The following is a 288,358-nucleotide window of genomic DNA, read 5'->3' as shown; positions in this document are numbered from 1 at the left end:
ATTTCCTTTAAAGCTGATAAAAGCATCCAATCACATCAATTTACCTGGATTGTGCTTCCTCTTGGAAAATCTTGACCGCTCATCATCATTTGGTCTTAGCTATTGGTTTCTTTATGAATTTTCTATAAATTCAAGCTCATCTCTCATTCAAAAAAAAGGTTGGAGAATATATCATTATTATACTATTTTTGCTCTAGGCTCATTGCATATTAATTATTTCATATTGTTGAAATCATTTAGCTTAATATTGCAAAAAAACTTGTTAGATCAATATTGCATCCATCTAGCATTCATCGTGTTCATATAGATAAAATCCTTCATCTTGATGTTGTCTAGTCACTGGTATTGCTTATAATCTGAGAACAATCATATACTCGCATCTTTTAGAAGGCAATGGGTCGATTTGTTATGGTTTAATATTCATGATTATATCTGATTAACCATGCATGTAATGACTTGATTGAAGTGTTGTGCTTACAGATACAGGTCCACTTTTTACACACACAAGACACAACACTTCAATTAAGTCTTCGCATGCATGGTTAGACAGATATAATCATGAATATAAAAACCACAACAAATCGACCTATTGCCTTCTAAAAGATGTGAGTATAGACTTGCTCTCAGATTCATATAAGCAATACCAGTAACTAGACTACACCAAGATGAAAGATTTAATCTATATGAGCACAAGAATGAGCTAAATGTATGCAATATTAAGCTAGATGAATAAATATTAAGCTAAATGAATGAATATTAAGCTAGATGAATGCAAGCAATAATGATTAAACTAAATATGCAAAAAGCTAAACTAAGATGCAATAATCTTAAAACACAATATCTTCAATGACTCCAAAGCAAAAACTGCATAATAATAATAAATCTCCAGGGTCTTTTGAATGAGAGACAAAGACCGAATTTATAGAGACTCAAAAGAGAGACCAACGGTCAAGATCGATTAGCAATGAGCGGTTGAGATTCCTCAATGAAAAGCACAATTCAGGATAATTAAAATAATTGTGAGATCAGGTAAAGTTAATCTTGAGATAGATTCCAATTATAGCTTGATTGAATGCATTTAGATTATAAGTCTGAGTTTGCATTGGAGATAAATTTAGTTCATTCCATGCACTTTTCTTTAATTTTCTCAAGATTTTTCATTTAGAAAAAGCCTTTTCAATATAACTGAACTTATTTTCTCAAAAGCTTTGAGTTTTATTTTTAGAGAAAATGATTAGTTCAATTTAATTGTTTTTTCAATTTTTCAAGTTATCTCAATTTTAGAAAAAGATATATCTTAAGTTTGATTTGTTTTCTCAATTTAATTATTTTCTTTTGTTTTCAATTTAACTCTTTCTTTTGCAAATTAATTCCTCTTTTTGTGATAAATCTCTCTTTGTAAATTAATTCTCTTTTTTTTATGATTAAATGGCAAATTTATTTATTAATTAAATATGCTAGGATATTTAATTAAATAAATAGGATAATTGATCAAAATTATTTACTTGGAATGATTTAATTAATTAAATAAATATTTAATTAATATAGAGTGATTAACTTGCCATCTAACATTAATGATTGAGAATTAATTTATTAGTGCTCAAGGTTGATTTAATTTCCTTTGGTTAGGACCTTGGTGATGTTGTCGAGATTAGGTGCCCATGGTTTAGGTGACCATTTTTAGGGTATTACAACTTCAAGATCATATCTAAGAAGAAGGATTTGTCTTTTGTGATCTTCCTCATGTTGTCTGGATTCTTACAGGTCAAGATTCAATTGGCCATTCTCACAATCAATTATACAGTATTCATCAAATTTGTCTTTCAATAACTGAGCAAGATTCTCCTCATTCTTCTTCCTTTCGTCAATTTCCTTTGTCAATTTCATCACTATAGATTCTATTTCATGTTTCAAGGTTGCATTCTCTCTTGCAATCTTCTCACATTCTTTTGTCTTCTCTTTCAAGGCTTGATCATCAATGATTTTTCTTTCTTTCTCCTTTAGCTTATCAACAATTTCCTTTCACTTCTCCCTTGACTTGTTCAACTGATCTTTCAATGATTGGATGAATTTTTTAGCATCTCTAAGATTTTATTTCATCTGTCAAGCCTCAACTTGTGATGGATCAAGATCCTCAAGTGCTACAATAAGCTAATGTTGAAGACTACCAGAATCCATTTATTCACTTTCTTGGATCCTCCTCAAACTGTTAGGCTTCTTCTGAGGAACTGGGCTTTGATACCAATTGTTGGAATCAAGGAACACTGAGAGGGGGGGATGAATCAGTGCACTACAATCTTTAACATTATTAATCTAATTCTTCAACCATCTAATGCAAATCAACAAAAGAAAGATGCAAACACATAAAACAAGTATCCAAAACACCATAACACCATATTTATAAGTGGAAAACCCAGCTAAAGGAAAAAAACACTGAGGGATTGAGACCCACAATATTAATATACTATGTCAAAAGTATAGAAATATTGCATAAGGGGAATGCACATACATTCAAGCACACTGCTTAGAGCTCACTACTCAAATTACAAAAAGGGCTACAACCTCGGAAGGCTCACTACCTTAGAAACGATTACAAAGATAATTTGAATGTCTGAACTAATAGATAGCATCTACAAACACCAAAATATAATTCCAGTTAAGCATAAAATACATAATCTTGCACTACTCTACTACATTGCTCTATTTTGTTGTTTAGTTATATCCTGGAGTACAAATCCTTTACTCATACACGTGAAATTATGCACAACCAATCACAACCACTTTCCACACAATCATCGATATCAAAAATGCTAATATCAATCGCTCTTATATATCCATAACATGAAATTAGGTCTTCTACATGTAAGCCCAAAAATGCATAATGCACAAATGAAACGTGTTCTCCAAGTAAGCTAAATCTGAACCAAAACAATTTTGTGGACCAAAAATAATTGTCCACACAGTACCAAAATTATCTAGAAATACGCCACAATCACATAAATGGGCATTAAAATCAATCCACATAGTCCGCACAATGATTATTTACACAAGACTATTGATGAACATTGTTCTATCCAAAAACCTGTATACCAGATCTTCTAACTCACTCCAGAATTAACATCGAAGGCCACAAACCTGGAATATGGTAGATAACATATCCATAACGCTTCCCTAAGATCTACAACACAAAATATTCAATAGAAATGAAATGCCAACCAAATTACTGCATATTATCGGATTTCATATTCTATCTCACTAGACCTAACCAAAACGCAATCACTCTTCTGGTATGAACAAATCATGAACTATGGATGGGTGTATTAGTATTAGTTGTCATCAATGACAACATCTGACTACCTGTGCAATGTCTCTTTCCAACACTCTCCTTCTTTATTTTTCTCCTTGATGTTAACTTCCTCTATGTTGTAATCTTGTGATCTCCATTTCATTCTCAGGTTTATCAATAAGTGGCACAATAATTTGGGTCTTTTGATGGCTTGGGGCATTGGTGGTGACAACTAATAACTAGTGAGATTTCTTCTTTGGCTCCTGAGTTTTAAAATGTGTGTTTTAGTATTGTAAAGTCATCTTCATCAACTTCCTTATATCTCCTTTGCCTCTGTTTAAAGGGTCTTTCAAACCAAATTGGGGTGGTGCTAGATATATTTTAGAACTATCTCTTATATCAATCTCTTGTTGTCCTTTATATATTTTAGGCTATTTTTCAACAATATTGTCAACTTTATTTTCCATAATTTTCTAATTTTCATCCCCTTTCTTCTCACCATGGTGTTCTCCTTCTGTGTCATGTGTTTCACCATGTGGTGGGAGGGTTTCCTTTTTAGTCTCTTGCTTTGTTTCCTAGTCATGGTTATCATGATATTGTTGTTCCTAATTTTTAGGAAGCTCTATAATCATCTTTTAGAGGTAAGTTCTTCTTGCTGATGTTCCTCATTAATTTCATCTTCGTTCCCACCTTTTGGAGGTTCTTCTTCTTGATTACCTATTGGAACAAAAGGTGATCCATCATCTTCATCATTAATCATTGAATGCAAGGCTTATTCACTCTATTTAAAGCTTCCATGTCATCATCTACAGTCTTATCCTTTTGTTGATCATCTTCTTCATTTATATCTCCTCTCCCTAGCATAGAGCATAAGGCATCTTCATTTTATTGATTTAAAGCATCCATATCAATTTTTGTATCGGTAGCCTTTTCTATTTCTCAAGTCTTTACATTCATTTGTGTCAAGTTGGGATCTTGTATATTTTCTTCTAAAAGGCTTTCTCCAACCCTAGGTTCTTTTGATCCTTTTTTTCTCACCTTTATGATCTTAGGGGGGATGAATCATTCTTCTCACAACAATAAAAAATTTCCACATGTTTAACCTTAGCAATTAATCTCATCAACATGAAACAAAAAATACCTAATAAAGAGAAAGCATAATCACAAGATGGACACCAAATTTTTATACATGGAAAACCCAAATAGGAAAAACCACAAAGAGGGTTGACTCTCAAGATAATATAACTAGTTATATGGTGTTTACAAAAGGGGTGGCTCACTTCTAGATGGCTCACTGTCAGAATACAATAAGGCTCATTGTTGGAATGCTTATTGCAATATAATTAAATAAACTAAATAAAATTGCATCTCCAAATGCATGAGGTCAATTCCAAGATAAGATTAGATATCAAAACAACAAATTACAACAAATTCGGTAAGGGATCTCTCTAACCTATCCACAACTACCTGCAACAGATCCAGTAAGGGAATAGTACAACTTTGTCTTCAATTTGTCAATCCAACTACTTGCAGCTGATTTGTTAAGGGATTACGGCAAATCTACGCTTACACACACCTTTTCTTTTACACACTTCTACTACCACTTGCATACACTTTATTCTCAATCTCTCTCCTTACTTGCACACCTTCACATACTACTACTTTGTTACTCACACACATTTGTTCACATGCCACACTCATTGCATTACTTTTTTCATACATACATATATGTGTGTGTGTGTGTGTGTGTGTGTGTGTGTATTAATGTATATATATATATATATATATATATATATATATATATATATATATATATATATATATATATATATATATATATATATATATATATATATATATGTGTGTGTGTGTTCATATATATGTATATATGTATATATATGTATATATATATGTATGTATGTATGTATATATGTATATATACATCTGTATATATATGTGTGTGAATGTATATATGTGTATGTATATATATGTATATACATACATATATATACATACATGTGTGTGTATGTGTGTGTGTGTATATATATGTATGTATATATGTATGTATATGTGTATATATATGTATATATATATATATACATACATGCATGCATACATATACATGTATATATATACATGTATATATACATACATATATATACACACATATATACATACATATATATACATATATACATGCACACGCATATATATGTATATATATGTGTGCATATACATATATATACATATATGTATATATACATACACACACACACACATATAAAATGGTAAGCGCCACACACCAAGATAATATGTCAACCAAGCACAAAAGGTTTATACAAATAAAGAATTGCTCGGATCAACATGCTACTCACATATGCCTTGACAAAAACAAGGGTAACCAAGTCAACCTTTATTGATCTTCTACATGCTCCCTTCTTAATTACCAGAACACGTGCTTCAATTTTTGGAATACAACAAGGGTCTGGTGAACCCATAGGCACAAATTACAAGCACAATGACTTCCAATTTCAAGATATGAACCCCACAAATTCTAGAGCATAGGGTTCATAGAACATATTGTGATACCAAAGTTTGAATAGCAGTTCAATTGTCACAACTAATACCAATACTTCATGCAAACCATGACTAGCAAAAACAATAGATTTCATAGCAAAGGATCTTCTAGAAAATGCTCCTACAATACATACATACCTCACTACCCAGTGTCACATACATACCTATCTTCCACTACTATTCAACATGCTACATCCGGTCCTAGCCGAATCACTAGGTTCGACGTCAATGACAACATTCACACAAATATAACAATCTCTCCCTTTGTCATTGATGGCAAAACATATCAAAAAGAAACAATCTCAAAAATATAAACATCTTTGCATGTATATCTGTATATAACTCCCCCTTACTCATATCACTCATATTTCCCATTTCTCCATTTCTCCCCATTTGACATCAAGGACAAAGTGTCCCTCCAAAAACAAAAAACAAAAAAAGGGTATCACAAGCCAAAAAAAATTCTTAACTATTCTTCTTCTAAAAAATCTGCCTATATCTCTCCTTGAGTTCTGAAAGGAGAACCTTCTAAGAATGCATTGTCGGTTTGATACTTATGGATAAACTTCTGGTTTGAACTAACAGATCAATTGCATGAGATGAGTTGTGAGGAACAGACAGATTCTACTCATATTATTTTGCATCCCTAAGAAGTCCTGAAAAATATTTTAATTTAGCTTCAACAATTTCTTTCACCTTCTAGAAGATACTCACAATGTCTTCCTTCTGCCTCTGCAATGATAACAACTCAGCTCACAAAGAATCTACCTTTTTCCTCTGGCTTCCATATCACTTAGAAAATCATTTTTTTTCCAATAAAACTTAGTTATGATTCAATTGATTCAAATTTCACCTTGTGATTTTCCATAACAACCAACCATTGGAGACAATACTTGTAAACTTTGTTGATACTCAAAAAGTCAACATTGTGGTAGATAAAGACACAACCGGTAAGACTAACATGGCTAGTGAGCCAGCGGCAACTGACAACATTGATAACACTAAAGGAAAAGTGGAAGATGATAGCACAGGGAAATAGACAGAGACTAAAACAGATCAACAAACAAAGAGACAAGCAGGGCAATAGGCTCCGGAACAGGAACAGGTTCATATGGAAACAATGCCACAAGCAATAGGAGAGAAACAAAAACCCTTGCTTAAGGAAATGGAAACATAGACTGACCTACCAGAGGTCACTACAAGCATGGTTACTTCCTCCACCGGTAGAATTCAGAATGTTGGTTCCTCCTCTATAGCATTTAAATCAACCAATGTAACTGAAGTTCTATTAGATTCTTTGAAGAAAATAACTGATTGTAGTTCACAAGCTTATAAAGCTATAGATGACACAATCCCAATTTTGACGATGATAGCTCCAAAATGTAACATAGATAATAAGGATTCTTTGAGCCAACTTGATACTTTGTCTAAGTACATTACTGACAACATAGTAACAGTTGAACAAATAAAGGAAGATGCATTCAAAGAGAAATTAGAAATTGAAAAACAAAAATTCTTTGAGGATCAAATAAAGAAGTGTACTAGGAAATTTGACACACTTCTACCGGAACTATGCAACTCATTGAAGGAATTTAAAACTCTATATAGAGACATTTGCAAGACAAACTTTCTAACAGTTGACATAGATAAGAAAATGAGCAAGGTACAAGATGAAATCAATAAAATTGCTGATAATTTTGTTAACTCGCCTGATACATTATCAATTTTTGAACAAAAGATAACAGGTTTTGAGGAAGAATTATTTAAGTTAGAAAGATAAAAGGAGAGAATAATAAACAAGGCTAAGAATTTGAGACTAAGACTAAGTCCAAGACTGGACTATCTAGCATTCTTGAGGAAGGAAATATCTGAGGCATTAGTACAAGAATAGAAAACACCAGCAGAGCATATGCAGCACCTCACCGGTATAGGCCAAAGAACAGAGGCAGCAATAAAAGACAGTAAGAAGTTTATGCAAAGCATAAATTTGGTTTTGGCGGATCTTTTTCAAATTGTAACCACCCAGTTACAAGGTTGAGACAGAAAACTACAACTTTATTGACACCTTGACAACCTTTATCATTGATGCCAAAGGGGGAGTAGTAGTATGAGAAAATAATCAGCAAAAGACTTATCTGCTCAGGGGGAGCTCATATATTTTTGGTACACATTTTTGGAAACTTTTTTGGATTACAAGTTTTGGATACACTTTTCAAATTTTCTCATGAGTGTTGCCATCAATGCCAAAGGGGGAGATTGTTGGCATATGCAGACTCCAATGAGACATTGTAGGTGATTGAAGGTTTTGTCATTGATGGCAACCTTACAATCCTATGACACTTGCAAGACATTCCACCGACACTAGCAAGATCAGATTCTACACCGACACTCAGACCATCAGCACCGACAGTGAAAGGAAACATACCGGCACATAGGCCAATAGGATTTTTGTTGTAATATATTTTATTTATTATTGTAAAATCTTTATAAGTCGGCTTGGCAACATTGTAAAATGACTCATATATATAAGAGATCATTGTAGAATATTTAAAAGAAGTATGATAGAAGGTAATTAGGCAAAATAAGGCAGACCTATTATGCGAATTATAGGTTAAGGGTTTATGTAAGAAGCAGAGCAGAAACCGGTACTGGATCTGGCATTATAGATGCTATTCTGAAGCAGTACAAGACATTGGATTTATATAATCCATTTTGTAAGTCAGTGAGACTTCCCATTCTGTTATTGAGCAGTGAGCTCTAGGCACCTAGCCTTCCTACATGTGCAAGCCCCTCTTGTAGCAGTAATATTCTCTTATTGGCCAGTAAGTGAATATTGTGGATCACAAATCCCACCGAGTTTTTTCCCACACTGGGTTTCCTCGTTAAATCTTTGTGTTATGGTGTGTTTTTCATGTGGTTGTTTGTATCTTTGTTTATTGCATTACTTCTTGTTTACCGGTACATTGTTCTAAATTGTTCTACATGTTTTAAGTTAAGAAATTTTGTTTACCAGTTAGATATTGATTCACCCCCCCCCCCCCCCCTCTCAGTATCTATGGTAATCCTAACAATTGGTATCAAAGCTTGGTCCTCTATTTTTAGAATCCTAACAGCTTGAGGAAGATCTTGACACCGGTAGAGATGGAAAATCTGATGAAGCAACTAGAAGCAATTCTCTCAGACTATGATACAGAAAAATTGAAAAACATCAAACTTGAAGATGATCTAAAGGCAGCTCAGGATATCATTCAAGCACTTCAAGAAAATCTTACCATTACAAGAAACAAGAGAAGAGAACTCTATGAAAAAATGCAATTTGAGGATGATGAAAAAGAAACTCTTCATGATATGATAAACAAGCTAAAGCTAGAGAACATAACAATAAGGAATGAGATGCAAGATATGACCATGAGATTTTGTAAGGAAATTGAAGATAGGAAGAAGAATGAAGAAGATTTGACTAAAAGATTAAGTGATGCAGCAAACGAGAACACAAGACTTAGCTATGAAAATGACTTGTTGAAGACAGATATGATGCATACACAGAATGACTCCAATGAACTAATGAGATAGAAAGAGATCTTAGAAAGAGAACTGGATATTGCAAATCAACACAAAGAAAAATTCAAAAAATGCTCAGAAGAACTTGGTGACTTGTTGAAGATTCAGAAACCTAATGGTGACACTTGTGGAATTGGCTTTGAGGCAGGAGAAAGCTCTGGTACTGCAAACACACAGGATCATAGCAAACCGGTAAGACAACCTACTGCTTACAAATTTAATGGAAAATGCTTTAACTGTAATAAGTACAGTCATAGAGCAAATCAATGTAGATTTAGAAATTATCAAAATATCAACACACCCACCGGTCAATGTTCAAAATGCAACAAAGTTGGTCATAACTCTGAAAATTGCAGAATGAATGTGAGATGTTATGTTTGTAAAAGATTTGGACACCTATCTAATCAATGTAGAACACAAACTGGGATAGGTTATGGGAAAGCTATTCAGAAGAATAACATGACTTGCTATGCATGTAACAAGATTGGGCATATTGCAAAATTCTGTAGAAGTAAAGGATCACCGGCAGACAACAAAAGCTCTAGTTTGAAAGGAAAAGAAAAAGTTGAAGAGGTTAAGCAAGAATTCTCAAAACAATGGATTAGAAAGTCAGACCTAAATAATGTTGGAAATACTCCTCCACTGGTAGAACTAGTCAACACTCCACCAGCAAAACAAAGTAGTACTCCACCGGCAGGAAGCTCTTCATCAAATTGAAGAAAGTTTCTTTGAGGGTTTGGCAATCAAATGAGACATATGCTATTATTCCCTCGGTTGATGATGAGAAGTTAAAAAAAAATTACTTCTATACCGGTAGACAAAGTTAAGTGATTACTTAACAGGCATGCATTAAATGTGGTAGATGAAAAATTGACATTATAAATTTGTGTTTTTGGCTCCATTTTACTTCACCGAGCATTCAAACATTTGAAGAGCGTGAAATTTCCAGAGCTAAGGCATTTCGAGCAAAGAGGTAAAGCACTTCAGCAATCAATCCTTCTTGAGGTAGAAAAAGGTATTTATAATCATGGCATCCTCCTTTGCACCTCAATTCATAGCAAACCCTACTGTAGTAAAGGAAATCAAATGCCCTAGGCCCATATTTCAGTTAGTTCTCAAGATAACTAAAAAGGATGACAATGTTGGTGCATTCTCCCAAATTCACAAAGGAGTTGTTTTTGCAGAAGACCCTAGAATGTACATCCATTGCCACATAGAAGAACTAGGAGATGAAGAAATCAAAAACATGTACAAAACTGTTATCTGTGATGATTCCGGTAAAGTAAAACCTGAACACCAAATTGTTGAGACCCTCAAATTCACTGAGATCCTTAGCATTCCAGACTTTCCTAAAGAAGTTATTAGGATAGTATTGAGCAGGGTACATGGTGAATTATTTTGGTTACATTCGATTCACAAAATTACCAAGGAAGCTGTGAAAGTTGTAGCAGGGTTACCCTCCACCGGTAGCAGACCAGACAAAACAAAGAAGGTCTCAAATGACCTGGTAATGAACTTAACTGGTGCAACATCCGATAGAAGGTCTCTAAGGGTTAATGATGTAACTGACATAAATGTGAGATTTGTTAGCATGATTTTACGATACAAAACAACTCATGCAAACAGATTGAACTCAGTTTCCAGTTTATGCATAAAGAGTGCTTATGACATGGTTAAGGACAATGTGAAAATTGATGTATGTGAATGGCTAAAGGATGACTTGATTGATAATTTAGGAAAAATCAAGAATGATAAGAAAGGGACTTTTAGGTTTGGTAATTTACTTGTATGCTTAATGTGCTATGCTCAAAGATACCATTGCTAAATAGGAAATAAGGACAATCATGAAATCCTTAACTATCTAAGCAATTCAAACATAAAACCAATGAAATAATGCAATTAAGAAATAGGAATTAAAATCATTCAATAAAACTCCCTATCCAAAGATGGCATATCACTCCCTTTGCTCTTCTCCTCTTCATGGTATGATGGCTCTCAGATATTGTGCTGGTAACCTGAAAGTGACACAAAGATTCAAAATTCGTGATTGTTGAAAATGGAGATTGGATGCTCAATTTATAGAAAATTGGATGAGATTGATTGAAGGTGGAACAGATTGATCAAGAGGTGTGAACTCAAGTGAGCTCAAATGCAAATTGATAGTTGAACTACTGATTGTGGGAGTGAAACTCAATAGATTGAATAGATTAATTGAGTCAATTGATTGAGAAAAAACTAACTGAACGAAGAAAAGGAATGATTGGAGGAAATAAAGAAGATGACATAGAGAGCTAAATTTAGAAAAAGCTAACTGAAAGATGAAAATAGAGATTGGAGAGATAAATGATTTAATTAATTGATTGAATTAATTAATTAATTTAGCATGTGCTTGCATTTAGATTTAGATTTTCAATTTAATATTTGCATGAGATTTTAATTCAAATAATTTAATTTAATTTAATTCAATTTAGTATTTGAATATATCTAGAACTTGACTTTGATTTTCAATTTCATTTTTGAAATCATGCACATGTAATTGAATTTGGAAGAAATTAGAAGAATATGAAATTAAATGAAATTTGAATTTGGGGAACTAGAAATGGAAGAATCAATTATTTAATTAAATAATTTAAAGAAACTATTTAATTATTTTAGAAATGGACTTTAATTAAAATAATAAAGATTATTCAAATTAAAGGATTAAATCACAATTAATTAAATAATAAATATTTAATTAATATTTAGAAGAGAGTCAAATGATTAGATAATTGGAGATAGAAATTGAATAATTAGTAATTTATTTAAATAATAAAGATTATTTAAATTGGGGAATTAATCAGAATTAATTAAATAATTAATATTTAATTAATATTTAGAAAATGATTAAATGATGATAGAAATAGAAATTGAGAATTAATTAGTAAGATTATGAGGAAATATGAAATTAGAAGAAATAGATTAATTAAATTAATTATAGAATTATAGAATTATTTAATCAATTAGAGGAATAATTAGTACATGATCAATGAGATATTTTTAGGTGTCTACATTTGCCCCTCTTTGAGGCAAAGTCGAAATGACATTGTTTCCAAAAAAATGAAAAATTCTACCCCAGTATGCTCTGGTGTTGCTGTATAGTGTAAATATGCCCCCTCGGAAAATGTGGTCGGAAAATTCAAAAATTGAGACCATGTTTTCGATACCAGTATAAAGAGCAAGCGTGTGAAATTTCGTGTCATTTTGAGATTGTTTGAGTAGGCTACAAGTTGTTTGAAGCTGGCGGGGACCACGGGCATCGAGGTGTCGTAAAACCCTAATTTTGAGCTATAAATAGAGAATTCTAGGATTTCATTTGGTCATTTGTAATTTGGTAATTCCTTGGTTTCTTTGAAATTTGTGTGTTGTTTTCTAAGTATTTGATCATCATGGCTGGTTATAGAGCTCGATTGCACCTGTCGGACCAAGTACGTTCATATCAGAGACCTCCTGGGACTGGCGGCATGGTACTTTTCCAATTTTTTTCCTAATTTTTGCCTATTTTATGCTTGTTTTTTGAAAAAATTTCCTTGATCACTTTTTGTTGTCTGTTACGCATTCGCTTGTCGACTTTTATGCATTAGTATTAAGTGTACCGCATTCATTTTAAATGCTATGCATGCATCGTAAGTATCACGCATTAGTGTTTAACATGCCACATTCGTTTATATCTTTACGCATAAGTGTTTTTTGTTACACATGCGCCCATTTTGTCACGCATTAGCTTTAATCGTCATGCAAGAGTGATTTTTGTACTGCATAAGTCATAATTGTTACGCATTTGTTGTATATGTAACTTTTGTCATGCGGTTGAAAATTTTTAAGTTTTTCTGGATCTAATAGCTAATATTTTGATCATTTTCTCATTGCAGGAGAACATTAGAGTGTTATATTGTCGACAGAGCAGACCTAGTGGACTTGATCTCCTAGCTGACCTACCGGATGATGAGATTGAGCATATCCGTCAGCTTGGTCTATACCATGTTTTGCATTTGCCAAAGGTTACAACCAACAGGGCCATGATTACAGCTTTGATAGAGCAGTGGCACTCTGAGACTTGTTCTTTTCATCTTCCGACTCGTGAGGCCTCCGTTACCTTAGAGGATGTATGGCATATACTACGTATTCCCATTCATGGTGAGAGATTTATATATGACCATGATGATTGCAATATCGGACTATGTGCACTTTTTGAGTGTGAGATTCGGGATTAGCAGATCAGTGGTCGTTATGAGATCCCTTAGGCCCAATTAGATTATGATGACCTGACCATTGTATTATGCGGTATTGTTGGTGGTTTACTGGTACCTGATAGACGAGGTCATGGATTTCTAGTTGGATGGGGCAGAGTGCTCCATGATATGATTGTGCATCGTCAATTGTATGCTTGGGGTCCTTGTCTTTTAGCCATGTTATACTATCAGATGCATGGTATAGTCTATCTGGGATACCGTTCTATCAGTTGTGGTGTTACTTTGCTTCAGACATGGGCATGGGAGCACATTTCTATATCTAGGCTTGTCATTCATGTAGACTTGCAGCCGGGTGAGCCTTATGCCTTCAAGTATACAGTAGGTATCAGACACAAGGGTTCGGGGAATACATTGTATTGGAGACATCAGTTTGATATATTGCAGCATTTCATTTGGAGACCTTACTTAGATTGCCCTGGTTGGCTTGATGATGTAGTGCACTTGTCTTTCTACCGATAGCATAGATATCTTATTGGGAGGACCTTTGAGACTTAGCGGATCATAGAGATGTATCTTCCTGGGTGGGTTCTTAGACAGTTTGGTGAGGTACAGGTGACACCGGTGGAAACTGCATATTTTGCTCGTGTATCGCGAAAGGTATCCGATTGGGATGTGTACATTCAGCCACATGTTGCTTTTACAGAGTTTGATTCATTGCAAACACTACTCTAGGGTTGGGGTAGAGGAGGAGTGGATCCAGGGATGACGGCGGAGTATGATACGTGGTTTGCTACGTACGAGCTAGTGCCTTTGACCGATCCTGTTGTTCCTATTACAGCACAGCAGATTTGCCACCCTAGATAGAGGTTGAGGATAGATGCGGGGGAGAGGACCGGAGGACATGGTGGAGATGGGGGAGGTGGTGAGGGAAGAGCGGGAGATGAGGACATAGACATTGGTGGAGACATTGAGTCTATTAGCAGTGAGGACAGTGATGATTCTTTAGAGTTATCAAGTAGCAAGGGTGGGGATGATGATGAGGATATGCTGGAGTTGGAGGATATGTCTACCGCAGAGGGTGGGTTAGGAGAGGTTGGTGATGGGGATGAGCTGCAGACTCTTAGAGCGTGGGTCCGGAGCTTGGAGGATGAGGTCGCTAGACGAGATGTCGAGCGAGAGACCTATCATGCAAATTATGGTGCCCTTGAGGCTGAGTGAGTTTGTCTCCAGAGGGAGAGAGATGAGGTAGTGCGACGATGTCAGATCACTATGGATGCCTTTGGTTAGCTTTTTAGAGCAAGTACAGATGCACATGACCAGGGGGAGAGATATTTCACTATTGCGCAGGAGGCTATTTATTATAGACAGGCATATGAGAGAGCCATCCCTGAGGGTTAGAGAAAGCCTAGCTTCAGTGCATTCATGGGGAGGAGATCAAGTAGATCTACTTCATGACGGACTAGCAATGGTGGCGTTATGGGACCACCTTGACATCCTGGGGCGGGATCTAGTGGACAGGATCCACCTACTGATAGAGGCAGTGTTGGATGATCATGTTATCTGAGCCTTTGGGCTTATTTATTGTATTCACACACATTATCATTTTTTAGTTATATATATAGCATGCGGGTTTTGGTAATGATCTATGTATTGTTTTGCTTTCCATGTATGCTTATGAGTTTAATGATGTATATCTATTTGAATTCTATATGATTCTAAATTTAATGGTAACACATGTATGTAGTAATGATGAAAATTGAACGCAAATGAATCTATTTTTGTATGATAATGGTTGAGCCAATTTTAACTCAGATACACCTTGAAGAAATGTTAGTTAGATGATAGAGAGAAAATTTGATGATAGAAAGAATGTTAGAAAGAATACGATTTTAGACCGAAGATGAGAAGCTGATAAATGACCAATAAGCAAATGAGATGAAAATAAGGATGAAATTGAATGAATCATGAACCTGTGTCACATATTTTATTGCGTCAATATATATTCATCACTGAGCCTTATTATTGAACAATGAAGCTTAGCATATCAGGGTATAAGGAACCAAGATGTGAAGATATCTCATTGAAGAAATAAACATGTAGTAGACAAGGAGTGAACTCTCCATTCTAGGAATTGCGTTAGGGGTCGAGGTATGTGTGGCGATTTCACCTTGATGTGAAGGCTCTTATCACAGACACCCACTAGAGCAATTTCCCTAGAATTTTATCGGTTCACACCACAAACAACAAACAAAGAAAAAGATAATGCCCATCATATCTCCTCTAGTCACTTGTGGAAATCCTTTAGTAGCATAGGAACAATATCTGTCGCCAAATGATAAAAAGATAAAGACTGACCCGGACAAAATTCAGTAGCTATATTGACCTTGTGCCTTCGTTCTCAGTTGTTTGATGTGATGGTTGATAATGTGTGATCTCATAAAGTTGCGGACCCCGTTTAAGACTGACCTGTCTGATTTCGAGTGTATCATCTTCTGTTTAAGACAAGATAATGATCACTTTGATATGGATATGATACAATTGATAAGACAGTTTGATCAGTTGATTGCAGATATTTGACTAGATAGTCGTATCCTTTGTTAACTTCATGCGAAGTGTTTGCTAGATATCTGCTAGGGTATTTGTTTCTCACAAGACATTTTATTGCAAGTTTTTGATTGATTGATTTTCGATTTTTAGTTCTTTTCCAAGAGCTTTTTCCAATGTTTTTAGATTATGTGGATTGATATTTGAATGTTTTTTATTGATTTTTTCAAGATCGTATTTGAATGTTCTTGATATTTTTTTTCAGGATGTTATATGATTTTTTGGATTTTGAGTTTTTCAATGTTTTTGTATTTTGACTTTTCCACTATTTTTTGGATTTTTGCAAGACTTTATACAATTTTTTGGATTTTTTCAGGACTTTATACGATTTTTTAGGATTTTTTCAGGACTTTATATGATTTTTTGGGATTTTTTCAGGACTTTATACTATTTTTTAGGATTTTTTCAGTTATGCCCCCAGTGTGCAGACCTATATGACATGATGATCTGTAGAATGTATGTGGAGACAAATGAATTTTTGACATGACCTATGTGAATGCAACGTGTAGGATGAAGATGCATTTCCTATTCAAACAAGGTTGACTGTGTTTTGTTTTTGCATTTGAATACACCAATTGAAATGGAGGTGCAAAACATTTCCTAGATAAGGGGTCAATCGATCTCTAAGGTCCTTCGAAACATTCATCTCAACACACTTAGTGACTAGGATTTACAAATAGAGATGTGAAAAACTTCCCCATTGGTTCTTGAAACTTTTATCTTATTTTGCCTAATTGTGTGCAAATGCGTTAATTCCCGCTCTTATGTTCACTTAAAGATCCTTAGCATCCTATATGACTAGCTACATGGATTATTCTAACTTCAAAAGCATCCCAAATAGAGCCTCACTGCCAGCAAGCCTTGAGAGCTCCGACGAGGTTATAGACTGTAATTTCTCAAATATTGCTCCATTGCTAGTAGGCGTTCATAGCCCTGATGGAGTTACTTGTAAGTTCCCTTAGTCAAGCTTTTTATTGCATTTGTATACATGATATTTCAGTTATATATCATTGCTCTTTTTGCCTTTAGATGGATATTTGGAATAGCTCTTTTTCTTTTTCTTTTTTATTTTTTTTGCCTTGACTTGTAAGTAATGAAACCTACTTGGGTGTGACAATTACAGCGGTGCAAAAGTAGAATTTTAGATTTTTCACTAGTCATATGATCAACTAGGTGTCTGGAATGAATTAGAGTCTTATTAATATGTGAGATATAGCAATTGATAGATTGTGGGTTAACAAGTCTCAAATAGTGAAATCACTACCTATCCATAAGTAAAGTGTCATCACAGGGTAATGTTGAAAATGAATGACCTTAGGACCTCAAATATTTCATGTCTGAATATCTAAGAAAGGAGATGACCCTTGTTTTCCTTAGATGCAAACAAATGGTAAACTTGAATAGTTGCCTTTTTTTATTGATGCTGCTATATTAAAATGCAAAAACGTTTGCAAATGTGCCTTCTAAATATGATGGTGCTTATATGCAATGCACTGCTTTGAATAAAATGATATGCAATGCAGAAAGTAAAACCTAAACTACACAGCCCTTAGGTATAATATCGCTTAAGGTGCATGTTGTTCATAGGGTCAGAGATTGGATCTCTCTCCATGGTAGCCAAATGATGGGCTCCATTTCCTATGACCCTAGTTATAACAAAAGGACCTAGCCAGTTAGGTTCATATTTTCCTAGCCTTTCTCATTCTGCTAGGTTCCTTTGATTTTCTTTAAGTACTAGATCTCCCACTTGAAAATTTCATGGGTGGACCCTTTTATTATAACTTCGTCTTAGTCTATTTTGATAGCCTTGTAAATGATTGAATGTTGTTTGTCATTTTTCATCAAGGGTCTCTAGTTCTTGCAACCTTGTCATCCTGTAGTCCTCTTCTGATATAATATTATGTAAGGATACTCTTAGAGACAATATTTCTATTTCAATGGGGAGTATCGCTTATGTACCATAGACCAAGGAATATGGTATTGCTCCTGTAGGTGTGCGTACTCCTGTTCTGTAAACCCAGAGAGCGGGACTTAACTGGAGATGCCAGTCCCATCCTATGTCAGTGATTACTTTCTTAAGGATTTTCAATATTGTTCTGTTTGTAGCCTCTGCTTGTCCATTACTTTGTGGATAATATGGTGCGGCAAATCTTTGTTGTATGTGAAATTTGTCACATAATTCTTTCACTTCTTGGTTTTTAAATGGACACCCGTTATCTATAACAAAGCACATTGGAACTCTGTATCTACATATAATGTAATTTAGCATAAATTTTGCATTCTCCTTTCCAGTAGTGTATGTTAAAGGAATCACCTCAACCCATTTGGTAAAGTATTCAGTAGCTGTCAAGATAAACTTGTGCCCATTGGAAGAAGTAGGGTTGATTTTACCCACTAGATCTAATCCCCATTGTGAAAATGGCCACGGTGATGTGATGGGTTGAAGATCTTGTGCTGGTGCATGAGTAAGGTCTCCATGCATTTGGCATTGTTTACACTTCTGTACATACTTGTAATCGTCCTTTTCCATGGTTGGCCAGTAACACCCTATTCTCAGTAATTTCTTTGACAATGGCGGACCGCTTTGGTGAGCCCCACAGATTCCATCATGGACTTCTTTTAGAGCAAGGTGTGCTTCTTTCTCATCCAAACATCAGAGAAGAGTCCCATCAAAACCCTTTCTATACAAAGTATCAACTATAATGGTGTATCTAGATGCCTAACGAATAAAGGTCTTCTTTTGATTTCTTGACAGATCCGGTGACATGTATTGGGTGTGCAAAAATGTATATATTTCATTGTACCAAGGTGATTTTGGACCCATAATTGCACATACATAGTCTGATAGGGGAGTCTCATATGCAGGTAGCATTAACTATTCTTTGATAAACTCAAACTGAGTTTCATTAGCAGGCAAATCCAGAAGAGATCCTATGCTTGCCATTGCATCCGTTGCCTTGTTTTGTATTCTTGGTATTTGTTCGAAGGTAATTTTGCTAAAGTGCTCCTTGTAATCTTCGACCAACTTCTTATAAGGCATGAGTTTGTCATCCTTTGTGTTGTAATCATCATTTTCCTAGTTTACAATCAACTGTGAATCACCATAGATCGGTAACACTTGTATTTTCCATTGTACAACTGTACGAAGCCCTATGAGGAGAGCTTCATATTCGGCCATATTGTTGGTACATGGGAAATTGATCCTAAATGACTTAGGTATAACATTTCCTCGAGGAGTAATGAAGAGAATTCCTGCTCCTGATCTGTGACTTGTATATGACCCATCAAAGTATAACTTCCACATTGTTGAGGCGGTTAGTGTGAACACGGATTTGTCTGGAAAGTCTATCAGCAATGGGTGACTATCTTGTATAGGGGCTTCTGCTAATTGATCTGCTATGATTTGTCCTTTGATAGCTTTTCTGTCTATGTATTCTATATCAAACTCGCTCAAGATCATAACCCACTTAGCCAATCACCTTGTCAATGTTGCTATGCTCAATAGGTACTTGAGTGGGTCAAAGCGTGCAATGAGTTGTACCTTATGAGTCAACATGTAATATCTGAGCTTTTGGGATGCAAAAATTACTACTAAGAATGCTCTCTGTATGGGGGTATAATTAAGCTCATAGCCGATCAGAGTCCTACTTATATAATAAATGGCTCTTTCTTTTCCAGTTTTGTCATGTTGTGCCAATAGAGCTCCCAGAGCTGAGTTCATTACTGATATGTATAACAATAGAGGTTGTCCTGGAGTAGGAGATATTAACACTGGTGTGTTCAAAAGATAATCTTTTAGAGCTTCAAAAGCTTCCTGACATTGTTCTGTCCATTTAAAAGTAACTCCTTTCCTGAGTAAATGTTGGAATGGGTGACACTTATCTGCCAACTATGCTATGAATCTCTTTATGGATTGCAATCTTCCTTGTAATCCTCTAAGCTATTTAAATTTTGACGGAGGTTGCATATCAATGATTGCCTTGACCTTGGCAAGGTCCATTTCAATTCCTTTGTTCGATACTATAAACCCTAACAGTTTACCTACTGTTATGCCAAACACACACTTCTTTGGGTTTAATCTGACATTATACTGTTCCAACCGATCAAATATCTGTGTAAGAACTGCAGTGACTTTCTCTGGTTTGTGATTTAGCCAATATGTCATCTATGTAATCTTCCATTATGTTATGGATCATGTCATGAAACAATGTTGTCATGGCTCTTTGGTATCTTGCTCCAGCATTTTTGAGACCAAATGGCATCACATTCCAACAGTACATTCCCCATGGGCATGTAAAGGTCATTTTACGTTGATCTTCTAGTGCAATTTTAATCTGGTTGTATCCTGAAAAACCATCCATTAAGGATAACATCTCATTTCTAGCTGTTAGGTCAACTATCATGTCGATATTGGGTAGCGGGAAGTCATCTTTAGGGCAAGCTTTATTTAGATCTCGAAAATCCATACAGATTCTGATGCCTCATGTGGGCTTAGTCGCAAGTACCATGTTGGATATCCATTCCATGTAGTCAATAGGTCTGATAAAACCTACATCCAACAACTTTTGTAATTCTATTTTAACCAGTAATGCGATACTTGGATGCATCTTTCTCATTTTTTGCTTGTAAGGTTTAACTCCTGGTATCAATGGTAAGTGATGCAACACTAATTCAGAATCTAAGCCTAGCATGTCTGAATAGGACCAAGCAAAGTTGATAGGTCATTGCTTGAAAAAGTGAATGAATCTATCTTTTTCTTCTTTGCTTAATGATTTTGCCAGATGGATGTTATGTACAACTTCTCCTTCTGCTATGTTTACGTCTTTTGTTTCCTCTGTAAGTAATGCTGAACTTTCTCTTTCCATAGGAAGATTACCCAAGTCACTTTTGTCGTTATGGATGGTTTGATCCTTATCTTCTGCTAGAGAAGTACTTTCTTCTCCAAAGTATGTTGTTCTATTTAGGTCTATGACAAACCCTGCTTTGTCATTTTCAAACCAATCTAGCGTTGGTTTTCCTTCTTGCCCCCAATAAATCAAGTGTGAATGTACTAGGGGTAAATCATTACTCCCTTCTTTTGTAGACTTGGATATCATTATTCCCTGTATGTGAATTTGTTGACTGACTCATTCCCAAAGATAAAACGGGTTGAGTTCTATTTATTGTTCTGGCATCTACAATACCATCATTGGTCACATTTTTTGTTTTTTGACCAAAACTTGGATTTGTCATTATTGTTGGTGTTGCCATACTTAATAAGACCTTGTACATTTAAGAGCCTTTTCTGTGATTTGTTAAAATGTGGATAGACATTGCATTTGTAACGAATATTTAATCTGAGGGATCAAATTTTTTGTGAACATATCCACTTGCTCTGTTTTAGGGATAACCGTCTTGCACCTCCTATAGAGAGCCCTCCATTGTTGTATGAAGGATGCAAATGTTTCATTTTCATATTGTTTAGCGGCACATAAGTCCATCAAAGTAATCGGGGTGTCAATGTTGTGCGAGAAGTTTGCAATAAATTGTTCAGCTAATTCTCCCCATTACATGATGGTTGGTGGTAAATGAGAAAACCACTCTAAAGTCGAACCTCCCAGACTTTTAGGAAATAGTCTCATTAGATAAGTATCTTCTGAGGCCAATTCTATACATGTCATAAAATATTCTCTGATATGGTCTCTAGGATCACCCTTCCCACGATATCTATCAAATTTGGGCATTTCAAAATGTTGTGGGAAAGGTGGCATGTATAATGTGTGATCGAATGGATAGGGACATAAGTCCTGCATTGTGTAGCTCTTTTTATCATTACCAGTTTGCATGGTTGTCATCTGTTGTTGCAAATTCTGTATTTTGTTATGTTAGAATATTTGTTGGTGTCAAAGGTATACTTTGTGTTTGTGTATGTCCCACAAAAGGATTCGTGGTTGCATAACTAGGAGGTGATAACTTAATGATGAATGAATAGTACCAAACCGGTACTGAGAGGGGGGGTGAATTAGTACAGGCAAAAACTCAACCTTAAACCGATTTGTCAACTAACACTTATGCACTGACAGACAAACAGCAGCATCGGTCCTTCAACAAAGTTCAACCGGCAAAACCCAATGTAACTAAGATGAGCAAAGACCGGTTGACACTTATCTTCTCATATAATCTAACTATTCATTCCCATTTCACTCTAATGCATGAATAGGCAATCTACCATCAAAGATGTACATATTACAGCAAGATCAACATGTATCAGCACTTAATCAGAAAACAATCATAACATCACATGAAGAAAACATCACACATGACACACATATTTTTCACATGGAAACCCAACTGGGAAAACCACGGTGGGGATGAATACCCACAAGCTTGTTTTTGAACTCTTTGGAAGTCCGCTCTATTAGGAACCTTGTCCGGTTAAAGACAGATACAATAGGTTCTGTTAGGAACCGATCTTGTTAGGGATCACCCGGTTAAGGGATGGCTACAATACCCGGTTAAGGGTTAAACCCTATTAAGGGTACCTTGTTAGAGGATTTCAAGAACTCAATAGCTAAAGGATATCAATGACTCATTAGCTTCGAGTTACCCTGTTAGAGGATTTTCAACAGGCCGGTTAAGGCTACCCTGTTAGGGGATTTCACAACTGTTGAAGTAGTTAAAGATCAACAGGTATATCAATGACCTGATAATAGCACTCAATGCCAATGCAAATTTGCTTAAGCTCCTCTTCACCTTTTGCACTTACACTCTTCAGATATGACTTCTCTCCTCTGGTCTGGCAAGAATCATGTATCTCTTCTCTTAGATACACACACACAACTTTTGCCAACAAACTCTGAAAGAATCACAACATCGACCTTATAGGACAACAGACAGGTTGGTAGCATAAACCCTAAACCCTAGACCTGTTAGGTTAAGGAATTCAAACAGTTCAATCTTGACCGTTGATCATACTGTATTGAATGCAACAGTCTTGATTCAATCTCAAGACATTCTCCATCGTTTGTTTTCCACTGATTTCATGGCGGTTGATAACCCATCACACATTATCACCGTTTACAGACTTCGCACATTCTCGAGGTAGATAGGAACACTCTTCTTTATGCAAGATCCTTCACGTGCACAAGGCTTACATGGCAACACTATATGTTCTTTGTTATCACGCTAACTTCATCATATAAAGATCACCGATTGAGTCACACACGCTTGAGATACTCCGACCGAAAATCCTGAAGTGGAAACTACCTACCAACTGGTAGTCATACAATGCTTCCATGTGTTGGTTCCCATGACTACATGTCGATTCACCTTGACATGCCGGTTCTCACATATGTCGGTTCTCTCTTTATATCACATATTGACATCAATGACAACATGCAATATCATTATGTCCTCATACCAGTTCACATAATGCCAACAATCTCCCCCTTTGGCATTGATGGCAATATACAAAGATATCTTTCTACAAACGCATCTTCTCCCCAATTTCTGTAGATATCTTCTCCACTACACTTCTTCTCCCCCTTTGACAACAATGCCAAAGTGGAGGCACAAACATCCCTGTTCCATTATGGTACTCCCCCTGAGGAGTAGCATCTTCAACACATCAATCAAAAAAAAAATTGACTATGCAATACCTGACTGATGTGGAACAAATACTTTTAATTTACCTCCTGAAGGGGCAGTACCCCCAATTCATCTCTTAAATACACACAAATGTAGTCTTTGGGAGAGGCTTGGTGAATATGTCTGCTAATTGCTCCTTACTGGAAACATGTTCTAATGCAATCTCTTTATTTTGAACCTTTTCCCTCAAAAAATGATACTTAAGCTCAAAATGCTTGGTTCTAGAATGTAAAACCGGATTCTTTGAATTATTGATAGCACTTGTGTTATCACAGAATATACTTACTGTAGACACCTAAAATTGTCATGTCTAATTAAATAAATATTTTTATTTATTTAATTACTTTAGCCTAATTCTTCTATTAATTAAATAAATCTTTATTTATTTAATTAATTCATTTATCTTCTTCTAGCCTTATTTCTCATTTAAATAAATACATTTATTTATTTAAATCATCCTTTTCCCTAAATTAAATAAATATCTTATTTATTTAATTGATCCCACTTCCTCTATTAATTAAATGAATCTTTATTTATTTAATTAATTCATTAGCCTTTTCCACCTATGACACATGTCATTCATCTCTTAATTCATACACTACCTACCCCTTTCATTATTTTATTATTTTCTTTACCTACCCTCTAATCATAGCTGACCTCTTTTACACCTCTCAATCTTATCCCTCCATTTCATATAGTGTCTTCTATATAAGGAGATACTTCCTTCATTATCAAACCCTGGCTAATCAATTTAGGCACTTGACTATACTACGCTTTTCATATGAGATCCTACTTGCAACCACATTTTTGTTCATTGTTGAGCTCTTGTGCATATAAAATCTGAGAGCAAATATATCAAGCAAGATCAATGGAGATAGGAAGAATGGAGATCCAAACCCTATTGGACATGTGATGGTATAATCTTTGTGATTTCATTTGATTTGCATTGTCTTAGGTAATCTTCATATGTTATGGTGGATCTTTGTTGTTGTTAGGCTAGGGTTTTGTGGTTGAATTCATTTAGTCTTTCAACATTGTTATTATCCATTTTCACCATATACATTTTGGCACGCCCTGTGGGACTCTTGTCGCTTTTGCATTTAACATCCTTGTTGCAGATTTTGTGTTTTGAAGTTGCAGATCTGACATTTTCGATAGTATTTTAGTATTTTCGCATCTGCGTACTTTCGGATCGTGGTTTTGGTTTTCTGCCATGTCTGCGACATCTGGGATTGCATCCACACCATCGACAGTATTTTATTTTTTTTGCAGATTCTGAAAATCACGTCTGTGTTCCCTAATTGCATCTATGGGGTTTTCAGACGCGTCTACGTCCAAAAGTTGTGTTTGCGTTCCGGAGCCGTGTCTGCGTTTCGGAGCCACGTCTCTATTTCACAGAAGCGCATCTGCATCCAGAAGCCACATTTGTGTTTATGGTAACCACGTTTGTGTGCACTGATTTCATTTTGGGGGTTTTCATTGATTCAGTTTTTAGTCATTCAGTTTTTTTTTAGATCTGGTTTATTTTGAGCTAACATTCTTAGATCTGGCTAATGAAATTGGTGCAACTTGTCTTGAGAACAAAATCATTTAGTCGAAGGCCCCCATTTCACAAAGTCTTTTGGATCTAAAATTTACCTAACTTGTTTGCTTGCAGGAAGGGGTGATCATTTGAAACAATCCAAACTACTAACAAATCTTTGTTGCAGGACTTTGGCAAGGGTTTTTGATCTTTATTATATGCCTTGTTTTCATAGACTAGCAAACACTTCAATTGGTGCTTTAAAATTGAATCATTGTCTTTTGTGTCTTGAGCAATAGGCTCTTTTTGTTTAATCTTTAGAGGGTCTGTCTCCCCGTGTGGTCATTAGGACTACTAGTGAGGAGAGAATGACCCAAGTGGTAGTGAGGAAAACCCACCTCTTCTGAACCACTATAAACAATTGTATTCATGGTGAAAACTATGGATAACGTGTGTTGATTAGTTCATACTGACACTATGTCTCCCCATAAACCCATTTGATCAAATTTATTTGATCATTTGTAGGGCGTAACCCCTATCGGTTGGGAGCCTTCTATATTTACAGAGCTGAAAGTGCCGCATGTACACGAGCGGATGCCCTTACTAGCACCTTTTTGTTTTAGAAGCCAAAATCCTTCTAGTTGTTGGGGCAGGAGGTCGGACCTCTGGTAGCGGCCCACACACATACGGTTCTTAGTAGAAATACAAATTTTTCCACAAAGAGTTTTCATGGGGACTGATGCTTTGCTGCCCCAAGAAGTGAGTGTCGAGAGTGGAGCTAGTGGGGTCAAGCATCTAAGTATCCACTCCGAATAGCGTAGCCTCGGGGGAAACTCCATGTGGGATCAACAACTATTGTCTTGGCCAACCATAAGAATTGTGCTTGACTTATTTTGAACAATCAAACATTCAAGACCAAACATCAAAACATTGTGTCTTTTGTGTCTTCTGTATGCAAAACAATTTTACATCAGACATCACACTTTCTTTGAGTCATTTTTTAGTCTAAAACTTGCAAACATTGAGTCCTCATCAACACTATGTCCTCTTGTCATGAAAAACAGTCAAACATTCAGATTTGGTCACAACAAAGCAACTTCACAGATTGGAAAAAATTGCACAATTTTTGCAGAAACGCGTCTGTGTCTAATAGAATAGCATCTGTGTCGTATAACTGCGTTTGTGAAGGGCAGAAACGCATCTGTGTTTTGAGCAACTTCGCATTTACAACATCTTAGAAACGCGTCTGTGTCATTTAAGTGCGTCTGTGAAGTATGCAAACATGTCTATGTTAAAGATTGAGAACTTTCATAATTCAGCAAACAAGAACAGTCAGTTTCGGACTTATTGAGCTTCCTAGGTTATCTCTTCAGGTTTTCACCTAGAATTCAACCTGTCTTTGGGTCTCACAAAGTTCATCATTGCTTTACACCTTACATTACATTCATATTTGTCTAAACTTGAGTCAAAAGGTCACTTGCTTGTCCTCATCATACTTTGTCAATACACTACATACAACAACATTTTGATAAGTGGTCCCTCATCAAGGTCTATCACCTTTGGGTCTCATTTGGTCTTACTTAGAGTCAAGGTCAACTTACCTCATCAAGAGAAACTATCCTCTCTTTGGAAGCCACACCTACTCTACTACATACATACTTGGTCTTACACTTTGGACATTGCAAGTACACCTCAGATTCATTTACATTCCATCCAACTCTTGGTCTTTCATACTCTTTCCATTTTCATCTAGTCTCACACATCTTGGTCAATACCTATTTCATGGTTGAAACCCATTCCCAAAAATCTAGGAGAGAAACTAAAGAGGCTCAAGAGTCCGCAAACATGAGTTCCTATGAATATGACAATGATATCTTTTTCAATTCTGATCATACTACATTACCTAACATGGATGCCTATAGAAACATTCCAAATGTTGAGCACATGGACACTACAAACAACAATGATACACACAATGACAATATGGACAACTTTTCTGTACATTCAGCAGAAGTGGAAGACACCATTATGAATCCACATTTTAATCGATTGGTTGAGGAATAATGAGGAGAGATAGACAATATTTTCTACAAGTGATGGCACAAAGTGGAACCAAGATCCCTCATGATTTTGACATGTCTCAAATAATGGAAAATCAACCTTTGCAACAAAATCGCTCTAACATGGATCAAAGGAGGCCTAATAGTGGAGGCAATAGAGGACCACATATGGTGCCTGAATCACCATCATCTTTGTTTCAAAAACCAGAGGTCCCACATACACATGGTCAAGCATATGATACTCACCTTCGTAGACCATTATGGAGGTCTAACGCAGAAAAATATGCTCAATCACATACCAATGCTAAGGATAAACTACCAAAGCAATTGGATACTCAAAGGCATGCTCAAAATTTGGATACAAGGAAACCCCATGTCAAATTTGGGGGCAACACACTAGAACAAACTCATGACATGCCTGTAGAGTATGGTATACATGGACAAAGCAAATATTTCATTCCTCAACATGAATCTATACCAAGTGGTCCATATACGCAACATCATTATAGACCTCCTCCATATGAACATGTGTATGATCAATACCATCCATATATGCAACATGCTCCTCCTCCAATTGGTGCCTCAAACATGGGGTATGGTCCAAGAAGTCGGTCTCCACCTAAGAATAATTTGGAACAACAAATCAAGGACTTGCAAAAGAAAATGGAGGACATAAATACACCAAAGCCAACATACACAATGAGAGACATATGTCCTTATCCATTTGACAAGAGCATTCTAATGCCTCCATTTCCTACACACTTCATGACGCCTAAGTTTGATAAGTACAAAGGAAACGGGGATCCTAAGGCACATATAAGATAATTTTTCATAGCTTGCATTGAGGTAGCTTCAGAAGAGACATATTTGATGAGATTATTCCCACAAAGCTTAGGTGATCAAGCTATGGAATGGTTCTCCCAACTTCCACCTAGAATTAAGTCATGGGGTGACTTAGCAGAGGCATTTATCCAACATTTCTCATACAACATAGAGATAGACATATCAGTCACTACTTTGTGCAACACCAGGCAAAAGGATGGAGAGTCTTTTTCATCATTTTTACAAAGATGGAGGAATCTAGCCAGCAGATGCTCTTGTGAAATTCCACAAAATCAAATGGTGGAGATGTTCACCCAGAATGTTAACAAAGACATTGGCTATGATCTAAGGAAAGCTTGTTTGTCCACCTTCAAGGACGTCATTGAAAAAGGCTTAGGGACAAAAAAGGTCCTAATTGAACAAGGAGTCATTAAGATATTCAAGGAAAACAAAGATGACTTTAAAGGAAAAGATAAGCCAAGATTTTGGAATAAAAACAAGAACACAGTCAATGATGGTGTTGTTGATGCCAATACAGTGCGACCCAAAATCATTTTTTCAGGATCAAGCTCTACAAACAATCAAGTGAATACTCAAACAACTTCTAGATCATGAAGGAAGTATACCCCATTGGGAGAACCACTTGAGTCAGTCTTCAAGAAGCTAGTGGCAAACAAAGTAATCACAATTCTAGATTTTTCTCCATATGAACCAAAAGTCAAACCAAATTGGTGGAATGATGATGAGTATTGCGAATTCCATAAGAGCAAGGGTCATAAAATAGGAAATTGTCATCGACTGAAGAACATCATACAAGATCTCATTGATAGAGGTGACATTGAGATTGAAGGACATTCATCCAATCAAGAATATGAAATGTTTAAGGAACCATTCCCAAAGCATGACAAGGGAAAGGCTGCAGCCACAGATGACCAAACCAACTATACGAGAGCATCTTATAACTATGATTCAACTATCAATCACATTTCGATGGACAATTATGTCTCTACCATTATCATCAAGGATAAAACGCCTAAAAATTCTACCCAAAGACCCAAAATTGTCCTAAAAGGCATTGGATCTTCTTCTGAACCTACCTTTGAATGTAATGTTACAACTCGTCAAGGTAAATTCACTTTGCAAGGTGCTCCAGCCAAAAACACAGCTTCCTCATCAACCAAACCTGAGTATGACCTTGTAGAACAGTTGGGGAAGACACCCACACTTATTTCCATCCTTGAGCTTTTACACATATCCCCCGCACATAAAGCTATTCTTGACAAAATCTTGAGAGACACTTCTGTCCCTACTAATCTAAACATGGACCAATTTCAAGCCATGGTGGGATATCTTTCCATTCCACACTCCCTTACATTCACAGAAGCCAATGACGCCTCCGTAAGTCAGCTACATAATGCACCATTACACATTGAAGCCTTCATACACAAACATCGAATAAAACAATTCCTGATAGATGGAGGAGCAGGTCTAAACATTTGTGCATTGAGAACTATTAAACAATTGGGATATTCAGATAAAATTGTGAATTCTACAAACAAAATTACCATCAAATCATATGATGATGAAGAGCATTCATCCAAGGGCACAGTCACCTTACCTCTCAGAGCTGGGCCAATTACAAAGGATGTGGTTTGTCAAGTCCTAGACCTTGATCTCACATACAACATATTGCTAGGACGTCCTTGGATTCATGAAATGAGGGCAGTCCCATCTACATATCACCAATGCATCAAGTTTCCTCACAATGGAGTTGAAATAACAGTTAATGGAGATCCTAATCCATTCATATATTGCAATAAATTGAGACCAAAAACTAAGACCATCATTCCCAGTAATTGCGAAGCTGTTCCTTCTTCTACATACATTGTTCCTGAGTCATTAAAACCTTTGACATCAAAACAAGGTGAACTTAAGGGCAAATTCCAGGACAAGGGCATGGGTGAATACACTTTGAATCAGACCATGTACTTACAACAAGTCATGAGTTCACCAAAAGAATATGGAAGACCACATCCTAATAAGCAGGTATCTATCATTATACTCAAATGGGACCCTACTATCTTTCAAAGATGGGGTGAACTAGAAGAGGAAGACTTATACAAAATTCTTTACAAAGACCTTGAAAATGATACACAAGATCACATCAGTATACCATGTGAGAAGTATGGCAAAGGGTTCAAGATTCTACAAAAATTTGGGTATGATGGCAAAAGCCCTCTTGGGTTAAGAAAGGAAGGCATCATTGAACCTTTACAACCTGAATTGACATTCAAAAAGGAACGCTCGAAGGGACTTGGTTTCATGACTTCCAAGGTCCACACTCAAAGGACAGAAGAAGCATTACAAATCAAAGTTGCCAAAATTCAACAAGAGAATCGTTATTCCCCAGACTCCAATGAATGGGAATGGGGTTCAGACAAATCCTCCAATGACTATGAGCTCACTGAGACATTCAGAGAGCCAGATGAACCCACAGAAGAAGAGGAATTTTATGAAAAATTAAAAGTTGGTCAAGAAACAACCCCTGAGAATTCCACATAGTCCTTGCCTCTAGGTCCTAGGTTGAAATCACATAGAATGAGAACACCTATCCCAAAATGTGCTACTAGTGATGATAATTTGGATTCGTTCATGGTCGAGACTGATGAGGAGAGTGCCAACGATGACCCCGATAACTACCTCGACATACCTGAATATAACTGCATCTTCACTCTTAACCCCGCTAACTTAGAAGACATCAAAGGCCTTCCCCTTGTTCACCACCAACTTATTGACTGGGACCATGAAGGACCTGCACAATTTGACACATTCCAAAATGATGAAGCCCTTATTGACTATCTTGGCATACGAGAGGATATTCCCCCTGGGGACCATAAAGCGGGATACACTATAGAACTCAATAGTGTGGCATATTTTGGTGAGGGTGTCAAACCTTCCAGTTGCAAAAATATAAAAAAAAAACAAACCAAGGGTCTTATGGCGAAAACCACACTGTGGCACTATCTGACCCCAAAAAAGTAAAAAGAAAGGACGTATCTAAGGCTGAAAACCTCTCTGAGGCACCCAAAGATGAAAGGATCGACATTCTCCCAGCATCATATGAGGAAAAGTCATCCATGTTGGTAGAGGAGACTATCAAAACAAACATTGGTACAAAAGAAGTTCCACACAACATATTCCTAGCTCAATCTTTGACAGAGTCAGAAAGGTCAAAATTCGTAAGTTTCTTCATGGAATGACAAATCAACTTTGCATGGTCATACGCTGATACGCCTGGATTGGATCCGGATTTGGTAATGCATCATTTGACAGTTAAACCAAGGGCAAAGCCAGTGAAATGGAAATTAAGAAAGATGCATCCACAAGTGGCATTACTAGTCAAAGCAAAACTTGAGAAATTATTGGATGTCGGATTCATATGCCCAATTGATTATCCTGAATGGATCTCCAACTTAGTGCCTGTCAGTAAACCAAATCGTAGCATCATAATATGTACAGATTTCAGAGACATCAACAAAGCTTGTCCTAAGGATGATTTTCCATTACCAAACATTGACTTGATCGTCGATCTCACAGCAGGTCATGCGATGTTATCTTTGATGGATGGATTCTCTAGTTACAATCAAATAAAAATTGCATCCGAGGATCAACACAAAATGGCATTTACTTGTCCTTGGGGAACCTTCTGCTGGAATGTCATGCCCTTTGGGCTAAAAAATGCAGGCGCTACATATCAAAGAGCCATGACTACTATCTTTCATGATCTCATGCACGTTAATATGGAAGATTATGTTGACGACCTCTTGGGCAAATCAATAAACAGAAATACACATTTGGACATACTTTCAGTCATCTTTGATCGGTTGGAAAAATATAAAGTAAGATTAAACCCCAAGAAATGTGTCTTTGGAGTAACCTTCGGGAATCTCCTAGGATTCATTGTATCAAAAAGAGGAATCGAAGCCGATCCAGCAAAATTCAAGGCCATCCTAGAGATGCAACCACCATGAAACATCAGTTAGCTTTGATCTTTACAAGGGAGACTCCAGTCCATACGAAGATTCATAGCACAACTTGCAGATAAATGTAATCCCTTTCAGCACTTGCTACATAAAAACATCAAATTCAAATGGGATGATAACTGTCAACAGGCTTTCCAGATACTCAAAGATTATCTTCTAAATCTACCAGTTTTGATGCCACCAGCTCTAGATCAGTCTTTATTACTATACATATCAGCTACTTCAACATCACTGGGGGCACTCTTAGCACAACAAGTTGCTAAGGGCAAAGAAAAGGCAGTATACTATATCAGTCGCACATTGGTGGGATATGAGCTAAACTACACACCAATTGAGTGTGCATGTCTTGTCGTGGTCTTTGCTACGTAGAAATTATGACATTACATGCTAACTCATAAGACTAAGTTGGTTGCAAGGATCGATCCATTGAAATACCTTCTCAATAAAGCAACGCTTACTGGGTGACTAGCCAAATGAGTAATGATCCTGAGTGAATTCAACATTGATTATGTGGATAGAAAAGCAATAAAAGGACAAGCCATCGTAGATCAATTAGTAGATGCCCCCATGATAGATGATGTTCCTCTAATTTCAGAATTTCCAAATGAATCCATTTTAACAATGTCACATGCAAAGCCATGGCAACTATACTTTGACAGCTCATACACACAGCATGGGGTAGGAGCTGGCATCCTCTTCATAACTCCTCAAGGTGATTCTATACCAAAATCATATCGATTATCATTTCCTTCCACTAATAATATAGCAGAATATGAGGCATTAACAACTGGATTACGGATTGCAGTTCAGTGGAAGATCCAAGAACTTCATTTTTTTCGGACTCTCAACTTGTAATTCATCAAGCAACTGATGATTACCAAACAAAGGATGAGAAATTGATGCCTTACAAAAGAATGGTGAATGACTTGAAACAATAATTCATGAAGATAGACTTTGAGAAAATACCAAGAGAGCAGAATAGAGCTGCGGATGCCATGGCTACGATTGCTTCACTAATTGATCTACCACCAAATGAGACCCGCTATGAGTTCTTGGTGGATAACCTTTTGGTTCCCTCATATGAAATCACTCCTACTGAGATGATATGTGTTGTTGGTCATGAGTCCCAGTTATATGGTTCCATTTTTGCATACCTTCATGACAATACCCTACCTCCTGATCTATCCAATAACCAACGTCGCACTTTGATTCGCCAATCTTCTTGATACATCATTTTAGCTGATATCCTATATAGTTGAGATCTAGATGGCACTCTTCTTAGATGTTTGGAAAGCGACGAAGCTCAAATTGCATTACATGAAGTACATGAAGGGATATGTGGTCCACATTCTAGTGGTCCTACCTTAGCCAAGAAACTTATCAAGACTGGATATTACTGGCCCAATATGGAAAAAGATTCATATCAGTTTTTTAGGAAATGTAAGCAATTTCAACTTCATGGAAACCTCATCCATGCGCCAGCAAAATAACTTCAACCAATTGTGACTCCTTGGCCCTTTTGTCAGTGGGGACTCGATCTCATAGGCAATATTCACCCTCCTTCTTCCAACGGTCATAAATTCATTATCACTGCCATAGAGTATTTCACAAAATGGATCGAAGTCGTTCCTCTCATGTAAGTCACTAGAAAACAAATTGCTACATTCATTCTCAACTATATCATTTGTCGATACGATATTCTTGTTTCCATTATCACTGATAACGGGCATCCCTTCAAAAATCAGGATGTTCGTGAACTCTGTGACCGCTTCCATATTTTCCATCATTTCTCTACACCATATTACCCCCAAGGTAATGGTCAAGCTGAGCTGTCTAATTAAACAATTCTTAAAATCTTAAAAAAGACAGTTGACGATGCTAGCTGTAATTGGCATATCCAACTTAATCCTGCACTTTGGGCCTACCGCACAAGTGTCCGCACACCTACAGGAGCTACACCCTATTCACTTTTCTACGATGCTGAAGCTATCTTGCCTATTGAGGTCGAGCTACCCTCTTTACTAGTCTTTTTGCAAAACATTATCAGTGATGAAGATTATAGGGTCTCTCGCTTACAAGAACTTGAACTATTGGATGAACGAAGACAAACTGCTTTTAATCATCTCAAGGCTTATCAACAATGAATGAGTCGTAGCTACAATCACAAAGTCAAGCCTCGCACATTTGAGGTAGGTGATTTGGTTCTCAAAGAAAATCCTAAAAATCAGCAAGACAAAGAGAAGAAGGGCAAGTTCGAACCAAACTGGCTTGGTCCTTTCATCATCACAACAGTATATGGATCTGGGGCATATCAACTCTCAACCATAGAGGGTGAACATTTAGAGGATGCTATCAATAGCATGCACCTTCGCAAGTTTTACATATAGCTCTTCAGAGTATCCTAATTCAAAAATACAAAAAAATCATAAAATAAAAAAAATTGTTACTTGGTGAAAACCTGGCAAACAGGCGCCTTGTGACAACAAAAAAATCAAAAAATCAAAAAAGTAAAGAAAAACATTTCATCCAATGGTGAAAACCAATTCGATGGTGCCCTGGGCAAGTACCATGGTGAAAACTGGGTCACCAGCGCCATGCGTAGGGACATTGCTCCTCCCTCCTTCAGGATTCCATTTCATCCTTCACTTTGCACACACTCACAGCCTATTCATCCACAATAAACTTACACATTCCCATCATGGCTTGTTATTTATCTACCCACGATTGGTTAGTCATTCCTAATAATCCTTCCTTTTCACCCCTTTCATACACTTACCGGTTCAGATACAGGGATTTTGAAGCCATCTAATACATGCTTCATCCAAATTGTCTGAGTGTAGTTCATGAAAGCTACAACATACTCTGCTTCTACTATAGACTGAGAGATACAGCTCTCCTTCTTACTCATCCATGAGACTAATCTACTACCGAGAAAGAATGCACCACCGGTTGTGCTTTTCTGATCATCCACATTACCTGCCCAATCAGCATCTATGAATCCTTTCAGGTTGAAATCATTGTTGTATGGGTACCACAATCCATAGTCAACTGTTCCCTTAAGATACCTAAGAATCCGCTTGACTGCAATCGAGTGGGATTCTCTTGGACTTTTCTGGAACCTTGTAGTAATGCCAACTACATGTGCAATATCTGGTCTGCTATGCACTACATAATGCAACTTACCAATCATTGATCGGTATTCCTTCTCATCAACCAATGCGGAATCATCCTCTTTTGATAATTTGCAACTGGTCACCATCGGTGTACCAACCGATTTTCTATCTTCCATGCCAAAGGTCTTCAACACCTCTTTGACATATTTGGACTGAGTGATAAAGATTCCATCTTTCATCTACTGGATCTGTAGTCCAATGAAGAACTTAATCTCCCCTATGAGTGACATCTCAAACTCTTCCTTCATCTCATCAGCAAACTCATGACTCATCTTGTCATCTCCACCAAAGATAATGTCATCAACAAAAACTTCACAGACCAGGATCTGATCTCCTTCAGATTTTAAGTAGATATTGCTATCTTCACTTGTTCTCTCAAATCCAATCTTTACAAGATGGGAATGTAGATGTTCATACCATGCTCTAGGTGCCTGCTTTAGACCATATAAGGCTTTATGTAGCCTGCACACCATATCACTGTCTTCAAATACGGAAAACCCATCTAGTTGCTCTATATACACCTCCTGTTCAAGTACACCATTTAGGAATGCAAATTTTACATCCATTTGATATACCTTGAATCCTTTAAAAGCTGCATATGCAAGAAGCATACGAACTCCTTCCAATCTGGCTACAGGAGCAAAGGTTTCTCCATAGTCTTCTCCTTCTTCTTGAGCATATCCTTTGCACACCAATCTAGCTTTGTTCCTGATCACTGTGCCATCCTCATTCAGCTTGTTTCTGAACACCCATTTGGTGCCAATGACATTTTTATGTTCTGGCCTAGGTACCAAGGACCATGTACCATTTTTCTCTATCTGGTCAAGTTCCTCTTACATTGCCTTTATCCAGCCTTCATCTTTATGAGCCTCTTTGAATGACTTAGGCTCAAATTCAGAGGTCAAACATGAGTTTTTTCTGATCTTCCTTCTTGTAAGGATTCATGCATCCTTATCTCCTATGATCTTCTTAGGATCATGATTCAGCTTCACATACCGAGGAATAGTCTTGACTGGTTCTTCTTTCTTTTCCTCTTCATCCTCATCTTCATCAGTATCAACATTCATCGGTTCAAGAACACTATTATTGGTACTTGGTTGACTGACAACCGGTTCCCAGAAGGTTGCAACCGGTTCATTTACAGCTTGCTCACTATCTGTTTCCTCTAGTTTCTCAGAGGTTTCATCAACTCTCACATTGATACTTTCCATAATTCTCTGAGTCCTATTGTTGAAACACTTGAGAGCTTTACTCTTGGTGGAATATCCTAGGAATATTCCCTCATCACATTTAGCTTCAAACTTGCCCTAATGTTCACTCCTCTTGATGTAAAATTTGCTACCAAATACCCTAAAGTAGCTAACCACAGGTGTCTTACCGGTCCAATACTCATAAGGAATTTTATCCTTATGAGTTCTTGATGAGTACCCAGTTCATTGTGTAGACTACAGTGCTTACCACTTCTCTCCAAAAGGTGTGAGCTACTTTTCCTTGAATCAACATGGTTCTAGCTACTTCAACCACAGTCTGGTTATTCCTTTGTACTAGGCCATTCTGTTGTGGAGTCCGAGGGGCAGATAGTTGCCTCTTGATGCCAAATTCTTCACAATACTTGTTGAATTCACTGGAAGTGAATTCCCCTCCTTGATCAATTCTGAGACACTTGATCCTTTTACTACTTTCCTTCTCCACTAATGCTCTGAAAGCTTTGAACTTCACAAAGGCTTCAGACTTGTCTTTCAAGAATGTGGCCCACATCATTCTTGAGTAGTCATCAGTGAGAATCATGAAGTACCTATCACCCTGCACACTTCTAGTTTTCATAAGACCACACAAATGAGTATGCATAAGATCAAGCAAGTTGTCAGCAGTGAAAGATTTACCTTTAAAGGTTGAGGAAGACATTTTCCCCAATTGACACTCTCTACACAAGGTATTATCCAATTTGCTTAGCACCGGCAACCCTCTAACTGCCTTGATCTTACTAGCCTTCACAATATTATCAAAGTTTACATGGCAGACTCTCCTATGCCATATCTAGCTATCATCAAACTTAGCCATAAGACATGTACTTATGTTTGCATTCAGATGAAATAGGTTACCTTTGGTCTGCATGCCGGTGGCCACCAATTCACCATCTTTTCCTTTGATTATGCAGATTCCATTCTTGAGTTCCAGAGTGAGGCCATTGTCATTCAGCTGGGCAACACTCAAAAGTTTGTGTCTGAGACCATCAACCCAATACACATTGTCAGCACTACTCTTTCCATTCAAAGGGATGGACCCTTTTCCTTTAACAATATATGGTGCATCATTGCCAAAATGAACCACACCACCATCATACTCTTCCAAGGATAGAAACTTGCTCCAGTCACCAGTCATATGGTGTGAGCAACCACTGTCAATAATCCACTAATTTAAATTATCAAAGCGGGAGACAAGAGCCTTCTTGTCTGACACATCTTCCTTTACAGCAACAAACACAATCTCTTCATTCTCTTCATCTTCTGATTCCTCATCTATGACACCTTCATCAACTGCAACAAAATAGTTTCTCCGGTTTCCTCCTTTGAATTTCCTGAATCTTTCCAATTTGTCCTTGTTGTCACTATTAGGATAGTTCATAGCAATATGTCTTATCCGATTACATGAAAAACATTTCAAAGGGAGCTTACCTCTGTATTTACAGGTTCCTTTTGGAAATTTCCTGGCAAGAAGAGCTTCAAATTCCATCAGAAACTCCTCATCATCCATTACTCTGCTCTATCTTGGTTCACCACTAGTGCTTGCTTCTTTTCCTTTCTTGGATGGTACAGCAGAAGCTCTAAAAGTTGATTCAGTCTTTTGAGCACTGCCATCAAAACTATTTAGCTCATAGGCTGTCAACTTTGCTATGATGGAGTCCAAGGATACCTTAGTCTTGTCTATTGATCTCACCTCCTGAATAGCAGCAACCCTTATTGCATAGACCGGCAATAGGGAAATCAGGGCTTTGCTTACCATAGTGGAATCTTCCATTTTACCACCTGCACTCTTGATATCTCTGACAACAATTTTGATTCTAATACCATATTGTTGAATGGTTTCACCTTCAACAATTCGCATGTCTTCAAACTTTCCTCTAAGGCTTTCTTCCTTAGCTTGTTTTACATGCTCATCACCTCCATAGATATTTTCAAGAGCATCCCATACCTTTTTGGGATTTACCTTATCTTGGACATCAATGAACTCAATATCAGATAAACTACTGATTAGGGCTTCCATGACTTGCCCATTCTCCTGTATCTCTCTCTTTTGATCATCGGTGAGAGTACCGGTAGGGGAAACATAGGGATTCTCAACATAGCTCCAGTGTTGAGCACCCATGCTTCTGATGTATATCTTTATTCTGTCTTTCAATATACTGAAATTTTCTTTGTTAAACTTTGGACCTTCCCTCTTCATCATTACAATAGGATCTTTCCCTCAAGCAGTTAAGCTTACAACACAGGCGACCTAGAGGATGCTCTGATACCAATTGATAACTTAATGATGAACAAATAGTACCAAACAGGTACTGAGAGGGGGGGTTGAATTGGTACAGGCAAAAACTAAACCTTAAACCAGTTTGTCAACTAACACTTATGCACTGACAGACAAACAGCAGCACGGGTCCTTCAACAGAGTTCAACCGGCAAAACCCAATGTAACTAAGACGAGCAAAGACCGGTTGACACTTATCTTCTCATATAATCTAACTCTTCATTCCCATTTCACTCTAATGCATGAACAGGCAATCTACCATCAAAGATGTACATATTACAGCAAGATCAACATGCATCACCACTTAATCAGAAAACAACCATAACATCACATTAAGAAAACATCACACATGACACACATATTTTTCACGTGGAAACCCAACTAGGAAAAACCATGGTGGGGATGAATACCCACAAGCTTGTTTTTGAACTCTTTGGAAGTCCACTCTGTTAGGAGCCTTGTCTGGTTAAAGACAGATACAATAGGTTCTATTAGGAACCGATCCTGTTAGGGATCACCTGGTTAAGGGATGGCTACAATACCCAATTAAGGGTTAAACCCTGTTAAGGGTACCTTGTTAGAGGATTTCAAGAACTCAATAGCTAAAGGATATCAATGACTCAGTAGCTTCGAGTTACCCTGTTAGAGGATTTTGAACAAGTCGGTTAAGACTACCCTATTAGGGGATTTCACAACTGTTGAAGTAGTTAAAGATCAACAGGTATATCAATGACCTGATAATAGCATTCAATGCCAATGCAAATCCACTTAAGCTCCTCTTCACCTTCTGCACTTACACTCTTCAGATATGACTTCTCTCCTTTGGTCTAGCAAGAATCACGTATCTCTTCTCTTAGATACACACACACAACTTTTGCCAATAAACTCTGAAAGAATCACAACATCGACCTTATAGGACAACAAACAAGTCGATAGCATAAACCCTAAACCCTAGACCTGTTAGGTTAAGGAATTCAAATGGTTCAATCCTAACCATTGATCATACTATATTGAATGCAATAGTCTTGATCCAATCTCAAGACATTCTCCATTGTTCATTTTCCACTGATTTCATGGTGGCTGATAACCCATCACACGTTATCACCATTTACAGACTTCGCACATTCCTGAGGTAGATAGGAACACTCTTCTTTATGTAAGATCCTTCACGCGCACAAGGCTTACATGGCAACACTATCTGTTCTTCGTTATCATGCTAACTTCATCACATAAAGATCACCGATTGAGTCACACAAGCTTGAGATACTCCAACCGGAAATCCTAAAGTGGAAATTACCTACCAACCAGTAGTCATACAATGCTTCCATGTGCTGGTTCCCATGACTACATGCTGGTTCACCTTGACATGTCGGTTCACCTTGAACAAATAAACCACTTTACTTTGGCATATATACCGGTTCTCACATATATCAGTTCTCTCTTTATATCACATATTGACATCAATGACAACATACAATATCATTATGTCCTCATACCGGTTCACATAATGCCGACAGGAGGTTGTTGGAAAGTACCAAGATTATAACCTTGTGTGTTGTGTGTTCCACTAGGTACTGTAAAATAGGCGATATGTGAACCTATGTTTGGTTGAGTTGTACTTGTTGTATTGGTAATACCTAGGTTTGCATTTTGATGACTATACGTGGATCCCACTGGAGGTTGGGTTGCACTTGTTGCTTGCATTTGAATAGGTGCTGAGACACTTGATATTATTGGTATGCTCTGTGATGGTATACTAGCATTGACCACTGAAGATGACATGCTTGTTTGAAAATTTGCATTTGTGTTGACATTTGTTTGAAGAGGTATGCTTTGAGGAAGACTGGATGTCACTGCTTGTATTTGTGTCAAGGGTGGTGTTTCACTGTTATCTTGACCTAAAGTTTTTCTTGGTGGTAAAATCTTTGTGACATCAAAATCATTAGATAGTTTTGCCCCATTTTGTATTAACAGCGAAGATACTTGTCCCTATCACTATGTATAAGTGCATCTAGGATCATGAGGACATGAGGGTCTTGCTGTGCAAACTCAATTTCTTCCTTTGTCAGATGTTGTTGTAATTCATTTAAGGTGGACATTGTTTGTGTACCTGAGTGTTGACCTATTGACATGTCCATGTTCCAAGTAGGGTTTATAGACTGCATGTTGTTCGGGTCCATTATTCCTTTTTCTTTCTAGGATCTTGTGACGGGCATCTAAAATTGCCTATATGAGGATGGTTCAATGCAAGATGATGATGACCTAACACTAGACAGTAGACGTAAACATGAGGTATGCAAGAGTATACTAGACTCTCTATTGAGGATTTTGATGTGAGACCTTTTTAGCATTTCTAGATTTCTCTAATGCAAGTCTTTCCATTTGTTGACGAAGTTGTTCAGCTTCAATCTCTCTATCAATTTTATGGGAAATCCTAGACTCAATGTCTATCTCATATATGACTCCCATATATTGAGGTGCGCTTCTTCTTAAATCTCAAGCTAAGTTAGCTAGACCATCAATGATTTCTCGTTGACCACCGTTTGGAACTATATTAGGTTGCTCGAAGGGGAGAAAACAATCACCTGGGAGGCCCATGAAGGCACATGCTATGAACCTATAACTGATAATGGACTTAGACATATATGAGGTCTAGATGAAGATGTATATGCTAACGTAGGACTATGAAACTAATATGGATGATAATGCAAAAGACTTAGGATGTAAGTGGGACTATGAAAAAGACTATGGACGATAATGAGGACGTAAGTGGGACTATGAAAAAGACTATGGACGATAATGAGGACATAAGTGGGATTATGCAAAAGACTATGGATGATAATGAGGACGTAAGTGGGATTATGCAAAAGACTATGGACAATAATGAGGACGTAAGTGGGATTATGCAAAAGACTATGGACGATAATGAGGATGTAAGTGGGATGATGCAAAAGACTATGTGAGGGATTGCCTAAGGTCACAAGTATGTAAGGATTTTTGAGAATCGGTTTCAAAATGGACTTTGTTTTTGGTAACTTCGTGTGTAGGACAATGTTTTGCAGTTTTCCAAATCTGAGAACAATGGTTGGTAAGTATGTATAGCTGACTGACTCAATTTTCATACAATCTTGGAAAATTCAAAGATACGTGGGATAGGGCATGAACTAGCCCAAGGGACTAACTCAATACTGGTCTATCACAACGGTACATAAAAAAGCATAGAATACAATCTTAGGCTAGATAGTGGACACCATTTAGTGAGGCACCCACAGCAAAATACCGAAACAAGATGGACAGATAGAGAGTTTGGCAGCACTGTCTCCACTCCACGGCACACACTTCTCGGGCATGCCAGTCTCTCTTACCCTAAAGATTCGAAGATCTTATCACCGAGGGATTTCTGTCTCATAATGTAAGGTACATGAGGGGTATCTATGGGGTACGATCCGCACTCCTCGAACCACTGAACGTAGGATTTTTCGCAACTAAATTGGTTCTTAGTATTAGGTTTCGAGGGGTCTTGATCCAACGACGGATTCTCAGAGAAAGCCACTTAAGGCTTTAGTTGAGCTTATCGGTGTAGGGAAGGCCCCACATACGTCGAATTCACTCAACACTCTAGCCGCCTAACCAGTATATTTATATAGCGGCTCAAAAAACCCACTCGAGAGTATGCTGGGAGAGATTATATCCCCAACGCATCCCAATTTGAAGTCCCTCTATGGGGTGATGAAATCCCCAGTCAAAGATACCCCTCACTACGTAGAACAAAAATAAAATTTGGATGTCATTGTCACCTTCCTTCTTTCTCCCAAGAGCCCGATGGCAAGTAGAAAGTCAGTTAGTGCAACTGTAGGTCCACCCCAAACACCAAAAAGTTCTTTTCCCTTAAGAAAATGGAAAATGATTTAATCTAATGTAGCCTGATTCACGTTCGTTTTATAGCCCAAATTTAGGTGTTAGATCTGCATGTGCATGTCAATTTTAAACACCAAATCCAAGAATGAAGGCATACATGTCAATTTTAACCATTTGTTTGATTTTTAAGCACCAAAAACCAAGTGTGAGATACACGCATGTCAATTTTAGCCCATGTTCATTTTAAACACCAACAATGAAGTGTGAGATTATGCATGCATGTCCTTTTTAACTACTATTGATTTTAAGCACTAAAAATTGAAGTGTGAGGTGTGCATGCATGTCCTTTTTAATTGTTGTTGATTTTAAGCACTAAAAATTGAAGTGTGAGGTGTGCATGCAAAATTACTATTCTAATCCTCACTATGAATCTGCCACAAGCTGCAAACAGAAGATTAGTAGTAAATTTAAACCAACAAAAATAGAAACTTGAAAACTTGACAGAGGCGATCGCGTAATACTACCTGAGCAATTGTGTGATACCTATAGACCGAATTCATGAATCTAACAGAGCGAATGCGTAAATCTGACAGAGCGAATGCGTGATGGTGTTTGATCAATTGCGTAGCTCTAACAGCTCGATTGCATGATAGAATGCAGACAACAAAAAAGAAAATTAGAAAAATAGAAGAAAACTAAACCTGATCAGGAACCTGTGAAACCAATTGTGAAGCCCTAGCCAATTCCCCCATTATCCATTCAATATTGATTAGATCATATTTGACTGTATAAGAAAGAACTAAGCTATTATATCTATCTAAGGCTAGTTGTTCTTCTGAATCCTGTATCAATTTTTCTACCTGGAGAACTTTTCGATATCGTTTGGCCTCCCTCCTTTGTTGTTTCGTCCTTCTTGCACCTGAAATTTTGAACTGAACTTTTCTTGCCATAAACTTTGTTAATCAAATCCTGAAGTAAAAAGTAATTTTGATCCTAGATTAACCAAATTTAGGATAGAGTAATATAGAATTGATAACAGACAGAAGAAAAATAAAATAGCAATTAACCTTGCGGATGTGTGACACAGAAAGGGCGATTGCGTGATCCAGACAGGGTGATTGCATGACCCTGATAGGATGAATGCGTAACCCCGAAGGTTCGAATGCGTAATTTTGTCTATGCGATTGCATGACAATGTAAGCTCGATTGCATGACATAAAATATTTTCTCAAAATTCATGCAACCTGCAAAAAAAATGAAAAATCCGCACAATCTGCAAAAATCACACAAAATCGAGAAAAAGGTTAAATTGTTGTTCGTTCACGTCGGGTTCACCAAAATGTGTTATGCTCAAAGATACCATTGCTAAATAGGAAATAAGGTCAATCACGAAATCCTTAACTATCTAAGCAATTCAAACATAAAACCAATGAAATAATGCAATTAAGAAATAGGAATTAAAATCATTCAATAAAACTCCCTATCCAAAGATGGCATATCGCTTCCATTGCTCTTCTCCTCTTCGTGGTATGATGGCTCTCAGATATTGCACTGGTAACCTGCAAGTGACACAAAGATTTGAAGTTCGTGATTGTTGAAAATGGAGATTGGATGCTCAATTTATAGAAAATTGGATGAGATTGATTGAAAGGTGGAACAGATTGATCAAGAGGTGTGAACTCAGGTGAGCTCAAATGCAAATTGATAGTTGAACTACTAATTGTAGGGGTGAAACTCAATAGATTGAATAGATTAATTGAGTCAACTGATTGAGAAAAAGCTGACTGAATGAAGAAAAGGAATGATTGGAGGAAATAAAGAAGATGACAACTAAATTTAGAAAAAGCTAATTGAAAGATGAAAATAGAGATTAGAGAGATAAATGATTTAATTAATTAATTGATTGAATTAATTAATTTAGCATGTGCTTGCATTTAGATTTAGATTTTCAATTTAATCTTTGCATGATAATTTAATCTTTGCATGAGATTTTAATTCAAATAATTGAATTTAATTTAATTCAATTTAGTATTTGAATATATCTAGAACTTGACTTTGATTTTCAATTTGGTTTTTGAAATCATGCACGTGTAATTGAATTTGGAAGAAATTAGAAGAATATGAAATTAAATGAAATTTGAATTTGGGGAACTAGAAATGGAAGAATCAATTAGTTAATTAAATAATTTAAAGAAACTATTTAATTATTTTAGAAATGGACTTTAATTAAAATAATAAAGATTATTCAAATTAAAGGATTAAATCACAATTAATTAAATAATAAATATTTAATTAACATTTAGAAGAGAGTTGAATGATTAGATAATTGGAGATAGAAATTGAATAATTAGTAATTTATTTAAATAATAAAGATTATTTAAATTGGGGAATTAATTAGAATTAATTAAATAATTAATATTTAGAAAATGATTAAATGATGATAGAAATAGAAATTGAGAATTAATTAGTAAGATTATGAGGAAATATGAAATTAGAAGAAATAGATTAATTAAATTAATTAAATAATTATAGAATTATTTAATCAATTAGAGGAATAATTAGTACATGATCAATGAGACATTTTTAGGTGTCTACACTTAATGCTACACATAACCAAACAGGTGCCTGGTATAGGCAACCAGAACATTGGATTTGACATACTGGTAGGGAAACAGTTATCAGACCTATTCAACAACATGGGTGAAAACAAGGAAAAGAATATCAATGAGTATTTTCAAGCACTAAAGGCCAGAATGAACAAAAGAATCAGACTGTCACATAAAATTGTTAACAAATATAAGGATGATATATGCTTTGTAATTAAAAAGGATGAGATCTAGATGGAAACAGTTATCCCAAGAACAATTTGGGTTACTGAAATGGGCTATGAGACTGATGACCACATCATTGAAACTTATGCAAAAGCCCTTCTGGAAGCACCCAAGGAAGAAGTATTCGGTAGTGCTGAGACCATTGAAAGCCAAATTCAATCTAAGAAGAGAGTAAAGAAAGTTGAAGCAACTGTGAGAAGAGGCTCAAGGCAGGCAAAGGCTATCAAAGAAGATGTACTGAAACAAACCGGCATCACTGAAGATGAGTTGGAAGCATTACAACCTGGAACTCACCTTTCACCGGTGGCTACTTCTTCTGAAAGTGATATGCCTGTAGCATTTAAATGAGTTGTAAGGAAAAGGGATTCTTCACCGGCATCCACACCCTCGCCTAGAAGAACTAGACAAAAACAACAGGCAGTGAGGTCTCTGGTCAAGAAGACAACCCCTAAGAAAAAGAAATTGACACCAAAGAAAAAGACTCAAAAAAACATTGCTCCAATTGACAAACTGTTAGATGAGATCACAGAAGAAGGAAAACTCAAAAACATCAATAAATTGTATGACTCACTATCAATAGATGATAAAGAACATGTTGAAAACAGTGTCATTTTACACCTGGATATCTATAAGAAGTTCTTAATGCAAGTGGTAGATGAACTACCAAATGAATTATTCAAGAGACTGGAAGCAAGAAGACAAGTTGTGGTAGAGCTTGACAAGAAAATCAAAATTGAAAAATTACTTGTTGTCTACCCAGTAAACTCACCAAAGGAGATAGATGACTTAATTGCAGAAGCCAACCGGTCAGTATTCTCTACTGCACACTCGCATATTGCACTAATGGTAGGAAGAGTAAATGAGGTAACAGAAGAAACAGAAAATGGATGGGATATATTCCTTGTGGAGAAGGAAAAGCAGGAATGTCAATTTGTGAGTATGTAAGGAATGTCAATTTGGAAAACAGGTTAGAGCTAGTTTCAAAAGTTTTCCAGAAAAATCCAATAATGCTCTTGATTTAATTCATACTGATTTATGTGGTCCAGCTAGAACTAAAAGCTTACAAGGTGATAGACATTTCATACTAATCATTGATGACTATTCTAGAATGTGTTGGGTTACTTTTCTCAGAGAAAAATCATAACCAATTGGAAAGTTTAAACTATTCAAAGCAATGGTTGAAAATGAAACCGGTAAGAAAATCAAATGTTTAAGATCAGATCAAGGAGGTGAATTTACATCTAAGGAATTTAATACATTTTGTGAAGTGAATGGAATTAGAAGATAGCTATCAGCACCTCGGACACCACAAAAGAATGGAGTTGTTGAAAGGAAAAATAGAACTATCCTGGATGCAGCCAGAAGTATGTTATCAGAAGCAAACTTGCCACATGCATATTGGAGAGAGGCAGTAAGTACAGCGGTCTATACATTCAACAAAGTTCACATCAAGGGTGAAACCGGTAAGACCCCTCATGAACTATGGTTTGGTATTACTCCTACTCTTAAGTATTTCAGAATATTTGGAAGTAAATGTTACATCAGAAGAGATGAGTACATTGGGAAATTTGATCCTAGAAGTGATGAAGGAATGTTTTTTAGGTTATTCATCTAAGAGTAAAGCATATAGATGTTTTAACAAGAGATTGCAGAAAATTGTTGAGAGTACAAATGTAAAGATTGATGAACAATTCAGAGGAACTTCAAGGTCTATAGATTCTGAACTGGCAACAGAAATTCTAACAAATGAACCTACACCAAATCCACTGATACAGAGTGAAAATCCAGTTACACCGGTATCATCTGAAAGTTCCACTATAACCAAGGAACAACAACAAACAAAGACACCCCGGTATGTAAGATTGAATCATTCTGAAGATTGGATAATTGGAAATAAATACAAAGGAGTTATAACAAGAGGAAGATTGGCAAATGAAGAGGTGTGTCTTATTTCTCAAATTGAACCATCATCAATTAATGAGGCATGTGAAGATAAATATTGGACTAAAGCTATGGAAGAAGAATTAGATAAAATTGAGAAAAATAACACTTGGACATTAGTTCCCCGGCCTAAAGATAAAAATATAATTGGAACAAAATGGGTATTTAGAAACAAACTTAATGAAGATGGTAAGGTTATCAGAAATAAAGCAAGATTAGTGTGTAAGGGATATTCTCAAAAAGAAGGAGTTGACTATAATGAAACCTTTGCACCAATAGCTAGAATTGAGGCAGTTAGATTATTTTTGGCCTTTTCAACACATAAGAACTACAAAGTATATCAAATGGATATTAAATGTGCATTTCTGAATGGAGATCTTGAAGAGGAAGTCTACATTGAACAACCTGATGGATTTTCTTTGACAGATAACAAAGATATGGTTTGTAGGTTAAAGAAAGCTTTGTATGGATTGAAGCAAGCTCCAAGACCTTGGTATGCCAGAGTGAATAAGTATCTTTTGAAGATTGGTTTTTCAAAAGGTAATGCTAATAGTAACTTATACTATAAAGTGACTAATGATGACATCTTGGCTATAGAAGTTTTTGTTGATGATATAGTCTTTGGAGGAGAAGATGGATTGTGTAAAGACTTTTGTATTAAAATGCAGCAAGAATTTGAAATGTCTATGATTGGTGAAATAAGATTCTTTTTAGGATTGCAGATTTCACAGACTTACAAAGGTATATTCTTGAGTCAATCAATATACTTAAAAGAGTTACTTAAGAAATTTGGGATGGAGAACTCTAAACCGGTAAGCACACCCATGACTACAAATGACAAACTATCTTTAAGAGATGAATCTACTCCTATTAATCCAACAAGATACAAATCTATGATAGGAGGTTTACTGTATTTAACACAAACAAGACCTGATATTATGAATGTAGTATGTATTGTTTCAAGATTTCAGAGTAATCCTAGAGAAAATCATGAATCAGCAGTAAAAAGGATTTTTCGGTACTTACAAGGCACTAAAAATCTTGGATTATGGTATCCTAGAGATGAAAAATTTGACCTATGTGCATACACAGATGCAAATTGGGTAGGAGATGTGGATGATAGAAAAAGCACCACTGGCGAAGCATTTTTTTGGAAGTAGATTAGTTTCTTGGTTGAGTAAGAAACAGAGTTGTACATCTTTATCAATAGCAGAATCAGAATATGTTGTAGCAGCAACTAATTGTACACAGGGACTTTGGCTTAAACAAATGTTGAATGATTTAAAGGTAAAATGCAAGGAACCTATAACTATCTATTGTGATAACACAACAACAATTGATATATCTAAGAATCCAGTACTACATTCTAAAACAAAACATGTTTCCATCAAACTGAATTTTCTAAGGGAAAAAGTTGAAGCAAAAGAAATAAAACTGGTTTATGTGAATACTACAGAACAGCTTGCAGATATTTTTACTAAACCTTTGCCTAAGGAAACTTTTGAATACCTTAGAGAATAGCTCGGGGTCATACCCCCACCAGTAGATACTTAGAGAGTTGATGTCTGTCATCAATTGGCAGAATTAACAGAGATATATTCTTACTCTGGCTTTGATGAGGAAGCTACTTCTCAGGGGGAGTAGTTGGTATATTGTAATTGGTTGGTATTTTGTATATGGACTTGATTTTATTGTAACTTTGGCATTTAATGTCAAATGGGGAGAGATATCTATGGAAAAACACATTATCTTTTGGGAAGAGATTGGTACAGAAAAACATAAGGAAACTCATATTACTCTCAGGGGGAGAGATTGTTACTTTGGGGAGATTATTGGTTTTTATACTTGGCATTTCTGTTTTGGCACTTTGATGGTTTTTCCATCTTATGTTGCCACCAATGCCAAAGGGGGAGATTGTTGGTATTTTGTATGGTTTTGTCATTGATGTCAAGACCTACTAAAACTCTAGCACTTTGGAGATCCAACAACATTCACTGGTAAGCAAGTGACTTCTACACAGTCACCGATATATGGTACATCGGCAGGAAATAATGATCACCGACACTTGGAATGACTTGGAAAACACTTGGTTATGTCAAAGACATTGTTTGGACATCTTATCTTGGAGAATTGTTTATTGGCATATTCATATTTGCATATTTGTTGTTACCGGCAAATAGGTCCAGAGTTACACCAGCAGGTTTATCTTTTCCAGATCAGCATGGTACGTTATGGAGATGATTAATTATTATTGTAAATGCATTAAGCCGACATGTTCAATTGCTTATTGCATCGGATATTGTATTGTTTGTAAAATAATTTTATTGTAATATCTTGTAGAGCCGACCTACTAAAATTGGTCTTAGGTTATGGTATAAATGTAAGGTCTTAATTGTAAGATTGATGGTGGAATGTGAAAAAGGATTTGTATGAAGGTATATGCGAGATTAAGTAGAGCTATACACGCAGACATCATTTGAAGGTGAAGCTAGGTTTTTGTGAAAGCATATCAGAACTACATCGGTACTGAATCCATCATATGAAGATGCTATTTTGAGCAGTACATTCTTATTGGATTTAATCATCCAATTGTAGTCAGTGTGACTCCCATTTGTGTTTGAGCAGTGAGCTCTAGGTGCTTGGCCTTTCTGCATGTGCAGACCCCATTTATGTACACTTACTATCTGTAGTAGTATCATTTGATTGTGGGTAAGGTTTCCCACCATGGTTTTTTCCCTTACAGGGTTTCCACATACAAATATTGGTTTTATTTGTTGTGGATGACTTTTTCTTTTAGGTTCATGCATTAATCTTTACCGGTATTGCATTTATCTATTAAAATTTGTCCATCGGTATAATAGACTATTTCACCGGTATTAAGCAATAATTTGATTAAGTTGTTTTTGGTTTAATATTAGTAGACAACTGATTCACCTCACCCCCCCCCCCTCTCAGTTGTCTCCGGGACCTAATAATTCAAATTAACATTCCTGCTTGTATCTACCTTTTTCCTCTGGCTTTCATATCACTCAAAAAATCAATTTTTTTCCCAATAAAACTTAGTTATGATTCAATTGATTCAAATTTCACCTTGTGATTTTCCATAGCAACCAACCATTGGAGACAATACTTGTAAACTTTGTTGGTGCTATCAATACAATCCATTTCATGAATGCATTCTGACAAAGTCCTATGTGCATCATTGCATCTCTCTAACATATTTTGTATATTATATGTTTCTTTCTCTGAAACATCTTCTCATTGCTCTGAAGCAGCCACCTTTTCTACAACCACAAGAGATTCTAGATCATCTAATTCAATAACATCTTCCTATTTCTAATCTTTCTTCTTTTTTTTAGGTTCTGGAGAACCAAAAAACATAGTCTCCTTAAGTTTCCTTTTCCTGGAGGCCAAACTCTCCTTAGCAAAAATGGTAGCAGGGGATACCAAATCTTCTGCTTGTATTTGTATCTCTCCTTAAGTTTCAGAAGAACCTTTCATGAATGCACTGTCAGTTTGATACTTATTGAAGCTCTTATGGTTTCAACTAACAAATCAATGGCATAACCTTTCAGGATTGCACTATCAGTTTAATACTTATTGAAGCTTTTTTGGTTTCAACTAACAAATCAATGGCATGAGATGAGCTGTCAAAAATGGATAGATTTTTCTCATATTATTTTGCATCCCTAAGAAGTCCTGAAAAAATGTTTTAATTTAGCTTCAACAATTTCTTTCACCTTCCAGAAGATACTCACAATGTCTTCCTTCTACCTCTATAGTGATAACAACTCATCTCATAGAGAATCTACCTTTTTCCTCTGACTTCCATCCTTATCACTAAAAAAATTAAATGTTTCCCCAATAAAACTTAGTTATGATTCAATAGATTCAACTTTCACCTTGTAGTTTTCCATAACAGCCAGCCATTGGAGACAATACTTGTAAACTTTGTTGGCGCTATCAATACAATCCTTTATTTCATGAATGCATTCTGACAAAGTCCTTTGTGCATCATTGCATCTCTCTAACATATATTGTATATTATCTATTTCTTCCTCTAAAACATCTTCTCCTTGCTCTACAACAGTCACCTTTTCTTTAGCCAGAGGAGATTCTGGATCATCTAATTCAATAAAATCTTCTTGTTTCTGATCTTTCTTCTTCTTTTTAAGTTTTGAAGAACCAAAAAACATAGTCTCCTTTAGTTTCCTTTTCCTAGAGGCCAAAGTCTCCTTAGCAGAACTGGTAGCAGGGGATACCAAATCTTAAAATATTCTTCACATGGTTCAAAAAATCTCTCTTTTCCAAACAATTCAGATAGCGATAGATCTACTTAGCAACCGGAACTTGCGATTTCCATAACACATTCTTTTTCAATGATACAAAGATCCTAGAAAATGCATTGCTAAACATACAAGCAAAGAACCAAACCAGAAGGGATAGCCTTGATTCTCTGTCATTTTAATACTTTTTAACAATTGATTCCCCAACAATTGAAACAAATTGTAAATTGCATCTTCCATAGAAAGCTTATGCACAAAATATACAACAATAGTCGAGGTAGAACCTTTTCTATTTTTGAAATAAATTTTATAAGATATATCGTGTGCAGCATACCTCACTGTGGGATCAATAATTTTGTCAATCAGCAATGCTCTTTGATATCCTATCACTCTAGTTAGAGTTTCAACTTCCTTGTTCTCCACAGTCTTTTTTACCAGAACAGTTCCTTTATCGCATAGCCCAGTAATTACTGAAATGACATCCTTAGAAATAAGATAAGGTTTTTCCAACACAATGCAATCATTTTGCACTTGACTTGGGATAAGTTTGAGTAAGCCTTCATCTTCACACCAGGGAAATTCAATCCACATATCCAATCCTTTTCTCCCTAACCCTTTAACCTTTTGTAATTCTTCATCATTCAAATTTCTTTCCATCTTCCTAATATTTTTGATATCAAATTCATCTAATCATACCTTTTCCAAATCTAAAATTCTTTGTTGCTTGATTCTCCAACAATCATCTTAGGTTTCATAATATGATCTCTTGATCTACTTCCCTTCTCTTCAACTACTTTTTTGCTCCTTAGACTCCTTTCTATGCATGCTATAGAAAATGTTCTCAAATATTTGTATTTATCTTGTCAAACACTTTTAGGGTTTACCCGCCAAAAAGAGTGTCTTGTCAATAATGTCAACATCATTACCAAAATACTGGATTGCATATCCAACGCAGTCATGCCAAACCCACAATATGAACTACTTTATAAAGGGGGGTTGAATTATATCCTTGAAAAACTCCCCCTGAGCCAAAGCAACAAGCTCAGTTATCAAAGGAAGAGGTGCCTGCACTGGATTTTGGTACACCAGGTTCACTTTCATTATTTACCTCCTTTTTTCTCCATACCATGACTTATTTTTTCTTCTATTCATAAGTATTGACCACATTCTTCTTCATAGAATTCTCCATAGCAACCATATGTCTGTACTTATTAGCATAGTGTTTGGATTGATTGCATTTATAACATTTGATGTTCTTGTGCACTAAATTGATCAAATGTATTCTAGATCTGCACTAAATAGCTTCATGACCATAATTGTTGCATAGATGACAATAGCCATGAAAATTAATATTCATCTTATTCATCCCAAGTAGATAGCTATTCTGACTCATAACATGATTCCTACAGTAATTTTCCTTATGACCAAACTTATTGCAATTGTAACATTGAGTGTTCAATTCCTTCATGCTTCTATATACTACAACCTTATGACCAAATTTATTGCATTGAAAATAATAACCATTAAATGATGGGTACCTTTGTGGATTCGGTTGATGAACCAATGGTCTTCTTGTATTAGATCTTTGATTATGAATTTTGCTTACATCTTCAGTTTTCCTCTCTGCCTCCACCTTAACGTCTTTGCCTTTGTCTTTGTCTTTCTAATTTGAACATTCATCGGTCTCAAATCCTAGTCCAGTCTTCTCTTCATGATTTTTTTGCATGTTAATTAAGTCATCTAGTAGTTTTCCGCTTTCAAGAGCTTTAGTTTATGTCTTGAACTTCTTCACTTCTTGTTCCAGCTTCTCGCATTCTTCAATCTTTAGCTTAATTGAATCTTTCAAAATTTCTTCCACTTTGTTCTTTTCCTCAATTTTCAGCATTAGATATTCAATGATTTCATTCGCCTCCTTCAATTGATTATTAACTTCCTTATGTCCCAAATTAAACTTCCAAATCTGTTCTCTCAACTTCTATACACATTTATTTGTTACCTTCACATTTTCTTTTAATTCTTAATTCTCTAATTCAACACTTTCCATATCTTCAAAGGTTGTCTTCACTTCCTCGTCTAGATAATATTCTCTGGTCATACTCATCAGTGCCATGATTCAACCAACAAGGATCTTCATCAAGCGGTTAAGCTAGAAAACAAGGGACTAAGCCATGATATCAATTGTTGGATGGTTGAATGGATCAGAATACTGAGAGGGGGGGTGAATCAGTATTCCCATAGCAATAAAAACTTTCCACCAATTTAACCTTAGCAATTAATTTGTTCAACATGAAACATAAAATGCATAATAAACAAAACCCAAATGTGAAAAACCATAGAAAGGGTTAACTCTTAAGATAATATAACTAGTTTATGGTGTTTACAAACGGGCTCACTCACTGCCAATTTACAATACAACTAAGGCTCACCGTCCAAATGATTACTACAATAGAATTAATTGAACTAAAGAAAATTGCATCTCTAAATGCATGGGGTCTTTTCCTAGATAAGCTCAGATATCAAAACAACAACTTACAGTAGATTTGATAAGGGATCTCTCTAACCTATCCACAAATACCTACAACAGATCCGGTAAAGGATCACTACAACTTTGTCTTCAATTTGTCAATCCAACTGTTTTCAGCTAATCCGATAAGGGATTAGTGTAACTCTGCGCTTGCACTTTTGACACATACACTCACCTTTTCTCTTACACACTTCTTCTACTGCTCACATGTTCTCAATCTCTCTCACCTTACTTGCATTATATACTAGTAAGCGCACACACCAAGATAATATGTCGACCAAGCACAAAAGGTTTATATAAATAATGCATTTCTCGAATCAATGTGCTACTCAAATGTGCCTTGACCAAAACAAGGTAATCAAGTTGGCCTTTATTGATATTCTACATGCTTCCTTCTTAATTACCGAAACACACACTTTAATTACCAGAGCACAACAAGGGTCTTTCAGACCCATAGAAATGAACCCATAGGCACAAATTCCAATCACAATGACTTCCATCTTCAAGATACAAATTCCATAGATTTTGGAGCATAGGATTCATAAGACATATTGCAATACCAAAGTCCGAATAGCAATTCAAATGTCATAACTAATACCAACACTTGATACAAACCATAACTAGTAAAAACAATAGATTTTGAAGCAAAGGATCTTCCAGAAAATAGTCTTGCAATACTTACATACCGCACTACCCAGTGTCACATACATACCTATCTTCCACTGCTACTCAACATGCTACATTCAGTCCTAGCCGGATCATCAGGTTTGACATTAATGATACCATTCACACAAATCTAACAGAAATGTGCTCCAAAAAAGGAGTTGCATCTTTAGGTTGAGTTGAAGGAGCAACTTTATCTTCTACACTTGAGGCTTCAACTCTCATTTTCTTCTTCTTTTGTAGTTGAGGTACTTCTTCCTCTACTTCCTACACGAAAAAATCCCTAATAATTCTTGGTGGTCGCAGTCCTTTCTTCAATCTATTGCACATAATAGGGGTTTCCTCAAAGACTTATTCAGTCTCCTCTTTAGCCCTGACAAATCTATTTCTTTGGTGAATTGAAAAAAGAGTAGCAGTAGTAGTGGTGGAAACAACAAGAGTTTCTTTCCTCTTCCTATTTGGTTATGCACTTTTTGGAGTCCCTTGAAATCTCTTATTGCCTTTCATTTGCTTGTGCACCTTCAATGGAATCTACTCAGTGAAAGCTCTAGCATGACTTGTTGGGTTAGTTGGAGGATGTGGCTTCTTTGATGTAGTGGGGGTCCTTTTTCCCTTGGATTCATTTTCTTGTTCTTATTGGGGCTTACTTTCAGCCTGAAAAATGGAAAGAATATCATAAGCATGACTAATCCATTTGTTAGTATAGCGTATGAAATTTTTCGCTCGTTGATTCATATCTTCAAGCTCTATTAAATTTTCATCTATATTATGCATAGGAATGTCAAAGACCCTCTTCTTATTGTAAATGTAATGCAATCTATTTTCAATGTCTTTGTCCCTTATTTTATTTTAAATCCAAATATTTTATGTTGAGGATACCAAGTTGAGGTCCAACTGACAATGGTCCCTTATTCTGACTTCATCATCATCAATGCAATTGGCCTAATGATATTCAATATCTAGTACATGCCTAAAATGAGACCCTATCACTATGTTAAATGTCCTAATGGGTTCAAATTTAATCCTCTATATTTTCAAGGGATTTAAGGAGAACTCTAGTAATTTAGCTTCCACATTCTTTGTTGCTTTCATTTCCAAGCAATAATAAGCACCAACTCTTATAGGAAACAAGATGCATGGCTTATGTTTGTTGACCACCAGTTTATGGGCATCAACTACTTGTCTATAAATATCTAAGACAATAAATATGTCGCATGGGTGTTGGGGCAACTTGTTTGGGGATATCGTGTAGTCTACTACTCTAATATAAGTAAAAATCTTGAATTGAATGAAGTAGCTCCCAAATCTTTGGATTTCAATAGTGACATCCAATGACAATATTTTACTAAAATCTCCTTCAAGAGTCCTTATGATAGCAAACAAAAAAGTCATTGAATATATCATGGTTCTTATTTATCTTCTCTAGTGCTAACTGAGGATAGTAATTATATACTCTCATGTTTGTGTTAATGAGTGACCCTATATTCTTCAGTATAGGATACATGGCCTAAGTAGCCAGTAGGTGAACCAAGTACAACACCATGAAAATTAGGGATCTTTCTTTACCTTGATTAGTTGTTCATCTATATTGTTGTTGATCATACTTCCCCAATCAATGAACTCTCTCCTGGTTGTAATGGTTTTTATGAATAGGAGTATCCATGACTTAAAATCCTTAACATCTGAAAATCCTACCAACCTCCTTAGAGAGTGACATATTCCCTAGAATATACATGGAAGTAGGCTTTGTGGAGTATTTTTATTTGTTCTAGTTGTGAGATCTTCTTTGCTTTCTCAAATAATTGATCATTGATATATGTCATTGGGTTCTTTTCAACAACATAATATTGCTCTCCCCATGTCATTATGACTTTGGCATATTGGTCATGTTGAGGATGTGAAATACAAATTCAATTGCATCAAGAGAGATATCTAAGATGATCTCTCCCAACAAGCTACAAACTCATCTCTCATCTGGCTTGTATCTCATGGAACATGCTAGCACCAAGTTTGGAGGTTGTAGATAAACATGGAAGCCTATAGCTAGCACTAATCCTGGACAAACCAAGGATGTGGCCCACAATGTTCTACCATAAAGATTTGACATCCTCAAGAAATTATACATTCCCCAAGATAGTATCAATTGTACTTCAATCCATTGAGACCAACTTAGTTGAAGGGAGGTGACCTTTGAATTTGTACTTCACGGGTGCCACCTTCTTTTGAGACATCACCAATTTTGCACGACCAAATGAGTTAAGTGAGAAACACTTATTATGGAAAAGAAAATGACTATACTTAAACTACATATTGCACTTCATTGAAAACTCAAATTTAAAAGCTAAAGTTGCAATTAACAACTAAGTAAAACTAATTATCTAATTAACTAAGCAATCTAAACTAGAAATAAATTCTTATCAAGAAATCCAAAATTCTCCTTTTCAAGGGTTGGGCATGTCAACATCCTTGATCCCCACTTAAATCCTTAGGCAAAGGGTTTTTAGGGATCAAGGATGTTATACCCCTAACACCCTTGTAAAGAATCGGGTCATGCAAATTCAGGAGTCAAGGATGTGGAATCCATGACACCTTTTGGGTATTGGAGATACAATGTCCTCAATCCCCGCTTGATTTTGGGTAGCATAGAATCAAGGAATAGAGATGTTGAATCCCTTATCCTTTTGGAGTTCATTAGAGGTATGAGATCAAGGATCAAGGATGTCGAATCCCCGATCCATTTTAACTCTATTCATTCTCAGATCCTAGTAGGTTGATAAGTACAAGTTAACCTTAAGTTGTGAGTTTGTTCTCAGGGTGTTCTCATTTGATTTGACCTAGCTAATTTTGTTCATCACAGTGAGACCATACTACATTCTAAAAGACATAGTTTCAACTCAACCCAAAGGACAAGGCACCATAAACAAGAGATTTTATTTCTTTAATAATCCCAAGCCCTAGCAAGGGTGAACCATCAATTCAAGGTACAAAGCACACACAAATGTGAAGAGCAATTTCAGGTTAAAATAAAGAAACCCTAATACACCTTCTTCACACTAAGGGATTATGGGAGGCATCATTAAAATTTTGCACCAAACACAAAACAAAAACTAGGAAACAAAGTGGTGTAGAAACTTGCGTGGTTTCCACTAGCGACAAACAAAGAAAAAACAAAAAAGAAACCCAAACAAACCTACAAAGAAAGGAGAAAACACAAAATACCTTTGCGACAACAAAAGACACCCTTAAAGTTCAGCTACACCCAAAAGTGTTGGATTATTGGGGAGATTGTTAGATTTGGTTAATCATTGGTTCTATTAGGATATGTTGTTGTCATTGATGTCAACATATTCCTATGAGTTATTTCGGTGAGTTTGGGAAGAGTTTTTTATCCGGTTTTGTAGTTTGGTTTTGTTGATCACTATTTTGCACAATCCGGTATTTCCTCTGGTATATTTTGGTGTGATAAGACCTTGTGCTGAGACTTTGGATTATTTTTGGGGATGATCTTTTGTATCTTCATATCAAATGGTTTATGATTTGGTGCTCCACAAGTTATCTTTCCTCATGAAAGTTGTTGATTGGTTGTGTTCTTGAGCTTTGAGATGTTGACCGATGAAGATTTCAAAAGAGGTGTTGGTGCAACTATTCTGGATGATTTTAACATGCTTATTGGCGTGTTCCTATTTGTGTCCTATTAATTTTGGCAATTGGCATTGATCATTGTGTGATTGTTTGGTGATTTATATGAACAGATGATGGTTTGTGTGTTATGCAGTATTTCTAGTGGTGTAGCGTATTGCAGTTGATCTTGGCGAGATTTTTGGTGGATGTAATCATTTGGGAATTTGAATTAGGGCCATGCTATGTAATGTAAACTATAATATTGGTTCGAAGGTTGATCTTTTTGTGCAACAACAACCCTAACTTGTAATAATTAGTATCAGAGCTAGATCCTCCGGTAGAATCTTAATCACTTGAGGAGATCCAAGATGGCAGCTCAAGCTAATCTTTTCAAGAGAGAAAGTCTAAGGTTTGATGGAAGCAACTATATTGTGTGGAAGAGATGGGGAGATACATTTGAAATGTCTTGGAGAAGATTACTGGAAGATTACTAAGAATGCCTATGTTGTTCCTCAGAATAGACCATCCACTCCTGATGAGGTTAAAGGTATTGAATATAACATCAGAGTGAAGGAAGCATTACTCAGTGCTCTGACTGATTCTGAAATGACAAATGTCATGGAACTTTAGACCGCACATGAGATCTGGGTGAATCTTAAAATCCTGCATGAAGGTGATAGTCAAGTGAAAGTTACTAAGTTGCAGAGTTTAAAAGGAAAGTATAAGACATTGAAGATGGAAGATAATGAGAACATAAATTCATGCATGGCTTGTTGGAACGCACTGACACCGACAGTAAACTGAGGGGGGGGGGGTGAATCAATTTACTAACAATATAGTAATTAATAAAATTATAAACCTTATATCAGAGCACAACCCAATGAAGAATATAACATGAAAGCACAACACACATAACACCAATATTTTGACGTGGAAAATCCGGAAAGGGAAAAACCACACTGGGAAACCCTACCCACAACCAGATGAATACTCTGTAGTAGTAATGTGAATAATTACAATGGGGTCTACACATGTAGAAAGGCCAACAACCTAGAGTGCACTGCTCGTCACAAAGGAAAGTCTCATTGACTTACAAAATCATCGAACTACAATCCAGAAAACAATGAACTGTGAAAGTAGCATCTACTAATGCCTAATACAATTCTGGTTAAGCACTGATGTCTTCTCTAGAATGCAAAACCTTTACCACCTTCACTTAAATGATATAACTTTATTCACACTTAATTCTTTCTCTGGTAATGCAGACTTAACCAACCATAACCATTGCATGTCCATTTACATGAATAGGTCACCTATAAATACAAATCATCAACCTTATTAACAAGGTCGACTAAACCCTAAACCCATAAACCCGTAATTACAAAAATTACATCACATGATACCACCAGACCAATATTATTATTTACATTACATAGCATGGACCTAAATCAAGTAGCCAAACAATTATGTCCAACGGGGATTCTGCTAATACCAAGATCCAACATGATTCACTTGCCGGTAGAAACCCTTAGTGAAAGTTTAACCGGATCCAAATAGGACCACCATAATAGCACACCATCCAATGCAAAATCAACAAATGCTCGGGATATGATCAAGAAGCACCAACATCATGAAAGAAACTGATTCCATAAGCCAAACCCAAAATCCACTGACCAAGTCACCAAAACAACATACCGGTAAAGCTAACTGAAAGTGCCAGAAGCCAATAAAGCCAAAATCTTAGCCGGTAAAGCCAAGAACAAGCCGGTAACTAGAAATACCAAAAGTGATAACCAAACCATGAAACCACCAAAATATAGCAAGTATGTAACCATCATAATAAGCATCAAAAATTGATTCTAGAGGTCTGATCATACCAGATCAGAATCACAGCCAGAACCAAAAAGATCACCAAGACTAACCAGGATAGTCTCCAACTGGGATATAGTGTTGACATCAATGACAACACTTAACCAAATCCAACATATTTCTAACATGGCTAGGGTGAATGAGCTTGTCCTTGGTATCATATCTGCTGGTGGAAAGATTGAAGAAGATGATATTGTTGCTACGGTGTTGATATCTTTGCCTTTTACTTATAAACATAAGGTTGCCGCTATTGATGAGATACAGAGTGTAACTACAGTGATAAGAGATGTGTTGTTTGGAAAACTTGTTGTATTTGAGTTGAGCGAATTTGGAGAATCACATGGAAATTGTAAGACAACATTCAAAGCATCAACATCTGTATCCGTTAAATAGAAATATGATGTTGATGAGTGCGAGATATCCAGATATGAAAGAGAAAGAAGAGAGATAGCAAAGCAAGAAAGAGAGTTTGATGAACTTGAAGCATTGATTACCCAAAGATTGTCTAAAGGTGTTGGTAAGTATGATGGAAAGTTTCCCCTGAAATGTTTTTCTTGTGATAAGATAGGACATTTTTCTTATAGATTCCCGGAGAGAATGGCTAAGTATGATAGACATGATAAGTTTGATAAGTTTGATAGGAATGATAGATATGAGAAGAATGAAAAGTATGATAAGCCTTATAAGTCTAATCGGAAGTTTAGGAACCAGAACAACTATTATTATGTTGCAAATGAAGGTGTTACAGATGATGAATTAGAAGGAGATGAAGTTGTGTTTATTGCCATTAAAGAAGATAGACCTGTGCCTATTGATTCCACTAGTTATTTTGTTGAGTAGAAAGCTTTGGCTACAAAGGTAGAAGAAAAGGGTGAATGGGTGATTGAAAATTGTTGTTCACATCATATGACCAGTGACAAAATCAAATTTTAAAGCATGGAAAGGTATGATGGTGGAATAGTTAGATTTGGAGATGACAAAGCCTGTGTAATTTGTGGGAGAGCTTCTATTTCTTTTGATGGTAAGCATAACATTGATGATGTCTCACAGTATGTTAAAGGTTTAAAGCATAATATTTTGACTATTTGACAGATGGTTGATAAAGGTTATGATCTACAATTCAAAGATGGAAAATGCAAGATCTTGAATGCCTCTGGTATAGAGATTGCATTTGGGACTAAGACTGAAGGTAATATTTTTCATTTGAATTATAGTGAGAAAATTTGTTTGATTGCTAAGTTAGATGAGAGTTGGTTGTAGCATAGAAGGATGTGTCATGTAAACTTTGATTCATTAATCAAAATCAGTTCTACACAAGTTGTTAGGGATCTGTCTAAGATTGTTAAACCTGTTAATCTGGTATGTAAGGAATGTCATTTGGGTGAGAAAACAAGAATTTATTTCAAGAGTAAATGATATACATCAGATGAATTATTAGATCTTGTGCATACTAACTTGTGTGGACCTACAAATGTTAGAAGTGTGTAGGTTGATATATACTTTATGTTGCTAATTGATGATTATTCCAGAATGATGTGGGTTATCTTTTTGAAGGAAAAATTGGAAGCATTTGATAAATTCAAGATATTCAAAGCTAAGTTGAAACTGAGTCCGGATTGAAGCTGAAGCGTCTGAGATTTGACAGAGGTGGAGAATTTTGTTTCGGTTAGTTCAATTCTTTCTGTGAGATGCATGGAATCAGAAGACAGTTATCTGCTCCTAGGACCCCACAACAGAATGGGATTGTTGAAAGGAATAATTGTATTGTTTTAGATGCTACAAGAACTATGTTAATTGAAGGAAATGTTCTGAAGATCTACTGGAGAGAAGCTATTAGCACTGCAGTATATACATTCAATAGAGTTCATATTAAAGGTGATACTGGTAAGACCCCTTATGAGCTTTGGTTTGGTCATGTTCCTACTATGAAATATTTCAATTATTTGGGTAGCAAATGCTATATCAAGAGAGATGAGGATATTGGAAAGTTTGGTGCTAGAAGTGATGAAGGTATCTTTTTGGGATATTCTACAAATAGCAAATCCTATTGGTGCTATAATAAGAGATTGAGAAAGATAGTTGAGAGTGCAAGTGTGAAGGTGGATGAAAACCTTGGGAAGGAGATCAAAGCTTGTGATGAAGGTCAACATTTTGTTTTAGCTCCTATTCATCTTGAAGAGCCTAAGTATAATGATCCGGTAGAGATTGTGAATATGGATGTTGTTTCTGTTGGTGATGATGTGCAGGAACCTGAAGATCAGAACAATCAGAAGACTCTGATATATGTAAGATTGAATCATTCTAAAAATAAGATTATTGGTGATAAGTATAAAGGTGTGATGACTAGAAGAAGGTTAGCTGCAGAGGAAGTATGTTTGATTTCTAAAATTAAACCTACAGATTTTGTTGAAGCATAACTAGATTAGAGCCATGGAAGAAGAGTTAGATCATATTGAAAATAACAACACTTGGGAACATGTGCCTAGATCTAAGGATAAAATTTTTATTGCTACTAAATGGGTTTTTAGGAACAAATTGAATGAAGTCGGTGAAGTAGTCAGAAATAAAGCCAGACTGGTCTACAAAGGATATTCAAAGCAAGAAGGGATTGATTATGAAGAAACTTTTTCTCTGGATGCTAGAATTGAAGTTGTTAGATTGTTGCTTGCTTATGTTTCTTAAAAAGATTTCAAGGTATATCAGATGGATGTCAAATCTGCATTTTTGAATGGTGATCTAGAAGAAGAAGTGTACATTGAATAGCCTGATGGATTTTCACTGTCAGATGATGGAGACATGGTATGTAAGTTGAAGAAAGAACTTTATGGATTGAAATAATCCCCTAGAGCCTGGTATGCTAGGTTAGACAAATATTTGCTAAAATTGGGATTTATGAAAGGCGTTGTTGATAGTAAACCGTACTTTAAGATTGAAAATGATAATTTGATTGTTGAGGTCTTTTTTGATGACATTATCTTTGGTGGTGATGATGATATGAGTATGAAGTTTGTCGGTGATAAGCAAAAATAATTTGAGATGTCTATGATTGGTGAGATGGAATTTTTCTTATGTTTACAAATTGCACAGATGGGAAAAGGTACCTTTATATCTCAAACTAAGTATGTAAAGGAATTGCTTGAGAAGTTTGGATTAGATGATTCCAAACCAGTTGGAAATCCTATGGTGACTGGTTGTAAATTGTCTAAAAATGATAAATCACCTAAAGCTAATCAGAGTTTGTACAGATCTATGGTTGGTGGATTGCTATATCTTACTCAGACTAGGCCTGACGTTATGCATGTTGTGTGTATGGCTACTAGATATCAATTTGATCCGAAGGGGAGTCATGTCACTGCTATTTAAAGAATATTCAGATATATAAAGGGAACTGAGGATTATGGTTTATGATATCCAAAGAATGATGATTTCATGTTGTGTGCTTACATTGTTATAGATTGGGTTGGTGATGTTGATGCTCAGAAGAGTACTACTGGTGGACCATTATTTTTAGGTAAGAATTTTCTTTCATGGGCTAGCAAGAAACAATATTCAGTATCTTTATTTACTATTGAAACTGAGTACATTGTTTCTGCCAGTAATTGCACTCAGATAGTTTGGATGAAGCAAATACTGAAAGATATCAGAGTTATTTATGATGAGCCTACTGCTATATACTATGATAATTCCAGTGCTATAAACATGTCTAAGAATCCAATGCAACATTCAAATACTAAGCACACATCAATCAAATATAATTACTTGAGAGAGCAAGTCAGTGAACAGAAGGTGAAGCTGGAATATATATCTACAAAGGAATAAATTGTTGATATTTTCACTAAGCCTTTGCTTGCATATACATTTGTCTATTTGAGAGACAAGTTAGGGGTCTCCACCCCTCCTGATGAGAATTAGATGCATTGAGTTTCATCGATCCAGTGGAATTCAGAGCCTTATTCTTTTTATGGATTGATGAGTTGGTGTTGCTCCTCTGCTGGAGTAGTCTGTGTTTTAGGGGGAGAGAGTTTGGTTTTCTATTTTGGTGATCTTTGGCATTGTTGTCAAAGGGGGAGAGAGATCATGTGAAAAAATTCTTTATCTATCTTGATCTTACTGGGAGTTTGTTGGTGATATCTTCTTTCTTTGCATTGATTGTTTTTCACATTCATATGTTGCCATCAATGCCAAAGGGGGAGATTGTTAGATTTGGTTGATCATTGTTGCTGCTAGGATATTTTGTTGTCATTGATGTCAACATATTCTTGTGAGTTATTCTAGTGAGTTTGGGAAGATTTTTTGATATGGTTTTGTAGTTTGGTTTTGTTGATCACTATTTTGCAGAGTCTGGTATTTCCTCTGGTATATTCAGGTGTGATCAAATCTTGTGCTGAGACTTTGGATTATTGTTGGGGATGATCTTGTGTATCTTCATATCATATGGTTCATGATTTTGTGCTCTGTAAGTTATCTTTCCTCATGATAGTTTCTAATTGGTTGTGTTCTTGAGCTTTGAGACGTTGATCGATGAAGAGTTGAAAAGAGGTGTTGGTGCAACTATTTCGAATGATTCTAACGTTCTTGCTGGTATTTCCTATTCATGTCCAATTTGTTTTGGTGATCTGCATTGATCGTTGTGCGATTTTTTGGTGATTTCTATGAATCGGTGATGATTTACGTGTTATGTAGTATTTTTGGTGGTGTAGCGTGTTGCGGTTGACCTTAGCGGGATTTATGGTGGATGTAATCATTTGGGAATTTGAATTAGGTCCATGCTATGTAATTGAAACTATAATATTGGTCTGGAGGTTGATCTTTTGGTGCAATGGAAACCCTAGATTGTAACACAAAAGATGTCTTAGAAGCCATCTAATCTCTCTCACACCCACAAAAAAAACTTCTACCACTCAAAACTCTAGAAAACAAGCTCAAGTGCGATATAAAAAATAAAAGAGATGTGAGGAAATGACCCCTAAATCTAGGTATTTATAGGTCTAAAAGGTGTAATAAATACACCTCGTACAGTAGGTAGGGTTGTGCCCTTTTGGTGGGTTGGGAGTTGGGGATGTCAAGTGTGTATAGAGACATGCACACTCAACATCCTTAATACTCAATTCCTAAAATAGAGTGTTAGGGGTCGAGGATCCAACATTCTTGACACCACCAACCAAACAAAGGTAGGAGTGGGGGTCGGGGATCAGAGTTTCTTGACCCCAAAAGGGAACAAGCAACTCCCATCCCAGATCCCCAAAATCTTGAAAAGGGCAGAGGGAAAAAAAGAAAAAAGTAAAGGAAAGCAAAAGAAAATAAAAGAAAGAAAGAAAGAAGAAAGGAGAGGGAGGAAAAATAAAAATAAAGGTAAGACAAGAAAGAAAAAGGTGGGTCCTTGTTTCCTCAAGTGATAAAGTGGGGCATCAGTTGTTTAGACACAGTAATAACTTTAGCTCTATAATTCACCTTTCAAGGACATGTGACCAATGCCTATCAACTATGATGTTCACTTCTTCCAAATTGGTGTTATAAGGTTTACCTTAGACTCCAAAGATTTTTAGAATGATGCCCCAAGATTTACCACTTGAAATATAATTTATATTATATTGTATATAGGCTAGAAGGTCAATGTCACAATCATATACTAGTTATATTATTGCCACTTAGTATTTCTAACAGATGATACTATACTAGTTGTATTATTGCCACTTATTATTTCTAACGGATGATACTTTTTACACAAAACATGAGGCAAAATGATCTTCCTAAAAATAATCCTTATAATACTATATTTTTTACTTAAAATCATAGATGTAATGGTCAAAACTACCCTATACTAGCTACAATCACCTTAACAATGATAATGATCTAGGAATTCCCATAATGTCACTATAAGTTCTTCTTTGGTTGCCTAAACAATGTCAGAATTGTTAAGATGATGAGGGTGGAAAATCTATATTCTAGAACCATAGTCAAAATGGACCTTGTCTCATATATATTGCAACCAATAAGCATACCAAATATGTCAAATTGATGTTCCTCAACCAAAAAATTATATTAAACATTTATCCCCTTTGGTGGCCAACTTACAAGTGTATTATTGAGCACGGCCAAAAAAGACCAAATACCATTAGGGTCAATCACCTTGCCTTTACAAGAGATTATGACTATCACAAAATAATCTTTCATCCATAGAGCCATAAAAACTCTAGGATATCCTTCTTTGTTTCTTGAAAGGTATACCATCTCTCCCTTTGGTTTCGACTTCATAGTGGACTCTCTCACTATGTATAAGTTGTTGCATTTATGTATCCATTTACTATTTTTGTGAACTATTGTAGCCAATTGTTCATGTTTACTAGTATCATAATTTTTCCTCCATTAAAAAACCTATGAAAAAAGCAATCACCTAATCAATATAGGAATGTGAATCTAAGGTGAAGTTATCGAGCCCATAACATTCTATGAAAGAATATTCATTAGGAAGGTGAGAGGAATTACACCCATTATCTTGCTAATTTCCTTGACTTATTTTCAATCTCTACAAGACAAATCATCAAATATTGAAGGAAAGTAATATTTTATCTAAATCTATTAGATGTCCTTTACCTCTTTAAATTTTAGCTAAATGTTAAGATTTTCTAATAAGGAACTCCAAATCTTTAGAATTTTATTGAAGTGACTTGTTGGGCCTAAATTTTAATTATAAAGTATTTGAGGGCTAGATATTCTCTTGGAGTTGGGAGAGCAACTATTGCCTAAAGATTCTAAAGGAGAGAAGATATTAGGGTATGTCCTACATTTGGATTCCTCAACTATCATTGTCCTAAGGGATTTGCAACTTCACACCATTCCTTCTTTAACTCAAGGGAGACTAAACCCTACAATGATTTTGTGTATGTCCTATTTATATGGGGGTGTATACTTGTATTTCTAATTTTTACTTCCAAATTCTTTCTTAGATTCCATACTAATAAATATAGGTTTGGACAAATTTATAATCATGTATATTTTTGTATGAGCTCTAAGACACCCCTCATTAACATTTTCTTTCAAGCTAAAAACTATGGCTAAACTATTACCAATATTTATGGGAGATGTAGGGTCTAATATTTAAAAGGATGATTATATAATCAACACTAAAAAGGAGTGGAATCAAATTTACTATATGTAGGATCAAAATTACATTTCCATTCTTGTAAATATAATTGTGTACAATCATAAATGTAGAGATTATCTCTCATAATTAAAGAGTTGGAATCTTTATCAAAGAAATCAAACATAAAGAAACATTTGGAAAAAACCTTAATTAAGAAATTATCTCTCCAATTTTTATGAATCCTAAATTTTGAAGCACAAAAGGTTGGCTAGATGTTGACACATTTGTTCATAAGTCCTTTCTTCCTTAGCTCAAAAGTTTTGGATATGACATCAACACTTTTCAAGTCCATAGAAACCATCCAAGCCTTGATAAAGAAAAAAATCATAGGAGAGAATGTACTTCCATCATTCAACTAGTGGAACTGATGAGCACACACTTATATTGAGAAGGGAATGAATCCATATAAGACAATATTTTAGTTTTTTTCAAAACTTAACAACCATAAAAATATTAATCACACAAGATCTTTATTAAACAACATAAGAAAAACACGATATTTATATGGAAACCCTTTTGGAAAGAAACCATAAAAAAATATTACTTATAAAATTCTCTTTTTGTAAAATTTGTATGCACTAACCCAAATGAGACACCAATTCCCTCTTAAATGATTTCCAGGCACCAACCTACTGGAGAAACCAATTCCCACTTATAGAATTTTGTAGGCATCAACAAAATAGAGATACCAAGCCCCACAATTGAGTACCAACTTAGTAAGGGACACCAATCTCTTCTTTCTAGGAAGCACTAATATACAAATGAGTAAGTATTCACCTTCTCAATAGTTTTCTTCTTTAATATATGACAAGGCCTTTATAAAATCTGATTGTGCATATTTTTTTCCCACAATTGTACTCTTGGATGATAAAACTACTTTCACACACTTTTTTCTCAAATATAAATGCGTGCTCTTTTCACAAGTTTTTCATAATATGTTGTTATTCTTAGTAATCTACCGTTAATAATCTTCACTTATATTTCCATATGCAAATCTACTAATGCATATTTGATATATCTTTTACTCCACATAGTTTTTCTCTCACAAGTTTGCAGATGATGCACCACAAATCAACTTATAACATTTTAATTAATGTCTTCCTTCAAAATATTTTACTGTATTTTACTGTAAATCTTCTAAATTCTCATCAATATCACTACAACACTTCATTGAAAAATCTCCTTATATATATTTATGTCTTCATCTCTCCTATTCTAACTCTTGAATGATCTTCATATATATATATATATATATATATATATATTGTTTTATCCACTCTTCCACACTTAAAACTCCATAAAATTTGCTTGTAAATCCTCAAATGCTTCACATATACTTATTATTTAAATCTATTTTAGATATGATATAATTTGAATCATAATCCTTCTCACATATGCCCCATAAGTTTGATGAGCACAATCTTATACTAATGGGGGGTTTGAATCAGTATAAGACAATATTTTTAATTTATCAAATCAATAATCATAATAATAACAACTTCAAAATATCAACAATTAATAACACAAGAAGAACACATAATTTATGTGGAAACCCTTTCAACAAAAACCATGACCAAAAGATTTTATTTTATATAATAACTTCTCTTATAACTTTGTAGGCACCAACCTACTGGATACACCAATCCCCACTTATATCTATAGGTACCAACCCACTAGAGACACCAATCCCCACAACTAAGGACCAACTTATATATTCTATAGTAAGGCACCAACCTCCAAAAATCTATTTGCTCAAACTTTCTTCATAATTCTGTACATAAAAATACTTAACAGTCTACTCACAAATCTCCTTCAAATCTACTTATAAATTTGATGTAGATCTAAATTATGCTTAAATTTTTTCTTTAATATTCTTCAAAAGTTCTATTTGCTTTAGATATCTTTTGTAATGTGCTTCAAATATCTTTTCTTATATTTTGATTTGATTGCTTTAAATTTACTCATGTATGGATAGATAATTGTGAATTGATTACATTCAAATCTCCTCACAAAGTCTTCTTATATCTTCTCTAAAGATGAGACATAAAATTTACCAAGAGAGAGAAATCCTTCATTTATATGCAACTCTTCACAACAAAATATATATTGTGCTAGACATGGGTCAACCCATTTGTAAATGTTAATCTCTTCTATCTTTAAAAGAGGGCATTGAGATATGGATCGACCCAAGTATGATTTAAGAAAGTAAAATAACATGAAGTACCAAGAAAGAAATAATTAATGAGAAATTGTTTGAGGATAGAATATATAATAAAAATGAGAAGCCAAAACTAAGAACAAGCATACCATAATCCAAGAAGGAGACAGAAGATTTTTAACGAGAAAAAACAAGACAAAAAACCCCATGATTATGAAGATGGCATAAAGCCTAAGAAAATACAATAATAGAAAGAGAGAATGATCTTAGCATAGAAATTTTTCAATGAAAGAATGAGAGAGACACCTCAAAAATATAGAGGTGAGAGAAGAGTTGCAAATGTAACTCCCAAGTCTACGGATGCCATCTATCATCCTATGTGTGAGCAAAGTGTCACAATCCTTATAATGAGGAAATCTAATATTTCACATATTTGGAATAAATAAAATGAGTTGTGAGAAATAAAATAAAACAAAGGACTTTAGGGATTCCTTAGGAATGTTCCTACAAGTAACTAAAAGGAAATTAACTTTACCAAGTAAAGATTAATTCCTAAAAGCCCAGAGGGTTGATGATGGCGTGCAAGTGCGGGTTTCACAGGGGTCGAGCTAGGGCATATGTGCCCTAGCTCATGTTCATTCCTTTCAGATGGTGCATGGGGGGGTGGGTGTGGTTTCGGCAGTGTCATCTGCTAGAGGAGGTGGCTCGAGGGTGTCAGGGATTATTGCTCCCTGGTTCCTCTTTCTTTTTTTTGCTTCATTTTTTTGCTACATTTTGTGGTGTCGGCATGGTAGGGAGGGATTGCATTTGGGAGGTGAGTGGGGTGGGTTTTCTTGGGGAGATCCCTTTCTTTCCCTTTTCCTCTTAGGGTGTGAGTTTTCGATCTAGCATGATCCCTGATTCGTGAGAAGTGGCTTCAGAGGCTTCTCCTAGAATGGATTTTTGAGCGGCTTTGGGTGCGCATTCCATGAATCTGTTGGCATATGTGCAAAGCATGATGACATGATGATATTGTATGTTGTCATTGATGTCAATATGTTGAAGTATGAACCGGTATGGTGTAGTAAGCAAACTAGCAAGAGAACCGGTACGATGATGTAAACCGGTATTTGTGAAACCGGTATTTGTGAAAAAGTGAAGCGGTATGTTTGTTCAACGTGAACCGGCATGTTGGTATGAGAACCGGTAAATGGAAGTTTTTCATTGGGGTTTAATTTGGCATGACTACCAGTTGGTAGTCTTAGCTTCAGGATTTCCAGTTGATGCATTCCAAGCCTATGTGATTCAACCAATGACATCTTGTGATGAGTTAGCATTGCAATGAAGATCAGATAGTGTTGCCACGACAGCCTTGTGCGTGTGAAGGATTTCCTTGAGGATCTTGCATGGAGATTGATCCTATCTACCTTGAGAATGTACGAAGTCTCTATAAATAGTGGAGAGCATGTGATGGGTTATCAACTTCCTAAAGCGGCAAAGAATGAACATTGGAGAACATCTTGAGATCTGTTCAAGACTGTTGTATTCGATGCAGTGTGATTAACGGTCAGGATTGAACCGACTAGATTGTAAAACATGAATGTTTAGAGTTTAGGGTTTATGCTACAGACCTATCTGTTTCTTATAAGGTCGATGATGTTTTTCATTTTGAAGTTGTTCGCAAATGGTATGTGTGTATCCCAGTGAGTGATACTTGATTCTTTCCAGACTGGAGAAGTGTGTTGATACCTGCAGAGTGTGATTATAGAAGAAGAGGAGCTTAAGTGAATCTACCTTGGCATTGAGTGTTGTTATTAGATCAGTATATTACCGGTTGACTTCTAACCATTTTAGCAGTTGGAAAATCCCTTAACCGGGTAGCTTTAACAGGCTTTTGTATAAATCCTTTAACAGGGTGACTCAACTTAATGAGTTCTTCAAATCCTCTTGCGAGGTAACCTTTAACAAGGTTCTAACCTTTAACCGGGTATCTAGCCATCCCTTAACTAGGTGATCCCTACCAGGATCGATTCTTAGCAGAACCTATTGTAAAAGTCTCTAACTAGACTAGGCTCCTAACAGAGCGGACTTCAAAAGAGTTCAAGAACAGCTTGTGGGTATTCATCCCCACCGTGGTTTTTCCCAGTTGGGTTTCCACATGAAAAATTAGTGTGTCATGTGTGATACCTTTCATGTGATGGTTTAGTGTTCTATGTCAAACTAGTAAAATATGTTGAACTAGCACTCATTATATTTTTGATGATAGATTACTTGTTTATGCATAAGGGTGAAGAGGAAATGAGGTATTAGATTGTATGCAAAGCTAAGTGTTACCATTTTATGTCTTTAACATTCTTACTATGTTTTACTGGTAGTAATCTGGTTTAGACCGGTGTTAGTGCTTGCCAGTCAAAGTGCATTGTTTGCAGTCAAACCGGTTCAGGAAAAGTGTTTTTTCCTACACTAATTCATCCCCCCTCCTCTCAGTACCAGTTTGGTACTAACTATTCATCATTTATTCATCAATTAGTATCAAAGCATCTTCCAGGTCCTCTATGTTGTAAGCTTAACCACTTGAGGAAAATATCCTATTCTAATGATGAAGAGGGAAGGTCCAAAGTTCAACAGAGACAACTTTAAAATATGGAAGCACAAAATGAATATATACATAAGAAGCATGGGTGCTCAACACTGGAGCTATGTTGAGAATGCTTATGTTAGCCATACCGGTACTCTCACCGATGATCAAAAGAGAGAGATTCAGGAAAATGGGCAAGTCATGGAAGCCTTGATCAGCAGTTTATCTAACAATGAGTTTATTGATGTTTAGAATAAAGAGAATCCCAAGGAAGTATGGGATGCTCTTGAGAATATCTATGGCGGTGATGAGCATGTGAAACGAGCTAAGGAAGAAAGCCTTAGGGGAAAGTTTGAAGACATGTGGATGGTTGAAGGAGAGACCATTCAACAATATGGAATAAGAATCAAAATTGTTGTTGGAGATATCAAGAATGCGGGTGGTAAAATAGAAGATTCCACTATTGTTAGAAAAGTTTTGAGATCCTTATTACCAGTCTATGAAATAAGGGTTGTTGCTATTCAGGAGTTGAGGTCTGTAGACAAGACAAATGTATCCCTGGACTCCATCATTGCAAAGTTAACCACATATGTGCTAAATAATTATGATGGCAGTATTCAGAGGACTGAATCAGCCTTTAGAGCATCTATTGCACCATCTAGAAAGGGCAAAGAAGCTAGTACCAGTGGTGAACCAAGACAAAGCAAAGAAATGGATGATGAGGAGATCCTGATGGAATTTGAAGCTCTTCTTGCCAAGAGACTTCCTAAGGGAACTGGTAAATACAGAGGTAAGCTCCCTTTGAAATGTTTTTCTTGCAATAGGATAGGACACATTGATGTAAACTGTCCTAATGGTGATAATAAGGACAAACCAGAAAAGTTCAAGAAGTTCAAAGGAGGAAACCAAAGAAACTATTTTGTAGCAGTTGATGAAGGTGTCACTGATGAGGAATCAGAAGATGAAGAAAGTGAAGACATTGTGTTTGTAGCAGTTAAGGAAGATATGTCAGACAAGAAGGCTCTTGTCTCCCACTTTGATAATTCTAATGAGTGGATTATTGACAGTGGTTGTTCTCACCATATGACTAGTGACCGGAGTAAGTTTCTAACTCTGGAAGAGTATGATGGTGGTGTGGTTCATTTTGGTAATGATGCACCATGTATGGTAAAAGGCAGAGGGTCCATCTTTATGAAGGAAAAAGCAGTGTTGATAATGTGTATTAGGTAGAAGGTCTCAGACATAACCTTTTGAGTGTTGCTTAGCTAAATGATAATGGACTCACTCTGGAATTCAAAAATGGAGAGTGCAAAATCAAAGGAAAGAATGGTGAACTGATAGCCTGTTGTCTTCAAAATCTAATTCCCTTTAACATCCTCAAATTAATATGATTTAAAGCTTGGTGCATAAGAGATATCAAAGATAAGGAAATTCTCAAGACAACATATGACAAGGTTTGGATAGACCTTCTACACTTCGGGCTTCCTCAGAGCCCAGGTGGGTATACCTTTGTGAATTAAATTCACACTTTCAAACATAAACCCACAGCAAACCAGTCCAGAAAACTAGTGGATTGATTCACCTTGTAGTCAACTGAAAACAAAGGATAGAAATTGTACTTAATTTCAGCGTTTCGATCAACAAAGCATGCAATAAACAACTCCAATTAATACTAGTGCTTTATCCAAGGTCACAGAGTCATCTAAACTCAAATAAAACTCCTTAAACAACACATCTTTATATATCCCGTCAGTTTGGTTTCTATTAATCCTTATATATGCCTGACACATACAAGAATTCAAGCATTCCAAACTAAGCTATGGTCCTCAGGATTCAAAGTTCCTCCCAAAGATTTTACTGGTATGAGTGATCTCGCGTATTTAATTTCCCTCCTAAAGAGAAAGGCTAACAAACACTTATACTAAAATTGCTTTGCAATTCCATTCAAACGGAACAACCCTAGATTATTCAGAATGAAAATAGTAAATAAAGTTATGAACGAACTTGAAGACAACACAAAGCTTTACTCAAAACCGATGGCCTGTATATTGATATTCAGTTCAAGAAGTATTACAATAAATTCTGATTTTCCATTAAACTTAGAAAAGTTCAGATAAATTTCTGCAGCGTTTTCTTACAAAATTTTGTGATCCCCTTTTCCATAGTCCTAGTATCCATTTATAATAACATGGATGCACAAAGCTTTGGACTTCTCGAGGAGAGTTTGTTACAATCATTTCTTTTCAAAAATAAAGAGGTTACAAGTTTTCTGCAAAAAACAGTTACAAGCTCTTTTCAGCCTCTGCAGTCTGTTCAACAGGCTGTTCGGTTGCAACCTCTTCTATCTTTTCAGGGGCGCTCTCCAACTATTCCGGATCATGGGTGGCATACTTAATTTCCCACTCACTATATATCTCTTCTGTCAGCCATGAAAAAGTAATCACATCATCTTTAATCTTAGTCAACCTTTTCCAAGAATTTCTCAGTTTGTTGACTTCTGAATTAAGAAAACCATAATGTGATTTAATTTTCTCTATTTCTTGTATTGTCACAACAAAGAAAGAAGTATCATCAAGATCAATGATTCCTTTAACCCTTGCTGACAATTTAACTTCTATCTCCTTAAGCCATATTCGCTTGTCTTTTAACTGATCCGAATTAGCAAAAATTCCTGGGAGCAACTCAAAAACTTGATCAGTGTATTCCTTCTTACACAAATTAACCTTTCTATCCACATTATCCACTTCTACTGCCAATTGCATTAAGACTTTAGCGACATCAGAAGTGGATTTGATAATAGGATTGGCTCTTGCTTCATCACAGGATACACACATGAACTTTAGATCTTGCTCCCTAGGCCTCCATCTGTCAAAAATGGGTGTCAAAATGGCCTTATCTCTCCTCAGCTCATTCCATATTTCTATAATTTTTCCCACATTGTTGTAAAGCAATGAGGCATTTATTGTATCTACAAAACTGGAGATTGTGGCTCTTACCTTCTCCTCATATTTCCCTGCATATAAAGCCTGAGCCTGTTTTAGGTTTTCTAGTTCCTGGGGAGTAATCTCAATCATTTGAGAGCTGGAGGGTGCTGGAGATGGTGGAAGTTCAATGATGGGACTAGTAGGTGGAGGTCTTGCAGGAGAAGAGGAAATCATCAGTATTGAAGACTCACCTTGTTGGTGTTGTCCCATCAACTGGCTTTGCAGCTTAGCAATGATGCTATCTTTACCTCTCACCTCCTCCTCGACACTGTTATAGGCCTTCAAAACTATTTCCAACTTAATTTGGAGGGCCTCTTTTTCTTTGGCTTCCTTCTCTGCCACTGCAACACTGAATTTTGCAGTTTCTAACACAGTGCTAGCAGCCTCTACTACCCCTGTACTCTGTACTCTCTTTACCATCATTCCACCAAGGTAGCTTGACCCTGGGGTGTCTTTTCCTTTCTTGCTGTCATTTCTCTTGAGAGACCACATGACTAGTGCAGCATTATCCTTATTGAAGGTAACTCCTTCCATGGGTTTGGTCTCTTTTCTTACTGCATCTAACACCAGGGCATCTGCAATATCCCACTCTGGTAAGATAAGCACTCCAGCTTGTGCTACCATATCCCTTCCCTGCTCAGGGGTGATGGTTTTGAATTCCTCCATCATTTCTTGTTTTATTTCTTCCTCCACTGAGGCTGGATCTTTATTGGGCTGCTCAGCTTTTCTTGCCTCACATCTAGCATTATATCTATCTATATGTTGTTTCCAAATGAATTGCATAAATGCTTCCGATGTGACAAAGTTGTCATCAGCTAAAAAGGCACTACTTGCCTTTTTTATCTCAAGATCCCACTCCTGGCCTTTGAGTTCAATGGAGGTAATGTCCATTTCAGCATCAATGGGTTCTTTTGGCATCCCTTCCTCCACTTCATCATAAGTGTAGGTAATTTCCCCTAAACTACCCAACTGCAAGAGGTATTCAGCTACTGCTTGTTCATCTCCTATGTGGATAGGGGATTAGGATGGGGAATACAAAGGTGTATCTGATTGCACTTCCTTCCCCACCCTTTGCTTCTTTGGGCTATCTTGGATGTCAATGACATCTTGTATCTTCCTCTTTCCTTTGGATGTAGAGGGCTCCCCTGTTGTAGGCACTAGCATACTATAACCTGATTTCCTGTGTAGTGTGTAATCACCAGGAGGAACTACTTTGCTAGAAGCTGACCTGCTTAGGATCATTCTGGCCTTTTCAGGGTTGCTCTTAATCACAGCTTCCCTCTTCTCCTTCAGTGTTTGCATCACATCTTCAAAGCAAACAATCAAAAATTTTATTTTTTCTTCTAATGGGAAGAAGCTAGATAATGGGTCATAGCTAGCATCAAACTGATGCACAAAATCCAAGGCTTTCTTATAAGCCACCCACTTTTCTTTCCTTAATTCCTACTCATCTAGCTCAAATTCATTTCTGATGAGGTCTTCAGGAAATTGGAATTGATGAGGCCTACCTCTACATGCTACCTTCTTCCTAAATACACCGTTGAAGAAGTCCTCTGGATCAGCACACCTAGACACTACAGTGGACAAATGATAAGGTTTAAGGAAATCCTCAAAGCAATTCCAGCCTCCCTTTGTTATTACGAATTGGTGGGCTATGGTAGCTACAGGGAAAATAGTCCCTTTACCTCTGCCTGTTAACTCTGCCTCTTGTAGGCCACCAATTTGCCTAAGGATCTCCGCTATTCCCATTTTGAGAGGGACCTAGTAAGGTAACAAAAATGGAGTACCCCTGAAACCAAAAACTCTGAAAACTGTGGAGACTGGATATAAATATATGTCGCCCCAGTTATGAACAATTTTGATGTTCTCTATGAATTCTTTTGGCCTTATGAATTCCAGAAGAACCTTGGGGACTCTTGGGTTATCAGAGTAGAGGAGAGTCCTTATTTTGGATGCAAAATATTTATCAAACTTTAAGAAACTAGCATCCTCTTTGTCCCATGACAACACAGTACTCCATAATTGTACTGGCATTTTCTCTCCTTCCTTCTCCTTAACCAGGTCTAGTCCACTGGCGAAATAATCACCACCTTTGAAGAGAAAAAGGTGCATTAAGAGTGAATACCATCCGAAAGGTCTATCCACCTTCCCATTCTTTATTCCTATCAACCCTCCATGGATAGCATCGGCAATGAAAGAAGCATAATCAAATGTGATAGCAAGAGAAGGATTCAAAATCTGGGCAATCATTAGCAAGTAATGATTGGGCATATCTGCTTCAGCATCCTCTCCTAGAACTTGACAAAGTGCCCAGTACATCCCTTTAGCCCTCAGGGTAAACATACTTAATGAGAAGGGCTCTTGCGTGTTGGGTCCTACAACTGCTAACCCTCCTATTTTCACAAAAAGTTCCTTGAGAGGCCCATTCCTAAGATGACTCCTCTGTGCACTGTAAACTTGGGCTAATGCTGTGAAATTTATAGGTTCCAGGAAATTTGTGAACTCATTAAGTCCAAATGTTGTCCTAAATTCTTCAGCATTAATCTCCACAAGGGTTTTCCCATTTACATCCCGGATGCACCTTGTGACTGGATCATAATTTAATGCCATTTGGGTTAGCAGGTCTGTATCCATGAATACCCCTGGGACTACTAACTTCCCAACATCTAGTTCCCAGATACTATTTTGAGGAGCAGGAGAATTTCTCATTCCAAATCCAACTTTAAACAACCCCAACCCAGACAGCCCAACCTGTGGGTCTCTCAGCCAAATACCTTTGTCATACAATCCTTCTCCTATCTTCAGACGGGGAGCCCTGGGCACTAACTCTTTGACCTTTGATGCCTGATTGGTTGATAACATCAACTGTTCTAAAAAATCATCACATACACTTCTTTCTAAATAGTTAACCTTGCCGGAAAATTCCCTTTTAGGAGCCATTTTGAAAATGCAATGAAATGAATATCACTCTTAAACAATCCTGCAACAAAAGAATTATCTTACTTAAAACACCACACAAGAATTGCTACAAAAATATGAGAGAACCTGATCTTTGCTTGAAGGAATTTTCTCTGCAACTGAACCGTCTTGCTCTGTATCTGAAGAAGATAACTCTGCATCTGCTCTTCTGCAAAATCTTTTAAAAGATATCTTCACTTGGTAGTTAGGAAATCAAATATTTGTACTCAGGGTCTTAACTGTAACATTGATTTCGCATGCTCTAGCCGTCCCTTCGAAACTGAATTCATACGAGAATTCATATTTTTCACTCCAACGGGTCACAACATTCCTGCAAGTGTTCCATTTTGCTCTTTCGCAACTTCGTGAAGCATAACTATCGGGCAGCTTAGTCCTGCGAAATAGTGCCAACCGTTCGATCAAAAGAAACCTGATAGAACGTTAGATTAACTGACGGTTTTAGCCTTTTTCTGGGTCCCATTTTTTATTGGCTACATAATACCACATGGCGTCGAATCATTGGCCTTGAAGTCCCCTTCACATTCCACTTGACACTAGCTCTGTGTCTTTCTTTTATACCGACGTTTCCACCTTGGCGGGCCCACACTTTCTTCTTAGACCATGTGTCATCATGACACGTGGATGGTTCTTGTTCATTCTCACTATTTCGCGGGCCTAAAGAGTGAGCACTTTACCCTTGCAAAATAGCACCGACCGTTGGATCATCTCACAAGTTGATCAGCATTTAATCCTTTGAAAAGGCTCTTAGGAATGGTGGGCCCGCTGACTCATCATAAACACTTGGCATCCAGTCACCTGTGGAGCTGACTTGTCACTCTGTCATTCGCCAGAAGGAGACCATGGGGGCCCCACTTTCGTCTCAATAGCCCTATCGTCCAGGTCATCATCATGACACGTGGACGGTTCTTGTTCATTCTCGCTATTTCACGGGCCTAAAGAGTGAGCACTTTACCCTTGCGAAATAGCACCGACCATTGGATCATCTCACAAGTTGATCGGCATTTAATCCTCCGAGAAGGCTCTCAGGAGGGGTGGGTTCGATGACTCGGCATAAACACGTGGCATGCAGTCACTCTCAGCGTCGATTTGTCACCACATCATTTGTCAACAGGAAAACATAGGGCTTCAATAAATTGTTAACAGCTGTACCTGCCAGGTCATCTCCATCTGCAACCTGACTCACCTCCGGGGCCCACCTTTCAGCTTTTAATCCTGACCCACTGACTGTTGTGACCCGTGCCATGTGCCACCATTTTACTCATTGTCAACAACCAGCTGGACTATCTATGTGGCATGCCACGTAGTTTTCGTAACTTCGTGGGTTTTAAACTATGCACAACTTCATAGCGAAATAGCACGAGCCATGGATTAATCTGCGAGATGCACACTGGTTACCGGGCCCGACAACTTTAGAAGAAAAATACACAAGGCATAAATTTTTTGATTAATCAACATAATCTGCCTAGGCAAACAACCAAGGGGGAACACATCCTATGACCCCACGACCCATTACTTAAGTGAATAAAGTAACGACAGATTAGAAACCAGAGGGCTTAAAACAAATACAATAGGATCTAAAATCAAAAACCCTTAAACCCTTAAAGGCTAGAACAAAGCTGAAGCACTTGGAACTACACCCTACTCGAAAAAATCAACATACCATAGCCAATCATGGGAAAAGAAAAAACCCAATTTTAATCAGTGATAACATGGCCATCGGTATGCAGACCAAAGGTAACCTATTTTAGTTGAATGCAAATATCAGTACATGTCTTATGGCTAAGTTTGATGATAGCTGGATATGGCATAGGAGACTCTGCCATGTAAATTTTGACAACATTGTGAAAGCCAGTAAGATCAAGGCAGTTAGAGGATTGTCTATGCTGAGCAAACTTTAAAATCCTTTGTGCAAAGAGTGTCAACTGGGGAAAATATCTTCCTCAACCTTCAAAGGTAAATCTTTCACTGCAGACAATTTACTTGATCTTGTGCATATTGATTTGTGTGGTCCTATGAAAACTAGGAGTGTGCAGGGAGATAGGTATTTTATGATTCTTATTGATGATTTCTCAAGAATGGTGTGGGTCACATTCTTGAAAGACAAATCTGAAGCTTTTGGAAAGTTCAAAGCCTTCAGAGCACTGGTTGTAAAAGAAAGTGGTAAAAGGATTAAGTGCTTAAGAACTGATCAAGGAGGAGAATTCACTTCCGGTGAATTCAATAAGTACTGTGAAGAGAATGGCATCAAGAGGAAACTATTTGCCCCCCGGACTCCACAGCAGAATGGCCTAGCAAAGAGGAACAACCAAACTATGGTTGAAGCAGCTAGAACTATGTTGATCCAAGGGAAGCTTTCTCACACCTTTTGGAGAGAAGCGGTGAGCACTACAGTCTACACAATGAACTGGGTACTCATCAAAAAGGGTAAGGATAAAACACCTTATGAGTATTGGACCGGTAAGACACCAGTTGTAAGCTACTTTAGAGTGTTTGGTAGAAAATGTTATATCAAGAGGAGTGAACATCAGAGCAAGTTTGATGCAAAATGTGATGAGGGAATATTCTTAGGGTATTCCACCAAGAGTAAAGCTCTCAAATATTTCAACAATAGGACTCAGAGAATTGTTAAAAGTATCAATGTTAGAGTTGATAAAACCTCTGAGAAACCTGAGAAAACTAGTAGTGAGCAAGTAGGAGATGAACCAGTAGTAACCATCTGGAAATCGGTTGCAAAATAGCCTAGCACCAGTAGTAGTGCTCCTACATCGGTAGATGCCAACACTGATGAAGATGAGGATGAAGAAGAAAAGAAAGAGGAAACAACTAAGATCATTCCTAGGTATGTAAAGTTGAATCACGATCCAAAGCAGATCATAGGAGATAAGGATGCAGGAATTCTTACAAGAAGAAAGGTCAGAGAAAACTCTTGCATGATCTCTGAATTTGAGCCTAACGCATTCAAAGAAGCACATAAAGATGAGGACTGGTTCAAGGCAATGGAAGAGGAACTTGACCAGATGAATGGTACATGGTCTTTGGTACCCAGACCTGAGCATAAAAATGTCATAGGCACCAAATGGGTTTTCAAAAATAAGTTGAATGAAGATGGCTCGATGGTTAGAAACAAAGCCAGATTGGTGTGTAAAGGATATGCTCAAGAAGTAGAAGACTATGGAGAAACCTTTGCTCCAATAGCTAGATTTGAAGGAGTTCGTATGCTTCTTGCATATGTAGCCTTCAAGAGATTCAAAGTATATCAAATGGATGTGAAATCTATGTTCCTGAATGGAATACTAGAAGAGGAGGTGTATATAGAGTAACCAAATGGGTTTGCCCTATCAGAAGATAGTGACATGGTGTGTAGGCTACATAAAGCCTTGTATGGACTAAAGTAGACACCCAGAGCATGCTATGAACGCTTGCATTCTCATCTTCTGAATATTGGATTTGAAAGAACAAGTGAAGATAGAAATATCTACTTGAAAGCAGAAGGAGATCATATTATAATATGTGAGGTATTTGTTGATGGAAATTTTTGGAGGAGATGACAAGATGAGTCATGATTTTGCAGATGAGATGAAAAAGGAATCTGAGATATCACTTATAGGGGAGATTAAGTTCTTCATTGGACTACATAATCAACAAATGAAAGATGGAATCTTTATCACCCAGTCCAAGTATGTCAAAGAGGTATTGAAGACCTTTGGCATGGAAGATAGCAAACCGGTTGGTACATCGATGGTGACCGGTTGTAAATTATCAAAAGAGGATGACTCAGTGTTGGTAAATGAGAAAGAATATTGATCAATGATTGGTAAATTGCACTATGTATTACATAGCAAGCCAGACATTGCACATGCAGTGGGCATTACTGCACAATTCCAGAAAATCCCAAGAGAATCCCACTTGGTAGCAGTCAAGCGGATTCTGAGATATTTGAAGGGAACTATTGACTATGGATTATGGTATCTGTAGACACCTAAAAATGTTCAACGCTTGCGGAATCATACTTTAACATTTGCATATTGCCTTATTTTAGGTTTTTTGCGTCACATTAACATTTCTCCTATGATTCGCACTTGGTCTTTATCATTTGTGAGCATCGAGTCCTTCTGCATTCTTCATTTGTCTCGCTTTCGAATTAGGTCTTGTCGATAGCAATCTTCAGTCATGATTTTGGTCGATCTTTGTCCTTGTCAATCTTGTCATATTGCGATCGATTTCGTCATCGATCCTTGTCCTTTTCAATCATGTCAATTTGGTCAATTTGTCAACCAATCTCAATCAAATCATTTATCAGCATTGGACCTTTGTTAGTCAGAATCGACATCAAATCAATTATCTTTTGTCAAGACCTAATCTTCTAAGGTTTTATGATTTATTCATTTAATCTTGTTTGTCATTTTTCTCTTTAGGATAAATGATTTATTTATTTATCCTAAGTCTTATTGTCACAATTAAATATTTATTTATTTAATTGGGTAATTAATTCCCCCTCTTTTTGTGAATTAATTAATGAATGAAAAATTATTAATTAATTCACCTAATTTTCTAATTTCATCAATTTCTAATTTTCTAATTTCCTAAATTCAATTTCCACCTAATTAATTTTTCTCTAGTTCTCCCTATTTTTGTGCTTCGGTGGAAGCATGAATTTCTCATGTGTCATACTTTTGGCATAGCAAGATGTCATAAGCCTCTAGTCTTCTAACCTTTGCATTGGCAATATGTCATAATTCATGACATAGAAGGTGTCATAACCTTCTTCTTTCCACTCAATTGTGCCATTTTTGAAATCAATTGCCTCTAATATCAATTTCATGCTAATCTTGTCTTTTCTCTGATTTATCTATAAATTGGATGAATTTCTTCAATGAAAGGGTCCATCTAATCACATTGTCAAATAATCACTTTTTCGAATCACTTTGTCGAATCAATCATGCTTCGAGTATTCTTGCGCTACAATCTTGTCTACTTGCTTTCATCTCATGTGTATGCACTTGTAGGTGAGATCCACAACAAAGCTATTTGGAGAAGAAAGAAGGACAATGGAGCCACACGAAGGAAACATTCAGATCTGCATTTGGCTTGCTTAGTTTTTAGCTTTGAATGTTTTGATTTTCATGTCTTTATTGAATGTGTTAGGATTGATCATTGCATTTGTGCTTTTGTGATTGAGCTAGATTAGTATGTTAATTTGCTTGTGATGATTTCCGATTTCCTAGCTACAGTATCCATACAATAATGATTTCAACCTGCAAGTGTTTACAAATGCTGACTGGGCTGGTAATGTGGACGACTGGAAGAGCACAACCGGTGGTGCATTCTTTCTTGGTGGTAGACTAGTCTCATGGATGAGTAAGAAGCAGAGATGTATCTCTCAGTCTACAGCAGAAGCAGAGTATGTTGCATCATTTATGAACTGCACTCAGACAATCTAGATAAAGCATGTATTAAATGGCTTCAAAGTTCTTGTATCTGAACTGGTAAGTATACTTTGTGACAACACAAGTGCAATTAACATCTCCAAGAATCCAGTTTTACATGCTAGAACCAAGCACTTCGAGCTCAAGTATCATTTCTTGAGGGAAAAGGTTCAGAACAAAGAAGTTGTACTGGAACATGTTTCTAGTAAGAAGCAGTTAGCAAACATATTTACCAAGCCTCTACCGAAGGCTACCTTTAACTATTTGAGAGGTGAATTAGGGGTGCTGCCCCTTCAAGAGGTGAACTAAAGGTGTGTGCTCCACATCAATTAGGACTTACATTGATATATCTTTTTTCAGGATTGGTGTGTTGAAGGATGCAACTCCTTAGGGGGAACAACATAGTGGAACATAGATATGTATGCCTCCACTTTGGCATTGTTGTCAAAGGGGGAGAAGATGCAAAGCGGAAAAGATATTCGCAGTATTGGGGAGAAGATGTGAAGCAGAAGCAGAAAGATATCTTTGTATATTACCATCAATGCCAAAGGGCGAGATTGTTGGCATATGTGAAAAGCATGATGACATGATGATATTGTATGTTGTCATTGATGTCAATATGCTGAAGTATGAACCGATATGGTGTAGTAAGCAAATTGGCAAGAGAACCAGTATGATGATATAAACCGATATTTGTGAAACCAGTATTTGTGAAAAAGTGAAGCAGTATGTTTGTTCAAGGTGAACTTGTATGTTGGTATGAGAATCGATAAATGGAAGTTTTGCATTGGGGTTTCATTTGGCATGACTACCGGTTGGTAGTCTTAGCTTCAGGGTTTCCGGTTGATGCATTCCAAGCCTGTGTGCTTCAATAGATGACATCTTGTGATCAGTTGGAATTGCAATGAAGATCAGATAGAATTGCCATGTCATCCTTGTGCACATGAAGGATTTCCTTGAGGATCTTGCATGGAGATTGATCCTATCTACCTCAGGAATGTGCGAAGTCTCTATAAACGATGGAGAGCGCGTGGTGGGTTATAAGCTTCCTGAAGCAACAAAGAATGAATGTTGGAGAATGTCTTGAGATTTGTTCAAGACTATTGTATTCGATGCAGTGTGATTAATGGTCATGACTAAACCGACTGGATTGTAAAACCTAAATGTTTAGGGTTTAGGGTTTATGCTACCAACCTATCTGTTTCCTATAAGATCGATGATGTTTTTCATTTTGAAGTTGTGGGAAAATGGTATGTGTGTATCCCAGTGAGTGATACTTGATTCTTGCCAGACCAGAGAAGTGTGTTGATACCTGTAGAGTGTGATTGTAGAAGAAGAGGAGCTTAAGTGGATCTACCTTGGCATTGAGTGTTGTTATCAGATCACTGTATTACCTGTTGACTTCTAACCATTTTAGCAGTTGAAAAATCCCTTAACCGGGTAGCTTTAACAGACTTTTGTATAAATCCTTTAACAGGGTGACTCAACTTAATGAGTTCTTCAAATCCTCTTACGAGGTAACCTTTAACAGGGTTCTAACCTTTAACCAGGTATCTAGCCATCCCTTAACCGGGTGATCCCTAGCAGGACTGGTTCCTAGCAGAACCTATTGTAAAAGTCTCTAACCGGACTAGGCTCCTAACAGAGCGGACTTCAAAAGAGTTCAAGAACAACTTGTGGGTATTCATCCCCACCATGGTTTTTCCCAGTTGGGTTTCCACGTGAAAAATCAGTGTGTCATGTGTGATGCCTTTCATGTGATGGTTTAGTGTTCTATGTCAAACTGGTAAAATATGTTGAACTAGCAGTCATTATATTTCTGATGATAGATTACTTGTTTATACATAAGAGTGAAGAGGAAATGAGATATTAGATTGTATGGAAAGCTAAGTGTTACCGGTTTATGTCTTTAACATTCTTACTGTGTTTTACCAGTAGTAATCTGGTTTAGACTAGTGTTAGTGCTTACCAGTCAAAGTGCACTATTTGCAGTCAAACCGGTTTAGGAAAAGTGTTTTTGCCTGTACTGATTCACCCCCCCCCTCCCTCTTAGTACTGGTTTGGTACTAGCTGTTCATCATTTATTCCCATTGGTTTGGGAGGTGATTGGGGTGGCAGTTTTTGGGGAGAGCGCTTTCTTTCCCTTTTCCATTTAGGGTGTGGGTTTTCGATCTAGCATGATGGCTAGTTCATGAGAAGTGGCTTCAAAGGCTTCTCCTAGCATGGATTTTTGAGCGGCTTTGGGTGTGCATTCCCCGAATCATGGTGTTAAGACTTTTGATAATAATCTCTTTGCTCCCGACTCAGGGGTTGCTGGTGCTGGTGTGTCCAACGGATCCCGGATTTTAAATTTTAACAGTTGTCTTGAGAGATGCAAAGAGAGGCCAGAATTGGTAATTCCGCCTAAGATGATTGCCGAGGATGTTGAATATTTTTCAAAGCATTCGCTTTACTGCAAATTTTTGGGGATGAGGGTTTCTCTGTAGTTTTTAGAGAATTGGGCTCAGAGGATTTGGGTGCCGAAAGGGGAAATGGAGATTATGTTGTTGGCAAACAACTACTTCATGGTTACATTCATTTACATGGAGGATTGCAATAGTGTCTTTGATGGAGGGCCATATTTTTATAACCCGGTGGGGTTGTTCATCAAACCTTGGCATGTAGGATTTATCCCTTTGAAGGAGCTCCCAAATAGGGTCCCAGTGTGGGTTTGATTACCTCATTTTCCAATGGAATTTTATCGGGAGGATGTGTTGTGGATGCTCACTTCTTTGCTTGAGAAGTCGATTGGATCTTCAACGCAAACCTTGGGGAGAAAGGTAATGACTTTCACTCGTATCTGTGTTGAAATTGATCTTAGTAAGACTTTGCCAAATGCTATAGATATGTGTGCGGCTCTTATTCTTGGGTCCAATAGCTGGATTATGAGACTTTACCATTTCGGTGTTGTCTATGTCATGAGTATGGTCATTTGCAGTGCAAGTTTCCTAGGTCTAAACTAGTTGTGCATCAACCTCAATAGCCTTCTCGTAACCTAGATGGGGTTGATAAAGGAAAAGCTTCCATGTATGGTGTGGTTGTGGGTGCTGGTGGTTTTAGCCTAGTTAAGACAAAGAGCAGGAACTGAGGTCAAAAGAGGTATTTGCATGAGAGACAGGAGGAGGATACATTTAACAGATTTGAATCCTTGAATGATCTTAGCCAACAGGAGGTGAATCTGGGGTTGATTACTTTGGATCAAAGTGAAACAAGGTTGGTCCCTGATAGTGTGAACTGGGATACTACCCAGGTTCAGCAGGTGGTTGGGAGTCAACAAATGGAGATGGATCAACAAGTAGTGGCTCAGACAGAACCCATCTCTAGTGTTGAAGTGAAGTTGGTTGGTGGGGATGTTTCTCCTGTAGCATAGAAATTGGAACCTAATGGGGTCAAAAGTAATAAGATCTCCTTACATCGGGGTCTTCTTCAGAAAGACATTAAAAAAGGAGCAACAGAGAAGATTTTGAAGGTTGGCAGAAAGAAGAACGTGGATAAAATCAAATTGATAGGGGAGAATTTGGTTGAGTCAGGGTCAATAAAGACTCTGGCTTCTCATTTTTTTAGTCCCCCAAAATGATTGTGCTATCATGGAATGTGAGGGGCTTGAATAGTCGCCCTAGACAAAATTTTATTCAGGAATTGATAAGGAGTCATTCTCCTTATGTCCTTTTCTTACAGGAAACTAAATTATCTGTGGAAAGTATGTTGGGTCTAGTTCTAAAGCTATGGGAGAGAGGTGAATGTCAGTGTATTGGGGCATTTGGCTCCTCTAGAGGGGTGGCCTATCTTTGGAACCCCTTGAGGATTCATCCTGTATGGTGGGTTGCTTCCAGATCTTCTTTATCTGGGGTTGCCTCTAGTCTTGAGACTGGGGAATATATCTTGTTTACTAACATTTATGCCCCCACTGATCTTCAGGTTAAGTAGAATTTGTGGTCTCATATTTCTTTTATGCGTGGGTTGTTTCCTTTTCATCTGTGGATTATGGCAGGTGATTTCAATGCCATCTTAGAGTTGAGTGAGAAGAAGGGTGGTTTTATGTGATTGGAGCCTTCTTCCTTCCTTCTTCGGGATAGTATATCAACCTTGAATCTTGTTGACATCAAACCCGCTAATGGTCTATTCACTTGGAAAAATAAGAGAGTAGGGAATTATTGGATTGCGGAGAGGTTGGATAGCTTTTTGGTTTCTAGTTTTTGGGTTGGTGGGGGGTGGTCCACATGCTCTAAGATTTTAGATTGGAGAGGTTCAGATCACTGGCTCATCAAATTGGTGCCTTCTTCTGCTCGGGTTTCTTGCATTCCTTCTTTCAAATTCCAGCTTATGTGGTTACGTGATCCTTCTTTGCAGGATCATGTTGCGGAGTGGTGGAGGAAAGGGAGACCAGCCTTTGGCACTACTATGTACACTTTTTCCAAGTAGCTGCAATTTGTTAAGTTTAAGCTTAAACAGTGGAATCGTCAATTTTTCAGTAATATTTTCCATGCTAAGATAACTGCTCAATTAGATTTGAATGGCATTACCATAGAAATAAGAGAGCATGGATTGTCAGAATCCTTGCTTAGGGAGGAAGACAGGGCAGTCAAGGATTTAGAGGAGTGGCAGCTTAGGGAGGAAATCTACTGGAAACAGAGAGCTCATATTGATTGGCTTCAAGTGGGGGATAAGAATACTGCGTTCTTTTTCAATTCAATGAAATCAAGAAGACGTGGAAATTCCATCCCTGTTCTAGTTAATGATAGAGGTGAGCAGTGTTTATCCTTGCAGGAGATTTCTAGGGATTCTATGCAGTATTTCCAATCCCTTTTTAGTGAGGATTCTCAGGGGGAATCTAAAGAGGATAATCAGGTTCTTTCTTGTATTCCTTCTCTAATTACTAGGGAGATGGATGAGCAGCTTATGGATCCTATTTTGCTGGAAGAACTTGAGATGATTATTTTCCACACGAAGAAGGGGAAAGCTCCTGGACTGGATGGGTTCCCGATTGAGTTCTATCAAGATTTCTGGGATATTATAAAATTGGACTTATTCAAGGTGGTCCAAGAGTCCCGGAGGAATAAGCAGATGCTTCAGGCTTTGAATGCGACTTTCATTGCGCTCATCCCCAAGTGTGATGGGGTGGATCGATTAGGCCAGTTTCATCCTATTTCTCTCTGTAATGTGATTTACAAGATCATTTCTAAGTTGATAGTGGAAAGCTTCAAGAATTGGCTTGGGGGTGTCATTTTTTAGGAGAAAAGTGGGTTTGTGGAGGGTCATCAAATCATGGATGGAGTGGTCATTTCTACTAAGACCATTAATTCTATGGCAACCTCCAAGGAAAAAACTATGTTTATTAAGCTGGATATGGCAAAGGCTTATGATAGAGTTTGTTGGTCCTTTCTCCAGAAGATTCTTAGGGCTTTTGGTTTTGTTGATGAATGGATCCAATGGGTAATGAGTTGTGTTTCGTCTACCTCATTCTCTATGCTAATTAATGGTGATCATACTAAGTTGTTTGGTGCGTCTAGGGGTCTTCATCAGAGGGGCCCTCTTTCCCCATACTTATTCATTCTTTTGGCTGAGGGTTTGTGAAGGTTGATTAAGTATAATTTGGGTCTAGGTATTATTCATGGTTGGAGTTGGGGTAATGACATACCTCCTCAATCCCATTTGCAGTTTGTGGATGATACAACCCTGATGGGACTAGCTTGGATCAAAGAAGCTACAAATCTGGATAAAGTCTTGGATGTATATCTGGCGGCTTCTAACTAGTTGATCAATGAGGATAAATCTTTCATTCTCTTCTTCAACACACTTTGCACTATTCAGATGAGGATTGCTCATATCTTGAGATTCCAGGTCAGTTCTCTTCCCTTGACTTATTTGGATATTCCTATCTCCATTGGTAATCCTCTCAGGGACTCTTGGTAGGGTATTCTGATAAATTTTGCATGAAGGTTGACCATTGGACACACAAATGGTTATCCTTTGTTGAGCGGGTTTAACTGATCGAGATGATGGTTCATGATCTTTTGATTTATAGGTGTATGCTCCAAGTGGCCCTGAAGTGGTTTATGAAGAGATTGGATTCTTTGGCAAGGCAATTCTTATGGGAAGGCAACCCATCCTCCTATAAATGGTGTCTTGTCAAATCGGACTTGGTGTCCAGCCCGAAATAGTTTGGTGGGCTTGGCTTAAGGTAGTCTACTTTATTTGGGGAGGCTTTAGCGGCAAAATTCTACTAGAGGTGGTGTGTTGAACAAGATTGAGGTTGGGCTAGGATTTTGTCTTACAAGTATATGCAGAGGACCCCAAAGGAGTAAATCCCAAGATATCCACTTGCAGGGAAAGGCTCTATGATTTGGAGTACTCTCAAAGAAGGGACTTCTCTAATAAAAGGAGTTTTTTGGATCTATAAGAGGGGGAAGAGGTTCTTTTTTGGTTTGATTCTTTGGATGGCTACCCACCCCCCCCAACTATTGATCAGTTTCCTAACTTAGGGAATATTTTCCAGAGGTTCACAGAGGTAGGGTGGTCTAGAGTGAGAGAATTTAAGTCTGTTTATAGGTGTGGGCAACTAGAGATGGTGCGGTGGAAAGATCCTAATCAATGGCTGGTTGTTGGTATGGATGAAGACTACATTGAGATTCATGGCATTTTGGCAAATAGACACTGTAGTTCCCTTAAGTATGGGGATAGACTTGCTTGGTCCCAGAATCCTAAGGGTGTTTTTACTATCGCCAGTGGGTACCAAGAGCTATTGACCCATAGATTGGAGGGGAGAGAGGTGCACTAGTGGAAATATGTGTGGAACAATTTCTCTTGGCCGAAGTATAACTATTTTGCTTGGACTTTGGCTTTGAATAGATGTCTAACTTGGGACAATATTCACATGCATGGGTTCCATGGGCCTTCCATTTGTGTTTTGTGTGGTAATGGGGAGGAGGATTCTTCACACATGTTCTTTAGATGCCCTTTCTCGCTGCTAATTTGGCACTACTAGTGGGGGGTGTGGAAGCACCCTTATGTTCATATGGATTCTTTGGTGGAGTTTTGGAGCAGTTTGGGCAAGCCTCCTATTTTGTCCTCTTTTCTCTAGATTGTCTGGCACATTGGGCCCATTTTCATACTTTGGCAAATTTGGCTAGAGAGAAATAGAAGGATCTTTAGGGAAGTCAGACTGTTAGTTCAACAAGTGTGGTATAGAATCATTGGAATGATCCGGGAGATGGTGGAAGCTAAATGTGAGGTGAATTTTCCTTTGGATAGAGGAGAGGCTGATATTATGAGTAGGTTGGGTTTGTGGGAAATGTCACCTGTCTCATCATGTCTCAGGAGAGGTATACGTGCTATGAAGAAGGTTTATAAGGTGGGAAGATGGTTGCCCCCTCAAGATGAGTCCATTAAGATCAACATCGATGGCTCGTCTAGGGGTAATCTGGGTCTTGTTGGGATTGGTGGTGTTGGTAGGGATTGTATGGGGGATGTGGTTTTCTTCTTTTCAGTGCATAAAGGGTAGCAGTCTAATAATTTTATAGAGTGATTAACAATTTTCTATGTCCTAGAGAGTGCTTTTGAGTTGGGGAGGTGTAATGTTATCTGCGAATCAAATTCACGGATTATTGTTAACCTCTTGATTGAGCAGAAGGTGAGTGGGATTAATTGGCAGTTGGCAGGGATTGTTCATTAGATTTGGCAAATTAGTGCTATGATGGAGAAGGTGTCTTTCATCCACATTCCTTATGAATGGAATAGAGCAGCTGATTGTTTGGCTAAGTGGGCCTCGGAACATGGTGATGATTGGAAAGTTGAGGGTTGGGAGCATCTTTCCCCGGATTACTGTTAGGACTTGCATAAGATCTTTGTTGAGGATATGAAAAGTAATGAAGCTGGTTGATTTTGGTTGGGCTTGTTGTTCTCTTCTAGATCTTTGAGGCTCTGGTTTTCTTATGTAATTCTTGTTTCTGATTATTAATAAAGTTTTTACCCCTTTATTTTAAAAAACAATTCCTAAAAGCTCACCTCCCCCCTTAAGCTTTACTTTGGGAGTTTACATGAAACCCTTCAATGCGTTGTAAGCCAAGAATATTATAAAGTGGTTTGGTGAGAATATCGACAAATTGATCTGCACGTTTATGATATAGAAGAGAAATGTGTTTGTCTTCAATTTTCTCTCTAATTAAGTGATGTCAAAGTGCAATGAGGTAGCCCCAATTCTTCAAGTAATATTCTTAACCATTGAGCCTCTTTCGATGAATTTTTACAACTTTAATATTTAGCTTCAATAGATCCAAGAGGAGTAGATTGATGTTGCTTGCTATTCCATGACATTGCACTTGATGCAACAAAGAAACAATAACCAAAAGTAGATCTCTCATCATTGGGATCTACCACTATATTTGAATCAGAATATCCTTTTAAAATAAATTCACAATTTGTATCATAAAATAGACCAACATTAGAGTACCTTTAAAATAAGATTGATAAGATTTACAGATGATTCTATAAACTAAACCAAAACTATATGCTTCCTTTCCACTACACCATTTTGTTGAGGTGTATAGGAAATGGATAGCTTAAAATTAACATTAACTGATTTTAAAGAACCATAGTAAACATTATAGACATATGCCTTATCATAATCATTTCTAATAATTATGAGTTTAAAATCAAAATGCCTTTCAATAGATATATGAAATCTAGCATAATAATTTTAAGAACTCGATCCTTACTATGAAAAAAAAGATCCAAGTTAATAATAATCAATAAAAAGTAAGTGTACACCATGATATTTGGATGGAGGTATTCTCCATGGATCCCAAAAAAGGTTATTATGAACGAGGTGCAATTGAAGGGCACTCTATGCTTAACCTTGAAGAAAGGGCTCCCTACACATCTTACCAAAAACATGCATACAAATAGATGGTATAATACCATATTAGAAATTTTTCAACAAGGCAAAAATTTTAGCATTTCATGCTAATCATCAAAATCACTAATAATACTCATCAAGACAATATTGTGATAAAACTCATAATACTTGAATAAATTATAATTTCTAGCACAAATGACACATTTATAAAATTCAAATTAAAATTGACATTATTGCAAAATTTTGAACAGTAAGTTAGATTGGAAAAAAAAATTATCCCCTTTTCTTAAACAAGAGTGAAAAATTAGATCATGCTATTTAAAAAACTTTATTAATAATTTTAATATTTTTTATTTTTTTAAATAAAACTAGATGTATATTTAAAACTCATTTTTTTTAAATGAATATAAAACTATAATGTGATATATAATTTGAAAATTAAAACTTGATATCTTTATATATATATATATAAAAGAACATTATCAAATTTTTAAATAGCTTGAAAATTAAATTTTAAAATTATAAAAATTACTTTAAGAGATTATTTAATATAAATTTTATTTAAAAATAATAATATCTTGATTTGATAAGTTTTTTGAAAACATCTACATAATAACAAGACTTGAAAATACGAATTGAAAATGAAAAAAAAAATTAAACCTTGTAATCTAACTTTTAAATAAAACAAAAAAATGATTGAATAAATTAAGTTTTTTTTTAAATTATGGATCCAATACAAACTATTCTTTGATACTACAACCTACAAGATACAACTAAAATGTAATGCATAAAAGACAAATCGCAACATAGGTTACTCACAATTCTAGGCAAAGATAGAGATAGAGAGATATTGGTTGGTGCAAATTTGGAACTTAACATGCAGTGCTAAAAATAATATAATAATAAAAAATTTAAAGGATAAGATTGCAATTTGGAAGGAAATGCTTATAAAAATACTAAAATCGAGAGACATGTTTACAAACTATGCAAGAAACACATAAAATATGAAACATTTCAAAAGATATTAAAGTTTTTATATCTTAAAGAAACTAAAAATGACCAATGCAAATGCAAATGCTCTTTAAAGACGCTTCTACTTGTATCACCATCAATGACAAACAATCTTCAACTTTTGGTGTGTTTCACTCCATTCGCCAAGGCTGTCATGTGGCTCCTTCCTTGTATGTGTTGGTCGTTGAAGTTTTTGGTTACCTTCTCGCATCTCCCATTTTTGTTAGGCGTGTTAGGGGGATTTCCTTGCCTGAGTCACCTTCTCAACTTGTCAATGGCCATTTTGTAAATGATTCCTTCCTCACCCTCATTGAAGATGAAGATAATGTTCGTGAAGCTTTGCAATGCCTTGATACTTTCAATTTGGCTTCTGGGTCAACAATTCAATGACACAAAACCTAGTGTTACAGGCAATCCTTTCTCTTGACCCCTAATTGGATTCTCCAATATGGGTGGAAATGGATTCAGCATTGGAAAATCTTTTAATTTCTAGGCATTCTCTTTGCCTTCCAAGGTTCTCTTGTGGACCTGTGGAATGCGATTCTTGCCCAAATTGACAAAAAATGGTTTTCTGGATTACTAAGCCTCTCTCATTGGCTAGTAAATTCCAGATTTGTTCTAAAGTCCTTGTTGCTACCCATGTGTACTATTCGTCCTATTGGCCCCCCTCAAAATCTTCTTATAGTAAGCTTGAGAAGCTTCTTCAAGATATTTTGTGCACTTCAGCAACAGACCATCATGGATTTTATAGAGTCGTCTAGGAGTATTGTTGTCTCCCTAAGGAGTCTGGCGGGCTTGGCCTTATTTCTACCCAAAGGTAGGGTCTTGTGTTATGTGCCAAATGGGTTATTCGGATCATGACTGGTAATGAAGCCTGTAAAGTTCTTCTCAAACACTGCATTTTTGTTGAATATCTAGCTAATAGGCCCTCGTGGAAGGGGATCAACTTTCAAACCCATCTTGTCATGAAAGACAAAGTGCAAATTTAGGGCAATTTTGTTGCCAAAGGCATTTGGTGTGCTTGGGAAGTTGTCAAACCCTAGCTTCATTGGGATGGGGTTGGATTTAGGGATGGTCTTTCTTTCAATCAACATAATATTTGGTGATCACTACTATTTCAAATTCAAGGGTTCCCTTTAGTCTGAGATCCTAGGATTAATGCTTTGCATTTTCACAAAAGTGGCATTTTCTCCCCTAGGGACCTTTTTTCTAGAGAGGCTGCTACCATGCAACTTCATTCTTGGGACGACATGAAAATCTAGTTTCAGCTTGCTTGACCAGATCGACAAAAATTTGACCTTGTCTTGTTGGCCCTACCTCTGAATATGCTACACAAGCTAGGCATTCGGTCTATCAAACCTTAGTGGAAATATTGGTGTTGGTTTCCCAACACACCCTTTTGTAATTGTAAACTGAAGTTGGGTTACCACTAGCTCATGCCTCATTTGCCTATGCTCCCAACTTTGAATCTTTAGTGGAATTTGTAGTTGTTGCAACACATGTGGCATCACAAATCTCACACTATATTTGGTCGACCATTGTTGAACCTAAGTTGGCTCACTTTACCCGATGTAATCTTTTCCAAGGCTTGCCATTGGGAGCTTGACTACGACACTTGAGAGTTCCCAAGCCTCGCTTCCCTTTCTGTGGTCATCCAAAGTCTTTTACTCACCTTTTTTGGTTATGTCATCGTTCTCAACATTTATGGAATTGGATTCATGATTTTTTTAGGCCTTTTCAACCCAAGCCTCTCACTTGGCATATGGCTCTTCTAGGGGACTCCCCTTCGATTCCCTTCAAATTCATACAAATTTGGCATGCTTCTAGAGTGGAAATTCTCTTCACATTATGTAAGGACATGAATGTTTTTTTATTTTCTCATAACTCTTTTGATATTCATGTTTTTCTTTTTACTAAAGTGTGTATTTGTAATAATATGATGCTTTAGATTCAAGTGCAAGTCAACAAGGTTGTACTCGAGGTGACCCACTTGCAATTTCTCCTAGACCATTAGGGAAATTCCCCTTGTATGATGGCATGAGTTCCTTCAGATCTTTTTGCTTCCCATTATTGCTCTCTGCATTGGGGCCAATGATGCGACCACAACTCCTCTAATCGTTGCTCATAGCCCCTGTGGGTCCAGTTTCCTCACTGCCAATCTAATGGTGGTAGTGACTTCAATTGCCACTGCTTAGCATCTCCGCCACATGGTGACCCACTTGTAATTTCTCTTGGACCATTGAGGAAATTCCCCTTGTATGATGGCATGAGTGCCTTTAGATCTTTCCGTCCACAACTCCTCTAATCATTGCTCATAGCCCCTATGGGCCCAGTTTTCTCACCGCCAATTTGATGGTGGTGGTGACTTCAATCACCACTACTTAGCATCTCCACCACATGGTGGCTTTTCTTCTAGGTGGGATACGAGGGGTGCTAATTTTTCTGTTGGTGGTGGTTTTGGTTGGATGGGAACCGATGGAGATACCACTTGGCATTGCTCTTCCAAAGGGTTCCTGCAGCTTGCTCTGGCCATTTCCTCGATTAGGAAGGAGAAGGAGAATGAAGAGATAGCTATTGATGAAGGGTGGTCCCTCCTAAATGACAAACCTAACTCCACTGATGCATGGGGTCCCAAGGATGATCAAGATCCACTTCTGCCTCCTACTACCACTGCTTTAGTCACTTACTAGTTTTTATTTAGTTGTTTTTATTTTCAGGCATTGCTCATGTTTTTTTTATGTTTTAGTTTTATTTTTGGGCACTGCTCGTATGAATCTTGAGGGGTGATCTCACACCCCCCTACCTTTTTTGTGGATAGTGTATTTTTAATGGAAATTCCTATTCATCAAAATGACCAGTTGCCAATAGAGAGGCTATATAAGCAATGATGAGAGTACATATTTCAAGATAGCGCATGTATAGTAAACCAAAGAGAGCACATCACTTAAAGATATCTGCAAGTGAAAATTAAAAAAAAATGCAAAGACGAATTTATAATAAGGTGGTGCACAAAAGGCATATGAAGTGCAAGTTGTTGAAGATGGCAACAAAATTTAGTAGAGACAAAAGAATAGGTGTAGAAATGAGAATAAGCAGATTTGTAGTGTTATTGGAAACATAAGAGAAATAACACATGTTCTAAAGGTAGTGATAAAGAACAAGAACAAACTACAAGTAGTAAATGCAACAATAAAGAGAGGCAAGTATGTAAGTTTAAACTTTGTCGTTGCATAACTACAATAAAAAGGAAAAAAATGGTGCATAGGTTAGAGTAATGAAATGCATAGACAAAGCTAAATTTAGTGTTGGGAAATGAAAAAAGTAATAAAACTTACTAATCACATAAAAGTGCTAAAATAAATAGATAAAAGTTTAATAAAGAGCACAAGGATTAGAGCCCAATCAAATTAATAAGATGGATAGAATGTGATTCACACTGACTTGGATGATGCTTTAAATGAACAAACTTAAATAAAATAATTAGAATTATAAAGAGCTATAGTTGTAGTTTAATATATTCTTTGCACTAAACAGTTACAACTGTAGAGAACAATTTTTTTTTTAAATTCTCTCTTTTAGCAAATAACAGAGAGTAAATAACAAAATTTTTTTTGGTATGGGTATGGTTCTACTAGTTCTGCATTATGTATGTAATATGGTTGAAGGCTATATACCAAATGGGTTGGGTGGACGTGACAACAAGCCTTTCTTTACTAGCATATTAACCCCCCTAATTAATTAGCTTGCTAGAGTAAGGAACTATGATTCCACTCCAGCCCCCCCCCGCTCCTTGGCCCCCCCACACCCTAGCCCACCCACCCCCCCCAACACCCACTATAGAAAGTCTAGCAAGTTGATTAATTGAGTGGGAGGGCCCCTACAATTCTATGGTAGTGGAGGCTCCCAACTTGAATCCTTTCAAGAATTATTGCTTCCCACCCTCCCTATAGTTCCCACCTCAAATTGAATCAATCAAATTCTCAATCTACAATTATCTAAAAAAAGGGTAATTCAACTAGGCATTAGCCAAATTATATACATAGCATGACCCCTTTAGAATAGTACTAGGAATACCATCTCTTGTTTTTTCTATTTCTTGATAACCAAAATCTTGCCACAATAGGCTTTAGGACTGGGGGTCGAGTAAAACGTGGCATTCATGCCATTCTTGACCATCTATTCCATTTATGGGGTTTGATTGTTAGATTGATTTGGGAACTATTGCAAGTTCTATAATTAGTTACCCTGATTCTCCTCCATGATTGTGCACTCCACAATAGATCTTTGCAAGTGAGCCCTTCTTCGACCACAAACAAGCTCCCCCATCCCATTATAAGGTAACATGAAGCCCACCTTTCTATAGCTATAATAGTGGGCCTTATATTTGCTTATTCTAGCATTTCTACAAGTCAATTAATTAAACCCCCTATTATTTTAAGGGGTAGCAGGTTTATTAACTAAGTAGGCTTATTAGTTAAGCGTATTGTAGCTTATAAAGATATTCAAGAACTAGAGACTCAAACTCTAAACTAGAGTCAATATATAAACTACATTTTAAAAAATAATTATTACATATAGATTGATTTGAAAAGATACAAACAAGATTTATATTGCAAGAAGGGGAAAAAAGCATGGTATCAAGTTTTCTGTAAAAAAAAAAAAGCAAAGAGCATAATTATTTTTTTTAAGATTTGCATGAAATTTGAGAGTCAAAACAAAAAATATTGAGCAATGTTAATTAGATCTCTATGCAAATTGGTTAGATTGAAAAAAAAACTTGCTATCAAGCTTTTTTAAAACAACTTAAGATTTAAATTCATAAAAATCTAATTAGTAGATTTAAATAAATTGTTCTAATTCTAAGATAGGAGATCTTTTCAAAAGAAAGAACAAGATTGATGAAAACAAATCTAAGCAAAAACATTTATCTTCTTTCCTCAAAGAGAGTAATCTAAAGGTGAGTGCTCCAATAGATAAATGCTAATCCCTCAACAATACAAGCTCAAGAAATTATCAGTAGAAAATCTACTTTGATACCATGAAAGGAAAATAACATGAAGTACCAAGAAAGAAATAATCAATGAACAATTGTTTGAAGGTAGGATATTACCATAAAAATAAGAATCCAAAGCCAAGAGAAATCACACCATAATCCAAGAACATGACACAAGAATTATAATAGGGAGAAAGCACACAAAAAAAACCTATGATTATGAAGACGATATAAAGCCTAAGAAAATGCAATGAGAGAAAGAGAGAGTGAGCTTAGCATATAAATGCTTCCATGAAATAAATGAGAGAGGCACCTCAAATATATAGAGGCGAGAGAGGAGTTGCAAATGTAACTCCCAAGTCTAAGGATGCCATATATCATTCTATGTGTGTGCAAAGTATCACAATCCTCATAAGGAGGAAATCTAATATTCCACATATTTGGAATAAATAAAATGAGTTGTGAGAACTCAAATAAGACAAACAACTTGTAGGGATTCCTTAGGAATATTCCTACAAGTAACAAATAAAAGGAATTTAACTTTACAAAGTAAACATTAATTTCTAACAATTTTATTTTTAATTTTATTTTTTTATCAAATCCCAAGGAAGAATGCCAAATTTAGGAGGTTCGGCAAGCATAAAATAAGGAATTTTATCTAATGTTATCACTGTCATTTCAATAGCATATATATTTTATCTTTTGATGTAGTGGCCATTTACCTTCATACCTTCAACTCCTATTAACAGTAATTTAATTTCTTCTTTGACATCAATGACAATATTTCAATAAGGTCTACTCAAATATGCCTCATATGTCTACTTAAATCTGCTCATAATTCCTCTATAAAATCTTCATAAATATTCTCATTTATAAGTTTTCTCAGCTATAATAAATAATAATAATAATATATCTTCTTAGTTCTTGCATTTTTTCATTCACATCATCTTCAATATCTACCTATCATACCTCTTCACCAAGTGAGATGACTTCTCTAAGAAAGGTTTACCATTTTTAATGTGAATTTTATTTTTCCAAAGGTGACACTTTCTCCAAAAGACATTTTTTTAAAAAAGTGGTACTCGTCATGACATGGATCAACCATATAAAATATCAATAAATTTAACTTTGGTGCTTCACATCGGAATGTTGACCTCGTAAAAAATTAATAATTCATAGAATGAAATGACTTTGTTAAGAGCACTAATATGCATGGAGTTGGTCATTGTTGCCTTAAAATCATAATATTTGTCTTTTGATCTCCATTAGTTAACATTCTTAATATCTTGATATAGTGCAATTTTTCCTATAATAATGAATAGTCGAAACTAATTTGGTTTGAACATTTGATAGTGATTAGTGGCCTTTGGCCTTCATACAATTAATATGATTTCTTTGGCAACAATAATACGATTGTAGATATACTCTCCATGCCTTTGACATTAATGAAAATCTTCTTAGACAAGTCATGTCATTAATAACAACAATCTTGCCAATAATATCATCCAAACACCTTTGACATCAATGATAATATTTCCAACAATATCCCCCTTTGTCATTGATGTCAACTTTGCAATCAAACAATATGTGAATATGGCATGAACATAATGCTACCCCTTATTCTAATGCTTCTCCTTTCTATATCTCTCCTCCTTTGACATCAATGAAAAAAGAAAATTTAGTATTTTCACAAAGAAAACTCCCCCTTCTATAAGACTTCCTCTTGACATAACTGACACCATTTTCCAATTTACAATAACTCTTCCCATTTCTAAAACCAATGGAAAAGAAATGTTCATTATTATTCCATCCACAAATAGATCATTGGAAATGTCTTCTTATTCTCTATTTTTTTCTAAGACTTCATCCTTTTGAGTTGTCTTCTTCATAGAATTGAAAGATAATGCAATAATTAACCCCCCTGAATTTGTACTTCTTCTCGTGAACTTAATGATACCTCTTAAGCATGAAATGTAGTTTGCACAAGCATAATTTTTTTTCTCATTATTTTATTCTTGATTTCTTCTCCAAACTTTTGTAGTTTTTCTTTTATGTTGGTCCATAATATCCTTCTTCTTACCTTGTTTAGTTTCTACAAGACAACTATTGCAAATGTGAGTTTGTGTTGTCATTGACGTCAAACTTGTTGATATCTTTGGTTTGAATGTGTGTTCAGCTGCAAGACTTGTTGATATCATTGGTTCGAATACATGTTCAACTAGTGCAATAATAGAGGATTAGTTCAGTGTTCATGCAGATACGTGGAAATTGATTGTGGCTGATTTAGATGGTATAGCCATTTATATTATGGCTTATCCAAAGCTTTGGAAAATATCTTAATAGTCCATAGTTGGTATTGGCTAAGTGTGACTATTTTTGTGAACAGTTTGTCAGGGTATGCTTACAATTTTGGTCCGCATTGTGGCACATTACTTCATCAGTTCTTGCGGTCATAGTATGATGTTGGTGGATGCAAATGTTGCATATATATCAATTTCTAGGTTCTCATTTAATCTACAATTGAAGTTTATATTGGTTTGTGCAATAATAGAATGTCAGTTTGGTGGAAGTGTTGCATTCCTTTGCCTTTAATAATTTTGGTGGTGCAGTTTGATGATTTGGGTATGTTGGCATCTAATGATACTATTTAGTTCATCGACAAGTTTTTTTGGTGGTTTGTATCATGTTTTGAGTTAGTTTAGTTAGTGGGCACTAACAATTTTATCTCTTGAAGTCGACCTATGATGTTTTAGTTCATGTGGTAGTGTGTGGATCTATACCTGCATTGATCTGGAATGGATAGGAAGGTGTGACAACATGGTGTAATGTTTCACACACCCCATTCTACCTTTTGTATTTTCTTAAAGATTATTTTTGCGCCGACTATATATATCTACATGTTACAACAATTAGGTTGATCTAATTGATGTTATTTCAATTGTGAATGGTATATAAAAGATGAAATTATTTTGGAGGATTAAGAACAAGTTCTATATGGTGTGATTTTGTGATATTGTGTAAATTCAAAGTTGCACAAGTGCAATTGAACAATAATGAATGTAATATTTGATGCATATTAACAGTGGACTATAATCAACATATTAGAGGATGTGGCCTCAACAACTCAATCATGTTGATACTTTATTCTTAGATGCTTTGTATCTTTCCCAAAAGAAGTGATATTTAGTTTTCACAAGTCTCCATTGTATCTTTCCCTAAGATTGTGCATCTCAGTAATGCAAGTCCCTTGTATCTTTCCCTGAGGTTGTGCCCCTTAGTCTTGCAAGTCCATATCAGGAGCAATGAGCTTCCTTGGCCTTGAGCCTAAAAAATTGTAACCTGTTTTCATATAGTGGTATAGTTCTCACCGTGGTTTTTCCCCTATTGGGTTTTCCACAAAAAATATTGGTGTTCATGTGGGATTTCTATTGTATTTTTTAATTCTTTACTTTTTCATGTGTGGTAAATGGAATGAATGATAATTGATTCAGTAAATTGGTTAATTTTTAACATATGCTAATTCAACCCCCCCAACATCCATACATGTTCAAAAATTGGTATTAGAGCAAGGTTCCTAAAGAAACAATCTAACAACTAAGGTAGATCCATGATTTGAGCATAATATTTGAATCTGAGAAAGATTTGGATGTTATGGAACAACATGAATGGGACATTGAAGCTGTAGTGGATATGGAAGGAGAATTGAGATATGCTCTTGCTAATTTGAAGAAAAGTATAGAAAAGAACAAGAAAACAAAAGAATGCATTGGTTATCTGAGAAAGCAAGTTGAAGATAGAATGAAGCCCATTGGTGATATTGAAACAAAGCTACATATCAAATCCAAAAAATGTACCAAAATTGAAGAAGAAGTCCTCTTGTTGAGGAAAGAGTTGAAATGAGAAAAAGCACAAATTGAGAAGAGCTTGATGTTTAAAGGCGGTATTGAAATATTTGATGTGGCGCTAAGTGCTCAAAAGTAATCTAAAGATAAAGTGAGACTTGGTTTTGAAAAAGGTGAATGTTCTAAGACTCTCAACAAAGAGGATACATGAAAGGAAAAGTTCAAGGATCAATTGAAAAATATAAATGAAGATAAAAAAGGTTTCATTCCGGTCGGAAACAAGAAGAATTTTGGGAAGCCTCCTCCTTCTCAAATTAGGTATTCATCATCTTTAAATGGTAACTATTTTTCATGCAATAAGTTTGGAGATAGAGCTAGTGAATGTAGAAGTCAAATTAGATGTCAAATATTTAATGGTCAATGCTACTCTTACAATAAGTTTGGAGATAGAGCTAGTGAATGTAGAAGTCAAATTAGATGTTAGACATTTAATGGTCAATGCGTAGAATGAACATGCAAATACAAACTATGGTAGAAATGCTCAGTCATTCAATGGGTATTCCTATGCTTGAAAAAAATTTGGGCACAAGGTTGTTGAGTGTAGGTCTAATGTCAGAAGGAACAAAAATGGTTTGCAACAAGGTCTTACTTGTTATAATTGTAATAAGTCAAGACACATTTCTTGATTATGTAGAGGAAAGAATGAGAAGACTTCTAGTCTAGGAAAGAAGATTGATGCCAATGAAGAAGAGGAGAAGTAAAGAAGACATGTGTGAAGAAATCTGATGAGAATGTAGAAGGAAAGGCTATGGATGGATCTATACCTACCGATGGTGCAAATGTTTCCTCTTGAAACTAGATATAAAAGGCATTGTCTAAGGAGGAGAACTAATTGAAGACCTTGTGAACACCCCTTGTAGTTTGGATGCTAAATTATTTTTAGCATGCTAGATGTTGTGAAGGCATTTCCTAACCATTTTGGATGTTTGTGCTAGTCCATAGATATGTTTGAGATTTCTGGAAATATAGAGTATCAACTTTTTGAGTCTAATGGTAAAATGCATTTATGTCAAAAAACCAGTAGGTGGATGAAACAAATAAATTATTTTTTTGAATTCATTTGATCACTTGTGATCTTGTGAATTCAAGAGATATTCAATGCAAAATATATTTTTGGTGTGATAGTGTGATTAAAGGCTTTTTCTACAAACCCTAGATTATTAGTTTCTGTTTGTGTGGTGGAAAATGGCTATACCTATCATTATCTACCATTCTTTGAAGCCACAACTGATATTCAAGCCTTATCCATATGTGGCTATGGTAAGAGACAAGGAAGGATTTTTTTTTATGATCCCAATAGATGTAATTTACATTGAGTATGTTAGGGCCTATATCCTTGCGCCCTTGATGAAGGTAATTCATGTAAAGTTTAATTATTTGTGTAAGTAGTTAGTGGAGGATGATTTGATGACATTCAAGCCCTAATACAAGCATATTCTAGAGTTAGGTTTGAACATTTGTAAATATTTACTCAAATTCAATGATGAGCATGCATGGATTCAAATTATCTTAAGTCATATTGATGGTGATGTGATGTTTCTTGACCAACCTCATAGAATCACAAAGGATTCCATTAGGGCCTTAACTAGATTGTGCTACTTTGGCACTATCCCAATGATAAAGATGGTTAAGAATGATATTATAACATAGTTGATTGGTTCAATATCTAATAAGAGATCTATGATAGTGGACAATATAGTTGATTTGGGTGTCAAGTATATTACCAAGGGAGTAGAATATAAGATATATTTTCAAAACCATGAGGGTTCTATTGTCGCCTTCTCAATCTATGCAACATATTAGATAGTGGTTCAAGGTGAGAAGTTTGATATGTGTGAACTTTTGGGACTTCAATTGCTAGACAATCTTGAGAAGACCAATAGTGTAAAGTATTCATTCAGCTATAGGTCTTTGATCACAGGTTTGGCCTTCATGTTTATGAATGAGCTTTTGGGCATAGGGAATAAGGTGTCTAGGACAAGTTTGTTCCTATTGGAGTGCAAATCAAACATCATATTAGAAGCTTTAACAATGATACAAAAGAATACAACAAGCAATATTGCGTTTGGTTAAAAAAATTTCAAAACAAGATGCAAGCTAGAGAGAGGATCCTTGGTGAATTGATTTAAAAATACAAGAATGAATTTACTGTTATGGTGAGTTTTTTATGTAGAAGTTGTTGAACCAAGGATTGCATGGTTGCCTGAGTTACCTTGTGAGGTACCTTCAGAAGATATTAAAAAAAACATTGATACTTTATTGAATTTGTAGATTGATCCAAATGAATAGAGGTTTGGAACTGCTACAAAAATATTGAACAAAATAGTCAAGGAGAAATATAAGAGAGGACATGGAAAGAGAATGGAGAAGCTTTAGCAAAAGATAAATTTACCTATAGTTGAAGAAGTGTTTGCAAAGAAGGTACTAATGAGGAATAGGTTATTTTCTGCCACTCCTTTAGTAAAGATTGGTTCCTCTAGGACCCCAACTAGATTTGTGACAAGTGAAAAGAAAGGACAAAGATCTAAACAAAAGGAAACAAGAGGAAAGAAAGGTATGAAGTTTGTTGTTGAAAAAGTTGAGAGCAACAAAATAGATGAAGAAGTGGGAAATAAAAAGTTTGTAATTAGGAAGAGGTCCGCAAGGACAAAAATCAAAATTGAAGATGATGAGAGTGAAGAGGACACTATGCCTCTTAGTCAAAGGAAGAGAACTTTGGTCTCTCCAGAAAATTTGCTAGCCAAGAAGAGGAAGGAAGTGAAGTAGAAAGAACTAGTAGAGACAAAGGGAAAGAAGAAGAAGATAAGAATCCCTCTGGTTGATGTTGATTATCAACCACTTGACTTTGACAATCTGGTAAATACTATTTGTGTACATGTCTCTTTGGATATGATTGTAGGGATGTACAATGATGCGCCTCCAGCTAATAAGCAAAAAATAGAAAAGGCTATTATGAAATATTTGATCACTTTTGATAAGACTGTGAGTGAAATTGTTGTTAAGTTACCTAAGGACTTATTGGAAGCTATGATATCAAGAAGAAAGGATGTAGTGATAAAAGAATCCAATACAAGGACATAGGCATTGGACATGGTGAGAAACCCTTTATCTAAGGGGAATAGAGCCAAGATGGTGCAAACTCTTAATACACAATTTAGAACAAAATATAGATAAAACATAAAAATGAGAGTAGATCCAGATGACTATCAAAGGATGGTCAAGAAGACTAAAGATGAAGCAATTAAGGCTATAGAAGAGTTGAAGAATACTTTTTCTTCTCCTTCGAAGAAGACAAACACATGGACTAGTCCATAAGGGTGTTCTCATGGTGCAAGTAGCAATGGAGTAGATCCATAAAAGAAAATAGAGGATAAGATAAGTGAATATGTAGGTCTACGAACTAGTTTGAATGACTAGGTGTATATAGATAAGGATGTAGAGAATGTTGCAAAAGTGTTTCCATAGAAGACACGAGAGAAGGAGAAGAAAGAGAGCCTAGCGAAGGAGAAAAAGAAGAGTCATGAGAAGGAGAAGAAGAAGATATAGGAGAAGGAGATGACAAAAGAGAAGAAGGAGAAAGAGAAGAGTCTAGAGAAAGAGAAAGAGGAGAAGGAGAAGGAGAAGGGAACAAATAAATAAAGAACAAGTATGTCTGGTGGAGAATTGTTTAGACCCTCTAGAAATTTTGTATTAGAATTGTTACATTTTTTTTTTGATTGATGAATTGTTATAGTTATTAATGAAGTTTGAACCAATGATTATTTTTGAGGTAATTCAAGTACTTATGTCTCAAGGTCAGATGGACATTAACCAGTTGTCACCCCTTCACATGTTATATTTGGGTGACGTTCTCCATGACACAATGCAAAAGAAGTTTATAATGTCAAAGGTGCAATGCACATAACTAATTAATGATACAGTGAAGTTTCTTCATGAGAAGAGTTTGAAGGTCATACTAGATGAGTCCCTAAGTGATGTGGAGTAGTTGTAGGTGTTGCTTAATGGTTTAAAAGATCACGCTTCTAACTTAGAAGGAACAATTTTGAAAAATGTGGAGAAGAGAGTAAAGGAGAAAAGGGTAAAGGAGTTAGTGGATAGGTGTCTTGATGCACAAACTTGGTTGAAGGATATCATGGGAGTGTTTGAAAACATTGTGAATGATATAGTGGTTGTTTACCATTTTTGTCATCAGTGGCCACTATCCACTAAGGATATTAAAAGTCAAATGGATATTTTGGAAGCATAGATTGTATAGATTTCTGGGGTAGTCGATTGGAAGAAGGATGTAGATAGAAATGACAAAGCTCAATTGGAAAATTCATATTTAAAGTTGAATCTACTAAATAATCAAAGGGGGGAGATCAAGAAATGATTTGGTCTTCTGAGAGATGTGGTTGATATGAAGCTCACTAGTATGTTGAAGTTGTTTGAAAACTCTAAAAAAATAGAGAGGTCAATAAAGGTTCCATTTAGTTGCAAAGAGATAGAGGATCTCATGTTGAAGATTGAGAATCAAGGTATATTCTTAGCCTCTACGAGAAAAGAATAGAAGACTACCTAGATGTACCTTAGGTTTATTCATAAAGGCATCATACTTCCAGCTCTGCAAGATGCTTAAAATCCTGTCAGTAAGGCAATTTTGCTCTTGTATATATGCAGATAAGTAGATGATGATTGGAGTATAGTTCTGGCTTTCAAATGCATTTTCATTTTTTGAGGAGTTGTTGTAGATAGGGGGAGTAATATTGCAGTTTTGTATAAGTTTGTGTTTTGTTGAGAAGAAACCCTTTGTCCTTGATGTTAAAGGGGGAGAGAATGCATTATGGAGAGTGATATGTGTAGCTAGGAAATTGAGGATCATCAAAGCAATGTAAACATTAGCCTAGTTCAATCACGAAAACTCAATTGCAATGATAACAATCCTAATTACACTCAATAAAGACATGAAAACAAGACATCAATTCAAACGCAAACCATTGCAAACTTGAATGTCTCCTTCATGTGGCTCCATTGTTCTTCTTTCTCCTTCAAATAGCTTTGTTTGTGGATCTCACCTACTAGTGCATAAGCATGATGTGAAAGCAAGTAGACAAGACGATAGCGCAAGAATACTAGAAGCGTGATTGATTCGACCAAGGACCAGGGATTCAAAAAAGTGATTAATTGGGATTGAAGAAATTCATCCAATTTATAGATAAATTGGAGAAAAGACAAGATTAGCATGAATTTGATTCGAATGAAAATTGCAAATCAAAAATGACAATCATGACAAATTATGACAAATTTGCACTTTCTGTGCAAGATTGATTGATTGATAATTTTGACAAAATTATGACAAATTTCTATGTCAAAATTGATTGATTGTCAATTATGACAAATTATGACAAGATTGAAATGTCATTCCCATGAAATTAGGAGAAATAGGAGAAATTAGAAAATTAGATGAATTTAGAAATTAGGAAATTAGAAAATTGATGAAAATTAGGAATTAGGAAAATTAGAAAATGAGGAAATTAGGAATTAAGAAAATTAGAAAATGAGGAAATTAGGAATTAAGTGAATTAATTAACAATTTTTCATTTATTAATTTAATTCACAAAAGAGGGAGGAATTAATTAGCTAATTAAATGAACATTTAATTGCGATGAGAAGACTTAGGATAAATAAACTATTTAACCTAGAGAGAGAAATGACAAACAAGGTTAAATGAATAAATCATGAAACCCTAGAAGATGAATTAGAAATGCAAGGATGACATTTAGGTCTTGACAAAAGAGAATTGATGCAGGGTCGATTTGATCATGATTCTGACTAACAAAGGACCAATGTTGACAAACGATTTGATTGATAAATGTGCCAATTGATGAGGAACAATGACTAATTGATCCAAATTGACATGATTGAGAAGGATGACGATCGATGACAAATCGATCGCAAAATGACAAGATTGAAAATGACAATGATTGACGACAAATCGATCGCAAAGCGACAAGATTGAAAATGTCAATGATCGATGACATATCGATTGCAAGATGACAAGATTGATGACAATTTGATCAGAGGACCAGGATCGATGACGAATCGATCGCAAGATGACAAGATTGAAAAGAGGACAAAACCCTAATTAGGATTGATGATGTCCAAAATGATGACAAATCAACATGCACATTGATGCGACAGGATAAGATCGATCAAAATCATGACTGAAGATTATTATTGACAAGACCAAATTCGAAAGCGAGACAAATGAAGAATGCGGAAGAAGGACTCGATGCTCGCAAATGATAAAGACCAAGTGCGTAACATAGGAGAAATGTTAATGCGACACAAAAACCTAAAATAAGGCAATGCGTCAATGTTAAAATACGACTCCGCAAGCGTTGACCAGTTTTAGACATCTACAATATGTTTTGTGTTGGCATAAGTGTTTCCATCAATGACAAAGGGAGAGATTGTTGCAAATATGAGTTTGTGTTGTCATTGATGTCAAAGTTATCGATATATTTGGTACAAATATGTATGTTTAGTTGTCAAACTTGTCGATATCTTTGGTTCAGATACATGTTCAACTAGTGTAGTATCAGACAATTAGTTTAGTGTTCATGCAGATATGTGTAAATTGATTGTGGATGATTTATATGGTATATCGAGTTGTATCATGGCTTCTTCTGGAGCTTTGGAGAAGATCTCAGTGTTTTGCAGTTGGTTTTGGCTAAGTGTGATTGTTTTGGTGAACATTTTGTTAGAGTATGCTCATAACTTTGTCCGCATTGTGGCACATTGCTTCATCAGTTCTTGTGGTTGTAGTATGTTGTTGGTGGATGAAAATTTTGGATATATCTCAGTTTCTAGGTTCTCATTTGATCTAGAGTTTAATTTTACGTTGGATTGTGTATCATCTTGTGTAGTGACATAGTGACAATTTGTTGGCATGTGTTGTGTTCCTCTGCCTTCAGTAATTTTGTTGTGGTTCGATGATTTGGCTTTTTAACAATTGATGATGCTATGTGGTGCATCAAAAATTTTTCTTGGTGGTCTACATCATGTTTTGAGTTAGTTTGGTTAGTGGGCACTAATAGTTTTATCTCTTGAAATTGACCTATGATGTCGTGGTTTGTGCGGTAGTGTGTGGATCTATAGGCATTGATCTAGAATGGATAGGAAGGTGTGGCAACATGGTGTGATCCTTCACACACCTCATTCTACCTTTTGTATTACCTTGAAGATTGTTTTTGGGACAACGACTTATATCTGCACGTTACATCAATTAGGTTGACCTAATTGATGTTATTTTGATTGTGAATGTTTTATAAAGGATGAAATCATTTTGGAGGATTAAAAATAAGTTGTATGTGGTGTGATTCAGTGATATTGTGTAAATGCAAAGTTGCACAAGTGCAATTGAATAGTAATGCAAACAGTTTCAGATACATATTAATAGTGAACTGTAATCAACATATCAAAGGATGTGATTATCAACAATTAAATCATATTAATACTTTATTCTTAGATGCTTTGTATCTTGACCAAAAGAAGTGATATTTATTGTCTATAAGTCTCCATTGTATCTTTCCTTGAGATTGTGCATCTTAGTAATGCAAGTCCCTTGTATCTTGCCTAGAGGTTGTGTGCCTCAGTCTTGCAAGTCGAGCAATGAGCTTCCTTGTCCTTGAGCCAAAAAAGATTATAACCTCTTTTCATATAGTGGGATAGTTCTCATCACAGTTTTTCCCTTATTTGGTTTTTCACATAAAATCTTGTTTTTCATGTGTGATTTCTATTGTGTTTTTTAGTTCTTTACTTCTAAACATATGGTAAATGAAATGAATGATAATTGATTGGGTAAATTAGTTTATTTTTTATATATGTTGATTCAACACCCCCCCCCCCCCCCCCCCCCTTCCTCCTCAACATCCAAAAGTGTTCAACAACAACTTCTACAAAATCATGCTATATGCCCATAGTTGTTGCATTTATAGAATATAACATTATAATCTAATAAAGGAGAACATGAATTATATTTCCTACTTGAAAACCCATAAGAACTTATTTTTTATTCTATACATAATTATATCTCACATGTTCCCTACAATTTCTTTCTTTATGTCCAAAATTAGTGCAAAAAAAATAATAACCATAAAAGTAACTTTGGAACCTCATCAAATGTGATTGTCTTGGAGGGAAGGACTTTTTGAAAATTTCCTTGTTAACTTTTGAAGGAGTGTTTGATTGATATGTATCTTGACTCTCTTTCTTCTTGTTGCTTCCACTTTTGATGGGACTTTTGAGGGCATCAATAAAACTCAATCTTTATCTAACATTCTTAGGTGGCTATTTGGAATCTTCTTTGTTAGCCATTTGAAAGTTTTCATACCCAAGGCTATTCTTTATAGATGGTGACCTTTGCTCATTTATAATATCATTCAAGATCTTGATATTCTTCTCATATTTGAAACTTTTGTTTAGAGGTTGTTTTTTCTAGTTCCTTTCTCAAGAAAATAAATTTTGATTCCAACCTCTCATAATCTCCTTCCTATTTCTTCAATTGATTTCTCGCTTCCTCTTCAATCCTTTTACCATCTTCAATTTGAATTTTCAGATCAATGGTCATCTTTTCAAATTCTTCAAGACTTTGTGATAACCTCGCCTTAGATTCACATTCCTCTTGAAGCTATAATTTTTGCTTTAAATTATCCTCTTAAGTCTCTTTATTTCATTTAAGGCACATATGAGCTCTCCTTTAAGATCCACTTTTGCTTCATCTTCCCCACATTTTTTTTTCTTCTAACTCTAACTCTTTGTTTTCTTCTCTTACACAGTCATCTTCACTTTCGAATACATCATTTCTTGTTTCTATTGCCATGTGTGCTATCAAGATCTTCCTTCTAGAAATTAAACTATACTTGGAGAAACCATCTTTTATATCAATTGACGAGAACATAATTATATTGAAAGGGGGGATGAAACAATATAAAACAATATTTTACTTTTTTAAAACTTAACAATCATAACAATATCATGTTGGCATTATTGGATGAATTGATTATGTGTTGCATTGATGTTTTGTCATTGATGTGAACACTAGCAGTTATGGTTGGTTACCGATAGAAGATCTAGTGTTACCGACAGAAAAGACTATCTGTTGGACACTTCCGACATGTTTGGATTTATGGAATGTGATTGGTTACATGTGGTAGGTGCTTCTGGAGCATGTCTTGGTCAGATGGTATTGACTTGGTAATCAGATGCTATCATACACTCTGGTAAACCCTTATTGACACTAGTTTAAGGCTTTACCGACAAAGCTCTCACTAAGGAATCTTGATAGGATGCATAATTGGTGTTGGTGCAGCTTCTACATAGATTTCAAGATGCTAAAGATGTTCTTTGATCGTTCTTCAACTACTTGAAGACATTGCTTTGGTGTGGTGGACCCAGAATAGGTCCGGTACCTATCTAGGTTATGGACCGATATTATGTTAACATGTACTCTACATGTTACCGGGATGTTTTATGGATTTGTTATTGTTGTTTTGGTCTTAAGCCGACATGGCATATCATTGTAATATGGATTTATGTAAGATCTTATTGTAATATCTTTTAGGTGGCCGACCTAATTGGTTTAGGCCTTAGGGTTTGTATAAAATGATGTAAGATCTCATTGTAGATAAAGGGTAAGGAATGGAATAAGTAGCCATGGTCTTGGAATGCAATATCATATGCAAAGGAGATTTGGTCGATCATAGGTGATCGAATTGGGATTAAGGAAGAGGTTAAAGGCCTCAAGTATTGAGCTTAACTGGGACTGTAATCATGCATGGTAGATGCTATCTCTAGCAGTTCACTCTATTGGATCGTTGTCCATTTATCTTGAGATGGTTGTTGCCTCTCTGTAGTCAGTGAGACTCTTTTGTAATGAGCAGTACGCTCTAGGCAATGTGCCTTCTTGCATGTGCAGACCCCTCATTGTATCACATACTTTCTATAGAAGTTTCATCTAACTGTGGGTAGGCTTCCCACCGTGGTTTTTCCCTTTCCAGGTTTTCCATGTACAAATCATGGTGTTATGTGGTATGGTTGCTTTGCATTGATTATCTGTTTAATTGTTAAGTTGTATTGCTTATCGATATCTATTTTTGCTTTACCGGTACTTAATATGGTTAAAGGTTATTAAGTGGATTAAATGTTATAATCTGTTAACAACTAATTCACCTCCCCCCCCTCTCAGTTGTTCACTGGTTATCCTAACATATCAATTGTGCATAATATCTTACAATTATGCAATACAAGGAGAAGACAATATTTACATAAAAATACTTTTGTGAGAAAACCACAACAAAATATTGCTTAAATATGAAACTCTTTACAAGCTTTGTAGGCACCAACCCGCATGAGACACCAATCCCCTCTTAAATGATTTATAGGTACCAATCTACTAGAGAAACCAATCCCCATTTATAAAATTTTGCAGGCACAAGCCCATTGGAGACACCAATCCTCACAAAATGAGCATCAAAATAATGAGAGACACCAACCTCTTCTTTTTTTGGAAGCACCAACTTCCAAACAAGTAAGCATTCTCCTTCTAAATTTATTTCTTCTTCATTGGATGATAATAACTTCATAAAATTTGATTGTGCATAATATCTTTGTCACAAATCTGGTCATGGATGATACAAATCCTTTCACATACTTTCCTTCTCAAATCTACATGCACTCCCCTTCACAAATTTTCCCTAAATCTACTATTATGCTTAAAATTAAGCCTTTATTAATCTTTACTTATAATTTTCATATGTAGATCTATTGGTGTATATCTAATATATATTTTACTCCACTATATTCTCTTACAAACCTATTTGTAGATGATGCATAAAAAATTACATTATATAATTTTCATTAATGTCTTCTTTCAGAATATTTTTTCTCTAAATTTACTCAAATTCTCATGAATATAATTGCAATGCTTCCTTCAAAAATATCCTTATATATCTTTAAGTCTTCATCTCTCCTATTATAATTCTTGAATGATCTTCATATATATCTTGTTTGCTCCATTCTCCCACACGAGTAAATTTGTTCTAGATCTGATCTAATTTGAATCATAATTCTACTTATATATGTCTCATAAGTCTACTCAAATCTACCTCATAACTCCTCAATAAAATCTTCATAAATCTTCTCATTAAGTTTTCTTTACTGTAATAAATCATAATGATATATTTTCTTAATTTTTTATTTTTTTTCCTTCACATCATCTTCAATATATACCTATCATACCCTTCACCAAGTGAGGTGACTTCTCCAAGAAGGGTCTACCAATTTTAATGTTAATTTTATTTCCAAAGGTGACACCTTCTCCAAAGAGACATTTCTTTTCAAAAAGTGGCACTCAACATGGGATGGGCTAGCCATATAAAATATCAATAATTCCTTTAACTTTAGTTCTTTAAATGGGAAAGGCAACCTCATCAAATGATAAGAATTCATGGAATGAAAAGACTTTGTCAAGAGTGCTAACATTGAGGTGATAACCCATTACCGCCTTAAAGAACATAATACTTGTTTTTTGATCTTTATTAATTGATCTCCATTGATTTACATTTCCTAATACCTTGACATGGTGCAATTTATCCTAGAATAATGGATATTCAAAACTAATTTGGTTTGATCATCTAGCAACAGTTAACAATCTTTGGCCTTCATACACATAATACGATTTTTTTGACAACATTAAAATTATTTCATATATACTCTTTATGTATTTGGCATTAATCTTTTTGGACTAGTAATGACATTAGTGACAACAATCTTGTTGATAATATTCTCAATGCTTCTTTGACATCAATGACAACATTTTCAATATGAATGAGATTGATTCCACCTATAACATTAATTGTGACAATTTCTTTTGTCAAGTTTGTAGGTACCCTATCCCTTTACTATTATCCTCCTTCAAACTTTTTTGCCATTGATGTCTCTATACCTAGTATAAAATTCACCTTTTTATGCTACAACATAGTCTTCCATTTATTTACTTCAATGCTTCCTCCAATTATTATTTATGAAGTAGTTTTATTAAAAAAAAACATTAATGCATATATGAAAATAGAGTTTACCACTCATATAAATATATTATTTTCAATAAAATTGTGGTCCCATGGAAGGGGCTAACTAAAATTGTTTAGTGGTTACATACAAATCATTAAGTTATAGAAAAAAATTAAGGACCTCACATTAATTTAAAATTTAAAGTAGAATCTTATCCAATCGCTTAATTTACTCTCTTTAACAACCACTACTCAAATTTGTAATGAGTTTTTGGTGCTAATAGTCTCATAATTTTTATTTTCTTATTTACTTTTTAATTTTTCAATGTATGTTAAGTAATTGTCAAATTATAATTCTTTTTTGCCATATAAACTTAAAAAAAAGAGGGGAAAAAAAATCAAACATGGCTTGACCCTCCTCTTTATCCACAACTAAATTTTTTATCAGTCTCCTCTTCATTCACAATTAAAATTTCAATTCTTAAACTATAACCTCTACATCATTCTATAACAATCTTGATTTTTTTTTTTTAACATAAAATCATATATACCTCTATAAATACCAAAAAAGAAGAAGAAGAAGATGTTGTTGAATGGAATCATAGTATTATTATTATTAGATGAATAGCCCAACATCTTGAAGCTAGCATAAGAGGCAACCACATGGGAAGCCCCCTTATAACATATAGGCTATACACCCCATTAATTTATATAATAGGTAAATGATGTTTCAAACTGCAACCATTTAATGTGTCTTTCAACAACTCAATTGTTGAGTCTACACCTAGAATTTAACTATGCTATTATTCAAATAAATTTATTTTAGTTTTATAATTAATTTTTTTTATCCATAAAACTATTTTTGAGTAAGAGGAGAAGCCCAATTTCCTTGGTAAAAATAATAAACTAGTATAGATATCTTAAATACATCTAATTTATTTAACTCAAAATTATTTTATTTCATTTTAAGTTATATTTACTACATGCAAGAATATTTAAATTATATTGTTTTATACGGTGTTTATTCTAAAAATATTAAGTTTATAATTAATATTAATATTTTGACATATGAATGGTTGTCAAATCTAATAGGTAAAAGTTAACATTAAGACATTTCACTCCACCCCTTGCATTGTACAATGCCTCTAGACATTAATGATATTTATTTTATATTATTTTTTAATTAAAGATGTGATGTTTCTAGTGTGTAAAGCATTTTTTCATCCATAATAATTAAATGATGATAAAAAATAGCTTTACATATCACACTTCATGACCTATTATCACGTGAAGGATAAAAATGATACACAATTGTAAAATCAGCTCTTTATAAAATAGAATTGAAATAAAAATTAATACATTAAAATTAATAAAATCTCAAATTATAATACATTAAAAAAATATATAATTATCATGAAAGACAAGAAAACAAAATATAAATAAAATAATAATAAAATAAAAAAAATATGATTGCTATCAAATGAAATAGACCACATAATCTATGAAGCTCTAGTTTAATGCAATAACTTAATAAAAAAACCAACCATCGGACTCCAACCTCTACTTATAATTGTCCCCTATTTCTTTCTAACTCATGATTCTTACTTAAGTTATAAATTTTGATTAAGATAACCTAATTATTATAAATATAAAATATTATAATAATAACAATACTATAATTAGAGAAGGTATCAATAATCAGAGAAATGGGTACTAAAATTGATGGGCTTAAAAAAGACTAAAATAGGTAGAGGAGCCAATAGCAAATAATCAAATTATACACAGTTTTTGAAGGTTTTTAATCAATACCTTTCAATTTTAAATAATTCCCCTCTCCCCCACTGAAAAAACAAAAAAAAACAAAAGCAATTATTTCTTTAAAAAAGGTGCAATTATTTAAAAAAAAAAGAAAAGTACACCCAGTATGCTGGATAGACACTTCCCTTCCATAATACTCAAGTAACCGTTCTCTTACTGCATTTTGTTAAACCCCAGGGGTTTTATTGGAATCAAATTCAATTTACAGCAATCCAAAACTTTCTGATTTGCCAGGGGTGAAGTATGTTGGAAAGTCGAGCTTGCATAAAGGCTCATAGGGTTTTACGTCAGCACTACTCAGTAACTCATTGGTTGGGCAAAGCTGTAACTTGTGGTTTTCATGCTCAATCTTCCGCGGCTCATGGAAATGCCACAGCCTGTTATCATTCGAACTGCACAAATATCGCAATGCACCAAAGAAAATTCAATTTCAGCACTATGCTCACCGGATTTATGCAAGCGTCGTGAGTTCGTCAAACCCGTTACCAAGTGCAGTTTCTTTGTTTACTTGAATCTTTTCTGAATAATTGTAGTTTTATAACTTAAACTATTATAGATTCAAGACACATCGGTAATGTATTACACGCTTCATATTTTTGTACTGATAATTGGTTTTTCCATATTAAGAGGAAAGAGGAAATTTATATCAAAAGAGGTTAATAAAAAATGGAAATTACAGTGCACTATACATCCTCAAAGTCTTGCCATAAGCTTCTACAACCACAATATGCTCGATTTCATATACCAAACAACTATGCATTGATATTCTCCTGATGTGGTTTATATAGCCTCCTCACACTTCGGCAACAACCTTGGACACATGAAAGAAAATGAAGTGTAAGAGCATTTGCAGTACTCTTTAGGCAGCGCGCAATAGTAACCCAGATTTTGAAAAATGGAATTTAATGAACATGGGTTTTAGACATTGATTGCAGCTAATTTAGCAATAAGCACATAAATCACAAGATAGGAGTACACAGCTCAGATTTCCTTTCTCCAACCAGGGAGCACAACGAACTTTATGGCATGATTCTTCAAGTGATTAAGCTTCTATTGATGGGAGTTGTGGGATTTTGACTGCAGCTATGTGGAAACTGAACACCTGGACCCTATGCTGGCATAAGTGAGAAAAGAAATGCATACAGGTGCAAATCAAGGGATAGGATTTTTCAGGTTTCAGGGATAAGAAAGTTTTAGGGTTTTTTTTCCCAAAAGCATGCAAGCACAATTAACATTTAACTATCTTCATATAAAAGTAATTATAAATAATTAAACTTTATACATATTCAGATTAAAAGTTGAAGGTTAGTGTCATGCCCTGTCAGGATTACACTCTTCACCAACATGACCCTGGCCATTACATATTCATAGTCACTATCCTAATTTCAGAAAATTGTCTTATTCCGTAAGACTTCACAATTTTCTGCATATCCGATCAAACCCATCTCATTATTTAATAAGCAGCGAGCTTTAACCTCATTATTTATTAAGCAATGGTCTTGTTAATATTTAAAGTGGCAATCGTCATGCCCCTGATCTAAATATGAAATTGTCTTATGTCATAAATCGCGATAATCTGAATATTAAAATGCATATGGTTCACCCCTAAACAACGGTTATTGGTTAAGCATAATAATGTGTTAAGGATCGGTCATCAAGAACGTTTCATTAAGGCAAATGAATTAGTTAAAGGAAAAAGGCAGCGGTTAAGTTTCACGAAGAGATGGCACCTTTCAATGAAGTTGTTCCACCCAAATGATATGACTCCCCAGCAATAAGAAGAATATATAAGAATAGAGGATGAGATGGTAGAAGGGCCTTCGCATCACACTTGAGAATCATCAATCAGCATATTACAAATCAGAAAAACAGTCAACCATCAAAGCATTAGGAAATGATTCAAGCAGACCAGTCCATTCAGGAGATCGAATTACACAGGAAGATAGCAGCATCTGATCATTAAGAAGGATCAGATTGGGGTACTTAAATAAGAATCAAACTATAATTTGTGCAGTATAAATAACATATTTGCCAACACGATTGTGGTATACATATTTACATTTTGCTTACACATAATGAATGTTTTTAAAGTGTATGTTCATGTTTGATTGTCATATATGTAACAATGTTGCCTACACACTATGGATGATGATTAAATATGTGTATATGATAGAAGATTGCGTGATTGTCTAAAATCCATTTTGTTGGAAGGGCCTGATGTGTAAGCAAAAGGGGTTTGAGAGGGCTAAGTAAGTAGGCCGTTCTAGAGTTGACCTAACTGGCTCCTAGAACCAGAGGGCACTTACGAGAAGAGCTGAGGAACCCACTTACAACTTCTGCTCAACTCCGCAAGATGGCACTTGTCTTTAGGGAGATGAGGCATTGATGGGGAAAGCAAGTACAAGCCACTAAGCAAGCAAGAGGGTTGTGGTAGACATCCACTCTTGTGCTTAGTGTAGAAAAGGCTTCGGACGAACCCATCATGTCTCTTCCTCTAAACCCTAATATGCTTGTATAATATTATTGATGGTATATGAATATGTTGTGAATTTGTGTGATCCTAATGAATGAATATATATATAAACGCAATTTGAAAAGAAGGATAGCATATTCATCAATATCACATATGGGTTTTGTAATTATAGGAATCGGTTCCATGACATATACAAGTCTCCATTTTGCCACACACACACACACACACACACACGCCCACGCACGCACGCACGCAAATTATGATTTTAGGGCAAATTCTAGGACAAATTAGGAAGGGGACATTACAAATGGTATTAGAGCACCGTTCCTGCCAGCTTGCGACACACACACACACACAGATGTATATGCAAATAATGATTTTAGGGCAAATTCTAGGACAAATTAGGAAGGGGACATTACAAATGGTATTAGAGCACCGTTCCTGCCAGCTTGCGGGACAAACCTACATAACCGCCAACCATTGCACTTCTATATGTGTGTGCCTTTCAAACATATGCTTCATGACTTAAGTATGCTTCGTGCTTTATGTGCTACGTGTATTCATTTGTATACTCAATGCTTTATGTGCTATGTGTATTCACATATATGCTTCCTGACTTAAGTGAATTCATTTGTATGCTCCATGCTGTATGCGCTATGTGTATTCACATATATGTTTCCTGACTTAAGTGAATTCATGTGTATACTCCATGCTTTATGCTCTATGTGTATTCACATATATGCTTCTTGACTTAAGTGAATTCATGTGTATACTCCATGCTTTATGTGCTATGTGTATTAACATATATGCTTCCTGACTCAAGTGAATTCATGTGTATACTTCATGCACTGTGTGTATTCATGTGTATGCTACTTGACTGAAGTGAATTCATGTGTATACTTCATGTTTTATGTACTCACGTGTATGCTACCTGACTTAAGTGAATTAATGTGTATACTTGCTTTATGTGCGACAAGTACTCATGTGTATGCTACCTAACTTAAGTGATTTCATGTGTAGATTTCATGCCTCATGCGGTACTTGTATTCACGTGTATGCTTCATGTCTTAAGTGAATTCATGTGTATACTTCATGCGCTGCGTGTATGTGCTTAATGCCTTAAGTGTATTCATGTGTATACTTCATACGTGTATACGATTCATATATTCAAGTGTATGACTCATGCGTTACATGTATTCATATGCATTCATGTGTATGACTCATTTCTTATGTATATTCATGTATGTATTCTTGCTTTACACCTTACGTGCACTTGTGTGTACTGTGTATGATTCATGCCTTGTGTATTCATGTGCTTTGCACCGTATGTGTATTCGGGTGCATACTTCATGCTCTACACGTATTTGTACGTATTCGGGTAAATACTTCATGCTTTACATGTTTGATTCATGTCTAATGTGTTTTCAGCATGTTTACTTCATGGGTGTATCTGCCTTACTAATGTATACACTTCCATGTTTGATAAGTCTCTAAACAAGTTTATTCCATGAGTGATTTATAAGTACTTATAAATGCTTCAAGATGTATATTCTTGCGTTCAAATTGGGGTGCACATTTTAGATTATCAAGACACTTCTGTTTGCAAATAAAATTGATAAGACATTAGTGAAAATGACAGAAGGATTGTTGAACATAACAATGACATGAAAATCTATAAGTAGAGTAACAAAGTAAGAACTCAACAAGTATGATAAGTTTGCCTATAAAATGTGAAAAGAAATGTGTTAAACCGTTCACAATAAATTCTTGACAAACAATAGCAAGGCACTAATGCTATACGTCAATAACCATAAAATCATAATAATAGTACCATCCTCCTGATTAAAAGGGTTCAAATACATAGCTTGGTAAGCATATAGAGTTTGTCGTCCTATGGAGCTTCATGCATTTCCAAACTCTTGTAGCATGAGGTTCGTAATTCAGTCTGGACCTCCTCTTCATAGCTAGACGTCTTAGTCTCCAAGTTAGATTGCAATTCAGTCATGCCCGGAATATCAACATGAAGGTAGACCAAACATCTTTCAAGTTTTCTAAATGATTCAGCTTTTATGCATTTTTGAGAAACCTATCTTCTCAATTGTCATAAGATCTTTTAACTATTGACTTAAACTTAATATGAGTTATGGAGCTGGAAACCTATATACATCCTAGACTCCAAAAGGGAATAGATGGTGATTTACCACGGGCAAAGACTTAATAAAAAATGACAGAAAACAATATCATTTTATTAATTTTTTTTGTTCAAAAGAGGATCTGACTCCTCCAAACCTAATAGACTTCACCTATCTTGGTAAGGGCAAGGCTCATCTTATTGAGGTGATATCTTATGTGGAAAGCGATGAGGATAGTGAGCATGATGACAAGACACATGGTACTATTGCTTCCCTATCCAGTGGTTCTAGAGATCATCTGCTCATGTTAAAAGGGATTGTCAAAGGACGGGAAGTTGTGTGTATGGTGGACAGCAGTGCTACACATAACTTTATTGATGAGGACTTTGTAGTTAGGGAAGGACTACAAGTAGAGGACTTTCCCGGATTCAGCATCATGTTGGTGGATGGACCCAAAATCAATTGCACAATAAGAATACCAAGGTTGGGTATACAATTAGATGATTACACTTTCGAAGATAAATACTTTGTTGTTAGAATTGATGGCACCGAAATAGTTTTGGGAGTACAATGGTTGAAGTCTCTTGGAAGACACATCCAAGATTTCAACACAATGGAGCTTAAGTTTACTCATGGAGGTAAACAAATTGTGTTGAAGGCTACTGAAAATGATAACCTAAAGATTGTGGCAGTGTTGACGTGGATGGAATCGCATCGCTGCAAACTCCACACGGCCAACGCAGAATAGAATAAACTCATTGAGTATCCTACCCTCTCTTGAAATAAGGGAATCCCTAATGCTATCTTCTACGTTTTGATCAATGGGGATAACCTCAAGGTTTCTTTTGTCAGGTCTTGACTGCGGGATCTCTCAGTGGCTTGATGTGTTTATGCTGGAAACACAAGGGGACTTATGTTTGATTGGCAATTCCATGTATAAATTCCCGGGGACCTTTTACGGTTTTCCTTCAGGTGATGTTGGTTAATTTGAAGCTGATTTAGTAGGACTGCAGATTTCTAAAAAAAAGGGATAAAATTGGGAGGAAAGAAAGGAAGGATAGGGAGAGAGAACTGTAAATTCTAACTAGGACAGCAGATTCAATCAAGCAGACAGACACCTCCAGGAAACTAAATTAGGCATCATCAGTCATTCAGACACAATGTTTGCATAAACTTAGTGCAATCTTCAAAGGAGAAACCAGATTTTCATATTACCAAATACAATATTAGAACTTCTACATTCATGATATGTATATATTTGATAATCGAACTGAATCATAAAATAGCCCAGATTAACCATGCGGAAAGGAAAAAAGCCATCAGATATCCTCTAATGGTATGGACTGTGAAGGTTCTATCAGATGCTTGGTAAAAAAAACTGCTGTGCGAAATGAATAGACATAATTAAAAGCTTTCAAAATTAAGTGAAGAAGGAGACCATGCACTCACAAGGAAACTTGAAAGTAGTTTTAATCCATTGTATTAATTCCTGCAAATTCCTTCAGAGCTTTCGCAACAATCCAAGAACTTCCTCTACAATGAGGGAAAACCAGTCCCTTTAAATAGGTTTCCAAAAATAGATGAATGGCCAAGATCTAATCTAGACAAGTGGCCCAGATTCATCCTTACAAAAAGGGGGACCCACACCCATAAATGGAGGGTAAATATCAACAACCACCCCAAAGGGAGCAATAACTACCCAAAAAAGGATAATTACAACAATTGGAATAATCTAAAAAAAGGTGTACAAAAAACTTTACAATATGTTGACCAGAAGTCAACTGTCACCTTTTTGGGACAAAAGTGCACTTTTAAGACTTGGAGGGAAAAAGACATTTTTGAGAAACTACTTTCTCTATTTTGGTTTCACATTCTTTCTGTAGAAACTGGTCTTCGTCATGCAGGTATTCCCGCCATAAATCACGACCTACCGCTCGTTCCTTGCGAACATATTCCTGAAACTTGATACATAATTGGAAGAGGAGACTAAAAGGTGGCATGGGAGGGTGGCGAATTTTGTACTGCATGCCTTCGAGATACTGGTCCACGTGCCTTAAACCGTCCTTCCAACTGGAGCGATTACGCTCGAAGCACAATATGTCTGAATGGAACTGACCAACAAAACTCAAGTCTTCAATGGAATAAGAAACCTTATCTGCTCCCAACCTTTCCTCCCAATCCGGCCGGATTACACTGTCGGATAGGTCATTTATCCACCCCGAAACCATTGATCGGAGGATGGTCTTGCCTAGTTCTTGCATGTTCCCCAGAATTGCCTCACATGCGTCATTTTCTTTGTCAATAATTTCCTGGGTGTCGTTCTTCATGGTGACGGTCCAGTACCATTCCTTGAGAACACTGATGCCATGGGGATCTAGGATGTCAGGCAGTGTGGGAATCTGTGTATGTGTCCAGAAAAGAGCTCTTATGAGGGGAAGGGTAGAGGCCGCTACTTCATGCATGTGAAGGGATTCCCTCTTTACCTCCAACAGCCTGACTAGAGTGAGCTCTTGATGGAGAGCCATTTCCTTTACTTCTCTAAGGATTTGTTCTCCCTTTTTCTTGATGTCCTGCACCCATTCCTTGACGGCCTTTGCGGTATCCCGAATTCCTTCAAATTCAGTTGTGGTCCTTTGCGCCAATGCTATTGGGGGAATATGGGATTCGGAGGGGTTGTGTAATGGCCGTAGGAGCTTATCGATGTATCCCTCGGCTTGTTCAGCACGGGCCCGATACATATCCTTTTCGGCAGTGATTTCCTCGAGCTGTCTGAGTATGTTCTGCACTGAGTCCTTAAATTCCTCCTTTTCTTGCTCTTTTGTAGCTCGTCCGATGGGGACAGTCGTAATGCTATAATCTGCCAGTGTTATTTGATTTGCTGGCTTGTCCACGGGCGGGGTGGCAATATGAAGAGTGCGGTTCCTTTGCTCATCCCTGGTTATCTTAGAGTATGTTCTTGGTTTCTTCTTCCCTTTAGTTTTTGCTTGATCCATTCGTGAGAAGATGTCCTCTAGATCGATGGGTGCCTTGGTGGCGGCCCTGCGCTGAGCTCTGGCGATCAGCCACTCTTGAGGCACCGTCTGGGTTGAGGATAGGGTTAAGTTAGCACCTTGTTCTCCCATGCTCTCAACCGGCTGATCACAAATTAGCAACTGTCCCGCCATCGGAGGGGTGAAAGAAGGAGGAAGCTCCTTGTTTGCATCTGAGTTCTCCCCTATTTCACTGAACAATTGTCTGACATCCTCCTGTGACGGTTGCTCCTTGGTTCTCTCGAGCTCATGAATCTCGTCTGTTCTTTGTTCCCCTTCGACAGTCGAGTCGTCCTTGGCTGCATGGAGGAGTAGAAATTCGTGACGGCTCTGCTGGGTAGGTTCATGCACTTCGATCCCCTGGGTGGATGGGATTTCTCCTTCCTTTATTTTGTCACCCAGCTTGGTCGAATTGGGGCCTTTTTGCTCGGTGTCCGGCATATCTGGTGCAGGAGGATCATTGGCTTCGAATGTCGCTCTGGGAAGGCGGAGCAGGTATGCAATCCAATTCTATGGCGTCGTCGGACGAGCTGGGGTCCTTTGAAGATGAAGTGGCCTCTGGCCTCCTTATGGGAATCTTCTCCCTTCTTGTTCTTTTGGACGTCCGAGTCCCTCTGCAAGCCTTAGCTTTCTTTCTTTTCTCTGGTTTCTCAGCTGACGTCCTTTCGTCTTCGGAAGACTGAGAGTCGAAACTGCCCATCAGATGGTAAGTAAACTGGACCCCCTCATGGACTAGCCTCTCGATCTGGTGATGTAACCATTGATCTGTGTATCTTGTCGGGGCTGCCATAACTGCTTCGAAATCCGTGATTGGGTCTTGAGACCAATCAACGCCTGGCAAGAGGTGCCTTACTGCCTCGAATTCTCGGACTTGGAGGCAGTTCCCCGAGTCCATGAGCTGATCCGGCACCTGACGGTACTCAAAGAGTCGCATTTGCTGCACACTCAATCTAGAATATTCCCATCGCCTGACTTCGTAGTCATCGGAGCAATTTTTCCAATAATCTTCAATTGACTCCTTTGCTCTGTAGCGCCTACCGTAGGCTCTCTTCGCCAAATTGTCATGATCAAAACATTTCCTTGGGAAATGTTCCTGTAGGCCATAAGAGGCTAGCTCTGCAAGGGACTCCTCTGCTAGGGTGGGGGTTCTCAATTGGACATCATGGCTGCCTATGATCATAGGAAATGCGAATCCAGCCTGCTTGCTCTCTTGTAGTAATATGCCGGCAGGGCGTGATTGCCTTGCCACCTCCATGAGGACTACTTTATCGGTTGGGTACCGCGGAAGTCGAAGGGGGGCACCATCGAAGCCAGCTATTCGGATGTAGGAGAACCTTGGGAACTGAATGAACCAGGCCCCATACCTCTGCACTAAAGTGGTAGCTTGCTCTGAGAGCCTTATGTGTAACCCTCCTTGCATTAGCCTGACTAGGCGCATTGTGAAGGCGTCGTTGACGCGTTCGTACTGACCAACCGCGTAAGCCGGGCTGTTCTTTTCCCTTTGAGCTATATCCTGGTAATGCAGCTGCGGGTAGCAATCATAAACCTTCACCTGACCAGGCCCATTCCCGATCGCACCTTTAATTATTAACCCTGGCAGTGGCTGGTTCTTTGCGAACATATAGACCAAATAGGAGGTCATGGTGAAATACTTCTTTGTCTCGAGCTCAATCAGCTGAGCGTGGATGTTATCACTTATGATCTGGGCCCAGTCAAACTTAGACTTTCCGGCAAAGACCTGCTCTATAAAATAGAACATCCACTCTTCAAAGTAGCTGGACTTAGGAAGTCCCATGACTCGGCTGAGTAAGGTGACCATGTCCCCATGTTCATTATGAAAGTCACTCCTGGGGGTCTTTTTCACAATCCTGGTGTTCGGAGGCCTTTTCTCCTTGAACCATTCTTCGTTAATCAATGCCCTGCATCGGGCCGGGTTCATATCATATGCCCCTTGTGCCTCGTTCATTGTTGTAGCTATGGGATTATTTGGAAAGGGGATATCAAATGCATCACCGATAGCCTCAAGGGAGAAGTCGGCGATAGTCATATCTTCCAGGAGCACTAATCTGGACTTTGGTTCGTAATGCCGAGCAGCCTCCACTACTAATTCATAGTTCTGGATTGCTGGAGGAAAACCTGCTGCTTGGGCGATGCCACTTTCCACCATTTGCCTAGGCCTGCCATATGCGTTGGGTGAGAAGACCCGATTCCTGAAGTCTTGAATATCAATGTGGCCAAGGTCGGTGTCACCAATGTTGTCCCAGACGCTCTGGACCTTCGACTCTCTTAATCCTCCCCTCTGATATTGATACTTCATTCTTTCAACTTTCCGCGGGATGTCGGATTTGGATGCTCGTGAAGTTTCGGCTGCAGCGGGTGTTTTTGATGATTCTGCCGCCGATTTAGGCATTTATCCTGCACAGCCAGACACGGATTACAAGGTGATACAAGAATGATAATGCGGGTTAGATAATAACAAAAGTGTTTCAGCAGACCGGGATTAGTTTAAATATCATTTTGGCTAACAACTTGATTAACTTTAACAGCATCATATTCCTGAAGATTTATGACTACGCATTATCACTTTCGGATTTTTGGATTAATTTTCAACAGAGGCAAAACATGAGAAGTTTGAATTTGAAAAGAGATGCAGTTTCTGGCTAAACCTCGGGAGTGAATCCTAAATTTCGGATGTTCGAATAACGTTTTATAAAAAGGAGATGCAGACTCCAAGCATTTCAAATTTCGCGCATTTGCCTATTTGATTTACACATTTTAAATGACCATACGCGTTAAAGCGTACTTACCTGATGGGAGCGAATGACGAGAGATTGCCCGACCTCGTCGCGCGAAGCGAACGGACGATCCTGCAAAGTTTGAATCCCAACGGTTATCCTTTCTATTTAAATTTTCGCGGCTTGGCAGATGAAAGAGGATTTATCAATTTCACACGGTTCTATCCTTGGCAATCTGAATTTTAAATGGTTGACGGGAGGGTAATGCGGCGCCTTACCTCCTTGTTTTTCGGATTTGAGAGCTCTTTCAAATTTTGAATTGCATTCTTTCTAACTTTGGATTTGACAAATTTGGAGGCTTTGGATTTAACCTGGCTTCACTCGGTCTGCACGAAATTCGGAGTTTGGACGCTATTTGCAACCATGGAGATCTCAACCTGCTGGCGAATTTCGGAAGCTTCTGGGGTTTAGGTGGGGTGGAGACACTTTCGAAGCTGGGAACGTCTTGGAGATCCAACCTGCTCGTTCAAGCCTTGGTGAATTTTGACGACTCGGAGGACTCGCTGTTTATGCTGAATGTCCGCCCAAACTTCGGGGCTTTTGTTTCTAAAAAAAAACTTTTGCACTTCCCCTTCGCGGCTTCGGACCTGGGTTTAACTTTGGCTTCGCGATACGACCTTCGGCTCCGTGGTTTAAAACTTCGGCTTCGCGTTGAAAGCTTTGGCTCTCCGTTAAAGGGTGTGGTTTGCGCTAAAACTGGCTTCGCGTTAAAAGCTTTGGCTCTTCGTTAAAGGGTGTGGTTTGCGCTAAAACTGGCTTCGCAACCTCGGACCTAAGGTTGGAAATGAGCTCCGCGCTTTACGAACTTCGGACCTCAAGCCCGAAAATGAGCTCCGCGACATAACCTCAGGGGTCCGAAAATGGGCTCTTCGTTAAAGGGTCCGAAACTCGGACTTCATCAACGTGCTTTACTTTCGCCTCCGCGTTTTTTTTTTTTCGTTTTTAAAACTTCGGACCTAAAGTCCGAAAAATGAGCGCCTTATGTTTTAAGCTTTGCTTTTGTTAGAACTTCGGACCTGGGGTCCGAAAGTGAGTGCCTTAAGTTTTAAACTTCGCTGTGTTAAAACTTCGCTCTTGCCTCCGCGTTTTTTTTTTGTTTTTAAAACTTCGGACCTAAAGTTGGAAATGTGAGCGCCTTATGTTTTAAACTTTGCTTTTGTTAGAACTTCGGACCTGGGGTCCGAAAGTGAGCGCCTTAAGTTTTAAACTTCGTTGTGTTAAAACTTCGCTCTCGCCTCCGCGTTTTTTTTGTTTTTAAAACTTCGGACCTAAAGTCCAAAAAATGAGCGCCTTATGTTTTAAACTTTGCTTTTGGGGGGCCGAAAAATAAAGGTTTGCCTTTGAACTTCGGACCTGGGGTCCGTTCTTCAACGTTTCGCGACATAAACTTTAAACTCAGGGGTCCGAGAATGTTTTACCCAACTTTCGGACTTTCGGACCGAATGCACCCTTTTTAGAACATTCCGCCTTCATTAAAAACTTCGGACCTGGGGTCCGAAAATCGTTCTCCTATATTGGTGATCTTGGGGGGGGGAATCTGCTCCTTAGAGAATTTTGGAAACTTGCACAGGATGTCGGACCTCCCACCAACTTCGCCAGACTCCACAAATTTGGACTTGGGAGGCATCAAAATACCCAGGCACTCGGCCAAGCAATTTGATCCTTTAGGAGGTGAAAATCATCTCTTGCCCAAACCTCGCAAGGGTCGGGTAGCGAACTTTATGCAATTGGCCTTATAGCTCTGGGTTGGCGGGGTCCGTTAGTTCTTACCATCTACGCCTATCCAAGGCAATCTTTTTTAAAATTTTGGAATAAAGCTTTCGGCATTCATGCCCGAAAGCCGGATCAGTCAGGAGGACTCACTGGTTCATTACTCCAACGTCGATCAGCTTACGGACTGGTCACGAACTCGCTCGAAGAGACACGAGAAACTCTGCTTGGATCCTCGGGACAACGATCGAAAACTCAAAACAGGAAAGGGGGACCTTGTCGGCGACAGGGAGCGTGTGCAACGCACAACAGGCAGCCAAGTGTATGCAAACTTAACTTGACGATGAGAGACATGTGTTACCTAATCCAGAGTTTCCAGTTAAGATAGTTGGTCATACTCAGGATGGTGATAATGACTTGGCTGATGACTCTCTTAGTGGGCCAGCCACTCAAGAGTTGTTTGTGTTGAGCAGTAATGGCATACATTCTTCGTTTTTGAGTTTGTCATCTATTTCTCTTGATATGGCAACGATATCTTTGTTGCTTGGTGTCTTCATATTCTTTGATTTCTTATGGACTAGTGGCTGTCCTAGTTGGAATCATATAGCATTTCCTGATTTTACAATGACTATATCAGCGATTCAGGATTTTAGGAATGTTGAGGAATTTCCTGGTTTTCATGTCAAGATGGCTGGTGGTTTCATGTTAAGATGCAACAAGAAAATTCCACACTGAAGTATTAAGTTTGATGGCTATACCATCAATGATGAGCTCTATGTCATTGAGATTCATGGGTATGACATTATATTAGGAGTTCAGTGGTTGCATACTCTTGGATGATATATTCAGGATTTCCAACGTAGGGAGATGGAGTTCATGGTGGACAACTAGAAGGTAATACTCAAGGCAGTTGAGGAGGAAGAACCAGAAGCAACGGTTGCCAGCATGACAACATCAAGTAGTGACGGTAAGGTGTTTGAGAGATCATCTCTCTATGTTGATTCACCAAGTGCTGCAACAAGCTTGTGGGTATATGGTAGCTCCGAGGTTTGGGAACTAATGCTCAGCATGAAAGAAGTGTTCCAGTTCGGCTCGTATGGGATCCAAGTGGTGTCATTGCTTGCAGACAAGCAATATTTGAGTGGGGAGTACTGAATGTCCCTTTCCGTGAGTTATGTGAATAATTAAATTTAAGAGCAAAAAGCTAAAGTCATGTTATTGGCTCTTAATTATTCACTTTAATTCATAAGGGACCATTTTAAGTGAAAATTAATTAAATGAGCAAAAAGCTTAAGTGTAATTATTGGCACTTAATTTCATTAAAAGGGGCCAATTCAAGTGAAGACTTTATTTGTCCTAGACAAACTTCACATGGTGGGCATTAATGTCAATAAGATGCCAATATTAATATTAAATGCCTAAGTTGAATTACATGAAGTTCGATGGCTTTTTTGGGAGAGCTGGATTTATATTGGAATCAAAGGATTAGATGAAGGAGGCAATAGTTTTTTTTTGGTGAAAGGTTTTACAAGAGGTCGATGAGTCTACTTCAATCATTCACGCATTGATGTTCTTAGATTGATTTTTGGTTCTAAGAAATCGCAGCCTTCAGAAGTTCCCCAAGACAAAACCCCTGGTGGATTGGTTGGTTTGGACGTCACCCTAGGCCAATGCATCCACATTAGATATGTTGTTTGTAACTAGGTCAATATGGGTTCGGATTGCCTTAAGGCAACATCCGAACCCATTTAGGACTGGGCCCTATCCTAAAGGGTAACGTGCCCCCAAGATTGAGCCCAACCTATACTTGCACGCCACCCTAAATACTCCATGCCACAATAAATATATTGGCGCCAAAAAGGAGGAGGCCGACTTGAATTAATGAAGCCTAAAGACACATATAAATAAAGACATCTTGCAAATACAGTTCACTCATTCAAGCATTCAGCGAATCAGCTCTGCATGTAAAAGGTGCGAATTTACACAAGGAGGGTGCAAACTTGTCTAGGCTTGTGCGAACTTGTCCAAGAGGACATAGACCGTTTTGGTGCAGACTTGAAGAGCTTAGAAGTGCAGATCTGTCATACAAAAGGGATCAGATCTGAAAAGGAAGCTAAGTATTGTATTTGTGATATTAAGGGAGAATATATAATCTGACCTGTGGGTCTTTAATGCTGGGTTTTTCCTCCTTAGATGTTTTCCCAGGGTATTTGTGTTTTTCTCTTGTTTACTTCCTTCATTTCTGAGTTTAGTGAATTATGGTTTACTAAAATGTTACAAATCTGATTAACAAACTAGGGCATAATTAAAAGACATAAATCTGATTACTGATCTAGGGCACAAAAATTACAGTTATCACCTCAATAAGATGAGCCTTGCCCTTACCAAGACATCTATGTTTTGGTTCCCAAGGTTCTTTGCAAGAAAAGGAAAGGTTCTTTCTTCTTAACTCATTTTTTGACTCTTTTTCTACCTTAGGAGTTGTGTCCTTGGGCTGAATAGGAGTTTTTGCATATGATTCATCATCAGATTTCTTACTCGTGAAGTTCTTCTTGTGTGGTTGAAAAGAAGGTGAGGTCTCAAGATCAAGAGCTAACCCGATGGCATCATGGAAGGTATTAGGCTTATACGCCTTGACCAACCCCCTTAGATTGTCACTCAACCCTTCAACCCTTCATGAACCAGCGAAGGGTTTTTCCCTTCGCTGGTTCATGAATTGATTCAAGTTGATCAGCCCTCTTACATTAGGGGGGAGCACTCTATATTCATCATATGCCACCATGACATCATCAGTAACGTGAGTCTTAGCTTCCTCCAATGCAAGAACTTCTTCTTCCTCAGCTTGCCTTGGCAAAAACACAGGACGAAGTGGCCAATCAGACCTTGTGCTCGCTGTCCTAACAATGTTAGATGCTGTTCTATCCTGATTTTCATGCCCAGCTTCGCTTCTTTCATCATCCTGGTTCTGTGCCTGTGGCTGAATTCTCAGATTGCCAATGGCATTAACAAGCTGTTGTTGTGACCGCATGAAAGATTGCATCATTTGTTGCTGCTTTTGTGCCATTTGAGCCATAATATCCTGAAGACTTGATTGCCCATTACCAGCCCCTTCTCTTTGCTTTGCCATGTTGCCGGGTTCAAACAAGGGTTCCTGTTCTACTGAAGCTTCTGATTGTTGTCCAGATCTACTCTTGGTGAAATATCTGTGTGGTCCTACCTCACTAGGGCGCATAGAATTAATTACAGGTAATCTCAAACCCTTATGCAACTGTAAATACTTGCATGCATGGGAAACCCCCACAGGGTGGCAGGGTCACTATGCTCTGATACCACTGAAATGGCCTTGCCTCTGATTTTTATTGAAGTTTATTTTTCTATTTCGTTTGTGTACTTGAGATTTGTTTTATAACATGTGCATTTTATGCATGCAAGGAATGGGATTTGCAAGGAAAGAATTAAACACAATATCCCTCAATGAAACTGAAAATCTTTTATTGCTATTGCTGGTTTAGAAGAATTTGACACTTATTTCAATATATATGCTGCTGGAATTGATTAAAAAGATTCAGTTTTCACATGAAACACATACCAAATTATTATAGCCAGATCACACCCAATGATGCTGGCCGCAGCTCATAGCATGGATGTCCTTTGCTGCTCTGGTAATATTCGCCTAATTGCTCAAAAGAGAGACCTGCGACTTGTTTTCGATTCACACCAACTGCTGTATGTGGCGACTTTTACAGCTGTATATGCAATCTGCTCATCAAACCCCACCATAAATTCTATTTCTTGCAGATTTCTCTGTCAAAAACCCAGCTGATGCTGCAATTTGTCCAAACTGGGAATGAATTCACCAATGCATTGGCCTAGGGTGATGTCCAAACCAACCAATCCACCAGGGGTTTCATCTTGGAGAACTTCTGAAGGATGCGATTTCTCAAAACCAAAAATCAATCTAAAAACATCAATGCGTGAATGATTGAAGAAGACTCATCGACCTCTTATAAAGCCTTTCATCAAAAAAAAAGTATTGCCTCCATCTAATCCTTTGATTCCAATATAAATTCAGCTCTCCCAAAAAAGCCATTGAACTTCACGTAATTCAACTTAGGCATTAAATATTAATATTGGTATCTTATTGACTTTAATGCCCACCATGTGAAGTTCGCCTAGGACAAATAAAGTCTTTACTAGAATTGGCCCCTTTTAATGAAATTAAGTGAATAATTAAGTGCCAATAATTACACTAAAGCTTTTTGCTCATTTATTTAATTTTCACTTAAAATGGTCCCTTATGAATTAAAGTGAATAATTAAGAGCCAATAATGATGACTTTAGCTTTTTGCTCTTAAATTTAATTATTCACATAACTCACGGAAAGGGACATTACAGGACAGGTCTTCAAGAACGTTTCATTAAGGCATATGAATTAGTAAAAGGAAAAAGGCAGCGGTTAAGTTTTAGGAAGAGATGCCACCTTTCAATGAAGTTTTCCTACCCAAATGACATGACTCCCCAGCAATAAGAAGATATAAGAATAGAGAACAAGATGGTAAAAGGGCCTTCACATTACACTTGGGAATCATCAATCAGCAAATAACACATCAGAAACTCAATCAACCATCAAAGCATTAGGAAATTAGTCAAGCAGACCAGTCCATTTAGGAGACCAAATTACACAGGAAGATAGCAGCGTCGGATCATTAAAAAGGATCAAATTGGGGTACTTAAATAAGAATCAAACCATAATTTGTGCAGTATCAATAACATATCTGCCAACTCGATTGTGATATACATATTTACATTTTGCTTACACATAATGAATGTTTTTTAAGTGTATGTTCATATTTGATTGTCATATATATATATATATCAATGCTGCCTATACACTATGGATGATGATTAAATATGTGCATATGATAGAAGATATGTGTGATTGTCTAAAATCCATTTTGTTGGAAGGGTCCGAGGTGTAAGCAAAAGGGGTTTGAGAGGGCTAAGTAAGTAGGCTGTCCTAGAGTTGACCATATTGTCTCCTAGGACTAGAGGGCACCTTTGAGAAGAGTTGAGGAACCCACTTATGACCTCTGCCCAACTCCGCAAGATGGCACCTGTCTTTAGGGAGATGTGGCATTGATGGGGAAAACAGGTACAAGTCGCTAAGCAAGCAACAGGGCTGTGGCAGATATCCACTCTTGGGCTTAGTGTAGAAATGGCTTCGGGCGGACCCATCATGTCTCTTCCTATAAACTCTAATACGCTTTTATAATATTATTGATGGTATATAATTATGGTGTGATTTTGTCTAACCCTGATGATTGTATATTATATATATATATATATGTTGCTTATGTTATGATTGCAGGATACAAATCTAGGATTACATTATTAAAAGTTATTAATTTGGTAAGAAGTAATAACAATAACCCTAATTTGTTGCAAATTGTGATTTTAGGGCAAAATCTAGGACAAATTAGGAAGGGGACATTACAAATGGTATTAGAGCACTGTTCCTACCAGCTTGCTGGACAAACCTACATAACCACCATATAATCAGGGTTAAGTGGATTAAAATCAAATAGGCCAACCGTTGCACTTCTATATGTGTGTGCCTTTCAAACATATGCTTCATGACTTAAGTATGCTATGCTTCATGCTTTATGTGCTATGTGTATTCATGTGTGTACCTCATGCTTTATGTGCTATGTGTATTCACATATATGCTTCTTGACTTAAGTGAATTCATTTGTATGCTCCATGCTTTATGCGCTATGTGTTTTCACATATATGCTTGCTAACTTAAGTGAATTCATGTGTATACTATGTGCTATGTGTATTCAAATATATGCTTCTTGACTTAAGTGAATTCATTTGTATACTTCATGCGTTATATGTATTCACGTGTATACTTCCTAACTTAAGTGAATTCATGTGTATACTTCATGCATTATGTGTATTCACATGTATGCTACTTAAGTGAATTCATGTGTATACTTCACGCTTTATGTACTTGCGTGTATGCTACCTGACTTAATTGAATTCATGTGTATACTTCATGCTTTATGTGCTACGAGTACTCGCATGTATGCTACCTAGCTTAAGTGAATACATGTGTAGACTTCATGCCTTATGCGCTGTGTATATTCACATGTATGCTTCATGTCTTAAGTGAATTCATGTGCATACTTCATGCGCTCTATGTAAGTGCTTCATGCCTTAAGTGTATTCATGTGTATACTTCATGACTCATGCCTTACGTGTCTTCATATGTATTCTCGTGTATGACTAATGTCTTACGGATATTTATGTGTGTATTCTTGCTTTACACCTTACATGCACTTGTGTGTACGATTCATGCCTTATGTGTATTCATGTGCTTTGCGCCATATGTGTATTTCGGTCCATACTTCACCCTCTACATGTATTTAGGTGAATACTTATGCTATACATGTTTGATTTTGTAATATAAAAAATCGCACCTAGCACAATTCAACGCGACAAATGGCACCTTCCTCCATGTCATCGGAGGTCGTGTACCACCATCTTTGTCCTTTTGTCCATCAGGATCGCTTTGTCAGCTTCAAACTAGAATTTTACCAACTCTGTCGACTTGTCACCTTTGGGACTATAGCGTGGCGCAAATACGTCTGCGTGGCGCGCTAGTGTCTCATGAATTTGACAGTTTGCAGGTGGCCGCTTGAGCATTATGCCTGTGCTTGGAAGGAATTGTAATGCCCCTACATGCGCCCATTGACATTGGTTTGCCTTCCAAGGCCTGTATCTCTCCCGTTTGAAGGCATCTTTGGGATCTTTTGGCATTTTGAGATCACTTCTTGTAGGTTGGAGCTTTTGGCAATCTCTTTAGACAATGTTCATAGCTTTTCTCATAAAGACCTCCATAGTTGCAGCTCTCCGGATAGTTCACGACACCATTTTCATAGCATTTCGGAAAGGGGAGTTTACTCGTTGTCTTTTTCATTCATTGTACGCATTATCACTCTTCTACCTTGCATTGTTTTTCCATCATCTTCATCATTTTATTTTCCCGTGGCTTTATCTGGGTTGTTTGTGGCGGTGGAAACACCGAAATGGGGGTCTGACTTGGGTAGGCTCCAAAACACAACCCCCAACATTTTCTCTCTTGTTTGTGTGTAGGCAAATAATCGTAGAAGAATAATCACTTTGCGGGAGGCTCCAAATCGTGGATCGATTGTGAGTTTCTCTCACCTTCTCTCCTTTTATTTTGTCATAGTCATTTCATATTCTGTATTCATTAGCTTAGCTTTATCGTTTTCTGTGTTTTTATCGCATTATAATCGTGTCTAGTACTTTCCGTGTGATCTCTCTAACTTGTTCGTACAGGACGATAGCGCGTTGCACTGGTGTCTTAGACGTACGCGCTCATCCTCTACATAGAGGCTTGGCAGAGTCGTCTGAAAGTCTTGTATTGCGGTTAGTTTATTCAGTTTGTTATGTTCATCCCTTCGCTCACCCTTAGCGCCAGTTCGAGTGAGGTATTAGAGGGTTGATTTGTTCTCAAGGATTCATCATCCTTGAGGTAGCAAATTTCCTCCGTTACATTTTTGGTGAACTCGATGTGAATGAGTTTTACTTTTGCATCATTTAGTTCATTGCATACAATCTCATTTAATTTTTTTTTTTTTAAAAAGAGGCAAAACAAAACATAGCATAGCTCGCATCTCTAATTTTTGCATCTGAAACATCTTGTGTACTTGTAGTGTAGCCTCAACGTCGGAAGACTTGTCTATGACCTTTACGACCTAGATTGCCACAGGAGCTGTAGTCAGGAGGTCATCTAGACAGAGTTTTTCTCCCGACCGTTATAGTCCTCCTCTACTCGACACGATGTTTAATGTTCAGCTTCCTGACCCAAATGATTTCTTGACTTCTCATCCCCTCAAGTCCATTTTGACAGGGGGTCCTTCTCTACCTGATTCGCAATCCAACTCTTAGAACAATTCTCCGAGATTCTACTCCATCTTCCCCTCCTATTGTTGATCAAGAGAATGTCCTCCCCTAGGTTGGAAATGTTGTAAGCACTTTGAGAGATATGTTGATCTCGGATAGACGGGGCTTGGAGATGTTGAGGGCATTCTCTATGATTGTTAGGAGTCATGTGCCTTTCACTAGTGTCTCACCTCAGGATGGCTAGTCCAATACTTGTGGTCCTCAGCTTGGTGTTGGCAAGCCTGGCTTGGCGGTACACATGGTTGATCCTGGACCCACCATCTCTAGTATCATTGCCTCATCTACTCCCTTGGGTTATACAGACATTTCTAGTAGCTCAACCTCTGCCTCTGCTACGGCTCAAGTCTTTATGGTTAGGGCTAGCACTACCTTTGGTGGTGGTGGTGGTTCTCTTGGAGGTGCTGGTGGCACATCTGGCCCACCTCCGCCTCCTCCACCTGCAAACCCTGTTTTGAATACCATCTTACAAAACATGGGATAGTTGTAGTTACAACTCACAAACCTGGCCTCCACTTCTGGTCAATCGTCTATGCCTGCATATTATAGAAAGAGTCCCCTTGATATTACTATCTTGAACACTATCCTTCCTACTGCAGCTGAATCATTGAAGTTCGATAGGTTCAATGGCGATGGGGACCCTAATGTGCACATTGATTGCTTCATGACAATGTGTAGTGACTATCACAACTTGGATATTGTGTTGCTCAAGCTATTCTCACGATCCCTTAAGGGAACTGTGTTAGAATGGTACCTTCTTACCAAATCATTCTATTCGTACCTTTGATTAGCCCATGGATCTGTTTCTTAGATGGTTTTGGGCTAACATTGGTAGCAGGGTCACTATCGCCGACCTTGTTCATTGTAAGCAGAAGCCCAACGAAAAGATCACAAATTTTATCTCAAGGTATCAATCGATCTCTACTAGAATCCCCTTTGCCCTTCCAGATAGCGATCTGCAGAGGATGTTCATTGGCAATCTGCAACTGACATTGAGGGAGAAACTCTCTCTTAATTGTTACCAGAACTTTGCTAATATGTGCTCCGCACTTACAGACTACCAACACACCATGACTCAGTTCAAAGATTCTAATTCAAACTCTCGTGGTGGGTTTTTCGCAGGAACATCCACAGAAGGGTCTAGAAAGAACAAGGCTATCTCTAATGTTGTGGTTGTTTCGCAAGGATCACAACATAATAGAGCCTTCACCAAATTGAATGATTTTTAGTTGAGCATTATGCAATGATTATTAAAAGATAATCTGATTACCCTTCTCGAGGTTTGATCGTTTCCCTATAACAGACCCTATCCACGCTGGTATGATGGGTCAAAATTTTGCCATTACCATCGTGTGCCTGGTCATTATACTGAGTGATGTTATTGTCTTCAAAATATTGTCCAAGACCACATCGACAGTGGGGCGATTAAAGTGGATGCGTGGAAACATAAGTCGAACAAATCTATTGATCAAACTAACAAGGATTTGCAGATCTATACTGATCCGTTTCCCTTGCATTCGACGAATTTAATTTTTGCATTAGATCCTTCTTCGGATGATGGTCCATTTGTGAACATGGTCACCATCACTCCTATTTGTTCGCCTCCTAGCTAGAAGAAGGTGTCCGACGTGTCTTTCACCCCTCTGGATGCCCCATATTGTGGAGAGCTTGCTCCTTTGTACATCCTTGCTAAGATGAATGGTCAAACTGTCACAGGTGTGATGGTTGACCCATCTTGCAGAGTTGATATTATCACAGAGGAGATTCTATTTGTGAACGGTTGGCATAGACCCGCATATGATGAATGTCAGGCAACCCTAAGAACACATGATGTTTTTTCTATCTCTCCTTTGGGTAGCATCGCTTTGACTGTCCTTATGGGACCCAAGGCGGTATCTTCTACATTTGTGATCATTCCTGAATTGGACCTATTTTGAGCTAAACTAGGTATTCCCTAGTTGATTGCTATGGAGGTGGTTCCTTCAGTAATTCATAAATGTCTTAAGTTTCCTCATGAGGGTTCGGTGCATTCATCTAGGATATTGGATATTGACCCTTGGTAGCCTGTGGGGATTTTTCGTTGGATCATTTTTGGCCTGCTTTGGTGGGGCCCATGCTTCCCCGTGGTGATTTGATGTATCTTGCGTATTATCAATATAAGACGAGGGAGTTGGCCCATAAATCTGTTCAACCTAGTATTTCATTGCCTCTTCCTGCATCAACCTCTGCTTCATCTATTCCCGTGTTGGAGCGGGTAGTGCCCCATGTCCCCTCATCATTGGGGGCCGAGGCTACGCATGTTCCTCCAAATAGATCATCCCGTCCGCCCAGGATTGCATAGCCTCCAGTGGTGTCTTCTGTTCTTGCGACTGCGCCCAGTGCAGACAAGGGAAAGGCACCCGCGTTGTCAAAGTGTGCGACCCGCCCTCCCTTCGAGCTCCCGATCATGGCTGATATCCCTCGGCCTTCTCGCTATGAGCAAGGGAAGCATTCCTCTCGTTTTTGTTTGTCTCGGCTTGCTCCTGTTTCTCAGCCTGCATCAACACCTTCTATTCCTCCCATTGCTTCCCGTGCGAAGCGGAGTTGGGCACCAGTTGCTATCAATGTCGTGCCTATTTCAGATGCACCTCCTATTCCATCAGTTGGGCCTCCTATCCTTGACACGGTTCCTGAGGCCTCTCCCATGGAGCATGATGCTCATGAATCCTCTCAGGCTTTAGTAGGCGACCCTCATCTCCGTCGTAATCAACGTGCACGTGAGCGTAACGTTTTCGATGGGCCAAGGCTCGCGAGCGTGAGGCTGCTTTGCACTATGCTAGTGCATCTTCAGCACCTAGTCTTGTCGCCTCATCTCCTGTTTCATCAGGTGCTCCTGTTCTAGCATCATCTTCAGTTTTGCTTCTCGTTGCTTCGAGGCCTATTGATGAGCCTCCCCCTAAACCGGTGTACGTTTTCATCGCTCCTTCTTTAAAGCCGCCCCTCATCACCTCTTTGTCGGACATACCTCCATTGTCCCGACCCATTGATATGTTGCATATGCAGGTGGTGTCTAGCGTTGCTTTGTCTGCTCCCCCTGTTTTGTAGCCGTTCCAGCATTAGAGCTTCCTTGGAGTCCTTCAGCTTGCTATGGTTGATAGGAGACCCACTTCTCCTGTCCAACCCAAATGCAAGCTTGAGTAGGGTCCCATTCCAGAATTTCGACGGCGGAAATCCTCGCAGGTATGTTCCTCATCCTTTTCTCTGCCTGCTTCAGTGCTAGTTGCTTTACCTGTTTCTGTGTGTGTGATCAAGAAGGCTCCACCTTCTCTTGAGTTTGTCACCGCCCCTCTTCTGGAGGCCGACAATCCTGTTGTTATTTCATCTTCTCCGAGTGAGTCATCTGCTTCCTCTATCGAGGTTTGTTTGTTCAACTCCTTGGAAGACATCTCGGCCTTGTCTACGATCTTTGACCCCTGCCTCCTCTAAGCTTGTGGACGCAGACGTTGCTATTGCTTCATCCCTTGCCCTTGCTGTTGGTGAGGCGCTCGGTGAAGCTCTTGCGATGGTCAATCTCCGAGCTCGTCCTCCTTCTCCCTATGATCTAGATTGGGAGGATGATGATCTTCTACGGGATGACCTTTAGGATGTTTATCTCTTACCTCCATCTTTTTGTTTGTGCATTTGATTGTGTTCCCCCGTGCTTGTTTATATGTTTGTTCCCTCCCGGAGGACCTAGGTTACTCCGTAGGTACTTGGATAGGGGAGGTTGATTGTCTTTATATTTTGTGGTCTCTTGGAGGACTCGAGTTGCTCAGTAGGTGCTTGGATATGGGAGATTTTCTGTCATACATCTTCTATTTGTCTCTCTACTTCTATCTGTCGTATCTTACTTTTTCGATATTTGGGGACAATCCAAAGCGTTGGGGGCATTGTGGGCCTTCTTCCATGTTGACTCGAATTTTTATTTTATCTTTGTCTTCATGTGCTCTTCTTCAGATCTGAGAACTTTGGCGTATGACGATATACCCATCTCACAGTTGTATTACATATCTTTTCTCACTGCTATGGGTTCTGATGCCAAAATATCAAATCCCCCTGTCCTCTTGCATTTATCACTGATGTTGTGGACATTCATGTGTTACCACCTAATGGTGGCATTCCATGGAAACATCTCGCTATGTTGACGTGCCACAACTACTCTTCTCCTTAGAATAACATGCCTTTCATGCATATCATTCTAAGGGGGGGCCATCATATCTGCATAATCTGCATTTGTTATTTAGTCTCTTGCATTAGTGTTTCTTGTTGATTGCTTTTCCATGCTTGCCTGGGTGGGGGCCAAACCACTGGATCTTTTTCTTTATCATGTTTGCCTAGATGGGGGCCAAACCATTCAATCTATCTCTTTCGTTTGCCTTCGTAGGGGCCAATCTATTAAATCTATCTTTGATCGCCCAATCGCATGGCTATCTAGCATATCGGTACCCATGCCTACAAAATCTCACCCAATCGCATGGCTATCTAGCATATCTCTACCCATGCTAGCAAAATCTCGCCCTATCGTATGGCTATCTAGCATAACACACTTTGCTATCCATACCAGCGCATTTCATCACGACGGCCGCTTATCTTGTGTCCTTTTTGTAATAAGGGGATTTCCTCCAAAGTGAGGTTCGTTTCTGTTACGCTATCTTATCATCCATATAAATCTATCCTTTATCTTACCATCCGACATGTTAGTTTGCAGCTAGCATGTTGCGATGTATCAGTTAACAATATCTATTTTAAAATCTCAGCTTTGTTTCGTTGGGGGCAACCTCGTCCGATCAATGAAATTCTACCTTCCCGTCATAACTCTTTATCTTCCTCTACTTTAGCTTCGCATCTCTCAGCAAAGACATGCTCGCTAAAGTGGGGGCAAAATGTAATATCAAAAATTCACACTTGGCACAATTCAATGTGACAAATGGCGCCTTCCTGCATGTCATCGGAGGTTGTGTACCACCATCTTTGTCCTTTTGTCCATCAGGATCACTTTGTCAGCTTCAAATTGGAATTTTACCAACTTTGGCGACCTATCACCTTTGGGACTATAGCGCGGCATAAAGACATCCTCGTGGCACGCTAGCGTCCTGCAAATCTGATAGTCCGTAGGTGGCCATTTGAGTGTTACACCTACGCCTGGAAGGAATCATAACGCCCTTGCATGTGCCCATTGACGTCGGTTTGCCTTCCAGGGCCTATATCTCTCCTGTTTGAAGGTATCTTTGGGATCTTTTGGCATTTTGAGATCACTTCTTGCAGGTTGGAGCTTTTGGCAATCTCTTTAGACAACGTTCATAGCTTTTCTCATAAAGACCTCCATAGTTGCAGCTCTCTGAATAGTTCACAACACCATTTTCATAGCATTTCGGAAAGGAGAGTTTAATCATTCTCTTTTTCATTCATTTTACGCATTATCACTCTTTTACCTTGCATTATTTTTCCATAATCTTCATCATTTTATTTTCCCGTGGCTTTATCTGGGTTGTCCGTGGCGGTGGAAACACCAAAACGGGGGTCTGACTTAGGCAGGCTCCAAAACACAACCCCCAACATTTCTCTCTTGTTTGTGTGTAGGTGAATAATCGTAGAATAATAATCACTTTGCGGGAGGCTCCAAATCATGGACCGTCTGTGAGTTTCTCTCACCTTCTCTCCTTTTATTTTGTCCTAGTCATTTCGTATTCTATATTCACTAGCTTAGCTTTATCATTTTCTATGTCTTTATCACATTATAATTGCGTCTGATACTTTTTGTGCGATCTCTGTACCTCGTCTATCAGGACGACAACGCGCTGCGTTGGTGTCTTAGACTTGTGCACTCGTCCTCTAGACAGAGGCTTGGCAGAGTCGTCTGAAAGCCTCAGATTGTGGTTAGTTTATTGAGTTTGTTATTTTCATCCCTTGGCTCACCCTTAGCGCCAATTCGAGTGAGGTATCAGAGGGTCGATTTGTTCTCTAGGATTCATCATCCTCGAGGTAGCAAATTTCCTCCGTTACATATTCATGTCTAATGTGTTTTCAGTATGGTTACTTCATGGGTGTATCTGCCTTCCTAATGTATACACTTCCATGTTTGATAAGTCTCTAAACATTTTAATTCCATGAGTGTCTTATAATTACTTATAAATGCTTCAAGAGATACATTTTGCGTTCAAACTGGGGTGCATGTTTTATATTATCAAGACACTTCTGTCTGCAAATAAATTGATAAGACATTAGTAAAAACTGTTAAGAATGTAGCCTCATTCGGATTAAAGCAAACAACATATAGTGCCTGTTGTTAATGTTTGTAGCTTCAGTCGAATGATCATTTAGAATACATATAATATATGTTGATTAATAATAATATATTATTATGTTATATTATTATATTATTATTAATCATATAAAATTTAATATTCAATATTAATCTATTATATTATTCTAAATTAATAATTGATTGATGAAACATTATCATATTGATTAAATTATTATAATTAAAGGAGAGACATGTCCGTTCAAGGACATGCCTCTCCAAAGGAATATATATATAATATAATGTTATTCAATTTGAGAACACATAGAATTCCAAGAATGCAAGTATCAGATTGAATCAGATATATACATTAAAATATATCCAATAAAACTTGGGAAAATCAACATGGTATTAGAGCCAGGTCCAGGCTAGGAGCCCCAAGCACACGAGAGGTGTGGCTTAAGCGGGGTTGTTGGTGTTGGAAATAAGCCACACCCGGACCGACGATGGACTGGTCCAAGAGGGGCCAGTAGCTCAGTGGTAGAGCACTCCAGCAGCCTATGGAAGGTCCTAGGTTCGAGTCCTAGCTGGTCCATGTCTCAACATGGTATCAGAGCTCAGGCCTATGAAGTTTAATTTGGAGGTTGGAGAGGGTTGGAGAATTCAGTTTTTTTTTAGAATTTTCAGTCTGAAATATGCCATTGTACGGCCCTTGGTTGGCCTCAAAATGAGGACTATAATATATGGATGGAAAGATCTGTGTTTCTAGTTTTCAAATATGTTTATCTCATCAAATTTGATTCAGTTTTGTGCAAGATATGACGACTTTGGTGCAGGTCACTTGAAACCCTACCTAGGTTTAGCAGTTTTGGGAAAAATGTCATAACTTTTGTTTTAACCGTTGGATCTGGCTATAACTTGGAGGAAATGTTTGTAATTATATTTTCTAACATCTCACTGAAGAGATTGGATAAACTTGGTAAATTGCAAAAGTTATTAACGATTGTGTGTGGCAGATCATAATGAAAGTGTTGATCAAAATTATGAAAATGTTCTACATCATTCAAAGGGAATTATGATGAGAGATGATTCATGCGTGATATTTCTTATATGGGCTCACCTTATGAAAGGAAATGTTTTAAACTTAAGATAAGTATTCCATGTTTTATTAAGGCACATGAATTATTGAGTTTGTAATTTATGCTATAATATTGGCTAGTAAAATCTTGTATGCTTCTATCATTGGTATTTCTGTTCGAGATAATTTAGTTTGTGAGCTATTTGTAATCTCTCTCTGACATACCTTCAGGACGAAAGCACAATAAATTTGAATTAAAGGGAGAAATAAATTGATGCTTATAAACAAATTGATGATTGAGACCAGATGCAGAGGGAGTCTGACATTTCAAAAGAGGACAAGAGGTTGATACAAGAACTTGAGCTTCAGAGGGAGCAAATGGTTTAGTCAACTAGTGACAATTTCGATCATAGTGATTGAGAGGGATTTTCACTATTAAAGGTGAAACACTTATGAGGTAAAACTTGATTCAATTGATTATTATACTAATGAAATCATTTAATGTCTTATGGGCCCTGTGTAAATCATAAGGAAGTGACGACTTCCAAATGATTTCCACTTGTATTTTTGAGGTTATTGGAAGGTGACAATCTTACAATAACTTGAGCTTGTGGATAGAATCGCCGACAGAGGCAATCCACATGAGAGCTCGTGGATAAAATCGCCGAATGAGGCAATCCATGTAAGAGCTTGTGGATAGAATCGCTGACTGAGGCAATCCACATAAGAGCTTGTGGATAGAATCGCCGACTGAGGCAATCTACGTGAGAGCTCATGGATAGAATCACCGACTGAGGCAATCCACATAAGAGCTTGTGGATAGAATCACCGACTGAGGCAATCCACGTGAGAGCTCATGGATAGAATCGCCGACTGAGGCAATCCACATAAGAGCTTGTGGATAGAATCGCCGACTGAGGCAATCCACGTGAGAGCTCATGGATAGAATTGCCGACTGAGGCAATCCACATAAGAGCTTGTGGATAGAATCGCTGACTGAGGCAATCCACGTGAGAGCTCATGGATAGAATCGTCGACAGAGGCAATCCACACAAGAGCTTGTGAATAGAATCGCCGACGGAGGCAAATTCACACCTTGAGACTATGGTCCCCTGTGATGAGCATCATATGGTTGATGCAAATACTCCCAATATCATGAGATGATATTTTTGAGTTATGGTGAATATCATGTGCCTTGATATTATTGTTTATACCATACTTCCTGATATCATAGTGAGATATTTTCTCTATTCCATAATTAATCTAGACTTAATGCATTTGCATTGATTTTATCTTCCCTAGCTAAGAGGGAGTGTTAATTATGTTTTGTGTAGCTATGGTGAGGGCCATAAGTGTTCTGATGGGAGATCACTACACATTCTGTCTGATCATCCTCCCTAGCTAAGAGGGAGTGTTAATGTTTGTAGCTTCAGTCGAATGATCATTTAGAATACATATAATATATGTTGATTAATAATAATATATTATTATGTTATATTATTATATTATTATTAATCATATAAAATTTAATATTCAATATTAATCTATTATATTATTCTAAATTAATAATTGATTGATGAAACATTATAATATTGATTAAATTATTATAATTAAAGGAGAGACATGTCGGCTCAAGGACATGCCTCTCCAAAGGAATATATATAATATAATGTTATTCAATTTGAGAACACATAGAATTCCAAGAATGCAAGTATCAGATTGAATCAGATATATACATTAAAATACATCCAATAAAACCTGGGAAAATCAACAACTGTCGAAGTCTAAGCATCGTTAAACCCGAGCACCGTTAAGTGTTTTAATGCACAACTAAAACGGTGACTCTTGCAATACGAAGAGTCATGTTCACGTAGGGTCATGACTCTATGTGGCATAAGCCACGTATAAGTCATGCCTCTACGTGGACATGACTTTTCACATCCATCCATATACCCGGCTTCGATGCTTGTTGGTGATCGATATCAATTATAGTGGAAATCTCGTGATCCAGTAAGTAGTGGATAATATCAAAGATTAACTGACAGCATTTATTCATATCGGAAATCTCATCAAAATTATGTTCTATATATAATTTTCAGACTATTGTTTCTCTATCTTTGATCTAGATCCCTTAACATGGTATCAGAGCCAAGTTGGTAGAGAAATAAATAAAAGATAGTGACACTTTTAAATTAAAATTCAAACTCGCATTCAGAATCAAAGGAAGAACAAACAATCATGGTGAACAGTGTTAGAGTGGAGGATAGACTCGAAGGTGCATCCAACTTTGTCTCATGGAGAATCCGAATAATAGCAATTCTTCAAGAACTCGAACTAGATGCATACATAGAAGAAGATACAAAGATGCCTGAAGACAAACCAAAGAAAACAAACTGGAAAAGACACAACAACAAGGCTAAGAAAATAATAATTGATGCTGTTAAAGATCATATTCTTCCAACCATATCAAAACTAACTACAGTTTATGATATGTTCAAGACCATTCAAAATTCATTTGAAATAAATAATGCAAGCAGATTGCTCACCTTGAAACAACAATTAATGCATATCTACATGAACAAAGGAGAAACAATCACATCCTATTTCATGAGGATTTCAGAGTTGAAAGATCAATTGTCAACCGTTGGGAATAATGTAGATGATATGGAGCTATCTCTAATAGCACTTAAGGGATTACCTTCCAGTTGGGAATCCTTTATTCAAGGCATTAGTGCTCGATCGACACTACCGAAATTCGATCAACTCAAGAATGATTGCACTCAAGAAGAATCTCGACTAATTACAAGAGGGATGGGTCCAAACAAAGAAGGAGAAATTCAAGCACTAAATGCTAACTCAAGCAACAAAGAGAAGAAAAGGAACTTCAAACGGAAGAGAGGAAATAATCACAAAAGTAGAGACTTCTCCAAGATTCAATGCTACAGGTGTGATAAATTTGGACACACTCACAAGTTCTGCCCAGAAAGAAAGAAAGCTCAAGCAACCATAGCTGAAGTCAAGGAAGTAGAGAATCCTCTATTCTTCTTAGCCTTATCAAGCGAACTAAACTCAAACAAACATATGTGGATAATCGATAGTGGAGCGTCACGACACATAACCGGATTTAGAGATCAATTCAAAACCTTTGAAGGGCACTCAATTGGAAAAGTTACAATAGGAGACAATTCTACCTATCCAGTGAAAGGAATTGGGACTTGCTCAATTCAATTAAGAACAGGAGTTACATTACAATTGGAAGATGTTCTTTTTGTACCAGGTATCAAAAGGAATTTGGTCTCTATATTAGGACTAGCTGATCAAGGATATCGTATCACCTTCCATGAAGATAAAGTTCTACACTGGCCTAAAAATTCTAACATAAAGAATGCTATTCCTATAGGATCTAGAGATGGTAGTTTATACAAACTATGTAATACTCAAAAACAAGCACTAAATAATGAAGTATCTAGTTCTAATGAAATTTGGCATAGAAGATTAGGACATCTTCGATTTAGTGCCCTACCTTCCATAGGAAAGATCACCACAGGATTACCCAATCTAAAATCTGATCATGTTGGAACTTGTAAAGGATGTGCTCTAGGGAAGAACTCAAAAGGGTCTTTTCCATCAAGTGAACACAAATCAAAAGTTGTACTAGAACTTGTCCACACTGATTTGTGTGGTCCAATGTCATTACCATCACTGGGGGGATTTTTGTATTACGTGATATTTGTTGATGACTACTCTAGGAAAACTTGGATCTATTTCATAAAACTCAAAGGATCAAATGAAGTGCTATTAAAATTCAAAGAATTTAAAGCCTTAGTGGAAAATCAAACTGGGAAGAAAATAAAAACTCTAAGATCAGATAATGGGGGTGAAAATATCTCTGAAAATTTAAAGAATTCTGCATTTTTGTTGGGATTAAGAGGGAGTGTACAGTACTGTTGTGACCATTTCACACATCGCCCCATTAAAATGGGGACCCCCTCTTTTTTGCTCGTTTTGTCTTGTTCTTCTCTCTGCTTTTAGGGTTTTGGGTTAGTGAGCAAGTCGTCTGGACTAGGGTTAAGCCTTAGGGTTTCCGTTCTGATGTTTTCAAGCTAGAGTCCAGTCAATTTTGAAGAATTGTTGAGCATTCTCGCATAGGTTGCAATTTTGAAAGAGGGTGAATCTGTCAAAGGGTCAAGTAAGTCTGTCTAGGTTCAGTCGGAATTTTGAATGCAAGTCCAAATTTTGCCTAAGTGTTAATGATGGAATTGTGAATTTTTGTCCGGGTGATTTTTGGCTAAGTTTTGGGAATTTTGATAATTGATCCCAGACCTTGGAGATGACCTAATTTTGCCTTGTGAAGTGACTGAAGTCTTAAAATCTTGATATTTTGGCCTATGGAAGCAAAATCGCTCCCGTCCCTCTCTCAGGGACCAGGGCAAAAATCATATTTTTATGCATCTTGGTTATTAATTTGTTTCATTTGTCTTGTGCAGGGTCGCTAGGAGATGCAGTTGGACGTGAATTGAAAGATTTAGGAGATTTTTGAGACTCAAAATGGCAAATTTTTGGAGTTTGAGGCCAAATCGCTCCTTTCCCTCAGCCAGGGACCAGGGCGAGGTGACTTACTTAGACTATTTTGGACCTCATTTTGATCAAACTGAAGCATCAAGGACGCGATGGAGGGTGAAATCAACATGATGGAATGCCAGGATTTAGCCATTTGCGATAAAAAGTTGAACATTTGCCCTCAAGGACAAAAATCGCTCCTGTCCCTCACTGAAGGACCGGAGCTTGTTTCTTAAAATTCAACTGTCCTTGCAGGACCAAGACGATTTTTGGATTGGAAGAGATAAAGGAGGACATCTTTTGTCCATTGAATATAATTTGAAGAATTTTGCAAACAAGGAAATGTGCCAGAAGGACAAAATCACTCCTGTCCCTCACTGAAGGACCGGAGCTTGAAATCCAAGATTGCCTTAACCTTGCAAGATTTGAACGATTTCGCGACTTGAGAAGAACAAGGGAGGTACATTTTACTCGTTGAATATAATTTGATTGCGCCACCAAGGAGAAAATCGATCCAAATTGATAAAATCGCTCCTGTCCCTCTGCCAGGGACCAGGGCGAATTTCAATGATACCTCCTGTCCCTCTCCAAGGGACCAGAGCGATTTCCTTATAAGACAAGTTTTGGGTGAAGGTGAAGTAAGTTTTGAGTTAGAGGCAAGTAAAAGGAGGCGTAACGAATCTATTGAAGATAATTTTGAAGATTGCAAGATGCCAAGTAAGCCCATATTTGCCTAGGCGCTCCTATCCCTCTCCCAGGGACCAGAGCGATTTCCTCCTAAGGCAAATTTCTCACCAAGTTGAAGCAAATTCCATGTCAAAGATGAGTGAAGGGGAGCATAGCGGATCCATTGAAGATAGTTTTAAACGTTGGCAAAGAATGATTGAGCCTACAAATGAAAGTTCGCTCTTGTCCTTCAGTCAAGGACCAGGGCGAAATCTTGGTTATTTAGACTTCCCCTTCGAATTTTAATGAATCCAGGCCAAGGTACAAGGGGGCGATGATGTTTGGAACGCTTCGAAGAAGAACAAAGTTGCAAGGACCATGAAAAGTGATGAAATTACCCAAGTTCGCTCTTGTCCCTCTCCTAGGGACCAGAGCGAAATGTCCAAGTGTGCTCAATTTTGAGAAGCCCCTTCCATTTAAAACGTTAAAGAAGGAATAAGAGACACCATTTTATACTTTGAAGGCAATTGAAAGTTGATATGAACAAGGAGGAGCACAAGAAACAAAGGTTCGCTCCTGTCCTTCAGTCAAGGACCAGAGCGATTCAAATGAAGACCATCATTCCTTCCAAAAACCACGCCAAGGCAAAGTTACACAAGATCGAATATGTCCTTGGAAGGATGATGGACAAGGAACCAAACGTCAAAAAGTGACTAACTTGAGCAAAGATGCAAAATCGCTCCTGTCCTTCAGTCAAGGACCAGGGCGATTTCTACTAAACTGGTCATTTCCTTCAAAAAATTACGTCCAGGCAAGGTTACACAAAGTTGAAAATGTCTTTAAGAAGATGATGAACGAAAGGTTAACGACAAAAGGTTGACAAATTTGAGCTAAATGCAAAGTTCGCTCCTGTCCTTCAGTCAAGGACTAGGGCGATAATGGTTTTAAGAGGCATTCATTTACAAAATTGAATCGATCAAGCTCCAAGTTACGAATGAAGATCCCAGTTTGGACGTAGGGGATGAAGTTTCAAACGTGAAAAATGCAAGATGGAGGACCTAAACGCATAATCGCTCCTGTCCCTCTTCCAGGGACCAGAGCGATATTGATTAATATCCCTTATGCCTCCCATGATTTGGCGCCAACATTTTTGAATTATATTAAATGCTAAAATTCGATAAAACTTGAAATATTTAATTAAAATTAGCATTTAAAAATAGCGCATGAGGTATTTAATGATTAATTTAACCCTTTAAAAAAAAAAATCGAAATTATTAATTACAAAGGTGTTTAAATTAATTAATTATTAATTTAAATAAAAAAGGGGGAGCGCTTGGGTTTTATTTTCCATATTTTTACAAAGTCGGCCTCCATTTTTTTTATTTGAAATTTATTTATTATTTGCCTATTTTCAAAAGTCGGCCTAGAGGTAATTAAGGAGGTAAGCGCCTATAAAGGGGAGGTATGATATCTCATTTCAAATCATCACTTAATCGTTCATTTGCATGCGATTTGGAGAAGACAAGGAGAAAGTGCGAAATCTCATCAAGGAAGAGTGCGAATTTGGTTAGAGGTGGAGCGAATTCTTTACCAAGGCGTTGGAGACCCCCAAAGGTGGTGGAGTTGACAAGGAAAGCGTTCGCTAGAGGAGGATCACGTTGAAGACTTCAAACTTCGTTTTTGCCTAGGCGAATTTCCTTATTTTGCATCTTTTTAGAGTTAGCTCTCAAGTGAGGTATGGCGAGGTCTTCTTTTGTCTAAATTTTGAATTTTGATCGTCATAGTCTCAATCTAAATTTTGAATTTTGAAAATTTGAATTTCCTGTAGCTCAATCGTATTTAGGAAATGATAACTCAAAGACTTATCATGAAGTTTCCTAAATTCAATCTTTAATCTAATCTATAGTTATACATTGCAAAATCTATTTCTTATTATGAAATGTTGTGTAGGTGTTACGATGGCGACCCCGAAGGTGGGAGCATCCACCAGTCGTCCAGCTCTCATGAAGGAAGATCAAAAGAACGAAGAATTGGAGACCAAGATCGTGTCGAAGTGGAGCAACATTGGAGATACCAACTTGGGAAACTTCAGTACGAAGAAGTTTCGAGAGGTCCCTTATATTGCCAAGCCATCACCTGTCGCTAGGAGGATAATTGAAAGTGGCATCATTAAGGCGGCCGGCTTCCCTTCAGCAGTCCAGTGCCATGAGTTGATGATCGAGTGTGCTCGCCATTATGATCCCCAGTCAAGATCGATCGTGTCCAAGGAGGGAAACACTTTGGCTTACCTTTCAGAGGAGGCTATAAGTGAGGCTTTCCATCTTCCAGAGCACAGAGATATGATCTACAAAAGCATAGAAGGAGCCAGATCCATGTACGAGGATGATCCAGACACTTGCCTAAGCATCATCAATAAGAACTGGCTACTCAAGAGTCGTCCTCGCCTGAGCAAGATCCCGAACACACCACATAGGATTGACTTCCAGGAGGAGTACAGAGATTTGATAACACTACTCAACCGAGTTACAGGAGCCCCTCAAGCCTTCTATTTTGAGAAGTGGATGTTCTACTTCATCCAAGTGATAGTTCAGGGAAAAGGAACAATTCATTGGGCTAGAATGATTAGCCATTGCTTGGACATACAGTTAAAGAGACTGAAGGCTACCAAGTCCTTCCACATGAGTTCATACGTCATATATGCCTTGATCAGGAGCTTTGAGTATGCAGGACTACCTCACAGAGGAGTGATTGGAAGAGGACCCGGCGAGGTCAGAGTTTGTGATTCCTATGTTCACTTGCATCATCCGCCAGGAAGTAACTACAAGATAGTCAATGATACCTTCACGATGAACATCACAAGGACGTTGCAAGGCGGGATTCACAATAGGCTATCTCAGGATGCACAAGAGCTTATAAAGAGGTACGGTGCTTGGTTTATCCAATTTTCGAAATTTACTTATATTAGAGTTCATGGATGTCCTTCATCTCCATACATGTTGCCGAGATATCCGATAGACAGAATAGTGTTACTTGAGGTAACTAGACAGTTGGCAGCTTATGCGAAGGCATTCAGACACAGACATGGAAATGGAGTTCCTGTGCCTATCATATTAGGGAATTCAGTTGAGGTATGTCCTAATGCTCTAGCAATGGATGATGCAGAGAAGGAATTAGCTTTGTATTCATTTTCATTCTTTGCCTTGAGAGAGAGCTTTGATCCTTATGGGTATATAGAGGAAACAGTCGGTAGAAAATATAAGCATGAGTTTCAAATAGAAGACTTTATGATGAATCTCTCAGATGATCTTGAAGTGAAAAGAAAGATGCATTCTAGATTGCCTTTAGACTTCATCAGGAAATGCAAGATTTACAGAGTGGCCGACCAAGCTCAGGACAGTGGTAGACATCTCCAATCATCTTATGATCGAGAAAGCAAATCAGTGAGACTAGATTGGAATGAACCCGAGGTTGTGGATTTAGATGCTTTGATGGCTCCAGTTTTGTCTTGTACTCGCAGATGGGTTGATGTGCAGCATCAAAAGTTGAGAGAGCAAGGCATAACTATGACTTTTACTTTGGAGGAAAGACCAGCGGAAGGTGGAGCAAGTGTAAGTGAGGGTAATCCTAATCCCAGAAATGCAAGCGAAGGCAACCTTCGAAGCGTAAGCGAAGGCAATCTCCATCTGAGAGGCTCGAAGAGGAAAGAGAGACCTGAGAAAAGAGAATCCTCCAAGAAGAAGCAAGAGGCCAACCGAGACCGTTCATCCGGCACATCTTCTCGACAAGAAAAGAGGACATTTGAAATGGAGGAGTCTATGGAATCAATGGTATAGAATGATAAACAGGAAGAAGGACAGGCACCTCGAAGGTCACCAAGTGGATCTCTCCAAGATAATGAACTACATGAAGACAAGAACGATAACGAAGTAACATCTCCTCTCAAAGAAGAAGAAACATTGCCTAAGGAGATACAGGTTAAAGAAACAAGATCTGCCATTCCAGATTGGTTAAAGGAAAGACTAACAAGGGTGATTGTGATCGAGGATGAAGACAATGTGATTGATTTAGAGAGCCTTGTTGGAAATTCTCAGAAAGTGACAGAGAAGAGGAAGGCTACTAAGATGTCCAAGATGATCAGAGATGAGATAGGATCCAGGAAATTGCAGATAGCTACACCGGCAGTGGACAAGTATGAAGGTGAGATCCTCGCAGAAGAATATGATGTAGACATTTGAGCTTGGTCCACTCACAGCCGAGCAGACACTAGATGAGGCCACCGATTCATTTGAAGCATTGAAAGACAAGCTTAGGGAAGAAATGGAGAAAAATAGAAAGCTTGAGAGAGAGGTTGGTGCATGGAGAAACTACTTCAGCCATCTCAATCAGCCTTTGGGACGTCAGGATCCAGCAGTATCTCCTATGCAGGCACTTCCCCTTCAATCAATTGGTGAGGCAGAGAGAGTCAGGAGTTTGGTCCAGCTTATGAGCTCTTGGATCGACAAATCTCATACTGTTGCTATGGAATTTGCAACAAGGATGATGCAGACCATTCATAGGGCTATCTAGGTTCTTGAGATCATCCTCAACTTGATGATAACGGTAGCCGCCTTTGCTCATACTAAAGATGTTATCATTCCCGTCCTGCAAGTAATCAGACAATCATCAAGAAAGGTCCTAGTGCAAGAAAAGATAATGGATGGAGGACCTCATAGTTTACTTCAGTGGTCAACCTTACTCCAGATGAAGGAAGTTCTCTTCGAGGATATCAGTACTAGATGCAATCATGTTGAGGAGGTTATCCACCCGATCCAGGACAGAGTGTTTGAAGTACTACGTACTATTCTTGGCAGGAGGATCGAAGTTGAGACAGATGTGGATTTGCAGGAATTGGAGGAAAGAGTTAAGGTTATCTTTTGCAAAGATGCGAATATTATCACAGATGAGCAACGGGACCAGATGTTTGCTACCATGCTCCTGATTGAGAAGACCAAAGAACTTGAACCTGAATGGGACGCTGCTCTTCTCAAGGCTTTTGATCAGGTCATCCACTTGGAAGAACGAATGAGGAATCTTCCCGAGATTCCAATTGCTGAGATCGAAGGAATCGTATCTAGATTCATTGCATATGCTAAAAAGGAGCATTGGAAAGGGAATAAGATTCTAGAAGAGAGGTTGTTATAGATGACATGGCACCTTAATTGTCATTGGTCTATGTCTCCTAGATTTTTGTGCCAAATTTAATATTTGGCTATGCATTTAATATTGTTCAGTAAAAAGGGGACTATTTATAATAAACCCTAATTAGGGTTTAGGTGTCATAATCTTGGCCATTGATCTTCTTTTTGATCTGGACCGTTCATTGTAATTGAGGATGCTATATATACCCTCATTTCTTTTCATTTTGTAACTAGAAATTAAGAAGAAGTTAGAAATAAGAGATTAGAGATTAGAAGCAAGTTATTTTGTAGCAAGATTGAGCTTTGAAGAAGGAATTTCAAACAATTGTTGTACATGATGGCTTTTAGATCAATAAAATATTGAAGTTATGGTGTTTTATTGCAATTCTTGTGGTTATCTTCATGGTTGTTCACTTTCTTAATCATTCTCAATCAAGGTAGTATTTTAGTTTGAAGGACGAAGTGTTGGACTTGATCGTCGGTGAGATTCACTTTCCAAACCACTAGCTTCTTGCTGATTGTAGGAACGCCTTGCGTGGTCAACTGGAGAAACTTGAATCGCTTAAACCTTCAATCGTTGTTGTATCTTGGATATGTGCCTTCGTGGTAGTGTCTATGATCCTTGATGAATTGAAAGATCATTTGTTACCTTAGAAGATCGCATCAATTTCAATTGAGTTGTTATTTTATGGCAATATTGAAGTTGGTAGAATCTTGCCAAGTCTTGTCCACATTAAGTCATTCTTAGGATTAGACTAGATCTCTTGTAAGCCCTTCTCTTTTGATCTTTTTTTGAGAATCGTTAGTTTAGGAAATTCTGCTTCGGAAACGTAAGGCCCCTTGATGACACAGCAATCACAACGACCACTGGTGCTTATCCACACGTAGAGACCCTACTTAAAAGAACATTGGAGTCACCCTAACTGATCCTTTTTGCGATATCTTCAGCAGTTAGAGACTTTATTCAAGAGAGGATAAGGTACCCTTGGGTATTTTATTCTGTGTATGATTGTGTACAAAAATACACGTCAACAAGTACCTTATAATCCTCAACAGAATGGAGTTGCAGAAAGGAAAAACAGAACCATCATCGAAGCCACTAAAGCCATGATGCATGATCAAAATCTACATATCTCATTTTGGGCTGAAGCATCAAATACAGTTGTGTACATTCAAAACAGATGCCCTCATTCAATCCTAGAGAATATAACACCTGAAGAAGCCTTTACAGGGAATAAACCAGATTTAAGCCATCTAAGAATCTTTGGTTGCCATGTGTATATTCACGTTCCTAAAGAAAAGAGAACCAAACTAGAACCCTCAAGGAAGAAAGGCATATTTGTTGGCTACAACGAAACTACTAAAGGATACAGAGTCTATATTCCAGGATGAAGATCTATTGAAATCAGTAGAGATGTCAAATTTGAAGAAGATGCTGCTTATAAACTCTCTCTAAGTGCAGAAGATAATCAAACCACAAAATTAGATGAAAATCTTACGATTGAGAATCAGAGGGAGAATAGCATAGAAGATCATGAACCTCAATCATCTAATTTTGAGAATGCTGAAAATCATAACAAGAAGAAAAGACCACTATGGGCAAGAAAGATGATTGAGGAAAATAATGTGGAACCTGATGAAATCTTCAAAGAGAATAAGAAAACAAGAAGTCAGTCATGCTATGTTGCACTCATGACCGAGCTTACAAAATCTGAACCATCAAATGTTGAGGAGGCTTTAACATGTCAAGCTTGGAAAGATGCAATGATTGAGGAATACCAATCTATCTTAAAAAATGATGTCTGGGACATTGTACCTAGACCAAAAGACAAATCAGTTGTTACTTCAAAGTGGTTATTCAAAATCAAATATGCACTAGATGGTAGTATTGAAAAACACAAGCCAGATTCGTTACTAGGGGGTTTTCTCAAAAGGCAGGAATTGACTACGAAGAGACATTTGCTCCAGTTGCTCGATATACTTTTGTAAGAACCATTATTGCCATTGCAACGTCTAAAAGGTGGAAGGTACATCAAATGGACGTAAAGACCGCATTTTTGAATGGTGTTATTGAGGAAGAAGTATATATAGAACAACCTAAGGGCTTTGCTACACACGATAGAAATCTCTATGTGTGCAGACTAAAAAAACCCCTCTATGGCCTTAAGCAAGCTCCCAGGGCATGGTACGAAAGGATGGATAGTTATCTCTCCAAGCTAGGATATTCCAAAAATGAAGCAAATTCTAACATATACTTCAAAATATCGAACGGTGACATGTTAATACTTGTTCTCTATGTTGATGACTTGTTGATAATAGGAGAAGGTCATCTCATTGCAAAATGCAAACAAGATCTTGTGCTTGAATTCGATATGAAAGATCAAGGTCTACTACACTATTTTTTGGGTCTAGAAGTATGGCAAAAAGAGAATTATATTTTCCTAAATCAAGGAAAGTACACCACTGATATCTTGACCAAATTTGGTATGATAGATTGTAAACCTCTATCTATTCCAATGGAAACAAATCTTCATAAGCTCAAAAGTGAAGCAGTAGATTCAAAATCTACAGATCCTACATACTATAGACAAATTATTGGATCTCTTATGTACTTGGTAAACACTCGCCCTGATATTTGTTATGCTACTAATGTGTTAAGTCAATGCATGTGCGAACCCAAGAAGATTCACCTAATGGCTGCTAAGCATATTCTGAGATACTTGCGTGGTACTATTGAACTTGGCCTGAAGTATAAAAATGTTGAGATACAACTCCAAGGGTACTTTGATTCCGATTGGGCAGGCAGTTCCATTGATCGTAAAAGTACAACGGGGTGTTGTTTTAGTCTTGGATCGGCTATGATATCCTGGTTTAGCAGAAAACAGTCAACAATTGCTTAGAGTTCCACTGAAGCCGAATATATGGCTGCCTCCATGAGAGCTCGTGAAGTAGTGTGGTTAAGGAAATTGCTAGTTGGACTATTTGGGAAGCCCCTGAACCCCACTGTGATTCACTGTGATAATCAAAGCTGCATCAAACTTTCTGTAAATCCATTTTTTCACAATCGATCCAAGCATATAGAAATCCCTTACCATTACATAAGAGATATGGTAGAAAGAGACGTTATCAAATTGACCTACATTAGCACTAAAGAGAAAAGTGCTGACATATTCACCAAACCTCTTGCAAAGTTGAAAGTGGAGTACTTTAGAGGTAAACTTGGTATGACTAAATTATAATTGAAATTGAGTCGTAATCATATGTAATTTGATATATTCATGAATATTTTGTATGCAATATTGCATGTATGTGTTATGTCATGAAAGGTGACAATCTTCCATGAGATGTATGTGTTAGATCACTATTGTAAGGTGACGACCTGTTGTGACCATTTCACACATTGCCCCATTGCATTTTTGCTTTTTAGGGTTTTTTTTTTTTTTTGGTCTTTTAGGGTTTTGTTAGCGAGCCCTTGCATTTTGAGTGCTGTCAGGGAGATCGATAGGATAGCAAGTCCGGCTTAAGTGATGTCCTGATCCTGAAATTTGGCTAAGTCTGAAAGTCCTGATCCTGAAATTTGACTAAGTCTGGAAACAGAAAAACCTCAAAAAACTAGATTTTGCAATATAACTCCTGGAGGTCTGAAACCACTCTCAAACATCCTGAAAGTATATATGGAATATAACTTAAAGTATAAGTTCTTATACTTAAATGTTATATTCCATAGAAATTATCCTGAAAGAGAGTTCAAAAAGTCAAAATTCGCTCCTGTCCTTCACTGAAGGACCAGGGCGAAAGGGCTTATTTGAGTCATTCTTGGCCTTGTATGGTCAAATTGAAACATCAAAGGCATGGTGAAGGACAAAACGAGCATGATAGAGCATCCAAACTTGATTAAAGACGATGAAATGATGGAGTTTTTGTCTAGAAAGGTAAAAGCGCTCCTGTCCCTCACCAAGGGACCAGAGCGATTTTCTTTATATACACATTTTTAGACCTTTCTTGGACTTGAACTCTTATTCATGGCGTGTAACAAGATGATATCTTCCTTAGCCAGGACATTTCATGGTGAAAAGTGAAGCAATTTGGCCTAGAAGACAAAATTCGCTCCTGTCCCTCACTGAAGGACCAGAGCTTGAATTTCAAATTTGCACTGTTCTTGCAGGATCAAGACAATTTTATGATTTGAAGAGACCAACGAAGGCAAGATTCATCCATTGAAGATAATTTCGAAGGCTAGCAAAGGACAGATAAGCTTGTAATTGCAAAAGTTCTCCCGTCCCTCACTGAAGGACCATGCCACTTTTTCAAAAGTGCTCCCGTCCCTCAGCAAGGGACCAGAGCACTTAACATGTTATCTTGCCTTTCTCACCAATTTTGGACAAATTGAGGCCAAGGCGCAAGTTTGAAAAAGTGTTTAAAATGCCTTGAAGTGGAATTGAGATGCGAGAGTTGCAAATTTTGATGACAACTGGCAAAAGTGCTCCCGTCCCTCACTGAAGGACCAGAGCGCTTTTTCCAAATATGACCATTTACCTTGCATTTTGAAATGATATTTTTATTACCAATGCTCAAGATGGTGTGAAAAGTGATATTCTACGCCTTGAGGGTAAATTGAAGATTAATATGATCAAGAATTCATGCAATGGACTCAAAAGTGCTCCCGTCCCTCACTGAAGGACCGTCCCACTTTTCTTGAAAACAACAAATTCCCTCCGAGATTATGTTAAGGCAAAGTTGTATGAGATGGGAAGGATCTTCTAAAACATGGTGAACAAAGTTTGACTTCAAAAAATCGAGAATCCTAGCCTAAAAATGAAAAAAGTGCTCCCGTCCCTCTCCAAGGGACCAGAGCGCTTAACATGTGCATTCTTTATTTTGCAATATCCCAACGTTAACATCCTCCAAATTGCATTACATGCCAAAATTGCCAACTTCGAAATATTTGAAAAAATTGATTAAATTGGCATTTAATAAATTAATTTTGGGCCTCAAAAAAAAATCTATTTTCTATTATGAAGGCATTTAAAATTAATTTTTGTGAAATTAAAAAATTAAAAGTTGAGCGCACAAGGCATTATTTTGCCTTTATTTGACAAGTCGGCCTACTCCTTTTGAGGTTTTATTTATTATTTCACCTTTTATTTGCTAGGTCGGCCTCATGGGTAAGTGGAAGGTAAGCACTCTATATATTGGAAGTGTTTTCTCACAATTCAAACCATTCAATCATCCTTTCAAGTGCGAGTTTGGAGGGCTAATTGAAGGTGCGAAATCTAGCTGGAGTGGAGTGAATTTCTATCAAGTGTGGAGACTAAGGAGGGCGAAATTCATATTGAAGGCTATTGGAGAGGCGAATTTCTTGCTAGTTTGGAGGATAATTTCCAGATTTTTGAAGACATTTGAAGGCGAATTTCCAGATCTTGAAGAAGCTAGTGGAAGGTGGTGGAGTTGATGCTTGTGAAGACAAAGGAGGCGCAATTTGTTCAAGAGAAGGCTTTGATCTACACTTTGCCTAGCGAATTTTTTTTTTTTTTTACATCATTTCTTAGAGTTTAAACACTCAAAGGAGGAGGTATGAAGAATTACTTTTTTTAAGATCTCATTCAAGACTTATTGTGATCCCATTGCTATTTTGTAAAATCTAAGTCTTGAAGATCCAAATTCCATTCATTATTAATTTGAAAATGTGTAATTCTTGATTTATCATGACTTTTTTCAAATTAATATCTTAAGTTTTACCTTTGAAAGGTCTTAAATTTCATGCTTTGAGGTTTGATGCTCAAAAGACTAACTTTAATATTTTGTGTAGGCATCAAATGGAGATCCCGGAGTTGGAAAATCAAGCTAGATCAAGGACGGCCTCCTCCAGTCTAGCATCAGCAAGGACAACCTTCTTTGGACTAACATCATCAAGGGCGACCTCTTCTAATCTAGCATTCCAAGGCGAGGTACATCATCATCCTGCAAATCAAGGACAAAAGAAGTCAGAGCAAAGGGTTCGTTGAAGAAGCAGATAGTTCCAGAAGAATTAATTAAGGCTAACTTCTTAACGTTACCAAATTGAGTATCAACCAAGTGTCAAATGAGGTGGCATCCTAGTCATCACTTCTCCAGTCAGTGTGGTCCACCTCAGCATGTCCAGATTCAATGTACCTAACTCATGGGAGGTGGCACAAACTTCTATGTACCTACCCCGGCTATTCATTGGTGGAATTTTCCAGAGAGGACATGTGTTCAAGCAATACAATTTTATCATTGGTCAAGCATTAAATGTTATGTAATGGTTGTAACAAACCCTAATTAGGGTTTTCATTGTTGAATCTTGGCCATTGATCTCAAATCGATCTAAGCCATCGAATTGTAGTGAGGGCACTATATAAGCCCTGACATTTCATTTGTAAAGGCATATAGAAAGCAGTCAGAAGACAGATAGAGAGTAGTTAGAAGGTGATTAGCTAGTTGATAGAGTAGCAATTATAGTAGAGTAGAGAGAGAAGGCAAAGATTGTTGCCAAGATGTTGTTGTAAAAGACTTGTAACTTCATTGAAGAAATGGTGAAATTTATGGGTCGATTCGACAATTTGCATGGTCTCTATACTTCTCATATTTGATTTCGTGTTATTAGATGAGTGGAAGAAATGTGCTTGATTGATGGTGAAATTCATATATCCATACTACTAGCAGTTTGTTGATGACAGACTTGCCTTGCGTAGTCAACTGGAATCATTCAGCTTAAGCTTAACTTCAATTGTTGCTTCTTCATTGATATGCATTAGCCTGATGGTGTCTATGCCTGCAGTGATGATTTGAACATCATAAAGCTTTCCTTCGAAGATCGCACTAACCTTGTGGAGATGGTCCTGGGATGTCAAAACAAGACTTAGTTAGAATTTCATCAAAGATCATTCATTGCTCCTACATTCTTAGTATTAGGATTAGATCCTCTCTTCGCCCTTGTCCTTTTTCCTTTTTTTCAAATCAAAGCTAGTGAAATCCTATGTTCCAGCAATATTCGAAGCAAATCAGAAGTTTAGTCATCAAGTGTAAGTCCTCTTGTGATTCCAGCGAATCACATCATACCACAGAAAGCTTATCCACACGTAGAGATCCTACAACGAAGAACCTTGGAGTCATCCTGATTGATCCTTTTCCGCGATATCTTCAGCAATCGGAGACTTTACTCAAGAGAGGATAAGGTACCCTTAGGTTTTTATTCTGTGTTTGATTGTGTACAAAATACACGTCAACACGACCTCCACAATAGCCTGATCTGTTATCAAGATTGACTACATTAAGTTGCTGTCCCGGAAATCTTGATACTAAATTTGTTATGTTGAGTTATTGATTTGTTGTCATTAAGTGTTGTTCCGAAATGTGTCGGAAATTATGATAACAATCATATCATGATTGACTACATTAATTTGCTGTCCCGGAATGTGCCGGATATCATGATACTAAAATTATTGCATCTGTGATGATGACAATTTTATAGTTGTCACTAGGATCAAGGATGTTATCTGATAAGACTTCATGTAGTTGTTGTCCCAGAGTGCTGGATATCAGATAATTCATATCTCTCTAAGATATGAAAAATTTCACTAGTAAACATTACTGATTGAATGTATATGATCATGCCAAATGAATATATATATATATATGTGTTGTTCCTTAAACTTAATTCAATCCTGTTTTGCTAAGAGGGAGTGTTAAGAATGTAGCCTCATTCGGATTAAAGCAAACAACATATAGTGACTGTCAAAGTCTAAGCATCATTAAACCCGAGCACCGTTAAGTGTTTTAATGCATAACTAAAACGGTGACTCTTGCAATACGAAGAGTCATGTTCACGTAGGGTCATGACTCTACGTGGCATAAGCCACGTAGAAGTCATGCCTCTTCATGGACATGACTTTTCACATCCATACATATACCTGACTTCGATGCTTGCTGGTGATCGATATCAATTACAGTGGAAATCTCGTGATCCAGTAAGTAGTCGATAATATCAAAGATTAACACTGACAGAATTTATTCATATCTGAAATCTCATCAAAATTCTGTTCTTCTATATATAATTTTCAGACTATCGTTTCTCTATCTCTGATCTAGATTCCTTAACAAAAACAACAGTAGGATTGTTGAACATAACAATGCCATGAAAATCTTTAAGTAGAGTGACATAGTAAGAACTCAACGAGTATAATAAGTTTGCCTATAAAATGTGAAAAGAAACGTGTTAAACTGTTCACAATAAATTCTTGACAAACAAGAGCAAGGCACTAATGCCATACGTCAATAATCATAAAATCATAAGAACAGTACCATCCTCCTGATTAAAAAGGTTCAAATACATAGCTTGGTAAGCTTATAGAGTTTGTTGTCCTATAGAGCATCATGCATTTCCAAAGTCTTGTACCACAAGGTTCCTAATGCAATCTGGACCTCCTCTTCATAGCTATACATCATAGTCTCCAAGTTAGATGGTAATTCACTCATGTTTGGGATATCAACATGAAGTTAGACCAAACATGTTTCATGTTCTGTAAATGATTCAGCTTTTATGCATTTTTGAGAAACCTATCTCACCAATTGTTATAAAACCTCTTAACTATCGACTTTTAAACATAATAAAAGTTATGGGGCTGGAAACCTATATACACCCTAGACTCCAAAAGGGAATAGATGGTTAAATACCACGGGCAAAGACTTAATAAAAAATGAGAGAAAACAATTTCATTTTATTAATTTTTTTTTGTTCAAAAGAGGACTTGACTCCTCCAAACATAATAGACTTCACCCACCATATAAACGCAAACATAGTTTTAGTACATAAGAAGCAACCAACCCCCAAACACGGGTTGACCAGACATGTTCCTGGAAAGAAATAACTAATTATTTTTCAGCACCAGATTGTATGCATTGGTTGGTCACTGGGTCAAGTCACTATATGAATACTAAACAGTCAAACTCACAACATTACTTTTATCAAATATTTGTACAGCTACCACCCAAACATTGAGGATTAAGTAAACATATTCTTAAACATCATGAGATTTCTATTTTTGTTCGATTTTGTAATGCCCTCTACTAGTTATAGGCCTTTTTAACAATAGTTAATGTATAATTTTAATACATATATGACTTAATTTAACTAGGAGACAATTACTATACTTAACTTTTAATAATGGTTCTTACTTAATGTGATTATGAATCCAGTTATTATCTCAATACTACAATATGATTATAATCAGAAAATCATAAAGTATATAAATTAAGATTTGAGACTTAACATATGTGAGATGAGTGGAGTCCTGTAAGGCTAATTTGCATCCAAAATGAAAGGCAAACACCTACAGACATGTTCAATCAACATCATTGCTAATCTATCCTAATGCAAGCAGATAGAAGTTGGTATATGAGACATGAGTGGGGTTGTGCAGGTCCATGGTCTACCAAGCCCAAGGAATGGTTGTTCTATCCTCCTTGCTAGACTTGGTGGCCCATGTTGCTTGCCCTTCACATCCATTACCCATGCACACTTCACCTTGTGAGTTTGGCATAGAGAGTGCAAACTGGTTCCTTGACTCCCAGAGCCCTTATGACCCTTGGTGAGCCCCTCGTTACCACTGGATTACACCTCTAACCTCCCCCCACAAGATGCAACGGTAGATTGCATACATTTTATATAAAAATAGATAAATAATGCTTATGTATTGCAAACAGTTTCAATCTGATATTCATTGGGAATTTGTATTAAATATTTAATTGTATGAGACTAATTCACAAACACGTGCAGATCTAATGGTGTTACCAGACCCGAATATTTGTTATTTCTAAGCTTATCATGCTGTGAACTTATATCAAGATATCATGTTACATTTATATTGTATTAATAGCATTATATTATATTATTCTTATTATTAACAGCATCCTATGACATTTAACATATTAACCATATTTAATTATCATAACATTATCAATATTAATAAGAACATCATTTATTATTATTGTTAGTTGGGCTGTTAATACTTATACTAAATTAGTAATGCAGTGCCCTATATACTTATCACTGTTCCATTGACCATACCGTGCTGTTTCTAACAGTCAGTTTGACTGCTGGCATTTTTTTTCTGCTGTATTCCCTTGCTCTACGTGTGAGTCTCCTATCCTGTATCCCCCCACAAGGAAGGCAAGGGTCGATGGTAATAAACCCATCGAATGGCTTCGTCTCCTCCAAAGGGTCCCGTCTCTCATTTCAAAAGTCAGATCGGTGCATTGACCAAAACCATTCATAAGTAAAAAACATGGACCATCGTGGGTAAGGGATGGGTAATAAATATAAAGTGTGGATATTCATTAACCACATAAATATGAATATTAATAATGACATCAATGGATAAATATTAATAAATTGTGGATACTTATTCACACATTAATAATAAATATGATTATTAATAATAATGAACGTTAATAAACATGAATATTAATGATAAGCATTAATAATTGATGATATTAATAATAAACAAGGGTGTTAATAACAAACACTGATAAGCAGGGGTATCAATATTTAATTATATTATTTTATATTTTAATTTAGATTATATTTATATTCATTTTTATTTTAATATTATTATTATTAAATTCTATTCCAAAGTGGGGACATTACAGATTTAGAATATGCGAATAATAAGAATGAACCAAAAGTGTAATGTCTTCTTTTTATAGGCTGTCAATTCCCAAAGGGAGACATACATTACTACCTAATATATTACATTAATTCAGAGTAGATAATTAAAATTGTCCATAATTCAACTTAATGTTGTCATTACTCCAATCCTAATTCTTAATCTCTTCTCATTCTTAATCACAAATGAGGGCATTGGCTTCTCTAGGGTGCTATGACACCACCTCCCTAATTCAGCCAAGCATCACAAACATTAGTCCTTTCATCCTTGGGGCTCTTTCATCTTGGAGTGGATTTACTCTGCCTCTCCCTAACAACACCCATCTCCCTTGGGGAATAGAATTAGAATTGATTAAGTACTTAGATTGTGAATATATTTGTCTTTCAATTATTATGAATATATATGAAATTAAGTATAACTGTCATACATATTGCAGTCTATATTAATATTCCTATTAAATTCTGCATAAGAACATTATCAAGCTTCATATATTAAGCATACATATTAACCACATCCCCATGAATACCGTTGTGATATATTCACACATCGCCCCATTGCAAATGGGGACCCCCACTTTTTTCTCCCTTCTAGGTTAGTAGTTAAAGTCTTTCACTATTAACCTTTGCATTGGAGGGGTATAGTTGGTCAAGAAGTGAGGAGTCAGGTGAATAGCCCTTTTGTGAGGTGTGAAATGAAGTAATGTGAGACGAGGGGTCAAGTCAAGAGTTTGATAAAGGAGCCCTTTATATCAAGCCTAGTCAACATTGCAGTGTTTCTTTCATCATCCGGATGATTTGATTGTACGTTAATAAGAGGTGAGATTCGAGAGCAAAATTTGACTAAGTATGCTAAAATTTCCTTTGTTCTAGTCTAGGAGCGCAATTTACTTCCATTGCTCCCCTTTAGGAGCGAAATCCCTCTCAGGCCTTCCAAATCACCTAAAACTACCTCTAATCATCATGAGATGTCTTGGTTTGAGCAATGAATGTGATACTGGATCAGAGAAACCTAAAATTTGCTAAGTGCAAGGTCATTTCATTGCTCCTCTCCAAGAACGAAAAACACTTCCTTTGCCCTCATCTTGGAGCGAAATTGCTTTCGTGAGCACATTTGAGGAAAATGAGTGAGTTCTAATACCTTTGACACCATTTTGATCATAGAAGAGGTGAAGTTCATCATGATTTTGGCTAAGGAATGGAGAGAAGATGGCGAATTAGGGTCACTTCCATTGCTCCTCTCCAGGAGCGAAAAGAACTTCCATTGCTCTCCTTTGAGAGCGAATTTCCCTTCCATTGCCTTTGGTAAGGAGCGAAATCATACTCAAGGAATTCATTGAGGGTTTTTGATAATCCTTTTGTGCATAAAGCAAAACATAACGTATAAGGTGATAAGATTGAGCTAGAAGATACATCTCGATGTTATTTCCATTGCTCAAAATTGAGGGCGAAAATCATTTCCATTGCTTCCTAGTTGGAATGAAATCCACTTCCTTTGCCCTTGGTTGAGAGCGAATTCACCTCTAAGGCCTCACATGAGCATGGTTTGATGCATTTGAGTTGAGAAAATGAATGTGAGTGAAAATGAATTAAGTGTCAACTTGGAAACCACTTCCATTGCTCCTCCTTTGGACCAAAATTCACTTCCATTGCTCCACAGTGGGAGTGAATTTCACTTCCATTGCCCTTAGACAGGAGCAAGATTCTCTCTAGAGCTTTCCTTAAGGCTAATTTGATGTATTTACACATTAGGAAGGCAAAATCACAAGGTCTAAGTTGATGCAAAGGCAAGGAATTGATAGAATCTAGCTAAGAGGTAAGTTTAAGGTCTACTTCCTTTGCTCCCTTACAGGAGCGAAAATCTCTTCCATTGATCCTTGTTGAGAGCGAAATTTACTTCCTTTGCCTGAATTTGAGAGCGAAATTGATCTCAAAGCCTTCTTCATGGATGGATTGACTCCTTCAAGTGCATAAATGGCAAAGTACTCAAATATGAAGTGATGAAAGACAAGTTTGAAACCATTTCCTTTGCTCCCTGAGAGGAGCGAAATTTACTTCCTTTGCTCCTTCTCAGGAGCGAAATTTTCTTCCTTTTCTCTTAAATGAGAGTGAAATTTATTCTAAAGCCTTCTTTGGGGTCAATTTGACATATTTTCATGCATGAATGGCTAAAGAACTTAAGGTTTGAGTTGATGAATGAAAGTAGGTGGATGAAATTGAGCTAAGTGTCCAACTTGCAAGTACTTCCTTTGCCCCTTGATTGGAGCAAAAAACACTTCCATTGCTCCTTGTTGGGAGCGGATTTCACTTCTATTGCCCCAATCTTATAGCGAAATCACCTTCAAGACATTTGGTGGAAGAAATTTGACAAATCTTGCATATGAAAGGATAAATTGATGGAGAGCAAGAATTTGGTTAAGTGTCACAAAATTTCCTTTGCTCCTCTATAGGAGCGAAAACTACTTCTATTGCCCTCCTTTGAGAGCAAAAAGCTCTTCCTTTGCCCTTAGATAGGAGCGAAATTGTTCCAATGCTCTTCTTGAGGTTATTTTGACACACTTTCATGCATGAAGGGTAGAACTTGAGTTTTGAATTGATGGAATGAAGAGAGAGATTGAAATTCTGGCTAAGTATCTAAAAATTTTCATTGCTCCTTGTTAGGAGCAAATTCTACTTCCATTGCCCTTCTTTGAGAGTGAAATTCCCTCCTAGGTACTTTTGATGACCACTTGAAGCATTTCATATAAGAGAGATGATGAGCTTGAGGCATAAGATGGTGAAATTGATAAAACCTAACTAAGTGGCGAGTTGAGGGTTATTTCCTTTGCTCCTTAGGAGCGAAAAGTGCTTCCATTTCTCCTTCTCAGGAGTGAAATCACCTGTCATTGCTCCTTCATGAGAGTGAATTCACTTCTAAGGCACTAATTGAGGGTAATTTGATGATTTTTGCATAAGGAGACTAAAAAAACTCAAGGAATGAACGAGGTACAAGAGATCAATTGATGAAGAGGTATTGAAATTGCTCCAACATCCATTGCCTATCCTTAGGAGCACCTTTCTCTCTAAATGTACTCATCAAACCTGCAAATCACATAAAATCAGAGACTGTCAAATTAAGAGGTTGTATATTTTATATCATGTATGCTTAATACCATCCTTGTTTATTTTGCAGGTGACAACATCAAGAACAATTCAAAAGCATGGAAGAAGATTCAAGACGCTGCAAAGGTGAAAAGACTTCAAACATCTCAACTAAGATCAACACGAGGGAGTCAAGACCTTGAAGCATGGAGGAGACAACTTATTTGTCAATATATAGAGGAGTTAACCCGGACTAGGTGCACCACTAGTCAAGTGTATCATGAACAAGGGAGGATCAACCAAGGTCATCACACAGTCTATATCAAGCATGATCAAGGAAGAAGATAGTTTCAAAAGAGTTAATCAAAGTTAGAAGATCATCATCATCACTGCTGAAGCTGGATAATGATATTGATTCATGATGATCTACCAAGCCTACAAGCAGGATGAGATGGCATCCTAGTCATTATCCCAGTCACTACTCCACCAATCAAAGAAGTTCCACCTTAGCATGTCTAGATGCAATGAACTTGACTTGTCCATGATGGCAAAAACTTCGAGGCACCTACCCCCATTTTCTATTGGTTCACATTCACTATTGAACCTGAATGTAATTATTTCATTTGCCAAGAATAGAGTTTGTTGTAACAAATCCTAATTAGGGTTTCATTGTAAAATCTCGGCCATTGATCTCAAATCAATCCAGGCCATTCATTGTAAAATGAGCTCTCTATATAAAGCTCAAGCTCTTCATTTGTAAAGGTTAATAATAGAATAAGGTAGAAGAACAAAATAGAGGAATATAATAGTGAATAGTAGATAGCAATTAGAGTAGATGTTAGATTAGGAGAAGGCAAAGATTGTTGCCAAAACTTTGTTGTAAAGGACAATTGATTTCATTGAAGTTATGGTGAATTTGATTTGTTACTTCAACAACTTACATGGTCTTTACTTCCCAATTCATTTGCTTTCATGTTGATTAGATTGAGTGGAGGAATTTGTTGAATGCATTTGTGTGGAATCCGTTTAATCCATACCACTAGCCTCTTGCTGATTGTAAGAGTGCCTTGCATGGTCAACTGGAATGATATGAGCTTAACTTTAAATTGTTATACATCCATTGTTTATGCATTAACTTGAATGGTAATCAATGTTTGATGGTAATGATTTGAATATCTTTGAATTATCCCTTAGAAGATTGCACTGAGCTTGTGTCAAATTGTTCAGTTTGATGGTGAGACCTTGCCCGATAGGATTCCATCAAATCATTCACTCTTTTCTTGCATTCTTAGGATTAGATTAGACTTCCTAAACCCCATGCTTTTTTGCTCTTTCTTTATCATCCAAGAAAGTAGTTAGGATTTGAGTTCCAGCAATTCAAGTATTCAAATATTCAATGTAAGTCGCCTTGTGATTCCAGCATTATCACATCAAACCATTGAGCTTATCCACATGTCGTGACCCGACATATAAGAACCTTGGAGTTATCTCAAGTGATCCTTAAGCAAATCTCCAACATTTGAGATATTTTGATCAAGAGAGGATAAGATACTTTTGGGTATTTTATTCTGTGTTTGCATGTGCATAAAAAACACATCAACACATACCACCAAGAACAAGGATGTTACTGCCTGTAACTTAATAACAGTTCTGATCTGATCTGATTGATGGTTGAGAGCCAGTTCTTATTAACTGCTCTTCTATCTTTTATGATCGATGGTGATCATTGGAAGCTTTTGATTCCTTTCCTTTACATCTCTCAATGTGAGGGAGAGGTCACACGTCTTCATCATGTATGGCCTTTGGCAAGAGACACACCCTTTGAAAGAGTGCAACTCTTCATTATTTCTGCCCTTTGAAAGGGACACAACCTTTCACAATCAGATCTGCACTTCTGATTCCCAAATTATCCCTCACTTCAAATGAGATCTCTTTTCCCTTTTGTACCTCATATTTGGGGAAGTCACAACTTATCATTTCATGTCTTTTGACCATTCTTTAACTTAATTAAATATTAAAATTATATTTAATTATATTCTTTTATATTTTAATTTTAATTTAATTTTTATTCTTTTGTATTTTAGTTTTATTATTATTATTATTATTATTATTATCTATTATTAAATTCTATTTCAAAGTGGGGACATTACAAAAAGATATTTAGACGAGAACATTGCATTTAAGGTCATGGATTTATGGAAAATTCTTGGTTCACACAAAGAGGTATCCAATATACTTTGGGTCAATCCAAACCAATCCTTTACATTTTCAAGTGACGCGGAAAGAAAGATGAGAGTATGCTTGTCTTAAATCTCAACACCTTGGTTAAGTGGTTCAAATTTGCAATTTGTGACAATCAGAGTAGTGCAGCTAGATTCCCTGATCATTCTACTATTTCTTGAGGACAAGCAAACTCGTGAAGGGCAGACTGTCATGTCCCATCAGGATTACACTCTTCACCAGCATGACCCTGCCCATTATATATTCATAGTTACTATCCTAATTTCAGAAAATTGTCTTACTCCGTAAGACTTCACAATTTCCTGCCTATTCGATCAGACCCATCCCATTATTTATTAGGCAGCAAGCTTTAACCTCATTATTTATTAAGCAATGGTGTTGTTAATTTTATAAAGTGCCAATCGTCATGCCCATGATTTAAATATGAAATTGTCTTATCATAAATTGTGATAATCTGAATAGTAAAGTGCATATGGTTCACCCCTAAACAACAGCGATTGGTTAAGCATAATAATTTGTTAAGGACGGGTCATCAAGAACGTATCATTAAGCCAAATGAATTAGTTAAAGGAAAAAGGCAGCAGTTAAGTTTCAGGAAGAGATGCCACCTTTCAATGAAGTTGTTCAACCCAAATGACACGAATCCCCACCAATAAGAAGAAGATATAAGAATATAGTACGAGATGGTAGAAGGGCCATCACATCACGCTTGAGTATCATCAATCGGCAAATCACACATCAGAAAATTAATCAACCATCAAAGCATTATGAAATCATTCAAGCAGACCAGTCCATTCAGGAGATTGAATTACACAGGAAGATAGCAGCATTGGATCATTAAGAAGTATCAGATCGGGGTACTTAAATAAGAATCAAACCATTATTTGTGCAGTATCAATAACATAGCTGCCAACTCAATTGTGGTATACATATTTTGCTTACACATAATGAATGTTGTTTAAGTGTATGTTCATGTTTGATTGTCATAAATATATATATCAATGGTGCCTATACACTATGGATGATGATTAAATATGTCTATATGATAGAATATATGTGTGATTGTTTGAAATCCATTTTGTTTGAAGGGCCTGAGGTGTAAGCAAAAGGGGTTTGAGAGGGCTAAGTAAGTAGGCTGTCCAAGAGTTGACCATACTGGCGCCTAGGACTAGAGGGCACTTACGAGAAATGCTGAGGAACCCACTTACGACCTCTGTCCAACTCTGCAAGATGGCACGTGTCTTTAGGGAGATGAGGCATTGATGGGTAAATCATGTACAAGCCGCTATGCAAGCAAGAGGGCTATGGTAGACATCCACTCTTGGGCTTAGTGTAGAAATGGTTTCAGGCAGACCCATCATGTCTCTTCCTGCAAACTCTCTCTCTCTCTCTCTCTCTCTCTCTCTCTACAACCCACTTACGACCTCCTCCCAACTGTTCAAGATGGAAGATGGCACTTGTCTTTAGGGAGATGAGGCATTGATGGGGAAAGTAGGTACAAGCCACTAAGAAAGCAAGAGGGCTGTGGTAGACATCCACTCTTGGGCTTAGTGTAGAAATGGCTTATGAACACAGGATACAAATCCAGGATCACATTATGGAAGAGACATTTATTTGGTAAGATGTAACCATAACCCTAATTTGTTGCAAATTGTGATATATATATATATATATATATATATATATATATATATATATATATATATATATAATGTTATGATCACAGGATACAAATCCAAGATCACATTATGGAAGAGACATTTATTTGGTAAGATGTAACCATAACCCTAATTTGTTGCAAATTGTGATTTTAGGGCAAATTTTAGGACAAATTAGGAAGGGGACATTACAGTTAGCAAACATGATTGATGTATACTTTCAGTTTCAGCGTATGTTTTCATTCTGTTGGAAATAAGGTTCAAGTATATAGCAGAAATTTTTTCAATAACACAAAAGTGAGATTGTAGGGTGATAGATTTAAAAAACAAAATATTATGGAGAGATATTGAGATGGTTACTGCTCATTGGACGGAGTCACTTTTGATTTTTTTAAGTTTTTAACGCTCCTTTTTCTGATGTGAATGGCTGTGTTTGGCATGCCGGAGATTGCCTATGAAAAGGGTGTCAGAATGTGATGGCCTTGGCAATTTTATTTCTGGTAAGCTAGCTTGGACTCATGAAACATGATAGGTTTTCGCTAGCAAACTGATTTTGGGCAGGGAAAATATGAATGCTATTTTCCTTCTTTGAAATTGACTTATGAATTGGATTGTCTTCAATACCATTTTTGTGTGGCTTGTTCCTTTAGATTCACCCACACATTCGATGTTTAGCTCTGATCTACTTTTATCATACACTTTGTTCAGTGTGTGTAGCAGATAGTTTTGATGTTTAGTTTCAGTATGCTGAAGTCATTTTCTCTAATTGATGCAATAATCCATGATAAATAACTGCTATTTTGTACCTTAAGTTTCCATTCTATTAGATCAGCCATGTGCATTTTCAATTTTGTCATGTTTCTAGCTTGTTATTCCACTTAGTAGGCATCTGTAGAAGCTGTGTACATTTTTTTTCTTCATGTAGTTTTCTAGGAAGTTGCCTTTGGTTTGACCTTTTACTAACTTGGGCTTGTTATTGACTTAAATCAGAAAAAATCAAGGTGAAGATCTGACTGACATAAAGAGTCTACGTACTATACCTGTTGAAACTGAGGTTCTGTCCGATGAAATTGGAGAACTACAGGTAAAATACATGGATATTATTATTAAACGCTAGCTTCTTATCTTAATAGTCTTAATCTTTGTTATAGCTTTAGTTGCGCTTCATTTGTTATGTAGGTAGAGTGTCTACATTAAAAGAAAGTCAGAGTTGATTCTTTATGCTGAAATGTTTGACAAAATTAGCAGCATCTTCAACAACATATAATTGAATTTTCAGCATATCATATTCATTGTTTTTCATCTCATCATATTTAGTGAAGGCTTGTTTAAACTGAATAGCATCTTATCTAAAACTTTATATTTCTCTACAAAATAAGAAAGCCTATCCTTTTCTTGATAGATAGATAATAGATAAATAAAAACACCCATAATTCACAAAAAAATTAAAAAATACAAAATTGAAAACACATTTGATTCTTGATATTGTGATAGTGATAAAGATAATTGATGTATGTCAAATGAAAATCATCACAAAATAGTAAATACAATAAAAAATGTGCATTTTGCCATCCACCCCAAGCATTTAAGTCATTAGTTGGTTCAATTTCCTTTGAACCACAAGCAACCACAGAGCCATTCCCACTACCTCCATCATGTGTACGATTCTCTTTGTCATATAAAGTGACTCTAGCAAGCTTTAAAACAGATGGGCAAACTTTGTTATGGTCCTGCAATGTCCTGGATGGAATATTTTATGTTATTGATCAATTTTTAATTCCTTCAAGAATTTACAAAGGTTAGCTGATTCTTTTTTTTGGGTTGGTAATGCAAGCATGGGGGTTCCTACCATTCTGTTGCTTTCAAAAAAAAGATTTTACTTATGATTTGGGCTTTTGTTTTTCAATTTGCCCTTGTAGTTCTACTTTTGTCTATACCATAGAGATATACCTATAACTACATTTGGTCAATATTGAACAAAACCTAGCATAGTCTTTTACATTCTATACCCTACTACATCTGGCCAATATCAAACAAAACCTGGCATTGTTCTAAACTTTGTCCTATTATCTTAGTATAGCTATATTGGCTTTTTACATTCAAATTCTTAATTGTGTTTCACAATACATTCACCTAGGGCCATAAAGGGATTCATTTAGATTCTCCATAATGAAGTTAGCCGAGAAACTTAGCTCTTTAGAATCACCGATTACCAAAATCTTCTTGAGAAAGTTGGCACCTTTTGAAGCCAAATCCCTGCGAGCTAAAACAAAGGAGGGTCCATTTGAGAACATGAAAAATACCATTCCACATTAGCTCCATGTTTCCACGAGTCTGCCAAAATCTTAGGGCATGGGGATCCCGTTCCCATAGCAAGCCACATCCAGCACCTCATCCAAGTTACATAGAAACTAGCATTTTATGAAACCAATAGCTAGGCGCTTTATATCTTCCTTCATTTCTCCCAGATCAAGCAATGAGGCAATGGACATTGATGCGATGTCCGAGTTAACCTTGTACCAATGGTCCACTTGCAAGTATTCCTCTTCCTTATGCCCATTGGATTGCGGAAACGATGAGACTATGCCTTGTTTTAAAGACACACTACAATTGTCACTCTGTGATAAGTCCTAGTAATACCATTTGCTTTTGGCATGAGGTAAGCTTGATAGGTGTCCATAGTGATTTGCCAACAATTAACCATGAGTTGTATGGGCTCCAAGATGAATAAATAATAAGCTTTGTTGCGAGGATATCACATGCGGGGGATAGATGGATTCATTGCTATTAATGATTAATAGGAGTTGTAATGTATAATTTGTCTTTGAAGCACAAACAAGTATGCATTGTGCTTATGTTAATGATTATGCTATTTGATCTCACATCTTACAGCCATCATTATCATGATTGTTATCCAATAATTCATAAGCAAGTTCCAACTCCTTACCAATAGCTGAGTTGGCATGCATGTTAGCTTCACGGTAGACATGGTTTGGGATGTAGTCATCTGGTTTTGAGAGTTCACATTGTATTGCCAAAAGAATAGATTTGAGTTTCCAGTTTTGGAGTGTTCAACCTTATAGGCTTATAGCACTAACAGCTAGTGTGGAATCACCTTCGATTATCGCTTTTTTCTTTCCTAGGTTTGAGAAAATTTGCAACCCAAGTAGAAGCACCTGGAGATCAGCTTCGTTATTAGCGTTATTCTTGAGATATTTTGATGCTTTGCAGACTAGATTCCTGTTCCAATTGCAAATGATACATTTTGCACTTGAAGGGCCAAGATTTCCTCTTAATGCCCCATCAGAGTTCAATTTTACCCATCCTTGTTGTGGAGGTTCCCTTTTTGCTTTTGCTCTTTTTAAGAGGGTCTCAACATCACTAGCCCATCCACTTTTTTGCCTTCTAATTATTCCAATACATTATACTGCTGAGTTACTTTTCCTTTGATTTAACTCTACTATTTTGAGTTTCTATTACTGAGATTTCAACCTTGCTTAAGAAAGAAGGGAGCGACGTTTCCTGATTTGGAAAGACACTCTCATTTCTCTTCTTCCAGATTTCCCAAAACAGAATTGATGGACGAACTATCAAAAGGCAACTGAAGGTAGAATACTTGTTCAAAACTGGCCAAGATTTGAATATACTTTGTATATTGTTTGGCAATGCACAAACCCATCCAAGTTTCATGCATAACCATCACCAACATTCTTGGGCGAGTTCACAACCAAGAAGTAGGTGATCTGGAGACTCTTCAGCATTTTTACATAAGGGGCATTTGGAGGGGGGCTAGCATACCCTATATTTCTGAATCTGTGGACTGTAAGAATTTGCTTTTGTAGGGCTGTTCATGCAATCATTACTGCCTTGGGTAGCTAGACTTTATTCCAGCAAAGATGTAAGGGGATTTCATTCTTATCTCCCTCCACTTCAGCCACAATGTAACCAAGTTTAGCTGTGTACTATCCTGATTTTAAACAATTCCATCATAAACCTAGTATAATTTTTCTGGTAATTATACCTTAAGCTTTAACAACTTGATATTTTGTTATCCCATAATGAACCTCGATTGATTCTCTATTCGAGGCTAAATATCTATTGAGAACTAAAACTTCCTTGTAGATGAGAGTGTTGGAATATTTTTAAGACATCCTAGAATTCCTACTAAGTAATACTCAAAGGCTGGATGTTTTTCATCACCAATTTAATCCACATGCATTGCATAGGGAATGCATCCTTTTCATTGTGCCTTCTTAAGCTATGCAACCAAAACTTGCAACAAACTCATTGACTACTTAACAATCTGCACCTAAACAAAATGAGCCTAATCATCCAAACAAACAAAGGACTTGTTGAAACAACCCACCTTATCCATGTTCTTCCATATCAATTGATCCCCAAGATCACATTATATTACCTATTTGGGGTGACAATCTTCAGCAACATTATTTAATGTTAGCAATTCCAAGGCTCTCTAAAATATATATTAATTTACTCTGTTTACCAGGTTTCAGTACACAACTATCTCTGCATCACTCATGCATCTTACATTTATGTGAATATTACCTACAATCTCTAGAGTTAAAAAATGCTTAGAAGATGATGTATCTATCAACAATGAATTTGGAATACAAAAAGATTATTGAAGGTCTCAATCATAGTTTGCTAATTTTCATCTTGGCAATTTTTTATTACAGCCTCAATAATGTGTTGATGTTGTTTTTTCTCATTCTATAAAGATTGTTTTTTATTAGAACCCTAGGCATGGTGGGGGGATTGATTGGTGTTGTTATTGCCTCCATAGTTGTAGCATCCACCCTTAGGGCCCTTCTTAACCCCACCATTGCCATTTTGACCCTTTGGCTAGCCATCTAATTAGAAATTATTGAGTTTTAAATTGTAATGTCCCCTTCTCAGGCGTAATGTTTCAGTTGACCGATGGCTTATTTTGGAGACCGGCTACTCAATGGGTGAAATTAGGGTTTCCAATTTTAGAGTTTGTTGTTGCTTGTGAATTAGAGTTTGAATCGCGGATTCTTTCTGGGTTTTCAAAGGGCTTCACAGTGGTATGTCCGGCTTTGTGTTCCGAGCACTTTTTGGAATTTACTATTTTTAGTAAATTCTATTTTTGGCAGTGGTCCTGATTATTTCGACATAGTTGGTTCTCTTCTTCAGTTGGTTCAGTTGGCTTCGTCACTTTTGGCCTTGGGATGTTTTGGGAGAGATAAGTTCATTTCATTTAAATAATGTTATGTTTTAATGTTATATTTTAAAGTTGACCCCTTGGCCTAGCTTCATCACTTCAAGTTGTTTTAAAAGGTGGTCTTCAAGGGTGGACGCATCATGGAAGGGATTTAATATTTCCTAAGGTCTAAAATCTTGCTTATGAAAAGGGGTGCCAACTTTATGAAGAGAAGTGAATTAAAATAAAGGTTAATTAAGCTTTTAAAAGTGGCGCCATCTCTTGGAGGAAAATTCAAATGTGAAATTAGGGCGCACTTTGTAGAAGCCTCTAGAGATCCCTTGTTAAGCTTATAAATGGAGGCCTCTTCCCTTCATTTGGCATCTTATGTATATTGTAATGTTACTCTGCCGGAATGGTATTGGGGTTGCTTCCAGGAATGAATGCCTCCTCGCCTTGGCATTGCTTCTTGCTTGAAAGATAGCAACTAGTGGTGATTTAGTGTAGTTGTGAGAGTTTGTAGTAGGGATTGCATTGTAGCTTGAGTTGTGCTTGAAGTTCAGTTATTTGCATTTCATTTCATTTTCGGGAGTCGCGGTTAGCAGGGCAGATTTGTAGTTTCACTCATATATTTCAAAATAAAAACATATTCATTCTGGGTATTGCATATTTCCTCTTGTTTTGGCTGGGCGCTCCTTTGTGCAAATTTGCAGATTCTAATATGAAGTGTTTTATTTTATAGAGAAAAATCGCCATTCTTGCCTGGCGTCACTGCTGGGAATTGCCCTGGGGTTCTGTTGACGTGTATTTTGTACACCATCATACACAGAATAAAATACCAATAGGCATCTTATCCTCTCTTGAGAAAAAGCCTCTAACTGCTGAAGATTCGCATAAAGGATCAGTTAGGAAGACTCCAAGGTTCTGGTTAGTAGGGTCTCTATGTGTGGACAAGCTTCTAGCGGTATGATGTGATTTGCTGTATCCTTCAAGGGGTCTTACGCTTCCGAAAGTTCAAGATTTTACTAAACTAAAGAAACTTTCAAAAAAATAACAAAAGAGTAGGGTTTTCAAGAACCCTAAGAATGACTTCGTGTAGACATGACTTGGCAAGATTCAACCAACTTCAATTTTGCCATAAGATAACAACTCAATTGAAATTGATGCGATCTTCTAGGGTAACAAGATGATTTTCAATACATCAAAGATCAAAGATACTACCACGAAGGTACATATCTAAGGTACAATAATGATTGAAGATTAAGGGATTCAAGGTATTCTCCAATCGACCACGCAAGGCGTTCCTACAATCAACAAGAAGCTAGTGGTTTGGATTACGAATCCTACCAAAGATCAAGTCTTACACTATGTCCTTCAAATTAACACACTACTTTGATTGAGCATGATTCAAGTGAATTGAACAACCATGAAGATAACCAAGAAAGTTGCAACAAAACACCATAACTTCAATATTTCATTGATTTCCAAGTCATCATATACAACAATTGCTTGAATTCCTTTCCTCAAAACTCAATCTTGCTACAAAATAAAATTGCTTCTAGCTCTAATCTCTCTAATACAACAAACTCTTTGATATCTAACTATTACTCTAGTTACAAATGAAATGAAAAATGAGGGTATAAATAGCATCCTCAATTACAATGAAAGGTCCAGATTGAAAGTAGATCAACGGTTAAGATTATGACACCTAAACCCTAATTAGGGTTTGTTACAAATGGCCTCCTTTTTACTGAACAATATTAAATGCATAGCCAAATATTAAATTTGGCACAAAAACCTAGGAGACATAAACCAATGACCAATAAGATGCCATGTCATCTATAACAACCTCTCATCTAGAATCTTATTCCCTTTCCAATTCTCTTTTTTAGCATATGCAATGAATCGTGACACGATTCCTTCAATTTCTGCAATTGGAATCTCGGGAAGATTCTTCATACTCTCTTCCAAGTGGATGACCTGATCGAATGCATCTAGAAGAGTTGCGTCCCAATTATATTCAAGTTCCTTTGTTCTTTCAATCAGGAGCATGGTGGCAAACATCTGATCATATTGCTCATCTATAACATTAGGGTCCCTGCAAAAGATGACCTTGATTCTATCCTCTAATTCCTGCAAATCCACATCTGTCTCGACCTCGATCCTTCTGCCAAGAATGGTACGAAGTACCTCAAATACTCTGTCCTGGATCGGATTGATCACCTCCTTAACTTGGCCACATCTAGTACTGATGTCCTCGAAGAGAACATTCTTCATATGAAGTAAGGTTGACCACTGAAATAAACTGTGAGGTCCTCCATCTATGATCTTCTCTTGTGCTAAGACCTTCCTTGATGTATGTCTAATTACTTTCAAGCAGGAATGATAACATCTTTGGTATGAGCAAATGCAGCTACTGTTATCATCAAATTGTGGATTATCTCAAGAACCTGGATAGCTTGATGAATAATCTTCATCATTCTTGTTATAAATTCTATGGCCACTGTATGAGATCTATCCATCCAATTACTTGTACGTTGGACCATGTTCCTGAATCTTTCTGCCTCATTGATTGATTGAAGTGGAAGTGCCTGCATTGGTGATCTAGCTGGATCCTGACGTCCCAAAGGTTCATTGATATGACTGAAATATGTCCTCCATGCACCGACCTCTTTCTCAAGCTTTCTATTCTTCTCCATTTCTTCTCTAAGCTTGTCTTTCAATGCTTCAAATGAATCGGTGGCATCATCCAATGTCTGCTCTGCTGTGGATGGTCCTAGCTCAAATGTCTGTATATCATATTCCTCTGCTAAGATCTCACCTTCATATTTGTCTACTGCTGGTGTAGCTATCTGCAGTTTTCTGGATCCAGTCTCATCTCGAATCATATTGGACATCTTGGTAGCCTTTTTCTTCTCTGTTACTTCATGTGAACGTCCAACAAGGCTCTCTAAATCAATTGCATTGTCCTCGTCCTCTACTACGATCACCTTGGTTAATCTTTCCTTCAACCAATCTGGAATAATCGATCTTGTTTCTTGAACTTGTATTTCTTTATGCACTATTTCTTCTTCTCTGGGAGGAGATGTCATCGCATTGTCCTCTTTATCTTCATCTAACTCATAGTCCTGGAGAGATCCATCTGGTGACCCTTGCTGTGCCTGTCCTTCTTCCTGCCTATCGTTCTGTACCATAGACTCCATGGATTCTTCCACTTGAAGTGTCCTCTTTTCTGGTCTAGAAGATGTACCGGATGATCGATCTCGGTTGGCCTCTTGTTTCTTCTTGGAAGATTCTCTCTTTCCAGGTCTCTCTTTCCTCTTCGAACCTCTTGGATGGAGATTGCCCTCACTGGCACATCGAAGGTTACCTTCACCTGAATTTCTAGGATTAGGATTGCCTTCACTCACACTAGCTCCACCTTCGGTTGGTTTCTCTTCCAAAGTGAAAGTCATAGCCATACCTTGTTCTCTCAACTTCTGATGCTGTACGTCAACCCATCTGCGAGTACAAGACAAGACTGGTGCCATCAAAGTATCTAAATCCACGACCTCGGGCTCATTCCAATCTAACCTTATTGATTTGCTTTCTCGATCATAGGATGACTGGATATGTCTGCCATTGTCTTGTGCTTGGTCGGCCACTCTGTAAATCCTGCATTTCCTGATGAAATCCAAAGGCAATCTAGAATACATTTTCCGTTTTACTTCGAGATCATCTAAGAGATTCATCATAAAATCTTCAATTTGGTATTCATGCTTAAATTTCCTACCGACTGTCTCCTCTAAATGTCCATGTGGATCGAAGCTTTCTCTCAAAGCAAAAGATGAAAAAGAATACAAGGCTAACTCCTTCTCTGCGTCATCCATAGCTAAAGCATTAGGACATACCTCAACTGAATTGCCCAAAATGATAGGTACTGGAACTCCATTCTGATGTCTATGTCTGAATGCCTTCGCATATGCTGCCAACTGTCTTGTTACTTCAAGTAACACAATTCTATCTGTCGGATATCTTGGCAACATGTATGGAGGTAAAGGACATCCATGCACTCTAATATAAGTAAACTTCGGAAATTGGATAAACCAAGCACCGTACCTCTTGATTAATTCCTGTGCATCTTGAGATAATCTGTTGTGAATCCCACCTTGCAACATCCTTGTGATGTTCATCGTGAAAGTATCATTAACCAACTTATAGTTGCTCCCTGGCGGATGATGCAAGTAGGCATAGGAATCACAAGCTCTGACCTCGCCTGGTCCCCTTCCAATCACTCCTCTGTGAGGTAGTCCTGCGTACTCAACACTCCTGATCAAGGCATAGATGATGTATGAACTCATGTGGAAGGACTTAGTAGCCTTGAGTCTCCTCAACTGTACGTCTAAGCAATGGCTAATCATCCTAGCACAATGTATCGTACCCTTTCCCTGAACAATCACCTGGATAAAGTAAAACATCCACTTCTCAAAATAGAAGGCGTGAGGGGCTCCTGTAACTCGGTTGAGCATCGTGATCAAATCTTTGTACTCCTCCTGGAAATCAATCCTGTGCGGTGTGTTCGGGATCTTGCTCAGACGGGGACAGCTCTTAAGTAGCCAGTTCTTGTTAATTATGCTTAGACAAGCATCTGGATCATCTTCATACATTGACCTGGCTCCTTCTATGCTCTTGTATATCATGTCCCTGTGCTCTGGAAGATGGAAAGCTTCACTTATAGCTTCCTCTGAAAGGTACGCCAAAGTGTTTCCCTCATTAGACACGATCGCTCTGGACTGTGGATCATAGTGACGAGCACACTCGATCATCAACTCATGGCACTGAACAGCTGGAGGAAAGCCGACCGCCTTAATGATGCCACTCTCGATTATTCTCCGGGCGACAGGTGATGGCTTGCCAATGTAAGGGACCTCTCTAAACTTCTTTTTGCTGAAGTTGCCTAAATTAGTATCTCCAATGTTGCTCCACTTCGACACGATCTTAGTCTCCACTTCTTCGGTCTTTTGATCTTCTTTCATAAGAGCTGAACGACTGGTGGATGCTCCCGCCTTCGGGGTCGCCATACCTACACAACATTTCATAATGAGAAACTAGATCTTGCAATAAATAACATAGATTAGAGAATAATTTTTTTTAGGAAACGTCATGATAAGTCTTAGAGTTATCATTTCCTAAAAAATGATTGAGCTAGGAATTCAAAATTTCAAAATTTAGACTATGACGATCAACGTTCAAAATTAAAACAATAAAGCAAAATCGCCATACCTCAATAGAGAGCTAACTCTAGAATGCAAAATGAATAAAATTCGCCTAGGCAAAATCAATATTAGATGGCCTTCTACGTGATCTTCCAAACTAGCAATTTCGCCACCTTTGGTATTAAAACAAGTTCGCACAATATGAAACTTTAAATTCGCACCACCTTGGATGTTACTAGCGCCTTCTAGCTTGAAATGAAATTCGCTCCTCTATTTTGTCTTCCTCAAATCGCATGTAAGAGATGAAAATGATAATGTGAAAATGACGATCTTCACCTCCCCCTTTATAAGCGCTTCTCACCACAATTACCTTAAGGCCGACTTGTGTAAAAATAAGGCAATTTAAATGATTTTTAATAAATAACAAGGCCGACTCTCCAAAACCAAGCGCTCCCTTTGAGTTTTTTATTAAATTAATAATTAATTATTAAATGCCTTTATTTTTAATTTAACAATTTCGATTTTTACAAGGCAAAAACAATTAATTAATACCAAGCGCAAATATTAAATGCCATTTTTAATTAAATTTTCAATCCATCGATTTTTTAGCATTTAAATAAATTCAAAAATATTTGTTTTGAGTGCCAAAATTTGAAAATGAAATATACAAACCTCATCGCCCTGGTCCCTGACTAAGGGACAGGAGCGATCCATCAACTGGGTCTTGATCCTTGCACTTTTGACGTTCAAAGTCTTCATCTTCACGTTGAAATCGATATTTTCGTTGGGTCCTTCGAGCTTAATCGACTTGCTTGTGCGAATGAATGCCTCTCATGACCATTATCGCCCTGGTCCCTTGGAGAGGGACAAGAGCGATCCTGGTGTTTTCTCCTTTACTTTGCATCTTCGATCTCAAATTTTTGTTGTAAGGCGAAAAATAACATTGTTTCTTTACTCCACGCTTGTATCACTTGACTTTTATGAGGCATTTAGACGTTGGAAGGATCATCGCCCTTGTCCCTTGGAGAGGGACAGGAGCGATCCTTGTCTTCTAGCTTAAAATACTTCGTTCTTGATTTTAACTCCACGTTCATTATCTTTCAAAAGACGTCTCAAACCCTTTGCAACTTTGCTTTAACGTGATCTTCGAAGGATAACTAGTAACTTAGCAAATATCCGCCTGGTCCCTTGGAGAGGGACAGGAGCGATCCTCATAATTTCTCCTTGACCTTTGTAGCTTTAAACTTCAATCTTTGTTGTGAAGGATAAACAACGCTATTCTTTCATTCCATTTTCGTTTTGCTTGAATTCCAGAAGACACCTTGATGTTTTAGAAGATCATCGCCCTTGTCCCTTGGAGAGGGACAAGAGCGATCTTAAAGCTCTAGCCAAAATGCGCTATCTTTCAACCTTGGTTCCTCGTTCATTGCCTCTTAAAGGACGTCCTTGATCTTGTGTGAACTTGCCTTGACATGCATTTGAAGGAAAATGAAGGTTTTAATAAAAATCGCCCTGGTCCCTTGAAGAGGGACAGGAGCGATATAGTCTCTTTGTTCAATTTAATGATTGTTTAACGTTTGAAGCCTTTGAATATCATCATCTAACCATGCCTTGGACCTTTTACCTCCTTGCAAAACCTTAACCTCACGTGATTTTTGAGAGATTTAGCCAATCTAATCAATATCGCTCTGGTCCCTTCTTGAGGGACAGGAGCGAACTTCAACATTTTGAGCTTGTCCTTGTTTCAACCAACTTGCAATTACCTTCAACGCGTAAAATGAAGTCCTTTGATCCTTCTTAGTCGCTTGATGTGTGATAAACTTTCAAAATTTATGCCTTTATACAAATTTCGCTCTGGTCCCTTCCTGAGGGACAGGAGCGAACTGGGATATTTTAGTGCAAATCTTTCAATGTTGGCGACCTTTGATGCTTTATGCTTGATTGAAACACCTCGAAACGTCCTTGCCACCTTGTTCTTTGTCTTGGAGTGTCTTGAATTTGGAGGAACGACAATATAATCATCATATCGCCCTGGTCCCTTGGAGAGGGACAGGAGCGATATTGGTCCTGTAGGCTTCACTTCATCTTATCTCCTTCAATATTTATCTTCAATGGGTTCGATTCACCTCCTTTCTTGCCTTCAAACATAAAACTTACTTGATTTTTGCCTGAATTTTGCCTTATGAAGAACTTCGCTCTGGTCCCTTGGAGAGGGACGGGAGCTATAATGGATTTCGCCCTGGTCCCTGACTGAGGGACAGGAGCGATTTTTGCATCTTGGGTTATTCTCCTTCACAACAGCACTCCAAGTTATATTCATTTGGTAAAACACATCTCCTTGGACCTCTTCAAATCGTCAAGTCGTAAAAATCCTGCAAGGACAAAGCAATATTTGATTTGTAGCTCTGGTCCTTCACTGAGGGACAGGAGCGATTTTGCTCCCTGAGGCACTTCCGTGTTCGTGAAATTCTTCAATTTATATTCAACGGAAAGATCTCGCCTTCCCTCACCACTTCCAATTCGAAATTCATCTTGATCCTGCAGAGACAGTGAGATTTTTGAAAACGAGCTCCGGTCCTTCACTGAGGGACAGGAGCGATTTTGCTCCTACAGGCCAAAATATGAAGATTTCACAAATTTAATCACTTCACAAGGCGAAAACAAATCATTTCAAATGCCTAGGATCAAAAATCAAAAAGGTCAAAATTTGGTCAAAATTAGTCAATTGGACAAAAATTCACATTTCATCTTCAACACTTAGACAAATTTAGACTCTGCGCTCAAAATTCCAATTGAAAGTAGACCACTCTGGCGAATTCATTGCATTCAAAATTGCATCCTACGAAAGGAAGCTCAAAAGCTCTCAAAACTGACCGGATTCTGGCCTGAAAAGACGGCAATTAAAACCCTAAGGCTTGACCCTAAATCCAGACAATTGACAAACTAACAAAACCCTAAAAACGAAGCGAAAGGCGAGCGAAAAATAAGCAAAAAGAGGGGGTCCCCATTTTAAATGGGGCGATGTGTGAAATGGTCACAACAGGTTCGTGATAAATAATCTGCTGGGTTAATGTTTGATTTCTTGGTATTGGTTGGGTCGCCTCCTTCATAGGAAACCATTGCTTTTGGTTTTGGGTCATTCGGACTAGTATTGAGAGAGTAATGAGCATTTTAGTGATTCCATGTGTTGCTGATTAAGCATTTCATGTGCAGGTCTGTCATAAATCAGAATATTAAGATTGATCCTTGAGTAGAATTTCTTGGACTTATCATTTTTGTTAAGCTTGGGAGAGCCTTCTATATTGTTACAGCATTGTATAGTCTTAATCCTATGATCTTGGCAAGCATTTACTATCATATTGTAAGCTGAACAGTAGTACTGGCAGCATTTCTTCTCATTTTCATTTCACGCTTGTTATTTACATTTAATTCCATTTCTAAGTTCTTAGCATCTCCGCCATATGGTAGCTCCATTCCCACCCTGGGTTTGAAAGCACATGCTTGGTGTCGAGTTTTCCTTCAGCAGTTGTAATTGTAAAGATCCTCTGACCATATGTTAGTCCATCTTGGGTACATTCTTGGTTAGAGTTGCTTTCAGCATGCACCAAGATCCTCTGACCATATATTAGTCCATCTTGGGCACATTCTTGGGTAGAGTTACTTTCAGAATGCTTTAAGACCCTTTGACCATATGCTCACGCCTTGCCCAACCCGGGATCTTGGTGTACATTCTTGGTTAGAGTTGTTTTCCGCATCGTTTTGGTTTAAGTGCTAACCCTAACAGATGTGTGTTGCATTACTCTTTGTAATTGAAAAATTGAAAAAAATTGGTCTGGGATATTTCATAAATCTTGTAATTTTTAGGTGTCTTACCTCATCTTGTCTCATTTTCTTTGTGAATTTCTTCTTAAATGAAGGGATAGATTGTGGTTGAATCTTTCTCTTTCCTTTTCTTTTTCCTTTTAAAATACTTTTAGATCCCAAAATGTGTGTTCCTACTTAATTACTTTTTCAAAGACCTGATCCATGGTTGGAGGATCATTTATATCCACATCTTCATGAATCTAGGGATTAAATCTCAAATAGACTTGCAGATCTAGAAGCTCTCATCTTTCTGGTACAGATGAACATATTTGATAATTTTAATGAACTTTTCCTGGTACTAGTTATCTATCATATTCCCCTATAATTCTTCCAATTTTTTTATCAAAGTTCTATGAGAGCCATCATTGCTAGAATAAGGTGACAAATATTTTCTTGATAATATTAGATGGAGTCAAGCCCAAATCAACCTTCTTGGCCATCCCACTAAGAGGACACCTCACTTGATAGCTGATATGGTCCCCAAACTACTTTTGTTCCCTTTAGAAAAACTTGTAGTTCATATTACTTGGTTATCTTAGTGAGCCAAGCCTTGGTTCCATCTCCCACAATGGCTTAACAAATGTTGATTGGTCTATGTGCTTAAAAAATTTGGCCGTTTTGGCTTCAGTTTGTTCCTTGTTTGTAGCTCTAACCACTACATTTTTGATGCAGTTACGGCCAAAGGGTCCAATTAAGGATTATCCAACAATGCGGCTAGAATATTCAAACTCATAGTGGAACTCAATGAAACAACAAATGACAAAATTGATCTTTATTGATTCACAATTATGAAATATATTATAGTCTACTGCATTGAGCTTACAACATGAGGCCTTGGCCTTCAAAAATATGTGGGCACAAATATGTGTGAATTACAAGATTCTTGAATGAGATCACAATGTTCTACCTACTATCAAACTTCTATAATAATAATGGAGGCAATCTTCTAGAGATAGAACTAAAACTCAATGGGTTCAAATGATCATAATTGATGCTTATATTGCGAGCTTTAGATTTTGGGGTGATTTGTGTTGGCTACAAGGAGGCACACAACTCAATGCTAGATGAAACATGTATTCTGATAACGTGTTGGTGTGAACCTTTTTGAATGAATGCGGTAAAGAATATATATTACATTGTGATGAGGTTCATACCATGAATTATCCAAGACCAATGAGCTTAGAAATGTAAACAAGTGTTGCTGTAAAATTCATATATTTGCCGCATGGTTGAAATGATAATCTCTTATACGCATGTGCTTTAGTTTGGAACTTGATATGCCTTAGTAGTAAAATCCACAAGTTGTGATGATCAATATAGTGACTAGATCATAATTGTGAACTTGCAAGATAACAAACAAGCATGAAAGAAAATATTTTTGGGTGATGCTCTTGCATCAATTATACTGTTGGTTTTCAAGCTTCACTACCTCTTTTTAGTGCTACATCCACACCATTCTCTATAAGATCAGACTCCCATGCTTGGTTCCTCCTTAGTCCCCTATCTTAGTATGATTGCTTATCTCTCCCAACAGCTACTCCAGGGAGGTCATTTGTAACATGCTAAAATCTATTTACAAGGAAATGAAAAATATTTAGTTGCAAATCCACACACACACACATACACATATTTGAAGATGGTAACTGTCTAATCTTCAGCATGAACTGAAACTAACTAACTAACTATAACTGAAATTGAAGGAAATAAAAACCTTTCAATAAATGTATTAAGATGCATTGAAATTGAACTAAACATGAAGATCTAACTAGAACAAATGAAATTTAACACGAGCATCTTCATCATAAAGTTATCATCATAAGTGAACGAGGAAAAGGTCAGAGATTACTGATTAGTAAGCTTTCCAACTGGAATTTCTCTTACAAGTCTCGACATGGTATGGGAGTGGAAGAGCATCATCAAGGGCTTTACCTTCAGCCACAGACCTGGCAATCCCCTGCACACCTTCCATTAGGAAGTGGCCGCACCCTTCATGAGGGTGCAGACAAGGGACTAGGTCTAATTGCCATCTTGCCATCTGAGCTTGGTGTTTAGAACCTACACAACTCTAGTCGGTCACACACTATAAGTTCCTCCTAACTAGTATGACTGTCTGACTAGGAAGTGTATCTGATTCATGTGAATTGATGGTCGCATGTAAAGCATTGCACTACCTTGGCCAAGGTTTAAAAGTTGCAAACACAATTAACATGCTGTCAGTATTAACCACCCTTACTTGTGTTGTACAATACACCTGAGCCCAATTGACTCACTGGTTTACGACCAACTAACAAGCCAGCTTCTCAATGTCTACTGACAATAACGGTCATTAATGGCCTTAAAGGGAATGCAATCCGCTGAAAAGCCAACTGCTTAATGTCTACTGACAATATCAGACATAACGACCTTTAAGGGGATGTTCTTAACCAAAATGTTCTCTTTCATCTGAACACAGATGAACCAATATGACTGATCACATACCCACTGTATTTTCAATTTTTCACAGATCAGAACAAGATTATTGTTGTTAAATAGGTTAAGCATTTATTTAATATAACAGTGATTTACTGGTTGATTGACAAAGTAACAGTTTAACAGTTCAGGGTTCTATGACCCTTGAAGAAGATTCAGCTTGAATAAAGAGTTTAAGAAGTTTACTGAATGTATGATGCCCAGATCATTAGTCTAATTCGGAATTCTATTTCCCTTCAGACATAAGATTTATACAACTTTCAGTTTGCTCTGAGACTATGTCTTAATACCATATTCGCAGAAGGAAGAACAATATGCATTGTGAAAGACAGACCCACTATGACTTTAATGCATGTTTATAACTTTGCAATGTTTGAATTCACAGTCTGAAACATAATCGATATTACAGTATCCAAATTGCTGATCGATGCATGATCAAGATAGCGCTTTAACTACTAATGGTATAACAATGACTTTCATATTCCAAGCAATTTTATAAAGTAATTGAAATATGCAGATCGGTGCATGATTGAAGGTATTGATCTTCAACATTTATGACAGCATAATAACAGTAATAATATGACTTAACAGTCAATGCAATCTTAACTTGGTGAGTAATGAACATGCCTGAATGTGAACGTTGAAACAATGACCGTGGGTTGCTATTGAAACGTGCCCTTAAACCTTGTTTAGAATTTACAAGGTCTGCAAGAGATCTTCCCAGCAATAGCTGTGCAATGTGGTTTCTTTTTCTGTACCAATTAAGTTTCTTGAGAGAGTAAACAAGTGCTTGCCTCTCCTCTCCATTCCGATTTAATAAAGATTGACATTTTGAGTTCCTCACGATCTTGGAAGAGTTACATCCACAGGTGGTGAGGTGGAAGTAATGGCCACCCCCACCACTAAAATATGAGCATGAAGCTTAGACTATAAGAACTGCAAAGAAAGCATTTTATTATTAATTCAATCTTTGAATTTATATTTATTTAAGTATATACTATATATATGTATATGAGTCATATATTTCATTTATATATGTGCATTGCTCATTAAATCTCACGAATGCATGCATATATATGTATATGTGTATATATGTTTTATGCCCCCCATATATATATATCTTTATATGTATACATTAAAAAATTACAATTAAAGATTAAGAATTTATGGTGTTCATATAAAGATTTGCTTGATTAAATTAAATAAGATTATAAGACTTATTGTTTCCTAAAATTATCATAAATGATAAAAGAAATAGACCAAAACCGCTTAATAGACTGACAAGGTCTCGAGATTTTTACCCAAGACACCAAGGCAATGACCAACCCCCGAGTAACTTATCTCTAGGTTCATGGCTCGATGGCAAGTTTGACCTTTTTTGAAGTCTACATCCCTCTCCTTGATGATATTCTCCCTCCCTTTTGAGGACGTTATGATTCTTGCATCCACTGGTACTGGTGCTGGAACAACAACTAGCTCTGTGGCTGGATATGCTGCTTTGGACATACAAATGAAGTTAGGCTGAATCTTCACCTTCCAAGATTCCTCTAAATAAATAAAATAACATTATTGACAATTTCAATATTCATTTTCATCAATAATTTCATCTTACTAATGTTTATATCAGCTTCAATTTTCAAATGTTAGCAATATATATCTCTAAAACAAAATAAAATCATTCATGTAAAGAGGGATGTAACATTTATCCCCCATGTGAATCATCGTCCTTGATGATCTATTATCAATTAAGGCTTACAAATAATTTTTTTTTTTCAAATCAACATTACACAAAATTTTTCAATTGTTTTGGAAAGATAAGGAAATTTTTGAAGGATTTCATCATAATCCTCTTAAGTGGCATTGTCCTTTGAATACTAGTCCCATTGGACCTTGCACCGTGTAACTTCGTGGTTACGTAAGTGAAGCTTACGTACCTTGAGCACTCTAAGTGGCTCGATCCTGACTACCCCTGGATCTTGCACCTGCAAGGAGTTCCAATCAATCATGTGATCAAAGCCTGCAATATACTTCTTAAGATAAGAAACATGAAAAACATTGTGCAATCGGGTGAGAGTTGGAGCTAGAGCAATCTTGTAAGCCACTGGGTTAACAACTTCTAGGACTTCGAATGGTCCCACATATCTTGGTGCTAACTTAGAAGATTTTCCAAATTTGATCGAACTTTCTGTGGTTCGACTCTTAGGAGGACCTTTTCTCCTACCACAAATTGTCTTGGAATTTTCTTTGTGTCTGCATAACTTTTTTGCTGATCATTAGCTTTTTCTAACTTATGCCTAATCAACTTAACTTGTTCCTCCATTTCTAAGAGCATTTTGAGATTGAGGGTTATCCTATCTTCTAGCTTATCCCAACTGATAGGAGTTCGACACATCCTTTCGTACAATGCCTCAAATGGTGCCATCTTAATGGCTGAGTGATATGAGTTATTGTAAGCAAATTCTAGTAGTGGTAGGTAATCCTCTCATTTGTACTACTGGTCCATACAATACATTCTTAGAAGATCCTCTAAAACTTGTTTTACTCTTTCTGTTTGGCCATTTGTTTTTAGATGATAAGCTAAACTGATGTTCAATTCGGTTCCTAGAGCTCCAAACAAGGTTTGCCAGATCCTAGATGCCATTCTGGCATCTCTATCAAAACAACCTTTTTCTGTACTCCATGCAATAAAAAAATTTCTTGAACAAACTTACGAGCTATAATGGGTGCTCCATCTATCAAATTACTTGGTATAAAGTGAGCTACCCTGGTGAGTCTATCCACTGCTACTAGTATTGCATTATGTTTGTTTCTTGACATGGGTAAGCCTTGTACAAAGTCCACACTAATGATTTGCCATTTCCAATTTGGAATGACGTGTGGCTGCAGCAGCCCTGCTGGATGTTGATGTTTTGTTTTCACCATTTGGCACTCAAAACAACTTACCACAAATCTCGCAGCATCCCTCTTCATTCCCTTCTAGAAGTATAGAGATTTAACATCTGCCAAAAGCTTGGTAACACATGCATGTCCGGAATATGGTGTTGAATGTACCTCTTTCCAAACTAATTTCCTTAGTTTTGAGGAATTTGGTACATACATTCGTCCTTGATATGGCAAAAGGCCATCTGGTTCAACATTGAACTCTTCATACCTTGGATCTTGGGAATTAACTTGAAGGGGCTCTTTGACTTGATTATAATACTCATCCCTTTCTAATTCTTGCAAAACACGTGCTCTAAAATGTTGTTTTGTAACTAGTTTGGAAAATATTTATAATGGATTTGAATTGCCAAAGGCAACATTCGAATCCATTAGGATTAAATAGGGTTGGGCCCTATCTCAATCTAATATGTAAAACAAATAGGGCTGGGCCCTATTCCAATGTTGTTCGGATCATTATAGGGCTGGGCCCTACTTCCCTTATATTCCTAACATATAATGTTCAAAACGCATGGACCTATTTACCAAACGTGTGGGCTAACATGTGGACCCATCCTCATTATGTGGGGTGTGAATTAAAGTGAGTTTAGGCACCAAAATGTATTGGGCCGACCCTATATGCATTCCCTCTACCTTGTATAAATACAGATTCATTTTGGAAGGAAACTATTCAAGCAAGTTCACAAAATACCTCTGCTCCAAAAGTGCGATTCAGATCTGCTCTAGATGCGAAATCTCCAACTGTGCAAATTATCCTTGAATGTCTGCAAACTCAGTTAGGAGACAACGAATTGTCATTGTATGGTGCGAATTACATCTGCTGGGTGAAATCCATCTGCTGCGCATCTATTGTATGAAGACAGTGAACATCATTGATGGGCAGCGCAACATATCATCATAGAAGCACAGTGAACCATCATCGAAGGAAAGCGAATTTATTGTCTTGTGATTTCCTTGCATCCAAAGGACTGAGATAAGTCGGTTTCTATCTATTGTCATCTGCTGCTATTGTGCCTTAGCTGGGTCAAACTTGTAACTATAATTTCTGTCTATTATAATCAGATTTGAAGATCTGTTGTTGCTGGGTTTTTCCTCCAAGGGGAGGTTTTTCCAGGGTAGTCTTGTGTTGTGTGCATCTCTATTTATGTGCTTTATTTCTGTTACTGTACATTATCTACTTCTGCACCTATATGTTAAGCGATTGCAAATCTGATTACAAAAATCTAACATAAAATCTGTGTTAACAGTTAGTGTTGTATATGGTGAAAAATGATGATGATAAACTATTGCAAAACCACAAAAGATCCAACCACAACAAAACCTTAGTTCTACAACAAACCATTCACCGTACACCAATGAAGAAACCTAAGAACATGCAAATCAATAAATGAAACAATAATACCATTCACATGCCAAGTAGAGTTTGATCACCATTGTTTCCTATCTCCATTGATCTTGTTTGATATATTTGCTCTCAGATTTTGTATGTGCACAAGAGCTCAACAAAGAACGAATTGTGGTTGTGAAGTTGCTTGATCGCTTGAAGGCTTGATTGCATTTGTCATTATGGTTGTGAAAGGATGAATGTATCCTCTTATATAGAAGACACCTTAGAAAAATGAAGGGATAAGATTAATAGGTGAAAGAATAAATGGTCGGCTAGGATTAGAGGGTAGGTAGGAAAAACAATAAAATATGAAGGCGGTAGGTAGAAGAAAATTAAAAGATAAATGACATGTGTCATGAAGGGAAAAAGGTAATGAATTGATTAAATAAATAAAGATTTATTTAATTAATAGAGGAAGTGAGACCAATTAAATAAATAAAATATTTATTTAATTTAAGAAAAAGATAATTTAAAATTTTAAATAAAAAAAAATATTTATTTAAATAGGAAAAAGGCTAGAAGAGGATAAGTGAATTAATTAAATAAATAAAGATTTATTTAATTAATAGAAGACTTAGGATAAAATTAATTAAATAAATAAAAATATTTATTTAATTAAACAGGACAATTTTAACTGTCTACAATTGTTGTCACAAAAGTTTGCACCCTTGCTGAGCTATCAACTTAGCAACCTTGTGAAACATGGAAACAACCCCAAAGTGTTTGACCTTGCGCAAAGGGGTTGAATCTCCAGAGAAGGCCGACTTCCTTCTCAATCCAAGTGCAGGTGTTGAACCAACTCAACACTCCAAATTCTACTTCTAAACCTATCCTAACAACTTGTAGAGGAAAAGGGAAGAAGGAAATGCTAAAATGAAAGGAGGTGATGCACCTAGATAAGAGATGTTCCTCTCCCCACCCTGAGGTGACACAAAGAATCAATTGAAATACTCTCTAGATGCACAAACTTCAGTTGCATGAATGACCCCAAATGCATGTATTATGGAGGTTAGAATTTGCTGAGTGTCAAAGCGGAGAATGTTTCCCACAAGTCACACTCACAAACAAGTTAACATAGCATATACGTGAGAGAGCCACAAAACATACACTTATCATGAAGGCAAAACAACATACACAACATGCATAAGTCGAAGAGACGCAAGAATGATGATTTCAATTCTTTCTCAAGCCAATGGCCAAATTTGCAGCTGCAGAAATGCAAGAAAAAATACAAATCTTCAACAGAAATGAAAGAGCAGAAAGCAGCTCAAGCTAGCAGGGAGAGAACCCCTTACAATGAGGCTTAATAGCCTATACAATGAGGCTTAATAGCCTATATATAGCAAACTGGTCGCAAAGAAGAGACCAATGGTCAAGGTGAGGAAGCCTTGACCCTAGCGTGTATAGAAGAATGTTATTTAGGGAAAGGAGGGAAGTGCATAGACATGACGTGGTGTGCATGCAAGCAACTTGGCCATACCTTGACAAGGCAATCCCAAGAAGAAATGTACTTCTAGAAGATGGATTGCCTGACATTACAAAGTCAAAGCATGCAGACCTAACGTGAAGGCCATCAAGTAACCATAAATAAGCATGGCCCTGGACTCCACCTGATGGCAATCCTGCAAAAAGTATTAAATGCACCCCTGTAGCTCCATGAGTGAAAGTAGACAAGTCGTAGGGGTTGGTGGAGCATCACGAGCCTTGAGTGTTGATCACATCATCTGGAAGTGTTGCAAGTCGTTGGAAGTTGGACATCGAGCCTTACTGCAAGGGGAGAGGAGTCAGGAAAAGGCTTGGAACCTCGTAGTTTTGGGTTTCTGGGTTCAAGAAGGAATAGGCTTGGAACCCCGGAGTTCTGGGATTTCGGGTTCAAGAAGGAGAAGGCTTGGAACCCTAGAGTTTTGGGAATTCGGGTTCAAGAAGGAAAAGGCTTGGAACTCTGGAGTTTCGAGATTCTGGGATCAAGAAGGAAAAGGCTTGGAACCCCGGAGTTCCTGTAAAAGTTGATCAATTTACAATTCAATATGCAAGATGTATTCTAATTTTGTTCTCTATATCTAAGTATTATCTATCTCTATTATAAGTCTCTATATCTAAGTATTATCTATCTCTATTATAAGTCTGACTATCTTCTTTGTTTGGTAGGTAAGAGGAGTATTTTCGATTTCAATATCCTCTTCACAAATATCAAATGATATAATATATGCAAGAGGGAGGATCAAGCAATGCCTTGATCGGTCATGTCTTATGGACATGACTGATCAAGACACTACTTGATCGCACCCGTTGGCATGTATTATCAACCGGTGTTTAACTTATTACCAGCCCGATACTAATTGGGGTTCACGTAACATTGTGTATATGTTAAACGGCATTTACGATGGGATTGGCGTGGTGTATTAACCGATGGGAATCGGTGTCTATGTTTAATTGACACCGATCTCTAACTAACGGTTATATATCCCAAGCGGTGCATACTTTGCCACCCGCAAGCACTTGATAATCATTTGTTTATTTCAAGGAATATATGCGATGTAAATCAGAATACATAGTTAACCTGAATAACCATTAGAGATCATTGATATTGATTTACTAAGCAGATTCAATATGGATAGGAATGATTTTCAGATGAATAATAGCTTGATGTTTTCTTGATGTTTTATTGATATGATAAATGATTGAATGAGAGACTTCATTTATCTCTCATTCAATCATTTATCTTACCGAAGCTATCATGCATTAATAGTTCCAGGGTTCCGGGTTGAAGAAGGAAAATGCTTGGAACCTTCGGAGTTTAAGGATTCCAGGTTCAAAAAGGAAAAGGCTTGGAACTCCGGAGTTTTGGGATTTTGGGTTCAAGAAGGAAAAGGCTTGGAACCCCCTCCTGACAAAACAACACTTAACATTTCATGATTCAATTGGTTTTGTCCTTGATCAATTGGGGCAACGTTTGTCCATGGAACATATCTCTGATTAGTTCTCACTGATGGGCCAAGGGTATCATAAAATGACAACATTTTGACGACCTTTGTGTTGTGATCCAAGAACACTGAGAGGGGGGGTGAATCAGTGTTCTACCGGAATGGAGAAATTTAACCTTATTAACACAACAACTCAGCAACCGGTAAACATAAAAGCATATAACAATACGCAACAATGCAACCACACCATAACACCACAAATTTATACGTGGAAAACCTCAAAGAGGAAACACCACGGTGGGATTGGTGACCCACAATATCTATCCACTGATCAGATGAATAAATATTACAATAAGGGGCCTGCACATGCAGGAAGGCCAACAGCCTAGAGCGCACTGCTCATCACAAAAGGAGCCTCACTGACTATAGAAAACATCGGACTACAATTCGGAATGAAAATTGAACTACAAGTGTAGCATCTCCTATGCTTGAGTATAGTTCCAGTTAAGCTCAGTACCGGAGGTCTTAAACCTCTTACACAAACCCAATTCGATCACCTATGATCGACCAAAACCTCTGCATATGATTACAACTATATTCGCACACAGATAATAACATCTATCCATCCCATGATCTACAAAAAGATCTTATATCATATTTATACCAACTCGAGACCTAAACAATTAGGTCAGCCGCCTAAAAGATAATACAATAGATCCATTACATAATCCCACAAACCAATGATAAACCAAGTCGGCCTAAGACCGAAACAACATAATTCAAACAATAAATCCAACCGGTGATGCATCAGGAGCATCAACCAACACGTTACACAAACTGGTCCATAACCTAGTAGAATAAGACCAAGATAGAATAGGTCCGGTCATAAATGCAAACAACACCGATCAACTGGAACACGAACAAGATAACCATCAGCATCCTGATAACCTTCTAGAAGCCACACCAACACCACTTGTCGGATTCATCAAAAGATCTTCATCAAAGTGCTGCCAGTAGAACCCTTACCGGTGACCAAAAGGCTTACTAGAACAAATGATAGCATCCAGATCATCAAATCCCAAACCAACTGAATGTGATACGCGTTAGGAACACATGAATAACCAATCCAAGCCAATACCACAAGCTGGACCAAATCGGAGAATACCGGAGATGGTCTCTAGATCAATATCATAGTCCAACCACTCTACCGGAAGTTGGTAGACAGCAGGGAGAATACTGGAGATGGTCTCCAAATCAATATCATAGTCCAACCACTCTATCAGAAGCCGGTAGACAGCAGAATAGCTAGTGTTGACATCAATGACAAAACATCAATGCAACACATAATCAATTCCTCCAAATTGCCAACATTGCGGGATGCTTGCCTGTTAAGCATGGAATCCAGAAGCCTTAAGCATCCATTGGGCACTGAATCACTAGAAGGATCGAAAACATCAGATGACTAACATTTTTTATGAGAATGGAAATGGCAGCAACAATGCTCAAAAGGAAGAGACAAGTAGTGCTGTTCAACTCTTTTCTTCACAATCACAAGTAGGGACAACAAGTAATAACACTCAAAATACTCCTAAAAACTCTCAATCAGGAGCTAGAAATGCATCTTCTTCATCTAATATGCAAAATGGGACAGCAAGCACACATTCTGAAAATGGATCAGAGAGTGAAGTTGGTAAGACCTCTTTCAAAACTCCCTCTAAGTTTGTGCAAAGAAATCATCCTGTTGGTTAGATTTTACCTGAGACTAGAGCTAGAGCTACTAGAAGGAATGCAAATTATTTTGAAGATGAGGATGTTTCATTACTTTCTATGTTTGAACCTAAGTGTTTTGAAGAAGCAGTTGAAGATAAACATTGGATAGCTTCTATGAAAGAGGAGCTTGAGCAAATTCAAAAGAGTGACACGTGGGAGCTTGTGCCTAAACCCAAAGATAAGAATGTCATTGGCATGAAGTGGGTCTACAGAAACAAACTAAATGAGGAAGGTAAAGTGGTAAAAAAGAAAGCACGTTTAGTATGTAAAGGATATGCTCAGATAGAGGGTGTGGATTATGATGAGATGTTTGTACCTATCGCACGTCTAGAAGCCATTAGGCTTTTTCTTGCTTTTGCTTCATATAAAGGATTCAAAGTGTGTCAAATGTACGGTAAATCTGCATTTCTTAATGGTAATTTGAATGAAGAAGTTTATATTGAGCAGCCTGATGGTTTTGTGTTGTCTGAAAAACTTGATTATGTTTGCAAGCTGAAAAAGGCACTATATGGACTTAAACAAGCTCCACGGGCTTGGTATGACAGGCTGGATAAGTACTTGCAGCAACAAGGCTTTAGAAAAGGTGTTGCAGACAACAATCTGTTTGTGAAGGAAGAACGTAACATCATGTTAGTTGTTGTTTATGTCGATGATCTAATATTTGGCAGTGATTGTGTAGGTATTAGCAAAGAGTTTGCTGCAAACATGAAACAAGAGTTTGAAATGTCTATGTTTGGTGAGTTATCTTACTTTTTGGGTCTTCAAATTCAATAGCTATCAGAAGGTATCTTTATCTCTGAAACAAAGTATATTGGAGAGGTGTTAAAAAGATTCAGAATGGAGAATTGTAATCCAGTTAGTACACCTATGGAAACTGGATGTAAACTCAGTAAAAATGATGAATCTCCTAATGTGAATTAGACTTTTTACAGGTTTATGGTAGGCAGTTTATTGTATGTCACATCTACAAGACCTGATATTATGCAGGCAGTTGGGTATGTTGCTTGATTTCAGGCCACACCTAAGGATACTCATGTGCAAGCAGTTTAGAGAATTTTTAAATATCTCAAGGGGACAATGAATTTTGGCTTATGGTATTCTAAATGTTCAGATTTTACACTAACACCATATACTGATGCAGATTGGGGAGGTTCAATAGATGATGGAAAAAGCACGAGTGGAGGTGCTTTCTTTCTTGGTGGCTTTCTTGTTTCCTGGCTAAGTAAAAAACAAGCATCTATCTCATTGTCAACAACAGAAGTTGAGTACATAGCAGCCGTATCTTGTTGCACTCAGGTGATTTGGATGAAACACACATTGCAGGATTTTAAGGTTGAGTATGCTGAACCGATTTTTATTTTTCTGCGACAATACGAGTGCTATTGATATTTTGAAAAATCTTGTTTTGCACTCTCGTACTAAGCATATTCCCATTAAATATCATTATTTACGTGAACAAGTTGCTAATCAAATTGTCAAGCTGGAATGTGTGTTAAAGGAACAGGTTGCTGATATATTTACAAAGCCATTGCCACGAGAAACCTTTGACTATCTCTGGAAGAAACTTGGAGTGCTTTCACTCCATTATTGATATATGGTTGGAGTTCCGGGGGAGTATTCATAGTTTAATTTCCTGCCCTTGTTCAGATATTTAGGTTGTTTTCAGATTTGCAGTTTTATCAAGGTCATTGATGTCAAAAGGGGGAGTGTTGTAACACAGGCGGAGTTTGTGTTTTTGTGATTTTTTTTTCCAGGTGATTTGCCATCAATGAAAAACAGTGAGAGATTGCAGATTTGTTTTGTTATTGATGTGTGTGATTCATTTATTGCTGATTGGTTTGATACTCTCCACTATTTACGTGCGTTGGTAAGTGTTGTGTGGATTCTCTATTTGAACTCAGGAAGCTTGCACTGAAGGATATTCTCCTTTTACTGAATCAACTTCAGTATTCAATAGCTGGCAGTGTTTGGGTCTGCTGGATCTGATTTATGTCTGGGTGATTTCGATGCCTATTCAGTCTGTTTGTCTCATATCTCTGTTTGTACCAGTCAGATGTTTTGTCTTGTGTTGGTGACACTCGGTCTCAAGGAGCCGTTTTGCTTTGATGCCCCGACCAAGCCGTTTCTTGTGCGTGTTCAGTATTCTTGTCAGCTATTCAGCTGTGTCGCTAGTCTTTATTCTTTCAACAACGTTTCTGAACTTCCCTTGATTCTCAGTTGTGCAGGTTCGAAATGAAATTATTTCTTCTTTTAACAGTAGGTTCAATTTTTTTTTGGAATGCGTCAATATGGTAGTTGGATATGGTAGTCGGAGGTTGTGTTTTTTTGGAAATGATTTTGGAATATTATTGGTCGTTTTTTTTTTCAGTAGTTGGTGTCAATTTTTACCTGAGATAATTTACAATTTGTTTTCTTTGAAAATCTGGGCATTTTTTTTTCTGTAAAAATTATTCTCATTATGGTAAATGGAATTTGGGTGTATTATTCTCGAGAAAATGGGGAAGTAGTCGTAATTTTATTCTTTGGCGATTAAATTTTTCTACGACTTTTATAGAGTGGGTGAGATTGATTTTTGTTTTAAGTTGTGGGTGAGTGAAGGGCGCCTATGGTGATTTGACAAATGGTAGCTATATGCGATGTGTGCATAGCGAACAGGTTGATTACTGAGGAGAATCGAAGCTGTAAAAATGTTGTAGTTACAGTGAATAATATTGTTATCGTTTCTGGGTGTAAAAAATCTTTTGTGTTTTTTTTTTGTTATTGGGTTTTAAGGCATCCTCAGGGGCAATGATATCAAAAAAGAGGTGTGAGATGGATGTGGTGTAAAAATTAAAAAAGAATGGGTGTGCGTGAGTATGTATAAGGCTGAGTAATATCTAGGAGTGTTGGGATGGTTTTTTTATATGAAGTTCTACTGGTTCAATATTAGTTTTTTTTTGAATGATGAGTTCCTTTTGTATACAAAAAAAGTTGAAGTAGAGTCAATAAGGGGATAGATAATGTTCGAGCTGTGAGCATATACAGTTGAAGAAGTGGTTCGTTTGAAAAAGAATCAGAGAGACATTCTACAATGAGAAGTTACATTGTGTTTTGTACTTAGTGATTTTTGTGAGAAGTAGCAGTTTTATCAGAACATTGACGTTGAAAGTTTTGTGTTTCAACCACATCTGAGTTGAATTGTGTGAGAAGTAGCAGTTTTATCAAAACATTGATGCTGAAAGTTTTGTGTTTCGACCAAAATGAAGCCTAAAAGAGAAGAAATATTTCTCCTGTTCAGGAGAAACATGCATCACACCAACACTTGCACCATTCCCGTTTCTTGAACTGTCAAAAAACATGCTCCATAACCCCTCTGGATCTTCTTGTGTCTTGATGAGGTTAGGAATAGGAGTATCCTCCTCATGAATACAATAGGAACCAAGCCTAGTCTCTTCACTCTCAGCTAATGGATCAAACTAGAAAGTGTTGCCCCATTCATCTAGCAAACAATCAGGAACCTCTTCTAGAAGAGTAGCAGGCTCACGAACAATATACTCCTCACCCTCTTTGCGCAAAGTGCAATTCATGTTTATAGGGTTGGGGTTGTAGGGCTCATTGTGCTTTTGTGCAATGGGCTCTGCCTTTATGGTAACCTTGGTACCTGTTGTGACCTTTTCACACCTCGCCCCATTGCAAATGGGGACCCCCTACTTTTTAGGTCCTCTCGGTCTTTCGGTCTTGGTTTTCGGGTTTTGCAACAGCAATCTCGTTGGTCTCTCTGAGTTTGCAAGTGAGTGGGGTCAGTTTGATCAAGCCTGCTTTTCGTTTGAGTAATTTTGGCTAAGTCTAGGGCTCGTTTTGTCAATTTTAGGGTTTTTTTCCTTCAGCCCTAGATTTTAGGGGTTTCCTTTTAGGGTTTTCGAAAACTGAATGTTGCATTGGAATCAGGACCCTTCAAGGAACTTCCCAGTAAAATTTGAGCGAAATCGGAGCAACTTTTAGAAAGTTCCTATTTTTTAGGGATTTTACTGCATCCCAGAATGTCTTCATTTTGCCAAAAATCAAACTTACTATTTTTAGTAAGTTTCTATTTATAGTAAGTCATCCTGCGTCTTGTTTTAGGCTCTAACTCTGATATTTTGAAAAGTCTATTTTTGGAAAGCTCATTTGTGTCAGGTCCCCGCAAGCAGATGATGAAGACTGAGCATTCTTTAAGAATCTGTCTAAATCCGGAAGGTTAGAACGCAGACAAGAGCGATCAAAAGTGGCTAAGTGTCCATTCCTGAAGTGGAAAGTGATAAAAAATGTCCTAAGTTTGGGAGATCACTTCAAATGCACATATGACATCCCGAATCTAAGACATCAAAGTTGGCTAAGTCTTGAAGGTTGAAAAGTGAATTTCCATGACAAGGTGAAATCCACACCAAAGTCTAGAGAAAGGGCGCCAAATCCATCAAGTCCTGGAATTCGTGAAAGATGTGAAAAATCCATCTCCACCCCAATCTAGTGCCCAAGAAAGAGATAGGGCGGCAAATTAAGGTGCTTGTGGAAATCAAGAAATGCAATGAATCCTCGACCAAGTCAAAAATCCACCCAAGGTCAGGTGGGCGCCAAAGTCAAGTGGTCATGGAAAATGAATGATGTTATGAATTCCTTGCCCAAGTCAAAATGCCCCCTAGAAGGAAGGATGGCACCAACCTCACTACCTCATGGAAGGAAGGAAAAAGATGGAATTCCATCTCTGTGAAGAAATAGCGCCCATAAGTGGGTTTGGGTGCTAAAATGCTCATCTCATGGAAAATCCCCTAAGTCAATGAATTCATCCTTCATGGAGTTTTTTCACCCAAGCCATGATCAAAGTGCTCAACGAGAAGGGTCTTGGAGAAATCAAAATGTGGATGAATTCCACCAAGCATGGAGAATGGCAGGGCGCTGGAAAAAGTTGCTCATGGAAATTTCAAAATTTCATCACCAAGTCAATCGAGCTCCTAGAGGTCAAGTGGGGCGCCAAAATGAGGAGTCTTTGGAATTCATGAAAATTACAAGAAATCTAGCACCAAGTGAAAACGATGCCTAGGGATGAGATATGGCACTAGGATGAAGTGCTCATGGAGAGACTAGAAAAGGTGTGAATTCCTTGCCTAAGTGTAAATAGCACCTAAGACATGAGTAGGGCGCCAAATAGAGGGAAGCATGGATAGCAAGGAAAGCGTGGGATTCCTCCTCCACATGCAAAATGTGCCCATGAGTGTGCCAGGGCGCCAAATCACGCCAGCCATGGAAAACTTCAAATTTGATGAATTCCTCCTCCAAGTCAAAACTCCATTCATGCTAGAGGAAGGATTTCAAAGTTAAATGGCTAAGGATGAAATGACGAAATTACATGACACAGTGAAATCCACGCCCAAGTCTAGGATGGAGGTTTTCCAAGGCAAAAGGGAAAATTGAGGGTTAAGGATGGATTGAAGAACAAGAAATTCCCCTCAAGAAATTTTTAGAAAAATCCATTTTTGGAAACCAAATCTCGTTCGATTTTCAAAATTTTTGTAGATTTGGATTCGTAGGAGGATTTTCTCTCTCCTCAACCAAAACCCTAATTTTGTGGAAAAACCCTAAAAAATAGGATTTTGAAAAATCATTGAAAATCTCTTTCAGCACAAGGAAAGTTCAAAAATTTCAAGAAAATGCTTCCAGAGTGTAAAATTCTCTCTCCTGAAGTTTTCTCTCTCCAAGAGTTTCTCGCCAAGTGGCAGCTAAGTCAGCACACATTGAATTAATTGGAGATTCCTTTTGCTTGAGGCTGTCATATCCAGGAGATGATGGTGCATTTATGGCTTCGTGGTGGTGCACTTATTATGGGAATATTTTGAGCAAGTGGTGGACCGGTCAATGCATGTTGAATGCATAAAGAATTTTTTTTGCATGCAGCCGTTGTATTAATGATTTTGTGATAGATTCCTGCTGCATGTAGCTGTCGTGTGGAGAATGATGGGCATTTATTCCTACATAAGATTATTCGTTGTATTTTGGGTAAATCTGATGTAATGGGGGTGCATTCAATGCATGAATGGATGCCATTTTGGGTACTTTTGAATTAATTGTATAAGGGCATGATGGGTTATTAATTGCTGATTCCCACCTTGTTGCATCTTGAGTGGGGAATCTTCTAGGGTGAAACCCTAATTAGGGTTTGCATGTTATCATGGCCTGAGGCCTATATAAAGGGGTGACCCCCCTCATTTGTGAAAGGGGGGGAAATTTGTATGAAATTGTTGCGATAAGTTTTTGAGATAATAACAGTGAAACATTGTTCTCTAATGGTGTCCACTTAAGTTATTGTTTCAAAACTTGCATGGTTTCACCTTCCTCACTTGGAATTTTATTTTCTCAGTTGTTAGATAGAGTGCTTTGATTTCAATGAAGAATGTAATGGCGTTTGATGAATTTCCATGGTTCATACTTTTTGCATCTTGTTGATTATAAGATGCAGTGCAAAGTTAGCCTGAACCCCCAAATTTATGCTAAGTTCAGTTGTGAATAGTCGTTTGGATTGCGCCATGTTGGGTATTCAAATGCACTTTCTCAATGTGAAAATCCTTTAGCATCCTCAGAAGATTGCACCGGTTCTTGTGGAGTTGTAGTTGATCTTGGCGAAGCATCGCAAAATTGCCATATCTGATGATGAAGTTCCACACCACAACAAAGAAGTGTAAGAACGATCCAAACGTAAGGCCCCTACATCCGCCAACTGAGTCACGTCCATTGCATGAAGGAACCTTGGAGTTAGCCGTTTGACCTTTCCGCAATCTTAGCATACGGTTAAACTTTGATCAAGAGAGAGTGAAGTGACCATTGTTAACTTTATGCTATGTTAGACGACGTCCTAAAAAACACGTCAACAGTACCATACCTTGTTCGAAATAGCATGTGGGACTAATCAAAAGACAAGTATCCACCTATCTTGGTGGTGAAATTTGTAGAGAGACAGATGACAAAGAAGGTAGGGAGGTCAATGACTGATATGTCTTGTAAGACAGTGCAACCAGGGCATGATTGAGCTGCTACTATCATGCAATTATGAACTAAGTTATCCCCTATGATTAAAGAGAGATAGAAGGGGAGAGGCTTACTGATTTTGCTTGAATCTTCTTCGTCTCCGGGCTGGACCAAACTGGTGGAGACTGTCTTCTTGTTGACCGCTGCCTCATCACTTGATTGGTTGATTTCCTTCAATGCCTTTTAAGAAAATCTCTCTAAGATGGGATGGAAAGGGACTCCCACATCGTGACATTGAGATTGGCCTTCTTCATTAGGTCTATCTTTGTTCTTGGGGCGATTTGAGACTCCTCTTGCCTCCTGCTCTTTTAAATGGTATTCTGACTTGTATCCTAGACAACAACTTTGGGCGTTGAAGCTTGGGCTGATGTTGAAGGTGAGGCACCTTCTACCATTTTCCTTTTTGACCTTGTGTATTGTAGCGTAGTATCACCATTTGTTTGGTTTATACCACAGAACTTTGCCTCTTGCCATTTGATGAAAGTAGAATCTCCTTGTATGTGATCCTGATTGCCAACACTTGGCCGATTTGGATCATATTGCTGGCCGGAGGTGGTTGACTCATTTTGCACTACTTGAGCTTGTACAAACTCTCCATTTTGGCATGCACTTTGATTGTGTGGCTGATTGCATGGTTGACACCAATCTTGCTCTTGGGCGAGATTGTTCTGCATTGGAACTATTGCCTTTGAGTTATTTGCTGCTGTAGGGTTCATACTATGTAAGGGATTGACCTGACTCCATTGATTTTGCCCTTGAAAAGGTGGCCTACTCTGTTGGTAACTTTGATTTTGTGTTTGATAAGGCCTACTTTGCTGAGCCTGTTGCCTCCTTAGTGTCACCAACTTATTGCCAAAGTTCTGCAATAAAGTCTTGACCTCGTGGAGCTCATTTGAGGATGAAGTGAATGTGAATGGATGGCTTGTGGACGCCATGGAGATAGGAACAAAGGTGGGCTGTTGAGTAGGAGCTTTTGGGAATAGAGGCATTGGCGGCCTTGGAGCTATCTTCCCAGCTTGTATCAAACAATTTTCTGCCCTTATGGCTATGTCATACGCATCTGGTAGAGAGGTTTCGCCCATTGATTGTATCATGACAGCTATATCACTATTGAGAGCTCTTAGATAATACAAGGCATGATTGGGAGATCGCTTTACTAGAGCATGGATTCTACTCCATGTCTTTGGAATCTGAATTGAAGTCTCCCAAGAATTCATGAGGTGCCCTCTTGATTGTAGTTAGTTGTTTAACAAGCGATAGGTGATCACTTTTGTCTTCAAAATGGTCACACAACTTCTCCCCTAATTCGTCCCAATTGTGAATGGAGTTAAGCGACAACCCTCTATATCACTGCAAGGCTTTTTCTTTCAAGGAAGTGGCCAAGAGCCTAACATCAACATCATTCTCGGTGACATTATGTACATAGCATATGTTTGCAATGTCTTGAATGTGCTAATGCAGCCACTGGTTTATCATTTCTTTGGGCTAAAATGAGAGGACTCCCCCCATTGAAGGTAACAAAAACCTGATTTTTGGCTATGTGAAACAATGGTCTATTGATATAAGTGGTGGGAGCCCTAAACTACAATGGTCTTGTAAATGGAGTAGAACGAGACTTGGGTGATGGAATGCTTACAATCTTAACACCCCTGATTGGTGATAATGAAGGTCTACCTTTCTGTTTTCTAGAACTTGAAAATGGGAGCTCTAAAAATTGGAAATTACCTCTAGAAGATGGCCTTGTATGAATTCTGGGCATGAAATCAGCAACAGTTCATGACAAGAGACTAGATCTGTGAGCAGAGTCGTCAAGTGCTTGAATGATGATTGCCTCCAAAGGCTGCGATTCTAAGAACAACATTGAATCCTTAGCATGTAAGTTGAAAGTCTGTCCCACCGAGTGTGCCAGAAATTGTTGTCACAAAAGTTTGCACCTTTGCTGAGCTATCAACTCAACAACCTCGTGAAACATGGAAACAACCCTAAAGTGTGGGACCTTATGTAAAGGGTTTGAATCTCAGAAGAAGGCCAACTTCCTTCTCAATCCAAGTGCAGGTGTTCAACCAACTCAACACTCCAAATTCTACTTCTAAACCTATCCTAATAGCTTCAGAGGAAAAGGGAAGAAAGAAATGCTAAAATGAAAGGAGGTGATGCACAAAGATAAGAGATGTTACTCTCCCCACCCTGAGATGACACAAAGAATCAATTGAAATACCCTAGAGATGCACAAACTTTAGTTGCATGAATGACCCCAAACGCATGTATCGAGGTTAGAATTTGTTGAATGTCAAAGGGGAGACAAATGCTCACAAGTAACACTCAAAAACAAGTTAACACAACATATGCGTGAGAGAAAGACACAAAACATACATTTATCATGAAGATAAGAATACATACACAACATGCATAAATCGAATAGAGGCAAGAATAATGATTTCAATTGATTCTCAAGCCAATGATCAAACTTACAGTTGCAGAAATGCAAGAAAAAATACAAATCCTCAAGAGAAGTGAAAGAGTAGAAAGTAGCTCAAGCTAGCAGGGAGAGAACCCCTTATAAAGAGGCTTAACAACCTATATATAGCAAACTGGTCGCAGAGAAGAGACCAATGTTCAAGGAGAGGAAGCCTTGACCTTGGCTTGCACAGAGGAATGTTAGTCAAGGAAGGTAGGGAAGTGCACAAATTTGACATGGTGTGCATGCAAGCAACCTGACCATACCTTGACAAGGCAATCCCAAGTAGAAAAGTACTTCTAGAAGGTGGATTGCTTGACATTCCAAAGTTAGAGCATGCAAACTTGACTTGAAGGCCATCAAGTAACCATAATAAGCATGGCCCTGGACTCCACCTGATGGCAATCCTGCAAAAAGCATTAAATGCGCTCTTGCAGCTCCATGAATGAAAGTAGAGAAGTCGTAGGGGTTGGTGGAGCATTAAGAGCCTTGAGTGTTGATCACATCATCTGAAAGTGTTGCAAGTCGTTAGAATTTGGACGTTGGACCCTGCTGCAAGGGGAGAGGATTCGAGAACTCTGAAGTTTCGGGATTTCGGGTTCAAGAAGGAAAAGGCTTGGAACCCTTGAGTTCTGGGATTTTGGGTTCAAGAAGGAAAAGGATTGGAACTCCCAAAGTTTCGAGATTTCGGGTTGAAGAAGGAAAAGGCTTGGAACCCCAGGGTTCCAGGATTTTGGGTTCAAGAAGGAAAAGGCTTGGAACCCCGAAATTTCGGGATTCTGAGTTCAAGAAGGAAAAGGCTTGGAACCTCGGAGTTTTGGGATTTTGGGTTCGAGAAGGAAAAGTCTTGGAGCCCCGAAGTTTTGGGATTTTGGTTTCAAGAAGGAAAAGGCTTGGAAGCTCGGAGTTTTGGGATTTTGGGTTCGGGAAGGAAAAGTCTTGGAGCCCCGAAGTTTTGGGTTTTTGGGTTTAAGAAGGAAAAGGCTTGGAGTTCTGGGATTTCGGGTTCAAGAAGGAAAAGGATTGGAACCCCCAGAGTTTTGGGATTTTGGGTTCAAGAAGGAAAAGGCTTGGAACCTCGGAGTTCCGGGATTTCGGGTTCAAGAAGGAAAAGGCTTGGAACCTCGAAGTTCCGGGATTTCGGGTTCAAGAAGGAAAAGGCTTTGAACTGCCTCTTAACAAGACAACACTTAACATTTCATGATTCCATTGGTTTTGTCCTTGATCAACTGGGGTAGCGCTGGTCCATGGAACATATCTCTGATTGGTTCTCACTGATGGACCAAAGGTGTCATAAAATGACAACAGTTACCATAGAAGATAGGTGTCTCCGACAACTCAAATCGTCTGCCACTCCATTCTGTTTACCCTTGATGTAGTTGGTTTCAAAATCATAGTCGGAGATCAACTCCAACATTTTCTCTGATGAGCATTTAGATTAGGCTGGGTAAATATATATTTTAGCCCTTGATGATATGATCTGAGTTCAAATGGTTTTCCCAACAAATAATGTCTCCACATCTAGAGAGCATGCACAATAGTTGCAAGCTTGAGATTGTGGGGTGCATAAGTCTGGTTGCAGTTTTTTAACTTCATTGACTCATATGCAATTTCTTGCCCATCTTGCATGAGAACCCCACCTAACCCTTCTTTGGATGCATTCAACCACAAAATGTCCTTTTGGGATCTGACACTTTCAAAATTGATGTTGTAGTTACCTTCTCTTTCAAATACTCAAACGCTTTTGGAATTTTTTCCATCCACTCAAACCATTTTCCTTTCCTCTGAAGTGTGATGATAGGAGGAGCTATTCATGAAAAATTCATTACAAACTTTCTGTAAAAACCTACCAATCCCATAAAACTTCTCATCTCTTGAACCTTTTTCAAAACTGGCCATTCTAGTATGGCCTTTATTTTTGCCGGATCTACTGCTATTCCCTTGTTGGTTGAAAATTTTGTACACTTGGGGGAAATATACAAAATTGTGGTTTCAACCACAGCACACGAGTAAAAACTCTCCTAATTAAGGGAAGGCTCCCCCTATCTAACTAAAACTGAAATAAAATGGGATGGAACAACAATCTTTCTTCTTTCTTCAAGAAAGACAATATCCTTTTCTCTTCATAGAAAAGGATAGCGATTGAAAACGAACAGCAGTAACTACTTTCAAGTGAAATGAGAGAAAGGAAATGAAGTTCCCTGAAAGCGCAAAGACTTCCGTCACTTCCTTCGGGACGGGACAGCAATATTAAGCTCAAAGACTTGACTATTGGAAGTCCTATCTACCCTTTGTTATACTAAATTTTACAACGAATAAAAGATAACAGCTCAAAGACTGAAATAATCTATTCTTTTAACACAAAGACAAGAACTAATGCAAGCTCAAAGACTTGCTGCTATTTCTTATCAAACAGTAATTTTTCCTCAAGAATAGACGCAAGCTCAAAGACTTGCTGCTCCTTCAAGAGGGTTTCCTATTTTAATTAATCTTCTCTACTTGCAGCTCAAAGACTTCAAATCAGATTGGACTAAGCTCCTTTAGAAACACTTTGCATAGAAGAAATAAAAAGATTCAAACTCAAACATGTAGCTCAAACACTCAAAACTTGAGTAATCCTTCTTTCTTATTCTTCAAAACCTTCAATTCACATACATAAGCTCAAAGACTTCTTGCTGTAAATTTGGCAGAGTTTTTGCTTGCTTTCCAAAAGATAAATATTACAATAGACTCCTCCAGTATTTATAGAAGAGGAGCCTTGAGAAAAAGGTGGGAGGATCCTAACTAACTTGAGAGATTCTCTCAACCACCAAGACTCATTCAATAACTAACTGAGACTTCATTAACTAACTAAGAGTTACTCCAACTAACTAAGACTTATTCCAACTACAGTCCTAATCGGACACAACTTGTAGTTGTCTTACATGTAATTACAAAAGTGCAAGTAATGTGTAACTTGCATTTTACAAAAAAATACTTTTACATGTAACTTGTCAAAACGAAATTACAAATGCATAACTAAAACTATTCCATGTGTCTAAAGACACGACTCTAACTGCATCATCCTTTGTCTGTGATGATCTTCATGTCGCTTCAGGATGCTAGAACTTGAAGTATTCTAGATTGGTAAAGACATCTTGAACCGGAACGGGAACTTGCATCCTTGTCTTCTTGCTTGGGGTAATACTAGCTTTTCAAGAGGGAACGGGCTGCCTTCCTCTTTTCATGTCATGACCATCTTTGTCTTGAAAGCATTCTATGCTCTCAACCATGAATTGTTGTTGTATCTCTTCTTTGTATCATCCTTCATTCTTGAAATCTTCTTGCAAAATAAGGCCCATGCCTTAATCCATTGATTTGGTAGATCGTGTGTGCAAACCGGACTGACAAGGGAAGGGATAAATTGATGCGAAAATGGGCTCACAAGTGAATTTCGGGTTTTGGAAGCTGCATTACATGTGTGGGAAAAACAAGAGCATTAACTTGCAAATGTGGGAACAAACATGGAACTTCATATGTGTAATGGGTAACTACAAGTTTGCACTTGTAATTGGTCCTTTAAAACTCATTTTCAAGTGTTTTTTGAGTGCATTTTGGACCAATTTCGGGTTCTGGATGGCTGACTGCAAGTAGACTTTAAATGGGGAAAATGAATGAAGGTGTGAAATGAGTGGATGAATTGGTATGTACGGATGAGGGAATTGGAAGCGGATAGGTAAAAATGAATTTCAAGAAGATCACTTGGAACTTTGCCAATGCAAAAATGGGAAGAACTTTCAACTTGCAACCCGGATTTCAAAAAAAAGATGGTTAAATCTTTTATCCGTAAGGGAAGAACAATGATTTTCATCCAACTTGTAATCGGAATTTAAAATCCCGAATACAAGTAAAGAGGGAAAATGGGGAAGAACAATGCAATTCTAAAATTGCTTTACAAAAGGGAAAATCTCTCTCACAAAATCTGATTTTTGGGGAAGAACCAACCATTTACAAATTTACAACTAGAAAGAAAAAAAAAAGAAAACAAGAAAAAAAAAACAAGAAGAAAATAAATCTTACCTTGCTCCAATGTGAAAATGCCTCTCCAAAAGATAATCAATCTTTGAAATAAAGAAGAATATCTCTTAAAAAGAAATTAACCGTATTCCAAAACCCTAGCCACGTTTTTGAAAAAATGGCAAAAACTGAAAAACGTGGCAGCAAATGCATGAGAAATGGCATGGAAAATGGCCAAGACTCTTTCTAACCTCAATACCTTAGCATACCAAGCCAAAACGATTCATAACATTGCTGATTCGTGGCATTTTTAATGAAGAAAAACGTGGTTTTTTAGCAAAAACGTGTTTGCTGTTATAAACCTAAAAACCAGCAAACTTAACCTCCATGTGGCGTGAAAGGTGTCTAAAAATGCATGGAAATAGGAAGGAATCCAAAACGCCTTCTATCTCCCAAAAAATCTCCACAAAAATTTGCTAAAAATCTTCAAAAAACATGTTTTTCCTTGCAATTCGGGTTTTTTGGAACAAATAGCAAGTTTAAAATGTATGAAACAATGAAAATCGGGTTTTTTGGAGGATATGACAAGTTTAAAATTTCACTTTTTCAACATGTTAGGCAAAATTGGGATTTTTTGGACAAATAGCAAGTTTAAAATGTCAAAAATGCACTTTATAAGCAAAATCGGGTTTTTTGGACCAAAGTGCAAGTTTTAAATTGTCACTTTTTCACTTACAAGGCAAAATCGGGTTTTTTGGACCAAACTACAAGTTTTAAATACTTGTAAATGGAAAATAAAATCCCTACAACAAGTTATACTTGCTTGCACATATGTAATGGGGATTTAAAATCCCTATTACATGCAAAAACCATTAAAGTAGGGGTTTTTTCACCAAACTGCAAGTTTACTTGCACATATGTAATGGGGATTTAAAATCCCTATTACATGTGAAAACCATTAAAATAGGGGTTTTTTGACCAAACTGCAAGTTTACTTGCAGTTGAGCCAAAAAATCCCTATTTTAACTAAAAATGACCAAAAAACAATAAAAAGATAAAAACAACAAAGGGGAAATTTAAAATAAATTACAAGTAACATATTTGAAATAAAAGTGCACATGTAATTGGTCAAAAATTCCCCTACAAAGACCAAAACAATGAATATCATTAAAACTTGCAGTTTGAAGAAAATTCTCCACCTGCAGTTGGGGTTTTAAAACCCGACTGAAGGAAAGACATAGAAAACGAACCCAGAATTTGATGAAATTCGAAACGTAGTTCGAGGATGGACTGAGGATTAAGCCAGTCCAAGGATTAGTCAAAATTTTGCCTCGGGAAGCGTGCCACAGAGTAATTTTTTTTTATTTTTTCACAAAAATTTCATGTAATGGTCCTTCATTTTTGAAAACAAAAATGAGGACAACATCCCTTGGCAGAGATAATGTGCCCTAAGCATTTTACTTCCTTCTAGAAGAAGGTGCACTTAGATAACTTCCCATACAACCTGTGTTCTTGAAGCCATTGCATAACTATTTGGAGATGTTGGAAGTGTTCCTCCTTGTTCTTAGAGTAGATTGGAATGTCGTCAAAGAATACTAACACAAACTTGTCTAGGCAGTCCCTAAACACATTGTTCATTAGATTAATAAATGCTGCTAGGGCATTGGTGAGCCTGAAAAGTAAAATTGTAAACTCGTAGTGCCCATACCAGGTTCTAAAAGCTGTTTAATGTATGTCTTCTTCTTTCAATCTAAGTTGATGATAACCTGGCTGCAAATCAATTTTGTAGAATACTATCGCTCCATGCATTTGATCAATATAGGTCATTAATTTAGGGTAAGGGTTACTTGTTCCTTATGGTGACCTTATTTAGCATTCGATAATCTATACATAGGTGCAGAGTTCCATCCTTCTTACAAATATCACTGGAGCTCCCCAAGGCGATACACTGGGTTGAATCAATCCTTTACTGATAAGCTCTTGCAACTGTGCCTTTAAATCCATAAGCTCAACGGTTGTCATGCGATAAGGAATTTTGGATACAGGTTCAACCCTTGGCACCAAGTCAATGGAAAATCAAACTCTCTTTGGTGGCATTCCTCGTAACTCTTCAAGAAATACAACTTGATAATCCCGGAGGTAAGGATATTTTTCAGCGAAGGATTCTTTCATTTTATTGACTTCCTTAAACTCATTCCCATTGTGTGAGTACATCTCATACATCATCATGTCATCATGATAAACCTCTTTGGGTTCCCCAACTTCTTCCATTTATATTGCAAACACTTGACACCCCTTTCTATTACTTCGAATCAACTGCATGGTAGAGATTTGCTGCACTTTGACTTCATATTAATTTCCTTGAAGGTACACCTTCTTTCCAATGTCATCCAAACATTCCACAATCTTGGAAAAAACAATTTGCTTTGGCCCTGTGTTTCCACAGCCAATTCATTCCTAAAATCACATCTTAGGAACCTAAGTGTTGTGGCCTTTTTCACACATCACCCCATTGCAAATGGGGACCCTCTCTTTTCTTGCTTTCTAGGGTTTTTGTTAGCATCCTATGACCTTCCGCTTCAGTTTTACCAAGCCTTGCCTAGTTTTGAGCAGTTCAGGCCTTGACGATTGAAAGTTAGTTTTTGCAAATCATGTGATTCCAGAGTACAAACACCACCTGAGTGCTTAGACAAGCCGCAGGACGAAGATCGCAATTGATTTGGACAAATTTGGACAACTTTCTTTTTTAGAAAGTCTGCTTTTTTGCTTTTTCCTATTTTTTAGGAAGTTTCATTTTTGGCATTTTCAGCTCGATCCCCAGTATGGCTATTTTTAGAAAGTTTTCCCTATTTTTTAGGGATACCTGTTTTTTGCTTTTTCGGGATGGGAATCTAGGGTTTGAACCCACACCACTGGCTAGCTTCGATCGGGACCTAAAATCTCCGAGTTTTGACCTAAAAAGCTAGTTCCCTACATTTTAGGGGTGTATCGCTTCAGATGGGTTTGCCTAAATATAGATTTCAAATTTCAAGTTAATCTGGTTAATTTTGGTTAAGATGTGAAATTTTGAAATTTTCCAAAATTTTGTCTAAGTATGGGCAATGGATAAGGTTGAATGTCATGACAAGTGTGGAAAGTCCGCCATATGGAAGCCTCAGCAAAAGTTTGCCTTAGAAGGAAGGTGTGTGAAGGTGAAAGAGTCATCAAAAAACTCCGCCCTATGCCTTGGGGTCACATCAAGAAAGTCCGCCATGTCTTGGATAAGTCATGAAGAGGGGTTCTCAAACTCCGCCATACCTTGGAGAAGCCTTGGGAATGGTCTAGAAGTCCGCCCAAGGAAGGAGGATAGCCAAGGAAGAGCCCATGAGGAGAGGTCTAGAAGTCCACCATGAAGGGGTATAGCCTAAAGCCCGCCATGTAGAGGAGTCTCTAAAGTCCGCCATAGGTCAAGAAGACCAAGGAAAGGGGGTATCAAAACTCCGCCATGCTTTGGAGAAGCCTTGGTGGCCAACACCTAAAACTCCGCCCTATCCTAGTTCCTTGGTGCCACCTCTAAAGTCCGCCCATGTTGGAATAGTCAACAAACTTCGCCCAAGATGCTAAGTCATGAAGGAAGAGCCATATGGAAAGTCCGCCCTAGGCCTCTAAGTCTTGATGAAAGGTTATCTAGAAGTCCGCCTTGGCAAGCAACAAGGTAGGAAGAGCCTCCAAAGTCCGCCCATGAGGAGAGTCCTTAGAAGTCCGCCCAAGGTAGAGGACTCACCAAAGTCCGCCCAAGGGAGAGTCTCCAAAACTCCGCCCAAGGGGAGCCTTCAAGGAAGTCCGCCATGCAAATTGGGGAGCCCGAAGGAGATGCCATAGAAGTCCACCCAAGGTAGGAAGAGCCTCCAAAGTCTGCTCTAGGAGAAGGTAACACCAAAGTCCGCCTTGGTGGAGGTATCTCCAAAATTCCGCCCAAGGGAGAGTCTCCAAAACTCCGCCCAAGGGGAGCCTTCAAGGAAGTCGGCCATGCAAATTGGGGAGCCCAAAGAAGAGCCTCCAAAACTCCGCCATACCATATGGGAAGGCCATCAAACTCCGCCATGCCTTGGAGAGGTAAGGAAAGTCTGCCAAAGCTTGAAGAAGATGAAGGTGAACTTCCAAAAGTCCGCCTACACATGAAAGTCAAACAAAATCAACAAAAATGCAAGTGATGTCACAAAACTCCTCCAAGGACTTCGAACCCAATTCCAAAATAGAAAGTTTTGAAAGAGAATATTGGAAGATTAATAATTATTTCAACTTATAAGCCAAATTGGAAACTTTTGGAAGATATTTTCTTCAAACTTAGAAACATGACAACACCTTCCTAAAGAGTGAAGTTAGAATTGGAAGTATGAGTTGGAAGATTTTAAGGGTTTCTAATAGAGGATTTAATTTTATTTACAAATACTTCATTGCAAACTTCATTTCTACGCCAACAAGTTCGAAGTTACTAAGGAGAGCTTAGTAAAGTATTTCAGTTTGAAGATCATTTAGAGAAAGTTTTGGATATTGCTGGAAGCTGAATAACTTTGTTGATAAAAGTTCCACAGATTTTTGGAGAAAGACAACTAGTACGAAGAAGAATTATTGAACCTTTTCTGAATTTTCTGAGTGTTCTTGAGAAAATTCTAGCCCTACTTCTATCCATTCGAAGGTCAAACTAAATTCATGATACAGATTTATGGATTTTTTCTGAATATTTTCCAGAATTTAATAAATGATTTTTCGAAAATTTTGGAGAAAGAAAATCATTTTTTTTGGCTAAGTAAGAAAGTTTTTCAAAGTTATGACACTCAGTGTTGATTTACGATCACGACCATCCTTGAGATTGAAAGGTTTTTCAAAAGAAATTTCAAGTTTTTATGGCTAAGTATAAGATGAAATTTTCCGACACTTGGCCATTTCGCAGCCTCGTTATTTTTTTTCGAAATTTTGCAAATTATTTTCTAACTTAAAATTTCATTGTTTGTCTGCAGGTCCTAGACATTATGAAATTTCAAGTGGATAAAGATGCTCCTTCGGAGTCGAGAATGACTTCAAAATGGAAGAATGTCAGCGACACCAACCTCAGACACATCAATCTGAGGGAATTTAAGAAGCGAATGTTTGGTCTGGACAACCTTGTGCCTACCACCATTGTGCGAAAGATGATGAAGAGTGGCATCGTGCATGCTGCTGGCTTCCTCCGCACCATGCAATGCAATGAACTAGTAGTCGAATGTGCCAAACATTACAACCCCATCAGTAAAGACATTGTTGCACCTGATGGAAGGGTACTGGCGAACATCAGTGATGAGGCCATCAGAGAGGCCTTCAGGATCCTAGAGTATCACAACACAGTGTATGTGATAAAGGACGAAGCTGACGGTTTGTATCAGGGCCACCTGGAGGAATATGATGCCATAGTTAACCATTCCTGGCTAGACAAGCCAAGGAAGGGCGCTTCCAAACTTCAGAGGAAGAGCCTAGTACGAGCATACTTCAAGGAAGACATTGGAGACATGATCGTCCTGCTCAATAGAATAATGGGAAACCCTGAGGGAGCTCCATTCGAACCCTGGATGTATTATTTCATTAATGAAATAATCAATGGAGTAAAAATGATAGACTGGGCCAGGATGATCAGTGAGAACCTAGACAGCCAGCCGTGGAACCTAGAGATGAATAGGACTTTCTTCATGAGTTCTTACTTGTTTTATTCCTTGGCCAGGACCTACAGATACAGAGGTCTCACTTGTAGAGGAGAAGTAGGGAACAAGGAGAACCAGTTTCCAGTGTATGATTGCTATCCCCAGCTCCACATGGAAGAGAAATTCCATTTCAAAAGAGTGAATGATACTTTCCTTATGCACATCACTCGGACATTGCAAGGTGGGTTGCACCAGAGACTCTCTCAAGAGTCTATGGACTTCATCAGTCGGTTCGGATATTGTTACATCCAATATCCAAAGTTCACTTACCTCCGAATTCAGGGATTCTCCGGACCTCCATACAAGCTTCCAGCTTACCCTACCAATCGAGTGGTGTTCCTCGAGGTTGTAAGACAATTGGAGGAGTATATAGTGATTCAAAGGGATAAGCAAAAGAAGGCAGGAACGTCCTCACTTACAATTGGCAATGGGCTGGAAACATGTCCGTCATCACAAGCTACTGCGACCGCTGAGAAGGAGCTAGCCTAGTACTCCCTCTATCAATACAAGGCAAGAAGGAATTTCGATCCATTCCACAGGATAAAGAAGGTCGAAGGAACGACATTTGAGCATAGACCGGACCTAGAAGATTACTAGGCTAATGTAGCCGATAGCTTCGAGATCAGGAAGAGATTCTGGTCGAGAATTCCTTTGAGCATGGTGAGAGCAACAGAGGTATTCAGAGTTGCTGATCAAGTGGAGGAAAGCCTAGAGCTTCAGCAGCCAGGCTTTGAAAAGATGAAAAATGAACCCCTAGTTTTAATAGATTGGACAGAGGGGGAGAAGTCAGATCTAGCAGACCTCATGAGGTCGGTGGTTGAGTATTCGAGGTGGTGGACATCTAAAAAGACAAGGCAGTTAAAGGCCAAAGGTGTGCCCTTGACATACGAATTGATGGGAGTAGATGATACTCTGTCCATCAATCCTTGTACCTCTGCCGATGATGCCCGAAATCCATAAAGTGTTGGGTCTCGAAAAAGGAAGGAGTTGGTTGGAAGCTCCACAAAGGTCACAGGGAAAAGGGTTGTAGGTGAAAGAAGGGAGTCTAGTGAAGGCCACTCCATCCTGAGTGCCACTTCCATTGTGCCCGATCAGAATGCAATTGGGGAGCAAGAGATGAACATCTGCATGATTGATGATGAAGTGAGAGTGCCTTCTCATCCGGTTAGGGAAGTAGTGGAACAGGTCGTCCAAAGTCTAGACAGAGAGCAAGCTGAAGCGCCTACAGTCTTCTTGGATGGCATACTTGTAAATGTTATTGCAATTTCCAATTTAATAAACAAGTTATATGCTAGATGGTGTATTTAAGATTTTGGTATTATTACTATGACAATAATATTATCGTCTTTCTTTTCTACAGGTATGGAGGATGAACATGTATCGATTTCAATGTCATTCCTTTTCTTTTGAATGATGTATATATAGTAAAGCAGTCACGATCAAGTGGCACCTTGATCGGACATGTCTTTTAGACATGTCCGACCAAGATGTCACTTGGTCGTGACTGTCTACCGATTCACTCCGTGTTTATGATAACTAATCGGTGTCAAAGCAAATGATAACAGATCGATATAAACACACCCAATAATGAATCAGTATCAAAGCAAACAAGCCCGATAACTAATAGCATTTAGATCGACGCTTAACTATGTTAAGCAGGTCGTCGATCTAATCCATCTTTATCCAATATCAATATCATAATCAAGATCAAAGTTACAGTCTGATAAACATATTTAGTTCGGAAAGCATAAATCAGATAATCTAATAGCATAGATGAGTAAACCAAAACAGAATGGAGGAGATTAACGAGTTAGGAAAATCTTATCTTGTAGAAGCTACTAATGCATTAACACTCCCTCTTAGCTTTGGAAGATAGATAAAGTAACCTGCATCACATTTGTTTTTCCGTAATGTCAGTCTCCAAGAATATATATCATCTATAGATTCTATACATATGATATGAAGTATCATCAAGACATAATATACAAATATAAAACATCACTCCAAGCATGTGACATAGAGTATCACCTAATCATGTGATATAAAAGATTCATCATTTCATTATGACAAGATATCACCTAAACACGTGATATCAGTATTGCCTAAACACGCAATACTAAGGATAAATATATGAGGATGGTTAGATTCTCATCTTATCCAAGTTGTGATATGTGCACAAACATTTTATACAAATGTTTTATCACAACACCATCATGGCACATCCATGACATACCAAAGATCCAACATGATAACTGGTTTAGAGAATCATAAGATCGTCACCTTATGATGTCTACATACAAGTGTTCATAATCTGAGAGATCGTCACCTCTTAGATATGAACACAGGGGGTGAAACCCAGAATGTCTCAACATGACAAAAGAAGTTTACACATTAAACATATTATTTACAAAGCAGATTACTTTTCTATCATACCTAAACCTTTTCTGAAGTGATCAACCTTCACTCTGGAAAGTGGTTTGGTCAAAATATCTGCAGTCTGATCTCTTGTACTAACATATTCCAATTTGATCACATTTTTGTTTACCATGTCTCGTACATAATGGTATGGAATCTCAATATGCTTAGATCTGTCATGAAATACTGGATTTATAGAAAGCTTTATGCAGCTCTGGTTGTCACAGTGAATGACAGTGGGTTTCATGGGTTCACCAAATAGTCCCACAAGCAACTTCCTAAGCCATACTGCCTCTCGAGCACCCATGGAAGCTGCAATGTACTCGGCCTCGGTGGAACTCTGTGCTATAGAAGACTGTTTTCTGCTGATCCAAGAAATCATAGCTGATCCTAAACTAAAGCAACACCCTGAAGTGCTTTTCCTGTCAGTCACACTCCCAGCCCAATCTGAGTCTGTAAATCCATGTAGGTCTAGATCGACTTTCTCATATTTGAGACCAAGGTTTAGAGTACCTTGTAAGTATCTCATAATGTGTTTCACTGCAATCAAGTGGATTTCCTTAGGCTCACACATAAACTGACTTAAGGAATTGATTGCATAACAGATATCTGGCCTTGTATTCACTAGATACATTAGAGAACCAATCATCTATGTGTAGAGAGTAGGGTCAGTGGATTGTGACTTTGTTGATGCTTCCTTAAGTTTATGTAAATTTGTTTCCATGGGAGAGGTCATAGGTCTGCAGTTATGCATTCCGAATCTCTTCAAAATGTCCAAGGTATACTTTCCCTGGGTTAGTATAATATTTTCAGAATTTTGCCATATTTCCAAACCTAGGAAGTAATGAAGGAGTCCCAAGTCCTTCATATCAAATTCTTTAGATAAATCTTTCTTACATTGATTTATGAGGTGATCTTCTCCTGTGATTAGTAAGTCATCAACATATAGGATCAATATTGACATATCACCTTTATTTTGTTTGTAGTAGAGATTTGGATTTGCATCATTTTTAGAGAAGCCTAGTTTAGAGAGATAGGTGTCAATTCTTTCATACCAGGCCCTGGGAGCCTGTTTAAGCCCATAGAGAGCTTTCTTGAGTTTGCATACATGAGACTTTGCACCTTGAATTTCAAATCCTTCAGGTTGCTCTAGGTAGACTTCTTCTGAGATCTCACCATTAAGAAATGGTATTTTAACATCCATCTGGTGCACCTTCCACCCCTTTGCTGCTGCAATGGCTAGTACTGTTCTTACTGAGGTATATCTGGCCACAGGTGCAAAGGTTTCTTCATAGTCTATTCCTTCCCTTTGAGAGAACCCTCTAGCTACAAATCTGGCCTTGTGCTTTTCAATACTGCCATCCGCAGCATGTTTGATTTTAAATAGCCATTTTGATGAAACAACTGATTTCTTACTAGGCCTAGGAACGATCTCCCAAACATCATTCTTCATAATGGACTGATACTCTTCACACATGGCATCCTTCCATACTTGATGTTTAAGTGCATCTGATACATTGTTTGGTTCAGCTTTAGAGAGATCATTCATAAGAGCAACATAGCTAGTGAATTTATTAGGTCTTTTGCTTTCCCTGAAGGTTCTTGAAGGAGCAGCAAACTTCTGAGCTTTTGCTACAATCTTGGTGGCCCATAGAGGTCTTTTCTTGAGGTTTTCTCTAGGTAGGATTGGAGTTTCACCTATAGTTTCCTCAAGATTCTCCCTCTGAAGCTCAGGAGTAGGATCTTCTTCTATGTTAGGAGTGGGGATATAGTTTGCAGGCTCTATTGTACTTAGGGCTCTTTTGGAAGCTAAATCTTCTTCAAAGATTACATCCCTACTAAGTTCAATATTTCTCTGACCATGTATATATATTCTATAGGCCTTGGATGTTTCACTATATTCTACAAGTATTCCTCTTTTTCCAGAAGGTTCTAGTTTTAGTCTTTTCTCTTTAGGTACATGTATATAGACATGACACCCAAATATCCTAAGGTGGCTGATATCTGGCTTTAGTTTGGTAAATACTTCTTCAGGAGTTTTATCTTCAAGATGTGAGTGAGGACATCTGTTTTGTATATACACAACAGTGTTAGTTGCTTCTGCCTAAAGATTGATATTTAGATTCTGATCAAGAATCATGGCTTTGGCAGCTTCTACAATTGTCCTATTTTTCCTCTCAGCTACCCCATTTTGTTGAGGATTATAAGGTATTGTTAGCTCCCTCTTAATCCCTGAGTTTTTACAAAAATATTTAAATAATTCTGATGTGTATTCCCCCCCATTATCAGTCCTTAGGATTTTAATTTTATTTCCTAAGTGGTTCTCCGTCAGTGATTTAAACTCTTTAAACCTACTAAGGATCTCTTCTGATTCTTTACACTTCAGAAAGTAGATCCAAGTTTTCCTAGAGTAGTCATCAACAAATATTACATAATACAAACATCCTCCTAGAGAGGGAACAAACATTGGTCCACATACATTAGAATGAACTAACTCTAAAACTTTGCTTGTCTTCCTAGTACTATTATGGAAGGCACCCTTGATATTTTTACCTAGGGCACATCCCTTGCATGCCTCTGAATGATATTGCTGCAACTTAGGTAAACCTGTGACAAGGTTTTGCATAGATGATAAAGCTCTATAATTTAGGTGGCCTAGTCTTCTATGCCAGATCTCATTTGCATTTGTTGCTTCATGAATTAGGGCTAGGTTGGGCTCTATGCACAGCTCATACAAATAGCCTTGTCTTTGACCAATGACTTTAGCTTTCTTGATGGAAGAATTTCTTGGCCAAGCCAACACCTTGTTCTCCATGAAGGTTACTCTGTATCCATTATCTTCTAGGGCTGATATGGAGACTAGATTTCTCTTGATGCCGGGGACATATAGTACTCCTTCGAGTTGCAATGATATGCCTGTCTTCAGTTTGATGGTGCAGGAACCAATTCCTCTAACTGGATGTGAGGAATCATCTCCGATGGTTACTTCCTCATCATTATCCTCTGTCATGGAGTCTAGCACTTCTCTAAACCCTGTAATGTGTCTGGATGAGCCACTGTCGATCACCCAGGAGTTAGATTTATTTGATGCATGGCTTGTAAGTGCTAAGTAGAGGACATAGTTCTGGGAGTCATTTTCTCTTTTAGATTTTCCTGCTTTGGCAAATGTGGCTTGTTTGGCTCTCTCTGGACATTTTGCAACAAAGTGTCCGAACTTATCACACCTATAGCATTGAATATGTGATAGGTCTCTCTTTGAAGTGTTCTTGCCTTGATGACCCTTCCTCTTCCTAAATTGCTTCTTCTTGGTTGTCTTATTTGTGTTAGTATTTAGAACTTGAAGGTCTTCGTCTATGTTCTTTTGTTTTATTCTTATCTTGTTCAATCTTGATTCTTCTTGAAGACAATCGTCCCTTAATCTTTCAAACTTAGGATACTTGGACCTTGCACTGATGCCTTGGACGAATGTAGTCCATCCACTAGGCAACCCATCTAGAGCAATGAGTGTTAACTCTTTGCTTTGGATCTCGTAATCCAAAGTTGCTAGTTCGTCTCTTAGAATTGATATCCGCATAAAGTAGGCGTTGATTGTCTCCCCCTTGTTCATGGTGATATGATTTATTTCTCGTTTTAATGCCAGAGTTCGACTTGCATTTGATATCTCAAATGTGCTTTCAAGTGCTTTGAACATTTTATAGGCTGTCTGATGTTTTCTTATGATGGGCATTATGTTGTTTCTCACCCCATCAACTATTATTTTTATGGCCTTTTCATTTCCTTCAATCCATGCTGTTTTGTCAGGTTCATTTTCAGGTTGGTCATTTTTAGTTTGAACAAATGAATCTACTTTGTTCTCTTTTAAGATCATCTGGATTCTGAACTTCCAGGCTGAAAAAATCATCGCCACCTCCAAGTCTGTCTTCGAATCTGATAGCGCTGGCCATTGGAGAAATGTGATGTAGTATATAACCTTGTTCTTAAATTATTCACAAAATTGAATAGCCTCAAGTTCGATCAACGTGGCTTTGATACCATGTAAATGTTATTGCAATTTCCAATTTAATGAACAAGTTATATGCTAGATGGTGTATTTAAGATTTTGGTATTATTACTATGACAATAATATTATCGTCTTTCTTTTCTGCAGGTAGGAGAATGAACATGTATCGATTTCAATGTCATTCCTTTTCTTTTGAATGATGTATATATAGTAAAGCAGTCACAATCAAGTGGTACCTTGATCGGACATGTCTTTTAGACATGTCCGACCAAGATGTCACTTGGTCGTGACTGTCTACTGATTCACTCGATGTTTATGATAACTAATCTGTGCCGTTGTAAATGATAATAGATCGATATAAGCACACCCAATAATGAATCGGTGTCAAAATGATAACAAATCGATATAAACACACCCGATAATGAATCGGTGTCAAAGCAAACAAGCCCGATAACTAATAGCATTTAGATCGACGCTTAACCATGTTAAGCAAGTTGTCGATCTAATCCATCTTTATCCAATATCAATATCATAATCAAGATCAAAGTTACAGTCTGATAAACATATTCAGTTCGGAAAGCATAAATTAGATAATCTAATAGCATAGATGAGTAAACCATAACAAAATGGAGGAGATTAATGAGTTAGGAAAATCTTATCTTGCAGAAGCTACTAATGCGTTAACAATATCAGCAAACCCAAGAGAGGCAGATGATGAGTTTGACCGGAATACTGTAGAGCAATCAACCATTTCGGATTGGCTGAGGGAAAGAATAAAGGCCAAGGTCCCCAAGGAGGTATGTTCCGAAGAGGTCATTGCAGCATTTTTGGAGAGGGTGAATGAGCCCACTATAACTAAACCACCCAAGCCTGCCAGAAAGTTTTCTCTAATTCAAAGAGACAGAGAAGGGTTCAAGTTAGTCCAGATAGCGGTGCCCAAAGAAGGAAAGACTAGGGACAATGTCGTCACGAATGATTACAAGATTACCACCATAGAGCTGGGTAAGCCCACCCAGGACCAAGAGGTCCAGTATTTTGACGACTCTTGCAACACTCTGAAGGCAAGTCTAGCCCATGAAAAAGAAAAGAGGAAGAAGGTTGAAGAAGAGAACCAACAATGGAGAAAGTACGTTCTCCATCTTACCAAACCACTCAACCGTGAGATCCCGGTTACTCTGCCACAGCCTCTTCAGTAGGGATCGATGAAGGATTATGATGATATGAAGGGCTCGTACACTCAAGCAAAGGAGTGGATTTCAGACGCTTCGGTGCGTGCTGACATACTGGTAGAGAATTTAGTATCGGCACATGAGTCAGCCTCTTCACTGATCAATCGTATCCAAGATCTAGCCACCAATTGGGAGGATGTGGATGAAATTCAGAATGAAATACTCCCACATCTGAAGGTTATCCGAGGCTTGTCGAAGAGAAGCCTAGTGGATGCAGGTATCATACAGGCCGGAGATAGGTACGACTTACTATGCCTTGGTCACTCGGATTGAAGTTCTGAAGAAATCCAAGACCAAGTGCTTTGAAACAGAGGAAAGTGTTAGAGAGATCCTGGGCAAGGTATTCCATGTGGCGTCAGAGATCTGGAAGAAGGAAAGCATAAAGGAGAAACATTTGTAGGCAGAAAACCTGAGAGCCAAGATCCAGTCTAGCTTCTTCAAGGATTCAGGGATGATTGACAAAGGCGATCTCTTGAAAATTGCAAATTTTCTCTTCATTGATGAAAATTTTCTTGCCCAAGCAGTTGAGTGGGAGAGCATCCTCGCTACCTGTACCAATGATGTGGACATCATCGACTTCCAGATTGGCAATTTGCCAAGTGTCACCATGGAGGAGGTCAAGCTCATTGGGTCCAGATACGTCGAATCTCTAAAAAAGGAAAGTGGACACTCACCTCAGTGAGATTAGTAGCTGCGCCACGTGTCACCCTCTTATTCATTTGAGTTAATAGTATTTTGGGAAACCCTAATTAGGGTTTATGACTTTCAATCTTGGCCCTTGATCATTGTTTGATCTCGGCCATTCATTTATTTTGAAAAACTATATAAGGTTGCCTCCTCTCATTTGGAGAGTGTGAGGTTTTTGATGTATTGTTGCATAAGGTCATTTCTAGATAATATATTGCATGTGCGCTGCTTTGTAATCCCTATTGTTTGATGATTTGCATGGTTTCAATTTCCTCAACACTTAGTTAAAATTAATTTAGATTTTCTTTTATTGTTGTTAATTTGAACGAAGGATTTGATAAGTGTCAATTGATGGTGTATCTCCGCTCATACTTTTGGTAAATGGATGATTTCCATTTTACCATGCAAAGTTAGTCTGAGCCCATCCTCTGTGCATCCCAACATCTCGATCATAAGCGCAACCCATCGAAGATTGCACCGACTTTGTGTAGTTGTCCCTAGTGTGGCGAAACAAAGTTTGGTTTCTCGAGAGCATCTAGTTGATATCGTCTCCAGAGTTCATAAGATTAGATTAGCCTTCCTAAACCCTATCTTTTTTCCCTTTTTTTGAAAGTCTAAATCCCTAGAAAATCGAAAAAAAAGAAGAGCCTAAAATTGCCAAATCCATCTAAGTCCAGCTGTTCAAGATAGTTGTTAAACGTAAGCCCCCCTTGAAATTTTCAGCATACACTACCCAAGAAGCTATTCCACTAAAGTCGCTTGTTCGCACATATAGACCTTGGAATCAGTAGTGATTTTTCAGGAGAGGATAGAATGCCTTCGGGTATCCTATCCTAATGTTTGGTAGATGATAAAACAGACACCAACACTAAGGATGCTACATACAAATTGACCTCTGTAGTAAACCCTAGGAGTTCAACCTTGGCTTCAAACAAATATTGCTCTACCTCAACTCTCGTCTGATTGGCATATTCTATTGTCCAAGAATTGTCCATAAAACCAGTTCTTTTAGGAAATCTACTTAATAGTTTTGGAGATAGAAAGCATTCTTTGTCACCGGTGTCAATTAGAACAGTTGTGGGGTTTCCATAAAGCATATTGTTGTCTCAATTGGTGTGATCTGGTATTCTGCTTGCTTATTATCTGAAGCTGCATGTATTCTCTACGGAAAAGTTGCTTGCTAAGTTGGTAAAGGGTTCCTCTCTTGTTGACCACCTTGGTTCTTAGTTGGGCATTGATTTGCATAATGCTCTTCGCCCCAAGTGAAGCATCGACCTGGTGGCCCTTTCCTTTTGTACCTTTGTTTGAAAAGTCTCTGTTATCACAAAAGCTCGCACCCTTGCTGAGCTATCAACTCAGCAACTTTGTGAAAATTGGAAACAACCCCGAAGTGTGGAACCTTGCGCAAGGGGGTTGAATCTCCGGAGAAGGCTGACTTCCTTCTCAATCCAGGTGCAGGTGTTGAACCAACTCAACACTTCAAAACTAACTCCTAGGCCTATCCTAACAAATTGCAGAGGTAAAGGGAAGAGAGAAATGCTTGAAATAAAAGGAGGTGATGCACCAAGAAGAGATTGTTCCTCTCCCTACCCGAAATGACACAAAAAATCAACTAAAACACTCAGGAGATGCACAAACTTTAGTTGTATGAGTGACCCCAATGCATGCATGAAGGTTAGAATTCACGGAATGCCAAGAGGGGAGAAGGTTTCCCACAAGTCACACTCATAAATAAATTTAACACAACATATATGAGAGAAGAACCACAAAACATACACCTATGATGAAGGTAAGGAAACATACACAACATGCATAAGTTGAAAGTAGGCAAGAATGGTGATTTCAATTAATTATAATGCCAATGGCCAAACTTATAGCTGCACAAATGCAAGATAAATACAAAAGTGGGAGAGCATGGAATAGCTCAAGCCAACAGGGAGATAACCCTTTACAATGAGGCTTAACAACCTTTATATAGAAAAATGGTTACAAGAGTGATCATGAACCCTATATGTCAGTCTGGGAGTGCAGGGAAGTGCATGCACTTGACTTGTACATGCAAGCAAACAAAAGTCAATTCTGAGAAAGGTGGATTGATCGACCTTCCAAAGTCAGAGTGTGCAGACATGACATAAATCACCACAACAAGCATGGCCTTGTACCTCCCTTGATGGAAATCCTGCCAAAAACATTAAATGCACCCCTGTGGCCCCACAAAAGAAGGTGCATAAGTCACTAAAGCTGTCGGAGCATTTAAAGCTTTGAGTGTTGATCACGCCATCCGGAAGTGTTGCAAGCCAGAAGTAGTTTGGAAGACTTCAGAGACCTGGGTCGCCGCAGTTTGGGGAACTTCGGAGACCTGGGTCATCGAAGTTGGGGGAACTTCGGAGACCTGGGTCACCGAAGTTGGGAAGACTTGGGAACCTGGGAACTTTGGGGTTCCGGAGTTCTAGGGTTGAGGAAGAGAAGACCTAGGAACTTCGTTTGAAATCAAATAACTAATATACAACATAAAGATTTTCCCTATTTGGTATGGTACATTATTATGCTCAACACATCTGATGCTCCTCATAACCACTCAAAAGAGGGAGACTTTATAAATTATAATATCAAAAGACAAGTAAAAATTACTCAAGGTCATCGTAGATTTCATATTTTCCATACAAGAATATTCTTTGATTTCATTTTTTCCATGGAAGAATATTCTTTGCTACATGACAATCCCTAAGAGCTGAGGAATAACAATCAACTTGAAGCTTGAAGAAGAAGAGAAAAATATAAGATAAATGGAGAGTGATATCATGAAGGGATTTTTCCACCATCCCTAAAGTCTATGCTCCCCATACACCCTTTGTAATCCCAGAGGTAGGTATTCTCTTTACAAGCGTTGTCAATCTAATCATCAAAGAGAGAGTTTGTGTGAGTTTTGTATTACTTTCAATATAAGACAAACTCAACAAGACCTAGACAAAAATGCATGCCAAAGGGAGAAGAAATGAATGCATATTTTTCCTTGGCCAAAGACTAAATGGGAACCTGTTGTGACCATTTCACACATCGCCCCATCGCAAATGGGGACCCCCTCTTTTTGCTCGTTTTTCCCTCGCCTTTTGCTTTCGTTTTTAGGATTTTGTTAGTCAGTTAGTAGTCTGGATTTAGGGTCAAGCCCTAGGGTTTTAAATTTTGCCTTTTCAGGCCAGAATCCAGTCGTTTTGAGAGCTTTTTTGAGCTTCTTTTCTAGGATGCAAATTTTGAATGCAATGAATTCGCCAAAATGGTCTAATTTTCAATTGGAATGTTGATGCAGAGCTTAAATTTGTCTAATTGTTGAAAGTGAAATGTGAATTTTTGTCCGATTGAATATTTTTGACCAAATTTTGATCTTTTTTGATTTTGATCCTGGGCATTGGAATTGATTTGTTTTCGCCTAGTGAAGTGTTAAAATGTGAAAAATCATGTTATTTGGCCTCTAGGAGCTAAATCGCTCCTGTCCCTCAGTGAAGGACGGGAGCTCGTTCTCAAATATCTCACTACTCCTGCAGAGTCCGGACAAATTTTGAGTTGGAAGTGATGGAGAACGGCGATATCTTTCCATTGAATATAAATTGAAGATTTTCATGAGCACAGAAATGCCTCCAGGGGAAAAATCGCTCCTGTCCCTCAGTCAAGGACCGGAGCTACAAATCAAATTTTGCCTTGTCCTTGCGAGATTTCGATGACTTAACAATTTGAAAGGGTCCAAAGGAAGATGCTTTGCCAAATGAATATAATTTGAGATGCAAAAATGAAGGAGAATGACCTAGAATGACCAAATCGCTCTTGTCCCTCTCCAAGGGACCAGGGCGAGGTACCTTGTAGCTCTCGTCCCTCTCCCAGGGACCAGAGCGATGTCCTTCATTAGGCAAAATCCAGGCAAAAACCAAGGCAAGTTTACATTCAAAGGCAAGGGAAAGCATGAGAGGAGCTCGTTGAATACAAATTGAAGATTTTTAAACATCCACAAAGGTCCCAAAAGGCCTAGTTCGCTCCTGTCCCTCAGGAAGGGACCAGAGCGATTTTTGTTATAAATGATTTCCTTGCCAAGTTACAAGCAATGTCAAGGCATGGACGAATGGAGTGGAGTATGACAAGTCCGTTGAATATAAACTTGGAACCTGGCAAAGTGAAAATAAAGGCCATAAAGGGAGGATCGCTCCTATCCCTCTCCAAGGGACCAGGGCGATGTAATGGTGATGATGCTTCCTGTGCAAGTTCAAGGTCGATCCAAGTCAAGACAAGGTGGCGAGGGACATTTCAAGGCGTCTTTAGCATGCATAAGTACTCAAGGGACGTTACAATGATGAAATTCGCACCCTAGGACATAGATCGCTCCTGTCCCTCAGGAAGGGACCAGGGCGATGTTAGATGCATTGGTCATTTTGTGCACGATTAACGTAAGGTCAAGACTCCATAGGGATAAACAAGGTTCAAGCCATCATTTGATGATAACATGCAAGAGTTTTGAACGTCCAAACATTGCTAATCAAGGTAAGAAGTTCACATCGCTCCTGTCCTTTGGACAAGGACCAAGGCGATACTATCAAAAGAGCGCATATTCCTTCAAGATCAAAGCTAGGCGAGATTAGGTAAGGTGAAGGAAGACGTTTGAGGGACATCACAATGAAGATTGAAGTTTAAAGTTGCTAAGATCATGGAGAAAGACATGGATCGCTCCTGTCCCTCTCCAAGGGACAAGGGCGATGATCCCTCTAAATGTCCAAACACCACATGCAAACAAATGGAACGAGCACAAAAGGCACGAGCAAAGGATGTTATTCGCCAACAATGAAAGATCGAGGAGCAAAGATGCATATCAAACGTGGAAATTTGAAGATCGCTCCTGTCCTTTGGACAAGGACCAGGGCGATGAACACTCAAAGGCACTCATGAACGCACACAAGGCAATCAAATGCGAAGAACCTATCAAGATGATCGATTTTCAATGTGGAGATGAAGGAGTTGGACGTAGAAAATGCAAAAACCAAGGCAAAATCATGGATCGCTCCTGTCCCTCTCCAAGGGACCAGAGCGATAAGGTACGTCCCTTTGTTTTCCAATTTTGGCGCCAAAGCAAACAAATTCAAATTTCCTTAAATGCTAAATCGATTAAAAAATTGAAAATCTTATTTATTTTAGCATTTAATATGGCGTTGATCTTTATTAATTATTTTTGCCTTTATTAAAATCGAAATTTGCAAATAAAAAAACGCAAGGCATTAATAATTAATTAATTAATTAATATAAAATCGATTTCAAGCGCTCATTTAAGAAGGTCGGCCTTCTTATTTTATTGCAAATCATTTAAAATCATTTTTAAAAGTGTTTTTTATCTCCAAGTCGGCCTAAGGGGATGAAAAGGTGTGAGCGCTATATATAAGGGGAGTGAAATTTTCATTTTCACATCATTATTTTTTTTTATCCTTCATACGATCTTGAGGAGAAACGAAGGTGATGCGAAGTATATCATCAAGTGTGAAATGCGAATTACGTTGAAGACCAAAGGTGGTGCGAAGTGTGTTTGAAGTGTAGTGCGAATTCAAACCAAAGGTGGCGCTAATATCAAAGGGTGGTGCGAGACTTGGAGACTTGTCAAAGGCGAACTTGGAGATCCATTTAAGACCACACCAAAGGCGAATTTGCTAAAGACTTGAAGATCACGTTCAATCCAAGGGTGGCGAAGTTGATTTTTTGAGGAGACCACATTGAAGATCTATTTTATACATCAATTTTGCCTAGGCGAATTTTGTCTTTTTGCCTTCTAGAGTTAAGCTCTCTTTGAGGTATGGCGATTTAATTGTTATTGCTTTATTCTTTCGTCGTCATATTTGAAGTTTTGAAGTTTTGAATTTTGAATTTCATTGCTCAATCGTTGTTTTTTAGGAAATGATAACTCTAGGGACTTATCATGACGTTTCCTAAAATTTCTTCTCTCTCTTATTTACGCTATTTATTGCAAAATCTAGTCCTTATGATGAAATGTTGTGTAGGTATGGCGACCCCGAAGGCGGGAGCACCCACCAGTCGCTCAGCTCTCATGAAAGAAGATCAGAAGACCGAAGAAGTGGAGACCAAGATCGTGTCGAAGTGGAGCAACATTGGAGATACCAACTTGGGGAACTTTAGCACGAAGAAGTTCCGAGAGGTCCCCTACATTGGCAAGCCATCACCTGTCGCCCGGAGAATAATAGAGAGTGGCATCATTAAGGCGGCCGGTTTTCCTCCAGCTATTCAGTGCCACGAATTGATGATCGAGTGTGCCCGTCACTACAATCCACAGTCCAGGACAATTGTGTCCAATGAGGGAAACACTTTGGCGTACCTTTCAGAGGAAGCCACAAGTGAAGCCTTCCATCTTCCAGAGCACAGGGACATGATATACAAGAGCATTGAAGGAGCCAGATCAGTTTACGATGATGATCCAGATGCTTGCCTAAGCATAATTAACAAGAACTGGCTACTTAAGAGTCATCCCCGTCTAAGCAAGGTACCGAACACACCGCACAGGATTGATTTCCAGGAGGAATACAGAGATTTGATTACCATGCTCAACAGAGTTACAGGAGCACCTCATGCCTTCTATTTTGAGAAGTGGATGTTCTACTTCATCCAGGTGATTGTTCAAGGAAAGGGTACAATACATTGGGCTAGGATAATTAGCCATTGCTTAGACGTACAGTTGAGGAGACTCAGGGATACTAAGTCCTTCCACATGAGTTCATACGTCATCTATGCTTTGATCAGGAGTGTTGAGTACGCAGGACTACCTCACAGAGGAGTGATTGGAAGAGGACCCGGCGAGGTCAGAGCTTGTGAATCCTATACTTACTTGCATCATCCGCCAGGGAAGAACTACAAGTTAGTCAATGATACTTTCACGATGAACATCACAAGGACGTTGCAAGGAGGGATTCACAACAGGTTATCTCAGGATGCCCAGGAATTCATCAAGAGGTATGGTGCTTGGTTCATTCAGTTTCCCAAGTTCACTTACATTAGAGTGCATGGATGTCCTTTACCTCCATACATGTTGCCGAGGTACCCGATAGACAGAATTGTGTTACTTGAAGTAACAAGGCGGTTGGCAGCATATGTGAAGGCATTCAGACACAGACATCAGAATGGAGTCCAAGTACCTATTATTTTGGGTAATTCAGTTGAGGTATGTCCTAATGTCTTAGCCATGGATGACGCCGAGAAGGAGTTAGCCTTGTATTCTTTTTCATCTTTTGCTTGGAGAAATAGTTTTGATCCACATGGACATTTAGAGGAGACAGTCGGTAGAAGATTTAAACATGAGCACCAAATTGAAGATTTTATGATGAACCTCCTAGATGATCTTGAAGTGAAACGTAAGATACATTCTAGATTGCCTTTGGATTTCATCAGGAAATGCAGGATTTACAGAGTGGCCGACCAAGCTCAGGACAATGGCAGGCACATCCAGTTTTCCTATGATAGAGAAAGCAAAACAATAAGGTTGGATTGGAATGAGCCCGAGGCCGTGGATTTAGATGATTTGATGGCACCAGTCTTGTCTTGTACTCGCAGATGGGTAGACGTTCAACATCAGAAGTTGAGAGAACAAGGCATAGCTATGTCTTTTACTTTGGAAGAGAAGCCAGCCGAAGGTGGAGCTAGCGTAAGTGAAGGCAATCCTAATCCTAGGAATTCAGGTGAAGATAACCTTCGATGTGCCAGTGAGGGCAATCTCCATTCGAGAGGTTCGAAGAGAAAGGAAAGATCAGAAAAGAAAGAGCCTTCCAAGAAAAAGCAAGGGGCCAACAAAGATCAAGCACCAGGTACTTCTTCTAGACCAGAGAATAGAACAATTCGAGTGGAAGAGTCCATGGAGTCTATGGTACAGAATGACAGGCAGGAGGAAGGACAGACACAGCATGTTTCATCCGATGGATCTCTCCAAGACTATGATTTAGATGATGATAATGAAATGACATCTCCTCCCAGAGAAAAAGAAATAGTACATAAAGAGATTCAAGTTCAAGAAACAAGATCAAATATCCCAGATTGGTTGAAAGAAAGATTGACTAAGGTGATCGTAGTTGAGGACGAGGACAATGCAATTGATTTAGAGAGCCTTGTTGGACGTTCACATGTGATAACAGAAAAGAAGAAGGCTGCAAAGATGTCCAAGATGATTCGAGATGAGACTGGATCCAGAAAACTGCAGATAGCTACACCGGCAGTAGACAAATATGAGGGTGAGATCCTAGCAGAGGATTATGATATACAGACTTTTGAGTTAGGACCATCCACAGCAGAGCAGACTTTAGATGATGCCACCGACACATTTGAGGCATTGAAGGACAAGCTTAGAGAAGAAGTGGAAAAGAATAGAAAGCTTGAGAGAGAGGTCGGTGCATGGAGGACGTATTTCAGTCACATCAATGAACCTTTGGGACGTCAGGATCCAGTTAGATCACCAGTGCAGGCATTGCCCCTTCAATCGATCAATGAAGCAGAAAGATTCAGGAACCTGGTCCAGCGTACATGTAGTTGGATGGATAGATCTTATACAGTGGCCATAGAGTTTGTTACAAGGATGACGAAGATCATTCATCAGGCTATCCAAGTTCTTGAGATTATCCACAGATTGATGGCAACAGTAGTTGCATTTGCCCATACCAAGGACGTTGTCATCCCTGTCTTGAAAGTAATAAGACATACATCCAGAAGAATTTTAGCGCAGGAGAGGATCTTGGAGGGTGATTCTCACAGTTTGTTCTAGTGGTCAACCTTACTCCATATAAAGAGTGTTCTCTTCGAGGACATCAGTGTTAGATGTGGTCAAGTTGAGGAGGTGATCAATCCGATCCAGGACAGAGTATTTGAGGTACTTCGTACCATTCTTGGCAGAAGGATCGAGGTCGAGACAGATGTGGATATGCAAGAATTTGAGGATAGAATCAAGATTATCTTTCGCAAGGACGCAGATGTTACAGATGAGCAATATGATCAGATGTACGCCACCATGCTCCTGATTGATAGAACGAAGGAACTTGAATCTACTTGGGACGCAGCTCTTCTAGATGCATTTGATCAGGTCATCCACTTAGAAGAGAGTATCAAGAATCTTCCCGAGATTCCAATCACAGAAATCGAAGGAATCGTGACAAAATTCATTGCATATGCTAAGAAAGAGAATTGGAAAGGGAATAAGATTCTAGATGAAAGGTTGTTACAGATGACATGACATCTTATTTCTCATTGGTTGATACCTCCTAGGTTTTTGTGCCGAATTTAATATTTGGCTATGCATTTAATATTGTTCAGTAAAAAGGAGGTCATTTGTAACAAACCCTAATTAGGGTTTAGGTGTCATGATCTTGTCCGTTGATTTACTTTCAATCTGGACCTTTCATTGTAACTGGGGATGCTATATATACCCCCATTTTTCATTTCATTGAAAAATAGTAATAGTTGATGTAATAGAGAAGAGAGATTAAAGCTAGAAGCAATTTTATTTTGTAGCAAGATTGAGTCTTGAAGAGAGAAATTCAAGCAATTGTTGTACATGATGACTTGGAAATCAATAAAATATTGAAGTTATGGTGTTTTGTTGCAAATTTCTTTAGTTATCTTCATGGTTGTTTGATACACTTGAATCATGCTCAATCGAAGTAGATTGTTAATTTGAAAGACTAAGTGTGAGATTTGATATTTGGTAGGATTCGCAATCCAAACCACTAGCTTCTTGCTGATTGTAGGAACGCCTTGCGTGGTCGACTGGAGAACACTTTGAGTCCTTAATCTTCAATTATCATTGTGTCTTGGATATGTACCTTCGTAGTAGTGTCCTTGGTCTTTGATGCATTGAACATCATTATATTACCTTAGAAGATCGCACTAATTTCAATTGAGTTGTTATCTTATGGCCAAATTGAAGTTGGTTGAGTCTTGCCAAATCTCGTCCATGCTAAGTCATTCATAGGGTTAGGCTAGATTAGACCTCTTAAACCCTATCTTTTGCTTTTTTTTTGAAAGTTCCTTTTAGTTTAGTAAAATCTTCGAGCTTCGAAAGCGTAAGACCCCTTGGAGGAAACAGCAAATCACATCATACCACTAAAAAGCTTGTCCACACGTGGAGACCCCACTAAAAGAACCTTGGAGTCTATCTAACTGATCCTTTTTGCAGATCTTCAGCAGTTAGAGACTATTTTCTCAAGAGAGGATAAGATGCCTTTAGGTATTTTATTCTGTGTATGATGGTGTACAAAATACACATCAACAGAACCCTAGTAACTTGTTACTCTATTTCATGATTTTTTAATCAATCTCCCAAGATCCTTTGTTCACCCCATAAGACTCTTTTTCCTCAACCATTTAGCAACTCATATGACAAGAAGAGAGGCACACAGTCGGATTAGGAGAGGGACAGGAATGTAGGTAGGAAGGGGAACATCTATAAATTATCTACATTTGCAACAACTTGGGAAACTAATATATAGTTTCCCAAATTGATGCAAAGCTAGATAATTTATATAGTAGTCCAAGTTGATGCAAAGCTAGATAATTTAGACGCAAGTTCATGTCTCTGTCTCCGTCTCTGTCTCTGCCCATGGTTACTTTGGAGAGGGGGAGGGAGGAGGGTGGGGGAAGCAACCGAGTGAGGGAGGGAGGGAGGGAGAGAAACTTGGAATAAAAAATTATCTACCTTGGCATCAACTCAAAGCTATATAATTTATATTGTTCCCAAGATGCAAAGATAGATAGTTTATATAGTTTCCCAAGTTGATGCAAAGCTAGTTAATTTATAGATGCTCTCTCTCTCTCTCTCTCTCTCTCTCTCTCTCTCTCTCTCTCTCTCTCTTTATACACACACATAGAGTCTACAATCCCTACTAACTAGAATTTACATAATTATTTGTGTACAGCTTCTTGATATAAGGGTTCCCACCTTAAAATTTAGGGTTGAACTTGCAATGCATCAAATTATAATCTTGTGAGTTAGTCCCCTGTACATTTAAAGACAAGTGTTGTTGTTTATCCTTATTTTAATATAGAGAAGAACCTTTCTTAGACAGGTAGGTCTAGAGCAAAGAAAAAGTTAAATACAATCTTGCATTTTTTTCTTGAGCAGAACAATGGAATAAGGGATATTTTTTGGCATCGTTAGATATTAGTAGTGTAAATTTAACTGTGGATATGGTTGTTAGCTGTTATGACCTATCCACAGGCTTGGTTTTCCAAAACAACATTAAAATCATCTTGTTGTAGACCAAAACTGCGCAGTAGTGTATACGAAGAAGCACTTCTACTAGTAGAAGGATGATAAGGCAAGCAACTACAAATGACTGAGTGATTATTCTTAAAAGGACTGCAAAGAATTTTCTAGGAGGACAGGGCCACTTGTAATGGAGGGGAAACGAGAGGATATATGGGAAGAAGAGAATGGTATCCTAACATCAGTTACGGAAGTGTAAGATTTTTAATGCATTTGTGTGAATAAAAACATTTCAGAAGACAAAAATATTAAGGTCCTTTTTGGAAAAGGAGAATGGGATAAAAACACATCAGATTTGTAGCTTATGGGGTTGGTAGGGAGACATGGAATTCCCTGCTACTAAGAGTTTTTTTCCATTTTTTCTGTTTATATTTTCTTTACATATCCTGTGAAATGCTTCTGGTGAATCTTACTATATTTTGTTTATCAGATTACTGGATTTGCCATCTTTTTCATACTTTTTGCATTTGGAGCACTAAATTTGGCTATTTTTGGCATTTTTTAGAATGAGTTATGTTTCATCTTTCTCTAGGCCATTTAAGCTAGCATGAAAGTTATTAAATGATTATGATTATATCATTGATTGATATGATTACGGGTTCACATATTTTGTATTTCAAAAATCTTTGTTATGTCTACGAAGTGTATTACAACTTTATTGCTATAGATTAATGCCTTTAGTTTTCTTAATTATATGTCAGTTGGACACATTTAACTTTGTTGTTTTTTCTATTCAAACTTAAGAATACATTCTTTAGTTTTCTTATGACAATGATGCCACAAAGACCTTTGCAGGAAATAATTCAAGATTTGGACAAAAGGAACATCCTAGAAAGAGAGTGGGGTTTGGAGAGGAAACAAACATACTGATTGATATAGTAAGTATGCTTTTTGGTTTATGTTTCTCATTGTGTTTTCATTTGTTTTGTCTTTTATTTTGTTTTTAATCGATCTAGGTGCTGAAAAAAAGAAATTCTTGCTTCTTCAATAGATTAATGGCAAAAGAACTGATATTCAACAGATACAATGGTTTGAATACTCATGCCAGAAAAGCAGATTAATCTTAACGTTGGCTGAATTTGTTTGGTAGATTCTCCTTCATATAAGATATTTTGAAGTTGCAGGTCAAATATTAGACTCTAGAACTATGTTGTATACCTTATGATTCCTTTCTTGTGAGTTCTGTTTCATTGTTATATAAGAAATCAAGCTTGTACGCATTTGATGAATAAGTTTTGCACTGTAGGGTAATTGAATGGATTTTTATTTATTTGATATTTGAACATATGGAGCCAGATAATTTGTCATCAACAGAAAGCAGAAAAGCGACAAATAGAATAGTGGATGATCTTTTCTATGCGCATTCTTAACATATTTTAATAGTATGAGAAGGCTCAGACAGTATGATTAATTTATATTTGAGGTCAGTTGCTTGATCACTAATCTTATCAAAATGAGCACGATGGTTTTAAAAACACAGTCAAGTTATTTGAATGAACACCATATGGATTTTTTCCTGGATACGGTTAGCAATTCAACCTTGGCAGAACACTCAATTTCCAGGTCACATAATATTTGCATTGAGGAGGTACGTGTCATTATAAAAAATATCATTACAGGAAGCACCATCTTAGAGAGGCCGTGGAAATTGAAAAACTCATCATTGTGAACAAGGATGATTCCATGAATTTAAGATTAGGTCCACCTTAGTTATGGATTAAAATAAATAATCAAAATGATTTATCTAGTTTGTGATGGCTAGTTGGTAACAATTAGTATGTAATGGACTGTCAATTTTAGTTGTATAAGTCTTTTTTTGGGAGAAGTCTATTTGACACCATGTGCTTGTCATAGACTTATATATGCAAGGGGCTTTAGTGTGCATTCCTAACCTATCACTTAGCCTATTTGATCAGGAAATGTGATTGGGAATTCAAATACTTCATCACTTCTACACAATGTTTTCAGCTTCTTCTTTTTGAAATAGGTAGAAGTTAAGGATTTATTAAATTTATTTTTGGTTTCAAAATTTTACTATGGCATTTAACTAGTTATGTAACACACACACAGACACACACCTATGTCCACAGTGAGCATGGTTTTGAGATGGAGATGTCAAGACATGTAGGAATGTGTTTATGGGATGATAGGGGATGGTAGAATATTTTGGGAGCAACAATTAAAAACTTGAAAATGTAAATTATTTATATAATAAGGCATTCATCAAACTTATTATAGAATTATATTACATTAGAATAGAGTTGATTTGAGAATTTACATGAGAGTCCATACACAAATTAGTAAAATTTCCTTACTTTTTGTTGTTAATGTTCATATATAACAAGTACAACAAAGTGCCTAAAGGCAACAATGACAAAATGGAGAAAACAACATAGCAATTAGATCTACTATTGTGCCTGATATTGTCTAGAAATATTGCATCAAAATTGAAATTTGAGTTTGAGTCACTCCCAAAATGAGAGATTGGCTTATCCAATTGTTTCTCCATCAATCCCCCTTGTACCTCTTCATCCATCTATGTGGCAACTTCAAGATCAACATCCTAATATGTAGCTGGAGTATGATGATACTCAAGAGTTTCCCAATCATGAAGTTGTATGTGGACCAATTGCTCTTTCTGATAGAGGAACTGACAACCTGTGAAAGGAGATGAGTGACAAGCATCCTTACCATGCCATCTCCACCATCTGTTGAGGCCATTTTGAGCTAATGTAGTCCTATTTATCTTGGCCTTTGGTTTGTCGAATGTTGGATCCCCAAGTTAGACAAAAGTGATCTTACGCTCTTGAAGTCTAGATGCCTCCTTACTGTTGTATATCTTTTGTATTATTTCCATTTATTTTGCTATCAATCTGTGTGAATTATAAAATATATTTACATAGATCTTTTGTAAAAATGTTCTGCTATTGTTGAGAAAGTTGGCCTTAGATCCTTCCTTCACTGGTGTATCTTTTTCTTTTCCCTGTTATATGCATCCCTTCCAAATTAATTTATTCTGTTTATCTCTTTCAGGTATTAAAACTTAATGATTCGAAGGAAGCTGTTTATGGAACTCTAGATTCATGGGTTGCACAGGAAGCTACATTTCCTTCAAATGTTCTCAAAAGGGCTTTGTATATGTTGGAGAAGAAACAGCAGTGGCATAGAATCATTCAGGTTTATTCTCTCTCATTGCATATAAGCTAGGTCTGAAAGGTCTACCATATATGCTTGATCCTTGTTTGCTCTTTTTCTTCCAATAATCCAGAATGCAGTTACCACATATTTCTCACAAAGAGAAAAACATTTGGTCAGCTTAAAATGTATGCAAAAATTTAAAAAATATTGCCCTTCAGATGCCTAATGGCTTAAAATAGTGGTACCCCCATTAAGAATGAATATTCGTCTGGATTTATGATAACTGTTTCAATCATTTGAGTCAACAAATATAATGTGGCAATTGCATGCATCATGTTGATTTTGATCAAATTACTGTTGTTTGTAAATTTTTTTAGTTAAATGAAATTGAACGTACAATGTCATCATCATGAAATGGTCTTCTCCCTTTTGAAAAATCACCTCAATTGACATTTTGATTTTTAGGCATTTGTGTGCAAGGCAGCTACCAGGTTTCTGGAAGGGATAATGCTAAATGTGCTAAGGAAATAGAAATGACCAGCATCAAACCTCCCCAAGTATAGCAATCTGTATGGTAGTGCCATTTGATAGTTGCAGCTGATACATTCCCCCCCTGCCCCCCCCCAATTGGAAGTTGGGAATGTTGATTGATGGCTTTACATAGGCAACATCAACACAATAATTCTGTCCCTAAAGAATTGACTGTGGCATTGATGTATCTAGTAAACAAAACAATTATTTAAGGTCAAGTAAGTAGATGGATCAGGGAGAAGCCATGTTATTGCAGATGAGATTTCAAGAATAAAATAAGGAGAACCACTTGAAGGCATAAATCAAGACTTTTTGGATGCTCATTTATTCCAGATAGCTGCACTACCTCCATGGTACAAAAACATTGTAGAATACCTTTCAATAGCAATACTTCCAAAATATATGCCACTAGCAGGAAGGAGGAAATTGTCATTGAAAATTAAGAAATTCCAATTAATCAATGGATTACTCTATAAAATGAGTCCCAACCACATCTTGAAAAAATGTGTGATGCAAGAAGAAGTGAGAAGTGTGTTAGAAGAGGCACATGAAGGATTGGCAAGTGCTCACATGGGACCAGATGCCACTACAAGAAAAGTCCTAGCAGGCCTATGGCGGACAACACTCCACACAGATGTAAAGGAGTGGGTTGTGGGGTGTGACACATGCCAGAGAGTAGGAAAGCCGTTGAAAAGAGACTTTATGCCACTTTCACCATCCCAACCTTAGGAATCATTTGAACTATGGGGGTTGGCCTTCATAAGTCCTCTTAAAGCTAGTCAACTTCACAAATGTAAATATATCATAGTAGCCATAGAATACTTGACAGAGTGGGTGGAAGCAAGAGCATTACCAAACAACACCGCATTGAGTACAACAAGATTCATTTGAGTAGATAGTTACTAGGTTCAAAATCCCAATATAGATAACCAATAATAGAGGAGGGCATTTTGTAATCATGTGTTTGATTGATGATGAGTGAGTTCCAAATCTTCCACACCCTATCTAGTCCATACTACCCAAGACCAAATGGACAAGTAGAGTCAAGAAACATGGTGCTTATTTTGGTTATCCATAAATATTGCAACATTGAAGGTACAAATTGGAAAGAAAAGTTATTAGTAGTATTATGGGCCTACGAAACAACATACAAGGTAACCACAGGACATAACCTTTCCAATTGATGTACAGACAAGAAGCTATGTTCCCATGGAGTACACGGTACCTAGTTTGTGAATAGCCATAGAAAATATGTTGGATGATAATGAAGGTTTGAAGGAAAGGATGCTTCAATAGAACAAGTTAGATGAATTATAGATATTTGCACAATTGGCAATTGAAGTTATGCAAAAGAGGAGGAAGTACTAGCATGATAAACACCTTCGAAAAATGAAATTCAAACCCAGGTAGTTAGTATTGAAGTATAATGGTTGTGACAAAATCAAACCGAGTAAGTTTAAAATTATGTAATTAGGTGTAAGACCATTTAAAATCCAAAAAGTCCTAGCGAATAGGTCCTCAAGATTAGAAAATTTAGATGGAATCTTGATAAAGGACTCTATCAATTGTTCCAAACAAAAAGTAAGGAGAGACAAAAGGCCCACATCACCATGAATATGATAGACTAGAAGGCAATAAACAACAAATAATTAACCAAGGAGATTTTGGAAAAACTTGAAGAAATAATGGGAAGTGCTATAGCCTAGTCACAAGTGCACTTAACCAAATGTTTGTTTGATCCATTGGCAAAATGGATGAAGATGTATGACAAATGGATGTTACATGCTCTTTATTTTTGGTATGATTGGTGTATATCATTGATGACCTACATCCAAAAGAAGTAGAACTAGATCAATCTTCTAGAGGGATGAGTGGGAATGATTTTGATTGCTAACAAATATTTGAATCTCTTTCACCAATACCTATTTTTACTTTTGAATGAAGAAATTGTCCAATCTCTTCATCCGATGCTAATGTCAGAACACTCCATTGTGGTAGAACAATTAGGTTATGATCAAACCGTTTGAAAATATGCAAAAAGACATCACTTAACAAAATAGGATCCACCAAAACCTAGTGACCTCGAACAATTGGGGTCTACGAACTATACACAATCTCTTAGCCAATCCATCTACACAGGGCAAAGAAGTCACATGGTGTCAACAATGAACAGAAGGAAAATTGATTGACTCTTGAATCCTTGATAGAACAAAATTGATAAAGGTATGACAACTTCCAATGGTTGCAAAAAAATTTCAATTAGAATGTGCTAAAACATGTTGTACAATTGAATTTTGTAGAGGATTGTATGCATATTGTATAATGCAACAGGAAATGGAGGTAAAAATGAAAAAGAAATTAAATTTAGAGGGTGACAAAAGAAAATGAAAAATATCAGAGAGCGAGGAAAAATAAAAAATAAAATATTATATAGAAATGATAAAAGGGAAAAATAGATTTTTTGGTGAGATAGAAAATAAAATGAAAAATGAAAAATTAAACACCAAAAGTACGACCTTCATTCTTGAAAGCATAGTATGCCCTTCACTAATTTCCATACATATCCTTCGTTTGTCGTGCGCCTTGTGCCAAACCTACAATTTCCACTTTCTTTGCACGTTGTATGGCCTCAGACCAGCACCCTATGATCTGCTACCTTTCCCACCACCATACCACCTTTGTACATCATATGACCTCCATCTCCTTTGCAAGCTGTATGATCCATAAATTTCTCACCAATTGTATTATTCCAATAGACCTTGGAAACTGTACGATTTCCTTATCTTGTCCCCATCATATGCTGGATCAACTAACTAATATGAGATATCATTCTATGCTTTTGCCCCTTGAAGTAGTCGATAGTAATCATGCTCACCGATTGATGAAGTTGTTATTCGTGGTGTTGGGTAGAATCAAATAATGGGGTTTGTTGTAGGGGGCATGACATTATGAAATTGGGTATGACAATTTTTTTGAAATCGGGTATGACAAATTTTTTCCCTTGGGTACGGGTATATATATATGTGTGTGTGTGTGTGTGTGTTTCTGTTCAAACTTCAAAATTATAAAATATAACTATAAGCATTCAATTGGGTTGTGTAAGCATCCATATGTGATTGGCATTGACATGTTAAGAAAAAATGGCCTGTGTAAGCATCCATACAATCACTTTGCCTATTTTTTCATTATGCAATCCATAAAATTGCATGGGTAAGTGTTGTGACCATTTCGTAACGTCACCCCATCAAAATGGGGACCCCCTCTTTTCTTCAAGTCCTAGTCTCTCTTAGCCTAGTGTCTCCCTTGCAAGTTTGAGTGAGTAGGGTAAAGATGATCGTCATCTTGATTGCTCAAGGACTGCAATAGCAAAATAGTGAAGGGGAGAGGTCAAAATTGAGCATAAAGAGAAAGAGGTATTGATGGAGGAACCCTTCAAGATCAAACCTAATCGACAATGCAGGTGTTTCCTTTATCATCCAGATGACTGATACATGTTATAGTGAGAGGTGACTTCTAGGGGCAAAATTTGACTATGCCAACATTTCCATTGCTCCCTAGTTGGAGCGAAATCCCTCTCTAGGGGCCCCAAGTCATCTAAAATTACCTCTACTCATCATACAGTGTCTCAATTTGAGCAAAGAGTGCAAGGCATGATCATCAACCTTGAGTTAGGTCAAGTATGTAGGTAACTTCCTTTGCTCCCTAATTGGAGTGAAATCTTCTTCTTTTGCTCTTAGTTGAGAGCGATGTGCACTTCTTGAGCGAATTTGGTGGAAATGAGTGAGTTTTGAGGCTTCAAACATCATTTTGATCATAAAGGAAGTGAAGTTTATCATGATTTTAACCAAGGAATGAAGGGGCATTGCATTTTAGGGGCACTTCCATTGCTCCTCTATAGGAGTGATAAATACTTCCATTGCCCTCTTTTCAAATCGAATTCCCTTCCATTGCCTTGGGTTGAGGGCGGAATCACATTCAAGGTAAGGGTTGAGGTCTTTTGATGTATAAGATTAATAAAATTGAGTTCAAGGATGCATTTTGAGATGATCTTCCATTGCTCAAGACTCGGGGCGAAAATTAATTCCATTGCTCCCCAGATGGAGCGAAGTCACTTCCTTTGCCCTTGGTTGAGAGCGAATTTGCCTCTATACCTCACATTGAGAATAAGTTGGTTGAAGGAAAGAAGGTAAGTGAGTGAAAGGGAGCTAAAGTTCAAATTCAAGTCTATTTCCTTTGCCCCTTGTTGGGAGCGAAATTTATTTCCATTGCTCCTCAGTGGGAGCGAATTCCACTTCCATTGCTCACTTCTCAGAACAAAATTCTCCTCAGAGCCTTCCTTGTGGTCAATATGACATGTTTTCATGTACGGATGAATAAAGAGCTTAAAGTTTGAGTCAATGAAGTGAAGGAAAGCAAGCGAGAAAGTTAAGTTATTAGTTTGGAGATCCTTTCCTTTGCTCTAGGTTCAAAGTGAAAACAACTTTCTTTGCTCACCATTAGGATCGAAAAATGCTTCCTTTGCTCTCCCATGAGAGCGAATGTGCTTTCAAGAGATTTACATGAGTATAATGCAATGCATTAAGTTGCTAAGAGTGAAAGTTGATGAGTAAAACTTCAATGTGGGAGTCATTTCCATTGCTTCTACTTGGGAGCGATTTTCACTTCCATTGCTCCTTGTTGGGAGAAAATTTGTGTTCCTTTGCCTAAGGTTAGGAACAAAATTGCTAAGGAAGCCTTCCTTGAGGTGGATTGATGCTTCCACTTGTCTAGACGACAAATTTCTCAAGTTTGAGTTGATAGAGAGCAAATTTGATTAAGTGAGAGAGAGCTTCCATTGGTCCTCTCTAGGAGCGAAAGTCATTTCCATTGTTCCTTGTTAGGAGCGAAGCTCACTTCTTTTGCCTTGATTTTAGAGCGAAATCATACTAGGCGATTGATGGAGAAATTTGATATCATTTTGTGTGTGAAGACATGAATTTGAGAGATGAATTGATGAAACAAGTATTTGGCTAAGTGTTGCAAAACTTCCATTGCTCCTCATTAGGAGTGAAATTTTGTTCCATTGCCTCCATTTGAGAGCGAAATGATCTTCCTTTGCTCATGAAAGGGAGCAAAGTTGATTTCAAGGCAACCCTAGAGGGTATTGTGAGTTATTTTCATAAGTTTGAGTCAATAAAATGGGGAGAATGAATAAAAATTTGACTAAGTGTTCACTTCCATTGCCCTTGGAATGAAGCCAAAAAACACTTCCATTGCCACTAGCTGAGAGCGAATTCTCCTCTTGACCGTTGAAAGAGCAATTCAAACACATATTTGGCGCCAAAAGAGCTTAATTCGAAATTCAAAAGAAAATCTTTTTGATAAAGGAGAAGTCGGCCTTCTTTAGGAAAGAAAAATAAATAAATTTAATTACTTAAAAAACAGGTCGGCTTTACCCTTGAAAGGACACAACTCTTACCTCAAGTGCCTATATAAGGAGGATCAAAACATTCATTTAAACATCGATTCAAAAACAAATTACCTCAAGCGCCTATATAAGGAGGATCAAAACATTCATTTAAACATCGATTTAAAAACAAATTCTTCTCTCCTACAGCGAATTTCATAAGCATGTAGCGAACTTCAGCTGCAGATCATAGAAGTTAATCAGCATTGAAGGAGAATTTGAGGTGCAGATCCAGTGATTTAGAGGAGCAAATTCCATCATTGAGCAGCAAAATTCATCCTTCACAAGGCGAAATTCTCCAGCTTCAGCGAATTCCTTGGATATTATCAGTCATCTTGTGATAAAATTCAAGGGTAATTTATTAAAAAATCAGAGGTGAGTATACATTTTGATTGATAGGAAGCTAAATACAGGTCTGATGAGAAACAAATAGTGATCAATTTATTAAATTAGACCTCTTTTATTCATAGGAAAGTGTAGATAGGTGTGCTAAGATAGAGAAATCAGTCTTATTAAGCATCTAATTTCAGATTCATTGGAGTTTAAGATTGATTTGAATCAATATTGTATTGTCATTCCTAAGATCTAACAGGCTTAAAATTAACTTTTCATACACTTTTCACCATAACCCTAACTTATACAACTCTTATAGGTGAAAGATGGCGGCACCTAAGCCTAGTGGAGCCGGAGCTTGTCAAGCACTCATTAAGGAAGATTCAAATAGCGATGCATTGGAGACCGAGATCACGTCCCATTGGAGCAATATAGGAGACACAAATCTTGGGAAATTTGATCTCAAGAACAGGAGCTCGTTGCACACAAGCCAACCTACTGCAATAGCAAGGAAGATGATAGATAGTGGAATAGTGAAAGCAATTGGCTTCCCTCCCACGGTGTCTATGCTTAGTAGCAATTTGAAAATCTTTGAATGTCCTTAGAAGATTGCATTAGTTTTGGTGGAGCTGTTCCTGCATGACAATACTAAGACTAGTAGAGTTTCACTTGAATCGTCTTTCATCCATCCATTCTTAGGAATAGTTTAGCATCTCTTAATCTCCATCTTTTGCAATTTTTTGATAAACATCTAGTAGTAGTAGGAAAGAGCCTCATTGAATATCATTCGAAGAATCCATTCCTTGAAAGATTGAGCATTCATATTCTAAGTTACGTAAGGCCCCTTTGGGGAACAACAATCACAACGACCAACTGTGCTTATCCACACGTCGTGACTTGACATACAAGAACCTTGGAGTTGTCTCAAGTGATCCTAAGCCAATCTTCAGCATTTGAGTAAATTTGTTCAAGAGAGGATAAGATACTTTTGGGTATTTTATTTTGTGTTTGCATGAGCATAAAATACACACCAATAGAATTGGCACTAGAAGGAGGGCCTTGCTAAAGGAAGAAGACTTCTTTTGATCATGATGCAGAATGGTACTGCCTGAGGAATATCTCATCCTATATCATCTCATAGTTGAACACTCTTGCTTGTAGAAACCAAAGAAGTTACGCTGAATTCTGACAAGTGAGAGCTATGATCGATAAAGAAGAGTAGTTGGGAAGTTTGCCTCCAGTTATCATTATTCCTAGAGCAGTCAATAGCGAGAATCTACATATTATCAATCAACATAGAAGAAATTGAACCAACTCATGAGCTTTCGTGTTGAGTATGAATCACTATGGTACTACCCGCTACTGTTAGAAGAGGTGAATCTGCTAGAGAAGGTGAATTCAAGCAACCAAACTTGGGAGACGAAAGGGATATCATAGCTAGCATGGACAATCTCGCTTGGGAAGTAAAGACAAGTGCACCACAATATATTGGAGTTACTTTTGTGTTGGACTAAGAAGAGGAGGTAACTGATAGAATTGATGATCAAGTTGAAAGAGATTTGCTCACTCAAAGATTACAACAAGTCCGAATTGATCCTAGATAGGTCATTCCAAGAACAGAATTCCATGAGGAGATCGTTATTTTTCAATGGTATTGGTATAGCCAAATTTGGAGTTAGGCAACGTGCAAGAGGACATCATTTCTGGATTGAACGACCTAGCTTGGAACGTTAGGAGAAGTGAAGAAGAATATACAAGAGTGTGAGTCTTGCTAGATCCGGAAGAAGAAAAGGCTGAAAGAATTCGAAGAGCTGCCGCAAGAGCACTTTTCAATCAGAGGAACCCATAGTGAATTTGAAAAGGACAAACCACTTCACGTTGGAGCGCATTGGTACTTTCTCACCCGAGAAGCATCATAGAGTGTTGAGGTCCACACCAGGAGCAAAGGAGGTGACTGAGTTGCAGTTCACTTCAAAACCAAAACGCGCAAAGAAAGGAGATATTTCAAGAGAATCTACATTGAGAATAGAAGATACAACTAGCTTGTTTCCAGCTCCATCTTTCCAAGATCAAGCTAATTCATCTCAAGCTTCCTCACTTCAGGACCAGGTTCAAGCCGCAATTTAAACAAATATTCAAGGAATTAAACAATCAGCAAGTCAAGCAAGTTCGACTCCATCAAGTTCTCAGTCAACTTCATGAATTAACATCGCAATCAAGGTCCAAGCCCACCACTTAGTCAAGTTCGCAAAGCGTAGGAAGTAAAATGGCTCACTTGAGACCACCACCTCCTCCTCTTGCTCATGTGCTTAATGGTGCTACATGGTTGATTAACAACCTGTTGTGACCATTTCACACATCGCCCCATCGCAAATGGGGACCCCCTCTTTTTCGCTTGTTTTCGCTTTCGTTTTTAGGGTTTTGTTAGTCCGTTAGTTGTCTGGATTTAGGGCTAAGCCTTAGGGTTTTAAATCTTGCCTTTTCAAGCCAAAATCCAGTCATTTTTGAGAGCTTTTGAGCTTTCTTTTCTAGAATGCAAATTTTGAATGCAATGATTTCGCCAAAATGGTCTAATTTTCAATTGGAATGTTCATGCAGAGCTTAAACTTGTTTAAATGATGACCGTCAATGTGAATTTTTGTCTGATTGAATATTTTGACCAAATTTTGACTTTTTTGAAGTTTGATCCTAGGCATTGGAATTGATTTGTTTTCGCCTCGTGAAGTGTTAAAATGTGAAAAATCTTGTTATTTTGGCCTGTAGGAGCAAAATCGCTCCTGTCCCTCAGTGAAGGACGGGAGCTCATTTTCAAATATCTCATTGTCCTTGCAGAGTCCGGACAAATTTTACGTTTGAAGTGATAGAGAACGACAAGATCTTTCATTTGAATATAAATTGAAGATTTTCATGAGCGCGGAAAGGCCTCCAGAAGGAAAATCGCTCCTGTCCCTCAGTGAAGGACCGGAGCTACAATTCAAATTTCGCCATGTCCATGCAAGATTTTGATGACTCAGCAATTGGAGGACGTCCGAAGGAAGATACTTTGCCAAATGAATATAATTTGAGATGCAAAAACGAAGGAGAATGACCTATATTGACCAAATCGCTCCTGTCCCTCTCCAAGGGACCAGGGCGAGGTACCTTGTAGCTCTCGTCCCTCTCCCAGGGACCAGAGCGATTTCCTTCATTATGCAAAATCCAGACAAAGGTCAAGGAAAGTTTACGTTCAAAAACAAGGGAAAACATGAGATGAACGCATTGAATATAAATTGAAGATTTTTGGGACGTCCATAACAGTGTTAAATGCCTAGTTCGCTCCTGTCCCTCAGGAAGGGACCAGAGCGATTTTTGATATAATTGCTTTTCTTGCAAAGTTACAGATGATGTCGAGGCATGGACGAATGGAGTGAAGAGGGACGAATCCGTTGAATATAAACTTGGAACCTGGCAAAGTGAGGTAGTGGCCACAAGGGAAGGATCGCTCCTGTCCCTCTCCAAGGGACCAGGGCGATACATTGATGATAATACTCCCTACGCAAGTTCAAGGTCGTTCCTCCGAAGTTCAAGGTCGACACAAGTCAAGACAAGGTGGCGAGGGACATTTCAAGGCGTCTTCATCATGCGCAAACACTCAAAGGACGTTAAAATGAAGAAATTGACACCCTATAACATAGATCGCTCATGTCCCTTAGGAAGGGACCAAGGCGATGTTAGATGCATTGGCCATTTCATGCAAAATTTACGTAAGGACAAGACATTGCAATGTTTTAGAGGGTCCATGGTATGGTAAAAGGATGATAAACAAGAGTTTTGAACGTGAAATGATCATTATTTTGAGCATGGAGACTATATCGCTCCTGTCCCTCTCCAAGGGACCAGGGCGATTTGCTTTGGATTCCTTGTTTTGCTTCAAGATCAAGCTAAGTCAAGACGTCTTAAGATAGCATATGGTCCAAGGCATCGTTTGAAGATAATTTGCAAAAGTGTTGAACGTCCAAACATTGCCAAATAATGTAAAAGCCTCACATCGCTCCTGTCCTTTGGACAAGGACCAGGGCGATATCATCAAAAGCACGCACGTTCCTTCAAAGATCAAAGCGAAGCAAGGTTAGGTAAGGTGAAGGACGACGTTTGAAGGGCATTACAATGAAGATCGAAGTGCAAAGTTGACAAGGTCAAGGAAAGGACATGGATCGCTCCTGTCCCTCTCCAAGGGACAAGGGCGATGATCCCTTTAATACACTCAAAACTTCATGCGAGCAAATGGAATAAGCGCAAAAGACACGAACAAAGGATGCTATTCGCCCACAATAAAAAAATCGAAGTTAAAAGATGCAAGATAGACATGAAAACAAGAAGATCGCTCCTGTCCTTTGGACAAGGACCAGGGCGATGTGCACTTAAAGGACACCCATATGCGCACACAAGGCGATCAAATTCGAAGGACCATCAAGGTGATCGATTTTTAACGTGGAGATGAAGGAGTTGGACGTAAGAAATGCAAAAGTCAAGACAAAATGGTGAATCGCTCCTGTCCCTCTCCAAGGGACCAGAGCGATGAGGTACGTCCCTTTGTTTTCCAATTTTGGCGCCAAACAAACAAATTTAAATTTCCTTAAATGCTAAATCGATTAAAAAATTGAAAATCCATTTTTATTTAGCATTTAATATGGCGTTATCTTTTATTAATTATTTTTTGCCTTTATTAAAAATCGAAATTCTCATTTAAAAAAACGCAAGGCATTAATAATTAATTATTTAATTAATATAAAAATCGATTTGAAGCGCCCAATTAGGCAAGTCGGCCTTGTTATTTTATTGCAAATCATTTAAAAAATGGTTTTATTTGTCAAGTCGGCCTAAGAGGTGAAAGGGTATGAGCGCTATTTATAAGGGGAGTGAAACGTTCATTTTTACATAATCATTTTTACCTTTCTTCATGCGAATCAAGAAGAGGCGAATATAGTGCGAAGTGTGTTCAAAGGTGGTGCGATTTCAAACCAAAGGTGGCGCTAGTATCATCTTGTGTGGAGTGCGAATTGCGTTGAAGGCCAAAGGTGGTGCGAATTTCATTCATCCAAGGGTGGCGCGTAGTTATCAAAAGGTGGTGCGAATTTGAAGACCACACCAAGGGCGAATTTGGAGATCATTTAAGACCACGTCTAAGGCATTACTTGAAGATCACGTTCTCTCCAGAGGTGGCGAAGTATATTTTGAGGGAATCATATTGAAGATTATCTTATACCTCAAATTTTGCCTAGGCGAATTTTGTTTTTGCATTCTAGAGTTAGCTCTCTATCAAGGTATGGCGATTTAATTGTTATTGCTTTATTCATTCATCGTCATATTTCATTTTTGAATTTTGAAATTTTGAATCTCTTAGCTCAATCGTTGTTTTTTTTTAGGAAATGATAACTCTAGGGACTTATCATGAGGTTTCCTAAAACCTATCTCTCTTATCTACGTTATTTATTGCAAAATCTATTTCTTATAATGAAATGTTGTGTAGGTATGGCGACCCCAAAGGCGGGAGCATCCACCAGTCGCTCGGCTCTCATGAAAGAAGATCAGAAGACTGAAGAGGTGGAGACCAAGATCGTGTCCAAGTGGAGCAACATTGGAGATACAAACTTGGGAAACTTTAGCACGAAGAAGTTCCGAGAGGTCCCTTACATCGGCAAGCCATCACCTGTCGCCCGGAGAATAATAGAGAGTGGCATCATTAAGGCGGCCGGTTTTCCTCCAGCTATTCAGTGCCACGAGTTGATGATCGAGTGTGCCCGTCATTACAATCCACAGTCCAGGACAATTGTGTCCAATGAGGGAAACACTTTGGCGTACCTTTCAGAGGAGGCCATAAGTGAAGCCTTCCATCTTCCAGAGCACAGGGACATGATATACAAGAGCATTGAAGGAGCTAGATCAGTGTACGATGACGATCCAGATGCTTGTCTAAGCATCATCAACAAGAACTGGCTACTCAAGAGTCGTCCCCGTCTGAGCAAAGTACCGAACACACCACACCGGATCGATTTCCAAGAGGAGTACAGAGATTTGATTACCATGCTCAACAGAGTTACAGGAGCACCTCATGCCTTCTATTTTGAGAAATGGATGTTTTATTTCATCCAGGTGATTGTTCAAGGAAAGGGTACAATACATTGGGCTAGGATAATTAGCCATTGCTTAGACGTACAATTGAGAAGACTCAGGGCTACTAAGTCCTTCCACATGAGTTCATACGTCATCTATGCCTTAATCAGGAGCGTCGAGTACGCAGGACTACCTCACAGAGGAGTGATTGGAAGAGGACCCGGCGAGGTCAGAGTTTGTGAATCCTATACCTACTTGCATCATCCACCAGGGAAGAACTACAAGTTAATCAATGATACTTTCACGATGAACATCACCAGGACGTTGCAAGGAGGGATTCACAACAGATTATCTCAGGATGCCCAAGAGTTAATCAAGAGGTACGGTGCTTGGTTCATTCAGTTTCCCAAGTTCACTTACATTAGAGTGTATGGATGTCCTTTACCTCCATATATGTTGCCAAGGTACCCGACAGATAGAATTGTGTTACTTGAAGTAACAAGGCAGTTGGCAGCATATGTGAAGGCATTCAGACACAGACATCAGAATGGAGTTCAGGTACCTATTATTTTGGGTAATTCAGTTGAGGTATGTCCCAATGTCTCAGCCATGGATGACGCAGAGAGGGAGTTAGCCTTGTATCCTTTTTCATCTTTTGCTTGGAGGAATAGTTTTGATCCTCATGGACATTTAGAAGAGACAGTCGGTAGAAGATTTAGACATGAATACCAAATTGAAGATTTTATGATGAATCTCCTAGATGATCTTGAAGTGAAACGCAAGATACATTCTAGATTGCCTTTGGATTTCATCAGGAAATGTAAGATTTACAGAGTAGCCGACCAAGCTCAGGACAACGGCAGGCACATCCAATCTTCATATGATAGAGAAAGTAAAACAATTAGTTTGAATTGGAATGAGCCCGAGGCCGTGGATTTAGATGATTTGATGGCACCAGTCTTGTCTTGTACTCGCAGATGGGTAGACATTCAACATCAGAAGTTGAGAGAACAAGGCATAGCCATGTCTTTTACTTTGGAAGAAAAGCCAGCCGAAGGTGGAGCCAGTGTTAGTGAAGGCAATCCTAATCCTAGGAATTCAGGTGAAGGTAACCTTCGATGTGCCAGTGAGGGCAATCTCCATCCGAGAGGTTCAAAGAGAAAGGAAAGATCAGAAAAGAAAGAGCCTTCCAAGAAAAAGCAAGGTGCTAACAAAGATCAAACACCAGGTACTTCTTCCAGGCCAGAAGATAGAACAGTTCGAGTGGAAGAATCCATGGAATCGATGGTACAGAATGATAGACAGGAGGAAGAACAGGCACAGCATGTTTCATCCGATGGATCTCTCCAAGACTATGATTTAGATAATGATAATGAAGTAACATCTCCTCCCAGACAAGAAGAAGTAGTACACAAAGAAATTCAAGTTCAAGAGACAAGATCAAATATCCCAGACTGGTTGAAGGAGAGATTGACTAAGGTGATCGTAATTGAGGACGAGGACAGTGCAATCGATCTAGAGAGCCTTGTTGGACGCTCACATATGACAACAGAGAAGAAGAAGGCTACAAAGATGTCCAAGATGATTCGAGATGAGACTGGATCTAGAAAACTGCAGATAGCTACACCGGCAGCAGACAAATATGAGGGTGAGATCCTAGCAGAGGACTATAATATACAGACTATTGAGTTAGGACCATCCACAGCAGAGCAGACTTTAGATGATGCCACCGACACATTTGAGGCATTGAAGGATAAGTTTAGAGAAGAAGTAGAAAAGAATAGAAAGCTTGAGAGAGAGGTCGGTGCATGGAGAACATATTTCAGTCACATCAATGAACCTTTGGGACGTCAGGATCCAGTTAGATCACCATTGCAGGCATTGCCCCTTCAATCAATCAATGAAGCAGAAAGATTCAGGAATATGGTTCAGCGTACATGTAATTGGATGGATAGATCTCACACGGTGGCCATTGAGTTTATTACAAGGATGTCGAAGATCACCCATCAGGCTATCCAAGTTCTTGAGATAATCCACAGATTGATGGCAACAGTAGCTGCATTTGCCCATACCAAGGACGTTGTCATCCCTGTCTTGAGAGTTATAAGACATACATCTAGAAAAATTTTAGCACAAGAGAGGATCTTAGAAGGTGATTCTCACAGTTTGTTTCAGTGGTCAACCTTACTCCATATAAAGAGTGTTCTCTTTGAGGACATCAGCGTTAGATGTGGTCAAGTTGAGGAGGTGATCAATCCGATCCAGGACAGAGTATTTGAGGTACTTCGTACCATTCTTGGCAGGAGGATCGAGGTCGAGACAGATGTGGATTTACAAGAGTTTGAGGATAGAATCACTATCATCTTTCGCAAGGACGCAGATGTTACAGATGAGCAGTATGATCAGATGTATGCCACCATGCTCCTGATTGATAGAACAAAGGAACTTGAACCTACTTGGGACACAGCTCTTCTAGATGCATTTGATCAAGTTATCCACTTAGAAGAGAGTATCAAGAATCTTCCCGAGATTCCAATCACAGAAATCGAAGGAATTGTGACAAAATTCATTGCATATGCTAAGAAGGAAAATTGGAAAGGGAATAAGATTCTAGATGAAAGGTTGTTACAGATGACATGACATCTTATTTCTCATTGGTTGATACCTCCTAGATTTTTGTGCCGAATTTAATATTTGGCTATGTATTTAATATTGTTCAGTAAAAAGGAGGTCATTTGTAATAAACCCTAATTAGGGTTTAGGTGTCATGATCTTGTCCGTTGATTTGCTTTCGATCTGGACCTTTCATTGTAATTGGGGATGCTATTTATACCCCCATTTTCATTTCATTTGTAATAGTCAGTTAATAGAGAATAGAGTTAAGAGCGAAATAGAGAGATTAGAATTGTAAGCAATTTTTATTTTGTAGCAAGATTGAGTCTTGAAGAGAGAAGTTCAAGCAATTGTTGTATATGATGACTTGGAAATCAATAAAATATTGAAGTTATGGTGTTTTGTTGCAAGTTCCTTGAGTTATCTTCATGGTTGTTGGATGTACTTGAATCACGCTCAATCAAAGTAGTTTGTTAATTAGAAAGACTAAGTGTGAGATTTGATATTTGGTAGGATTCGCAATCCAAACCACTAGCTTCTTGCTGATTGTAAGAACGCCTTGCGTGGTCGACTGGAAAACACCTTGAGTCCTTAACCTTCAAGCATTTTCGTATCTAGGATATGTACCTTCGTAGTAGTGTCCTTGATCTTTGATGCATTGAACATCATTATTACCTTAGAAGATCGCACTAATTTCAGTTGAGTTGTTGTCTCATGGCAAAATTGAAATTGGTTGAGTCTTGCCAAATCTCATTCATGCTAAGTCGTTCATAGGGTTAGGCTAGATTAGACCTCTTAAGCCCTATCTTTTTCCATTTTTTGAAAGTTCTTTTTAGATTAGTGAAATCTTCGAGCTATTGAATCCGTAAGACGCCTTGAAGGAAACAGCAAATCACATCATACCACTAAAAAAGCTTGTCCACACGTGGAGACCCCACTAAAAGAACCTTGGAGTCTATCTAACTGATCCTTTTTGCAGATCTTCAGCAGTTAGAGACTATTTTCTCAAGAGAGGATAAGATGCCTAATGGTATTTTATTCTGTGTATGATTGTGTACAAAATACACGTCAACAGAATTGGCGCTAGAAGGAGGGCTTCTTTAGTTTCAAAGTTCGAAGTCCGAAGATTTTGAAAAGAGAAAAACATTGCGAACATGATCATGAAGTACGATGGTGTTGCCAGATGAAGGACTGAATCAGGTGGTGCAACCCAATTTGCAAATAGGCAATACCCAGGAAGACATCATTTCCCAATTGAATCAAGTAGCTTGGAACGCAAGGAGAAGCCAAGTCGAATATAACAGAGTTAGAATCATCTTAGAGCAAGAGGAAGATATAGCCGAAGAACATCAAAGGGTCATAGCTAGGAATCTTCGCAATCAGAGGAATCCACAATAATCCTTGCAAGACTTCACGCTGGATCGCATTGGTTCTTTCTCGCCCGAGAAACATCAAAGGTTGTTGAGGTCCACACCAGGCATCAAGGATCTAAGTGAACTTCAGTTTACTTCCAAAGCAAAGCGAGTTAAAAGAGAGGACACTCCCAAAGAGTTCGAACTAAGATTGGAAGAATCTCCTGAGTCATCACAAGTTCTTCAAGAACAAGTCCAAGCGGCGATCCAATCTAGTATCCAAGCAATTTCACAAACAAAAAGCCAAGCTAGTTCATCAAGTTCAGTTTCAAGGAATACAATGGCTCATCGTGCTCCACCTCCACCTCCTCCTCCTCATGTACTTAATGGTGCGACGTGGCTAGTCAACAATCCATCACCGTTGGAATTTGCAGTTTATCATGATATGCCGAAGAATCCAGAACACTTTTGTTCCAAGTTTAATGTTAGTGATTTCCATCGCACAGCAGAAGATCACATCAAGATGTTCGAGGACCTTCTTCGAAACAGACAAATTGAATATGGAGATGTGGCATGTAGGCTTTTTCCCTACTCATTGGGAGAAGAGGCATACTTTTGGTTTATTCATTTGCCTACAGGATCCATCAGGACTTGGGACGCGATGAAAGACGCATTCATTGCCAAGTTTGGCATCCCAACTACACCAGCAGAGTTATACAGACAGTTTGTTGAGGTTCGAAGGAGAGAACATGAACCTATTACCTCCTTCAATGACAGATTTCACCGAGCCTACACAATGCTACGTCCTCCTTATCTTATTGCAGATCCAAGGGAAATTTACTATGGAGCCTTAGATCATCTCACAGCTATGTTCGTAAGGACACATCCAGCTCCGAATGATCTAAATGCGGCATACACAAGAGCCATTGAAGTGAGTAAGCACATGGGACAAAACATCACTGGACCACTACTACACATGGGGTCCGTCGCAGCACCTAACCAGATGCAGGCAGTTGGCACGGCTTTGGCCAACCAAACTCCAGTCATGAATCCAATTCCGCAAGCGACATATCCCAACGTACAGCCGGCGAATCAGTTGGTCCTTCACCCAGGAGCTCCAATTTCTCAAGCCCTACCTGCTCAACCTGTGTACCTGCAAAATGCTACAAATTCGTCAAGGACACAAGAAGAGAAAGATGAAATGAAAGAGCTGATTGAGCAAGTCAAGAAGTTATCAACTGAGGTCACCCATTTGAGGAACCAGAATAATCAACTCCAGAGCATGCAGAGGGCCAACCATGGCCAACACGCGAACAATTAGAATTTCCAAGGGAATAATAATCCAGGATTCAGAAACAATTATCAAGGAAATAACAATCAAGGTTTCCAAAGAAGACCATGGAATACAGCTCCCAACAATGGAAATGTGGTGACGCCCTTGGACAATCCACCAAATGCGCAAAGTCAAGAGAACCCCTCTTCGGGCAAAGTGTTTTTAGTCGAAGCAGCCTTGTCTAGTTGGTGCAGACTCCACAACACGAACCAACATTCCGAGTTGCAGTGTCCTGAATTCAAGATTGCAGCCGACATTTTCCAACAAGAGATGCGCACTACCAATCCGCCTGAAAATCCTCCCACCACAGGGTATGAAATTGTTCCAACCACGCAGTATGGTCAAGCCATGATCGTTGAAACCTGCAGATATTCACAAGAAGAAATTAGTCAAGAACAAAATGGGAGATTTCCTCCAGAATCGGCCAATGGACCGATGTTACCACCAGGATCTCAGTTTCCGCCAGCATCTGCAAATGGACCTGTAGAGGATTCAGAATACTATTTCCCACCATTGAACGACAGTGTTTTAGTAGAAGGAATCAAGGAAGTATTCCACCAATCGTCAGGAGGTGCAAACCAAAGAGTTTATCACAGGAATCAGAGAAATCCCGAACCATTGACAACATCGATTCCTCCAAACAATTTTTCAACTCCACCGGATCCCCAAGCTAGCAACGTCCCTGAATATCCACAAAACACTCAAGAATACAGACAAAGAAGAAATATTTCACCTCCTGCGGGAAATGAAACGAAAAGATTGGCCGCCTTGGTGTTAGATGAACTCAAGAAAGTTAAGGTAAGTTTACCACTCTACGAGTTGCTCAAAGTGTCTGAAATTAAAGAGGCAGTGATCAATAGTTTGAGTGAACCTAGTGCAACAAGGTCAAATATTCAAGCCACTATCAATGTGACTCAAGAGGAAGCCGATTCTCAAGAACAACCCGAGCAAAATAAGTGCATGGTTCAAACTATAACCTTCCCAGCTAAAAAGGAAGATATGTTGGAAGGAAAAGTATTACTCAAAAGAGGCGAAGCAAAGAAAGCTCAGCCTACAGTCAAAGAGAACCTCACTACTAACTTGGTTCTTCCCGAAAAGGAGGTCGCAATCAAGAAAGATGTGGTTAAAAAAGGAAAATCTGCAAACCAAGCCAGTCACTCGAAAGAGGAGAGCCCAGCGAAGGAAGATTACTCGAAGATTAATCAAGTTAAACATCAAGAATCAAGTGAAGGAAATTCAGTGCCTTCTCAAGGAAAGGACGAACCGGCCCCGTTCCTGTTATCAGTCAGAATATTTGGAAAGCTATTACACAATTGCCTTTATGATTCCGGAGCCTCAAGCAATGTCATGCCTTTAGCCGTTTGTCAAAGACTGGGAATAACTCCCGCACCTACCAAGAGAAAAGTCACTCAGCTTGACAAGACAGAAGTTCCAGTCATGGGAGAATTGAACAACATTCACATGCAATTGGCCGCAGATCCAAGGATCCAGAATTTTATAGATATATCAGTAGTGGATATTCCAGATTCATATGGAATGCTCCTGAGTCGAGATTGGTCCCGAAAATTGAATGGATATGTATCGACCGATTTTGCACACATGTGGCTACCATGGAGAGGAGTCCCGAACCAGATTAAAATTGATAGCACCCCAAGGTTGAGATTGATGATAACTGAATATGGAGAGGACAACGAAGTTCTATTTTTAGAATCCGACCTAGGAACATATAAACCAAAAGTAGAAGAGATCTTAATGATACAAGACATACAAGATGAAGATACCCAACAAGAGGTCATGGAGTCAACTGAGATCGTCATTGAAAGCGATCAAGGATCCGACCAAGAGGACGAAGGGATGTTTGAAAACTTCAGAAGGTTTGTACAAAGAAACATCCAGCAAAGTGTACAACTTGGCAATATAGCATCTGTTCGAGAGTTGCTCCTTCCGAATTGGTGTAGAATTCACAATGCCGTCCACTCGGAATTATCTTGTGCTTTATGCCAGACCGCATTGGAGCAAGTAAACAAAAGAATCCCGCAGACACTAATTGTAGAGGAAGCTCAAGATTCAGAGAATGAAAGCTCTACAGACACCGAAAGTTCTGTAGAAGATGAAGTTTCGTCCGATACAACAGATGAAAGTCATGAAAGTCCAGAAACAGACAATCAAGAAAATCAGATATGGACACTAAGGTTCGACGGATCTAAGTCCAAACAAGGATCCGGAGCCGGATATGAATTAATTAGTCCTAAAGGAGAAACATACCTTGCCGCTCACAGATTACAGTTCCCTTGCACCAACAACGTAGCAGAATATGAATCTTTGGTCCATGGATTACTGTTAGCCATCCAAAAGGGGGCAAAGATACTGCAAGTATACGGAGACTCAGAAATCGCAATAAGGCAAATCAGGAAGCAATATGTCTGTCATGACAAAAGGCTAACCAAGTATAGGAATCGAGTCTGGGATCTAATTGAAAGTTTTGAAGCTTTCAATATCAATTCAATTTATAGACATCAGAATCAAGTGGCCAATTCACTTGCACAGGCCGCGAGCTCATTGATTCCATTAGCAATGGAAGGATTAAAGAAGTTTACAATCGAGTTAATATCAGTTCCTTCAGTCCCAGATAACATTACCAATTTCCAAGTTTTCGAAGACGACAAGCACATTCTAGACTTCCTAACCAGCACGGACGTTTTCTTAACACAGATCATAGATGAAGATGAAGTGGGTGAAGCTGAGTTCGATGCCGAAGGAGTCCTGAACTTAAAGACAAACACTATTCCGAAAGGAATGGTTGAATTAGAAAGGATTTTTGATCCTGACAAGTTGAAAGAAAAGAAGAATCACAGTGTAGAAGGCAATATGTGTGACGCGATCAATCTAGGTGACGAGACACAAGTTAAGAATGTTTTCATTGGAAAGTCCTGCACAGCGACTGAAAAAGATGGAATCCTAAAAAACATGAGGGACTTCCCAGATGTCATTGCATGGAGCTATGAAGATCTCAAGACCTACGACACTGCGATTATCACTCACACAATCCCGTTGAAGCCAGGAAGCAAGCCATTCAGGCAAAGACAAAGACCCGTCAATCCTTTGTTAGAACCGCTGATATACCAAGAAGTGAAGAAGTTACTCACAGCTAAAATCATCTTCCCAGTAAGACACTCGACGTGGGTCGCCAACCTGGTACCTGTTAGAAAGAAAAATGGAGAGATCAGATTGTGTGTGGATTTCAGAAATCTTAATAGAGCGTCAGAGAAAGATAACTATCCGCTCCCATCATTAGATGAAGTACTGCAGATCGTCAATGGATCGCAGATGATGTCCTTCCTAGACGGATATTCAGGATACAATCAAGTCCTAGTCGAACCTGAAGATCGAATAAAGACTGCTTTCACCACCAAATGGGGAACATTTGCCTATAAGAGAATGCCTTTTGGACTCATAAACGCCGGGGCCACATTCCAGAGAGCTATGGATATCGCTTTCAGAGATTTAATTGGTAAAAGCATTATTATATATATGGATGATATCACAGTTTTCTCTAGGCAGAGAGAAGATCATGTGGACGATTTGAGAAGAGTCTTCCAAAGATGTAGAAGATACGGTGTCTCCCTTAATCCGAAGAAATGCATATTTGGAGTCACAGAAGGAAAGCTTTTAGGACATGTCATCTCAGAGAAAGGAATATCTATTGATCCTGAAAGGGTGAGGGCCATATCTACTATCAATTTGCCAGCAAGCAAGAAAGAGCTCAAATCATTTTTCGGCAAAATCAACTTCGTCCGAAAATTCATTACCGGATTTGCCGAGATTGTCAGACCATTGAATGAAATGTTAAAGAAAGATGCAAAGGTTGAGTGGACTCCACAAGCCAGAAGGGCATTTGAAGAAATAAAGACCGCCATCATGGAGGCGCCAGTCTTGATTAGTCCTGATTATCTCAAACCATTTTATTTATATTCCTTCGCTTCCGAATACACTTGTACCGCCATTCTCACCCAAAGAAGTGAAGAGAGGGATGAAAACCCGATTGCTTTCATGAGCACCCCGTTGAAAGATGCAGAATTGAGATATCCAAACATTGAAAAGCAAGCATACGCATTAGTAAAGGCAGTAAAGAAGTTCAGACATTACCTCCTGAGAGCCAAGATTTATGCAATAGTACCTGATGCGGCAGTCAAGACTCTTCTCATGCAAAATGAATTAGGTGAAAGAAGAGGAAAGTGGGTCGCCATTATCCAAGAATTTGACATCGAGATACAGCCCATGAAACTTGTCCGAGGACAAGCTTTGGCGCAGACATTGGCAATAGATGGGCCAGGATTAGTCCAACAAATTTACGAATTAGAGGATGTCACGCCTGATGAATGGTACAAAGACATTGTGACATATTTGCTTAATCACAAATGTCCTGCTCATATGACACCTACACAAAAGAGAGCATTAAGATTAAAGTGTCAACATTACATGCTTCGAGGATCTGTTTTATACCGCAAGAACTATGAAGGAGTGTACCTGAGATGTGTTGGCAAAGACGAAGCAAAGCAGATAATTGAACATTTCCATTCTAAGTTTGGAACCGGACATGGAGCCAACCTCGCCACAGCTCACCAGATCCTAAGAGCAGGATATTACTGGCCTACGCTTTTTAAAGATACGTTCAATCACATTAAGACTTGCCACACATGTCAAGTCGCAGCTATAAGAGAGAGAAATCCTGCCATGCCACTGAATCCGGTGATGGAAGCCAGACCATTTGCTAAATGGGGAATGGACTTTATTGGTGTCATCAACCCCGCATCCTCAGCACAACATAAGTACATCATTACAGCTACAGATTATTGTACCAGATGGTCAGAGGCACAGGCACTTAAGGTTTGTTCCACGGAAGTTGTAATCAAGTTTCTAGAAGAGAACATAATCACAAGGTTTGGATGTCCCTATGCGTTGGTTTGCGACAATGGATCGGCATTCACATCATTGAGATTCTCAAATTGGGCTTTTGAGTACGGGATAACCCTCAAGTTTTCATCAAATTATTATCCTCAGGGTAATGGATTAGCAGAATCCACAAACAAAAATTTGCTCAGTGTTATCAAGAAATTATTAGAGAGAAGCCCCAGAGAATGGCACACCCAGCTGAGATTTGCTTTATGGGCAGACAGAATCAGAACAAAGAACGCATTAGGCATTTCGCCTTATTTCCTAGTCTATGGCCAAGACCCAGTCTTCCCTATGCAACTCAGGATTCCAACCTTGAGATTTATTCAGGAGTACATGGAAGACACTGATGCGGTACAGGCCAGGTTGACACAGTTGATGAACCTAGAAGAGAAAAGAGATCAAGCACTAGATAACTTCGCTAAACATCAAGGAGTGGTGAAGAGATGGTTTGATCGACAAGCAAGAGTCAAGGCGTTCCGAATTTCGGATCTCGTCCTGTATTGGGACAAAGCGCATGAGAAAAGAGGAGAACATGATAAGTTTGATAAGCTTTGGAAAGGTCCTTATCAAATTTCAGAGATATTGGGAGAAAATGCATTTAGGTTGCAGACTTTAACTGGAGAGGACATTCCGTTGCCTGTCAATGGGAGATATCTCAAACACTATTTCCAATCCTAAAATGCCAAGGCCTTCCCTTGTATATAGCTAGTTTAGTTTGCTTTCGTCGTTTTCCGTTTGTTTGTTTTTCTCGCGTTGGTTTGCCTTTTGTTTTTCTTAGTTTAGGTGCTTTTGTTTTTTTTAGGTTAGTTGTTTTTGTCCTGAGGGGTATCCATTTGACATTGGGTGATTTTGTTATATAACGCTCTGACTTCCTGCTGGATTGTTGGATGCATTTGGAAAATCATGAGGTCTTTTGGAATTACTGAGGGAGTTTCTTTTAATGAAGCTTTGAGTCAGGACATATTTGCATTGAAGTAGATTAGCTTATTGAACTCACGTATTTTTGTCCTCCAGTTATTATATTTCACACACTTATAATCTCCGAGTCATTATGGTTTACAGGCGAAGCTGTGATCAGTGAAAAATCTAAAGTCTAGCTTCAGCGCCACCGCAATCCTCAAACCCTAGTGAGTTTCGTTACTCACAAGCCAAAGAATTGACAGAACTGAAAAGCAGTATCAAAAGAAAAGTTGAAAAGATGAGAAAAAATCAAAAGAAAAGAAATGAGCTAAAAGGAAATATCAAATTGGCTAAAGGGAATATGCGAGTAACTCCATCGGGGCTATAGACGCCTGACTGGCAATGGAGCAATGTTCGTGAGCTTGCGGCGATAACCTCGTCGGGACTATGGACGTCTGACTGGCAGCGAGGCTCTATCCAGGATGCTTTTGGAGTTTAGACGAACTATGTAGCTTATCACAGGGGAACTTGGAGATCATGATTGTCTTGTTGAGGGGAATTAACGCATTTGCACACACATGGGTAATTGTGGACTTGATACTTTGTCTCAATATGATGGTCTCTTCTTGTAAGTGTTTCTTAACTCCTGGTTTTGTTGAGGGAGGTTTTCTGGGTCTTCTTTTAGAAAGATTGATTCCCAAATGTTTTGCAACATTTCTCAGTGGTGTCGCCAGATGTTGTGACCATTTCACACATCGCCCCATCGCAAATGGGGACCCCCTCTTTTTCGCTTGTTTTCGCTTTCGTTTTTAGGGTTTTGTTAGTCCGTTAGTTGTCTGGATTTAGGGCTAAGCCTTAGGGTTTTAAATCTTGCCTTTTCAAGCCAAAATCCAGTCATTTTTGAGAGCTTTTGAGCTTTCTTTTCTAGAATGCAAATTTTGAATGCAATGATTTCGCCAAAATGGTCTAATTTTCAATTGGAATGTTCATGCAGAGCTTAAACTTGTTTAAATGATGACCGTCAATGTGAATTTTTGTCTGATTGAATATTTTGACCAAATTTTGACTTTTTTGAAGTTTGATCCTAGGCATTGGAATTGATTTGTTTTCGCCTCGTGAAGTGTTAAAATGTGAAAAATCTTGTTATTTTGGCCTGTAGGAGCAAAATCGCTCCTGTCCCTCAGTGAAGGACGGGAGCTCATTTTCAAATATCTCATTGTCCTTGCAGAGTCCGGACAAATTTTACGTTTGAAGTGATAGAGAACGACAAGATCTTTCATTTGAATATAAATTGAAGATTTTCATGAGCGCGGAAAGGCCTCCAGAAGGAAAATCGCTCCTGTCCCTCAGTGAAGGACCGGAGCTACAATTCAAATTTCGCCATGTCCATGCAAGATTTTGATGACTCAGCAATTGGAGGACGTCCGAAGGAAGATACTTTGCCAAATGAATATAATTTGAGATGCAAAAACGAAGGAGAATGACCTATATTGACCAAATCGCTCCTGTCCCTCTCCAAGGGACCAGGGCGAGGTACCTTGTAGCTCTCGTCCCTCTCCCAGGGACCAGAGCGATTTCCTTCATTATGCAAAATCCAGACAAAGGTCAAGGAAAGTTTACGTTCAAAAACAAGGGAAAACATGAGATGAACGCATTGAATATAAATTGAAGATTTTTGGGACGTCCATAACAGTGTTAAATGCCTAGTTCGCTCCTGTCCCTCAGGAAGGGACCAGAGCGATTTTTGATATAATTGCTTTTCTTGCAAAGTTACAGATGATGTCGAGGCATGGACAAATGGAGTGAAGAGGGACGAATCCGTTGAATATAAACTTGGAACCTGGCAAAGTGAGGTAGTGGCCACAAGGGAAGGATCGCTCCTGTCCCTCTCCAAGGGACCAGGGCGATACATTGATGATAATACTCCCTACGCAAGTTCAAGGTCGTTCCTCCGAAGTTCAAGGTCGACACAAGTCAAGACAAGGTGGCGAGGGACATTTCAAGGCGTCTTCATCATGCGCAAACACTCAAAGGACGTTAAAATGAAGAAATTGACACCCTATAACATAGATCGCTCCTGTCCCTTAGGAAGGGACCAAGGCGATGTTAGATGCATTGGCCATTTCATGCAAAATTTACGTAAGGACAAGACATTGCAATGTTTTAGAGGGTCCATGGTATGGTAAAAGGATGATAAACAAGAGTTTTGAACGTGAAATGATCATTATTTTGAGCATGGAGACTATATCGCTCCTGTCCCTCTCCAAGGGACCAGGGCGATTTGCTTTGGATTCCTTGTTTTGCTTCAAGATCAAGCTAAGTCAAGACGTCTTAAGATAGCATATGGTCCAAGGCATCGTTTGAAGATAATTTGCAAAAGTGTTGAACGTCCAAACATTGCCAAATAATGTAAAAGCCTCACATCGCTCCTGTCCTTTGGACAAGGACCAGGGCGATATCATCAAAAGCACGCACGTTCCTTCAAAGATCAAAGCGAAGCAAGGTTAGGTAAGGTGAAGGACGACGTTTGAAGGGCATTACAATGAAGATCGAAGTGCAAAGTTGACAAGGTCAAGGAAAGGACATGGATCGCTCCTGTCCCTCTCCAAGGGACAAGGGCGATGATCCCTTTAATACACTCAAAACTTCATGCGAGCAAATGGAATAAGCGCAAAAGACACGAACAAAGGATGCTATTCGCCCACAATAAAAAAATCGAAGTTAAAAGATGCAAGATAGACATGAAAACAAGAAGATCGCTCCTGTCCTTTGGACAAGGACCAGGGCGATGTGCACTTAAAGGACACCCATATGCGCACACAAGGCGATCAAATTCGAAGGACCATCAAGGTGATCGATTTTTAACGTGGAGATGAAGGAGTTGGACGTAAGAAATGCAAAAGTCAAGACAAAATGGTGAATCGCTCCTGTCCCTCTCCAAGGGACCAGAGCGATGAGGTACGTCCCTTTGTTTTCCAATTTTGGCGCCAAACAAACAAATTTAAATTTCCTTAAATGCTAAATCGATTAAAAAATTGAAAATCCATTTTTATTTAGCATTTAATATGGCGTTATCTTTTATTAATTATTTTTTGCCTTTATTAAAAATCGAAATTCTCATTTAAAAAAACGCAAGGCATTAATAATTAATTATTTAATTAATATAAAAATCGATTTGAAGCGCCCAATTAGGCAAGTCGGCCTTGTTATTTTATTGCAAATCATTTAAAAAATGGTTTTATTTGTCAAGTCGGCCTAAGAGGTGAAAGGGTATGAGCGCTATTTATAAGGGGAGTGAAACGTTCATTTTTACATAATCATTTTTACCTTTCTTCATGCGAATCAAGAAGAGGCGAATATAGTGCGAAGTGTGTTCAAAGGTGGTGCGATTTCAAACCAAAGGTGGCGCTAGTATCATCTTGTGTGGAGTGCGAATTGCGTTGAAGGCCAAAGGTGGTGCGAATTTCATTCATCCAAGGGTGGCGCGTAGTTATCAAAAGGTGGTGCGAATTTGAAGACCACACCAAGGGCGAATTTGGAGATCATTTAAGACCACGTCTAAGGCATTACTTGAAGATCACGTTCTCTCCAGAGGTGGCGAAGTATATTTTGAGGGAATCATATTGAAGATTATCTTATACCTCAAATTTTGCCTAGGCGAATTTTGTTTTTGCATTCTAGAGTTAGCTCTCTATCAAGGTATGGCGATTTAATTGTTATTGCTTTATTCATTCATCGTCATATTTCATTTTTGAATTTTGAAATTTTGAATCTCTTAGCTCAATCGTTGTTTTTTTTTAGGAAATGATAACTCTAGGGACTTATCATGAGGTTTCCTAAAACCTATCTCTCTTATCTACGTTATTTATTGCAAAATCTATTTCTTATAATGAAATGTTGTGTAGGTATGGCGACCCCAAAGGCGGGAGCATCCACCAGTCGCTCGGCTCTCATGAAAGAAGATCAGAAGACTGAAGAGGTGGAGACCAAGATCGTGTCCAAGTGGAGCAACATTGGAGATACAAACTTGGGAAACTTTAGCACGAAGAAGTTCCGAGAGGTCCCTTACATCGGCAAGCCATCACCTGTCGCCCGGAGAATAATAGAGAGTGGCATCATTAAGGCGGCCGGTTTTCCTCCAGCTATTCAGTGCCACGAGTTGATGATCGAGTGTGCCCGTCATTACAATCCACAGTCCAGGACAATTGTGTCCAATGAGGGAAACACTTTGGCGTACCTTTCAGAGGAGGCCATAAGTGAAGCCTTCCATCTTCCAGAGCACAGGGACATGATATACAAGAGCATTGAAGGAGCTAGATCAGTGTACGATGACGATCCAGATGCTTGTCTAAGCATCATCAACAAGAACTGGCTACTCAAGAGTCGTCCCCGTCTGAGCAAAGTACCGAACACACCACACCGGATCGATTTCCAAGAGGAGTACAGAGATTTGATTACCATGCTCAACAGAGTTACAGGAGCACCTCATGCCTTCTATTTTGAGAAATGGATGTTTTATTTCATCCAGGTGATTGTTCAAGGAAAGGGTACAATACATTGGGCTAGGATAATTAGCCATTGCTTAGACGTACAATTGAGAAGACTCAGGGCTACTAAGTCCTTCCACATGAGTTCATACGTCATCTATGCCTTAATCAGGAGCGTCGAGTACGCAGGACTACCTCACAGAGGAGTGATTGGAAGAGGACCCGGCGAGGTCAGAGTTTGTGAATCCTATACCTACTTGCATCATCCACCAGGGAAGAACTACAAGTTAATCAATGATACTTTCACGATGAACATCACCAGGACGTTGCAAGGAGGGATTCACAACAGATTATCTCAGGATGCCCAAGAGTTAATCAAGAGGTACGGTGCTTGGTTCATTCAGTTTCCCAAGTTCACTTACATTAGAGTGTATGGATGTCCTTTACCTCCATATATGTTGCCAAGGTACCCGACAGATAGAATTGTGTTACTTGAAGTAACAAGGCAGTTGGCAGCATATGTGAAGGCATTCAGACACAGACATCAGAATGGAGTTCAGGTACCTATTATTTTGGGTAATTCAGTTGAGGTATGTCCCAATGTCTCAGCCATGGATGACGCAGAGAGGGAGTTAGCCTTGTATCCTTTTTCATCTTTTGCTTGGAGGAATAGTTTTGATCCTCATGGACATTTAGAAGAGACAGTCGGTAGAAGATTTAGACATGAATACCAAATTGAAGATTTTATGATGAATCTCCTAGATGATCTTGAAGTGAAACGCAAGATACATTCTAGATTGCCTTTGGATTTCATCAGGAAATGTAAGATTTACAGAGTAGCCGACCAAGCTCAGGACAACGGCAGGCACATCCAATCTTCATATGATAGAGAAAGTAAAACAATTAGTTTGAATTGGAATGAGCCCGAGGCCGTGGATTTAGATGATTTGATGGCACCAGTCTTGTCTTGTACTCGCAGATGGGTAGACATTCAACATCAGAAGTTGAGAGAACAAGGCATAGCCATGTCTTTTACTTTGGAAGAAAAGCCAGCCGAAGGTGGAGCCAGTGTTAGTGAAGGCAATCCTAATCCTAGGAATTCAGGTGAAGGTAACCTTCGATGTGCCAGTGAGGGCAATCTCCATCCGAGAGGTTCAAAGAGAAAGGAAAGATCAGAAAAGAAAGAGCCTTCCAAGAAAAAGAAAGGTGCTAACAAAGATCAAACACCAGGTACTTCTTCCAGGCCAGAAGATAGAACAGTTCGAGTGGAAGAATCCATGGAATCGATGGTACAGAATGATAGACAGGAGGAAGAACAGGCACAGCATGTTTCATCCGATGGATCTCTCCAAGACTATGATTTAGATAATGATAATGAAGTAACATCTCCTCCCAGACAAGAAGAAGTAGTACACAAAGAAATTCAAGTTCAAGAGACAAGATCAAATATCCCAGACTGGTTGAAGGAGAGATTGACTAAGGTGATCGTAATTGAGGACGAGGACAGTGCAATCGATCTAGAGAGCCTTGTTGGACGCTCACATATGACAACAGAGAAGAAGAAGGCTACAAAGATGTCCAAGATGATTCGAGATGAGACTGGATCTAGAAAACTGCAGATAGCTACACCGGCAGCAGACAAATATGAGGGTGAGATCCTAGCAGAGGACTATCATATACAGACTATTGAGTTAGGACCATCCACAGCAGAGCAGACTTTAGATGATGCCACCGACACATTTGAGGCATTGAAGGATAAGTTTAGAGAAGAAGTAGAAAAGAATAGAAAGCTTGAGAGAGAGGTCGGTGCATGGAGAACATATTTCAGTCACATCAATGAACCTTTGGGACGTCAGGATCCAGTTAGATCACCATTGCAGGCATTGCCCCTTCAATCAATCAATGAAGCAGAAAGATTCAGGAATATGGTTCAGCGTACATGTAATTGGATGGATAGATCTCACACGGTGGCCATTGAGTTTATTACAAGGATGTCGAAGATCACCCATCAGGCTATCCAAGTTCTTGAGATAATCCACAGATTGATGGCAACAGTAGCTGCATTTGCCCATACCAAGGACGTTGTCATCCCTGTCTTGAGAGTTATAAGACATACATCTAGAAAAATTTTAGCACAAGAGAGGATCTTAGAAGGTGATTCTCACAGTTTGTTTCAGTGGTCAACCTTACTCCATATAAAGAGTGTTCTCTTTGAGGACATCAGCGTTAGATGTGGTCAAGTTGAGGAGGTGATCAATCCGATCCAGGACAGAGTATTTGAGGTACTTCGTACCATTCTTGGCAGGAGGATCGAGGTCGAGACAGATGTGGATTTACAAGAGTTTGAGGATAGAATCACTATCATCTTTCGCAAGGACGCAGATGTTACAGATGAGCAGTATGATCAGATGTATGCCACCATGCTCCTGATTGATAGAACAAAGGAACTTGAACCTACTTGGGACACAGCTCTTCTAGATGCATTTGATCAAGTTATCCACTTAGAAGAGAGTATCAAGAATCTTCCCGAGATTCCAATCACAGAAATCGAAGGAATTGTGACAAAATTCATTGCATATGCTAAGAAGGAAAATTGGAAAGGGAATAAGATTCTAGATGAAAGGTTGTTACAGATGACATGACATCTTATTTCTCATTGGTTGATACCTCCTAGATTTTTGTGCCGAATTTAATATTTGGCTATGTATTTAATATTGTTCAGTAAAAAGGAGGTCATTTGTAATAAACCCTAATTAGGGTTTAGGTGTCATGATCTTGTCCGTTGATTTGCTTTCGATCTGGACCTTTCATTGTAATTGGGGATGCTATTTATACCCCCATTTTCATTTCATTTGTAATAGTCAGTTAATAGAGAATAGAGTTAAGAGCGAAATAGAGAGATTAGAATTGTAAGCAATTTTTATTTTGTAGCAAGATTGAGTCTTGAAGAGAGAAGTTCAAGCAATTGTTGTATATGATGACTTGGAAATCAATAAAATATTGAAGTTATGGTGTTTTGTTGCAAGTTCCTTGAGTTATCTTCATGGTTGTTGGATGTACTTGAATCACGCTCAATCAAAGTAGTTTGTTAATTAGAAAGACTAAGTGTGAGATTTGATATTTGGTAGGATTCGCAATCCAAACCACTAGCTTCTTGCTGATTGTAAGAACGCCTTGCGTGGTCGACTGGAAAACACCTTGAGTCCTTAACCTTCAAGCATTTTCGTATCTAGGATATGTACCTTCGTAGTAGTGTCCTTGATCTTTGATGCATTGAACATCATTATTACCTTAGAAGATCGCACTAATTTCAGTTGAGTTGTTGTCTCATGGCAAAATTGAAATTGGTTGAGTCTTGCCAAATCTCATTCATGCTAAGTCGTTCATAGGGTTAGGCTAGATTAGACCTCTTAAGCCCTATCTTTTTCCATTTTTTGAAAGTTCTTTTTAGATTAGTGAAATCTTCGAGCTATTGAATCCGTAAGACGCCTTGAAGGAAACAGCAAATCACATCATACCACTAAAAAAGCTTGTCCACACGTGGAGACCCCACTAAAAGAACCTTGGAGTCTATCTAACTGATCCTTTTTGCAGATCTTCAGCAGTTAGAGACTATTTTCTCAAGAGAGGATAAGATGCCTAATGGTATTTTATTCTGTGTATGATTGTGTACAAAATACACGTCAACAGAATTGGCGCTAGAAGGAGGGCTTCTTTAGTTTCAAAGTTCGAAGTCCGAAGATTTTGAAAAGAGAAAAACATTGCGAACATGATCATGAAGTACGATGGTGTTGCCAGATGAAGGACTGAATCAGGTGGTGCAACCCAATTTGCAAATAGGCAATACCCAGGAAGACATCATTTCCCAATTGAATCAAGTAGCTTGGAACGCAAGGAGAAGCCAAGTCGAATATAACAGAGTTAGAATCATCTTAGAGCAAGAGGAAGATATAGCCGAAGAACATCAAAGGGTCATAGCTAGGAATCTTCGCAATCAGAGGAATCCACAATAATCCTTGCAAGACTTCACGCTGGATCGCATTGGTTCTTTCTCGCCCGAGAAACATCAAAGGTTGTTGAGGTCCACACCAGGCATCAAGGATCTAAGTGAACTTCAGTTTACTTCCAAAGCAAAGCGAGTTAAAAGAGAGGACACTCCCAAAGAGTTCGAACTAAGATTGGAAGAATCTCCTGAGTCATCACAAGTTCTTCAAGAACAAGTCCAAGCGGCGATCCAATCTAGTATCCAAGCAATTTCACAAACAAAAAGCCAAGCTAGTTCATCAAGTTCAGTTTCAAGGAATACAATGGCTCATCGTGCTCCACCTCCACCTCCTCCTCCTCATGTACTTAATGGTGCGACGTGGCTAGTCAACAATCCATCACCGTTGGAATTTGCAGTTTATCATGATATGCCGAAGAATCCAGAACACTTTTGTTCCAAGTTTAATGTTAGTGATTTCCATCGCACAGCAGAAGATCACATCAAGATGTTCGAGGACCTTCTTCGAAACAGACAAATTGAATATGGAGATGTGGCATGTAGGCTTTTTCCCTACTCATTGGGAGAAGAGGCATACTTTTGGTTTATTCATTTGCCTACAGGATCCATCAGGACTTGGGACGCGATGAAAGACGCATTCATTGCCAAGTTTGGCATCCCAACTACACCAGCAGAGTTATACAGACAGTTTGTTGAGGTTCGAAGGAGAGAACATGAACCTATTACCTCCTTCAATGACAGATTTCACCGAGCCTACACAATGCTACGTCCTCCTTATCTTATTGCAGATCCAAGGGAAATTTACTATGGAGCCTTAGATCATCTCACAGCTATGTTCGTAAGGACACATCCAGCTCCGAATGATCTAAATGCGGCATACACAAGAGCCATTGAAGTGAGTAAGCACATGGGACAAAACATCACTGGACCACTACTACACATGGGGTCCGTCGCAGCACCTAACCAGATGCAGGCAGTTGGCACGGCTTTGGCCAACCAAACTCCAGTCATGAATCCAATTCCGCAAGCGACATATCCCAACGTACAGCCGGCGAATCAGTTGGTCCTTCACCCAGGAGCTCCAATTTCTCAAGCCCTACCTGCTCAACCTGTGTACCTGCAAAATGCTACAAATTCGTCAAGGACACAAGAAGAGAAAGATGAAATGAAAGAGCTGATTGAGCAAGTCAAGAAGTTATCAACTGAGGTCACCCATTTGAGGAACCAGAATAATCAACTCCAGAGCATGCAGAGGGCCAACCATGGCCAACACGCGAACAATTAGAATTTCCAAGGGAATAATAATCCAGGATTCAGAAACAATTATCAAGGAAATAACAATCAAGGTTTCCAAAGAAGACCATGGAATACAGCTCCCAACAATGGAAATGTGGTGACGCCCTTGGACAATCCACCAAATGCGCAAAGTCAAGAGAACCCCTCTTCGGGCAAAGTGTTTTTAGTCGAAGCAGCCTTGTCTAGTTGGTGCAGACTCCACAACACGAACCAACATTCCGAGTTGCAGTGTCCTGAATTCAAGATTGCAGCCGACATTTTCCAACAAGAGATGCGCACTACCAATCCGCCTGAAAATCCTCCCACCACAGGGTATGAAATTGTTCCAACCACTCAGTATGGTCAAGCCATGATCGTTGAAACCTGCAGATATTCACAAGAAGAAATTAGTCAAGAACAAAATGGGAGATTTCCTCCAGAATCGGCCAATGGACCGATGTTACCACCAGGATCTCAGTTTCCGCCAGCATCTGCAAATGGACCTGTAGAGGATTCAGAATACTATTTCCCACCATTGAACGACAGTGTTTTAGTAGAAGGAATCAAGGAAGTATTCCACCAATCGTCAGGAGGTGCAAACCAAAGAGTTTATCACAGGAATCAGAGAAATCCCGAACCATTGACAACATCGATTCCTCCAAACAATTTTTCAACTCCACCGGATCCCCAAGCTAGCAACGTCCCTGAATATCCACAAAACACTCAAGAATACAGACAAAGAAGAAATATTTCACCTCCTGCGGGAAATGAAACGAAAAGATTGGCCGCCTTGGTGTTAGATGAACTCAAGAAAGTTAAGGTAAGTTTACCACTCTACGAGTTGCTCAAAGTGTCTGAAATTAAAGAGGCAGTGATCAATAGTTTGAGTGAACCTAGTGCAACAAGGTCAAATATTCAAGCCACTATCAATGTGACTCAAGAGGAAGCCGATTCTCAAGAACAACCCGAGCAAAATAAGTGCATGGTTCAAACTATAACCTTCCCAGCTAAAAAGGAAGATATGTTGGAAGGAAAAGTATTACTCAAAAGAGGCGAAGCAAAGAAAGCTCAGCCTACAGTCAAAGAGAACCTCACTACTAACTTGGTTCTTCCCGAAAAGGAGGTCGCAATCAAGAAAGATGTGGTTAAAAAAGGAAAATCTGCAAACCAAGCCAGTCACTCGAAAGAGGAGAGCCCAGCGAAGGAAGATTACTCGAAGATTAATCAAGTTAAACATCAAGAATCAAGTGAAGGAAATTCAGTGCCTTCTCAAGGAAAGGACGAACCGGCCCCGTTCCTGTTATCAGTCAGAATATTTGGAAAGCTATTACACAATTGCCTTTATGATTCCGGAGCCTCAAGCAATGTCATGCCTTTAGCCGTTTGTCAAAGACTGGGAATAACTCCCGCACCTACCAAGAGAAAAGTCACTCAGCTTGACAAGACAGAAGTTCCAGTCATGGGAGAATTGAACAACATTCACATGCAATTGGCCGCAGATCCAAGGATCCAGAATTTTATAGATATATCAGTAGTGGATATTCCAGATTCATATGGAATGCTCCTGAGTCGAGATTGGTCCCGAAAATTGAATGGATATGTATCGACCGATTTTGCACACATGTGGCTACCATGGAGAGGAGTCCCGAACCAGATTAAAATTGATAGCACCCCAAGGTTGAGATTGATGATAACTGAATATGGAGAGGACAACGAAGTTCTATTTTTAGAATCCGACCTAGGAACATATAAACCAAAAGTAGAAGAGATCTTAATGATACAAGACATACAAGATGAAGATACCCAACAAGAGGTCATGGAGTCAACTGAGATCGTCATTGAAAGCGATCAAGGATCCGACCAAGAGGACGAAGGGATGTTTGAAAACTTCAGAAGGTTTGTACAAAGAAACATCCAGCAAAGTGTACAACTTGGCAATATAGCATCTGTTCGAGAGTTGCTCCTTCCGAATTGGTGTAGAATTCACAATGCCGTCCACTCGGAATTATCTTGTGCTTTATGCCAGACCGCATTGGAGCAAGTAAACAAAAGAATCCCGCAGACACTAATTGTAGAGGAAGCTCAAGATTCAGAGAATGAAAGCTCTACAGACACCGAAAGTTCTGTAGAAGATGAAGTTTCGTCCGATACAACAGATGAAAGTCATGAAAGTCCAGAAACAGACAATCAAGAAAATCAGATATGGACACTAAGGTTCGACGGATCTAAGTCCAAACAAGGATCCGGAGCCGGATATGAATTAATTAGTCCTAAAGGAGAAACATACCTTGCCGCTCACAGATTACAGTTCCCTTGCACCAACAACGTAGCAGAATATGAATCTTTGGTCCATGGATTACTGTTAGCCATCCAAAAGGGGGCAAAGATACTGCAAGTATACGGAGACTCAGAAATCGCAATAAGGCAAATCAGGAAGCAATATGTCTGTCATGACAAAAGGCTAACCAAGTATAGGAATCGAGTCTGGGATCTAATTGAAAGTTTTGAAGCTTTCAATATCAATTCAATTTATAGACATCAGAATCAAGTGGCCAATTCACTTGCACAGGCCGCGAGCTCATTGATTCCATTAGCAATGGAAGGATTAAAGAAGTTTACAATCGAGTTAATATCAGTTCCTTCAGTCCCAGATAACATTACCAATTTCCAAGTTTTCGAAGACGACAAGCACATTCTAGACTTCCTAACCAGCACGGACGTTTTCTTAACACAGATCATAGATGAAGATGAAGTGGGTGAAGCTGAGTTCGATGCCGAAGGAGTCCTGAACTTAAAGACAAACACTATTCCGAAAGGAATGGTTGAATTAGAAAGGATTTTTGATCCTGACAAGTTGAAAGAAAAGAAGAATCACAGTGTAGAAGGCAATATGTGTGACGCGATCAATCTAGGTGACGAGACACAAGTTAAGAATGTTTTCATTGGAAAGTCCTGCACAGCGACTGAAAAAGATGGAATCCTAAAAAACATGAGGGACTTCCCAGATGTCATTGCATGGAGCTATGAAGATCTCAAGACCTACGACACTGCGATTATCACTCACACAATCCCGTTGAAGCCAGGAAGCAAGCCATTCAGGCAAAGACAAAGACCCGTCAATCCTTTGTTAGAACCGCTGATATACCAAGAAGTGAAGAAGTTACTCACAGCTAAAATCATCTTCCCAGTAAGACACTCGACGTGGGTCGCCAACCTGGTACCTGTTAGAAAGAAAAATGGAGAGATCAGATTGTGTGTGGATTTCAGAAATCTTAATAGAGCGTCAGAGAAAGATAACTATCCGCTCCCATCATTAGATGAAGTACTGCAGATCGTCAATGGATCGCAGATGATGTCCTTCCTAGACGGATATTCAGGATACAATCAAGTCCTAGTCGAACCTGAAGATCGAATAAAGACTGCTTTCACCACCAAATGGGGAACATTTGCCTATAAGAGAATGCCTTTTGGACTCATAAACGCCGGGGCCACATTCCAGAGAGCTATGGATATCGCTTTCAGAGATTTAATTGGTAAAAGCATTATTATATATATGGATGATATCACAGTTTTCTCTAGGCAGAGAGAAGATCATGTGGACGATTTGAGAAGAGTCTTCCAAAGATGTAGAAGATACGGTGTCTCCCTTAATCCGAAGAAATGCATATTTGGAGTCACAGAAGGAAAGCTTTTAGGACATGTCATCTCAGAGAAAGGAATATCTATTGATCCTGAAAGGGTGAGGGCCATATCTACTATCAATTTGCCAGCAAGCAAGAAAGAGCTCAAATCATTTTTCGGCAAAATCAACTTCGTCCGAAAATTCATTACCGGATTTGCCGAGATTGTCAGACCATTGAATGAAATGTTAAAGAAAGATGCAAAGGTTGAGTGGACTCCACAAGCCAGAAGGGCATTTGAAGAAATAAAGACCGCCATCATGGAGGCGCCAGTCTTGATTAGTCCTGATTATCTCAAACCATTTTATTTATATTCCTTCGCTTCCGAATACACTTGTACCGCCATTCTCACCCAAAGAAGTGAAGAGAGGGATGAAAACCCGATTGCTTTCATGAGCACCCCGTTGAAAGATGCAGAATTGAGATATCCAAACATTGAAAAGCAAGCATACGCATTAGTAAAGGCAGTAAAGAAGTTCAGACATTACCTCCTGAGAGCCAAGATTTATGCAATAGTACCTGATGCGGCAGTCAAGACTCTTCTCATGCAAAATGAATTAGGTGAAAGAAGAGGAAAGTGGGTCGCCATTATCCAAGAATTTGACATCGAGATACAGCCCATGAAACTTGTCCGAGGACAAGCTTTGGCGCAGACATTGGCAATAGATGGGCCAGGATTAGTCCAACAAATTTACGAATTAGAGGATGTCACGCCTGATGAATGGTACAAAGACATTGTGACATATTTGCTTAATCACAAATGTCCTGCTCATATGACACCTACACAAAAGAGAGCATTAAGATTAAAGTGTCAACATTACATGCTTCGAGGATCTGTTTTATACCGCAAGAACTATGAAGGAGTGTACCTGAGATGTGTTGGCAAAGACGAAGCAAAGCAGATAATTGAACATTTCCATTCTAAGTTTGGAACCGGACATGGAGCCAACCTCGCCACAGCTCACCAGATCCTAAGAGCAGGATATTACTGGCCTACGCTTTTTAAAGATACGTTCAATCACATTAAGACTTGCCACACATGTCAAGTCGCAGCTATAAGAGAGAGAAATCCTGCCATGCCACTGAATCCGGTGATGGAAGCCAGACCATTTGCTAAATGGGGAATGGACTTTATTGGTGTCATCAACCCCGCATCCTCAGCACAACATAAGTACATCATTACAGCTACAGATTATTGTACCAGATGGTCAGAGGCACAGGCACTTAAGGTTTGTTCCACGGAAGTTGTAATCAAGTTTCTAGAAGAGAACATAATCACAAGGTTTGGATGTCCCTATGCGTTGGTTTGCGACAATGGATCGGCATTCACATCATTGAGATTCTCAAATTGGGCTTTTGAGTACGGGATAACCCTCAAGTTTTCATCAAATTATTATCCTCAGGGTAATGGATTAGCAGAATCCACAAACAAAAATTTGCTCAGTGTTATCAAGAAATTATTAGAGAGAAGCCCCAGAGAATGGCACACCCAGCTGAGATTTGCTTTATGGGCAGACAGAATCAGAACAAAGAACGCATTAGGCATTTCGCCTTATTTCCTAGTCTATGGCCAAGACCCAGTCTTCCCTATGCAACTCAGGATTCCAACCTTGAGATTTATTCAGGAGTACATGGAAGACACTGATGCGGTACAGGCCAGGTTGACACAGTTGATGAACCTAGAAGAGAAAAGAGATCAAGCACTAGATAACTTCGCTAAACATCAAGGAGTGGTGAAGAGATGGTTTGATCGACAAGCAAGAGTCAAGGCGTTCCGAATTTCGGATCTCGTCCTGTATTGGGACAAAGCGCATGAGAAAAGAGGAGAACATGATAAGTTTGATAAGCTTTGGAAAGGTCCTTATCAAATTTCAGAGATATTGGGAGAAAATGCATTTAGGTTGCAGACTTTAACTGGAGAGGACATTCCGTTGCCTGTCAATGGGAGATATCTCAAACACTATTTCCAATCCTAAAATGCCAAGGCCTTCCCTTGTATATAGCTAGTTTAGTTTGCTTTCGTCGTTTTCCGTTTGTTTGTTTTTCTCGCGTTGGTTTGCCTTTTGTTTTTCTTAGTTTAGGTGCTTTTGTTTTTTTTAGGTTAGTTGTTTTTGTCCTGAGGGGTATCCATTTGACATTGGGTGATTTTGTTATATAACGCTCTGACTTCCTGCTGGATTGTTGGATGCATTTGGAAAATCATGAGGTCTTTTGGAATTACTGAGGGAGTTTCTTTTAATGAAGCTTTGAGTCAGGACATATTTGCATTGAAGTAGATTAGCTTATTGAACTCACGTATTTTTGTCCTCCAGTTATTATATTTCACACACTTATAATCTCCGAGTCATTATGGTTTACAGGCGAAGCTGTGATCAGTGAAAAATCTAAAGTCTAGCTTCAGCGCCACCGCAATCCTCAAACCCTAGTGAGTTTCGTTACTCACAAGCCAAAGAATTGACAGAACTGAAAAGCAGTATCAAAAGAAAAGTTGAAAAGATGAGAAAAAATCAAAAGAAAAGAAATGAGCTAAAAGGAAATATCAAATTGGCTAAAGGGAATATGCGAGTAACTCCATCGGGGCTATAGACGCCTGACTGGCAATGGAGCAATGTTCGTGAGCTTGCGGCGATAACCTCGTCGGGACTATGGACGTCTGACTGGCAGCGAGGCTCTATCCAGGATGCTTTTGGAGTTTAGACGAACTATGTAGCTTATCACAGGGGAACTTGGAGATCATGATTGTCTTGTTGAGGGGAATTAACGCATTTGCACACACATGGGTAATTGTGGACTTGATACTTTGTCTCAATATGATGGTCTCTTCTTGTAAGTGTTTCTTAACTCCTGGTTTTGTTGAGGGAGGTTTTCTGGGTCTTCTTTTAGAAAGATTGATTCCCAAATGTTTTGCAACATTTCTCAGTGGTGTCGCCAGATGTTGTGACCATTTCACACATCGCCCCATCGCAAATGGGGACCCCCTCTTTTTCGCTTGTTTTCGCTTTCGTTTTTAGGGTTTTGTTAGTCCGTTAGTTGTCTGGATTTAGGGCTAAGCCTTAGGGTTTTAAATCTTGCCTTTTCAAGCCAAAATCCAGTCATTTTTGAGAGCTTTTGAGCTTTCTTTTCTAGAATGCAAATTTTGAATGCAATGATTTCGCCAAAATGGTCTAATTTTCAATTGGAATGTTCATGCAGAGCTTAAACTTGTTTAAATGATGACCGTCAATGTGAATTTTTGTCTGATTGAATATTTTGACCAAATTTTGACTTTTTTGAAGTTTGATCCTAGGCATTGGAATTGATTTGTTTTCGCCTCGTGAAGTGTTAAAATGTGAAAAATCTTGTTATTTTGGCCTGTAGGAGCAAAATCGCTCCTGTCCCTCAGTGAAGGACGGGAGCTCATTTTCAAATATCTCATTGTCCTTGCAGAGTCCGGACAAATTTTACGTTTGAAGTGATAGAGAACGACAAGATCTTTCATTTGAATATAAATTGAAGATTTTCATGAGCGCGGAAAGGCCTCCAGAAGGAAAATCGCTCCTGTCCCTCAGTGAAGGACCGGAGCTACAATTCAAATTTCGCCATGTCCATGCAAGATTTTGATGACTCAGCAATTGGAGGACGTCCGAAGGAAGATACTTTGCCAAATGAATATAATTTGAGATGCAAAAACGAAGGAGAATGACCTATATTGACCAAATCGCTCCTGTCCCTCTCCAAGGGACCAGGGCGAGGTACCTTGTAGCTCTCGTCCCTCTCCCAGGGACCAGAGCGATTTCCTTCATTATGCAAAATCCAGACAAAGGTCAAGGAAAGTTTACGTTCAAAAACAAGGGAAAACATGAGATGAACGCATTGAATATAAATTGAAGATTTTTGGGACGTCCATAACAGTGTTAAATGCCTAGTTCGCTCCTGTCCCTCAGGAAGGGACCAGAGCGATTTTTGATATAATTGCTTTTCTTGCAAAGTTACAGATGATGTCGAGGCATGGACGAATGGAGTGAAGAGGGACGAATCCGTTGAATATAAACTTGGAACCTGGCAAAGTGAGGTAGTGGCCACAAGGGAAGGATCGCTCCTGTCCCTCTCCAAGGGACCAGGGCGATACATTGATGATAATACTCCCTACGCAAGTTCAAGGTCGTTCCTCCGAAGTTCAAGGTCGACACAAGTCAAGACAAGGTGGCGAGGGACATTTCAAGGCGTCTTCATCATGCGCAAACACTCAAAGGACGTTAAAATGAAGAAATTGACACCCTATAACATAGATCGCTCCTGTCCCTTAGGAAGGGACCAAGGCGATGTTAGATGCATTGGCCATTTCATGCAAAATTTACGTAAGGACAAGACATTGCAATGTTTTAGAGGGTCCATGGTATGGTAAAAGGATGATAAACAAGAGTTTTGAACGTGAAATGATCATTATTTTGAGCATGGAGACTATATCGCTCCTGTCCCTCTCCAAGGGACCAGGGCGATTTGCTTTGGATTCCTTGTTTTGCTTCAAGATCAAGCTAAGTCAAGACGTCTTAAGATAGCATATGGTCCAAGGCATCGTTTGAAGATAATTTGCAAAAGTGTTGAACGTCCAAACATTGCCAAATAATGTAAAAGCCTCACATCGCTCCTGTCCTTTGGACAAGGACCAGGGCGATATCATCAAAAGCACGCACGTTCCTTCAAAGATCAAAGCGAAGCAAGGTTAGGTAAGGTGAAGGACGACGTTTGAAGGGCATTACAATGAAGATCGAAGTGCAAAGTTGACAAGGTCAAGGAAAGGACATGGATCGCTCCTGTCCCTCTCCAAGGGACAAGGGCGATGATCCCTTTAATACACTCAAAACTTCATGCGAGCAAATGGAATAAGCGCAAAAGACACGAACAAAGGATGCTATTCGCCCACAATAAAAAAATCGAAGTTAAAAGATGCAAGATAGACATGAAAACAAGAAGATCGCTCCTGTCCTTTGGACAAGGACCAGGGCGATGTGCACTTAAAGGACACCCATATGCGCACACAAGGCGATCAAATTCGAAGGACCATCAAGGTGATCGATTTTTAACGTGGAGATGAAGGAGTTGGACGTAAGAAATGCAAAAGTCAAGACAAAATGGTGAATCGCTCCTGTCCCTCTCCAAGGGACCAGAGCGATGAGGTACGTCCCTTTGTTTTCCAATTTTGGCGCCAAACAAACAAATTTAAATTTCCTTAAATGCTAAATCGATTAAAAAATTGAAAATCCATTTTTATTTAGCATTTAATATGGCGTTATCTTTTATTAATTATTTTTTGCCTTTATTAAAAATCGAAATTCTCATTTAAAAAAACGCAAGGCATTAATAATTAATTATTTAATTAATATAAAAATCGATTTGAAGCGCCCAATTAGGCAAGTCGGCCTTGTTATTTTATTGCAAATCATTTAAAAAATGGTTTTATTTGTCAAGTCGGCCTAAGAGGTGAAAGGGTATGAGCGCTATTTATAAGGGGAGTGAAACGTTCATTTTTACATAATCATTTTTACCTTTCTTCATGCGAATCAAGAAGAGGCGAATATAGTGCGAAGTGTGTTCAAAGGTGGTGCGATTTCAAACCAAAGGTGGCGCTAGTATCATCTTGTGTGGAGTGCGAATTGCGTTGAAGGCCAAAGGTGGTGCGAATTTCATTCATCCAAGGGTGGCGCGTAGTTATCAAAAGGTGGTGCGAATTTGAAGACCACACCAAGGGCGAATTTGGAGATCATTTAAGACCACGTCTAAGGCATTACTTGAAGATCACGTTCTCTCCAGAGGTGGCGAAGTATATTTTGAGGGAATCATATTGAAGATTATCTTATACCTCAAATTTTGCCTAGGCGAATTTTGTTTTTGCATTCTAGAGTTAGCTCTCTATCAAGGTATGGCGATTTAATTGTTATTGCTTTATTCATTCATCGTCATATTTCATTTTTGAATTTTGAAATTTTGAATCTCTTAGCTCAATCGTTGTTTTTTTTTAGGAAATGATAACTCTAGGGACTTATCATGAGGTTTCCTAAAACCTATCTCTCTTATCTACGTTATTTATTGCAAAATCTATTTCTTATAATGAAATGTTGTGTAGGTATGGCGACCCCAAAGGCGGGAGCATCCACCAGTCGCTCGGCTCTCATGAAAGAAGATCAGAAAACTGAAGAGGTGGAGACCAAGATCGTGTCCAAGTGGAGCAACATTGGAGATACAAACTTGGGAAACTTTAGCACGAAGAAGTTCCGAGAGGTCCCTTACATCGGCAAGCCATCACCTGTCGCCCGGAGAATAATAGAGAGTGGCATCATTAAGGCGGCCGGTTTTCCTCCAGCTATTCAGTGCCACGAGTTGATGATCGAGTGTGCCCGTCATTACAATCCACAGTCCAGGACAATTGTGTCCAATGAGGGAAACACTTTGGCGTACCTTTCAGAGGAGGCCATAAGTGAAGCCTTCCATCTTCCAGAGCACAGGGACATGATATACAAGAGCATTGAAGGAGCTAGATCAGTGTACGATGACGATCCAGATGCTTGTCTAAGCATCATCAACAAGAACTGGCTACTCAAGAGTCGTCCCCGTCTGAGCAAAGTACCGAACACACCACACCGGATCGATTTCCAAGAGGAGTACAGAGATTTGATTACCATGCTCAACAGAGTTACAGGAGCACCTCATGCCTTCTATTTTGAGAAATGGATGTTTTATTTCATCCAGGTGATTGTTCAAGGAAAGGGTACAATACATTGGGCTAGGATAATTAGCCATTGCTTAGACGTACAATTGAGAAGACTCAGGGCTACTAAGTCCTTCCACATGAGTTCATACGTCATCTATGCCTTAATCAGGAGCGTCGAGTACGCAGGACTACCTCACAGAGGAGTGATTGGAAGAGGACCCGGCGAGGTCAGAGTTTGTGAATCCTATACCTACTTGCATCATCCACCAGGGAAGAACTACAAGTTAATCAATGATACTTTCACGATGAACATCACCAGGACGTTGCAAGGAGGGATTCACAACAGATTATCTCAGGATGCCCAAGAGTTAATCAAGAGGTACGGTGCTTGGTTCATTCAGTTTCCCAAGTTCACTTACATTAGAGTGTATGGATGTCCTTTACCTCCATATATGTTGCCAAGGTACCCGACAGATAGAATTGTGTTACTTGAAGTAACAAGGCAGTTGGCAGCATATGTGAAGGCATTCAGACACAGACATCAGAATGGAGTTCAGGTACCTATTATTTTGGGTAATTCAGTTGAGGTATGTCCCAATGTCTCAGCCATGGATGACGCAGAGAGGGAGTTAGCCTTGTATCCTTTTTCATCTTTTGCTTGGAGGAATAGTTTTGATCCTCATGGACATTTAGAAGAGACAGTCGGTAGAAGATTTAGACATGAATACCAAATTGAAGATTTTATGATGAATCTCCTAGATGATCTTGAAGTGAAACGCAAGATACATTCTAGATTGCCTTTGGATTTCATCAGGAAATGTAAGATTTACAGAGTAGCCGACCAAGCTCAGGACAACGGCAGGCACATCCAATCTTCATATGATAGAGAAAGTAAAACAATTAGTTTGAATTGGAATGAGCCCGAGGCCGTGGATTTAGATGATTTGATGGCACCAGTCTTGTCTTGTACTCGCAGATGGGTAGACATTCAACATCAGAAGTTGAGAGAACAAGGCATAGCCATGTCTTTTACTTTGGAAGAAAAGCCAGCCGAAGGTGGAGCCAGTGTTAGTGAAGGCAATCCTAATCCTAGGAATTCAGGTGAAGGTAACCTTCGATGTGCCAGTGAGGGCAATCTCCATCCGAGAGGTTCAAAGAGAAAGGAAAGATCAGAAAAGAAAGAGCCTTCCAAGAAAAAGAAAGGTGCTAACAAAGATCAAACACCAGGTACTTCTTCCAGGCCAGAAGATAGAACAGTTCGAGTGGAAGAATCCATGGAATCGATGGTACAGAATGATAGACAGGAGGAAGAACAGGCACAGCATGTTTCATCCGATGGATCTCTCCAAGACTATGATTTAGATAATGATAATGAAGTAACATCTCCTCCCAGACAAGAAGAAGTAGTACACAAAGAAATTCAAGTTCAAGAGACAAGATCAAATATCCCAGACTGGTTGAAGGAGAGATTGACTAAGGTGATCGTAATTGAGGACGAGGACAGTGCAATCGATCTAGAGAGCCTTGTTGGACGCTCACATATGACAACAGAGAAGAAGAAGGCTACAAAGATGTCCAAGATGATTCGAGATGAGACTGGATCTAGAAAACTGCAGATAGCTACACCGGCAGCAGACAAATATGAGGGTGAGATCCTAGCAGAGGACTATCATATACAGACTATTGAGTTAGGACCATCCACAGCAGAGCAGACTTTAGATGATGCCACCGACACATTTGAGGCATTGAAGGATAAGTTTAGAGAAGAAGTAGAAAAGAATAGAAAGCTTGAGAGAGAGGTCGGTGCATGGAGAACATATTTCAGTCACATCAATGAACCTTTGGGACGTCAGGATCCAGTTAGATCACCATTGCAGGCATTGCCCCTTCAATCAATCAATGAAGCAGAAAGATTCAGGAATATGGTTCAGCGTACATGTAATTGGATGGATAGATCTCACACGGTGGCCATTGAGTTTATTACAAGGATGTCGAAGATCACCCATCAGGCTATCCAAGTTCTTGAGATAATCCACAGATTGATGGCAACAGTAGCTGCATTTGCCCATACCAAGGACGTTGTCATCCCTGTCTTGAGAGTTATAAGACATACATCTAGAAAAATTTTAGCACAAGAGAGGATCTTAGAAGGTGATTCTCACAGTTTGTTTCAGTGGTCAACCTTACTCCATATAAAGAGTGTTCTCTTTGAGGACATCAGCGTTAGATGTGGTCAAGTTGAGGAGGTGATCAATCCGATCCAGGACAGAGTATTTGAGGTACTTCGTACCATTCTTGGCAGGAGGATCGAGGTCGAGACAGATGTGGATTTACAAGAGTTTGAGGATAGAATCACTATCATCTTTCGCAAGGACGCAGATGTTACAGATGAGCAGTATGATCAGATGTATGCCACCATGCTCCTGATTGATAGAACAAAGGAACTTGAACCTACTTGGGACACAGCTCTTCTAGATGCATTTGATCAAGTTATCCACTTAGAAGAGAGTATCAAGAATCTTCCCGAGATTCCAATCACAGAAATCGAAGGAATTGTGACAAAATTCATTGCATATGCTAAGAAGGAAAATTGGAAAGGGAATAAGATTCTAGATGAAAGGTTGTTACAGATGACATGACATCTTATTTCTCATTGGTTGATACCTCCTAGATTTTTGTGCCGAATTTAATATTTGGCTATGTATTTAATATTGTTCAGTAAAAAGGAGGTCATTTGTAATAAACCCTAATTAGGGTTTAGGTGTCATGATCTTGTCCGTTGATTTGCTTTCGATCTGGACCTTTCATTGTAATTGGGGATGCTATTTATACCCCCATTTTCATTTCATTTGTAATAGTCAGTTAATAGAGAATAGAGTTAAGAGCGAAATAGAGAGATTAGAATTGTAAGCAATTTTTATTTTGTAGCAAGATTGAGTCTTGAAGAGAGAAGTTCAAGCAATTGTTGTATATGATGACTTGGAAATCAATAAAATATTGAAGTTATGGTGTTTTGTTGCAAGTTCCTTGAGTTATCTTCATGGTTGTTGGATGTACTTGAATCACGCTCAATCAAAGTAGTTTGTTAATTAGAAAGACTAAGTGTGAGATTTGATATTTGGTAGGATTCGCAATCCAAACCACTAGCTTCTTGCTGATTGTAAGAACGCCTTGCGTGGTCGACTGGAAAACACCTTGAGTCCTTAACCTTCAAGCATTTTCGTATCTAGGATATGTACCTTCGTAGTAGTGTCCTTGATCTTTGATGCATTGAACATCATTATTACCTTAGAAGATCGCACTAATTTCAGTTGAGTTGTTGTCTCATGGCAAAATTGAAATTGGTTGAGTCTTGCCAAATCTCATTCATGCTAAGTCGTTCATAGGGTTAGGCTAGATTAGACCTCTTAAGCCCTATCTTTTTCCATTTTTTGAAAGTTCTTTTTAGATTAGTGAAATCTTCGAGCTATTGAATCCGTAAGACGCCTTGAAGGAAACAGCAAATCACATCATACCACTAAAAAAGCTTGTCCACACGTGGAGACCCCACTAAAAGAACCTTGGAGTCTATCTAACTGATCCTTTTTGCAGATCTTCAGCAGTTAGAGACTATTTTCTCAAGAGAGGATAAGATGCCTAATGGTATTTTATTCTGTGTATGATTGTGTACAAAATACACGTCAACAGAATTGGCGCTAGAAGGAGGGCTTCTTTAGTTTCAAAGTTCGAAGTCCGAAGATTTTGAAAAGAGAAAAACATTGCGAACATGATCATGAAGTACGATGGTGTTGCCAGATGAAGGACTGAATCAGGTGGTGCAACCCAATTTGCAAATAGGCAATACCCAGGAAGACATCATTTCCCAATTGAATCAAGTAGCTTGGAACGCAAGGAGAAGCCAAGTCGAATATAACAGAGTTAGAATCATCTTAGAGCAAGAGGAAGATATAGCCGAAGAACATCAAAGGGTCATAGCTAGGAATCTTCGCAATCAGAGGAATCCACAATAATCCTTGCAAGACTTCACGCTGGATCGCATTGGTTCTTTCTCGCCCGAGAAACATCAAAGGTTGTTGAGGTCCACACCAGGCATCAAGGATCTAAGTGAACTTCAGTTTACTTCCAAAGCAAAGCGAGTTAAAAGAGAGGACACTCCCAAAGAGTTCGAACTAAGATTGGAAGAATCTCCTGAGTCATCACAAGTTCTTCAAGAACAAGTCCAAGCGGCGATCCAATCTAGTATCCAAGCAATTTCACAAACAAAAAGCCAAGCTAGTTCATCAAGTTCAGTTTCAAGGAATACAATGGCTCATCGTGCTCCACCTCCACCTCCTCCTCCTCATGTACTTAATGGTGCGACGTGGCTAGTCAACAATCCATCACCGTTGGAATTTGCAGTTTATCATGATATGCCGAAGAATCCAGAACACTTTTGTTCCAAGTTTAATGTTAGTGATTTCCATCGCACAGCAGAAGATCACATCAAGATGTTCGAGGACCTTCTTCGAAACAGACAAATTGAATATGGAGATGTGGCATGTAGGCTTTTTCCCTACTCATTGGGAGAAGAGGCATACTTTTGGTTTATTCATTTGCCTACAGGATCCATCAGGACTTGGGACGCGATGAAAGACGCATTCATTGCCAAGTTTGGCATCCCAACTACACCAGCAGAGTTATACAGACAGTTTGTTGAGGTTCGAAGGAGAGAACATGAACCTATTACCTCCTTCAATGACAGATTTCACCGAGCCTACACAATGCTACGTCCTCCTTATCTTATTGCAGATCCAAGGGAAATTTACTATGGAGCCTTAGATCATCTCACAGCTATGTTCGTAAGGACACATCCAGCTCCGAATGATCTAAATGCGGCATACACAAGAGCCATTGAAGTGAGTAAGCACATGGGACAAAACATC

The 288,358-nt window shown here is 38.1% G+C and overlaps 1 protein-coding gene across 1 annotated transcript; it reads left to right on the top strand.

Moving 5' to 3' along the window:
* Positions 1 to 116,639: 116,639 nt before the first annotated feature.
* Positions 116,640 to 240,159, top strand: LOC131077222 (uncharacterized). The gene is made up of 5 exons (XM_059212469.1): positions 116,640 to 116,997; positions 173,053 to 173,146; positions 237,367 to 237,486; positions 239,642 to 239,785; positions 240,124 to 240,159. The coding sequence occupies exons 1-5, from the start codon at positions 116,777 to 116,779 to the stop codon at positions 240,157 to 240,159; spliced, it is 615 nt and encodes a 204-aa protein (XP_059068452.1). The 5' UTR covers positions 116,640 to 116,776.
* The last annotated feature ends 48,199 nt before the right edge of the window (positions 240,160 to 288,358 follow it).

The sequence above is a fragment of the Cryptomeria japonica genome, chromosome 10, assembly GCF_030272615.1.
Source record: "Cryptomeria japonica chromosome 10, Sugi_1.0, whole genome shotgun sequence".
In the NCBI taxonomy this organism is placed as follows: domain Eukaryota; kingdom Viridiplantae; phylum Streptophyta; class Pinopsida; order Cupressales; family Cupressaceae; genus Cryptomeria; species Cryptomeria japonica.
This window is presented reverse-complemented; position numbering and strand designations above follow the sequence as displayed.

Coding starts and splice junctions, on each gene's coding strand:
- LOC131077222 (XM_059212469.1), top strand. CDS start 116,777: ATGTTGGAAAGTCGAGCTTGCATAAAGGCTCATAGGGTTTTACGTCAG. Junction 116,998..173,052: donor ACCGGATTTATGCAAGCGTC/GTGAGTTCGTCA, acceptor GACTTAAATCAG/AAAAAATCAAGGTGAAGATC. Junction 173,147..237,366: donor ATGAAATTGGAGAACTACAG/GTAAAATACATG, acceptor TACATTCTTTAG/TTTTCTTATGACAATGATGC.